This window comes from Panthera onca, chromosome A3 (assembly GCF_046562875.1).
Source record: "Panthera onca isolate mPanOnc1 chromosome A3, mPanOnc1 haplotype 2, whole genome shotgun sequence".
In the NCBI taxonomy this organism is placed as follows: Eukaryota; Metazoa; Chordata; class Mammalia; order Carnivora; family Felidae; genus Panthera; species Panthera onca.
Window position 1 is genome coordinate 67,806,738 of NC_138341.1, and position 288,358 is coordinate 68,095,095.

General features: G+C 38.4%; 3 protein-coding genes and 1 pseudogene across 11 annotated transcripts; 1 reads left to right on the top strand and 3 right to left on the bottom strand.

The window, feature by feature from the left end:
• Window positions 1–608: 608 nt before the first annotated feature.
• On the bottom strand, window positions 609–31,849 carry ERLEC1 (endoplasmic reticulum lectin 1). 3 transcript variants are annotated; one of them, XM_060606106.3, is made up of 14 exons: window positions 31,514–31,849; window positions 25,418–25,522; window positions 23,682–23,762; window positions 22,633–22,710; window positions 22,434–22,497; window positions 21,894–21,928; window positions 19,396–19,619; window positions 19,174–19,303; window positions 11,778–11,939; window positions 10,868–10,927; window positions 6,831–6,955; window positions 5,023–5,100; window positions 4,027–4,102; window positions 609–1,501 (listed from the first exon to the last, which is right to left on the bottom strand). In XM_060606106.3, the coding sequence occupies exons 1-14, from the start codon at window positions 31,673–31,675 to the stop codon at window positions 1,430–1,432; spliced, it is 1,452 nt and encodes a 483-aa protein (XP_060462089.1). In that variant the 5' UTR covers window positions 31,676–31,849; the 3' UTR covers window positions 609–1,429. The 3 variants fall into 3 exon arrangements, with proteins under 3 accessions (XP_060462089.1, XP_060462100.1, XP_081651410.1); XM_060606117.3 differs by lacking the exon at window positions 11,778–11,939; XM_081795284.1 differs by lacking the exons at window positions 19,174–19,303; window positions 19,396–19,619.
• On the top strand, window positions 31,138–145,688 carry ASB3 (ankyrin repeat and SOCS box containing 3). Of its 7 annotated transcripts, none has more exons than XM_078444470.2 (12): window positions 31,999–32,052; window positions 59,312–59,494; window positions 60,599–60,779; window positions 68,059–68,267; window positions 78,138–78,296; window positions 104,737–104,849; window positions 105,437–105,572; window positions 108,371–108,548; window positions 110,742–110,939; window positions 122,084–122,341; window positions 127,635–127,768; window positions 144,025–145,688. In XM_078444470.2, the coding sequence occupies exons 4-12, from the start codon at window positions 68,072–68,074 to the stop codon at window positions 144,228–144,230; spliced, it is 1,578 nt and encodes a 525-aa protein (XP_078300596.1). In that variant the 5' UTR covers window positions 31,999–32,052; window positions 59,312–59,494; window positions 60,599–60,779; window positions 68,059–68,071; the 3' UTR covers window positions 144,231–145,688. The 7 variants fall into 7 exon arrangements, with proteins under 7 accessions (XP_078300597.1, XP_060462075.1, XP_060462051.1 ...); XM_060606075.3 differs by having other exon boundaries at window positions 60,659–60,779; XM_060606068.3 differs by lacking the exon at window positions 59,312–59,494 and having other exon boundaries at window positions 31,939–32,052; window positions 60,659–60,779.
• On the bottom strand, window positions 48,385–56,396 carry CHAC2 (ChaC glutathione specific gamma-glutamylcyclotransferase 2). The gene is made up of 3 exons (XM_060606140.3): window positions 56,053–56,396; window positions 51,339–51,374; window positions 48,385–49,289 (listed from the first exon to the last, which is right to left on the bottom strand). The coding sequence occupies exons 1-3, from the start codon at window positions 56,185–56,187 to the stop codon at window positions 48,906–48,908; spliced, it is 555 nt and encodes a 184-aa protein (XP_060462123.1). The 5' UTR covers window positions 56,188–56,396; the 3' UTR covers window positions 48,385–48,905.
• Window positions 145,689–172,237: 26,549 nt separating the features above from the next.
• On the bottom strand, window positions 172,238–172,506 carry LOC132687822 (dynein light chain 1, cytoplasmic pseudogene; annotated as a pseudogene).
• Between the last annotated feature and the right edge of the window lie 115,852 nt (window positions 172,507–288,358).

Sequence of the window (288,358 nt, forward strand, 5' to 3'; positions counted from 1 at the left end):
CCTCCTATACCTATTATCCAAATGTGGGTAATTCTATTTGTCTTAATTCATTGATGTAAGAAGTACGATTCTAATTTACTAAAGAAATAGATTTTGACGGCTGTGGTCTCTGATCTTATTCTATTAATAGGAGACAAGAGTGATATTAGGAAATAAATGAACTCTTACTGGGAACCTGGTGTCTAGTACTGGGCCCGGGGTTTTACATACAGTAAAATGAATGCACTCTGCAACCCCCTCTGGAAGGACGCAGTCTCTCTACCAAAGAGGAAGTGAGTCTCAAAGAGGTTAACTGATTGGTGCAGGATCATATAGCTAGTAAGCTAGAGAGTATGTGGACTTCAGTTTGAGTGCAAAGTGTGTGCTTTTTCTCTATGTGTGCTGCTTCACGTGAAAATCTACAAACAGCCCTGCAATAATCAATTGCATTAACCATTTCTCAAATTAAAATATCTTTCTCCAGAACTACTGAAAAGGAGGAAAAGTATTTTATAGCTACTTTTCTTTCCTTATTTAGATATGTACATCCAAAATACAATGAGATAATGTGTGCAACATGGGGATGGAGAAAATAGAGGAAATGAGTAATCTGCCATTGACTACATGACAACACTGCTTGGGAACATTTTATTCACTTTAAAATAAATATTATGCTGTGAAACTGTCCAGAACTAAAATTTGTAGTATACAGTAGGCAAATACAAAGGATGGCCAGCACAGTGCGTTTTGTTGGGAGTAAACCATTCTAAGTCAAAAGAGAAGGATCTCTGACTGTCTATACCAGGTACACACCTTGGGGGGAAAAGAAACAGATAAAAGTTCCGAGAGCAACAATCTATTACAAATAAGAGTTTCTTGAGATTAACAGAGATGAAGAAAACTTAAATGTTGTGAGGCTCTACTATGTGCCCAGTTTCTAGTCTAACACCTGGTAGTTGCTAAATAAAAATTTGTGGAAAGGATTTCAGGCACTAGAATTTACATATTTTACATGGTCTCCCATTTAAACAACGTACTATCAATTTCTTTCTTCATTATCTTTAGTTCATTAACTAGTTATATATACTATAATTTACATAATAAATCTATTATTTAAAAACTTTCAATAGGCACAACAATTATGACATTTCATTAGGCTGGACTCTAAACTGCTTGGATGAGATTTATTTTGGAATCACATCATCCAAGCAAAAAACACAATCGGATCATAAGACATGACAAAAATGAAAGAAATGAGACAACTATCTGCCTTAAGAAGTTTATCCATAACCTCTTATATACACATTTATATTCACAAAGTGGTTGAGAGTCCTTTTATATGATCCTTTAGATGAGATCCAATGGCTGAGAACTCTATAATGAGACACATACATGGTCAGACAGAAATCATCATGACTGTCAATGATCTTTCTCCAAACTTTATTATCCTTTAGTTGGGGAGAGAAAGAAGTCCATTTTCATCTGCTGTATCTAAGATTTTACAGATCACTGGAGATTCAACCTAAAGAACAAAAATAAGAAAACCATTAAAAAGTTGTTTAACTGAATACTTACTTTATTCGGTAGTCTTTTGCTATGTGAATCCATGTATATAAAGGTGTTAAATGTATATTCACAGAAGTATAATATTTTTCCAAAATTGATTAATAATATCAACCCATAAATACACAAAACTCAATGAACTCTGACTAGGAAGAATACACAGAAAGCTAGTTAGGCATCACATAACCAAAGGTAGGACCATAAAACTTCTAGAAAGAAATACAGCATAATATTTTCATGACTTTTGGGTGGCAATGTTTTCTCAGAACAAAATAAAGCATTTGCCATAAAAGAGAAAAAGTGGATAAAATAAACTTTATCAAATAAACCAACTTCTGCTCATCAAAAGACATTAAGAAAATAAACAGGCAAGCCACAGATTGAGGAAAAGAATGTGCACTATAAACAAAGACCTCATACCCAGAATATATTTGAACTCCTAGAAAAAAGAAGATAAACAATAACAATAAAAATGGGTAAAAGACAGACAGATGACAGACTCTCCTTGACCAAACTAAGGTTAGGCTCCCCCGGTCCCTTTTCGTAGGCTTCTTTTTGTACTTGTGCCCTGTCTTGGGCCTGCTGAGTCCAGCTGTAGTAAGAATCAGTGTGGAGAGAACCCCACACTCTCAACATCTAATCATCCTCCGTATCTGATCAAATTCTTAGTCTCTCACATTTGATGGCTGGTCATCCTGGCCTATCTTCAGCAATAATCCTATCAAGTCAGTTTATGTTGATTTCTCCTCTTAGTAATTTTCCATCCATTGAAACTCCTCTCCTCCACGTTCTGTTTGGCTGTATATCCTGAGCTGTCTTTGCTGTAAGTGGAGTTAAGCTGGATCTCTCTTCCCTACTATAGTCTTGACACTTACTGCCAATAGTCCTGAATAAAGACTGTTTGAGTAAGTGTCAGAATTTTTCTTTAAAAAGACTTGGCTAGACATTTCACAAAAGATCACATGAAAAGGTGCTTGCCACCATTTTCCATATGGGAAATGCATATTAAAATGACTAAAATGGCTAAATATAAAAGAGATTGAAAATACCAAATGTTTTTGTTTCTTGCATGTAGCTTTTTTTGGGAGGGGTATTTTTATTTAATTTATTTTTTAAATTTACACCCAAGTTAGTTAGCATATAGTGCAACAATAATTTCAGGAGTAGATTCCTTAATGCCCCTTACCCATTTAGCCACGCCCCCTCCCACAACCCCTCCAGGAACTCTCTATTTGTTCTCCATATTTAAGAGTCTCTTATGTTTTGTCCTCCTCCCTGTTTTTATATTATTTTTGCTTCTCTTCCCTTATGTTCACCTGTTTTGTATCTTAAAGTCCTCATAGGAGTGAAGTCATATGATATTTGTCTTTCTCTAATTTCGCTTAGAATAATACCCTCTTAGTTCCATCCACGTAGTTGCAAATGACAAGATTTCATTGATTGCTGAATAATACTCCATTGTGTGTGTGTGTGTGTGTGTGTGTGTGTGTGTATACCACATCTTCTTTATATATATATATGTATATATATATCACCTCTTCTTTATCCGTTCATCCATCGATGGACATTTGGGCTCTTTCCATACTTTGGCTATTGTCGATAGCGCTGCTATAAATAGTGGGGTGCATGTGCCCCTTCAAAACAGCACACCTGTATCCCTTGGATAAATACCTAGTAGTGCAAGGACTGGGTCGTAGGGTAGTTCTATTTTTACCAAATGTTGATAAGGATGTGGAGCAGCTGGATTCTCACACACTACTGGTATGAGTGTAAAACGGTACAGCCATTTGGACAGCTATTCGGTAAATTTAAACATATATCTAATCTATGATTCAGCAATTCCACTCCTAGGTACTTACCCAAAAGAAATGAAAATACAGGATTACAAAGCAACTTGTAAAAAAATGTTCCTAGCAGCTTATTTACATGATAAAAAATGAGAACCAACCCAAATGTCTTTATAGAAGAATGGATCAGCAAATGTGATTTACTTATACAACTGACTACTATTCAGTAACAAAAAGAGAATGAAGTATTGAGTGACACGGGTGAGTCTGAAAAACAAGCCAAGTCAAAGAGGGCAGGCATAAAAAACTATATACTATATGGTCCCATTCGTAGGGAATAAAAAACCAGGCAAAACTGCCCTAGAGAGTGAGAAATCAGAAAGGGGTATCTTTGGGGGTTGAGGGGTATTAACATAAAAGGGCTATAAAATTTTTTTCTGCAGTGATAAGATACCTTGTTTGGGGTGATAATTATATAGGTATATAAAATTATCAAAATGTATCAAACTCAGCACTTAAGATCTTTGCATTTTATTTTATGTAAATTGCACCTTAATAAAAAAGATTTTAGGTTTTACAGAGATAGCATGGGGATTATATTAAATTTTGTACATCACTAAAGGTCCTTTCTAGACTTAATGCTAAAAATCGAAACATGTTCCCAAACTGAATTCCTGAGTATTATTTTTTTACTTACCCCAAGGATATACTGACAGGAGTGAGGCTCTAGCATATATACAGTAACAGCATGAGGAGAATCTGATTCTTTACACCTAAAACAGAGAGTACTTTAAAGTACTGGCCCAAACCATACAAAAGTATTTTTGTTTTCCTCTTAAGCTATAAAAAACTTATCTCCTGTATAATTTAATATAATACTGATATCATTTAACAATCATAACTTACAAATAAATAATTATATTAAAATAATTTTTATATTTTATTTTTAAAAATGATTTTAAGTTTATTTGTTTTGAGAGAGGGAGAGAGAGTGCATGCATGCACGCAAGCGGGGTAAGGGCAGTGAGAGAAGATGAGAGAATCCCAAGCAGGCTCCTCACCATCAGCCACACGGGGCTTGAAGCCACGAACCATGAGATCATGACTTGAGCCAAAATCAAGAGATGGACACTCAACTGACTGAGCCATCTTTTTCTTTCTCTATCTTTTAAAGTTTCTTTCTCTCCTTCTCTCTCTCTTAAGTAATCTCTATACCCAGTGTGGAGCTCGGACTCACAACGCCAAAGTCAAGAGAGTGGCATGTTCTTTTGACTGAGCCAGCCAGGCACCTTAATTAATATTTTAGAATAAAGTAATAATTTTTTAAACATGTTTACTTAGTTTTGAGAGAGAGAGAGAGAGAGGCAGAGTGTGAGCCAGGGAAGGGCACAGAGATTGGGAGACACAGAATCCAAAGTGGGCTCCAGGCTCTGAGCTGTCAGCACAGAGCACAGTTTGGGGCTCGAACTCAAACCACAAGATCATGACCTGAACCGAAGTCGGATGCTCAACCGACTGAGCCACCCAGGCGCCCCAGAATAAAGCATTATTTTCATATTACATTAATCCATATTATTATGCAGAAATATAATTGTGTTTATTCACAATTATATTTCCTATTTATGTAGACTTTTGGACACTGGATACAGATTAAAGAGAAAAGCATAAAGCACAAGTTGATGGTCCAACTTACTTTAGTTTTACAGTCACCTGTCTTGGTTTGTCAGTTATATCACAAATATCTCCATTCCCATAAAAATGTGACACCATCCTAAATCAGAGAAACATACAAGTTCATTCATTCAGAGTAAGTGTCATGTGGGCTGGTGGTGATGAGAAGATGGTTAGGGGGATCAGTTTTGCATTAGTTATAAAATATTTTTAGGGTCATGTTACAGAGAAAATGTTTCAGATTCTGTAAGGAGACTATAAAACTGAGATATTTCAGAGTGATTTACCTGATAAGAGTAATCTTCAATTTGCATATTATCTACCTGTATACAAACAGTTAAGGTTAAATTGCTTTTTAAAAAGTCTTTTTGAAGTTAACCATTTCCTCAGCCCTGTATATTGTTTACTTTGTGGAACAATTTTCTCTCCTTCCCATCCTTCAGCACTTTTTGGTCAGCCCCAAAAGTCAGCACATTCTGTTTTTTTCTTTTTCATTGTTTATTTATTTTTGAGAGAGAGAGAGAGCAAGCAAGAGAGGGGCAGAGAGAGAGGGAGACAGAGGCTCTGAAGCGGGCGCTGTACCATCAGCACAGAGCCTGATGTGGGACTGGAACCCACACACTGAGATCATGACCTGAGCTGAAGCCGGACGCTTAACTGACTGAGCTATCCAGACACCCCAAACTTTTTTTTTTTTTTTTTAAGATTTTATTTTTAAGTAATCTCTATACCCAATGTGTGGCTCAAACTCACAACCCCAAGATCAAGAGTCTTGTGCTCCACCAGCTAAGCCATCCAGGTGCCCCAAAGTCAGCACATTCTAAAAATAGTCTCTCAATACCATGTTGCTAGGACGGACAAACTTAATGCCCAATAAAGAGAAAAGAATGGATAATTTAAAACTTGCCAGGCAAGAGACTACAAGGAAAACTTAAGCTTAGCTATTCTTGAGAAATAAGAGATTAATTTATTTCTGCTATAACAAGATATACCTATATAACTCAGAGAAGATGTGAGGTAGTTTTGTAAAAAGCCACTGTTTATTTTCAACCATAACCTCACAAAGGTAAAGTAACAAAGGAACATGCTAGCAGATATTTATTTTTTATTTATTTTTATTTATTTTGAGAGAAAGAGAGCACATGTGAGTGGGGAAGGAGCAGACAGAGGGAGAGAATCCCAAGCAGGCTCTGTTGGGGGGGGGAGGGAGGGAGCCTGAAGTGGGGCTCAAACTCATGAGCCTGTGAGATCATGACCTGAGCTGAAACTAAGAGACATTTAACCAACTGAAGCATCCAGGTGCCCCTGGAGTATATGTAAGTACAATTAACTAACTTAAAGAGGTAAATTATACATTAAAAAGGGAAATGCTTTATAATAACAGTCTGAGACTTAATATGTGGAATTGAGCCACTGTGTCCATCACCACCGCCACCACTCTCATTACCATGCCACCACCACTGCTAAAGGCAGCAGCCAAAATTTATGGCATGCTCTTTGCAGGTATAATGTGTTACCTAAATGACCGTGTTTAAATGTCGTAACAATCCTATGAGGCAAATACTAGCAGACAAGAAGAGTGAGATTTAACAAGATTATGTAATCTGCCCAAGGCAGTAAGTGAAGAGCCAGTATTTGAATCCAGGGCTCCCCATTTCTGAAACTGTGTTCTTAACTATTACCTTAGGAAAAGAAAACTAATTTAAAAGATGTCCCTTAAAAAAACTGACCAGAGATTTTACCTAAGTGTTTCAATTTTATGTTTTTCAATATTCTGAGTTTTAAATATTCTACTAATCAGATCCAAGGACAAATAAAGTTAATCTTTACCTGACTGTCTGGGTACCATCATCTTGAAGGTGATAGGCTCTGGCAGTATTCTTCTTAGCCCATTCAATATGCTCTTCTTGGTTCCATGTCCCCACAACCACAGAGGTTTTCCCACTATCCTTGTCCTGATATATGAAAAATACTTGTGATAATGCATTCTTCATATTATCAAGTAGACATTTATGCTGATGGCCTGCCTGTAAGTTACAGTCCTTATCTCCACCTGCATACTGGGTGTGTGTGTTTAGATGTCAGTCAAACCTGATGAGTAGAAATCTGAGCTCACTATCTTCTTTATTCTTTGTTTCTCTGAATAATGAAACTGCTTTCTGGTCAGGCTAGCACCAAACGCAGTTATTTCTATTTCCTTCCTCTCCTACATTATTTTCCTGGGGATGTTCTTGGCTTCAGAATCTTCCTCTACATTTCCAATGCTAATATTTTACCTCCTCAACCAAGAGTTTAATCACTTATACCTAGATGATACAACTGCATACTACTGTGATTCTTTTTTCTTATTTTAAATTTTTGTGAGAGAGCACAAGCAGAAGAGGAACAGAGAGAGGGACAGAGGATCCAAAGTAGGCTCTGCGCTGTTGACAGCAGCAAGCCTGATGTGGGACTCGAACATAAGAACTGTGAGAGCCGAAGTTGGACAATCAACTGATGAGCCACCCAGGTGCCATGCTACTGTGATTCTTAATTAAATCTCTGGCCTGTATCTTTTACCCTGCAGCCACAATGAACCTATCTTCATCGTACTTCTACCCTTTCAAATGCCAATCTTTAAGTTATACTAGTATTCACATTATTCATTTGACATCATGCTTATTTCTTTATCAAGACTGTTCACAAACCCCCTTCCCCATTCAGATTTTATTATTTTTTTATTAAATTTTTTGCTTTATTATCTACTTATTTATTTTATTTTTTAACTTTATTTATCTGTTTTTTAAAACTTCAGATAGAGAGCGCAAGAGGAGGAGAGGAGCAAGGAAGAGAGAAAATCCCAGGCAGGCTAAATACTCAGTGTGGAGCACAACACAGGGCTCGATCCCGTGACCCTGAGATCATGACCTGAGCCAAAACCAAGAATCTGCTCCTCAACTGACTGAGCCACCCAGGTACCCCAACTTTTGTTATTTTTTTAAACAGTAACTATATACTATCTTATATGTGGATCTCCTTCCTTCTCTCTCCTTTTTCTTTCCTCTCCCCTCCCTTCCTGCCTTTCTTTTCCTTCTTTATATTTTATGCCAGGCACCATGCTGAGCACTAGCATACAAGGGATGAGTAGGATTAAAAACCCTTATAAATGGCAGATGAACTGGGCAGAGCCACTGCTACCAGCAGAGCTGACTGCTTAGTGGAAGAAAGAACCATTTAACAGTCTTTTAGCAACTGGACTATAAGTTAATAGATAGACAGGGATTGGAGCCATATGGTGAAGTGTTTAAGGAGGCTGGATATGGAACAACACTGCCTGGGTTAGAATTCTGGTTTTATCATTTACTACCTATGTGGTTTTAGGCAAGCTACTAAATTATTGCTTCTGTTTCCTCACATTGGAATAATAATACTCACCTCTGAGGGTGGTATGAGAATTAAATGAGGTAATATGCATACTTAGAACAGTGCCTGGTATACAATGAATATTATATTCGTCAGCTACTGTTATTTTTATATCTCCCAAAGATCCTAGTAGTGTCCTTCAGAAAGTTCTAAGTTATATAACCTTGGGCAAAATAAGTCTGATAAAATCTAGTGCTGGCAAGTGTATGGGGAAAAAAGCCATTGTTATTGGGAATGTCTTCCAAAATGTTCAGTATGCGTATATTTTGACCTAACAAGCACACTGCTAGAAATGTGCCTTGTGAATATGAGATACTTCATGAATATGAATGTGGTAAACTTGCAAAAGTTTACCAACAAAACTATTTATAAATGCTCACTAAAATGCTATTACAGAAAAACTGGAAACAATTCAAAGGTCTGTAGAGATCTGGGTAAATATATTGTGGGTATAGACATAATGCTCTGTAGATGCTGAGAAGAATGAGATCAGCTGTTGCTGTTGTGGAAAGATCTCCAAGACACTAACTGAAAAGAACAAATGCAGAGCAGTGTGTTTAGCAGATACCTTCTGTCTAAATACAAGGTTATACCAAATTTACATGTATGCATTTGTTTTCTTGTGGAGGGTTAACTAAGAAAACATCAAGAACAATTACTTTTAGGAAATGGGACAACGGTAGACAAGAATTTTACTATTCATTCTAAATTTGTGGTATGTATTCCTTTAATTAAAAAAAAAAAAAAGCCATCATGGAGCACCTGGGTGGCTCGGTCAGTTAAGAGACTGATGTTGATTTTGGCTCAAAGTTTGTGACATTAAGCCCCATGTTAGGCACTGCGCTGATAGTGCAGAACCTTTTTGGGTTTCTCTCTCCCTCTCTCTCTCCCCCTCTCTGGCTTATGCTTGCTCTCTCTCTCTCTCTCAAAACAAATAAACTTAAAACAAAAATAAATCCCCTCTTCACTAGCCATGCAAATTTGAAAAAAATGAATAAATTTTCTTAAAAAAACAAAAGCCGTTGCACATTATTTGGATTGTAGTTAGGCAATTTTTTTCCTATTAATAAATATTACTAAAAATAAATAAAACATTTATAAAGCAGCAAGAATAAATGGGAAGAAGAGTAAAATGGCACTTCTTAGGTTTAAGTAAAGAAAACAAATTTCCTAGTTTATAGGTGCCTCATAAACTTGGGATGATTTAAATGTGGAAGGTGAGTTGATGATCTTTCCTGGTATGGTCTGCTTTGGAAATTAAGACTGGCTCAAAACAACTCAAGAGGGCAAACACAGTATTTTGTAATTACTAGTTATTATTTCTTTGGAGGAATAAAAACAGCCTTTTATCTCCTGTCAGCGAGGTAAATATTTATTAATTAATGTTTGTCTTCAAACAGTTGCTTACAGGGGCACCTGGGTGGCTCAGTCGGTTAAGCATCCGACTTCGGCTCAGATCATGATCTCGCAGTCCATGAGTTTGAGCCCCGCATCAGGCTCTGTGCTGACAGCTCAGAGCCTGAAGCCTGCTTCAGATTCTGTGTCTCCCTCTCTCTCTGACCCTCCCCCATTCATGCTGTCTCTCCCTGTCTCAAAAATAAAATAAACGTTAAAAAAAAAAAATTAAAAAAAAAAATTTCAAACAGTTGCTTACCAATGTACAACTATGACAGATAAATTTAATAAGGGCTGAAGTTCAGAATTTGAACAGCTTGGCTCAAATGTGGGAGAATATGCTATCTGATTTATGAAATTAGAAAAAAAGGAAGAATCAAAAGCCAATAAAACGTACTTGATTTTAAACTTAAATGATATGGAATGTTCTTTTAGCTGAGAAACTTGCTGTATTTATCCTATTTTCCTAGCCTGAGCCATAATGTACTATCTTATTATTCACTTTGTTAATTTTTTTTTTTTACTTTGTTAATTTAAAGAATTATAATTACTAATTTCTCGGTCAAAGCTAACGAGGTTAGTCACAATAGCTTATTATTCCTCCAGAGTCACAGTAATACAAGAATCTGAGCAATTAATAAACAACCTTACTTTAAGATGGTTGACTTAGTAGGGCACCTGGGTGGCTCCGTCAGTTAAGCATCCGACTTTGGCTCAGGTCATGATCTGATGGTTTGTGGGTTTGAGCCCTGTGATGGGCTTTGTGTGCTGACAGCTCAGAGCCTGGAGCCTGTTTTGGATTTTGTATGTGTGTGTCTCTCTCTCTGCCCCTCCCCCCCTCACACTCAGTCTCTCTCCCTCAAAAATAAATAAACATTAAAAAAAAGAAAAAAAAAGATGGCTGATTTACTTAACACCAAGTTTTCCATTTTCTAGAACTTACAGACACTTTGAAGTATTTTCATATTTAAGTCATTTCATAATTAAAATGCCATCTCCCCTCTTTTTTTTTCACAAAAGATTTTTAAAACTTTATCTAGTGGTAGAATGATATAAAGGCTATTCCATACCTCATGATACTGATGTACATGTTTGCCATAGCAGAATTCATATTTCCACCAACCAACACCCTACAAGAAAGCAAAAAGATCAAGTTAAATATAGAGAATGGGGGATTGGGGTCTGTCTCAATATTGCCACATGACAGTGATGGGAAAAAAAAATATGTATATAAACAAATATATATACACATATATATAAACATAAAAAAATGATACTAGCAACAATGTGGTTGAAAATTAAAATAAAAAAGTTACTGAGAATTACTGAGAAATAACATTATCTGGTGAAAGATGGTAACTACTTATAATGAGCATTAAGTAATGTACAGAATTGTCAAATCACTATGTTATAGCACCTGCAACTAATATAACATTGTATGTCAACTACACTTCAATAATAAAAAGAGAAATTACTGAGAAATACTAATTTAAAAAAGACAAATACAGAGTATAGCTGCTGTATTGCCTTAGTAAAATAAAATAAAATGAAAATTCCACTTAGTGTATTTCCCACTGTAACTACTAGTCTATTAAAGGCAAAATTTAACCTTTGTAGATGTTAACTCAAGTTTTAAATGTGATTGATACATAACCAAAATGCAGACCATACAATTTTTTTTATGCCATATAATCTCTGATGCCCATTCTACCAATTAACCCAAATCACACATGATTTATTTATATATATGTAATTTCTGTCAAGTAAAGGTCAAGTTTTAGCTTGTGAGTAAAGAGAACATAATGGCTACAAATTAGATTATGTAAGATGCAGAGAGAAAATGTCTATTAGGAGGCTTCCAGAATCCTGCCATTTCTCTACAGATGAAAACTTTTTTCAGTGCTGCTAATGGGTCCTGACTAATTAACATACAAGTGAAGGCTGTAAGATAAATATTTAAACCAAAGGCTCACTTCTCACCCCATGAAAGCAGTAAGAACCACTAAGGAACTCTTTTATGAGTTGGTCATCTGTCAATTTGGATATGTGGGTTGTTCCAACAGTGAGCATAGGCTGAGAACCAACAGCAATGGGTTTGTGGATTGCTGGAAATCTCTCTTCTTTGGTTGATTGCAACTCTTCCTAAAATTAAACACATATGTTTAAGGGTTTCTAACCATACTTATTTTTTTTTTCAGTTATGACTTTATTATTTTTAACTATAGGAAATTTGGAAAATAAAAGTTGTCCTCCCATTTTTAATGTGTTGTCAAAAAATGAATTTTGCAACACTTAATACAATAGAGAAAGCTCTAGACAAAGGTTATTTCCATCTACCGGTTAGGGATATGATGGCCATTCTTAACATACAGGGATAATTTCCATCTCATATGTTTTGTCTCCTTCTTTTTTTGATTTTAGCAGCTAGAATTATTCTAGTGCAAGTACCTAAGCTAAGTAGTACTCTACCTTACTAGAAATACCACAAACACATTACATACACACAAATGCAAACAAATATACACAAATGCACATCATAACCTTCCTTGTTGTTATAAAATATTGCTAATGAAACTGTAAAATTCCACAATTTTCTCGAGTACAGTTTGACGGTATATACTTTATTATGTACTTACCTATTTGTGCTTAATTAAGTGCTTACATTTGACCTGTTTCTAGAAATTTATTCTGAGTTAATGATCACCATTGATGGGTGCAAAGACTTAGCTTCAATGACATTCAGTGTGACATTCTTTACGTTAGGAAAAAATTGTGGACAACAAAAATATCCATACCAGTAAATTAATTAAATAAATTTTGGTACTTTAAGCAATGGAATATTTGAGATAATTAAAATAACACTATAGAAGATTACTTTATGACATAGTTATATAGAAATAATATACTGTTAAGTGAAAACAAGTGAAAATTTTATGTATAGATATATACACACATGTATTCAGTTTGGTCCCAATTATTATTATTATTAAAAAAATTTTTTTAAATATTTATTTATTTTTGATAGAGAGAGTATGAGCAGGAGAGGCGCAGAGAGAGGGAGACACAGAATCCAAAGAGGCTCCAGGCTCTGAGCTGTCAGCACAGAGCCCTTACGCGGGGCCTGAACTCATAAAATGTGAGATCATGACCTGAGTCCAAGTCAGATGCTTAACCAACTGAGCCACCCAGGAGCCCCAATTACTATCATTATTTTTTAAAGCAAGAGTGTTTAAGCTTATTTATTTAGGGAGAGAGAGAGAGAGAGAGAGAGAGAGAGAGAGAGAAGGAGGGAGAGAGGGGGGAAAGAGGGGGAGAGAGAGAGCGCGCGTACGTGTGCATGCGTGAGCAGGGGAGGGGCAGAGAGAGAAGAGAGAGAGAGAGACTACCAAGCAGGATCTGTGCTGTCAGTGTGGAGCCCAACAAGGGGCCCAATCCCACGACTGAGTTCATGACCCAAGGTGACATCAAGAGTCAGACGCCCAACTAAGTGAACCACCCAGGCACCCCCAATTATTTTTTTGAATGTGTATCTGTGTATCAAAAAAAAAAAAAAAAAATCCCCCAAAAGACTGAAAGGAAGTTCACTAAGATTTTAGCCTTTTTAAGTATTTTGATACTTACTAGATTTTGTCTCTATATTTAGTTTTGGAAAATGTAGTTACTATGGGTAAATAAAAGATAAGAAGCAGGGTAAAGAGGAGCTGAATGGGAGTAAATATGAATATTAACTATAATTATTAACATGCAACAGGACCTGGTTGTTGTCCTGAAGGACTCTGCAATTTGGTTATGGAAGATGCTCACTAAAGGGTTCAGGGAACAGCAGATTCACAGAGGTAGTAATGATTCGAACAGATTTTGATGAAGAAATGAAACATGAAGACTTCATCAAGAGAAAACTTTTAATTCTTGAAACATGAATAATTTGTGATTTATGTGAATGTCTGTATGTATTTTGTGTTTGTGTGTACCTATGCATGTGAACCTGAGGAAGACATAAGAGCAAAGATGTGGGGGCCCCTGGATGACTAAATTGGTTGGGCATATCTAACTCTTGATCTTATCTCAGGTCATGATCTCATGGTTTGTGAGATAAAGCCCTGTGTCAGGCTCTGCACTGACAGTGTGGAGCCTGGCTTGGGATTCTCTCTCTGCGCCTCCCCAGCTCATGAGTGCATTCTCTCTCTGTCAAAATAAGTAAATAAACATTTTAAAAAAGAGCAAAGATGTGGGGTGTGGCATAATATTTAAAACTGAAGAGACAGGCAGGTACTTAATGATAAAGAAAACTATGTAATGCTCTATCAACTTCTAGATTTTAGACAAAAATATGGCATGATCAGATTTTTAAGCAATACTGTAGCAGGGAAGGAATAGTAAGAATAAATCCCGAGGTGCGGAGCCACGTTAGAAGTTGAAGTAACCCAGTGTAACAGATGAAGAGAATCTAAAGGAATGACATAAGTGGGGTAGAAAGAATAGTTATGAAAGAGAATAATGAGTTAGAATCCAGAAGTAAACTATGTTTTGACTGTGAGTGGAGAGAAAATGAATCTAGATCAGGATTAAAGGAGTATACCAATTAAAACTGAATAATTTAAAAAATTAAAAAGAGTTCCAAATAAATGTATAGTGGACATGGTATCTCCTTTTCACCTGCTGTAGTTGCCATTGATCAACTATGTTTTTCTTCTTCTATCTTGGCTGGTAGGAGTCATTGGATGGTTACTCTAGAAACCAACGACCTTATCCTTTCTCTCCTCCAGTATTACAGAAGAACAAAGATTGCCAAGATGGCATCTTTACTTCTTTGAAAGGACCTTGGATTTTATGTAGACTTTCTACATTCAGAGCATTCTATGCTCCTGGCACTGTTTTAAGTGTTCAGTATTAAAAATGTAGCAGACATAGTCACTGCTCCTAAGGAGCTAAGGTCTAACAGACTAAGCTAATTACTTAGAATACATGAGACCTATAGTAAGGTTAGTGAGGAAACACATTAATAATGCACAACGAAACCTCTAGCTCAGGTAGGGGAAGAGGTAAAAAGAATAGAAGCATGACCATTTATTATTCCTTCTTGTAGACACAGCATCTACTTGCATTTCTAAGAAAAATTATTCCAATAAAAGCGATGGTGGTTTTTGTAGTAGCATTTAGAAATTCATAAAATGGACTCCTTATAGTCCAGTTATCTTCAAATTAATGCAACAACAACAAAGCCAGCAAGATAACAGCCTCTGTAAATTTACTCCCTATTAAAGGCACGATGGACGCATGCTGTCTTTCATTGGTACAAGCATTTAGCAGTAATATTTGTACCATCTATATTTGTACCATCTTTAGGCAAAGAAGATGTGAAATGGTATATAGAGACGTTAATCATTATTAAAAAATTTTTTTAATGTTTATTCATTTTTGAGAGACAAAGAGAGCATCACATAGCATGAGTGGGGGAAGGGCAGAGAGAGAGGGAGTCACAGAATCTGAAGCAGGCTCCAGGCTTTGAGCTGTCAGTCCAGAGCTCGACATAGGGCTTGAACCCATGAGCTGTGAGATCATGACCTGAGCCGAAGTCAGATGCTCAACCGACTGAGCCACCCAGGCGCCCCACACATTATTATATCCAGAGGATTCTCAACAATAGTTACCATAGCCTGACACTCATGAATACAGAGATTACACCGATGTGAAAAGCTATATTACAGAGTAGAATGGGCTTGGATATACTCACCGTAGCACAAGGGGGCACCTGTGCTATATTCACACTGAATGTTGGATGTATATGCCTAGTAATTCAGGCAGTATCACTATCGCATTAAAAGACATGCACAAAGAGATACACACATTAGATGGTCCTGTGCCCACTGCAACCCAGAAGTTATCAAACTGGTTTAGAGTCTGAGGGAGATGGTGGCAAAAATTATTACTCCATTCTTGGTTGTGTCAACATAAGTCTCTTTTCTTGCTGTCTGTACTGCTGCTGTGGTTTATGCCTTCAACTTGGACAAAGAGCCCCTACTGCAAAGAGCCTTTTTCTGCTGGCTCAGGGAATATCATGGAAAAGCTGGGTGTATGAGACTGTAAGGGCTAGATATATAGGGTAGAGTGTGTGGGCTAGAGTAATGTCACCTTGGACAAATCTGCCATGATGACCCCTCTGGTTGCCAGAAGCCTCCTGGAGGCTCCACTAATGTTTCTTCTTATTCAACCACACCTTTAGGTACACCTATGGGGCAAAACTTCCTTCATCTGCCCTGGCGATATGACAGTGATGCACACCTATTCTTTTTTTTTTTAAATCTCATTAGGACTTTATCTAGTAGGTTATCTAGCAAGTAGTTTCTCTACTCACACCTATTCCTAAACATTCTGGGCGGTCCCTCAGCATGTACTGGTAGCTTCTAGGGCTATAAAAAAGGTTTTGCAGAAGGTGGGATTGTGGAGATCTATTTGAATTGCCACAGCCCAAAAGGTTTTGTCCATAAGTCCTCTTAATACACCATTTCTTGTCACACTGAACAACAACAACAAAAAACCAGGTACGACATGAAACCAAAATTCTTTTTTTTCTATTTTTCCTTTGTTTTAGTTTTTATTTAAATTCCAGTTAATGTACAGTGTGTTACATTAGTTTTAGGTTGAAACCAAAATTCTGCTAGCCAGATTTGAATTTTTGTTTAAAAAAGAAGAAAAATTCATTATGATAAAACTTAATCCAAATTTAAAAGGCAAACCAGGGGCACCTAGGTGGCTTAGTGAGTTAGGCATCTGACTTCAGCTCAGGTCATGATCTCACAGTTTGTGAGTTTGAGCCCTGCATGGGGCTCTCTGCTGTAGCTCAGAGCCTGCTTCAGATCCTCTGCCTGCCTCTCTGTCCCTCCCCTGCTTGTGTACCACTCTGTCTCTCTCTCAAAAATAAACATTAAAAGAGTAAATAAAAGGCAAACCATATGCTAAATATCAATTTAAAAAAAAGTTACATGTAATAAACTAGATTTATAGGGGCGCCTGGGTGGCTCCGTCGGTTGGGTGTCCGACTTCGGCTCAGGTCACGATCTCATGGTCCGTGAGTTCGAGCCCCGCGTTGGGCTCTGTGCTGACAGCTCAGAGCCTGGAGCCTGCTTCGGATTCAGTGTCTCCCTCTCTCTCTCTGCTCCTCCCCCATTCATGCTCTGTGTCTCAAAAATAAATAAACATTAAAAAAAAAAAAAAACCTAGATTTATAAAAGAAAAGAATGTGGAAAAAAAGATCAGTTTTAAATAACTCTTTACCTACAGTATTACCTAAGGTTTTCATATACAACACGTATTCTAGGATCTAGGGTCTAAAGATCCTAAGTATTTTGAAATACTGTAGCTTTTCACTGTATTTCTTAAAAATAATTATTTATTTAAGTAATCCCTACACCCAATGTGGGGCTTAAACTCATAATGCAGAGATCAAGAATAGAATGCTCTCCTGACTGAGCCACTCAGGCGCCCCCATCTGTAGCTCTTTAAAAATACTTTTTCTCAAATGGCATATTAAAAACACTAATTAAAGGAAAGTAAGCTGGCACTTCTTCCCTGAAGAGTAATTAAAGTTGGGATTTGTGAAGCATTTTGATTGAGCTGACTTTTAAGTACCTGTCCGTATTTAAATCACTATTAGGGAGAAGACCAGAAGAGAAATCCATCTCCAGTCTTTTAATTGAGCACTTTAAATCAAACACTGATTAATGTTAAGATAATTTTCCTTTCCTATCAGAATGGCAGTATTCACAACCATCAGAGTCTGGCAATAATTATACAATGAGTACTCAAGAGAAAGGGAAGAAAGAGGTTTTGCAGCGGACTGTTAGTTATTAGTTAATGAAACCATTGTTAAGTACCCACAGAATACCAGGTATCACACAAGGAGCTGGAAACCCCAAAGTAATAAAGCATACCTTGTTTTCCCTTGATCTTAATGTAAGAATCATAGGAAAAACAATTTTAGCTATGTAAGTGCTATAATGTAGGACTGAATAAAATATAGGACCAAAGAAGAGGAAACAGTTATCTCTTCCTGGGGTAGTCCATTAGAAGTCCTGGCTCATTTGCTCATTTGCAAAAGAAGTGACATTGCTTCGAAAATAATAGGGAAGGTAGGATAAGGGTCATTGTGAGAGATATGAATCTGAGAGTACTTAAAACGTATTTGGCTATGTCCAATGAAGAAATGAAAAGCAAAGATAGCATAGAGCAGTGGTTAAGAGGACAGGTTCTAAAACCAGATTGTTTTGATTTTCATCTCTAATCTATCATCTGTCACTTCCCTTCTCTGAATCCCTCAATTTCCTAATCTGTTAAGGAAGATAATAATAGCAATCTTCGAGGTTGCTGTAAGCATTACACAATAGCTGTTAAGATTCAACACATGTTAATTATTGTGATTGTGGTTTAAGTTCAGGGGAAAGGTCAACGTTGAAGATGGACATTTGGAACTCGTGAGCATATTAATGGAAGTTGGTAGAGTGGGCCTGGATGAGCCCACCTAAGACTACAGACACTAAGAAGAGAAGGCAACCACAGATAGAACTGTGGTTCAACATTTTAAGGGGGCAGGAAGCAGACAAAGATTAGTTCACAGGAGAAAAGAACCAGAATCAAACAGAGAGAATGACTTCAAGTAAAGGCAGGAGAGAAAGTTCAAGCTGCAACTGTTCAGTGTTTTATGTGCTAACATCAAGTTATGCATATGTCCAGTGAATTTAGAACCAAAAGACTGCCACTGACCTTAATAAGAACACTTTTAGAAGAATGATGTTTTGATGACATATAGCAAGGAGTTGAAGAATAAATAAAGCAGTAGAAGATGCGCTGTAGTCTATTTCTTCAAGGGGCTCATCTGGTAAGGCCAGTCAACTAGCTAAAAATTAAACTTAACTATAATTAATAGGATGTCAAACTTTAAAATATGAAATCATGAGAGTGAAAGAATGATAAAATAGTTTCTGAGAAGCACTAAAATAAGGAAAATAATTAAAATCAATTAAAAAATGGAATTTAAGGGGTGCCTGGGTGGCTCAGTCGGTTGGGCGTCCGATTTCGGCTCAGGTCATGATCTTACAGTCCGTGAGTTTGAGCCCCGCATCAGGCTCTGTGCTGACAGCTCAGAGCCTGGAGCCTGCTTCGGATTCTGTGTCTCCCTCTCTCTCTGCTCCTCCCCTGCTTATGCTCTGTCTCTCTCTGTCTCAAAAATAAATAAAAACATTAAAAAAAAATGGAATTTAAAATTTTGAGTCAGAAAAATAAATTACTACTATGCTATTGGAATCATTAAAATATTGATATATGCTCTGAAATTTGGAAAAGGAAGCACCAAGAAAATACTGTTAGATAATTCTCCTACCTCTTTATTTCTCCTGAAAGGCACTCTTAGGATTTCTTCCTGCTGTTCCAATTGTCTCAGAGTGAGGGGTTTAAATGGTGATCCTGGCAGTGATTGGCAAAATATGTCATTCACAGGAGATGCTCTGAATCTATTTGGTAAGAACAAAGCATTAAAGCTAAGCCTATGCCACTTTAAAGCATGTGTGCATTTCATGTTTAAAATACTGAATCCATGTCCTACCTATATTTAGGATGATTGCACAGGAGTGGTGTCAAAATAACAACTTCATATTCACAAGTTGTAACTTCAGCTACTGAAAGAATTTCATGCTTAGATTCAGGATGACATATGTACATCACAGTACTTGATCTGGGCCGGTTCTGTTTCAAACTACAAGGTGTACCATTTCCCATTCCCACAGGATAGTAGGGTGTCATCTGACCTTCGATATTTTTAGTGGGAATCTTAAAAAAAAAAGAGTATAAGGCAGACTTTTCATTAGAAATGGAGGTGGGGGTGAGGATGGGAGAAGCACTTTTTTTTTTTTTTTTAAGTTTTTTAATGTTTATTTATTTTTGAGAGAGAGACAGAATGCAAGCTGGGGAGGAGCAGAGAGAGAGGGAGACACAGAACCTGAAGCAGGCTCCAGGCTCTGAGCTGTCAGCATAGAGTCCGATGCAGGGCTCGAACTCATGAGCTGTGAGATCATGACTTGAGCGGAAGTCAGATGCTCAACTGACTGAGCCATCCAGTGCCCCGAGAAGCACTTATTCGTAAAGGAAGAAACTACATTTTATTTATAAACCAACATTTATAAAGGTAACATTTCCATATTTTCTATATATTCTTCCTCTAACATTCTTTTGATTCCTGAATTCTTATTTGACCAAATACATATTTTCAGAGCTAGTTTACTACAGTAAAAAAGGGAAACTTTTATTTGATGCTAAAATTAAGATATTAAGTAAATGTACATTTATATAAAAGAATATAATAATATCTTGATTCATATGAATTGTTTTCAATAGTTGTAAAGAGACTAAGATAAAATACAGGAACTTATAATACTGGTCTAGTCAGAGCTTTCTATACTAAACTTCTAGTGAAAGGCTGTGTTACTCTTTAGATTCTAGAGATGTGAAGTCTATTTTGTCAAAAAGTGAGGCTACAGAGTAAAACACCATCTTTTAAAACAGGAACCTCAATACTGTACTCGTTCATCAATCTGCTTACTCTTTTTCCCTGTCATTAATATTAAGAGACATACTTTTCAGTGTAAACTCCTATCTCAATCTATTCAAAGCCAGTAAAGGACAAATGAAGAAATTTTCATTGAATGGAGGAATAAAACAGATTACCTCAGAAGACAAGGATTATTAAGGAGCTAGCGCCTATATTTTATTTATGTAAACCAAAGAAAAGTCCAATATAACAGGCCTAAAAAAATATTGTTAATAATATCCCCAAGCAAGCTCTTTGGAGGCAGGGAGCTCATCTTGTATCACTTTGGTACCCTGTCAGTGCCATCTCCAAAACAGGAAATAAACAAATGTTTCTAGGGACAAATATTTTGATACTTCTTGTAAGCTGTTTTCATGCTACTATCTAGAATTAGAAAATCCTGGGTTCCGAGTCAAGCTTTGAATTTACCAGCTTTCTGACTTTGACTAAATTCCAATTTTTGTCATTTATGAAAGGAGAATAATAATACATACTCAAAGGTTGGGGGGAAAATTAAGCATTACCTCTTGTTACATGCCTGGCACAGTACCTGGCTTATAAATTGGGGCTCAATAAATGTTAGTTTTCTTCCCTTACCCTTTTCTTCCTCTTCCTTTATCATTTCACACTTTGCATTCCATCTTGCTATCCTCCAGAGCCACAGTAAATAAATATTTTATCTCAAAGGTAGTCTGCAAAATTAAAATCTTTTAAAATAGCAATGTTTTGTGTGTCTATGCTTAGCTTATCAATTCCCCCCAAAGCCACCCTTTTCAAGTTACAGGCATTCCTTTGAAGGTCTTTGCCATTTCACTTTACGTCTAATAGAAGTATCGTTATGATATGAAACCACTTCTAGAAATATCCTCTATCAATAGGTTATATAACTCTATGGGAGTGCTTAGGATTCAGAAAGCATTCCTTGAACTATAGGGGCATTTAAAAATTGTGATTAGGTACCCTAAGGAATCATTCTTTTTAAACAATCCTATTTGTCAGTCATCAATTATGCATTCACATTTGATAAACACTTATGAAGTGCCGATATTATGTTTGGCACTCTGCTTTGCATTGTGGGGTAAAGAGATAAAAGACAGTCCCTGCTTTGAAGATGCTTGCAGTCTGGTAGCTTGTGTAGTTTATCTGTTTTACCCATGGGAGGTAGAGACCAAACAAGGGCAAAAAAGCAAAAGCTCTAATTTATAATTATTTCCAATGTTAAAAACAGGGAACCACTGCTAAGCCTTGAAGTGATACACTGCTATTACGAAAAGTTTCCCAGATATATCTTTGGTAAATTTTTTTATTTTTCTATGATCTTAAAAGTAAATAAAAGTATCACAGTATAACTTTTCTCAGAAAAACCTAACATACTGAAAATTTTCTTTGACCCAATCCTTTGGGGTATGCAATAGGTAAAGAACACAAGACTAAATTCTGTCATTTAAGTTGTGTAAGTTCATGCCTCACTAATAATAGATGTTAAGAGTGAAAAAAAATCAACACTTGTCACTTGCCTCTTTTGATTTTTCTTTTTCATCTGCTTCTTGATCTGTGGAATAATATAAAAGTAAGGTAGGTGTAAAGAATGACCAGTGACTTATATATAAAATACAAATGACTTAAGTTTTCAATCACCCTTTTAATTTTAAATTTCTTTCTAAAGAAGATCCCAAACATACATATAATTTTTATCTTACAACTTTTATTTTATTTCACAATTGCAGGGATACATCTACATTTCTATTTCCATACATAACAACTATGTTAAACCAAGGAAAAGACTAACACTAACACTATATAAATGTAACGTTAACGTGTATTATCTTAACAGATTTAATAGAATTGATTAATAGGTAGCAAAAAGGATACTGTTTGTTGAGGTCGAAAATAATGAAAAAATCTCTTTGAAAAAGTTTTCTAAGAGATTGTTCAGAAATTTATTTTAGTGTTTTAAAATTCATCCAGTTTCCGACAAGATCTTTTAAATTCCAATTTGAGCATATACTTTCAACCAAATTCCAGCATTACTATCAAATCACTCTGTGGAAACAAACCTTTTTCAGATAGAAGGTTCTTAGCCAGCATATTCCCAAGGTAGTACTCGTGAATATTTACTTTCTATATTTGGAAATAAAATAAAAATACAGTAAGTATTTTGCAACTGCCAAGAATATAACTTGAAAATCATCAATCTAATTACTAACATTCTCGTTTTCTAATGTTCCATACTTGATGTTTTGAAGAAAAACGTACCTGACCACTTTCTTTCTCTTCATGATATTGTCGAATGTGTTTTCCGTGACATACTTCATAAGTCCAATAAGACTCAATCTAAGAAAAATGGATGTATTTACACATACAAAAGCCACATAACTAACTCAACTGAATTACTTTCTTCTATTTTATGTAGTTGAGTACATTTCCCTCAAGATTTAGAGTAAGCTTTCATTAGGTGAAACATTATTATGCCTCAGAAAAATATGAAATTTCTGAAGCCATATTCACTGTTTTCACTAATTAGCTGTATGTGAAAACTCTGTGAAGGTCTAGAATACATGTGGGATCTGTGATAACTATTAGCCTTAGGGACTATTTTTGACATAGTCAAAAAAATAACAATTAGCATTTTTTTAAATTAAAATTGTATATTGGGGTGCCTGGGTGGCTCCAGGCTCTGAACTGACAGCACAGAGCCCAACACTGGGCTTGAACTCACAAACCATGAGATCATGACCTGAGTCTGACACTAAGCCACCCAGGCCCCCTGTGGCTAAGCCTTGTTTTAGGCATTAAGAATAGATCAGGAGTAGGGGTGCCTGGGTGGCTGAGTCGGCTGAACGTCCGACTTCAGCTCAGGTCAGATCTCATAGCTCATGAGTTCAAGCCCTGCGCTGGGTTTTGTGCTGACAGCTCGGAGCCTGGAGCCTACCTCGGATTCTGTGTCTCCCTCTCTCTCTGCCCCTAACCCACTCACATTCTGTCTCTTTCTCTCTCAAAAATAAACATTAAAAAAAATTTTTTTTAATTACAATTGTATATAAGGAAACTTTCCTTTGAACTAGAAAACGTTCAAAGCAACTTGATAAGTGACATTATTTGAAATCAGTTTTAATGGGTGTTTGCTGCATCTACTATCCAGGAATTTAAATGAACAAAATACTATTAAGCAATATGATTTGATTTACAACTAACTTAAAATTTGATACAACATAATAAAAAGAAATGCAGAATTATTTTTAAGGGTCTATTGGCTATTTGGAAATTTATTTTCTACTTTTATTAAGTGAACATAAAATACGTACTCTGTAGGAACAACTGCTTTGTTTAAATAGTGGCTCCAATAGTTCTCTTGGATTAGGGCCTTTATAATCCTTTTCTTCTTCCTATGAAAGAACTAGGGTTTAATACTTACAATTATTCTAGAACTTCACCCAACTCTGCTGTCTGGGTATTAACTCATTGTCCAAATCACAAATGCTTGGAAATAAAAAAGGAAAAAAAAAGTCAAAACTTTTAATAAGAGCCTATGGTTTGCCACTTCTTTCAAAAGAAATGATGTATAAAATATGGAGCCATAGAATAATCTTCCATTCTTTCTTCTCTTAAAAAAAAGGTTTTTGAGTATCAGTTTCCTGAACAATTCTTATAAACCTATTTCAGAAGTTTTAAATACTTGAATCCGAACAGATTCTACCTATGAATGCCTCAGAGTGGTTGAATCTTGGAGAATCTTGCAGAATGTAAGGGAAGGTTTTAAGGTACATCCCAGTTTCCTATATATTTTTACATCTCAGACTTGAATGCCATAGGCATATGTGTATGACTGCACACACGTGTATATTATGTCTTTAGAAGGTTTAAAACGAAAATGAAACAGAGCTGTCTTTCACAGATTTCAAATCTGAACAAAACCTAAGAAAGCACTCATTGAGTTTGTAATGTTTCCATTTTACAGACTGTGAAAATATTATGTAATTAGCTCAATAAATTTACTGAGTGGAAGTACTGAGTTTCAAATTTGTTCAAGGTTCCACAGCTAACCAGAGCCTATACCTCAGCCTCCTGGCTCCTAGGCTGGTGTCCTTTTCATTTTACCATGCTGACTCTCCTGTTTCATCTTGAAAGAAGTCATTGCCTTGAAGGATGGATAAGAGGTAGTTAGGGCATTTCAGGAGGAAGAAATGAGCATGAGCTAAGGTGGGGAAAAAGTATAGGTACCTATAGATTTGTTAGAAATTCTTTATAAAAAATGTCAGATATACATTTAAAAATTATGCTGTTTCAAAACCCTCATTTCTATAAAAGAAGCAAGCATGGAATTAGATTTTCATTCAAAATATTAATAACTGGTTGCTAATTTTTCCTAGTTGAACTGTAAAATCAAAGAATTCAAGAATAATAAAAGTGATTACTACTTTTATGGTAAACAGGATTACTGAAAAACCTGTCATTCAGTTTTTTTTAATGTGCATATTTTGTGTTTATTGAAGAATTATTTATAGCATCTAAATATGGAAGCAATCCAAGTGCCCATCCAAATATGGATGAAAAAGATGTGGTATACACATACAATGGAATATTAGTGAGCCAAAAAAATTAATGAGATCCTGCCATTTGCAACAAAAAAAAGTCTAACAATGGTTAAACTTTGACGTTATTATGTTAAGTGAAATACATCAGAGAAAAACAATTACCATATTATTTTACTTATAAGTCAAATTTAAAAGCAAAACAAACAAAAACGAACATATAAATTAAACCAAATAGAATCATAAATACACAGAACAAACTGGTGGTTGCCACATAGGAGGGGGTGGTGGAATGGGTGAAAGAGACAAAGGGCATTAAGAGGTACACACTTCAAGTTATAATATAAATGTCACAGATTAAAAAAAAAACAAAACTATAGCATAGGGAATATCATTAATAATATTGCAATAACACTGTATGGTGTCATTCAGTTTTAAAGTATGTGTTTGCAATGTTTTAAAGAATATCTTTGGTGACAGGGATTATCAATATATTTATAAAAAGTTACCTCATCCCCACTTGTCACAAGGGGCAGAATGCATTTATATTTTTCTTTATGTGTAGTTGTCATGATGACATAATTATCTTCTTTATACAAAACTCCAGTTGTAGGCTAGAAAAAGAACAAAAAATACACATTATTTTCTCTGGTTAAATTGTAGTACATTGAATAATTTACAGTCTTAGTTTTTTTAAGTTAATTTATTAATTTTGAGAGAGAGAGAGCGAAGGAAAGAGAGTACGCACAGGGGAAGGGCAGAGACAGAGGGAGAGGGAGAGAGAAAATCCCAAGAAAATCCCTGTGCTGGTAGAGCAAAAGCCTGAAGTGGGGCTCGATTCGACGAACCGCTAGATCATGACCTGAGCTGAAATCAAGAGCTGGATGCTTAACTGACTGAACCACCCAGATGTCCCAATAATTTACAGTCTTAGGTCAAAGTAATTCATCATGTCAACAGAAAAATTTTTAAATGTATTTCCAAAGGCAGGGAAAATATTCTATATATTAAATAATAATAAGGACAAAAGGAGGATGACATACTTTATCCAAGTGTTATAACAAAAAAATGAACACAACTGAAATTTGGAGTATAAACAAAAAACTGGTAATGCAATAGACTGAGGTTAAAATATGGATTAAAAAGCATTAAGAAGCAATGAATATACATAGATACACCATCACTAAATACTTATTACTTCTATTAACAATTACCATCTATATGTGAAAATCTACAGCACTTTACAAATGTACTCTCAATTTCATCAGATGGGACACTTGAAGATAACATAGCGCATTCTTTTTCATATTTGGATAGCAACAGCCTGATGCAGGGCTTGAACCCACGAACTGTGAGATCATGACCAGAATACATACATTTAACTGACTAAGCCACCCAGGAGCTCCAGGATAAAATACTTTTAAAAGAAAAATCACTAAGAATCCTCTGTGCTTACTTAACTTTTTTTTTAGTATACATTTTGGGTCAGCAAACAGTTTCTGTAAAGGGCCAGGCAGCAAATACTTGGGGCTTTTTTTTTTTTTAAGTTCACTTATTTATCTTGAGAGACAGAGAGAGAGAGAGTGAGAGCAGGGGAGGGGCAAAGAGAGGATCCCAAGCAGGCTCTGTGTACTCGGTGCAGAGCCTAACACAGGGTGCAAACTCAGGAACTCCTGAGATCATGACCTAAGCCGAAACCAAGAGTCAGATGGTTAACTAACTGAGACACCCAGGTGCCCCTTAACATATTTGAATCAGCTTTTGTTAGCCTTTTTTTAGATTACTATATAGGCTCCTGTACTGTGACGAAAGATCCTTGTTTAAAAGACCATTGTAACTGAAGAGGAGAAACAGAGTTGAAAGTGAGAGCTGCAAAGCCACATTTATGATAAAGTGATTCTTAGAAACATTTATTTAGTTGCACCAACAAATTGCTATAACATTTATAATGCCTTTTGATGTTTTTCAGATATATGCAGAATGTATGACAGTGTCTTGTTCAAAGCAGGATTCACATTTGCTTACCAATGGCTGGCCTGAAGTCTTGCTAAATCATCCCTTTACTGCAGTGAAGACAACCAGTATAATAGGGAAAGATAGGATAAAATAGGCAGAGAGGGAAAGGATAGGACCTGAGGTTGGGTGGGGTGGGAAACTTGTATTTTGGAACAATGCTGGGAGTGTCTGACCACAGCAATCGCCCTCAGGCATAAGGTTCCTCTTAAGAATGCAACAGACACCACCTACTCCCCCTCAGGTGTCCCTAAGGAATTTGACAAAAGACCTAAGTAGAAATAAGTATGAGACCATAAATGTGTAACCCATAATGATATGGCCATAGACCAGCCCTCATACAGTGGAAACAAGCCAATCAGGAACGGACAACCCAGAACCTAGAGCTATCAAGCCAATGAGGGTAGGACCTGAGAAGGAAGGAGGGGGACTTGTATGGGGGTGATGACCAGAACCTTACAAAACAGTGTGAAACCACTATTGTTGGGTATTCACCTTTGAATGCCCCCTCTCTGTAGAGACAGCTTTCCTACTATTCTTACTTTCTAATCTAGAGTCTATAATAAACTTTCCCCTACTGCTCATTCTGTGTCCACCTTTTCATTCTTTGAAGTGGTGAGACAACGAATCCCAGGTATTGAGGTAAAAAAAAAAATCCTGCAGCACCAGTAGCATATGACTTAACTGTATTTACCTCTATTTGTGAAGTACCTGCAACTCTGATGTTCAAAGTTGAATTGGGCAGCAATATTGACTTGTTTACTAAACTGTTCACCAAAATACTAACAATGGAAAAAGCAACTAACTGCTTGTTTGGAATTACAGCAAAGGAAGGAAGACAATCCTTTTTTTTTTTTTTGTAATGAAAACCACTCTTGGGGCTTTATGTTTATATGATAAAGAAATTCATTCCTCTTGAAAGAGGATTTCAGCTACCTCCATTTCGACCTCAAACTTTTTAGTTGGGTTTTTCTTTCCAGCTTGTCTCTTGGCAAAGCATCCCCAGGAACCAAAACTACTCTCAAACAGTAAGGACTGCCCTGGGCCAGCAAGACCTCGCCCATGATGGACTCCAAGATAATGATCGATTTGACTTCCAAAGCCTACTTGCACATATCCACCACCTTTACCCCATATTTCCCATATATAAACCTGAAAGTATTTTTGGCACTTTGGAGACAGTCTTTGAGAAGCTAGTCTGCTGTTTTCAGCTGTTGGGGTCACTGAAATGAATTCCTGTCTTGTTTCACCACCACTCATTTCTCTGCCTTTGGATTTTGTTAGGGGTGAGTGGCTGAACCTGGTCTGTTTAGACCACCAGGGGTCAGGTGCTTTTGCAACCCTGCGCCCCAGCTATGTTCTGGTCTATTGTTTTTAAGGTCTAAGTAAGAGGTAACAAGAAATAAAAGCCATCACTTGTTGGAAGATGCAAAGATTTCTCTTTCATTAAGTTTTGGAAAAGCGGGTTTCCTCTTCAATAAAACAGACCAAGTAGCAATTCTTCTATCTGAAAACTGCTGAAAGAGTCACTTATTGGGATCACCAAGTAAAAATTTTTAACAAACTTTACCCTACATTTTCAGAAAAAATTACAGGGAAGTTAACCTTTTCTGATTTTCTAACTTAAAAAACTTTTTTGATCTAACAAAAATGTTTCTTTTTGATTTATTAAAAGAGTTCTTTAAGAAAACAAAATACTTCTGAATGTATCTAGATAGGGAAAAAAGTTGTTGCATATAACTTAATACCCTAAAGTATTTTCAGTGTAAGAGGCCCTATTAGTAATCTGATAAAAATCAGATTTTAATATAATGAAACTAAACCAAGGGGGTATGGTACTTTAAGGTTAAGAAACTTTAAAAATATGTTGGCAGGGGAGAAATGCTGAATGTTTAACAAGGGTCTGGAGGAATTAAGATAGAGGATAAAAGACAAAAGTATCTTGATAGAGGCTGTAAAATAAACTCAGTGGCACAACTTGCCACCATATATGACATGCTTAAATAGAGTTGGTCACCATTCTTCCCAAGCATAGTGTCTGGGGGAAGTTTGACTGGGAATACATTTCTATGTTAACAACAGAAGAGAAAATTAGACTTATTTTGTGGTTTTACTTTGGTGAAATCTATGAACTCTGTGAAGTAATAAATTGTTGAGCACTTTAATAGACACAGAGATGGTAGGTATTTCAGAAGAAAAATACACACACACACACACACAAAACTGAACGCTAAAAACCAGTAAACAAAGAATATCATAGCCATTAATTAATGAACATAAATGTTAAAAAAATGTATTCCTTGTTGGTGCTTAATAATTATTCTAAGTAAATATGAAAGTGAGATTGTAAAGATTATGTATTGTTTTGATATATCTGAATGGGGAGATGATTTAAAGTACAGAAGAATTTTAAAGCTAAAAAAAATTCACATCTTCTAATCCAGTCTCTTCCAACTTCAGATTGTAGAGAGATAAAGGCCCTTATCCTCCTTCATACAGCTGCTTGGTTACGTATGTCCAATCAACTGGCTCATAAAAGAAAATGACAGTGCCAGGTGTGGAGGGCTGTAGTGCCAGTTACATAAAGTAGGAAGGGAAGCCTTAATATTATAAAAATACTAAAACAAAACCCAAAGGCCAATGATAATGACTCCTGGGGTTTATTTCTGCATGAAAGCCACAGACCTTTTGCCAACTCACAGAAAAATGTCCCTAGATTTTTCTCAAAATAACTTAAAAAAAAAAATTCTTCAGATATACCCATCTTAAATTATGCTGCACTGTCAAAAAGAATTAAAAATTCAATTTCAGGGGCGCCTGGGTGGCTTGGTCAGTTAAGCGTCCGACTTCGGCTCAGGTCATGATCTCACAGTCCATGAGTTCGAGCCCCGCGTCGGGCTCTGTGCTGACAGCTCAGAGCCTGGAGCCTGTTTCGGATTCTGTGTCTCCCTCTCTCTCTGCCCCTCTCCTGTTCATGCTCTGTCTCTCTCTGTCTTAAAAATTAATAAACGTTGAAAAAAAAATTTAAAAATTCAATTTCAAAATAAAATTGATAGATATGTGAAAGGTTGGTACAGGATAAATTTAATACAGATCTTCCATAACCTCTTTCAGCCAGCACACACCACTGCCAGAAGAAAAATGAAACAATTTTGTAGTAATCTTGAAAAAGGCTGGTTTTAGTCATCCACCTAACACATCAGTAAGTTTTGAAGGCTGCATATCAGTGTGCGTTTTTTAATTAAAAAAAAAAAAACCAACAGGTGCAAGAGTAAAATATTTTAATGACCACATTGTTTAATACTTGTCATGTTCATTTTGTGTGCTCTTTTAAAACAGTAACAGAGATTGGACTAAATAAATTATGTTCACCTCAAGACTGCTAAAGTTATGTCTCACTTATAATACACTTTTATATAAGTATTTTAAAATAACAATATTTAATGGAATTAACACAAATATAAACCTGGCTTCCCAGAGAAATAATTACTTAGATAAATTTCAGAATCACTGAACTACCAGAACAGGAGAACTGAAAACAGAGGGATGGGGAAATAAAGTGTGACATACTCGCAAAAACTAACATCTGCAAGTAGAAATCTGTTGTGGTAACCATGACATTTGTTATCCTGGTAAATCTTGCTTGCGACCACTTATTCTTGTTTCAGTGAAGTAGTAATAGAACAATATGGTAATAGAACAAAATAGTCATCCCACATGGAATGACTGCAGCTAACTGGAGTAAGAATTAAAAAAAAAAAAGCTTTTATATTTTCCAAGACTTCAATTTGAAATAAATAATTACTACACGGTAAGTATCTTAAGTGTGCAATTTTTATTGGCCTACAGTGGTAGGAAGACTTTTCAGCAGAGCACTCTCCAAAGACAGAAGGACTGCAAATTTTCGTTAACTGTTAAGTTATAAATACGTTCATCACTCTAGGAAAACTGACCATAAAATCTCATGTTCTGGGGTCTTACGTATTACGACTGCAATACATTAACACGGTAAAGGATATTCTGAATACAGCATCGTTAACATCCCACAGGTCAAACAGCTCTCTCAGAAACAACTTTGAAGGAGACAGAGCTGTGCGTATACACATATGCACGTGTGTGTATACAAGATAGATATACCGAGTGTGAAAGGGAACTCATATCTGCAGTGTAACCGGTTGTGTCGATCCGGTTGTGTGCAATACTAAAGGAGAGAAGGCGGCTGGTGGAGGAAGAACTGCAGCTGACTTTCTAAAGAGAAGATTCAACGTAAGCGCCTTAATTTCCAAAAAAGCTGCTTCCGTGGGGTGGGAGTGTTGGTAAGCACGGTCTAATGAGACAAATTTAAAAGGGGGAGAGCAGGTAATCTCTGAATCGCCAATGCTTAGCATGGAGGGCACAACTACATAGTGTGTTCGCTAAACACTTGCTGTATGAATGAATGGATGAGAAATAAATGAACCTTTGGATTAGGGAAGGGGGCAGGCGCCTGCAGAGGTGGTTCTGGGGGAGCAACGCGCAGGTAAGGAGAGAAGGAGCCAAACTCTAGTGCTAGGAGGGAGAGAGATAGCTACAGGATTCGCAAGGGCACTGACCAGAGAGAACTCGGTGCCGGGCCAGTTGACTCGGAAAGGGATGTCATCGCTGAGCTGGGGGAGCGCTCGGCCGCCGCCGGACGCCTCTAAGAGGCCGCAGAGGACCAATAACACCGGCCCGCCTTGGACCAGACTACGCGCGCCGCCGCCTCCTTCCTCCATCCTCCGCTGCCGATTTCTCCAGCCGCCGCCACAGCCTCCTCTGCGCACAGAGGAGAGGAGGGGGAGGAGGAGGAGGAGGCGGCGGGACTACTAAGCACCCAGGCAGCCGGGGGCCCAACCGCCGCCACGTCTCCTTCCGGAGAGCAGGGCAACGCCACCTCCGCCCCCTTGGGCCTTCCGCCACCGTTTCCGGGGCAGGCGGCAATCAACATCCGGGGCCGCCAAGCCGTCCGCCTACGGAAGCCCGGACGCCGGTTGGAGTTCTCGCGGTTGCGGGGAGCGGAGAAATCGAACATCGTGGCTTCTGGGGAGCGGACTTCAGAAGACCGCACCTCGGACCAGGCCTTTCCGCGCAGAAGTGGCGGCACCGAGAGCCGGTGAGTCCGGGAGGCTGCAACCGCCCCCTCCTGCCATCGGCCCGGTTTCTAGGGGTGGGCGGCGGCTTGGCCCGCCCTGGAGCGGAAAGTAGAGAGTGAGAGTGGCGGGTGTAGATTTTGGATGCCAAGATTCGAGGTGGAGATGAGAAGTGAGAAGTGGCGGTGTTCCTGGCTGATCTATCCTCCAGCTGCTTTCCTTTCTCCTTTTCTCCGCACGTAGCATCTCTGCGTTTCATCTTTCCCGCTTGAAGCTTCTCTCCGCCTCTTCTACTCCGGGCTGTAGTCATCTCAGTGCCTTGCAGCTGCTGACCAACGCAGGGCGGTTTGCTCACTGTCTCTGCAGTCCTAGGTTAGGGGATACTGGAGCTGAGGAATCCTGTCTTCCCTCAGTAAAAGAATGCTGTGATTCTCCGAAGTTGGTATGGACGCAGACTCCTCGTGAAGAGAGCAGCTAGACATCACAGCCCCCTGCATTTTCACCCGTGGGGCTTCTCCTTCATTCCAGGGTTGACGGATAGGGTTGTTGTGTCATCATGGAAACTGATAAATTTCCTTTTTTTTTTTTTGTTATATCTTATTTACTTTTTAATGTTTATTTTTGGGAGAGGGAAAGAGAGAGCGCGAGTTGGGGAGGGGCAGAGTGAGGGAGACACAGAATCTGAAAAGGCTTCAGGCTCTGAGCTGTCAGCACAGAGCCCCATGTTGGGGTTGAACTCAGGAACTGCTAGATCTTGACCTGAGCCGAGGTTCGCCGCTTAACGGACTGAGCCACCGAGGCGCTGCGCTGATGAGTTTACTTATGTGAAGTTCAGGGCCAAGAGAATGTGAGGGTATGAACTCTTGACTGCATTCAGAGTAAGATAAAAAATTTTAAGTTCCCCTCCCCATGCCATGGTTTTCATTTCCAGTATACTAGGTTATACAGTGGTAGCTATGGAGCACCAAGAATTGTCTTTCTGGAGGTGGGTAAAGCTAGAACTCCTCAAATTTGAACCAAATTAAAAAAAAGCAGGAACGGCAGACAATTTTTCATCTGAAAAATTTCCTTTTTCATTTAAAACATAGGGAATGCACAGTATCAAAATTACTCCTGTCTAGAATTGAGGTCTTGTTTATTACTTTATTTATTACTTATTAGTGTTTAATATGTGCCAGACCAGTGGGTTTGGTAAAATAATAGCAGATAAGTGGGTCTCTGTCTTCTGTCCCCCATAGTCTAGCAAGGGAGATTACACAAATAATTGCGACCTATTGTGGTAATAAAATAGTACTTAACATTTACTTAGCATTTATTCTGTGGTAGGCACTAGTCTAAGTACTTTATATATATTATGAAGCAGGTATATATATTTTATGTATATTTTGTACTTGTGTATATTAAGTACTTATGTATATTAAGTACTTTATATATATTATGAAGCAGGTGTATATTATTACAGTAGAGAGATGTGAAAGTGGAGATATGAAGAAGGAAGTGAGGGAGGAACTCTGGGGTTGGACAGGAAAGACTTTCCAGGAGAGGTGACTGTAGAACTGGGGCTTTTAAGGACTTATAGAAGTTCAGCAGGCAGATGGGGAAGTGCATTTCAAGCATAATTCTTACTGATGATCCATTAGGACCTTTTGGTATAGTCAGAGGGCAGGATAAGATGGAATTAGGAGCAGGAGATTGATACTACAGAGGAACAGATGCAATCAGTTTGTATTGATAAGGGAACATAAGGCAGGCTGAGGGCAAAGTACAAGCTAGCACACCCCCTGCCCCCAGCTGGGATATGTATGATATACCTTGGAACTCCCACTACCCAAAAACAGGAAAGCAGGAAAGGGCAAAAAGCAAATGGTTAAACTGATAAGAGTCCCTACCAGTTGACAAGAAAAAGGCAATCCCATCCTTGGCTAAAGAAAACTCCCTACTGTCTTGATTTTAATGCTTTGCTGGAGACAAAAACAACCTTAGCTTGACAATAGCTAGCCCTCCAGGAATCTGTGAGTCTTTAGCATATGAAAGTCTTTTTGGAAACTTCCCTTCTGGACTATACCTCCCACAAGTTCAAGGTATATAACCCGTCATTCTTTACAGCCCCAGTGCAGCTCTTTCTGCCCATGGGTCCTGTACTTTAATAAAATCACCTTTTGCACCAAAGACATCTTTAAGAATTCTTTCTTGGCTGTCAGCTCTGAACCCCCGTCACCCCAAAACCTCATTAACATGTTCTGCAGAGGTGTTTGAGTTTTATCCAACAGGTCAGAATTATTGTAGAGTTTTTGCATTGGAATCATCTGATGTGATTTCTGTTTCTCAAGTATACAAACAAAGACTAATTCCAAATGGATTAAAGATTTAAATGAATCACACACAAAAAAGAGAAAACAATATAAGAAAACTTAGGAGAATAATTAGATAATCCTTGTGAATAAAATAGGAAATCTTTCTGTCATGAAAGAAAAAGACGAGCAGGAGCACCTGGGTTGAGTGTCTGACTTCAGCTCAGGTCATGATCCTATGGTCCTGCATCAGGCTCTGTGCTGACTGCTTCGAATTTTGTGTCTCCCTCTCTCTCTGCCCCTCCCTTGCTCATGCTCTGTTTTTCTCTCTCTCTCAAAAAATAAACGTTAAAAATGAAACAAAACGGTCACCAGCTGGCTATGTTGGTAGAGCATGTGACTCTTGATCTCAGCATTGTGAGTTTGAGCCCCACTTTGGCTGTAGGGACTACTTAAAGTCTTTAAAAAAAAAAAAAAGAAAAAGACATTTAACTAATAAAAATTAAAAATACTTATAAGGCTCTGGTTTAGTCTCTGGGGCTATAATAATGGAATTTGGCTCAATAGAGCTTATGTTCAAGTAAGGGGGGTGGGTGTCTAAATAAATAACACATAAGTAAGAAACTCTTTGGTGATGGGGTTTTGGGGTGATGGTGGGGGGTTTGGAGCCAATGGCCAAGAAAGAATTCTTGAAGATGTCTTTGATGCAAAAAAGGTGATTTTATTAAAGCATGGGGACAGGACCTGTGGGCAGAAAGAGCTGCACTGGGGTTGTGACAGGTAACTGATTTTTAAAAAAAAGGTTTTTTTTAAACTTATTTATTTTTGAGAGAGAGAGAATGTGAGTGGGGGAGAGGCAGAGAGAGAGGGAGACACAGAATCCAAGCAGGCTCCAAGCTTCAGCACAGAGCCTGCCGCGGGACTGGAACATACATACTGCGAGTTCCTGACCTGAGCTAAAGTCAGACACCCAACCAATAGAACCACCCAGGCGCCCCGGGTAACTGATTATATATCCTAAGGTTAGGAGAGGGTTTGGGATAGAGTAAGTTTCTAAAGTATTTTGGAAGCAAGGTTTCCAGGATCTTGAGGGGCTAGCTCCTGTTAGGAAAATGCAATTTATTAGGGTGTAGTAAAACCTCAGTCATGAGGCCCTTCAGATGTATATCAGCTGGCCGTAAGCTTGGAGTATGATTGCCAGCGTGTATTGTGGGGGAGTTGAGATCAAGGAAGTTTCCAAAGAAGTTTTTATATGTTAAAGTAGACTTACAGGATCCTGGGGGGTCAGGGTAATGTTAAGCCAAGGTTCCCATTTACTCTGTTTCAAAGACTTGTCAATGTGCTGTAGGCAGTAAGGGAATTTAAATTTTAGTTTGCCTTAGTTTCCCACATTACCATGGCAAACACTTAAACCCCTTTCCTTTGTTCTTGAGTAGCCAGGAATGTCTGAGGAATATCACACATATTCCACCTGGGGGCAGGGGTGCTCTTAGCCTGTACTGTGCCCTCAGCTTGCTTTGTGCTCCCTCATCACCTGGTTTGTGTCCACTAAATGTTATTAACAATCCCTCCCACTCATGTGGCAACTAAAAATGTCTGCAGATACTGCCACATGTCCCTTGGCAGGAAAAATGGCCCATGATTGAGAACTGCTGGTTTAGACTCTTAAATGAAACTGAATATTCATGATGAATTTTTAGGCAATAGCTCACTGATTGCAAAGATGTTTAGGGGCAAGCAGGAGACCTTCCTAGCACTTCAGAATTTTGTCAGAGTAGTGAATACCTGCTCTGCTTATAATTCAGATGGTCGTTTGCATTGTGTCTTTGGTATTTCATAAGTCACTTGATCTTACCTTGCACTAATGTCATTATTATACACATAGGTTATCATCATAGAGGATTTCAATATAAATATGTTGAAGATTGTTCTGAATCTGTTAATCCTATCATAGCCTAGAAATTGCTATTCTGAAAAAAATAGTCAACACTTTCATTTAATAGTCTTTTGACTTTTTCTCGTATAAATATGGTATAGAATATGTAATTTTAAATTTCAGTTATTTTAACTTTTGATTTATGGATTACAGAAAAATCCTCCTTTATTTGGCAAAGCTGCCTTTTTCTGTGTACAATGCAGTAATTTTCAGCTAGTTGCAGAACTGCAGATCTGGGGAGGGAACAAGAAAGTTGTGCAGTTATTCATCTAACATATATGATTTTGGGGCACTGTCCCAAGTACTAAGGGTGCTATAAAATGATGTGGATACAGATCAAGTCCATCAGAATGTTACCACCTAGAAAGGAGATAGGACTTGTATGTAACTAATTATATTAAAAGTGGGGAGTGTTAGAGAAGTACTGTACGGATAAAGTATTGTGGACATTCAAAGGAGGGAGTGATTACCTCTAGCAAGGGATGAGAGGAAGGAAGGGTAGAAACTAATAAAGTAGTCCTGGCATTTGTATTGGACCTTCACAGATGGTAGGATTTGGATTTATAGAGCTTGGGAAAGGCCTATTCTAAGTGGAAAGAACATGAGCCCAAGACCTATTGAGATCAAAAGTAATTTGGTTTGAGTACAGGAAAGAAGCTTGGGAATGACATAAGGAGTTTAATATGTGTCAAGGGTGACATTTTACCCTGGTGGGAAAAGGACTTAAAAAAAAAAATTATTTAATTTGAGAGAGAAAGTGTGTGTGCTCAAGCAGGGAAGGGGCTGAGAGAGAGAGAGAAGGAGAGAGAGAATCCCAAGCAGGCTCTGCGCTGTCAGCACAGAGCCTGATTTAGGACTTGAGCTCACGAACCATGAGATCCTGACTTGAGCCAAGATTAAGAGTTGGATGCTTAACCAACTGAGCCACCCAGGTGCCCCAAAAGGATGTTTTAACTAATAAATACTGCGAGTATAATTTGCTATCCACATATAAGAAAGCCAACTAGATCCCTTCTTCACAAAATACACAAAAAGTAAATTGTAAAGGGGTTTAAGATATGTATCTATATGAAGAAATTAGGAGAATATTTATGTAACTGGAGTAGAGATGACATTTTTTTTGTAAGATAGGAAATCCAGATACTATAGAAGGAAAGATAGACCTGCTATAATAAATGTCTTAAAATTAGTAATTTCTGTTAAAATTATGCAAACCTTTGGCTTAGTGATTTTATTTTTTGAATTTTCTCCTTTAAAACAAAAGCCCTAGGGTGCCTGGGTAGCTCAGTTGGTTAAGTGTCCAACTCTTGATCTTGGCTGAGGTCATAATCTTGAGGTTCATGATATTGAGTCCCACCTTGGGCTCTGCTCTGACAGCGTGAAGCCTGCTTGGGATTCTCTATCTCCACTCTTCCCCCACTCCTTCTCTGTGTTCTTTCTCTGTCTCAAAAGTAAACTTAAAATATTTTTAAAAACAAAAGCCTTGATACATAAGGATGTATGTACAAAGGTATTCATTGTGGTATTATCTATAATGGCAAAAAAACCTCTGGATATCTGAATTCCCACCATTAAGGCTATGGCTGAATAAATGATTATATACAAACTTTATGCAACTGAATAGTGAGGGGCGCCTGGGTGGCTCAGTTGGTTAAGTGTCTGTCTTCGGCTGAGATTGTGATCTCATGGTTCGTAGGTTTGAGCCCCATGTCAGGCTCTGTGCTGACAGCTCAGAGCCTGGAGCCAGCTTCAGATTCTGTGTCTTCTTCTCTCTCTGCCCGTTTCCTGTTCACATTCTATCTCTCTCTCAAAAATAAATGTTAAAAGATTTTTATAAAAAAATAGCGAGGTGTTAGGAGCAGAGGCTCTATTACCTAACCATATGTCTGACCTTGGGAATGTTACTTAACCTCTTCAGAACTCTGTTTTCTTATCCTTCTTTTTTATTATTTTTTTTTTAATTTTTTTTAACGTTTATTTTTGAGACAGAGAGAGACAGAGCATCAACAGGGGAGGGGCAGAGAGAGAGGGAGACACAGAATCTGAAACAGGCTCCAGGCTCTGAGCAGTCAGCACAGAGCCCGACGCGGGGCTCGAACTCACGGACCGTGAGATCATGACCTGAGCCGAAGTCGGACACTTAACCAACCGAGCCACCCAGGCGCCCCTGTTTTCTTATCCTTCTGATGGAGAAAATAAGTGGTAAGATGTAAGAACTAATGATGATTCAGTTTTATTATATATTCTGTTCATGTAACAGATGTTGTGTCCAGGCTCTATTTTATTTATTTTATTTTTTTATTTAAAAAATTTTTTTTGTTTAATGTTTATTTATTTTTGAGACAGAGAGCGAGCATGAATGGGGGAGGGTCAGAGAGAGAGGGAGATACAGAATCGAAGCAGGCTCCAGGCTCTGAGCTGTTAGCACAGAGCCTGACGCGGGGCTCGAACTCACGGATCATGAGATCATGACCTGAAGTCGGACACCCAACCGACGGAGCCACCCAGGCGCCCCCAGGCTCTATTTTAATAAGCACTTTATATTAACTTATTTGACTTATTCCTCATAATAACCCAAAAAGTAGGTTTTATTGTTTTCCCCATATTACTGATGAGGAAACTGTGATACAAGTTAATACTATATTCTAATATAATTTACACATACAAAATTATATATTTATGCCACGCTGTAAACAATGCTATAATCAAACTATAAATTTTTTTTAGTTGAAATTTTTATGAATCACAAATGAGAAACAGACAGTTGGGCTTTGAGTTAAAAGTTACCCCAGATCTCTTGTTTCTCATTTAGACATAAAAAAGGGCAAAACCAGTAAAAACAACGACATTTGCTCAGCTGAACAGCTGGTGTGCAGTCTGAGGTTGTGTAGCACTAATTACTCCAGAGGCTGCCGAAGAAGGTAATTGCCCTTTTCTCTTCATTTTCAATACTGATTTTTTCTCCTTCAATTCCTTCTTTGAATATAATTTATTCTGCAGTAATAAGAAAGAAGACATAGGAGAACTGGGATGCACATTTTGGGAAAGATAAAGGAAAAGAAAAGCTTTTGGTTTTTAGACATTTTTTGGTTAAAATATAACACACACAGGTGACAGAATACCAGCAAATACACAGGTGCAGATGTGAATATTGTATTTGTTTCTTAGGCATAGGAGGAAAAAAGGAGAGTGGAAATTTGATTTCAAGCTAGCATGATTCTTTTTTTAATCCCATGCTTTATATTTTTAAGTTTTTACTAAGAATTTTCTGTAAGAATGAATTAAAAAAAATTTTTTTTAAGTTTATTTTGATGGTGGGGGGGAAAGGGCAGCGATAGGGGGAAAGAGAATCCCAAGCTGGCTCTACAGTGCAGAACTGGATGCAGGGCTTGATCTCACACAGTGTGAGAGCTGAAATCAGGAGTCAAATGCTTAACCAACTGGGAGCCACCCAGATGTCCTGTACAAGAATGAATTTTTAAAACTCCAAGTATACAGCAAAGCTGTGTACAATAATACCTATGTTGTATTCTCGCCAAGCCTAAGAAATAACCAAATCCAAAATGTGTCACCTTGAATAAGACCAATGGCCTGGATGTTGAAAAAAGTCAATGACTAAGAATGAAGAGACTCCTATATAACCTAAGATGTATACTACTATCATATCTTAGAAAAATAACAATGATTTCAATTTTTACTGTTTATTTACCTTTATTCCCTTTCCAGTCAAAGTTCATGACTTGCGTTTGATTGTTGTCTTAAAGTCTACCATAGCAGCCCTCCTTTGCTGTATATTTTAGGGCACACTATTGTTTTTTGTTCTACTATGAAAGAAAGTAACTGCTGCCACTTAAACTTATGATGTGCTATCTAGTTTCAGGTGTACTCCAGTTGCTCAATATTTTTTTAATGTTTATTTATTTATTTTTGAGAGAGAGAGAGAGAGAGAGAGTGAGCGTCTGAGCAGGGGAGGGGCACAGAGAGGGGGACAGAGGACCTGAAGTCGGCTCCTCACTGATCAGAGAGCCTGATGTGGGGCTCGAACTCATGAACTGCAAGCCCAGGACCTGAGCTGAAGTCAGAGGCTCAACCGACAGAGCCACCCAGGCACCCCTGTAGTTGCTCATTTTTCATGGTTGCAGTGTCTTTATGAACTTCTTTTAGGATAGCACTTATAAATTTTAAACATTTATCTTCTGTTCCCAGAAATAGCGGTACTTCCTTCAGGTTAGTTGTTTATTTTCATCCTTTTCTCTTGTGCCTTTGCTTTTCCTTAAAAAAAAAGAAAAAAGAAAAAAAAAGGTTCTTGAGCTCTTTGTAAATGAGCATGGTATTAATTGCTGGGCCTCACTTTAGGGTCCATGGATGAAATGCAGGAAAAGAGCTGCTTCTCCCCTGTCTGCCTCTAGCCTATGGCCAAATAAGGAAGGCTTTGTTGGGGAGTATGAGGATGCTCTAATGCTTTCAGGGTAGATTGCTCAATTAAGAAAAACAAATGTGGTTTTAGCTAGAAACCAACACAGTTGCTGATAGACCTTCTTTGTGTAAAGGAATGGGGTAAGAGGTTTGGCTTGGCTGTTCCATATACATATTTTAATCATCCTGATTTTAACCCTACAGCCCCCTCCTTTCTATTCCTGTTTTCATGTTTGGTAGTTCTCCAGGTTCTGGTGCCAGGAATGGCTTCTCCATGGGTGCAGCTTCTTGTGCCTGTGTGCATGTTCTAGATTGCAGTTTTTTTCTGCACTGGCTTAATCCCCAATATAATCCCATCTACTTTTTCTCTTCTGGAATGAATGAATACATTTTAGTGGAATTTTGATAGAAGTGGAGGAAAATTAATGTCCTTAGTTTATCTCACACAGAGTAGATAATACATAGATATTTGTTGAATAAATCGATTAATGCTGTTGAGAAAACTGGGCAAAGCATACTTTTGTCAAAGTTAAAAAAATTATGGCTGTAGGATATGGATAATTAAATGAATCCGTTTCTTTTTTTTTATCCTTTAATTGATTCTATTTTAGGAGGAAATCTCATTGAAGTTAAAACACCAGTGGAGGTACAAAATGAGAAAGCTGCCATCTCTCACGATTTTTTAAAAAATTAAAGCCCTTAATTTCATTTTGTTCCTTTTTAGTGTTTAGCATAGTGCCTGGCATGTTGTAAGTATTCAATAAATGATAGTTATTATTATTATGTTTGTTTAACTCAAACTCTTTTTGTCTCTCATTTTCATCATCCAAGAAAATGGGGATTAATATATGTAAAATACCTGGAACAGATTTTGGCATATGTAGTATTTGCTACATAAGGTTAATTATCATTCTTTGATCCATGAACAACTGTTTATTTTTTTCTATGAGGCTTTCATTGATCTTAATTAGTTTTAATTAATAATGTGCCAGTCTGTATTCTGTTTGTATTAAAAAAATTTTTTTTTAATGTTTATTTATTTTTGAGAGAGACAGAGACAGAGCGTGAGCAGGGGAAGTGCAAAGAGTGAGAGGGAGACGCAGAATCTGAAGCAGGCTTCAGGCTCTGAGCTGTCAGCACAGAGCCTGACGCAGGGCTCGAACACGTGAACCATGAGATCATGACCTGAGCTGAAGTTGGATGCTTAACTGACAGAGCCACCCAGGCGCCCCTGTATTCTGCTTGTATTTTATGTCACAGCCTTTATGTTGAATTAAATTGACTTGCTTTTTTTTTTTTTTAAGTTTATGTATTTTGAGGTGTGGGGAGGAGGGCAGAGAGAGAGGAAGAGACAGAGAATACCAAGCAGGCTCCCCACTGTCCCTACAGAGCCTGATGCAGAGCTAGAACTCAAAAACTGAGATCATGACTTGAGCTGAAATGGAGTCGGCCTTTTTACCGACTGAGCTACCTAGGCACCCCGTGGTTTGCTTGATTGTATGTCTCTCCACCAAATGTGGTTCTTTTTTTTTTTTTTATGTTTATTTATTTATTTGAGAGAGAGAGAGAGAGACAGAGTGGGGGGGGGAGGGCAGAGAGAGAGAGATCACAAGCAGGGGAAGGGCAGAGAAAGAGGGAGATGCAGAATTTGAAGCAGGCTCCAGGCTCCAAGCTGTCAGTGCAGGGCTCGAACCCATGAGATCAGGACCTGACCTGAGCCAAAGTCGGATGCTTAACTGACTGAGCCACCCAGGTGCCCACATTTGGTTCTTGATAGCTGGTAACTATCTTTTTTATTTTGGTAGTCTTGTTGCATCGTCATGGCTTGCCACATAACATGAGTCCCTCATTTTTGCTGGGTCTTAATTGATGAGGAGGATAGTGTGACTGGAGCGTGGGGTAGGGTGTATTATTGGGAAGTGGAATGTGACAAATATGCTGATAACAGATTATAAATAGTTGAATAACAGATAAAAGAATTTGAAGTTTAGTATGCAGTGGAAGGCATTTTTGATTATTGATCAGGTTACTTTCCTATTTTACAAAGATAATTGAGTGCAGAGTAGAGAATGTATTGGAAAGAAGAAAAGAGATTAGAGGTTAAGTTAGAAGGTGGCTCCAGATATAAGGTGCCCCTACAATGAAATGTTATTCTCTTTTGGCCTTATTGATATCAGGTGCTTGCTTAGTAGTGTCTCGTGCATTAATCATAAAGGATGAAACTGAGATCTTTGAGTTAAATCAGGAAGGGATTATTGGAGACTTGAGACTATACTGATTATGTGAGCACAGCAAGAGTAAAAGGAGATTGGAGGGGCATTAAGAAGAGTTGATAAGGAAGTAGAATATGATAGTTAAAAAAAATTCTGTTACACACACACAATGGAATATTACTCAGCCATAAAAAAGAATGAAATCCTGTCATTTGCAAGAATGTGGGAGCTAAAGAGTATTAAGCTAAGAAAATAAGTCAGAGAAAGACAAATATATGATTTCACTCATGTGGAATTTAAGAAATAAAACAGATGAACATAGTGGGGGAAAAAGAGAGGCAAACCAGGAAATAGACTCTTAACTCTACAGAACAAATTGAGAATTTTGGGAGGATTGGTGGCTGGGGGAATGGGTTAAATGGATGTTTAAGGAGGTGCTTAATGAGGATTAAGGAATGTACTTGTGATGAGCACTGTGTGTTGTATGGAAGTGATGAATCACTAAATTGTACACCTGAAACTACTGTTACACTATATGTTAACTAATGGATTTAAATAAAAACTTGAAAAAAAAATTCTGTGAAGGATAGGAAAGTTGAAAGAATAAAGAAAATTACAGGGTCAAGTGGTGGTTTTTCCAGTTACAGAATGTGTGTATGTACGTTGTTAAAGTTTTATAAAGACAAGAAGGTTCAGTACAATTAAACCACCAAGAGATTAGTGCTAAACTACATAATATTTGAGAGACAGAAAGAGTGCAAATGGGAGAGGGGCAGAGGGAGCAGGAGACACGGTATCTGAAGCAGGCTTCAGACTCTGAGCTGTCAGCAAAGAGCCCGACATGGGGCTTGAACTCATGAACTGTGAAATCATGACTTGAGCCGAAGTTGGATGCTCAACAGACTAAGCCACCCAGGTGCCCCAACTATATAATATTTTAGAAAGGGAAAATGAAATTTAAGAAGAATGAAAACACCCTGAAATTCACTAAAGCTTATTTTCATCATATAAACTTGACATACAGAATAATAATTTTAGTAGTTGTCTCTGGAGGAGTTAAAATTTAAAAATTACAAAATCATTCCACTAACTTTTGAGTTTTTAATATATGCTTAGGGTGAATTTATTTTAAGCCTTTAGAAACGCATAAAAAGAGATTGTTAAGAGCTGAATAAATACACAGAAAATATAGTCACAGTATTTCTGGTGAGAAAAGATAAGCATAATTGGAATATTTCATATGTAGATTTCTTTTAAGTTTATTTATTTTGAGAGAGAGTGCACGTGCATGCTCGTGTGGCAGGGGCAGAGGGAGAGAGAGAGATTGTCAGTTCAGAACCCGATGTAGGGCTCAAACTCAAGAACTGTGAGATCCTGACCTGAGCTGAAATCAAGAGTCAGAGACTTAACCAACTGAGCCACCCAGGCACCCCTCATATGTAGATTTTTAACATATGATGAGGGGGAATTAAGAATTGTAAGTGCATGTATCATATGACTGAGTTTGAAAGAATCAGGGATGGTACATTATAGGAGTATGATGCATTGATATTCATAGCTGCTCCCAAGTTATAATTTAAAAGCTATGTATCCATGGAAAAGAGAAATCTAATAGAATGAAATGTTGACTATAAAATGTTTGAATAATATCTAATAGATCAAATATGGTTCTTAAATTATAGGCATGATTGATCTCATTATGAATCTCAAAGAGATACTAAAACCATGGTAATCTGAATATATAATATAAAGTAATATTAGGTAATACATATTATTACATCAGGTATTATATAATGCTTCACACATGTTAAAATTAAATAAGCACCTTCAAAATGTAAAACAATCATTTCAGGTACTTTATTAGTTGAAAATGAAAAAAATTCCTTTTTAAGATGAAATGCGTATCTGTAGACAATGGCCACATTTCAAAAATCAGTCTTTTTAAAAATTAAAAAAAAATTTTAATCTTTTTTTAAATGTTTATTTATTTTTGAAGGAGAGAGAGAGCATGAGCGGGGAAAGAGCAGAGAGAGAGAATCTGAAGCAGGCTCCAGGCTCTGAGCTGTCAGCACAGAGCCCGATGTGGGGCTTGAACTCACAAACTGTGAGATCATGACCTGAGCTGAAGTCAGACGCTTAACCAACTGAGCCGCCCAGGTGCCCCTTTATTTTTTAATTTTTAAAAAGTTTTATTTATTTTGAGAGAGACAGAGCATGAGTGGGGTAGGGGCAGAGACAGAGAGAATCTCAAGCTAAGTTGTCAGTGCAGAACCTGATGTGGGGCTTGAACTCCTGAAACTGTGAGATTACCTGAGCCAAAATCAAGAGTTGGACATTTAGCCAACTGAGCCACCCAGGCACCCCAGTCTTTTTTTGTTTTAATGTTTGTTTGCTTATTTATTTGTTTTGTTTGTTTATTTATTTAGAGTACGTGTACAAGCAGGGGAAAGGCAGAGAGTGAGGAAGAATCCCACTCAGTGTCTGAGCTGTTAGCACAGAGCCCAATATGGGGCTTGAACTCCCAAAACTGAGATCATGACCTGAGCCTAGATCAAGAGTCAGGCACATAACTGACTGAACTGCTAAGGTGCCCCTAAAATTGGTCTTTTGTACTTTCAAATATTCAAAGATGACATCATAACCTTTGTTTCCCTAAATGATAACTTTTTATCTGTGGAGGTGGTATTTAGATGGGATTTACCATTCTGGGTAGATTGAAGAGTGATTGTTGGAAACATAATAGTGGCCTACAGGAGTAGAAAGACCTACTTTAAAAAATCTCCATTAGAGATTTATATTAAGAGTTTCTTTCTTTTTTTTTTTTTTTTTTTTAAGAATTTAGTATGGCCTTTTTCTTTTCTTTTTAAAATTTTTTTTAATGTTTATTTTTTTTGAGAGAGACAGAGTGTGAGCAGGCGCGGGGCAGAGAGAAAGGGAGACAGAATCCAGAACAGGCTCCAGGCTCTGAGCTGTCAGCACACAGCCCAACGCGGGGCTCAAACTCACAAACTGTGAGATCATGACCTGAGCTGAAGTTGGACGCTTAACCGACTGAGCTACCCAGGTGCCCCTTCTTTTTCTTTTTTAATGTTTATTGATTTTTGAGAGGGAGAGAGAGAGAGAGAGACAGAGAGACAGAGAGACAGAGTGCAAGCAGGGGAGGAACAGAGAGAGAGGGAGACACAGAATCCCAAGCAGGCTCCAGGCTCTGGGCTGTCAGCATAGAGCCTGACGTGGGGCTCGAACTCATGAAATGTGAGATCATGACCTGAGCCAAAGTCAGATGCTCAACCGACTGAGCCACCCAGGCGCCCCTAAAAGTTTCTTAATGTAGTGTTTACACTCATACTTCTCTTGAATTCCTAAAATTTGAAACCTAATATTTGTACTCTGAGGAAAGAGAGTCTTTGAGTTTTGTGTGTAATTAGCAAAGAATGAGAAAAAATGTCTTGAAAGTAAGACCCAAGGACTGTAAAGACAGACAGTTTTGCTAACAAAAGTTAGGCTTTAGGTAACTTGATACCTTTTCATTCCTGCTAACTTAGAGGCTTTAAACCCTAGCTTCTAACTCAGTACTATTTAACTTCTCCATTTTAGTCATGTTTCTCCCTATCCCAGGAAAATTAACATCCCTTATTTCTGAGCTCTTTGGAATATGGCTTCCCTATAAATGCTGATGGCATATCATATTTATAGTTACATATTTTCTAACTTGTGACTGAAAGCCTAGAAAGACAACAAATGGGCATCCCAAAGTTACCCCTTGCTCTTTATATTCTGTAACAATTATATATTAAATGGTAGAAGAATCACTTTGGGGAGGTCACACACTCTTTTGGACTTAGGTTTGTTTGTAAAATGAAAGGCTTTTTATCATTGAATTCACCTATGTGGGTCTTGGATAGGCTCATTATATTTGTGGGAATCTATATACATCTATAAAAATGAACTTTAACGGGATGCCTGGGTGGCTCAGTCGGTTGAACGTCTGATTTTTGATTTCGGCTCCATGATCCCAGGGTCATGGGATCGAGCCCTGTGTCGGACTCCTCGCTGAGTGTGAAGCCTGCTTAAGATTCATTCTTTATCTCCCTTTGCCCCTCTCCCCCACTTGCATGTGCTCTCTCTCAAATTAAAAAAGATTCAGACTTAAAAAAAAAATCAACATCTTTATGTAACAAGGTACCTATTTCATTATATAAAAAGTTAATCTTGTTTACCTCCTGAAAAAAAGATGCTGTATAGTAAAGATGGTGAAGTTCAGGTGGGTTTTTAAATATATCATAGAAAGATCTAGTGCTTTTAGAGTGAGAGAGAGACCTGGATTTCTGCTACTTAACAGATAAGTAACTGCAGGATAGTATGGAAACAAGCTCAGAGGAGTTACCCAGAAAATGCTTCCATATGTAAAGTGCCCAGCATATCCTTATGAGATGATCATTAATGTTAATGATCATTAATATTAAGTACCTTTTCTTGTTTTACAGGACAAGTGAAATGCTTTCTAGAAAACTAATAATGAAAATGTTGGGAAAATATTTAAAATAGTTACAGAGCTGAGTAAATTACTAAGTTCGGTGTTACTAAATAGAAAAACATGGAAAGGGCTACTTCCCCTGCTATGTAGGACAACTTTATTTAATGTGAAACTTTTCTGCCCCTGCCCTGCTTGCTATCTCTCAAAAATAAATAAACACTAAAAAAAAAAAAAAAAAAAAAAAAAAAAAAAGAAGAAAGAAAGAATCTTGATTAGGGGCACCTGGCTGGCTCAGTCAGAAGAGTGTGTGATTCTTTATCTTGGGGTTGTGAATTCAAGCCCCATGTTGGGTGTAGAGATTACTTAAAAATAAAGTCTTAAAAAAAAAAAAAAGAAAAAATAATCTTCATTAGAATCAAGATCAATTCTACATGAGTTAATCTTACACATTTTAAAAAACTACAATTCTTTTTTCTTTCATGTGTATTTTGAGAGAGAAAGAACGCACAAGTGAGCAGAGGAGGGACAGAGAGAGACAGAATCCCAAGGAGGCTCTGCGCTGTCAGCACAGAGCTGGACACAGGGCTCCATCTCACGAACCATGAGATCATGACCCGAGCCAAGATCAAGAGTTGGATGCTTAACCTACTGAGCCACCCAGGTGCCCCTAAAAAACTGTAATTCTAAAAGTCATTTCAAGCACTAAACTTTCATTATATATATGGTTGTGTTAATTTGTAATATCAGAATGGCCATCTATCTTTTTTTCAAGTTTCACTGTAAGATTAATACAAAGTGAGTGAATGATAGACTACATTTCATCATTTCGTGGATGTGATTGGTACATTGTAAGTTGTGCTTTTTTTTAGCGGAATGTTTTTTTCATTCTAGTAAAATGCATTTATTCAAAAAAGAAGTATAGTACATTATAATTCTAAGGAAATTTTTATATTAAAAATGCCAGTCTTTTTGATTTAAATTGGAAAGGGTCTTATATAATACCTGAACAAGGAAATTCACAATCAAGGTTGAAATCTTGTCTATATTACCATATATTTCTAATTATACATTATTTTAAGATTATATATTCTAAACCATGGTTACAGAATTACTGTACAGAAATATATTGAAGGTATTATCTTTTGGTTTAATTCTCTACAACTTGAAAATAGAATTGTGACATGAAATGACACAATTATTTTTACTCTGAAAATAACAAGCTCTGAACTTCATCCTTCATTGTACTTTTCTAAAGAACTCACTTCTCATGAGCAAGTGTTCAATATTATTTAGCTAGGAAACCATTATATTGTTAAAACTTGAATTTTTCTTTAATTCTATCCCAGTATTTTAAATATTTATGTGTTTTAGGATATGTGCAATTAAACCACACATTTGATCATAGCTTGAATAATACAACATTAAAAATAAATAAGATCTTCAAGTAAACAAACATGTTTCCAAATCATATTGCCAGTGTACATGAACCTATTCTCTGAGGACTAAAAGCTCTGCTTGTTTGAAAAAGTCAATGAGTAGGTCTTTATAAGCAATTGAGGTTCTGTTTTCCTTCTAAACGTTCCTTCACTAATTTTTCCAAAGAGAAAAGATGCTCATCTGCATCTTCTGGCACAATGTTCCTAATAGAATTTGCAAGTTCAAAAAGATATTCTGTATTTTTTCCACTTGGACCAGCTGCATTAAAAATTTGTTCAGCAATGTCTTCCAGAGGTGCAGGACCAAGATAATTAGGATTATCACATGTTCCAATATATAGCAACACATTAAATGGTTTTGTTGTGGGATCTTTTGGATAAAAAATGACTGTTGTGGTCCTGTAGCCTCCTTTCTCTCTGAAGTCAAGGTATGCTTTTACTTCTTCTTCCTTTCCTACTGGCAGTCTGTAAGCAACACCCCATACACAACCCTGTTGAAAAATGAAAAGAACGTATTATTTAGAATTTACAGGGCTAAAATAGGTGAAGATATGTTATGCTCTAAGAAAATAGCTGTATATTCTTAGAAGTCAGTGTAGTTTTGATTCACTTAAAGTGCACTGAGGGGTGCTGGGATGGCTCAGTGGTTAAGCATCCAACTTCGGCTCAGGTCATGACCTTACGGTTTGGCCCCACATTGGGCTCCGCGCTGAGCGCCCAGAGCCTGCTTTGGATTCTGTGTCTCTCTCTCTGCCCCTCCACTGCTCACACACTGTCTCTCTCTCTCTCTCTCTCTCTCTGTCTGTCTCAAAAATAAACATTAATTTCTTTTTTTTTTAAAGCGCACGGGGAGGTACAAACTAAACAATAAAGGAAATCAGCATTTTAAATTCTTCAGTCTGAATAAATAATTTCTTGCACACTAGGATATTTATCATTGTTTAAGTTTTAAAAATCGTATCTTTTAACTAGTGGGACTGAAAAAAAATCAGGTGTTCATTTGGTCATTAAACACAGTTCTAAAGTTTTAAATCCTTAAACATTTCACTGATGGTACAGGACGGTAGTTTCCAAACTGCTTTATGGAGTGTTGTAGCCACTTGGGAGCCTACCTTTGGGGATGTTAAGTGCTGGGTGCTGTCTGGGAGGGCTTTGATACACCAACTTACTTTAGCTAAAACTGAGCGTCACTTATCTTTTTACCGGCTGTTTCCTTATTTACAGAAAGGGGTCTTTGTTTTAAAAGGTCTGTAAGAAAGCAATCAACTACTGAAGGCCACAGCAAGTTCATTTTATTCATTTTTTTCACTGCAGGAGCTTTCAAATATCCTTTGTAAATAATTCCATGCAGAATACTAAATGGCAGTCTCTTTTGTTGAGAGCCCATGAACAAAGTGTCAGTAAAAAAACTGGCTGCAAAGGTTTTTTGGTTTGTTTTTTAGTGTTAATAAAATATCTGATATAAACAGGATTTATTTATAGTTTGTAGTTATAGATTATCTAGTTTTTTCACAACCTTTAATTACTGGCTTTAATTATTAAACTCTAGGTTGCTAAGTATCTTCTTGAGTGAATTTTTTTTTAATGTTTATTTTTGAGAGAGTGCAAGCTGGGAAGGGTCAGAGAGAGGGGGACAGAGGATCCGAAGTGGGCTCTGCACTGACAGGCCGACAGCTAGCCCAGTGTGGGGCTCGAACTCGGGAACGGTGAGATCATAACCTGAGCCAAAGTTGGATGCTCAACCGACTGAGCCATCCGGTGCCCTGTTCTTGAGTGAGTTTAACATTCTGTAGAAACAAAGTGCCGTTTATTGACTTTAATTAAGAGTTACAGTTACCAGTTTGAAGCCATTTTTATAGATGCTTTTCCTAATGTAAATTATGAAAGCATTTCATTATTTCACCATTATTCATTTCCTGTTGATAGCTGCTTGACTTTTGTATATCAAAGTCATTTCCAAAGTTAAATTTTTACCTTCACACTATGAACGTCCGAATCTATACCTCAATGAAATGATTGAAAATATTTAAGAAACAGAGGACTATCAGGTAAATACGTTTTCTAGTGCCCCAAACCTGTTTAAAAACCTGTTGTGCTATTAAAAAATTAGGCAAGAAAGAAAGTGGTAACTCCTGACAGGGAGAGAGAATTTTTGCTGAGAATAGTATACTCCTAGCAAATACGAGAGTTTCAATGGTTCCACTTGATGTGGCAAGTATGGCCAAGTGTGCCTCAGTGGCAGTATGGCTGTCTGAGGCCTAGGGCCATTAATGCCAAATTCTTAGTCAATAAACTCAAGAAAAAAAAAAAAAAGACTACATGCCATTTGGTTTTATTTTGTTGTCTACCGGGCATTCTGCATTCCAGCTTTTCCCAACAGTTAAAAAGAAACACAATAAATACAGAGAGGAATTCTAGACCTACTGTTCAAGCTGTCTGTGATGACTGTTAATAAAATTCCATTGATTATTAAAACTGAGAAACATCTCAACATTTTATATGATTAAAGACTACACAAAAAAAGAACAATAATACCATACCCCAGGATCTTCAACAAGAGTCACAACTCTTCCAGGCTGTTTTAAAAAAAGTAAAAAAACAAAATTTTTTTTTTTCTGAATCAAAGTTTATCAACTAACTGAGCATTACCAATTTATTGTTGACATGGAATATTTTAATTGTTCATACTAAACACCTCCATAAAGTACTCATTTTTATGATAAATTTTCAAGTGAATTAAGAATATACATTATCCAAAGTATCTTGACTTTTCTAAAAGATTCTCTTCAATTTATGTATATTAGCTATATTATATTCACTTAAAAAATGGATATATTAAAAAAAATACCTGTGACTAAGGCTCATGTAAAATGAAAGACAAAGGAAGAAGCAATTATAAAAGTTCTGATCAGATTGCTATAGTTTTATTAGAGAACAAAACATGCTCTTCCAGAGTGCTTTCCTATAATAGGGAAGTAGCCCTCAAACTTTAGTGTAGATCACAATTACATGGAGGGTTGATAAACACACTGCTTATGTACAGTCCCAGAGTTAATGATCCTGTAGATTTGGAGCTGTTTGAGAATTTGCCTTTTTTTTTTTTTAAGTACACTTCCTACCTGGTGCCAAAGGCTATGTATCTACTGACATGTTAGCATCATTAGTGAGAATGCTGAATTCTAAGCCACATTTTAACATATTTATTTGCCCATTGTCTGACACACAGGGAGCATAAATAATTCCGGTATTTGTGTCATCTTCATTGCTATTTCCTTCTGGTCTTTGTCCATTTGTATAGACAATTTGTAATCACGGAAAACATGGGATTTGGGATTATGTTTCTTATTTAATTTAATTACATTTTCCTGTTAGTGTTATCATATGTTTTAATAGTTGCATAATATTGTATCATCAATGAGCTATAATTTAAACATTCCTGTGTTGTTGGGGCATTTAGATTTCACCTTTTTTCTATTTAAGATAATGCTATAATGAGGACACATATCTTGGTGTGGGTTATGTAGGCACTTCCATATTACTTTCAATTTCAAGATGAATTAGGAGCTATTTATTGACTACTTAGTGTGTGTTGTAGAGAAGATAAAACCTTAATTCTTGCTTTCAAGAGCTTATATTATAATTCTGGAACACAAACTTAACACATGAAACAGGTAGAGAACACTTAAGGGCTAAGATGTATGGTATGAAGGCAATTAAGAATTTTGAGTCTTGGGTGGTCAGAAAGGAAAACAAAATTCTGGCAAAAGGGCATGATTTACAAGTGCAGGCCTAGAGGCAAGACTACACCAGGCTAAATGTTTGACTAGCAGAGGGTCCCACCTGGAGAGATGATTCAGAAAGATAATTGGAGAAATAGGATAGTCAGATTTGAAGAGCCAGAGTGGAGGTGAAATTAGGGGACAATGGAAAATAAGAAGCCACTGAAATTTGGGAGAAATAGGAAATTAGGAGCTACTGCAGCACTTGACTAGTAGCTGACTGGCATGATAAAAGGTGTTTGGGGAAGATGAGTGGTAAAGTGTATAGTATGGTTAGAGTGGGAAGAAGGTAGACCCTCAGTACGAAATGTTCGTGGTCCTGGTGACAAGTTCTGCACTCCACCTTTCCTTGTCTCCCCTTGTATCCAGCAGTCACCAATTACTGGTAACTGTCTGTTGAATCTTTTTCTGTATGTTGTTCCTCTGTATCCTTCATTTGCTTCCTTAGGGACCTTGCTGCCTGCCTCTAGTTTTGTTTACCTCTAGTCTATTCTCTACTTGGCAGTGGAATGACTTTCTAGTGCAAAAATTGGGTCACTCCTGTGCTTTGAATTTTTTCAGGGTTTTAAAATTCTACAGGATAAAACTAAAAGTTCTCAGCATGATTTAACTACAACCCTTATTTCTTACCACTTTTTCCCTCAATCTGTACTGATTTATTTATAACTTTTACAAACATTCGTATCTTTGGATATACCAGTGCTCAGTATAGAATGCCCTTGCTTTTCTGTCTCTGGGATATCCTCCTGCACTACATCCATAAAGGCTTGGCTGACTCCTCAGGTGACTTTGCAGCAGATTTTTCTCCTAAACTGTGATTTTCCCTTTTATTCACTTCCCTGTGGCACTTGTCAGGTATTGTTTGCATAGCTGTCTCCTAAGTGCTCAGTAGTAATTGTCGAAAGGGGAAGGAGTGGTAGAAAAGTCCTGGACTTAGGTGGTGGCAGCTGAAACAGAAAACAAGAGTACATAGGGACTCATTTTAAGGGGAATATAAAGGACTCCCTCTGACAGCTTATGGAACAGACATGGACTTTTGGCACTACTGAAAATTTACTTGGAAACATTTTCTAAAATTTATGTTCTTAGTCTCTAAAATACATATATATTATTGAGAAACAATGTATATTTGTAAGTCACATGAAAGGCTTTTGGGGGGACTGAAACTAAAGCAGGGGTCTTTCAAGCTGAATGGTTTGGAGGATATTGTGAAATGAGTCATTATAGATGCTTTCATTGAGTAATGAGTAATTTTTCTGATCTAGATCTAGAAAAGTTAGAGATTTAGTAAATGTTCATGATTATCTCGTGTTAAAATGTTTCTTTTTGAAATTGAAATATATTCTCTCTGCTGTGAAAAATTTTTCACATTTAAATAAATCCTTAATTTGGGTGAGACAGTGCCAGTTTTTTTATATATAAATGAGATGCTTAATAAAACTTAGGAAGAAATTAAAGTTTAATGAAGCTAAAAAGAAACCATAATTGAAGTAGGTTTGGTATTTTTCCCACAAATGTCACATCGCAGCATGTGGAAATGAGCCTAACATTTGTTTAATAATATCACATTTCATATGTAATGATGACTAACTTACTAGGAGCATATGTTGCTATAAAAAACATAGTCCTATAAAACATCCACATCATTCTTCTAATTTGCTGGATATCTTTGTAGCCTTTTGTATTTATATAAGGCTGGTGATCCATTGTAATAAAAAATATTAAAATAATATTCTTTCCAGTTTTAACAAAATATAGTATACTTAAAAAAATACTTAGAGTTTCCTTTAATTTGCTATGATGTATTCTTTAACTAAAAGTAAGTGTAAAACTATTAGCCATTGCAGTCCCCCTGTACCCCAACTTACCTGCCCTATATTTTAGTAAATTTAAGTAAAAAGATACTGGCTTTTATAGCTCCTTTCTTCTTTTAAAGAATCATGAGCTGTTGTATTGACTTGACAACTTCTTATTGTTCTGTTCCAACAGTGTACATATCTCAATATGCTATATAACAAACACATATGTTTTGATTGAAACTAGAATAGTAAAATATGCTATCAAAACATTTGTAAGCATTTAATACTTCGTCATTAAAATTGGAGCCTTTCTTTCTTCAGAATAGAAATTTTAAGTGTTCGTATCTGACAACTCAAAAGGCATTTTACTTCACTTAGAAGTTTTATTTAACTCTTTAAAGTCTTAGACATTGTTTTATAATATATATATTTTTTTAAGATTTTATTTTTAAGTAATCTCTACACCCAGTGTGGGGCTTGAACTTAAAACCCTGAGATCCAGTTGCATGCTCTACCGACTGAGCCAGCCAGGCACCCCTCTTTTATAATAGTCTAGAAGAAATTTTGGACATGAAGCTCCTGTTGGCTTACAAATGTGCATTTGCCCTAAGTCACTACCGTTTTCCAGTCATCTGCCTACCATATTGTGTTTTGGGGCCAATATTAATTTCTCTTTAAAAAACAGTAATCAAGCTCATACATAGCTCTGAGTACTTTAGAGAACATACAAACAATAAAAAATTTTGTGCACTTCCAAAAGTTAGAAGGTTAAGTAAACCAAGTACAGTATTTAAGTTATCCAAATTGTTACCCACAACCTTGTTTTCCTTGTGGATTGGTTGTTTTGCAGCCAATACAAGGCTGAGCTGCTACTAGTTTTCTAGCACACATATATTGGGATGAAAGTCTTCTAATGACTGAAAAATAGATCAAGGAACTTACATTTCACATTTATAATTTAGAGGAGAAACGTGGAGAAATAAAGATTAAAATAATGCTGGACACAGTAATGGGCACTGTGTTACTCAAGTAACAAACCGAGAACTCAAATATTTAACTTCGCCGATACCTGACAACCAAAGGAAGTGATCACGGTAAGCTCCTTAACAACCGGAGATAATTTTGGAAACTAGTTTCTATGTGACCTTAGATGTCATAAAATAAAACCTCTGGAAATAATATGCTTGTTTAAACTTAAACCAATGAAAGTCTGCCAGAAAGCAGAAATGCCAACAAATTTAATTGCTAAAAAGCTAAAGCTGAATGTGCAGGTTGATTTTAGTATTCAACTCCGTGGTGAAACGGAGATTGATTTTCCCGCCGTTTTTTTTTTTTTTTTTTTTTTTTTTTTTAAATGGCAGAGGTCGCTCACAGATGGGGCTTCCTGCCAGCCCATCAGCCTTGGGCGAGCTTGTGTGCCTTTGACCCTGTTTCTTGCTTTCCCAAGAAACTAACCATCAGCGTCTCAAGAGGCTTCGGAAGTAGTGCCCTTGGTTTGGGAGAGAAGTAGAGGACAGATGGAGAGAAAGGTGCACAGATGTAACAGCATTATTCCTAACTTTCTTGCTCGGTCATCGTAAATGTTGGGGTGGAGGTCCAGCAGAGTTGGACCGCGAGTTGGGTGGGAAGCGGCGCTCCGAAGGCAGTTAAGGGTGGGGGGCTGACTGGCGCCTCACCTTGCCCGGGACCCCGCGGTGGTCGGTGCTCCCCTGCCAGAAGCGCCTGTTGTAGCCTGTGATGTATCCAACCAACTTGTCCTGATAGGGGAAGTCCACTTTCCAGATCAGGGACCCGTAACCAAAAACCCACATCCTTTCCCTTGCTCTTCCGCTGTGACGGCGGTCAACCCTCAGCTCTGGTGTCTACGGTGCCGGCACCAGCGGGAACTGCAGCCTCGCCCACACTAGTAACCGGCTGCGAGGGCGCAGGCGCAATGGCCACGCTGCGCAAAGCACACTGGGACGTGTAGTTCGAGGGATGTATTCCGACTTCGTCAGTCAACGTTATTCTGTTTCCTTGCTTGGGGTATCAAGAACGATTGACCTTCGGTTCGCTAAGCCGTGGGTTCTTTTTCAGCCTCTGTAAGTCACCCTAACCTCCTGTTGCTCATGTGCACTGGACTACAATACCCACAATCCCTTTATGGGATTTGTGGCTCAGAGGTTGGAACTGTGTGCTGTTTTCGAACGCATTCAAGGAGAAGCGGAAGGGCAGACTCGCGCCTGGTGTCGCGGCCGGTGTGGTGTAGATAACGGGGAAGAGACCTACAGGCACCGCGGTTGTGTCACGTAGGAAGACATTTTGTTCTGCTTTGGAATTGGGTTTTTGTCCATTTAACAGCAGCCAGAGGAGCGCAAGTTGTGAATGCCGCATTTGACTTTACACCTAAGAAACTCACCTTTCTCATAAAAGCGGGAAGTTTACGAGAGAAGTTTTACGCCTGCGGAAGAGCTACTAGTGCTTCAGCTCATATCAATTTTACGCGCTAAACGACCTTATTTATCTTTAGCATTATCAGCAGCTCAGAAAAGGTTAGGCGAAGGTTTTTGCCTTATGTACAGGCTGTAGTAGCGGTATGTGGAACCTGAAATTGTGTACAGAATTTGGGTTCTGTGCATTCTGGGGAGAAGCTTTATAGCTTTCATGAGTTTCTCCAACAGGTGAAGATCCTAAAAAAATGGTAAGGTCTGCAGCCTAGCGCCACTGCTCCAAAATATTGTTTAGGAGGCGCACTCAGACTATCATGCTGTGTTTCTGTATGTGAAAATAGAAGCCTTAGCAAATCCTTGTTTCTTGAGATTTTTTTTTTTTAATGTTTATTTTTTTGAGAGAGAAGAGCGAGCGTGTGGGTGAGCGGCAGAGAGAGAGAGAGAGGGAGACACAGAATCTGAAGCAGGTTCCATGCTGTCAGCACAGAGCTGGAAGCCGGGCTAGAACCCACAAACTGCGCTATCATGACCTTAGCTGAAGTCAGATGGTTCACCAGCTGAACCACCCAGTCACCCCTTTCTTGAAGATTTCTATTTCATCGTCCTTAGCTATATAAAAGAATACTAAGACACCCGGGTTCAGAGTATTATTTGAAGTGTTAAGAAACCAGCAAGAAACTGCTACAAAGAAAAACATTTTCAGAATAACCAGGCCTTAGGGTACCTGGGTGGCTCAGTAGGTTAAGCTTTTGATTTCAGCTCTGGTCTTGATCTCCAGGTTGGTGAGTTCCAGCCCCGCCTTTGGCTCTGTGCTGACTGCTCAGTCTGGAGGCTGCTTTGGATTCTGTGTCTCCCTTTCTCTCTGCCCCTCCCTCTCCTTCTCACAGTCTGTCTCTCTCTCTCTCTCTCTCTCTCTCGCAAAAAATAAACATTAAAAAAATTTTTATATAAAAACATTACAGAATAACCAGGTCTTTTTATATATTCTCCAAGATTAAGTGTCACATCGCTTGGGATGCAGAAAATTTTGAAAAAAAGTATCTGACCATTCATATACTTGCCATGTGGATCCAAAAATTGACATTTTGCCACAATTAATTTATTTCTTTTTTCTCTATATATGCTTTTTAATCTAAAACATTTAAAGTAAGTTGCATTTGTTACTTTTCATTGCTATGTACTTAAAGAATAAGGACTTTCTCCTAATAACCATAATGCCATTTCTAAGGAAATTAGCAGAATTACATAATCAAATATCTATTACATACTCAGATTTCCTTGTCTTATAATTGCTTTCTGTAGCTGATACTAAATTTTTTTTTTTTTAATTCTTGAGAGAGAGAGAGAAAGAGAACATTAGCTAGGGAGAGGGGTGGGCGGAGGAAGAGAGAGAGAGAGAGAGAGAGAAAGAGAGAATCCCAACCTGGCTCCACACTCAGCACAGAGCCCCGACGAGGGGCTCAATCCTGCAACCCTGGGATCTAGACCTGAGCCGAAATCAGGAGTCAGACTCTCAACCGAGTGAGCCACCCAGACACCCCTGTAGCTGATATTTTGATATTTTTTTTCACCATCCAGGATCCAGTTGAGGTTTATACATCACTTTTGGTTGTTTGACTTTATGCTTTTATTTAGTCAAGAGCATAGGAAAATTTCTGTAAAAGGAGATTTTACATACTGTTGATGCATGTGAACTAGTTGGTATTAAGGTTTGAGGGGAATGGTGATAGTACGTTTCTTTTGGCTTCTTCCCTTTAGAAGCTCAAAGATACTACCCAGTTCTGATATTTTTTCAGGTTATTTCCTGTTAATCTAGATCCATTAACAACATTTGTAATTATGAGGAAGGCCAGGTAGATTCGGAAAGGGATTCGTACTTGTTTTCACTTGAATGCTATTCTTTAATGTCTTTGGAGGAGTATTCTTATGCATGTGCTTGTGTTTTTCCTACATAGAAAGAATTTTTTCTTGTATCAGATGAATATGCTTATAAATTGCCATAAATTGTGTGGTCTGTTCTTTTTTTGTGAAATTTGGATATAATGGCCTTAGCTGGAAGTTAGCATTGATGAGGGAGCATAAGGCTAGCTAAGGGCCAAGCACAAGCTAGCACCACCCCCCTGCCCCCAAATATGTGATATCCCTCAGGCACTCTTGGCTGCCCAAAAACAAAGGAAAAAAAAACAAATGGTTAACTGATAGAGATCACAGTCATACAGGACATGGGTCTCCATCAGTTTACAAATACCTTGGTACAATTACAAAAAGGGGGCAATTTTATCAATAGCCTGAAGTCCAGGAACTCCCTACTATCATAATGTTAATGCTTTGTTAGAGGGAAAAGCAATCTTAGTTTGACAATAGCTAGGCCTCCATGGATTTTGTGAGTCTTTAGAATATGAAAATCCCATTGGAAACTTCCCCTTGACTTTACTTCCCACACACAACTCCCAGGTATATAACCAGTCACTCTTCACAACCTCAGTGCAGCTCTTTCTGCCCACAGCTCTGTCCCTGTGTTTTAGTAAAATCACCTTTTTGCACTCAAGTTGTCTTCAAGAATTTTTTCTTGGCCGTCAGCTCTGAACCCCCACCATCACCACTAAACCTCATCAGCATGGTTCAACAAAATGTAGCCTGGCATTCAAGGTTCTCCATAGTTTGGCCTTCAGCTACCTCTGTGTGAGAAGTAAGTGAGATGATTCATTTTCAGAAATATCAAATAAAAGTTGGGCTGTTTAGTTAACAATAGGTTCACAACTTACTGGAATTATGTATGATTCCTCCCCCCACCCCGCCTCAAGGAGTCCCAAACCCTTAGACCCTTCACTTCCTGGTTCTTCCCTTTTACATTTCTGGGGCTTATTTTTACAGGCTTTGCAAAGAGTCCAAGCCAAAGAACTGAAGTCTCTGTGCCTCACCTAAAGGAATGTACATTTGTTCCAATCAGATTACTTTTTTTTTTAAAAGGCTTGCTCCTTCTTTCTTTCTTATTTATTAAACAATTTAACATATACCATCGTGTGAATTTAAGGTGTACAGTGTATTAGTTTGATACATTTCTATATTTTAATATGATTCTTGTTATAGTAGTATTTATCACATTATACAATTATAATACCATATTGTTGTCTGGATTCATTATACTGTTCATTAGATCTCTATGGCTAATTTACTATTCATTGCAAGTTTGTACTCTTAGGCAACATCAATTTTATTACCGACGCCCTCCCTGGAAACCACTATTTTATTCTGTTTTTTTCCAAATTTGGCTTTTTTAGATTCCACATAAAACTGGTATCATATAGTACTTGCCTTTCTCTTTCTGACTTATCTGACATTATTTCATAATGTGCTCAAGGTCTATCCATGTTGTCACAAGTGGCAAGATACCTTCCTTTTTTGTGGCTGAGTGATATTCCATTGTATGTATTTACCACATCTTTTTTTTTTCAATTTATTTTTTTTAACTTACATCCAAGTTAGTTAGCATATAGTACAATAGTCAGATTACTTTTTGCCTTACTTGGCATAGGTGACATCCAGGTAAGGCTATAACCTCTGTAGTACTCAGCCCATGAGGAATGATGGGAGGGACTTCACCTTAGGAGATAAATTGACTGCTGTAACTGCCCCAAGTGTGCCTGTCCATATTGCTCTTGCAAGAACATTGATCAAAGCCTCACTTCACTGTGCCCCCCGAGTCTCCGGGTCCCTCCTTTGATTGGGTCAGCAGGCATATTTCTCACATTTGGGGGCTTGCCCAGGATTCACCTCTACCCGTGGGGTCTAGGTCCTCCTGCGAGAGAGGAGACATCTCCCACCCCGGTTTGCGTGCCCTTTCCACGGACAGGCCCCTGGTCCCTGTAGAATCCATGGAGCTCAAGATTTTTGCATTCGGAGACAGAAGAAGTGACCCTGGGGAAAGCAAAAAAGGCACCGCGGCAACCTGGTAACTCTGTGCACAGACCAAGGTAGGAAAATTGGACTATAAGTATTGCCTGGGGGATGGGAAATTGTGAGAGGCTGAGTGTGTGTGACTGAGACCTATTCTAGATATGAAGGGAATGTGGAGTCTAGATCTGTGGTTCAGTTCTCCCGCAAAGAAAACAGGTGGAGATGGACAAAGTTGGTTCTGGAGAGTACAGGAAACCTCCATTAAGGGGCCTTTGGTGCCCCCAGGGAAACTCAGGAGCAGGAACTAGCCTGGTCTAGGATGGGGAACAAAAATTCTAAGCCTAGGGGTAAGGGAAGAGAAACCCACAAAGAGGTGGGGTCTCTTCATATTCCCTCAGATAGTCTACTGTAGTGCAGAGAGGATACAGGGAATAAGGACAAACATAAAATGATCAAATTCTGCTGCTTTGTTTGGACTAAAGACCCAGTTAAAGGGCCATCTGTTTTTTGGCTCAGAGGAGGACTGGGTCCATCAGGCCCTAGTCCATTATGCAAATGATAAAAGTTCTAGTACACTGGAGGAAAAGGATTATGCTGAGACTGAGGAAACATGGGATCTTCATCAGTCCCCAAGGACTCTCCTTGGAATGCCTTCTAACCCATTGGAATGAATTCATATTGCAAGGTTGAAAAAACAAACAAACTCATCTTTTGTAATACTGGCCTCAATACTCCTTAGGAGATGAGAAAAAAAAAAAAAAGGTCTATTAACGGGACACTAATGATTGTCTAAACCGGCCTCCTCTGGTTGCTGGTGGAGATGTATGTGGGGCATTCTCCCTCATTCATTTCCTGGGTTAATGACTATGATAATCAGAGCCAATTGTCTGTGGTTAGTCTATCTCAGGAGAGAGACTTTAAGGAATAATCCCAAGCAGCTGCTGAAACTCCTTCCTTTTGAGGAAATTCCCTGTCTTCTCAGGCCTGACATAGACTCCATATTTCCACTTTGGTGGGGAAAAAAACCCCAAACAAACATGGTACCTGCTCCTCTGTCCAAGCTGACAACCAGAATCATTCTCTGCCTTCTGCTAGCACCTGTCCTCTTCTGCCTTCCCCTTCCCCTCCTCCTGATTCTGCCCCACCTAAGGGTGAGGTCTGCATAACTGATTCTATATACTCCTTGGTGACTTCAGCATCATTGGCTCCTCCTCACACCCTCATTGTCAAGGAATGAAGAGCACCCACTTGAACCATCTACTTCAGATTCCCCCACTGGTGTCCCTGGTAAAAACCAAACAATGGGGAGCAAGTGATTGACTTTTAAGTGGATGCAGTTGAAACATTCAGCGTTTAAACTAATTTAAGTTTGTTGGTTTGAGATAGACATGTATTTAGAGTTATCAGCATTAAATATGAAACTTACTCTCCTGGCAAGGGTGTTCAGCCAGCTGAGTAAAAGTTTGCCAGAGTAGACCCTGATTAGGACAATAATGATCCTGGGGACAGGGTTAAGATGCAGGATTTAAGAGCTAATAATCAAAGGAATCAGGGAATCAGCTCCAAGATGTCAGAATGTCGGCAAGGCTTTTGAGATACTGCAAGAGAAGGAGGAAACCCCAGCTGTTTTCTTACAGAGGCTTAGAGGTCAAATGAAATATTCAGGCCTAGATCCAGAGAAACTAGTGGGGCAGAGTGTCCTGAAGATTAATTTTATCACTAGAAGTTGGCCTGATATTGCCAAAAAGTTACAGAAGATGGATGGATGCAATGAGAAGCAGAAGAACTGCTCAGGGAGGCACAAAAGATATTTGTAAAGAGGGATGAGGAGAGACAAAAACAGTTAAGATTATTGTGACTATTGTGGAGAAAATGATTGAGATGAAAGGGGGAAATGATTAGGAAAACAAAGGCAAGAGAAATGTAGCTTAAATAAATCTTATAGCTTGTAGTCCACTGATGGACACTTGAAACGTGCAGAGCTTGACCTGCAGAGCCTTAAGGAAGGCTGCCTTAATGTTATAGTTTTATTACCTAGGTTTACTAAAGGTCAAGTAAGCTTTTGTTATCTCTGTTGAAATTTGTTAGCAAAAAGAGGACTTAAAATGATGGCTAATTTTATCTCAAGTTTTCCTGGGTGGGTAATTGTTAAGATAGCTTTCAAAGTCTTTGATAGCCTGAAACTTTAAACTTTTGCTTGCACAATAAATGGGATTAAATTCATTGGATATTTAATGAGATAAAATGTTAAAGCCTTGATTACTAAACATAGGTTTGTGCATTTAACTTCTTTTTGTAGAGAAACTAAGGGTATTTGGGTCTGTTGGTAAGCATTCTTTGTGCTTAGTTGATTCATAAAATTGCCATCTAAAGAATTCTGATGTAATAGTTCACAATTGATAACTACTTTGTTTTCATTGGAGACTAAGGTTCTGCTAAATTCAGTTAAGATTGATGGAAATAAGGAAAGCAACTTTATATGTAAAAGTAGATATATAAAAAAATTTAAAAAACAGAAGCAATTTTTGTTGGAGGCAAAAGAAAATAATTTTGCCCTAAATGAGACTGGTTAGAGAGGAATGGCTTGGGACAAAATCTATATACAAAGGAAAGTTGTAGAAGGTTCTTGAAGGGAAATCTTTGGAAAGGAATATTGTGTGATCACGATGGACTAAGGTTAAAATAAATGGATTTTAAAAGTACACTGGTAGAAGATTAAAATTCTGCTTTACTCTCTGTTAAAAAGACAACATTTTCTTAGATTGTTGGTCTGCTTCTGATTAAGAGAAAAAAAAAGGAAAGGTCTTTTTTCTCCTTTGCCCAAAGAGATGGCAAGAACTATGATTTTAACCGAAAGGGAAGGACAACACGCCCTTTTCAGTTGTTTTGCTCAAGACTTGGTTGAAATTGCTCCTCCTTTGATCCAAAGTCTGGGTAGATGGCTGCCAACCTCCAAAGGCTCCACATTTAGAGGAATGGATGCCTGTAGAGGCATATGAGGGATGGATGACTATGATATATGAAAGGCTTTTACTGGGATACATGGGAGCCATTTTGCTACACTTAGCTCAGTATATGCTCACTTGTACTTGTTGCCCACTGTATTCAGGTCTTCCCCATAATGTGACAGGCATGTTTCCCCTACAAGAAGCTAGAGTGCTGGAAAGAGAAACACAAGGAGGCACTACCATGATAAGATTATAAGTAGTTTTTTCATTTTGAGATTTGAGACAGATAAAAGAATAGGTAACTTTTCTGATGATCCAGATAAGTGTATAGAGGTTTTTCAGAATATTAGGTATGTTTTTGAGTTGACCTGGAAAGATAAAATGCTTTTGTTGAATCAGACTCTTAATGAGACAGAGAAGTGTGGTGTTCTGACCCCACCTGAGAGATATGAGGACAAGCAACTTCTTAATTATCATGGGACTGGAGGTCCTATAGAGAACTCCCAGTTTCCTACTTGGGTTCGGGCAGTTGTACACCCCGAGATCCTAATTGGGACTATGATAATCCCATTGGGGGATGGTATCATTGCCACTTCGAAGCTTGTGTTTTGGAGAAAGTAAGGAGATCTAGAGTTAAACCCTTAAATTATGCTAAATTAGCCCCTGTTTTACAGACACAGGACAAGAGCCTGGTGGTCTTTCTGGAAAGGTTAAGGTTAAATATACAGCTGTCTCCCCCTGATACACCCTGAAGCTGAGACGATTCAAAAGACAAATTTGTCACTCCATGAGTAGCAGATACTCCAAGGGAGCTGCAAAAATTGGCTCTTGGCCTGGAAGGAACCCTGGAGGAGCTCTTATGAGCTGCCAATTAGGTACATTACAGTCAAGATTAAGAGAATAAGGAACGGGAAAGGAGATGTAAAAAAAAAAAAAAAAAAAAAAAAAAATCTAAGGCTTTACTATGTCAGACCAGACTTCCCAAGGTCCTGGCACCAAGTGCTGTTTATGTGGCTGTTCAGGGCACTGGAAATGAGAATGTCCTCAGAGGAGACAAAGTCAAAACCCTGTAAGCCATACCCTTTGTGTGGAGACAATCACTGGAAAATCTGAATGCCCTCATGGACCTCAACATTCGAGAGCTCAGATAACCAGTGTCCCTGAAAGGAACGGATGGGTCCTGGGGCTCTTCATGGTGACTCCCCTGAATCATCTGTCTATTGGAAACCCAGGGCCTTAGGTAACTCTAGAAATATAAGGAAATCTGGTTGATTTCCTTCTTGACACTGGATCTTTCCACTCCCAGCCAACTATCCAAACGCAGAGTAACAATTCAAGAAAACTTATGACTAAATTTTTCTTTCAGCCACTGGAGTGCATATGGGGAGACTTTTTCCCCCCACATTTTTTGATAATGCCATAGAGCCCTACTCCCTTGCTAGAAAGAGACATTATGACTGAATTAGGGACTATAGTGCTACTAGCTCTAGAGGGGGTAAACAATTTCCTAAATTTATAGTAATCTGGATGTAGAAGATCAATCTTTCTTTGAGGTAAAATTAATTATGCCTCATGGAGTTGTTCCTATGGAAACTGGATGGCCAAAGGAAGATTTGAGAATTGAGAACCAAAAATTAGTTCAAATATTTAATTATTCTAAACAACAATATCACAAGATTGAAATAAATATGGAAGAGGAAGGAAAAGCTATAGTTAAATTAAAAAAAAAAAAGAAAATGACCAGACAGGTTAGGGATCTTGTGGATGACTACGGTTGCATCTTTACTTTCCATGGTGTGACCTCCTCCCTAGGAGACATTGCATTTGGAATATTAATGCTTGTTGGTCTAATACTCTTTTAAAATTTTTTTTCTTTTTGTATGTTATTTGTAGAAGCTTTGCATATGCCAGAAAAATAAGAAAATTTTGCTAGCCCAGATGTCCCAAATACCCTCCCATTATTTTGGACCTCAGGATTGAGCTCTGAACCTGCCCTGACTGCTGTACTCCTGTCATTGCCCCCTTTCAGCAGGAAGCAGTTGTTGTCCCAATTCCTAATGGCAGTTAGGAGTCAGGTGTTCAAAGAGGGGAATATGATAGGAAAAGATGGGATTAATAGGCAAAGAGGGAAAGGTTAGGACCTGAGGTCCCTGGGTTGAAAACAAAAGCAAAACATATTTTAGAACAATGCTGGGAGGCCGACCACAGCAGACCCCCTCAGGCTTAAGATTGCTCTTAAAAAAAAAACAAATGTCCCTGCCTTGTGCCCAAATTAACCTTTAAATGAAAATGGAATCAACTTAGAAGAGGAGGGATTGTGAGAATTGAGTGAGATGATTCATTTTCAGAAATATCAAATTAAATCTGTGCTGTCTAGTTAACAATAGGTTAATAACCTATTGGAAATAGGTACTAACCACCCCCCTCCCCTTCGACCACCCTGTGGAGTGTCAAACTCTTAAATACTTCACTTCCTGGTTCTTCTTCCCCTCTCCATTTTGTGGTCTTATTTTTGAGGGCTTTGCAATGAGCACTTGCCAAAGAACTGAAGTCTCTGTGCCTTACCTAAAGGAATGTACATTTGTTCCAGTCAGACTACCTTTTGCCTTACATGGGCATAGACGACACCCAGGTAAGGCTGTAACCTCTGTAGTACTCAGCCAATGAGGAATCGGGGGAGGGACTTCAGGCTAAGAGATATATTGCCTGCTGTAACTGTCCCAACTGTGCCTGCCCATCAGACACTCCTTCTTGCAAGAAAGTTGATTAAAGCCTTGCTTCACTGTCCCTGAGTCTCTGCTTCCCTACTTTGATTGGGTCAGTGGGCATATTTCTCACACTCCATAAGCTCATTTTCCTCCTATTCTTTGCTTACCTAGTCCTCTTTCCAAAGTGAACTGTTTGCCTTATTTACTGTGTCTTACTCACCTTTTTTGTTCATTTACATAATCGTGTCTTTCATTCCCTTGAAGAATGCTCTTCAGATCCTTCTTGTACTTTGGGACCCAGCTCACATCCCTAATAAGTTTCTCCCTTCTTTGACCACCCGAGGCTCTTTATCTGTACTTCTCTTAGAGCACTTACTTCCTTCTATTTTGAATCACATGTATTTATCATTTCTCTGAGACTTTACATATATCTGTGTTATCTTTATATCTTCCATATTATTGATCAGCTAGTTGGTTCCCAGTAGGTAACCGTCAACTGCATAATTAAATGTTCTGTAGTAAATAGATCTCACTTTCCTAGGAGCGGATCAGTTGATCTAATTAAATTAATCCATAGCTAATGCTAGCTCTTTGGCTCACCATAGAGTCAAGTTCTGCAGTTATAGCTTTATATTTAAATGTGACCATGGATAAATTTAAATTTCCTACAGGAAATGCTCTGCTTTCTTTTTAACTTCTCTTTTTAAACTGTCATTTTCTGGATAAATAATTTAGAATGTAGTTCTAGAAAGTTTTCTACCTGCATTGGACTAGACATGTTGGCATGTCCTGAACCATCTCCTAAGATCACTAAAGAAACTAAGGAAGGCTGGGATAGAAGTTTTACTGAGAGGGACTGCCCCTTGGGAGATAACTCTTCCCCTGAGAATCCTGAACCTTACCCTTATAGTGGGATTAACCAGAAACTGTCTTTGTGAGTGTCATATACTGACAACTATACTGGACATTGACTCCAGGGGAAGGTGGAATGAACTTTGGAGGGAGATGATGAGGAAAAGGTCACTAATGCTGTGAAGAACTTTATGGACTTATGTAGGAAAGCTCGACTCTCTTGTTCGTTTCAGTATATTCTGTAAGTAGGACTGTTTCATCAAAGAAAGAGAATATGAATGTTCAGCCCCTTTTGGAAAGGACCAGCAGAAAAACTACAATTATTACTTATCTTTGTTCCTTTCAATAAATCTCCTTCATTCCTTTTTTGGGTTTAGCTTTTTCCTGGAGAAGGCTACAGACTGGAGAGGGCTACAGATTCTTGAGGCTAAGCATTTTTAGTTAAATGGCCATCTCTACGTAATAGAGTACATATTTGGGGTTAACTGGAGGTGTTTTAGCTCCCTCATCTATAGAATTGCAGTGAATGCATTTTGGTGGGGTATGAACAGGAGCAGAAGCCTGCAGGAAGGAGATGCTCAGACATTTCCAGAGAAGGAATGATAGAACACTTAAAACTCCCTTGATTTCTTTAATAAGAACATTCTAGGGAATCCTAATTTCCCAGAGACGCTTCCTGCTCTAGACTCTAGCAGAAGATGTGGCATGACAGGTCTCTTTCTGCACCTCAGGCTTTTCCTCTGCAGTCCTGTGAGAGTTGCAGGACAGGCCTGCTTCGATCTGCTAATCTCTAGGAGTACAGTGTTGTTTTATTGTCTATAGTGTTTTCTTTCTGCCTTGTTTTATAGACTGGTCAAAGGAATGGATTTTACAGAGGCTTACTCTGACACATGCTCCACGGTTGGACTTGCTGCCAGGGAAGGCAATGTTAAAGTCTTAAGAAAACTGCTCAGAAAGGGACGTAGCGTTGATGTTGCTGATAACAGGGGATGGATGCCAATTCATGAAGCAGCTTATCACAACTCTGTAGAATGTTTACGGATGTTAATTCATGCAGGTAAAGTACATTCAAGGTATGGGAGCTGGGCCTACAAGCTGGATTAATAAACCATAAAAAAGGTAATATGTGACTTATCAACCATGGTATTTGTTTTCCTTTTCTATGACCATAAAAAAACTGCCTATGCATTATTAAGAATGGTGAGATTGCCACCATTGCCTGTATGGTGTTCCAGCTGGACATCTATAAATGTTGTCCCTTGTATGTAACTTGCTGTGCCTGGCCCATTTTTATTGTTTGAGCTAGATGATATGGCAAGAATAGTCTGCTCTTTTAAGGATTTGGTAGTTACTAGTCATGTTTATTCTTTCTTCCTTTTCCAAACAGAAGGAGCAATGTTACTGAAATTGAGGGTGTTTGTGCTTTGGTTGAGTTAGTCTTTTTTTTTTTTTTTTAAATATTGTTCAGTTTCCTTAATTTGGGGAATCTTTACAAGTACTTTAACTCCCCCCCCGCCCCGAGTTCACACTAGAAAACAGGATAGACAAAGCCCCTGCCTTTATGATGCTTATATTCCTGTCAGGGGAGACAGACTATACTTAAATAATTAAACAAGATAATTTCAAAACATAAAAGCGTTGTAGAGAGAATAAAACAGGGTAATGGGACAGAGAGTAACTATGTGCTACTGCACATCTCTTTCCAACTCTGTGTTGAATTGACTTCATGCTTGTAACCTGAGATCAGCCAAGTGGGAATATTTACATGGGAGAAATCAACCAGTGCTATGAACCAAAGCTTTAAATTTGGGTTTTTTCTCCCCCCTGAGAGCCAGTGACACATTTGCCAGCTCACTACTGAGAGTAGGACTCAGTAAGAGACTAAATGAGAGATTCTGATAGGAGATGATGGGTAGGGTCGAGGAGATAATGGTGATTGAGCACTGCTTTGTAACGGTCATTATACTAGATGCTTGATGTACATTTTTTTTTTAAGTCCATTTATTTTGAGAGAGACAGCATGAGTAGGGGAGGGGCAGAGAGAGAGAGAGAATCCCAAGCAGGCTCTGCACTGCCAGCACAGCCCGTGTGGAGCTTGAACCCACGAAGCTGAGAGATCAGGACCTGAGCCCAAAACTGATAGTTGCATGCTTAACTGACTGAGCCACCCAGGTGTCCCTACATTATTTACTACATATAGAACTGCTCTTTTTTTTAAGTTTATTTATTTGTTTTGAGAGAGAGACAGAGCAAGAATATAAGTGGGGGAAGGGGAGAGGGAGAGCGAGAGAGAAAATCCCAAGCATGCTCCAAGCCGTCAGTGCACAGCCCAATGTGGGGCTCAATCTCACGAAATGTGAGATCATGACCTGAGCTGAAATTAAGATTCCGATGCTTAACTGACAACCACCAGCCAGCCCCCTTCTCTCCTTTTTCCTCTTCCCTTATGCTCATCTGTTTTGTTTCTTAAAATCCATATATGAGTGAAATCATATGGTATTTGTTTAGCTTTGACTGGCTTATTTTACTTAGCATAATATACTCTAGCTCCATCCATGTCGTTGCAAACGGCAAGATTTCATTCTTTTTGATGGCTGAGTAATTTTCCGGGGTGCGTGTGTGTGTGTGTGTGTGTGTGTGTGTGTGTATACATATACGTATATCCTTTCATTTTCAATGACTTCTTTTTTAGGCGTGATGTTTTTGGAGCTTAAGATAGCCACACATAGCTATGTGTCTAGTTGATATAAATGGCCAAATAAAATTATCTCACTGTATTTTTATTAGAGTTCACTATTATGAAGTAAACTTTGGATAAAACTAGTTTACCAGAATTAGGAAGTAGAGTGTACAGAGACTAGGAAGCAGCTATATGACTTATTTTAGGAGGTCGAAACAGTTTTGGTCGCTGTCTGCCATGAATTCGGTTGTTCTCTATAGTTGGAACTAATGTCCAAAATTCTATCAGATTTGATTATTTGATTCACTAAAAACTAGAATGGGACAGAAAAGCTATAGGTCACTTTAAATAAAAGTGTTTTATAAGGGGCTCCTGGGTGGCTCAGTCCAGTAAGCCTCTGACTTCAGCTCAGGTCATGATCTCCAGCTTTGTGAGTTCCAGCCCTGCGTTGGGCTCTGAGCTGACAGCTGGGAGCCTGGAACCTGCTTTGGATTCTGTGCTCCCTCTCTCTCTCTGCCCCTTCCCCACTCATGCTGTGTCTGTCTCTCTCAATATTTCTTATGACCCATTCCTCCTCTTGTAAATTAAAGTCCATACTTTATTCAGATCCCCTGCCTTTTAAAAAAGATTACAATGTAAACTTACCTGGAAGATTCAAGTTCAGGAACATTGATCAGTGACGAATGGTAGCTGACTACTTAGCTAGCATATGGCTAAGTGTGATGATGAAGAGCGTATGTTTTTAGTCTTGAGAAGTGAAGTGAGGTCTCTTCTGCTTATTGGTGACAGTGACATCTTTATATCTGTACCAGTTAACTTAGTATTATGGGTTAATCTTAAAAGTTTCCAAAACAAGTTTGACATTTTTGTTTTTCTTTATACTTTGCTGTACCTGTGTTTTATTTAATTCATAATTCCGGTCTTTTATAGCTTCGCTGGTACACGTAAAAGTGTCTTTTATTACATAATTTCTGTCTCCTTGAACTTCCTCTAATATTGGTGAACTGCCAGAGATTCATAAACATACCTTTTATGGACACCTGGATGGTTCCATTGGTTAAGGGACTGCCGATTCTTGATTTCAGCTCAAGTCATGATTTCATGGTTCGTGAGATAGAGCCCTGCGTGGAGCTTGGCGCTGGCAGCACGGAGCCTGCTTGGGATTCTCTCTCTCTCTCTCTCTCTCTCTCTCTCTCTGTCTGTCTCTCTGCTTCTCCCCTGCTCTCTCTCCCTCTCCCAAAATAAATAACCTTCAAAAAACCTATACCTTTTATTAGTGTACTAAAGTATGAAAGTACTGGGGCACCTGGGTGGCTCAGTCGGTTGGGCGGCTGACTTCGGCTCAGGTCATGATCTCACGGTCCGTGAGTTCGAGCCCCGCGTCGGGCTCTGGGCTGACAGCTCAGAGCCTGGAGCCTGTTTCAGATTCTGTGTCTCCCTCTCTCTGACCCTCCCCCGTTCATGCTCTGTCTCTCTCTGTCTCAGAAATAAATAAAACGTTAAAAAAAAAATTAAAAAAAATAAAGTATGAAAGTACTTAAGCCTACACAAAAAGAATGGAAGCATCTTAGATGCTTAGAAAGGTTTTGCTTTACTGTCGCTTCAGTTTAGATCCAGAATATAGCCTAAAAATTAGAGATGATCTCATTCAAGTTGGAGAAGACCATTCAAATGCAGCATGGATTAGTTAGAAATTTAATGTGTGTATGTATTTTTTTCACTTTAACTTTTTTTTTTTTTTTTAATGTTTACTTATATTTGAGAGAGAGAAAGAGACAGAGGGCAAGTGGGGGAAGGACAGAGAGAGAGAGGGAGACACAGAATCTGAAGCAGGCTCCAGGCTCTGAGCTGTCAGCACAGAGCCCGACGTGGGGCCCGAGCTCAACAAGCCATGAGATCTGACCTGAGCCAAAGTCTGACGCTTAACCGACTGAGTGACCCAGGCGCCCCTTTCATTTTTAACTTTCTGTGTGAAGTGTTAATACACATAACAAATTTGCTTGTCTTCTTTGCTTTTTGGAAGTTCATTTAATAGATGTTGAGATTTCATGAATCTTTACATCTTGGAGGACAATAATGATCTTCAGTGGAAATTATACATGCCATTCAGTAGTAAACCATTTACTGACTAAAGATCACTTAAAATCTTATAATTAACTGTAGCATATCACCAACAAATATTTTTATTTGGCAAATATGAGCTAATTCATAGTACTTTTTATTGGTTAAAAAAATATTACGCTGTCATATTGGGCATGATAATAGATGCTGAAGATCATTAGATAAATAGGCACCATAGCATAGTGATTAAGAGTTGTGTTCAGATGGACCTGGGCTCTGCTGACCTCACTACTTTATCCTGGTGGGATAAAAGGACAGGTCTTTTAACTTCTTGGTTCTTCAGTTTGTTTATCTGTAAGATTAGAAACATTCCATCATTCCAACTCAGGCCAGAAACTGGGCCATCCTTAATTACTTCCTTTTTCTTATATCCCTCACCCAGTCAGCACATCTTTATGTGTGTGTGTGTGTGTACACATCCACAAATTCACATCACTCTTACTGCCTCACAACCTCTAAGACCTTGGTCTGAGTCACATATCTCTTTGCCTGGATTGCTCTAATAGCATCCTAACCTCAGTTTCTGCTCTTACTTCTTCCTCATCCTACCATAATCTAGTCTTAGTGTATCAAAGACTAATGTCTGTCTCTTCTGTTCAGAATTCTGCAATAGCTCCCGATTTCACTCTGAGTAAAAGAACTGTTTCATGGTATTTAATAGTATAGATGTAATATATTTAATAATTCTCCTATTGATGGGTTCTTATAAGTGGTGCTTCAGTTAACATCCTTATATTGTAACTTTGTGACATGGGTGTATATTTCTATAGAATGGAGTTTTAGAAGTCAAAGTGCTGGTGCAAGAAATATGCAAAGTTAAAATATTGATAGACACAGCTAAATTATCCATAATATTAATCAGAACTTTTTCAGTAATGAATGAAAGAAATAATTCAAACTAGTTTACACAAAGAACGGAAATATATTGTTATGAGCACCAGGTGTTGTATGTAAGTATTGAATCACTGTATTGGACACCTGAAATGGATATTACATTGTATGTTAACTAACTGGAATTTAAATAGAAATTAAAAAAACTTCAAAAACAAATAAGGGACATATAGTGCTTATGTAAATGTTAAGTCTGAGTGGTAGGTCCCTTCAGGCATTGCCAGATGCTCCTATTCAAAATGATGTCATCAGGACTCTGGGTCTTTCTTTCTCTTATGTCTGTATTTCTCTATGTTCATTTCATTCTCATGTAGCCTTTCTCTTTGGAAGTTCTAGGCAAACTTTGTCTTTAAAGAAGTCTGTGTACTGGCCCCTGACATGGCTTGGAAATGTGTGGGTCCACTTGTAAGCCAATTTTTCTCAATAAATATAGAACAGTAAAAAAAAAAAAAAGAAGTCTGTGTATTCTGGACATTAATCCTTTGCTGTTACATGTGGTTCAGTTATTTCATATATTTTCTCCTAGTCTTAATTTTTTATAGTGTCTCATGTCTTTGTAATGCCTTCAAACCTCTTCCTTTCCACTGACTTTTTCCCTTCATCTTATATGCATGATGAAATCTCTTAAAGGGTTGTCTGAAAGTTTTGCCCATGGTGAAAATGTTTGTTGTGGAAATTATCTTATGCCCAACCTTTTCTTAGAATTGCTAAGTAAAGCATAATGATTGTGCAAAGTACTTGACTTTCTCAGCTACCTGAAAGGGACATTCATCACTCTTTGTGATTGGCACATCTTAAATTTGTTTGGCCATCATCAAATTGTGGCTCAGTTGTTGAGATAAGGTTCTGATCTTAATATTTAACCTATGTTAATGAATATTTAACGCTTATTAAAACCATGTGTTTTTGCTTTCTTTCTTAGAAAACAAAAGTGTACCATTTCTCACTTAAACAAGTAAGCAAGTTTACTATTTATTTATAAGTAAAAATACACTTTGTGTTAGGAATCATAGGGTTGTAGTATCATTGCTAGAATGTTAAAGTCAACTCTTGTTATTGCTGCCCAGGTGTCAGCTGGCTGGCATTGGTCCAGCTGACATGGCCCCAATCCTCAAGGTGCAGCCAAGAAAGAACTCACAAGTTGTCATTACAGAACCGAAGTGCCCATTATGGGTTTACCCATTATGAAGTCTTGAATGCCTTTACATTTAAATTTTCAGTAAGTAGAATAGAAGCAGAGACTGCTTTGCCCTCCAGTGAGAAATAAGTAGAGGTTAAGGCATTAAAAACAGTATTATGAGCCATTTTCCCAAGAATCCTTATAAAAGAAAGGATGAGAATGAGAGGATGGTTGTTGGTATTCCAGTACCAGATAGGTAAGGTCCCCTTGGTCCCTGGATACCAATTAAGGAGGGCAGTTTATCATTGAAACTTCCAAAACCAATTTATATTGGATCCTGAAAACTTTCTGAAAATGGTGTTTTGGAGACTTAATTTGTAACAACTGTGACAGTACATAAATTTTGTAATTCTGTTGAACCCCTTTGAGGGTTCAGGCCAGCTGTTTTATCCTTGTTTTACTGTTAAGGAAACTGCTGCAGAGAGTTTGAGTAATTTACCCAAAGAGTAATCCAATAGAGAACTGGTGGAGCCAGGATTACAGCCTAAATCTTCTAACTACAAATCCACTGCATTTGCTCCACCATGTAAGTTTCTTGGTCCAGTGGTTTTAGAGATAAACTATTCAAATGTATCTATCTATTTTTTTCTATAGGTGAAATCTTTTAAGATTTCAATTTAGTAGTTAACTGACTTCACTATTTTTCATCCTGCATGAGAAGGGCCTTTTCTTTTCTTTACTTCATAGATAATTGCACAGGAGTATTTTTTTCCCTTTCATAATAAGATGGGTGTGTGTGCAAATCACAAATGGTGGCCCTCAAATCATTCAGGTGGGAATTAAGCTCCCTTCCTTGGGGGGGGGGGGGGGAGTATTTACATAGATTATTGGATTTATCTGATACTTAGAATATTGCTTATTTCCCATTTATTTATTCAGTCATTTATATCTGCCTGGACTCGTGTATATTTATTTTATACATTGGGTTATAATCCAATATGATATTTATTTTGTTGCTCAAATTGTTCTAGGTTTCGTCATTGAGTGCTCTTTCAGATCGGCTCTTGTGTTTCTTTGGCATGTCCCATGTTTTGTTTTTTGAGCACTTTTTTACTTTCTTTACCTAGAAGATGGTCTAGGCTCATTTTGTATATTCTGTGTGCCCATCCTAGAATCAGCCATTTTCTTAGGAGCCCTGGTTCCTTTTATTGGAGAATAGTTCTCAAAACCAACATTTAGGCACTGATTGTGCTTGTTGCTACTGGTGTGTCACTGCTTTTAAGCCTTTTCAGCAGACAGAGCTAGGAAACATATTTATTATAACCCATGTGTATACACATACCTATAAGCATTTCAATATCCATCCATCTGTATTCTGTATTAAAGCTAAATATGAGTTCATGCTAATGTCTGGATTCTAATCCAGTACCGTTTGGTTCATTCTAGCCTTCCTCCTTCGCTTATCTGTAACCTCCCTTTTCAATAGTGAGAAAGCTGTCGCTATCTACCATTCCTTTGTTTATTTGAGCTTATTGTACATAGATAGTGGTTTCAGAATTGTTCATCTTTCCCCCTATGATAAACAACTTTACCAACTAGACTACAGTGTATATATACACTTCCTTTTGTCTTTAGCCTTACAGTTAGTTTCTGGTCATAAAACCATTTTCTAAAGTGTCATCCATTTGTAATCCAATTAGACACTTTTCTCACAGTTTCCATTCTATCCTGAGATTCCCTGACTGCACCCACCTGGTTGGTTGTTTTTTTTTCATTGCATACATTAAGTAAGTGTCACTCTTTGTGTTATACAGTTTTTTAAATGGCTATGATTAAGTCGTATCTCTCTTCTTTCTCAGTGGAAGAGAACATCCTTCCTTCTTTCCAAAACAAATTCCTCAGTATATCTAATGCAAGACTGGCCTAGGTCGGCTTCTTTTCAGCCATCATCTCTTAGTCTCATTTTGCTTCTGTGGCTCTTCCTCCTCTCCCTGATGGGCACCCTCCTCTCTGCCTTTGTATTATCACCACGTTGTTTTACTTATTCTAACTTTAAGACCTGGTTTAGTGTATGCAGTAAATCTAGTCTCCTCTTAGTACTTGCTTTCTTTATTTTTCTAACTTTGTTATTCTTACCTGTCCTCTCCATCTCTATCAACTTTAGTCACTTTATCAAGTATAATAAAAGCAACCAACCAAACCACAACAGGTGGTCTCACATTTTGATTAGAATTATAATAAATTTATTAATTATTTTGAGAGGAATGCACATCTTTATAATATTGAGATTTCCCATTTAGAAGCTGTCTATGTTTTGGCACCTGGATGGCTCAGTTGGTTAAGTGACTGACTTTGGCTCAGGTCATGATCTCCCAGTTGGTAGGTTCCAGCTGTGCTGACAGCTCAGAGCCTGGGGACTGCTTCAGATTCTGTGTCTCCCTGTCTGTCTGCACCTCTCTGGCTCACCCTCTGTCCCTCTCTCTTAAAAAAAAAAAAAAAAAAAAGAATAAAAAACGTTAAAAAAAAAAAAAAAGATTTAGAAGCTGTCTGTGTGGGGCACCTAGGTGGCTTAGTTGTTAAGCATCTGACTCTTGATTTTGGCTCAGTCATGATATCATGGTTCGTGGGATCAAGCCCCACATCAGGTTCTGTGCTGACAGCGTGGAGCCTGCTTGAGATTTATCTCTCTCTTTCTCTCTGCACCCCTCCTACCCCTGCTCACAGTCTCTCTCTCAAAATAAATAAATAAATAAATACTTAAAAAATAGAAGCTGTCTGTGTATCTATATATGTGTATGTGTTCCTAGTTTTTCTCTTAACTTCATAGTTTTGTGGATATCTGAATAAAGGTCAGTTTCTGACTAATCTGGGAAACACTGTTTTTGTGATATGAGCTTTAAAAATATAACTGCTCTATTTTGCAGTTTAATTGTGCATCTGTAAAGTTTGAGACTTGTAAACATTTTTTTAATTTTAAAAATTTATTTACGGTTTATTTTTGAGAGAGCAAGAGAGAGAGTGTGGGGCGGGGACAGAGAGAGGGGGACAGAGGATCAGAAGTGGGCTCTGTGCTGTCAGCACAGAGTCTGATGAGGGGCCTGAACTCACAAACTGTGAGATCATGACCTGGGCTGAAACCCAAGAATCAGATGCTTAACTGACTGAGCCACCCAGGTGCCCCAGAGTCACTTTCTAAAGTCACTTCATGTGACTTCAGTAGTTCATTTTGCTTTGGAATTACACAAAAATTAACGTAGCCATTATTTACGTAATTTTAATGTTACTAGAACCTTGAGATTTTCATAACAGATAAACCTCAAAAAACCTTAAAGTAGAAGTTGTATGCCACTGTTTGATTTCTTTGGAGTACATTTTATTATTTTAGAAATACAATCCTGAGTACTTCACTGTAGTCTTAAGTTAGAAAAGGAGTATTTTAAATTTTTTTTAACGTTTATTTTTTTGAGACAGAGAGAGACAGAGCATGAATGGGGGAGGGTCAGAGAGAGAGGGAGACACAGAATCTGAAGCAGGCTCCAGGCTCTGAGCTGTCAACCCAGAGCCCGACGCTGGGCTCGAACTCACAGACCGCGAAATCGTGACCTGAGCTGAAGTTGGACGCTTAACTGACTGAGCCACCCAGGCACCCCAGAAAAGGAGTATTTTAAACTACCCTCATTTTATTAGTTGAATACAAGAAAGTAATGCTTGACATGAGACCATTCCTCTCATGGAAACTCAGAAATTAAAAAAAAAATCAAATTGAGTATTATTTTAGTAAATCCTGCTTAAGCAAATCTTTGGTGCTGCATCCTCTTCAGATCTTCTTTTGTGTTATTTTTCAACTCCTGCCACTCCCCTTCCCTGCCCACCAAAAATTAGAGAATAGAAGATGAGTTTGTGGACAGAATTTGTGTGTAAGGAATACCAGGGAGCTGTTCACACTGTGACCCTTGTAGAACTTTTTCTTGATTTTCTAGAGAGTTTTAAAGTGAGACCTCCCGTTTCTAATTACAATTTAATATTTCATTAAATTCTTCTTGTAATCTTTACTTTTTAATCACAAGAAATAGTGGTACCTTGCAGTTGACTTTCTTATTTTTATGTTTACATAGATTCATCTGAAAACTACATTAAGACAAAGACATTTGAGGGCTTTTGTGCCTTGCATCTTGCTGCAAGTCAAGGACATTGGAAGATTGTACACATTCTTTTAGAAGCTGGGGCAGATCCTAATGCAACTACTTCAGAGGAAACCACGCCGCTGTTTTTAGGTGAAGTATGCTATTTTTGGTACAGATGCAGTTTTCTTTTTGTTTTTGCTTTTTGTTTTGGCGCTTAATCCCCGCCCCCCCCCCCCCCCCCCCCCAAGCTGTTGTGCTTACAGTATGTTCTTTGGCAAACATTATACTGCCACCTCTTTCATTCTGAAACCAAAAAGTTATCTTTAAAGGTTTCTCTCTTCTTTTCCATCCTTGGGTGATAGCATCTGGGAATATCTTTAAGTATTTATTTAAAGTTGTAAAATTTGTTCTGTATTGTAGTCATCATCATCGTTGTTCTCAAATTGTTCTGAATACTACAGATAGCTTAAATTGTAGCAGTAGTTATAAGATTACCTGTGAACATTTTGTTTGCTTTTGCTTTTTGTTTGTGTTAAGAAATTGAGAAGATTTTATGGAAGAAATCACCAGCTAATCCTTTAATGACAGTTAATTTGTTGCCTGTATGAGTCACTATTCAGACTTCTTCAATTATGGACTATTTTTAATTTTGTAAGGACAAAGTTCAAATTCTAACGGACACACTTCCACTTTTTCTTTTCTTCCTCCCTCCTTCCCTTTGATCCTCTTTTTTTCCTGTTTGATCCTATTTGTTGTTAGGTACATTGAGGCCATAAAGTTAAGTGGAAAATGAGAAAATTAAGAGAATAAAACATTTGTGTAGAATCAGTGTATCTGGACTAGAGTTTTGGTCCTACCGTATGTAATTTGTAAGTTCATTTATTTACTGTATGCTTTTGTTTCCCCGCTTATAAAATGAAAGTAATAGTACCTATCTAGTTTTTATTTGACTGAGAATAAAATGAGATGCCTGTGAATGTAGCTCATTCCTTTTAAGCATAATATATACTTAAAATTTATATATAGTAAAATTTATTCTTTTTAGTGTATAGTTCTATGCGTTTTGATGTATGCATCAAATGTGTACATCTCACATCTATGATTTTGATGTATGTATAATGTGTAACGACAATAATAGTCAAGAAACTGGACAGTCCCATCACCCTCATACCAAATTCCATCATGCTGCCTATTTTTAATTTTTTTTTTAATGTTTACTTATTTTGGGGGGAGACACACACACACACACACACACACACACAGTCCGAGTGGGGAGGGGCAGAGAGAGGGAGACACAGAATCCAAAGCAGGCTCCAGCTCTGAGCTGTCAGCACAGAGCCTGATGAAGGGCTAGAACTCACGAGCTGTGAGATCATGACCTGAGCTGAAGTCAGATGCTCAACTACTGAGCCACCCAGGTGCCCCGGGCTACTTATTTTTAATGAATCTCCCCACCCCCCTTCACCCTTAACAACCACTGATCTATTTTCCTCCCTGTATTTTGCTTTTTTTGCAGAATGTCATATATAACATATATATACATAACATATATTTTGCAGCATATAACCTTTAACTTAGCATAATGCTTTTGAGATGCGTACATATTGCATTATCAGTAATTCCTTTTTATTGCTAAGAAGTATTCTATTATATAAATGTAACACAGTTTATCCATTTACCAGTTGATAGACATTTGAGTTGTTTTCAGTGTTTGGTGATTATGAATAAATTGCTACAAACATTTGCATGCAGGTTTTGTTTGAATATAAGTTTTAATTTTTCTTGAATTAATACCTAGGATTGTTGGATCATGTGGTAAGTGTATGTTTAACTTTGGAAAACAATTCAGAAGTTTCTTATAAAGTGACTATACAGTTTGTATTCCCTCCAGTAATGTTTGAGAGCTTCAGTTGCTACACATTCTCCCTGACACTTAGTACTGACATTTTTTTTTTTTTTGCTTTTAATGGCATCTCATTGTGGTTTTAATTTGAACTTTTCCTGATTGCTAATGATATTGAACATCTCTGATGTGATTATTTTCCATTTTTCCTTTTTTCACCCATTCCTTTTATGTTTGGGTATTTTTTTTTTTTTTTTTTTAATATTTTCAGACTTATGGAAATGTTTTCACGGTACAAGGGATTCTCATATACTTTTCACCCAAATCGTGTTCTTTTGCTCTTTTTTACTTGATTATTTTATTTCTTCTATTTATCCATATATTTTTTCTGAACCTTTTGAGATTAAATTACAGGCATAATGTTTCTTAAAAAAATTTTTTTTTAATGTTTATTTAATTTTGAGAGAGAGCCAGCGCATGAGAGGGGGGAGGGACAGAGAGAGAGGGAGACAAAGAATTTGAAACAGGCTCCAGGCCCTGAGCTGTCAGCACAGAGACAGACATGGGGCTTTCCAGATTTTTTTCTTGTGGTTGACTTCAAGTTTCATAGTGTTGAAAATATGCATGGTTTGATCTCAGTCCTTTTGTACTTCTTGAGGGATGATTTGTGGCCTACTGTGTGATCTGTTTTGGAGCATGTTCCATGTACACTTGAGAAAAATGTATTCTGCTGCTTCTGGATGAAATGTTTTGAATAACTGTTAAGTCCATCAGGTCCAGTGTATCTTTCGAAGCTGTTGTTTCCTTGTTGATTTTTCTACTTAGATGATCTGTCCATTGTTGTAAATAGGGTGTTAAAACCCCCTACTATTAGATTATTATTGATAAGTTTCTTTGTGTTTGTCATTAATTGATTTATATATTTGGGTGTTTCGAGTTGGGGGCATAAATATTTAAAATTGTTAGCTTTTCTGGGTGAATAGACCCCTCAATTATTATATAGTGCCCTTCTTTATTTCTTGTTACAGTCTTAAAATCTAGTTTGTCTGATATAAGTATGGCTACTCTGGCTTTTTTTTGGCATCCATTTGCATGACAGGTGGTTCTCCATCCCCTTACTTTCAATCTCCCGGTCTTTAGGTGTAAAATGAGTCTCTTGTAGGCAGCATATAGATGGATCTTGTTTTTTTTTAAATTTATTTTTTCCATTCTGATACCCTATGTCTTTTGATTGGAGTATTTCGTCCATTTATATTCAGAGTGATTATTGAAAGATATGAATTTAGTGCCATTGTATTGCCTGTGGAGTTGGTGTTTCTGGTGATGATCTTCGGTCCTTTCTAGTCTTGTTGCTTTTGGTCTTTTTTTTTCTCTACTCAACGAGTTCCCCTTAAAATTTCTTGCAGGGCTGGTTTTAGTGGTCATGAACTCCTTTTTGTCTGAGTTTTTGTTTGAGAAATTGTTTACCTCTCCTTGTAGTGTGAATGACAGTCTTGCTGGATAAAGAATTCTTTCTTGGCTGCATTTTTTCTCCCCCATTCAGCACATTGAATATATCCTGCCACTCCTTACTGGCCTGCCAACTTTCTGGGGACACATCTGCTGTGAACCCAGTCTGTCTTCCCTTGTAAGTTAAGGACTTATTCTCCCTTGTTGCTTTCAGGATTCTTTCCTTGTGTGTGTATTTTGTGAATTTAACTATGATATACCTTGGTGATTGTCAGCTTTTGTTGAATTTAATGGGAGTTCTCTGTGCTTCTTGGATTTTGATATCTGTGTCCTTCCTCAGATTAGGGAAGTTTTCATCTATAATTTGTTGGAGTAAACCTGCCCCTTTTCTCTCTCACCTACTGGGACTCCCTATGATACAAATGTTATTCTATTTTGATAAGTTGCTGAGTTCCCTAAGTCTACCTGTGTAATCCATTACCTTTCTTTTATTTCCCTCTTTTCAGCTTTGTTATTTTCCATAATTTTATCTTTTCTATCACTGATTTGCTCCTCTGCTTTGTCCATCCTCATTTTTATGGCCTCTCTTTGGGTTTGTGTCTTGGTTATAGCATTTTTAATTTTGGCCTGATGAGATTTTAGTTCTTTTATCTCTGCAGAAAAGGATTCTCTAGTGCATTCTATGGTTTTTTTTTCCAAGCCTAGCTAGTATCCTTATAATTGTTGTTTTAAATTGTAGTTTAGACATCTTATATGTGTATTGATTAAATAGTTGGCCTATAGCTATACTTCTTGTTCATTCTTTTGGGTTGAATTTCTCCATCTCATCTTTTTGTCCAGAAAAGAGAAGAAGAAAAAAGAAAGAAAGAAGCAAACAAAAACAAAACAACCCCCCCCCCCCCAAAACAAAACAAAACAAAACAAAAAAACTAGTTCCTGGATGTGTTTGGTCTGCTTGCTAAAAGAATCTAGATCCAGGGGTATCTGGGTGTCTCAGTTGGTTAAGTGTCAGACTCTTGGTTTGGGCTCAGGTCGTGTTCTCACAGTTTATGAGTTCAAGAGCTCTATTGGGCTCTGCTGAAGTGTGGAGCCTCCTTGGGATTCTGTGTGTCCTCTCTCTGCTTCTCCCTCACTCACATGTTCTGTCTCTCTCAGAAATAAATGAACATTAAAAAAAAAAAAATTAAAAAAAGAATCTAGATCCAAGTAAATAAATAAATAAAATGGAAATGAAAAAACCAAGTATTTAAAAATAAAAATTAATAAAAAATTAAAAAAAGAACTAAAAAAAAGAAATGGAAAAAGATAAACATTTAGAGAATAAAAGTAAAAAGGAAGCTGGATTCTATTTCCCCTAGAGCTGAGGCTTTGCAGCACTCTATGATCAGTAGACTTGGTAGGAGCTAGTTTGTCCTGGTCTTCTGGGGGAGGGGCCTGTTGCCCTGATTCTCAGGTGAACTTCCCCCTTTGGAGATCCATCTGCAGGGTTCAGGGGGTTGGGGCTTGGTGTAAATGGCTCTGGCCTCCAGTAGATGGTGCTGTTTTTTGCTCCCAGAAGGCTTTCAGTGCTGATCGGTTGGATGAATATGGTAGTGCCTCGCTCTATAGCCCTGGAGCTGAAAGTTCCTACCCCCCCCCCCCTAGTTTTCACAGAATCCTCACAGAAAAGCAGTCAGTCACCCTTCTTGTCCCCAGTTTATGTCAGAACCCTGTGTTCACCTTGCCTATGTCTGAGTTTTTGTTTTTTTTGTTTTTTTTTTTTGTTTTTTTTTAATCTTTGGCGCATGACTGAGTTAAAAAACTCCACATTTTACAGGGGCGCCTGGGTGGCGCAGTCGGTTAAGCGGCCGACTTCAGCCAGGTCACGATCTCACGGTCCGTGAGTTCGAGCCCCGCGTCAGGCTCTGAGCCCCGCGTCAGGCGCTGGGCTGATGGCTCGGAGCCTGGAGCCTGTTTCCGATTCTGTGTCTCCCTCTCTCTCTCTGCCCCTCCCCCGTTCATGCTCTGTCTCTCTCTGTCCCAAAAATAAATAAAAAAAAAAAAAAACTCCACATTTTAGGGACTCCAGGAGCTTGGAACCTTGCTGTTCCTCTGGGGGGGAGGGTCTTGCAGTGCTTTTGCCTGTTTGTCTGCTGTGTAAAGAAGGTGATCGTATGATCTGCAGTGGTTTGGAGTTTATGGAAGGCAGCAGAAAGTCAGCATCCTAGCTTGCTGTCCTCAGCTGGAATCCATGCTTCAGTGACTGGGAACAGTGCAGCATCTTGGTGCCACCCTTCTGGTGATCCAGGGGATCCTCAGTCCATGCTGTCACTCTTGGGGCTCCACCCGATCTCGCCAGCCTAGCACCTTTACGCCGGGCACTCCCCCATGGTAGCTAGCGGACTTCTAAAAGTTCAGATTATGCACTCTGCTGCTTATGATACTTTGCAGTAGCCTCTGTAAGCAGGCTCCCTCCCCGTCACCATACCCTCAATTATATCTTCCCCAAGTCAACTGTCTGCATATCCTACCTTCCAAAACGTGGTCACTTTTCTACTTGCAGGTTTTGTTTTCTTAGACCTCCTATTATTGGGTGTTCAGAATGATTTGATAACTATCTAGCTGTGTTCAAGGGACAAGACAAGCTTAGGGTCCTACCTCCTACCTCTGCCATCTTAACTCCTCCCACCAGGATCACTTATTTAATTTAGTTGTTATGTCTCTTTAGCCTCCTGTAATCAGATTTTTCTCTGTTTTTCTTTTACAATTTTAACTTTTTTCTTTTTTTTTTTTTTTTAACATTTTTTGAAGATTTCAGGTCATTCATTTTGCACAGTGTTTTTCATTTTGGGTTTGTCTGATGTTTTGTCTGATGTCTGAGGTTTTTTTCTTGATAGCGTTCTGGTTATGTATTTCTGGCAGGAATATCAAAGACATGAAATGGTATCTTAGTGTATCTTATTAGGAAGAATATGACTCATTACTGGTACTGTTAATTTATGATAAAGTGTTTTGAATATGTGAAACTTATCATTATAAAGATGTTTTGGGGCGCCTGGGTGGCTCAGTCGGTTAAGTGTCCGACTTCGGCTCAGGTAATGATCTCACGGTCTGTGAGTTCGAGTCCCGCGTCGGGCTCTGTGCTGACAGTGCAGAGCCTAGAGCCTGTTTCGGATTCTGTGTCTCCCTCTCTCTCTCTGAAAATCCCCCACTCATGCTCTGTCTCTCTCTGTCTCAAAAATAAATAAACGTTAAAAAAAATTTTTTTTTTAAGTAAAAAAAAAAAAAAAGATGTTTCATGGAAGCCTTGCTGTAATATTTGATTTCTTAGAGGGGAGATTGCTTTTTATATAGTTTTTTTTTTTTTCCACATGCACAGTTAATGGATATTGTGTATATAACTGCATAGTAAGCTTTCATTGTGGCCTAGCCATGTGCAGTCTCTATTTGAGTCTCTATTTGAGCTCTATTTGAGCTGTCTGTAAGAAATCTACCATACAAGGGCGCTTGAGTGGCTCAGTCGGGTAAGTGTCCAACTTCAGCTCAGGTCATGATCTTGCCCTTCCTGAGTTCGAGCCCCCATCTCAGGCTCTGTGCTGACAGCCCTGAGCCTGGCCAGGCTTTGGATTCTGTGTCTCCCCCTCTCTCTATCTGCCTCTCTCCCATTCACATTTTGTCTCTCTCTCAAAAATAAACATTAAAAGAAAATGAAAAAAAAAAAGAAATCTGCCATATAGAGGAGTGAACAAAATTAATTAAGTCCTGTAAAGGAGATAGACGTAAAGTGTTCAAACTATTAAAAGAAAGCAGTACAGATCACGTTGGGATAAAAGAGGACGATTTTTTGAGCAGAGTGTTGTATACCAAACCCTGTGTCAGGTGTGTTACATGAATTAGCTAATTTAATTTTTACCATGATTCTCTAAGATATGTTCTATTATTATATCTGCTTTTACATAGATGAAGAAGACATAAAAACACTGTACTGAGGATCAGAAGAACTGTATTCGAGTCTTGATCCTACTATTGTCTGCATATGGGTTAGAAGAACACTTTCTTAATTGATTTGATGAGCTATTAATAGATATTCATTGACAAAAGTGTTCCTGATCAACCTGTGCTTGGGAAATACCATGTACTATATTACCCCATGTAGGAAAATAAGAAACAAACAAACAAACAAACATTTGTTCTGTAGTTTAATGTGTCTATCCAGAGAGAAGTGTCTTCTGTGCTCTGACATCCTATCTTAGTGTCTTCATAGCTCTTCTCACTGACTGCATTTATTGTATTTATTTGCTTTTTTGTTAATTGTCCTCTTTACTAGAAAGAATGCTCCATGAGAGCAGGCATTTTTTTTTATCTTGTTCACTGTTGTAACTTCCAGATCAGGCTTGGTATATGGTGGCAGTTAGTAATTTGTTGGGTGAATGAAAATCTCTCTCAGGCCTATTATAAAACAACAGTTGTTTTAACTTTAACCCAGAATTTTGAAATGTATTTGACCATAATATTCTTTTTCTTTGTGGAACACTTAGTAAAATCTCAAAGAACATTAGCGTTCCATGGAACTATTTGAGAAATGCTAGTTTGGTCATTTAGTTTACACTTTCAAAATATAATGATCCTGGTTTATGAAATTCAGCATTGTTCCTACTTATATAAATATTTGGAGAAAATTAGAGATGCAGAGTTTTTAGTGATTTCTATTTTAGGATATAGTTAACTTGTAATTTTTTATGTTAATGAAAGAACAGTTGCTAGGATAATTCAAACCAGTTAATAACTTCAAATCACTTATTTTTAGTAACAGGTTTTATTTAGTTTATTTGGCTGCAAACTGACTATCCTAATTATGTTTTATATTGTCTACTACAAAAAATAATTGGACTTAAGCAGGAGGTTAACCCCGAGGAGATATAGTACAGGCAGTACTTTTATATATTCAAGTACAGCGTCAATTGTAGTAGGTCCTTGTTTGGAAAGAAGAGTATTTTCTTAGAAAGGAAAGGTATAGCTTTAACTTTTGCAGAAACGCTAGTCAGAGAATGGACATATGACTTTTTAGTTAGGTGATCTGTGCTCCAGTGTCTTCTTGCCCCATAAATAATATGATAAACTTAAGCAACCTGCTTTGCTTACCTGTATATACCTTTTTCAAATAACTGTAGTGATCCATGTTTCAATCTATAATGGAAGAGATTCTTTCATTAAAACAAAATGTAGGACACTTAAAGGTTTGCAACAGACTATAGATGATAATGTTTTGATTTGAAGAAGAGTGGCTGGACCACCTGAACATAAGTGAGGAAGGGACTGCCCATCTGGTGTAGCTTGCTTTACCATCTGTAGGTTTGTCTTCCAAAACTGTTCTTTGCTGGAACTTTGAAGTATGTTGTCCTCTAGCTGCAAGGGAAGCTATATTCTCATGCATGTTGTAGTACCTGTTCTGATGGCCCAGTTACCACCTAGACTGTTGATGGAGGTTATAAATATAAACCTGGAGGATCAAGAGGTAGGAAATGAATATAGAACTACAGAAACTTGAGAGGTGACTGGAAAAGTCATTGACATCAGGGATGTTCGAGTATGACTGAACTGAACACTAAATGTAGAGCACAAATTTACTCCTCCACTGTTTATAATGAGAACATCTTCTCTACACACAACTCCCCATGATTTTTATAAAAATAAGTTCAAAAGGGAGCTTTTCAGTTTGATAGCAGTAGGAATCGAAATGAGAAAACCTCGCAAGAAAAGGGAAATTCATGAAGCTTCTCCTTATCTTTCCATGTGAAAATTGTCATTGAACATTTTTGCTAACATGCAGTTTAAAGTTTATATATTATCAACAGTCTGCTCCCTTAATTTCTTTTCTTTACCCTTATCTTCTCTCCCCACTCCCTTTTCTCTTGCCTCATAAATGCATACATAGTAAATATTCTAAGGATAGATTCGTCAAACTGCTTTGGGAATAAGAATATCCTTATTCATAAATATAGTAGATTCTAACTGAAAACCCAGCTAATTATATAGTACATAGGTTTTCTTTTTATTTTGCTATGTATAAAATAACACTGGTGAATTGGAGGCTCAAATCCAATCCAAAGTGACTTCACAGAACAAGTTTTATGGGAACTGCACAGCATGCAGTTTTGGCTTTTGATTGATTGTTTTCCATTTTTTGTTCTTCTGTGTCTCTGCTTATTCTGTGTAACCTTCAATGTTAAACATAGCAGGAATGCCTAATAAGAATAAAGTGTTTTATAAATAGTGTTATGTGAGGCTGCGTATTTCAGTATTTAACTGTGAAGTGTGTCATACTTTAAGCTCACGGGCATATCTTTAACCCTGACTCCGCTGATATATTCCAGAATTGAAAAAAACACAACATATTTCACTTTTCACTAGTATTTTCATGAATCATTGATCATTGATAGGGATAATTTTTTAGGTGCAAGCAATTTTGAGGTTTAGAATTTGTATATTTAGTACATATTAAACGTTATCTTTGGAGTTCTTAGATTTTTCAACAGAAAGATTAATTATCCTCTTCAGGGATTGTAATTTAAGCATTTTTACTTGAGGGCATGTTCTTGAAAATGTGAATTTGAGTTTTCCCAGATCAAAAGTATGGTGTTCACCAAAAAGGCATATTTTAAAAATGTTAATTTCATGTTCTGTTCACTTTCATACTCTTCTGTGTTTTAAGACAGTATCTTTTTGATTCTTAAGTAAGCAATTATGAAACTAGGATATTATCTTTCTTATGTTTACCTTTGTTCAATTAAATCTGTTTATATAATCTGTGTTAGTCATTTTGATAAATTTAAGCTTCTAACTTTTAAAGATGAGGAAATCATTATCCTTATATTGTCCCTATATAACTTTTTTTTTCTCTCTTCGATTCCCAACTTTTGTTAGTTCAATATCATATTTGCATGTTAGTGGAAATGACACTTTACATCCTGTTCTGTTATGGTATCTTAATTCCTTCATTTAATTTTATTCTTAGTTCTGTAGTTAAATAGCTTAGAAGTTTATCACCAATTACTTTGCCATGGCTTTCCTAGCCCTACTTGGCTAACTAAATTCTTCCTTTAATAGGGTCCTCTAAAAGGACACATGGAACTAATGCTCCTTGAGTTTTACATGTTCATAATTGAATAATGATTTTGTATTTGGACAGCAGTTTGATTGGATGTATAATCCTTGGGTCATACTTCTTTAAAAAGTTTTAAAATAGTGATCTGTTATGTTCTAGAGTTGAAGTTGGAGGCCAGCCTAATTTTCTTTTCTTTTTTTTTTGGTGACAGTATTTTTGCATGTCTGTTCTGTATCAGATTTTTTTTCCTGAGACACAGTGTGCCCTTTCAATAGACCTATTTATATTTATTTAGTAATTTCTATACCCAGTGTGGGGCTTGATCCCACGACTCAGAGATTAAGAGTCACACACTCTTCTGATTGAACCAGCCAGGCACACCCCTTCAATAGATTTAGATGTTCTTTATTTTTGGTAATTCTTTTTGGAATTATGTCTTTAAATATTTGTCTGTTCTGTTATGATGGTTTTCTTGGGCTCCAATTATTCATATATTGGATATCCCATCTGTTTTTATATCTATTCCCCTCTCTAATACTCATTTAAAAAATTTTAACTTTTCCTTTTTTTTTTTTAATCCTCTGTGTTCGTTTTCACAAAAGTTTATTCTCTATAGTGTTTCTTCCAGTTTCAACTGCATTTCTGTGATTTAGTTTTCTAAGTCTTTTCTAAATTGTCCAAGTTTATATTACACAATTTCTTATCACCTAGCCTTCTTTTACTTGAGCTCTTATATCTTAGTGATATGACTTTTTTCCTTAACTTTTTTCTTTTTTAAATTTACAGCAAAAGGTTAACTGTAATTTTTGTTACTTGGTGGCAAGTAAAGAGGGTTTTTTTTGGGGGGGGTCTACTAACAGTTTTTCCTGTAATTTTATCTCCTTTTTTGTAACTTCATGTGGATTTCTGCTTGTTCTTTTGTGATAACTCATCTGGAAATGTTGGTTTTCTGAGATCAGTTATTTTCAGGAGATTTTAAAAGAAAAGAGCTAGAGCTACATTTCAGACTAGCTAGTATTCCTTTTGACTCGGGGTTTTTGGTTGTTGAGTTCATTTAGTTATTATTTTTTTACCAGTCAGTGGACACAGGCATCTGTGGGATTTTGCAGTGCAGTTTCCCTTCTCTGGAAGCTGAGACAGACTACTGTTGCAAATATAGTTTCTTTGTATGATTCCTTGTCAGGCCTGGTTCTTCTGACTTTCAGATTTCAACTGGGTGTAGGGCTGTTCTGCTGTTAGTCCATAAATCCTATCCCTCTGCTGGGAATTTATGTTTTGCAACATACCTTTGAGGAGTTTACTTTGCTAGCTTTTTCTGAGATGTGCAGCTGAGACATCTTTTCTCCCTTTCCTCCCTTAAGTACCCAGGATTTTAACCTCCTTTCTTTCAGAAGCTTTTATACCATTTTTTTGCCTGGAGTTTTAGCTGGATCCCAGTTTTGCTAAAAATGGAGAGTGTGTTTTTATTTCTTAATTTCGTTGCTGATTTTTGGACTAATTGCTTTTGGATACTTTCTAAGAAGAGTAAGGGGATGCTTTCTAAGAAGAGTAAGGGAAATTTATGGCCCAGTATTAAAATTGAAAGTCCATATTAATTTTTAAAGTAGAACAAAAGTTCTTGATTTCAGTGTTTTGCAGTAATGTAACCCCTGTAACCCCCACCCCACCCATACAGTGCAATCTGTTTTCTTTAGGTACCATTGACTAATGCTACTCAGAATGTCAGTTTGTTTATACAAGGTACTTAAGCTAATGCTTCTTTTATCAGAGAAGTCTTATTTTAAGAAAAATGTCAGCTGAACTAAACAGTATGCTTAGGGACATAATTGATTCACATTCTGGTCAAACCTTACAGGGTTGAGGATTGGGAACAGTTTGCATATTGAGTATCACTGCTCTACATTATGTGTGTATGGCTGTCAAACTTTATCACTTTATACATAGTTAATGCAATTGTCTCTTCGTTCTTCATACTTAGTATTGCCTTTGACCAATTAATTGTATATGGTCTTCCCTGGTTAGTATGGCTGAAATAGAAGTGCTGTTTCTATATAAATAGGAGTCCTTGGGATGAAGGATAGTTTGGCATATACTTTTTCTCTGATAGGAACTCTTCAGTGTAATGATTCATTTCTCTAAGTCATAACATGGAGCTCATACTTACCACCATACAGAGGTGGTAAGGAGAATACTGTAATATGAATGTTCAAAAATGTGAATTGGAGAATTACAGAAGATGGTAGAATTCAGTATTATAGCTCTAGAAGATGTGATTTTAGGGGTATTCTATGTAAATAACATGTTTATCTTGATTCTGTTGCTGAGGAAACATGGAAAAATAACATATAATAAGATGGTGGAATTTTATTTTTTTGTCAAAGACTTTCATCTGATTGAAGGATGTGTTTTTCTGGATATGGTCTTTCATGTCTAACTGACCATTGGAATTCTCTCTTTCTGTCAGAAACCATGAGATATGTCAGTGTCAACATGTAGAATTAGATTGAGATATTGGCTACAACTTTTTTGTTATATTCTTAACATGATGGATTTTGCCCTTGAGGTCATGGTTTTTCCCATTAGTGTGTATCTTTCAGCTTGTTAGTCATTGGGCAGACATGAAGAACTTGGTAAGAAACTTTATAATAATAATGAAGTTACATCTTTTTCTAAAGTTTTCTAAGTAATTAAAAATTTTTCTAAATATCAATAAAATACTACATTTGAGACTAAAGATTCATGGCCAAGACATATGGGATTCTATCTGAATTTATAAAGAAAATGTTTTGAAATTATGCATTTGATCTTAGTGAGAAAGTCTTACTTTATAACCATTCTGATTATAAACTTTAATTATGAAATAAATAGCTGTGAGCAGTGCTACTTACCCAGTGAGGTTCTTGAAAGAATTCTGCATCCTTGCCAGTCACATTACTAAAGTGAATTATTTCAAGAATGTCACTGATTATAACTAATGTTTGCTATTATTGGATTTAGTATAGTATGTTAATAGTTCTTCCGTCTTGGGTATAGATAAAACCTTGGAAAAACATCAACTCTGAAGTCATATAGAATAAATTAGCTATTAAAAAAAAAAAGAAAAAGAAAATTCCTTTGTCATTGCAATCTGGTTTCTTTCCTAGTGCCACCAGATGTCAGTGTAACCACAGGACCGGAGAAATACTGCAGTAGATAAATGCCTTCTGAATGTTCTAAGTGTATAAAAAAAGTTGTATATGTATTAGGTATACAATGGAAATATGATTTTATTATTGAATTGCATAGAAAAATGAAGTGCATAATGGAGAATAGAGTACATGTAGAACTTAAAAAGCATAGATGCAGTTAAAAATTCATATATAAGTCAAACATGCAAATAGAACACATAGGTGATTCTCTGATGTTCTCAGAAATCGCCATCCTGCTGCTATTCAAGAGGAGATGGACAGCCTGTGCCTGAACTGTCCACTTCAGCCTCACTGAGCGTGATGTTTCTCAGTAGAATTATTGTCAAAATTTGAGCTTCAAACTGAAATAATATATTTCTAGCTTATAAAGTTAAAACTCAGGGCACTGTGATTTGCATTTGGTATAGGATTTGTCTACAGTAGTTGCCTAGAATACATGGTTACATTAGGTATTTTCCAAAAGAATATTCAGTACGATAATTGCATTTCAAAAATTCCTCTTTTAAAAATCTGTTCTTTAATGAATGCTGCATTAAATGATGATCATTATTTACTATTAGGAATTGATTATTTCTAGTTAGATTTATTACTTACATGTCTGCATAGGTCTACTGCTATTTGTCCCAAATGAGTATGCTGTGTTGATTTCATGCCTTCCTGAAATCTGCATCTGGGGCTTTGGACTGCACTTAATGTATGTATTCCATGCCTCAATTAAATTGTGATTTTGGTTAGAAGTTTTATATGGGTCAAAGACTGTTTTCAGTTCCTTGATGTCTTCTTTTCAAAAGTATTTTGTTACTCAGGATGTTTCCCCAGGTTATTCTTCCCCACCAACCCCCAGATTACTTCTTTTGACTTCTTTTTTCCTTTAATTTACAAAATGGAGAAACTTACTTCTTCAACAATATAAACTGTCTCCCTAGAAATTATTGAGATTGTCATCCTTGTTTTCTTACAGGCTCTTAGCTTCTCCAACACTATAATATAACCTCTTGTGGGAGGGGCACTGTCCCTTCCCTCAGAGCTCCTGGTTTTCTTTTCTGCTGTCTCAGCTGGAGTCTTATAGACAATACCTGTTTGTATGGAAGGGAGGAAAGACCTTCTCCCATCTCTCTATGTATCCCAGACTCTTTGAGCTCTGCTTTCCAAAGTGGGGTGTTTTATTTCATCCTTATTCTTTATCCTTGGGCTCTGATCTCTGTTGAATGCCAGTGTAATATCAGATCATTATGATTCTGCTTTCTTTTTGTCTGTGAGAACCAGAGTAGTTTTGTATGTTCTAGAATTACTCATTTCCTTTCTGTCCTTGAACAGTTAACCCCGAGCCATAGGAGCCACAACTGGTGGCCTGACCCCCTGTCTCCATTGCCAGGTATCTTAGATGTGCCTAGTATTCTAGATTAAATTCCAATTCAGTTGAATTCTAAACTCTAGACCAATGCTGTCCCATAGAACTTGGAAATATCCTATATCTACCTTGTCCAGTATGATAATCACTAGCTATGTATGGCTCTCAAGCACTTCATATGTGGTTAGTTTGATTGAGGTACTCAAATTTTAATAAATTAATTTAATTACAATTAGGTTGAATTTTTAAACTTTAAATTTATTTTATTTTAAATCCAGTATAGTTAACATACAATGTTATATTAGTTTCAGGTGTACAATATAGTGATTCAACAATTCTATGCATTACTTACTGCTCATCATGGTAAGTGTACTCTTTAATTCCCATCCCCAAATTGGCTCATTCTCCCCACCCACCTCCCTCTAGTAATCATCAGTTTGTTCTCTATAGTTGTCTGGTGTTTTATTTCTCTCTCTCTTTTTTTCTTTGTTCATATGTTTTGTTTCTTAAATTCCACATATGAGTGAAATCATATGGCATGTCTTTCTTTACTTATTTCACTTAGCATTATATTGTCTCGATTCATCCATGTCGCAAATGGGAAGATTTCATTTTTTATGGCTGTGTAATATTCCATTGTATATAAGTAAGTAAAAGTGTTCAGTTAGATTTTTATTCTGGTATGTTTAAAATTCATATTTGTATACATTAGGAATATTTCAGATATGCAGAATGTTTTTGGAATTCTCGTTTGAAATTGTCTTCAAAATTTGTGGCAGTCTTAAGTATAGAGAAAAATATAATAAATTGCCATGTTCCTGATACTGAACTTCAGTAGTTTTCAACTTAGGGTAAATCTTACTTCAGTTATAGCTCTGCTCACTATCTCCACTCCATTATTTTGAAGGAAAACCCCATTCATCATACAATGTAACACCTAAGTATTTGCATATATATCTGCAAAGGTTAAAGATGTTTCTTGAAAGAGCAACCACAATGCTATTATTGCTCTTAAAGGTAACAATACCCAATCGGTCTTCAAATTTCCCTGATTGTCATATATATGTTGAAATCAGGATCCAGTTAAGGTCTCTGCATTGTAATTAGTGTATTTGTCCCTTATTTTTTTTTAGTATAGTGTTTCATCATTTCTACCTCATGTAATGTTTGTTACCTGTTCACTGATTTTAGAACAAAGTCTTGGATGGAGAAGTGGCTAACAATCATAAGCATCTGCCAGGAATGCTAATGGTGTTCTAAAAGAACGTGATATATTTGCAAGAGTTGAGTTAATTTTCCTTGTTCTCCAGACGCCATCTTGTGCACAGATTGTTACTGATGCTCATGTGAGCACATATTACTTGATGATTCTGATTGAGAGGTATGTTGGTACATACTAAAATATGATACCAAAAGGATACAAGGGGACTTAAAGTTCTATACTGCTGAAATGTCTGGTCCTAGTTATTGGCACTCATGAAGTAGTTTCTTTCCCCTCCTCCTTCCTTTCTTCCTCCTCTCTTTCTTATTCAAAATATCTTTTAGGATACGTTTCATGTATATGGCCATCCTAGTATCATGTAGAAATTTGTGTTATTTTTTAATATCCACAAATATCACTGTTTCGCTGCTCAGAATCACTTGAACTGTGGAAATGCTTCTCAATCAAATAAAATTGGTATTACTACCTTGTCAAGGAAAAGAAATAAATTTTAGTTGAGTGCCTATACTGCATAGAAATACATAGGTATGGTTTAATAGTAACATTCCCTCAAAAGTAATTCTCCAGCCTTACCATAATGATTAGGTTGCTGGAGTTTTTGCAGGAAAACATTAATAGGCTTCTAGAATATGATTGGCAGTGACAATAAACACATACACTTAAATTATAAATTATATTCCAAATTTAGGTGAATAGAAATTAATTTCCAATAAAGACTTTGCTGGGACTAGATCATAGACAAGTATTGAAAATCTTTGAACTGAGTGTTCACTTTCAAATGAGTGTAAGGGTTTTTTTGTTGTTGGATTGGAAGGAAGGTATTTGAGTTGTGGTCACTGGTGACTGATGAGTGCAAAGTCAGTGACTGTATATAGCCCCAGTGTGGCCAGGCAGAAAATGTGCAGTTTGTTGCCTTGGAATTTAAGTCTTTCCGGATTTGTCATTATCAGTAGCTGAAGCCTACTCTTACTGAGACATGAGAGAATGAATAAATGATACTAATTAAACAGTCTAAGGAAATGTGTGTAGAGTTAGTGAAAATTTGAACAGGAAATGGACAAGAAAGAGCATAAAGGTTCTGTGTTAACAGCTTCTGCCTCCCTTATGGGCCCAGTTGTGTTTTTTGGAAGAGAGGAAAATCTGGCAAATGAATGGCTGTTTGTACAGAAAGTGACCATGGAAAGCTAGACGATTATGGGCTTTGGACTCCTTTTTTGAGAATGGGAAAATAGTGTGTATGTTTGTAAAGCTGATTGACAAGATCTATACAGTTGAGGAAGAGGAAAGGTTTATTTAAACCAATAAAACTGGTCATAGGTAATTATTATGGAGGAAGTAAATTGGATGATAAGGTTCACTGGGACCAGAAGATAGATTATAAGTGCTGATGCCTAGAGAACGTTAGGGACTATTGAGGAAAGTAAAACACAGTCTAAAGGGACAGCCACTACTTGCTTTAGCCCAGTGTTGCCAGATTTCAAGGTACTTCAAATATGGATATCTGGGTTTTTTTTTTTTTTTTTATGTGAAATTTCCCAGTTTTTGAGTGTTGCCTCAACTGTAAAACAAAACAAATGAATAAAACCAAATAAAACTTTGTGGACCAAATAAAATACATGTGGGGATAGAATCCAACTGATAAGCTTTTCAGTTCGTGACCCTCCGTAGAATATATTTATTTGTTGTTTACAGAACACAAGCTAATGGATAGATGAAGGCATACTGTTTTTATCCCCTGAAATACGACTTCAGAGGTCTGACTTTTTCTACACATAGCAGATGTTTTTGATCATAATGAGGAAGCAGGACTGTGTTCTAGACATTTAAATCATCTGTCTGTCCCTGCAGTGTTACTTCACTAATTCCACAGTCTTCTCTATATGCTTCTTACTCTAGGCTGCAATACAGGATCTGAAATCTTATAGGGAAATGCTATAAAAAGATTGAGTCATCCCACAGGTATTATATAGGAATTTCTGTCTTATGGTATTGAAATGTGATTTTGAATTGTTCTTTGGACTGAAATTCTATTTAAAGGCAAATACTAAAGTGAGCTTGAAGATTGTGGCCTTGGGTCACAACAGCAGAAGTGTCATCTTGTGATGAAAGATTTGTAGACTTTGGAATAAGCCATCCTTCAAAATACTACTGTGCAAATTTTTGAAATACCATTATCTAGTTGAAAAAAATTGTTAATAGTGAGGTAGACTAGTAGAGACACACTGAAAAGGAGATGTTGGTATTAACAGCATAGATCCCACAAATACTATTTTTATATTTTTAATTACTATATAAATAATAACAGATTTTTAAGAAGGAAAAATTGTCCCTTATCTTACACATTTGTTTCTTTAAGGATTCCCTGTGATTTCTTACGGGTGGCTATTTTATGTAATTGATACAGAAATTTACACATTTTATAATTTAAAGAGGCAATTTATATTTTATGTAATACATCATATATCCAATTTACATTTTTACTTAATCTGTATTTTTTACATTTTAATACTATCTTAGTAGCTATAGTTTTAGATACTATTTTAGTCTACTGAAGGTATTATATCATAATATTAGAAGTTTAGCCTTTTGTTTTATTAGTAGTCACTTCATGTTTGGAAAAAATAACTATGAAAGTTTTCCTCACAACAAATTATCAGTTGAAGGATACTAAATAAAAAATAAGCATTTTATTACATTTTCATATTAACCTTATTAAATCAAGAAAGGTTGGCAAATCATCATAAGGACACCATTTGCATATTATTTGCCAATTTAAAAAATATTACCAGATTTATATATTTTCCCATGTCTGTTTATTTCTTGGACTTACTTTTTTATAAATTTATCTATTGTCACTCATCTATAAGATTCTTCATGTTTTCCTTGATTTTTATGAATTCTTTATATTATAAGCTCATTTTTGTGTTTGAAAATTATTTCCCTGTGCACTTGTTTCCTTACTACTTTTTCACTTCTATTGTATATATATCTGTTTAAATCTCTTTATCTTTTACTTTGTGATTGTGTCTATGGCATTAAGGATCAGAATGTTTTTCTACTAAAATCTGATAATTGTGCAATTCTGGCTTTTCTTATTTATTTTTATTTTTTGGTTATTGTGTGGTGAAAAGTTTGGATCTAAATTCATTTTTCCTTTAAAAATTGCTGATTACTTCATCTAACCCTGTTACTAAATCCCCCTTTTTCCCAATGGTTCATATTTTAATTAATGTTGATGAGCCAAAGAGTTATGATAACTACATTCAAGGTGACTATTTTCCTTTGGTGTATACAAGAAAAGCACTTTGGGGAAAAAAAGTGAGAAGAGAGAGGTAACTAAAGGAAAGACTTGTTTGGAAAATTCTCAGCCTCCACTAAGAGCAAAAGGCTTAAATTCAGAAGACTTAAATTAAAACTTCCAAACAAATATCAAATCCAAGACATGAAGTCCAGAAATGAAGTCTCCTCTATGATTGTAAAGTACTTTGTTAAAGTGTGTGTGTGTGATAAAGGTGGTGCCTCATAGTAGCATTTAGGCAGGCAGAATGTCTCTAGAAACTTTGGGGTGTGACTTATGGGTACACTCAATCAGACAGTGGGGCTTTAAGAAGCATGGGGGTGTTGCTCCTCAGCAGAAGCCCAGGGCAGAGAAGGGCTTATCTCAAAGAACTTTGTGAGTGTGGTTTTGCCTATTTAAAGAGAACTCTAAGAATATTCACAGGAGGCCCACAAAGTTTAGAAAGAAATGCATTGAAACACTGGGGTTTGAATAAGAGGTGGGCTGAGAGATAGTACAAAATGTAGAGACCATCAGTTACAGGAGACCCTGCACTTGGTAGCAGTCATTCCCTTCTTCCCCCCACCCCCTTCCCCAGCCCCTGGCAACTATGAAGCTACTTGTATCTCTGGAATTGCTTATTCTCAACATTTCATATAATCACACAATATGTGGCCTTTTACCTCCAGCTTTTTTCACTTAGCATGAAGTTTTCAAGGTGCATGTTGTAGCATATATCAGTACCTCCTTCTTTTTTATGGCTGAATAATACTCAAAGGTATGGAAGTACTACCTTTTGTTTATCCATTCTTCACTTGATGAACCTTTGGGTTTCTACTTTTTGGCTATTATGAATAATTCTGTTATAATAATCATTTGTATAAAAGTTTTTGTGTGGATGTGTTTTCTAGTTTGTTTTGTGGAAATTTCTAGGAATGGGTCATATGATAACCCTATATTTAAGTGTTTGAGGAACTGTTGGACTTACAAAGGGGCTATACCATTTTATATCCCCACCAGCAATGGAGGTTGGTTGCAGTTTGTCCACATCCTTATGAATACTATACTTGGCCTTTTTTTTTTTAATTTTTTTTTAAATTTTTTTTTGAAATTTACATCCAAAATAGTTAGTATATAGTGCAACAATGATTTCAGGAGTAGATTCCTTAGTGCCCCTTACCCATTTAGTCCATCCCCCATCCCACAACCCCTCCAGTAACCCTCAGTTTGTTCTCCATATTTATGAGTCTCTTCTGTTTTGTTCCCCTCCCTGTTTTTATATTATTTTTGCTTCCCTTCCTATATGTTCATCTATTTTGTCTCTTAAAGTCTTCATATGAGTGAAGTCATATGATTTTTGTCTTTCTGTGTCTAATTTCACTTAGCATAATACCCTCCAGTTCCATCCATCTTGCAAATGGCAAGATTTCATTCTTTTTGATTGCCGAGTAATACTCCATTGTATATGTATACCACATCTTTATCCATTCATCCATTGATGGACATTTGGGCTCTTTCCATACTTTGGCTGTTGTTGATAGTGCTGCTATACACATTGGGGTGCATGTGTCCCTTCGAAACAACACACCTATATCCCTTGGATAAATGCCTAGTAGTGCAATTGCTGGGTCATAGGGTAGTTCTATTTTTAGTTTTTTGAGGAACCTCCATGCTGTTTTCCAGAGTGGCTGCACCAGCTTTCATTCCCATCTTTTTTGATTATAGCCATTCTAATGGATGTGAAGTGGCATCTCATGGTTTTGATGTGCATCTCCCTCATGACTAATGATGTTGATCTTTTTATGTGTTTACAGGTTATTGTTTAAATTTTGATTATAGCAATAAAAGAACTCATTATGTGACTACCTCATTTAATTTATAAATTGCAAATAAATACTTCTCTAGGTTTTATTACTTCCATTTTAACGTCAGTCATATGCAGGCTTATGTTTCCTATATAATAGCAAAGACCTGGTTATTCACCTCGAGAATCCTGCTTACTGTTAACATTAAGTATCTTTTTTCCTTTTGCTCATTTATTTTCTTTTAGTATTTGTGACGATGTATTTATGTTTGAATGGCCAGCCAATATAAAACTTCTTCTCTTTTCTGTCACCTAGCAAATATTTACTGAGTGGCTCTTATGGCAGACACTTTGCTAAGTGCTGAGGATATATAGTAGTGAATAAGTCTTATGATCTGGTGGGGAATTTAGAATGAACACATATACATGTGAATTATAATTGTAATCTGATGTAAATGATAGAGAGGAATGGGACATTATGATGGAAAGAAATGGGGGGACCTGCTTTAGTTGGGCTGATCAGTGAACATTTTTCTTAGTTGTGGCATCCTGAAAACATGGAAATAACCATTGAAAAAAGACAAAAAGAGTGTGACTAGAACACAGGAAAGTGAAGGGGATTGGCTCAGAAGGCAAGCCTGAAGAGAGAGCTGTTTTCCTTTGAGTAGCTCTAGCTGAAAATTCATTGTTTCCTTAAAACATAAATAAACACACACAAACAAATCAGTGCAATTAACACTTCTGGCCATGCCCTACAAAATTTGGCTTCTTCTTACCTCTCTGGCCTTATTTCCTCTCCCTGTCTTTACACGTCAGCCACAGTGGCCGTCCTGCTGTTCCTCAAGCATACCCTTTGCTCCCTCATGGCCTTTACACTTCCTGTTTCTTCTGTTTGGAGTACTCCTCCTCCATCTGTTTGCATGATTTACTGCTTCTTATCTTGTCATTTCTCTGTTTAGCTGTCTTTGTTTCAGAGATGACCTCTCTCCTCTTTTCTAAAGTAGTCCTGATCACTGTCTATTACTTTACTCTGTTAATTTCTTTCACAGTATTTTCATGAGAACTTATTATCAATGTGTTTATTACCTGTCTTTCTGACTAGAAGAGAAGTTCCATGAAGGTAAATACTTTGTCATTCGAGTTGACTGCAGTAACCCTTGTGCTTAGTGCAATTCCTGGTCCTGGTGAATGACTGGACTCATTCATTTATTTTTGCAGAGTCTTGAAGGATTATGGTAAAACGGTAGATTAGATTTTAAGTGCAAATAGGAGTGCTGAAAAAAAAGTGAAACTGCTATTATAGCAGTTGATTTCAGTGGCTTGTTGTTTGTAGCCCCTTTTATAATCATTGAAATTCTTCCCTGGAGCTGTCAGGTATATTTATATAATCATCCTTAATTTATATATAATGTGAAATTATAAGTGAGGTGACCTCTTTCAAAGCTTTGTGGTTTGCTGATTTTCTGGGATCTGTAAGTCAATGTGGTTTTTCTCTCAGTTCTTCAGATTGGATGGTTTATATCAATGTTTTCAAGTTCACTGACTCTTCCAGCTCTAATCATCTTTTAAGTCCCTCCATGTCTTTTTTTCAGTTCTAGAATTTTTTTTAATGGCTTCATTCTTCTGCTGAGATACTCTGTATACCTATCTGTATACTCTATATACTAAAAGTGAAGTCTTTGAACATACTTTTCTTAAAATTTTCAAGCATTTATACTAGCTACTTTAGTTCATCTGTTAAATCCAACATCTGGGCCATCTTGGGGTCAATTTCTGCTGACTCTTTTCTGACTCAAATTCTGTTATCTTCATATGAGAAATGTTGATTTTGTTTTCCTTTTTTTTTTTTTTTTAATAATTCATTTACTGACATATAACCTTCAGCTTGTTTAGGTTTGGTTTTATGTTTTGTTAGACTGTGTCTGTGGAGAGCTTAAGGTGTTTCCCAAGTGCATCTGATTTGGTGGGATTCTTACTTCCCAACTTCTGCCTCCTTCCTGAACTTGTCAGGGCTTATTTTAGGCTTAGTTAGAGCAGGTCCAGAATAGGCCTTACTCTCAGAATTGGTTTTTATTTCCAGGGCTCTGCTTTTTGGGTGTCTCAGCAGGATTCCCAGGGTGTTGATGAGGTATCCTATTGTTTCACCACCATGACTGGCCAGAACTCCTAGGATTTCCATTGCCCCCAGTACTCTTTGCCCTCTAGTTATCTCTATTTTGTTTTTAATCCTTCAGCAGTTCTGTGAGTTTTGTCTTGCCTTAGGCATGTGCAGCCTCGACCACAGTTGAGGATTCTTAGAGAACTTCCACACCAGCACCTCTCCTTTGCACAGATCTCTTTCCTCTGGGGCCTTGCACCACAGATGTCAGCTGTTTAAACTCTAATCTATGCCTCCTTAGCTCAGTGGACTGCTGTCCTCTGCTTGGATTGTTTCCTTTCTTGAGTACCTTTTCTTCAACCTTACCTTGCCCTGCTTAGATTTCAGCTCACTGCACCATAATTAAGAAAAGTCCCTAGGCAGAGAGCTGAGGTGGTCATGGGGTTCACCTCATGTGTTTCCCTTCTTTCAGGAATCACAATGTTCTGACTTGTTTAATGCCAGAAAAAGTTGCTTTACATATTTGTTCACTTGTATAATAGTTGATAGCAGGAAGGCTAGTTTAGTACCAGTTAATGTTGTCCTATCCAGAAGTGTAATTCTGAAGCCTGTTTAGTTTGGAAAGGGATGTGTTTTTAAAAAGAGAAAACTTGTTTTCTTTTAGACTTTGTTTTTTTCCTATTCATACAGGCAACAATTATTTATTTCCTGTCTTCTGTCTGCATTTGGCACTAGGCATACAAGCAGAATGAAACACAGTTTCTTTCTTTAAGGAGAATGCTTTCTTAGTGGATTAGGGGTCAGCAAATAGGAAGTTCAAATCTGGTTTTGTTTTTGTTTTTTAATAAACTTTTATTGAAGCATAATATATGTTATTATTTCATGGCACCCCCCCCCCCCCACCTGCTTAATTTGATAACTTGTTATATAAAGAAAAATAAGTTAGTTCATTTTTTCCAAAGGAGAGGCTTTGGTAGTAGATGTAAGTTCTAAATGTACTTTTTGTTTAGTTTTTTTTTTTTTAAACGTTTATTTATTTGGGGGGGGGGGGAGGAGAGGAAAGGGGTAGAGAGAGAGGGAGAGAGAGAATCCCAAGTGGGCTGTTCTACGTGCTATTAGCGTAGACTCAATCCCATAAACTGTGAGCTCATGATGAGCTGAAATCAAGAGTCAGGCCCCTAACTGACTGAGCCACCCAGGCGCCCCTCTAAGTACACTTTTCTGAACCACTAGTTCATAATTATTAATCATTAAATTTGCTTTATTTTGAAATAGAGCTATAAAAATACTCTTTATATTGGTTTCACTGTTGCCTTTGGCAAATGTTTTCACTGGAGATGCAGGTATCATATGTTAATGTATTTATGATGTTAAAAACAATTTTTATGTCTCTCTACTGTAGTGTATTTAATAATCAAAACAAATTTTTTTGAATTTCATTTTTATAAGATCAGCCTAACTCATGAAAAACAAACATCTTTACCCTGCTTCATACATCACTGCCAGTTGATAAGCTTCAACTCAGGGTCTGGCTATAGAATGATTTTTATCAGCAATCACTGATAATGATGAATTGGATATGAAACTGATTTTCTTCCTTTTTTCTTATGTCCTCCACCCAAATTAGGTTGACTTTAGATTGATTGTAGAAAAATAACCTAGCTTGAAAAACTGTTGTTCTTTCCTTGATAAAATACCCTTGAATGTTAACTTAGAAATAAGGTATGTTAAACTTCTGCTACAATGGTGCTGTCTCAACCATTGTGGTTTCTGAAACCTCCCAGGATAAGAGAATTCTTAACTAAAAAACTTCCGACAGTCCTTTGTGGTGGAACTAGGTTTGGTATAAATTCAGTATACAAAATTAAGAGTATTAGTGACATGTTACTTATCTTCAGTAATAATGAGTACACTTATCATTTCTTGCTTTCTACATTCAAGTATTTTATCTTTCCTATTTTATGCTAGCATTTTCCAAATGTGGCTCTTTCTTTAAGAGTCTAGCGCCTTTCTAATTTTTGACTGGGAGTTGTTGATTTTTACTTCCTACCTGCAACTATAGTAGAAGGAATAAATATATACTTGAGATGAAATAAAAAATTCATACTTGTTTTTCAAACCTCCTTTCTCATTGCCAAGCACATGAAGTCAAACCTTCCTATCACATCTGTCCTCTTTCTGATACTGATATTTCCCCAAACTGATAATTCCAAGAAGTCCTCACATGTACATCAATCACAGTATGTCATATTTGCTAATGGTGTATGTGTGTGGGTACTTATTTTATTAAGTTCTCTATACCTCTGTTCTGGCGTTCTGTTTCCCACCCCCCTTAACTACTCCAGAATCAATGACATCGTCAATGCACAATTTTGTTTTGTGGTAGATCACATTCTGGAAAGTTTAGTCCCACTCGTTTGTTCTATCAACTGAATAACATCATACCTGTGTTCTTCCTCACAAGATCAGATTTGTAAATTATTGTATGCACCTGATATTTGGCGGCACTTACCTTGGGGTAATGTTAAATTAGATATGTAAAAGAAAATAGAATAATTTGGTGGAATTAGTAAAAGGGTGCACGTTTTTTAAGGAACCTATGGGCATGTGAGCTATTCTTCAAGCGATCTACTGTAGCAGCAGCTTGGGGGCCATTAAGTAATATGCATTTCTCCAAAAATACTCTTTAGGTTGTCTGGGGTTTCTTTTTCAAACAAGCAAAGTTTTACTATATTTTCATTGATTGCTTCAAACACATCATTTAACGATTGTTTATGACGGAAAAAATATGTAAGATGCAGAACTTGCAGTATTGCTTTTTCAGTTGGGCAGTGACTATTGTCATTTGTGGTCAAATGGTAATAACAGCCAACCTTTCAATCCCTTTGGGACTGTTTCTTCAGACTGCTGTTTCTTCTGACCTGTTCATCCTTCTCTCTCTCCCAGTTGCATTTTAACTAAATAGAAACATTGTCTTTATTAGTAGAGAGAATAGATGTTTGCCTCTTACTTCCATTTCCTCTGTATTCTTTTAAATGCTACTGAAAATAATTTTGTTCACAGAAAGGATGTGTATGTTAATAGGTTTAAGCTAAGACAACTGTGATAAATGTTTTGGGATTGCATAGGGAGTATGTGTTTTGATTTCTTGATAGGAATGATCACAGCACTGTGAGTTCCAGGGTGAATAAGTGATGAGAACATCACCAAAGTGTCCAGTCCTACAAACCTGCCTTTCTACTGACAATAATTGTTTTGACTGTTGCATTCGCAGCTGTTGAAAATGGACATATAGATGTGTTAAGGCTGTTGCTTCGATATGGAGCAAATGTTAATGGATCCCATTCTATGTGTGGATGGAACGCTTTGCATCAGGCTACTTTTCAGGTAACCTGTGAATTTATTATTTCATTTCCATGTAAATTATGTGTTTTACCCTTTTAAAATGACAGTTCTATACAGTTTTTGCTTCCTACTTGCCTGTGATTTATGATGGTTAGTACAGTACAGAAAAGGCAGTCTAAATGCTAATGATCATTCTGAATAAGCCAACTGCTCTGGTAGTTCCAGCAGCTTTGGGATTCAGGGATTATCTAAGTTTTTCATATGTTGATGGCATAGTTAAGAGACCATCAGAATATTTAGGGTATAAATTGATAAGGAGCAATGACTTACTTTATTTACAGCAGTGTGTTTAGAAACTGTGCTAACTCCTTACTGCTTGGGCTAGCAAACTAATTTTGCAGGCTTTAAAAGGATTATAATTCTTAGAGATCAATGTTTCACCTGTTTAATGGGCTGGCTAAACATATAGAATAATCTCTGTCTAGTACATCCTTCCCATTGAACAATACACTTAAAAAAAAAGTTTTCCTTTACTGAAGATGAAAACACCCCAAAACACAGGGATAAGAAAACAGATACCTTCTATTTTCTTTGTTTTCTCCTGTTTAAAATATGAATCTGTGCTTTAGGAAAATGGTGAGATCATAAAATTGCTTCTTAAGAAAGGAGCAGACAAGGAATGCCAGGATGACTTTGGAATCACACCTTTATTTGTGGCTGCTCAGTATGGCAAGCTAGAAAGCTTGAGCATACTTATTTCATCGGGTAAGCTGAATCCTTTAGCCTTTGCACTGTTAAGATCTTCATTTTTAACTGTGTCTTCCTGGGAAGTACCGTTCTGGACCAGATATAAATCAGGTTGTGAAAATTTATGGTTTTATGTTAGTGGTAAATAAGAGTACATACAAGTTGATTTATAAGCCTGGTTACTAAGTGTCTATTACTAACATAATGTGATGCACAGCTACTAATTTATTTGAGGAGGAATACAACGATCTATCACAAAAGCAGGTTTATTGGCAAGTTGAATGATGGGGCTGTTCTTTCTTATGGGGACCTGAGCAGTTCCAACTGTCTAGGGTACAAGACTATATAAGCTTAATTAATTTATTAGATAGCTATTTTGTATATTAAGCCTTTGAGTTGTATGTTTTGATAAATTGTGGGATTATTTAAATGGTTTATTTGAAAGCATGTTTACGCTTTGAATATATTAATAGCAACCTAACCCTGCTAAAGGTTTCTCTGTGACAGTCATTACACATTCAGCATTACCAGAGGAGATGGTGTTGAGGTGGCATTCTTACGCTGTATGACATTTCTGTGACCGGAAACCTTTGTTATGTAAGGGCTTTCAAATTCCTCCAAACGCTGTGCACACACTCGTAGTACTAACCTGATGAACCATGGATAGTTTCGAGCAGAAGGGAAATACACCAGATTTGCTGCTAGGCAAAACATTTTTTAAAAATTCTTAGGCTTTTTATATTTGTCTATAATACCTAGGCTTTTAATAAATTGCCTCCAAATATACAAAACAAAGTTTATTTCGACAACAAAGCACATATTTTCTTATTTCTGCTTTCTTCTTACAAACCTTCAAATGTGCAAGTTGAAGTATGGAGCAAAGAAAACATTAAGTGCCAAATTAAGATACCTGTTACAAATATTGAATCTGTAAATCTTAGAGTTGAGAGGAATCTCCAAAATTATTTATTTAAACATGTACTTTTTTAGATTAAGAATCCCAGGCCCTGAGAGTTTAAGTGCCTTGCCAAAGATCTAGAAAATATTTCCTGGCAGAATGAGGCTTAGAAGCAGGCCTTCTCATGTGACTTCCTCTCTTCCTCTTCTTCTGTGTTGTATTTTCCTGAGGCTGTCCTAATTCATTTTATGGCCTCCAGTTCCATAACTTCCAATTATTAGCATGGAACTAATATTTAAAATAAAATAGGTTAAACAGTACCTTAATGATTGTCTCCTCGTGCCGAGTTTGTCTCCCAGAATGCTAAGCACCTGTTCTGTTTTGTTCCTTCCCCCCCCTCCCCCGAATAGTTATGAACAGCAAATTGAAAAGGTGTGTAGGTATATTTATCATGTAGCTATATATGTTTCTAACTCCTTAAAATGATTTTCCTTTCAGTGAATTATCTGTCATTTTTCCAACTTTCTACCTGTAATCTTATAGGGACTGGTTCCTTATTCTTTTTGATTCTTTGAAATTGTCAATCAAAATGAAACTGCTTAAAAAGGAAAGTTAAGTAGATTTCTTTCTTGACTTAGTCTTTTCTTAATATATTTAGTGTTCCCTTCTTTCTGAGGTTGACAGTACGTGAAGCATCCACCTTGTTTAAGTCGAGAAGATTCTACTTATCTGGATGTGTTGAGTGTCCAGTTAGAATTTCTGAAATTCCATCAACCCTTTAACTTAGTATTTGTGTTTTGCAGAGTTTTTACCTGTCTCAGGGCTGTGATTTATTCAAGGTGCATTTATAGAACATCCATTCAAAGAAAAAAAAATTTTTTTCCCTTGTGATGAAGGTATTTCCACTGAGACATTAGAGAAATTTAAAAATTCTCATTGTCATGCAATAACACTATACTTAGCATATTTAACATGTTATCTGTCAATGAGAAAAATTGAGGGAAATTACCTATTTTTAAAACCTTCACCAAAAGTAAGGTCACTTTTTTACATCTTAATATATTGGCATTTAAGTAATTGATTAGTTTTGTTCTTTATTTTGTAATGTTTATTTTTGAGAGACAGAGAGAGAAGGAGCGCGTGCTGTCATGTGGGTGGGGGAGGGACAGTGGGAGGGAGGGAGAGAATCCCAAGCAGGTTTGAAGCAGGGGTCAAACCTACGAACCATGAGATCTAACTTGAGCCAAAGTCAGAAGTCCAGACGCTTAACCGACCTAGCCACCCAGGCGCCTCAGTTTTTGTTCTCTGAAAGTCTGCTCAGAAACCATTTAAGTAGACATTTTCTCTTTCATTATAAGGCTCTAAATGCAGTGGTCATGAAGGAAAAGGATATAATGAAAAGTATAGTTAACATTAGTTTTAAGGTATGGCCACAATGTATGTCATATCTGTGGGGATTTTTTTTTTTCATAAATCTTAGCGTGAATTGATTAATGGCATCTATAAAGTCTTATAACGTACGTTTTTCTTATCTTTTTCTGTAATAGTCAGATGTTATCCATTTTTGATGATTTGTATTTTCCACTTTTCAGTGATTACTTACTGGACCCACAGAGTGCTTGCTGGAGGACAGATTGGAATGAAATGAATCCTTCATTGCATAAGATTTTTGTTTTAGCTTAAAAATGAATTCTAAAATGTTAATCACTTGTTTTCTTGTTAACATAAAAGCAAAAACAATTTAAAATGATTACCAACAAGTTTGGAAAATCAGTATGTTTATACAATAGCGTCCACTGGGGTTGGAACTATTGTACTATAAAACCCTTTTAAGACAGCTGTTTTGAAATTTATGTTAATTATCATTTAAAAAAAAATAAATTAAGATTGCCTGTTACATGTTGTTATCCTCTATTAGGTGCAAATGTCAATTGTCAAGCATTGGATGAAGCTACTCCCTTGTTCATTGCTGCTCAGGAGGGCCACACAGAATGTGTAGAGCTTTTGCTGTCCAGTGGGGCAGATCCTGATCTTTACTGTAATGAGGATGATTGGCAGTTACCTATTCATGCAGCTGCACAAATGGGCCATACAGAGTAAGTAGTAAAACAGAAAATAAAAATAGTCTCGTAATTAAAAGGCGGCAAGGAATAAATCTTCTGAGCCTGTTCTTTTATCTTAGGCAAACTCCTTGGTATTTTCTCTACCAGCCTGCTGTATGATTAGAGCCACCCCCATATCTGTCCTCCGTGCCATCCCCAGCTCCTCTTAGCCTTACACTTTCCTAGTGTGAACAGAATGGCTGGAGATGGAGCCCTGGGGCATCCTCAGGGTATTAAGACTTTCCTCTAATTTCTCAAGCTGTGGCCATACTCTGCTGCTCTGCTCCGGTTTTATTCCAGGTGTCTTTAGTTAACAATTTGATGGCCTTATTCGATGTTTCCTGTTTGACCCCAGGAAACTTTTGAGTGTGTGACCCTTCTTGGGTCGAGTCTTTCCTTTGTGTGGGCTAAGGAGTTCTCCCCATCTTGAACCCTGTGACTGGACCTTCTCTTTAATCTCTAATCCAACTTGGTACTTTGCCTGCCCTACTTCTGTTACTCTTCTTCCTTAGTCAGAAGTTCTTATGAAATTTTTCTGGAGAAAGAGACTTAAAGAAAGTTGGAACTCCCTAAAATTAGGGGTTCCAGGAATCTTAGAAGAGAATAACCTGGTTATACCTCTGAGAATATGGCAGCCTGTCTTAACATAAATTGGCAATGAATAGTTTTAAAAAGTGTATGTTTAAACTCTTTAGAGTCATAATTTAAAATAGTGGTTTTGTAGTTGTTCATATTATTTTTTTATTTAAAAAAATTTTTTTAACGTTTATTTATTTTTGACAGAGAGAGAGAGAGAGAGAGAGAGAGAGAGAGAGAGAGAATGAGTGGGGGAGGGGCAGAGAGAGAGGGAGACCCAGAATTCGAAGCAGGCTCCAGTCTCTGAGCTGTCAGCACAGAACCTGACGCGGGGCCTGAGCTCATGGACTGCGAGATCATGACCTGAGCTGAAGTCGGACGCCCAACCACTGAGCCATCCAGGCGCCCCATGTAGTTGTTTGTATTATTTAATTTAAAAAGTAATAGTGAAATTGTCATTACTTTCATATGTTTACATAGTAGGAAAACATTCTGTCATTTGGTTATTATGCCACTAGGTGGCATGGTATTTTACTATTGTACCTTGTATAATTTTTTCCAATCCATTTTTAAAACACATTTATTGAGGGACATTAAAGTGATTCTTTATTTCAACAGAATACCTAGGTTTTAAGATTTGGTGTTTTTCTTAACTCTTTCTTGTTTATTTAAACAGAAGTCTTAGATACAATTCTACCATGAGCTTTAAATTGATACCAAAACCCTCTTGGGATTTGTCCTTATTTGTTCTCAATATTGGGAATTTTTTTGTTGTAATGATTTCCTCCATAGACCACTTCAATGTAACCCCTTCTGTGAATGTAAGTACTAAAGAAAAGTAGCTTTGGAGTAACCCTGCATTTCTTTTCCCAGAAAGAGGGGGGATTTCATGGCTGACCTTATCCCTACAGATTTATTTTTAATTTTAGAAAAGTAAACTGTTAATTTTTTTCCAGCTGTGAGTCTTGGAGGTAAGTTTACAAATAATCTAAGAACTTAGGTTTTAATGATTTTCTTTAGAACTTCCTCTACTTAGCAACCAGTTTCTTTATAAATCTGCCTCAGTGTTTAAAGAGCTCATATTCTTTTCAGAAAATAGAATATTTTAGCAGAAATTCTTATTCCTTCCTCATGAAAATACTATTCATTGCATGTCACTCATCCTCTTTAAAAATTCTTATTAATTAGGAAAATAAATTTTAGTTTGTACTTTAAGGAGGAAAATTATTTATTTTCTTGATATAAGTTTGTATCTGGTATAATGAAGTTTTAAATGATCAGATCCTAAAATACCTAATAGAAAATTTGAATTTGGGACAGTACGGTGATGATGGTGGCAAGGGAAATAATTAGTGAAAAAATAAGGATAACCTGTTACATATTTACTTATAGTAACATTACTTAATTCTGTTTCAGATATGTGTAAGGACCTTTGTATAAAGCAACAATAAGGGTAACATTTTATTATCCTGTAATAATCTAATGTAGGTAGAAGACAGAAAAAGACTTTAAATCAATCAAAGGGTGACTATTAAAATAAGTGCTATAGAAATGTTGACTGCACTCATGTACATATAAAACATGAAATGCCCTAAACTTGTGTGCTTACAGAATCTTGGAATTGTTAATACCACTTACCAACCGCGTTTGTGACACTGGGCCAGACAAAGTGAGCCCCGTTTACTCTGCAGTGTTCGGAGGGCATGAAGAGTGCCTAGAAATGTTACTCCAGCATGGCTACAGCCCAGATGCCCAGATGTGCCTCATCTTTGGGTTCAGCTCTCCCATGTGTATGGCTTTCCAAAAAGAGTATGTATATTTGCTATATTTTTATCCTTTTTTGCTACATGGAGATATATTTCCAAGTGATTTTCTTTTATGATGAAACTTGAAGCTAAATTGTTAACTTAGAAAGATATGAATAACCCTCTGTGATGTACGTCGTTCCATCAAAGTACAATAAAATGAGGTGATAATGTCAGATTTTTTTCTCTTCCCTTTTTGGACCTGGATCATATTTTTATTGTAGCAACTTTACAGAATACTTTCAGTGTATTAAAGTAAATGCAGGATTTCTCTGATAATACTTAGTTATCAAAATAATTCAAGAATTAAAACATTCATTTATATGATGGATAAGGTTTCAGGATTTAATGTGTAACATGATGACTATAGTTGATAAAACTGCATTGTATAGTTGAAGTTTACTAAGAGTAGAACTTAAATTCTCTCCCCCCACCCAAAAAAAAAAAAAAAAAGGTAAACATGTAATGTGATGGATGTGTTAATTTGATGGTAGGGGGAGGATTCCTTTCACAATGTGTATATATATGGAATTACTATGTTGCATACTTAAATATCTTACGATCTTATTTATCAGTTTTACTTTAGTAAAGCTGGGGAAGAAAAAAGAATTTAAGATGACTTTATCAAATAAGACATTGTTTTTCAGGTTATTTACCACTTGAAATTTATAAAACTTGTTATGAGCCTAAAAATGAAATATTAGTTTTGTAAATATTATTGTATTTTTAGTGAATTTAGTATGTGGCACTTCTCTATATAAGTCAGGGAAATTAAATTAAAAGATCTTAAAATATTTGTTTTGCTAATCTTCCATGATCTTCTGAGGTAGAATAAATGAAGAATTACTGCTGCTTTATTAGGTTCTGACCAGTACTTGTTGATAAGACTCCTAAGGTTTTAAAATAGTAAGAATAAGGCTATGTGTAAGAAAAAAACATACTGAATAATATCTAGGGTTGATCTAGTAATGGAATAAGTTGTGCAGATAGACACTCTTGTTTTTAATGACACAGAAGAGGTTGCTTGCATACCTCAAATTCCATTGGCTCTCTTGAATTCATGATTATGGACTCCTCTCCACAATTTAATTGAAACATCTATCAAAAATTTATTTATGAAGCTTTTCAGTCAGCCATTTTTTAACATTTGCTATGTAAAATAGAAGTTCATTTTATTTATTCTGAATGTAAGCTTCCGGGTTTATACTGTGGTCTGAATATTAGGGGTTTTGGTAAATCTGAGTATCTGGACCTGCCCTATGCATAACTTTCATGATTTCATAGTAGTTCGTTGTGTACCTCTCCAAGTTTTGTCTTTAAAACATGTCTAGTTTTTCTAAAGGAGGGCTGCATTGATGACTTTAGTTATTTCACTTATTTTTCTCTATATGTATCTAACTCTATTTTTTTATTAGGTCAGAATTGAACTTTAAAATTTTTTTTAATGTTTTCATTTCTTTTTGAGAGAGCATGAGAAAGAGAGCGTGCACACGAGTTGGGGAGAGGCACAGAGAGGGGGGTGGATGGAAGATCCAAGCAGGCTGTGCACTGACAGCAGTAAGCTCGATGTGGGGGAAATGACCTTTTAAAAAGATTATATCAGAACATAATGGTTTTGGATAGTTTTTATGTGTGCTTGTCCAATATAATGATAGTCTTTTCTGGCCTTCATTTTACCTTTTGGAGGAATAGCAGCTAAACTTATGCCTCATCAGCTTCTAAGTATAGTTTGAATTAAACCATATGACATAGTGCTAATGTTAACCCTCAAACACCTTAAAATTAATGTTTTTCTGGCCTGAGGAATCAGGAAGGTTGAACCCCATGGGAAAGACAGGGTGAGGGGAATTCTGGAGAAGAGAGAGCTGAAGGAAGGGTATCCTCTGATTCTCTGCATATGTCCTGAGTTCACCCCGCTCTTTGAATGACAGATAGACATTGTTGTAAACAAGATTTAAACTGTCACCCAAAGTCTCAGAGTAACCTCTGGGTGGCACATTTTGTGGGACCAGACCCAAAATAGCATAACAAAGTCTTTGAGAACTGAACTTCTACAGAACTGTGGTCTGTAGAAGGCAAAGCCAAATTGCAGTCTGTAACTAAGCAGGTCATATGCCTGCCAAAATAAACAAGCAAAAGTAAGGATTATAATACAACAATAGCATCACAATGTCTAGGATACAGTTTAAAATCTCTTGACATGTAAGTATACTATGACCAATTCTCAAGGGAAAGGAATGAACAGGCATCAAACTGGGATAATTTAGCTGTTGGAAATATAAAGGAATTGAAAGCAGCTATCATAGTGTAGTATTTAAGGTAAATACACTTGAAATAAATGGAAAGGTAGAAATTCTCAACTGAGAAATAAAAACTATGAGAGAAGAACCAACTGGACATTTTACAACTGGAAAATACAATATCTGAAATGAAAATTTCACTGCATGGGTTCCATAGCAGAATGGAAGAGGCAGAGGAAGGGGAAGGAGTCAGTTAATTTGAAGATAAACCAATAGAAATTATCCAAATGGAAGAAGAGAGAAAAAAGATTAGGTGAAGTAGAAAAGGACAGAGCCTCAGAGTCCTGGGGGATGACATCAACAGAGTGACATTAATGTCAGTAGAGTCCAGAAGGAGAGGAGAAAGAGATTGCTGTAGAAAAATTATGTGAACTAATAATGGCCAAAAGTATCCCAATATTGGATCAAGGTATGCATTTTTAGATTTAGAAAGTTTAGTAAACTGATACAGGAGAAAGCCAAAAGAAAAAAAAAAAAGAGCATGCTCAAAAAACAATTGAACTGCTGAAAACTAAAAGTGAAGAAGCATCAGAATGATGTATAGTGGTACTTGATCACAGACATGAACTAACATCCTTTGTTTTTGCTACTTTTGGAAATTTTGCTCTGTGAAGTGGCCCTATAGGCCACAATTGAAATCTGGTTTTGTGGCTTTAAAAAAGGGCTTATCAGCTTTTTTTAACCCCCGTATGGGAACTTGTAATTGAACCAAATGTATTCTTAATTAGTAAGGTAGTTTTTTTCAGTGAGAAAAGTCATTGGAAGGTATTACTTGTTAGTCTATAGGGAAAAAGCTATACCATCAAAATACCTGTTTTATAAGGGTGCATTCTCCTAGTCTTTCTAATTGACTTTTCATTTGTTTGCCTGCAACCCATGGCAATAGACTTAATTGCCGTAAAGATGTTGAGACATCTTTGCCACTATTACCTACTTTGTGGAGAATTTAATTGAAGGGGAAGCCTTTCCCAAGGGACTAAATCTGAAAGATGGTAGCCTCATAATCACCTATGCTTGCATTTAATGTGTGTATATAAAGGAGTTGACCTGAGTATAGTACATTGCACAATTTTTGGCACATAGTAAAAAAAAATACCATGGTTAATTTCTTCTCCTTGCCATCCTCCATTTAGCTAGAAGACGATATCAATTAAATTTTAATATCTATACTACATTTATATTAGCTAATTAACATCTGTTAGTTTGCATGTCAGTCACTGTACATGTAATGTGAGTATCACTTGATTATTTTGGAACTCCATATAGAACTTTGCTGATCATGCAAGAAAACTGTCATTCTCACAGTAGGTTTTGTTTTAGTATATCAAGAGGACAGCATAGCCATCTAGGAAAAAAAATCAAAATTGAAAAATGTGTTAAGTTGTGGTTATTTCTTTCAATAAGTATGCATCTTAAAATTTGGATTCTTGGGGGCATCTGGCTGGCTCAGTTGTAAGAGCATGCTACTCTTGATCTTGGAGCTGTGAGTTTGAGCCCCATGTTGGGTGTAACGATTACTTAAAAATAAAATCTTCAAAAAAATTGGATTCTCTGTAGTCACACACCTAAAATTAATTAAATTAATTAGAATTACCATTTAAAAAGCAAGGATAGTTGAATATAGTTTTTATTTAAAATAACTATTATGTGCTTTTGTTCTATATTGAAGCTATGAACTTCCTTTATCCTATTGATCAACTATTAATAAGAACTTGAGTTTTGGTCGCAAAAATGGTAGCAGAGAGCTTGAAAGACTATATTTAGTGAAATTAATTATTATTAGATATTCAAGTTTTCAGAGATTGGTTAAAAGGTAAGTTTAGTGGCATAAGTTTTGAAATTTTATTTTTATAGTAGCCATATGTTTTTATAATAATGTTAGTTTGGTATAAAATCAAAAGATTTACTCAACACTGACTTTAGTAATAATGAGTCAGAAACTTGTTTTCACATGTGTGTGTTTGACATACGGAAATTTAGTATTTGTGGCCCTTCTTGCACTATTGGCCTGTTGTGCTTTTAGTAAGCTTTTGTCTCCTTTTGCAAATAGTACAATGAACATGGAAAGGTGGTGAAAATAATAAATACAAATTATGGCTCTGGGTTTTATGTTTTCCCTTCTTTATGGTTTTATTCAGCCAAGTTAACTTTTCAGCTCAGGATTCCGAGACATTTTTGTTCTGTCTCCCCTTGAGACGGTGAGCTTCCGCAGTGATCTTTAACTCTCCTCACCACTATGAGGCATGATGGAAAGGTGTCTCCTGCACCACTGTACAAAAGCAGTCCTTGTCCTTTTGGGCTAAAAAGTTAACAGCTGCAGTGACATGAAAGCCAGTCTTTCAAGAGCATAGCTAAGTAGTTCAATACAAATGAGAAAATACAAGAAAAAGACTCTTTTAACTGGAATGGGTAAAGGAGGAGGGAAGCTGAGAAATTTCAGGACAGTTTGAACACGTGTTAATGCCTTTTGTATATGACTGTAAAACATGACCATGGCTTAACTGACCTGATTTTGTCTTTCTTTTTTTTTAAATTTTTTTTTTTTTTAACGTTTATTTATTTTTGAGACAGAGAGACAGAGCATGAACAGGGGAGGGGCAGAGAGAGAGGGAGACACAGAATCTGAAACAGGCTCCAGGCTCTGAGCTGTCAGCACAGAGCCCGACACGGGGCTTGAACTCACGGACCATGAGATCATGACCTGAGCCGAAGTTGGACGCTTAACCGACCGAGCCACCCAGGCGCCCCTGATTTTGTCTTTCTAATTGATGCTGATTATTGTTATCCCATTAGTTTTATAGAAATTGTGTCCATTCTCATCATCATATCACACATGGGTACATCAGGCAGGACCTAATATCTTCATTTTGTTTTCAGCTGATGGCTGAAACTTACTATATGACCTTTTGACAATTCAGCTAATAAGTTGGTTAGATGTTTTGTTGGCTAATTGGACATAAAATGCTGAACATGTTTGCCTGTTTCTATTTCCTTAAAATAAGTCTTGTTAACATGTTGAATTTCCTTTCATTGTACTCCTGTCATCAGGGCACTACTTCTGTACACATTTTTCAATTTCAAAGAGCAGAATGATGGAAAAGGTACAACCCTAAAAATAAGGCCTAGACGTTTTGTTTTGTTTTGTTTTTTTAGTTCTGTTGATTTTTATTGTCTATACAATGTGCAGTCTCTTAAGGTGGCATAGTTATTTCTTGATATTTGTGTTAAATAGGATGGACTATTTCTTTTTAATCTCTATGCTCTTCCAGAGTTTTTCCAATTCTTCATCAGGGCTTGAGAGAGAATTTAAGTGTTAAGGGAATTATGTGCATATGTCCATGTAATTTATATTTTAACCTAAGTTTATGTAAACCTTAGGGCCAATTGTTGCTCAATGATATGTGGTAATCAAAGTCATAGCATGGAAGGTGCCTGTGTTTCTGGAGCTTATACACCTACTTAAGAGGTTTTCTACAAGCTCAGGGCATGCTGATAAAGTTTTATGATCATCTACTTCACTTTGTGTTTCTTATTTACCATATAAATGGTAGTTTTGTTAGAAAAGGGTCTGTAATGTAGTACTAAGCAGTCACATAAGCTTTTAGGAGGGCTCTTGTCCTGACACAAGGGTGAGAAGTTTAGACCTGGGTTTTCCAAAGTGTGTTTTGTACAGTACTATTTCTATAGATCATTAGATATTGCATAGGACACAGGGGGTTTCCAGACACACAAGTTTGGGAAACAAAGGGGTAAGCAATGTTAAGTAAGTTTTTTTCCGTGAAAGTCTTCTAATATTTTTTCTTATGGTGATGTCTGTGAAGTCCTAAAGAAAGGAGGGAATCTACACAAGTTTGAAACAGGACAACCTTATGTTTACTATAAATATACCTTTGTTCCTGTGTTTATAGACTTTTTGGGCATTTTAAACTCTCTTTATTATGCTTTTTTCAGATTAATGATTGGACCTGTTTAAAAAAATTTAACTGAGTAAATTTGAAGATCTTTTTAAAAAAAGTTGTTTTTTTGTTTTTTTGTTTTTGTTTTTTTTTAGAGACAGAGAGCTGGGGAGGGGCAGAGAGAGAGGGAGACAGTAAATCTCAAGCAGGTTCTGTGCTGCCAGCTCAGAGGCCAACGCAGGGCCAAAATCAAGAGTCGGAAACTTAACCAACAGAGCCACCCAGGCGCCCCATATTTGAAGATCTTAATTGGCTTTATTAAACAATTCACGAATCGGGTAGCATCCCATCTAGCAAGGAGAAATCTCCCCTGAGCTAGATAAAAGAAAGGTTTTTAAAGGCAGCTGGAGGGCATAAAAAGAGGAGACAGGAATTTATTAGCAAGTAATACATTGTTTAGGCAAGGTTGCCCTCTTAAGGAGATGGAAGGGGCCCATCAGTAAATTTCCTAATATTGACCAGGAAATTCCGTGTTGACTGGTTAAGTCATATTCCTTAGGGAGTTTAAACTGCACTTATGTTAGGTCTTAAGCCTTGGTTTACTGACTCAGGGCCTTAACCCGGGTGATGCCATGTGGGGCCTGTGATTTTCTCACTTAACAGACCTATTTCTTTAATTTTAAAGATATTTCTTCTGAAATGTAGCCGGAGGTTGAAGAAGACATTTTTGGTGTTTACTTTGAAAATGTAGGGGCGCCTGGGTAGCTCAGTCGGTTAAGCGTCCGACTTCGGCTCAGGTCATGATCTTGTGGTCCGTGGGTTCGAGCCCCGCGTCGGGCTCTGTGCTGACAGCTCAGAGCCTGGAGCCTGTTTTAGATTCTGTGTCTCCCTCTTTCTCTGACCCTCCCCTGTTCATGCTCTCTCTCTCTCTGTCTCAAAAATAAATAAACATTAAAAAAAAAAAAAAAGAAAATGTAACTAGCATACTTTTATGTATTTATTTTCTAGCATACTTTAAAAAAATAAGTTCATCCTATAGTTCTTTCTTTCCTGGCTCCACTGTGGGAGCCATTGGAAACATTGGGGTTCAGAGCCAATGGCCAAGAAAGAATTCTTGAGACATCTTCTTCTGCCCGCTGGTACTATCCCCATACTACAATAAAAGCCACCTTTAATTGCACCAAAACGCCGCAAGAATTCTTTCTTGGCTGTCAGCTCTGAACTCCAATATTTTCGCATCATAGAGTATATAGAGTTTCTCAAATATTTTCAATATGGAGCCTTTGTCATATAGATCATTTCCAGGATTTAGTGGTCCATGGAATATACTTTGGGAAACAGGTATGGGCTTAAAATATTCCCCAATTTCATTTAACTATTTTATTAAGTGTTCAGTTTTCGTAATAGTTGGAGGAGACATATTTCATGTATTTGCCATGCCATATTCACCGGTTAGATTTTGGTGTGGAATTATGCCAATTCTGCTAGTTATTAGCTTTGTGTCTAAGCTTCAGTTTTGTATCTAGACTACAGATAATAATAGAACTTAACTTCTTAGGGTTGTTGTGAGGATTATGGCAAATCTTCCACATAGCACATTTAGCACACTGGCTGGTACTGAATAAATACTCACTAAAATTTGTTATTATAAGGAATTGTGTGTGCAAATGTTCCTGCCACATTTTAGAGATGGATGGTTTCTCTTTTGGCCTTGTTTCTCAAGGTGCTATAAGGTGCTATAATATAGCTAGGTGCTATATTGAAATTTTAATAGGAAAGCCACTAATTGTTTTGTAGGTTTTTTTCTAAACAGAAAATGGCTAGAGAAGCCATCTGTAGCACTTAATCTAGTAGCTTGCATTTAGGGCTTTCATTTACCTTTGTATTCTGTAGCAAAAATATGTTTCTTTAAGAGCTAAATCATTAAGAGCTAAAGTATCTGTGGTTAGGCTATTGATGGTTTCAAAGCTTTTGAGGGAAGAGTTCAACCAGTCCCTGAATTGCACATGTAAACACTCATGCCTCGAAAATTGCCAGGCTTCTGGAGAATTATACATCCCATTTGTAGTGAGGCAGTTTCTTTACCTGCATATATTGGAACTTGTTCAACAGTCCATGTGTATAGTGGAATCAGCAAGTAATAACTGCAGGCAAAATAACGAGAGCCTAGTCAAACGAGGTCGAGGTGGTTGAAATAAATTGGTGATAACTGTTTAAAACCGTCAGTCAGAAGTATATCCTTTAGCATTTCTTGTAGTGCAAGACTGTTGGCGACAAATCTGTCAGGTTTCCTGTATCTGAAAAGAACTAGAGCAAAAAATACATACATACAGGACTGTTTTCAAGAACAATGATATGAATGATGGACTTCTTATCAGGAACAAATAACAAGATGGTAGACAGGCAAAAAAGTTTTTAATTTTTATAAAGAAATTTTGGAATTATTAATTTGTCTTTTCTAATTGCTGTGTAAATAACTAAAAGTAAAGCAAATGCCATTTAAGGTTTTAACTAAAGAAAAGCACAAATTGGAGATTAAACAGCATAGATTTATGAAAATATGCAGGGGTTAGGTGACATTTTACTTATGTATTTGTTTTTTTAACTGCTTTTAAAACCTCATTTCAAGTTCTAGACATTAAGTCCTTAGAAGGAGTTAGTTTCATATAACAGTGGTTTAAACATTTTATACTTGTTTTATCAATAATTTTTATGCCTCTTATTTACTCAGGTTCTATGATACTGTGATTAATGAAATATTATTTAATTATAGTTTAAAATAGGATTAATGCCAATTTCAAAGGGAGAATAATTTTATTACATATTTTCTTTCACAGTTGTATACATAATGAACATACATGTTTACTAAGTTTTGTTACAATTATAGCATAAACAATTTAAAATTTTTTTTAATGTTTTTTATTTATTTTTGAGAGAGAAAGAGAGCAGGGGAGGGATAGAGAGACAGGGAGAGACAGAACCTGAAGCAGGCTCCAGACTCTGAGCTATCAGCCCAGAACCCAACGCAGGGCGAACCCATGAACCACAAGATCATGACCTGAGCTGAAGTTGAACGCTTAACTGACTGAGCCATCCAGGTGCCCCAACATAAATAGTTTTTAAAATGTGGTCTCAAAACCACCATGATTGCAGTTTTTGATGACCATATCATATTTTGTACTTATTTGCTCCTCGTTAAACGTTTAGGTAATTTTCTTTTAAAAGTCCATTATAGAAAAAATAAGTCTGTTGTAGATAATACTGTCGTTAATATATTTTGCCAATAGGATATAATTTCTTTTTTATTTTGTCTTGGATAAATTCCTAAGATATGTATTTATTCTATTCTATTCTATTTGGTTTTTTGTTTCTTTATTATTTAACTTGGCTCCACACCCAGCATGGGGCTTGAACTCATGACCCTGAGATTTCAAGAGTTTCATGCTCTACCTACTGAGCCAGCCAGGCACACTATGCTGTTTTACTTTACATAAAATTTTATTTTACAGATACATGTACGGTGCTAGTGTTGTGTGCCAGAAAGTTTATGCAATTTGTTCAGAATCCCATAGCTACTAAGTAGCTGAACAGGCTGGCTCCAGAGTTTGTGCCCCTATAACTTGCCGTGATATCTCTTTGATACATCTTGCCAATTAGCTCTCTTGGAAAAGGATTACACTTATTTTCATTCAGTTTTACCACAATTTATCAGTCTTGGATGATACATTTAAAAAAAAAACCAATTTAATAGGTATAAAATGATATATATATATATATATTTTTTTTTTTTTTTTTAACGTTTATTTATTTTTGAGACAGAGAGAGACAGAGCATGAGCGGGGGAGGGTCAGAGAGAGGGAGACACAGAATCTGAAACAGGCTCCAGGCTCTGAGCTGTCAGCACAGAGCCCGAAGCGGGACTTGAACTCACGGACTGCGAGATCATGACCTGAGCCGAAGTCAGCCACTTAACCGACTGAGCCACCCAGGCGCCCCAGATATATATATTTTTCAAAATTTGCTTATTTTTGAAAGAGAGAGAACCTGAGCAGGGAAGGTACAGAAAGAGAAGGGGACAGAGGATCTGAAGTAGGCTCTGTCTCACAGGGTCTCTCCTGTCCCCAGTGCAGGGCTCAAACTCCTGAACTGTGAGATCATGACCTGAGCTGAAGTTGGATGTTCAACCGACTGAGCCACTCCAATGCTCCTAAAATGATACACTTTTATTCTGTAGAAGTACTTGATAGAGAAGATTAATTTAAAGATATAAAACGAAGTTAAATTTTTGTTCGTAAAAAAGCTTTCCTTGTTTTTACCATTATTAATTTAAAAGTAAAAGGGAAATTGACTAAGGCTATTGCTAAAGGAAATGGTATATTGGAAATTCCTAGAATGAGTTTTCTGTCTTTAGGGACTGATGACATTGTTTATGAACTTGGCTTAGTAAATATTTTGTTGTAGATACTTAATTGTACAAAAATATCACAATTTGAGAAGAGTTTTCTGTTTGTCAATGGTAACTTTTAAATTATCTACTTAAGATGAATTTTTAAAATTCTAAGGACACTGCCTGTTCATAGCTGAAAATTAAAAACCATGCAGGAGAGTGTAAATTAAAAAGTAGAATACTCCCTTTCCCCTAGTTCTCTAGTCCCAGTTCACTAGATATGTGAAGGGACTACAGATGAGAGCCCCCCAAAATGTATCACTTTGGCGTTAAGATTATTTTGAGTTAAAAGTAATAAAAACCCAACAGAGGCAGGAGAAGCTCTCTGCCTCCCCCAGTGACTGCCTAACTTTACATGGGAAACAAGAGCCTACAACAACAGGAAGAGAGCTATTAGACTATTAACTATTTGCAAGAATGTTTTTCATATGAAAGTCTAACTTGTCTTCTTTTTTCTTCTCTTTCTTTCTTTCTTTCTTTCTTTCTTTCTTTCTTTCTGCTGGAGCTGCGAGTTTTTTGGAATTGTGAATATACTTTTGAAATATGGAGCCCAGCTTAATGAACTTCACCTGGCATACTGCCTGAAGTATGAGAAATTTTTAGTATTTCGCTACTTTTTGAAGAAAGGTTGTCCATTGGCACCATGGAACCATATTTCTGAATTTATAAGTCATGCAATTAAAGCACAGACAACATATAAGGAATGGCTGCCATCTCTCCTGCTTGCTGGCTTTGACCCACTGAATCTACTCTGCAGTTCATGGTAAGAAGTCCTACCATAGTGAAGCTTTGGAAAAAAGCTTTTCCTTTTGGAATGAATATACTACCTTCAGTTTCTCCCAATTTCTTAAGATTCCCATTTGGGAGGAGAGAGAGAGAGAGAGAGAGAGAGAGAGAGAGAGAGAGAGAGAGAATGAGAATGTGTGCGTGTGTTTTGGTGTGATGGCTAGGTTGGGGTGAAGGAGTTGGGGGGCTACTAATAGATTGAATGTAAGAGTCCTGGAAAAGGTAAGAGGTGGAAGGGATTAGAAATGGATGAATGCCAATGAATTCTTTGGACGGGGGCTATTTCTTCTACTTAGGCCATCTCTCATGCTCTTATGCCTGTGACAAAATGGTTGTAGCTGCTTTGGAGATTTCTGTTATCCTTTCATCTACCAGAGGGAATACTCTTGTCCTGTAGCATCTTGTGTATTTGAACTTTGTCTCCTTTAATGTAAATACTGATTTCTGCAGTAGCTGATAATATATGAAAGTTGACTCAGGGTTTTTCTTGGATGAGAAGAGAAAACTGTTTCTTCCAGCCTTTAGCTTTTACAAAAGTTGTTTGTATCTAGGTGGAGCTGAGAAGGTGATTGTAGCAATGAAATAACTCTGTTGGCCTGTAATTCAAGTCAAATGAGAAAATAGAATAAGTCTCCAGGAAAATAGAGGACATGGGTATTGTATAAAATTCCAATGAAACATCTCAATGTCCTCATTTTTGTGCCTTGAAAGTCATCATTCACTAAAATAATGTTTAGACAAATACTAAATTTTGCATTTCAGCAGAAAGTTGCTTTGATATCTTATTAAATTGGGGTTTTTCTTTGGAAAACAGGTCTTCTTTGTGGTTCATGCAGGGAACAGTAGTGTTCCCTACTTGTACATTGTTTGCATTTCTGGAGACTCCCGTCTTTCACTCGGTGGCTTCTCTGTCTGCATGTGGTGAACAGGTCTCTATCTGGCAGATCTCACCGACTCACCTTTTTATGACATCTGTCAATATATAGAATTCAGGAATTTTTACTAAGTAGAGGTTTTATGCTTCGGCCTGTCATCCCTTTTGATACCAAGTGTTTTACATAATGAGGTTTGTAAGGAAAAAGTGCTTTCTGGGAGGTTGTTTGAGGAACATAGAAGTAAAGGCAAAGTTCAGGTACACATTCCGATTCCCAGTTTACTTTTTGTTTATAGCTTACAAGTTGAGTGCCTGGTTGTATTTACTCCTTTTCCCAGCAGCTGATTAATATCCAGTTGTCTGTCAGATACTCATTGTTGGAATTCTCTCTATACCTTTTCAATACAATTTCACAAAAATCCATTGTATTTTTTAAATAATTGAATGAAATATAAAGATTATTGACAATTCATTGAGAAATCACTGATTTTTAAAAATTCTTATTTATTTTTTATTTTAGAGAGTGTGCAAGCTGGGGAGAGAGGCAGAGGCAGAGAAAGAGAGAATCTTAAGTAGGCTCCATGCTGAGCATGGAGCCTGATGCAGGGCTTGATCCCCCGACCCTGAGATCATGACCTGAGTGGAAATCAAGAGTAGGATAGTCAATCGACCGAGGCACCCAGGTGCCCTGAGAAATCACTGATTTTTAAAAGTTATTCATATATGCATATTTGTGTTAAATCTCCTTTATATGTGCGTGCGTGCGTGTGTGTGTGTGTGTGTGTGTATGTGCACATGCGCAGACACACAAACCACTAAGATAGAAACACTTGCTAAGGAATGCTGTATCTAGCTATTAACAAAGTTATTTAAGTGTTCTTAACTATTAGCTTACTGAATTTTGTGGTTGTGTCAGGCTCCTGACAGCTAGCCGCAGTTGCCTCTCACTATTCTAAGATTCACTCCCCAACTGCTGCTATAAATTCAGTCCAGCACGTGGGGCAGCTGTGGACAGCCCTGACAGTGTGTCCTTAGGGCACCTCCCCTCTTCTCAGCAGTATTCTTTGTGTTCTTCCTCTGAAGGTACTGACTCTGTAGTACTTGTCTGTTACTTTTAGCCTTCATACTCCCTTGTGGTTTCTAGTTTCTTTCTTTAACCAACACTTAGAATATGGCCTGACACAAGTAAGCACTATTTTAAGTTCTTTACTGTATTAATTCATTTAATATAAAATACAGTGGATACTATTTTCCTTATTTTGCAGAGAAGCAAATTGAGGCCCAGAGTGTTTAGCATGCTTGCTCAAGCTGACACAGCTAGTAATTTACTAGTACTAGAGTTTATCCTGTAATGTGGCTGTCCTGTAGTGTGGCTCAAGTTTGTCTTTCTAACCATTGTGCTATCCTGCCTTTGCCCTGTGTGTCCATATGGATACTGTAGTTACATCACTGAATTTCAAGTTCCTTAATCCCTTGCGTAACCTAGGGGATGTATATGTGCCAGCTTTTCTTGCTCCTTCTTACTCATAAATTAGCAAGTACCTATAGGGGGAAAAATTAAATGTTGCCTCTTTTCCTTTCCTCCTCAGCCAACTTCCTAGAGGGCTGGGAGAGGGAATTACTTAAGTTAATTCTCCCAGAAGGATTTGTAAAATACACTCTTCCATCCCCAGTCCGGATACAGGACCCTCCCCCTCCCCATGTGAATAGGCCATGTAAGAATTTTTCTGTTGTATTTGTTGATATCTCTCTGTGTGCTATATATATTGAATGTGTTGGGCTAGAAAAGAGTTGAGAAACAGTACACTACAAATTATTTTGAAGTAAATTGTAAAACTTTCAACTGTCTGGAGGGAGAATGCCAGTTATATATATGTTACTCCAAAGGAGTAACTTCAGTCACTTTATATTCATTAGAAAAATACAATGGAAAATTTCACTTTAGCAATGAAAATGCTTAACATGGTCAAATTTTTGTTCACTGATCTTTTATTGAGTGGATAAAGCTACTGTTTATGCTGAATATGATAAATGTTTTGCTTTCTTTGATCAAATTTACATTCAAAGAGCTGTTTCAAGAAAAATTCTCCCATAAAAATTCCAGTATGTTGTTAAAGTGGATTTTGGTTGTATCTTATTTATATCACATGTAAGTCTGTTGCTTAATCTTTGTCATGTAAATTATAAATGTCTTTCCTAGTATTGCTTGCCTTAAACAGTTTTAAAAATGTATCTCACTGAATAATTGCCTGTCACAATATAATCTACAGAGTTGAAATATTTTTTCAACTTTGAATGCAAGACTAGGTCCCCTCCCTACCCTTGCCCAAATGTAATGGGTGAATAATAGGAAGTAAATGTCATCTGTGCATTTAGTTGATTAACTGTCACTCGTTTATGATTGTACAACTGCTTTGTACAATGTAATGGTCAATGTAGTACACTAACAATACATTTTTAGTGGCATTATCAGCATTGGTAGAATCAACTCACCATTATATTAACTAAAGCTGTATAAACAGATTTATTTCTCGTGTGTGTGTTTAGATAACTGCATAAAAATGACTTTTTGTTTGGTCATAGTGAGACTTAAAGCACACTTAAGCAGAAAAATGAAATCATTAAAAAAGAAATAAGGAGCCAGAATTAAGTAACCTTTGTTGTGGGGTACTAGCAAGTTAAGGAGATTGTTTGCCTTTGAGTATATTGTACCATTTAATGTATTCTCAGTATTTCTTGATAAGTTGTGATTTTACTGAGAGCTTCCTAAGACATAAAATGTTTTCCCAAAGCATTTTGTGCTACACTTCTTTCTTATGTATGCTTGCATATTGGAGAATTAAGAATTGGGGAAATGATTTTCATACTCCCTAGTCCTTCATTTCAAGGACACTTTGACTCTGAATTACAAAATATAAGTTGTCTTTGAGATGACAAGTTGAGAGTATTATTCAGTTTCTTTCCTTTCCTTCTATTTTTTCCCCTTTTTTTAGTTCTTGCTCAGTAACATCTTTAAAAAAGCAACCTTGAAAGTAATTTCTGAAGTAATTACCAGAAGCCCTAATCATTTTATTTTCCTTCCAACAATGCAATATTGCAGGGGAGTATTTAGTTGAGTAATGGGTAATCTTGTAACAAGGTGGGTAATCTTGTTAGAATTTGGAGTTCTCTTTAAGATGTGACTAAATTTCGGGGTGCCTGGGTGGCTCAGTCAGTTAGGCAATTGACTTCGGCCCAGGTCATGATCTCATGGTTCGTGTGTTCGAGCGCCGCATCAGGCTCTGTGCTGATGGCTCAGAGCCTGGAGCCTGCTTTGGATTCTGTGTCTCCCTCTCTCTCTGTTCCTCCCCTGCCCGTTCTCTGTCTCTCTGTGTCTCTCAAAATAAATAAATATTAAAAAAAATTTTTTTAAGATGTGACTAAATTTCATGTGCACAATGTTTTAAGGCCTACAAAAATGCAATATTGAAAATTTCAATCCAGTTTTAGTAATATCAAATATTTGTGCAACATTTTATACTTTTCAAAGTATGTTTACTGTATTGTTTCATTTTCTCAAATATTCTCCTGAAATAAGTTAAGTATTATTTGCATTTTTGAGACTGTGGTCTAGGGCTTGAAGAATTTAGGCAATATGTTTGTAAGTAGTAGAGGTGGTATTAGAAACCAGAACTTTTCTTAGAACAGTGCTCTGTCCAGTAGGATTCAGGTGCTTATAAAATCTGGGGAAGACTCTTTTGGCTGGGTTGGTCGAAAATTCAGTATTATTTTGAAATACTAGAGGGAGAACTTGTTTCTCTTGAACACTTTTCAGTCCTTAAGGACAAAAGTTGTTTTAGTACATCTTTTAGAACTGACTATACAGTGCGGAAGGTTCCTACGGGGTAACAATTGCCCATCCCTGGGAATTGGACAGAAACAAGCCATCTCTCCCATATACTCAGTTGAGTGATAGCTTTGGGTGTTTTGGGCTTTATCCTTTTAGGACTGTTAAGTTGTGTGTCTATTAGGATGACCACTTGAGGTGTTGATAGCAAGAGATTCCAGTGGGAAGAGATAATTGACAAATCCACTGGTGATACTGGTGCCTCTCTTTTTCTTACCTCTGCTGCTGAGGAATGGGAAGGAGAATTCCTGTCCTCTACAGAAGTAGAGATTCTCTTGTCATCTAGTGGACAAGGACACACACAGTCCATTCATTTTCTTGTAGGAACCTGTAAATGATTATTTATATCCATTGAACTTACCTCCAGTTACATGAATGTTTTCTGTGCCCCAGTTTTCGCTCTTCCTGCTATACTGAAATGTTGCAAGAATAACTAAGTGGTGTTTGTTTTCAGGATGAACCCTTGGCATATTTTGTGTCTGATGGTATGTTAACATCTTGCTAATACAGGATTGACTCAGTCAGTGATGACATCCTTATCTTCACTTTGGAGTTTACTAATTGGAGGACACTTCCTCCAGCTGTTGAAAAGATGATCTCCACTCGTGCCTCAAACTCGTCTCGGGCTCTGCAGCAGCATATTGGTAAGAAAGTTTGATTTTAGACACATTTCACTACTTTCTCTTCTCTTCTCTAGCTATCTTATAATTATAAGTGATCAGAGTCGTTAAATTGGGCATTGTTTGCATTTTCTTTATGTGGGGAAAGGATGGGGCTGTGGTGGTGGTGTGGTGGTGGATCATAGTAATTTTCTTCAATGAATATCTTATCTGATTTGATAAGTTTAGCCTAAGGAGCATATAAAGCAAAGCAGGTGTTTATTGATATTTTTATTTAATGGTGTCCTTTTATTTCTAGTAAGGATTATGTAAACAAAAGTGAGTCCTAAAAATGTTGTTAGTGAATATTTAGTTTGTGGGCAGAAAAATGCTAACCGTTTATTTGTTATTACCACCCTTTTTTTATACCTCTTACTTAATGCATGCCAGTGTGTTGGCACAATATAACTATCAAGGTGAGCTGGGTGAAAATTCTGTGAATTGATTGATACTTTATTATTATTTTTTAATCCTTTTTAAAAAATATTTATTTTTCAGAGAGAGAGAGTTCAAGCAGGGGAAGGGCAGAGAGAAACAGGGACAAATGATCTGAAGTGGGCTGTGCCCTGACAGCAGAAAGCCCAATATAAGGCTCACACCCATGAACTGTGAGATCTTGACCTGAGCTAAAGTCCCAGGCTCAACCTATTAAGCCACCCAGGTACCCCTGATTGATAATTTAAATGACTGTTTTAAAACAAATTCTCAACTTACTTTCACTTATTAAAAATTTTTTAAAGCTAGTTAAAAAGCATGAGTAGAAGGGGTGCCTGGGTGGCTCATTAGGTTGAACATCCGAACTTCGGCTCAGGTCATGATCTCTCAGCTTGTGAGTATGAGCCCCACATTGGGCTCTGTGCTGATAGCTCGGAGCCTGGAGCCTGCTTCGGATTCTGTGTCTCCCTCGCTCTCTGCCCTTAGCCCACTCGCATTCTGTCTCTGTCTCTGTCAAAAATAAACAAACATTAAAAAAAAATTAAAGCATGAAGTAGAAGATCTTACGCAAGGAAGCCAGCTTAAACTAAACATAATATATTGTAATTCAGATTTGGTTTACTTTAACTATATTTTGTTAACCAGATTATATGTCTAAAGCTAGGAAAATTTTTTCTTCTCTGCTATTTTTGCATGAAATGTAGCTCTTCATAAAACATGTTGAATAGGTTTTTAACAAGTGAACTTAATGCATATGTAGAAATGTGTCTTGTAATTTCTTGGAAAATTACATTTAAGTAGATTTTCTCAATCAAAAACAGACATTCAGGAAAATATGCTCTTGAACTGAGGTGTATTCAAACTCTTAGAGAGTTTTCTGTTGAAGAAAAAAGTAATCTGTTTGGAGTCTGAATGTTTTCATACAGAATTTCTTTAATGATAATGTTGGAAAACTCACTTGCATTTAATTCTTAATGTTGAGAATTGCATCTTTTACTAATTATGTATCTGAAGCAGTAGAGAACAAGTGTCTATTTAAAATAGATAGAATATGGGACAATGGATTTGGGAACAAAAGTCAAATGAGGGAGCATATGCCAAATGGGAAAATTATTGCAGTGTATCAATTAGTAAAGATATGTGAGAGTTTACTCTGAAGACTTTAACATATGGTAAGTTTGTCCAGATGAAGGTAAAAATTGTTCATGAGTGCATTACCCTCCAGTAGACTAAATCCATCAAGGGCTTCTTGTTTAATTAGGTACTAGGTAGAGCTTGGATAGGGTAATAATCATCATCTCTTAAGAGCATTCTATTTTGGCTACAGATTTGCAAAAGTCTTTCTCAGAGGTATTAATGTAGCTCATGCTTTTCTGGTCTATTTCTCTAGCCGAGACCTCTTTTCCATATATCCAACTGCCTTATGGACATCTCCCCTTGGTATCTCATATTTTGACATACCTAAAATTTGAACTTGTCATTTTTCCTACTAGTCCTGCTGTTCCTTCTGTATCCTGGCTCGAGAAGTGAAATGGTTTGGGAGTGCTAGTTACCCAGAGAGTGCGTTATCCTTGGCAGCTCTTTATTACTTGTCTCATCCATAGCAGTGGTGCCCAACAAGGATGATTTTGCTCCTGATATTTGGCAATGTCTACCAACATTTTTTGGTTGTCATTACTGGTGAGGGGGCTATTGCCATCTAGCATGCAGAGGCTAGGGATGCTGCTAAACATCCTACAATCTGCAGGACAGCCCCCACGACAAAGAATTATCTGGTTTCAGTGGTCAGTAGTGCTGAGTTTGAGAAACTCTGATCTACATTGTCTCTTGGGTTGTCTGGTTTTAAGAAGGCCTTTTATTCCTATTATGGAAAGCCTTTTTTAAACCCTGCTCTTATTGCAGGCTACTTAGGAAAAGCTTGTGTTCTTCCTCCTAGTTATATTGATCTCTCAAGGTATTCTGTATTGGTTCCTCTTCTGCAGATAATGGGAACCATAACAATATTGGATTTTAGTAGGGCTGAGGGGAAAAGATATGCCCACCTACTCAGTTGTCTGAATTTCTCTTCCGTTCTGTAGTTCAAGGCTCTCTCTCTTGATACACCCAGCTTTCCTCTTTTCCTTCAATTTTCAGGACACTCCATTCGGTATAGTGGTTAACTTTATTTGGATCTTGAGCTGCAGGACTTCCGGTGAGCAGAAGCATGGCTCATCACCAGTGAGAGTGAGCCCAGAAAAACAACTCTTTAACTACCTCTCTAAATGTATGAGTCTCGCTTTCTCTAATAATTTAACATGGTAGCAGAAACTATGTTCTCAATATATTTAATTTTTTTTTTTTGAAAAGATACTTCTTGTAGCCCAATACCTATTAGTAAGCCCCTAGATAATTTCAGCTCCCTAGCTCCTTTAGGTTTACCAGTATCTATCCCAAGGAAAAGATTTTCTCTATTTTTTTTTTTTTTCTAGGCCCTTTTCAAGTCTTTGGAATGCCATATCCTTGGTCAATATTTTCCTTTCCTTACCTTTTACCTTTTTCCTCCATAAAGAAATAGGAACTTGCTTTGGTAGTTTACAAATAAAAAAGACGACTAGTCCCTTGTTCCTCATGTTTTAATCATGAAGTTAGATTTGTCTTCAAAAAGATTTTTTTTTTTTTTTGCATCAGAAAGGAAATGTATACCAGGTACTGACTGTTTGCATCTTTAATGACAATTTTTTGTAATCATGTGCCTTCTATACATACCTCTTAGAAATATCATTTTAACCACATAGTAGTAGACTTCTTCATAAAAAAATCTGCCTACCTCTGGCCAGCTGTCCAAGATAAAGTCTAAGTAATTAAATTCTTAGGGATAAAAGCACTTGGCTTTAGTTCATCCCCACTTTAATGATCAAATATGTACAATTCTATCCATGGTATTATATGAATCTGGATTCTGTAAAGAATCTAAAAGGGCCCCAGGAAACTCTCTTGATCTATTCATTTCAATGTTCTGCTTTGTTCTAAAAAGGATTTAAAGTCGTTTATACATGTAGATTATCACAAAACACTAAGACGTTAGAAGTGGAAGCAAAAGAAAAATGAAAAGTAAACTTGGGGATGGATTTAAAATGGTGTCAGGGAAAATATAGCATGGTAATCTGAAACGTGCCTGTGGACAGGCTGTAAATTTGGTTCTGACTGAACTCTCTAGTCATTGACATTAGGTTACAGAGATTACATAAGATAAACTTGTTACTCACAAGTACAAATATTCTTGGATGTGGTAATAATGACAGTTTCCTAGAAGTTGTCTTTGTAGACTTGGTTTCTTGGGGACTTTATTTTACCTTACCAGTCTTCAATGGTTGCTATCATTCTAACCTATAATTCAGTAAAAGTAGTTCTTAGGGATCAGTATGGTATCATCTAGGTACTGGGGTATCTGTGACTCTGGCTTAACCAGGGCTAGATTTATAATATCTGGAGGAGTGGGTGACCTGAGCACTTCTCTTTAAATACTGTATTTTTCAACTCAATATTTTATAAAAGCTTAAGTAATCTTTACACCCCGTGTGGGGCTCGAACTCATGACCCCAAGATCAAGAGTTGCACAAAACTCTTTGGACTGAACCAGCCAGGTGCCCCTCTCAACTCAAGGTTTTGTTTATTTGTTTGTTTTGTTTTGTTTTGTTTTTAATTAAGTAATCTCTACACCCATCATTGGGCTTGAGCTCACAATTCTGAGATCAAGAGTTGCAGCTAGAGCCAGCTAGGTACCCCTCAACTCAATTTTTATTTTTTTCAATTAAAAAAAATTTATTTTATTAATTTTTTTTATTTTAGAGAGTGAGAGAGAGCATGGGGGAGAGGGATAGAGGGCAAGAGATAGAACCCAAGCAGGCTTCACTCTTAGCCCAACATCTGACACAGGGCTCGATCCCACGACCCTGCGATCACTATTGGAGCCTAAATCAAGAGTCAGTTTCTCAACCAACTGAGCCACACAGGCACCCCTCAACTCAAATTTTAATATTAATAGTTAGCAATAAGTCTAAAATTATACTACCTAAGAAGTATCAGAGTGCAGCTATTTTGTGTTGTAGATTCCGTTGAGAGCGCATTTTTAAGAGGAATAGTTGCGCTTTGAAGTAGAAGCAAAACAAAAATGGAAAGTAGAGGTTGATTTGTGATGGGCTAAGGATTCTATTTGTGCAACCCATGGAATATTATGAGGGCTTCTTGCTAAATGTGGTAGGCTGAACAAGTATCCACAGCCACAGTTTCTTTTGAAACTTTGAGCAATGCTTGTAGTTTGGAGCAGTGTTCCTTATTCCTGTACTTTTCCTGATAAACCACTGTAGTAAGTACAAACTCACTACATGTAGCAGCTTGTTTTAAGAGATTGTTATATTTGCAGTTACAAATTGAGGAATAACTACCAGAAACAATTTAAGTTTAGTCATAGTTTATTATAATCTTTTCTGGTCAAAATGTTTTCTCCAGCTTTATTGAGATATAATTGACATATAACATTGTGTGAGTTTGAAGTATACCTTTTTGATAATAATTAACTAGCATTCCAGTTGTCTACTCAAGCCATTTCTAGTTTAAGGTAATAAAATGTATCCAGTTTTCAAAGAATACTTTTCTGTTATCTATAGCAATAGCATGTATCTTGTGCAAAAGATAAATTTTCTATCTTGAAAGATACATCTTTCAATATGTAACCTTCCCCCCCCCCCCCCTTTTCAAATTTTTATTTAAATTTCAGTTAGTTAACATACAGTGCAGTATTGGTTTCAGGAGTAGAATTCAGTGATTGACCCATTAGATACAACACCCAGTGCTCATCATAGCAAGTGCCCTCCTTAATGCCCAACCCCCATCTAGCCCATCCCCCATCTACCTCTCTATCAACTCTCAGTTTGTTCTCTATCTTTAAAAGTCTCTTATGGCTTGTTTCCCTCTCTCTTTTTTCTCCCCCTTTCTCCCCACCCCCATATGTTCATGTGTTTTGTTTCTTAAATTCCACATATAAGTGACATCACATGGTATTTGTCTTTCTCTGACTGATTTTGCTTAGCAGAATACAGTGTAGCTCCATCTTTTTTTTTAGGTTTGTTTATTTTTAGCCATCTCTACACCCAATGTGGGGCTCGAATTCATGACCCAGAGATCAACAGTCCCTTGCTCTACTGACTGATCTGTCCAGGCACCCCTCAAGATGTATCTTTTATATCATTAAGTTACTTGTTAAAAAGACGGGAGATGGGGCACAACCTTATTTCAGGCTGATGGAGGAGCTAATGGAGGTAATTTGTAACTGCAAATATAACAGTCTCTTAAAATAACTTTTTACATGTAGTCAGCCTGGTGTACTTACTATAATGGTTTATCATTCTACTTTGACTCTCATGGTAGTGATATGGTTCAGTTTTTGCATGGACATCAGGCAAAGTTAATAAAATAGTTAAAAATTGGAGCTCTGGAATTGAATAGAACACCTCCACTACTTTCTCGTCTTAGAGAAGTTACTTACATCTCTGAGCCTTGGTTTCTTCAGCTGAAAAAAGGGATAATAATAGAACCTACTTCATCATTTTCACAACAGATTTTGTCATTTTGGCAGAGACAGACCTCAGCTAACTGAGTTCTGCTTCATTTTACTCTTCCTTGGAACAGAGGAAGATTGCATTTTCCAGACTTGATGATCATGTGAATGCTGTAAGCAGTCAAAGATCACTGGATGTGAGCTCTCTATGCTTCCCCTTCTTGCTGAGGAAGTGTGCAAGCCATGTTTGAGATGGTGGTGACACATGGTGGAAGTTACCTGAAACACTGAGATGTCATTTCAGGACACCTGCCCTAGAGAATCACCTGGCCTGAGGATGATTTTGCATGAGGCAGAAATAAATCTTTGTTGTGTTAAGATACTGGCTTTTAGGATTTATATGTTACCATAGCATAACCTAATGGTAACCAAGTTAACCCATAACCAAATTCTGTCCCCAAGTCCATGACCAATGAAAAGTCAACAAAATGTACAAGTAATGTAGTGATATACTTGGTAATGAGTATTTATACAAATGCTCTGTGGTAGCATAGTTCAACTAAAACCCACCTGCTTATTTTAAATATTGATTTGCAAAACCCCAACTTGCAGTTTTTAGGTAAAATGTTCAATAAATTGAAAGGTCTCTAAATTTGGTAGGGATTGAGAAAACATGTGGAGGAGAGAGTTACCCTTTTAAAACTACAAGAAAAATGGGGGCGCCTGGGTGGCTCAGTCTGTTAAGTGTCTGACTTTGGCTCAGGTCATCATCTCAGTTTGTGAGTTTGAGTCCCGCGTTGGGTTCTGTGCTGACAGCTCAGAGCCTGCAGCCTGCAGCCTGCTTTGGATTCTGTGTCTTCTTTTTTTGTTCTTACCCCACTCATGCTCTCTCTCTCCTTCAAAAATAAACATTAAAAAAAATTTTTTTTAACTACAGGAAAAATGGCCACAGGGGCTGTGCCCACAGAATTAATAAAGCTCAGTATTTGGTGAGACTCAGAAGCCCCTATTCACAGCGGATTTTAACTCTAGAGGCATTTCCTCTGGTTAAGACATTATCACTAAGAACCCCAACACTAGTTGCCTTTTATCTTGAAAAATTAAACATGTGATCTTCTATTTATAGAGTAGGAAACTTGACCTCCAAGATTCCAGCCATATTGTTGGCCTTCATAAGTTCAGAATCATGCCTTGATTAAACAATATCCTATAGACTGCCCTTATTGTTAGATTTAAGAGCCAGACTTAGTTTTTTTGTTTTTTTTTAGTGAGAAATTTATAGTTAACTTAAAATTTTAACAAGGTTCCATCTGCCCATTTATACTTTTAGCTTCACACAGCCTCTTACTAATCCAAGTATAGCTACATATAGCTTCTTACTAATCTGCATGGCTGTGTGTGTGTGTGTGTGTGTGTGTGTGTGTGTGTGGTGGAGAAATTCTTACTAAACTAGGTACTAATGGGTTTTATCCATAGTTGCTGGGATGTTTTGCTATTAAAATTTTTCTATGTTGTCAGTAGTTTGTTGGTAAGCTAAGAGAGATGGAAATTGCCTTAGAGCAATTAAAACAGAATTTTTAAAAGTATTCTAAGTATCAGGTCACCAATATTATTTGAAAGACCATCTTACTCCTGCTAGGGACATACTGCATTGGATATGCGTGTGGGCAGACACTGGGGACAGCTATATACCAAATGAAACAAAAAACTATTTTCTAGACCCAACATGTCTATTTTAAGGTGGAAAGACAATTGGAATAGAAGGTTTAAACTCCTGATAACTTGTTCATTTATGAACTTTTAATCACTCAATCTATAATTTTAACTAAAATTAGTTCCAAGTATGGAACTAAAGTGAAGAGAAGCTATCATGTAAGTATTTCTCTAAGTAGACATTTATGAATCTAGCTGTTTATATCCCTTAATTCCTTAGTGAGTGGGCTCTTTAATTACATGTCAAGTATGTATTAGACATTGGCAGAATTTATGAATGAAAAAATAAAGTGAGCATAGTTCTTTAGTGGAATGGCTAAAGGGAATGATGCAGGGTCATAGCAGAATTTTTCTTTTTAAGTCGAGAGAGGCTTGAACACCTTTTATAGATTGAAGGATCTCAATTTGTAAAAACACAACAATAACACTAGCTTAACTATCTGGAGATAAAAGCGATATTTATGTAATAAGGTTTCAGATAATCCAGAGGGAGATGGGATTCGCCTCAAAGAGGCCCATTTCTTTGCAAAGAAGAATGAAGATGGGGTAGTTCTAGATAATATTATAGCTGGAGAACTAGGCCCTCAGGGAGAGAGGGCCCTGAAGGCCTCCTGTTTTACTTTGAAGTAGGAGGGAAATCTTGCAGATGAGACTGAAGTGACAATTGGGTGGGGACCTGATAGTTGAGAATGGTGGTTGTGGGAAAGGAATGAGGGCCAGGGAAAGAGGTGCATGCAACCCTACAGACCTCGTAGAGGTTGCAACTGGTACTCGTTCATATGGTTATGTGATCATTTCCCCCAGCATTGCTTCCCTTTCTCTGTGTTGAGGTGCAGAAGGAGAATGTTTAGATTGATCCTAGGGATTGTCAGAGCAGAGACGGAAGAATTGAGGATGATTAAATAACATAAGGGATGGGCTCATCGAATCTGGTCTGGTCAGGAAAGGAAACAAGAAAGGAGGGGACCTGATAGACTAGTGGCAGGAGGAGTCACAGGACCTGATGTCTCCAGGACATTAAAGATTGGGTGTTCTAGCAGTAAGGGAGAGTGAAGTCTGGAAGGATAGTGTACGTTGGAATTTAGAGACCCAAAACCATGGGCCTGGAAGTGGTGCAGAACTGTGTGAATGCTACATTTGCCTCCTAGACTTTGTGGTAGATGTGATGGGGGTAGAAGAATGAGAAAATTCTATTTGAGAAATTGGTCAAGGAAGTGATTTCCCTGTGAGGACAAGAAGTGGAGAGAGTTTTCTCTACAGTGTTCTAGATGTAAGAAAGTTTGTGGTAGAATGGGGGTTCCGGAAGACTTTATGGAAAACTTTTAGGACAGTTAAAATTTGCTTTATAATATTGAGTTTAATTTTTTCCTGTTGTCTCCCCTAAATGGGAGTAGGGAAGTAAAGAATGGATTTTTATTTTCTAAGATTCTGAGGCCATGATTCATTCCTTCATCTGATAACCATAGGAAACTGCTTAGGCTAGATGATTTTACTTAATTTTCAAATATTCCGTGCTCCAGAGAGGCATGTTAAAGGTGGGATACAGGAAGATATAATTGCTTATCAATGATTAAGTTCCCTTCCATTTTGTCTTTTCTCTACTGGTGAAGTAGTTTTAGTTTTTGTCTTTTTGTCTTTTTTCCCTCTTAACACACATGGTCTGATGCTACATATCTGTATGGGTTAGGTCAAGTACTTCCCAAAGCGAGGTGTGTGGTGGGGCTGACCATGCAACCACATTCATTTGCTTTAATGAATTGTAGTTAATGTGTGGTCATTCAGTAGACTTGTGATTACGTTATCCAGTTCTCAAAAATTGATCAAGCGGCTTAAAAAGATTGCTGCCTGGGGCACCTGGGTGGCTCAGTTGTTTAAGCATTTCTCTCTTGATTTCTGCTCAGGTCATGATCTCATGGTTTGTGAGTTCCAGCCCTCTGTTGCCTCTGTGCTGACAATGCACTGCTTCAGATTCTCTTTCCCCTCTCTGTGCCCATCCCCCATTCGCACACCCTTTCTCTCAAAATAAATACATAAACATTAAAAAAAAGATTGACGCTTTTAAAGAAAGAGTGTCTTATGTGGATAATACTTAAGGTACAAATAACCATAGACCTGTACCCCTGCTCTTTATCACATAGCCATGTTCTCTGATTAATAATAATGACCACCTGGGGTGCCTGGGTGGCTCAGTCAGTTGAATGTCCAACTTCAGCTCAGGTCATGATCTCACAGTTTCGTGGGTTTGAGCCCTGTGTCGCACTTTATGCTGATGGAGCCTGGATCCTACTTCAGATTCTGTGTCGCCCCACCCCTCCCCTGCTTGTACTCTCTCTCGAAAATAAATAAACATTAAAAAACAAAACAAAACAAAACTTGATGACCACCTAATCTGAGCTGACAAGAATTTTAGAAATATCAAGAAAAGTATTGAAAATATGGTTCACCATTAGTAATGTTAACAGTGAGCTTTGACCTTAGTATGTAGTGTGCCTTGAAATATTAGGTAATGAAAAAAGTAATAATCAGCAAGGCACTCTAAGCCATGAAGACAAATCTGTGACTTTTTAAATTACTTTTTAAGTCATGATGTTCAATCAATTATTTTTACAAATTTTACTAAACATGATGATAAATGCTTACAAATCTTTTGAAGTTTTCTTAATCATTAGTGAAAAGGCAAAAAGTCACATACTATTGGGGAAACATGTTCTTGCTGCCACAGTAAAACTGGCTAGAATAATATGGGACAGAATAAAACCCATTCCTTGTTAGCTAATAATATTCAAAGGGGCATAGATAATACTGCTAAAGAGTTAAAGAGTCAAAAATCACTCTGCAGGTAGGAAGTATGGTATACTAAGTTGGAGGTATACTAATTTATTATTATCTTGGCTTAGGGTATTTGTGAAGATTCTGTTTCAGTAATAGTTAACTTTTCTGGGAGCCACTAAAGGAAATATGTACCGGAATGGATATGTTTATAACAGTAATGACTTATTTAATAGAAAAATGTTTTTTGGAAAATCTGTAAGAATGACTACTGATGGAGTGGCTTACTTTTCTGTAGATGTTAGGAAATAGAGATAACATCACTCATGAAATGAGTTTATTGCATCATTAATAGGCTGATACAGGAAAGGAGTTGAAACCAGAATAGCACAAAGTAATACCGTGGTGGACAACTTCATAAAAACTTGACTTTTGAAATATATTAGAGTCTTTGTAGTACTTTATAATGAGATGGGAGTAACCACGATTATTTATACATACAGAAGTGTGCTCATTCTCTTGGTGTAAGAGTCAAACTTAAAGATGGATTATATAGCTGGTTTTGTTTGTTTGTTTGTTTTTTGTTTTTTCTAAAATAGCAATGTTCCAGTCTCCTGAACCAAATTCTTTTTCTTGGTGATAAATAGGTGTCAGTAGTATGAAACCTAGTACATATTTTTTAAAAATTCTGTTGATGTAAGGTAAAGATGACATTTTAAATGAGTGAGAAAGGAACCACTTTCTGAAAGAAACTGCTATGGGGAGATGATTCTGAAAACATCCTGGGAAGTACTTCTATTGTATGTGCTTTTCCAAAAACAATGTGTCACCTAGAAAAACTCTTATATTGACACCTTTAAAATACTTGGAAACCATTTCCCTGGGTTTTGAATGCATTTTTAATAAAGAGCAAGGAAGTAAAAGTTTCTAATTAGGTTATAAACTGGTATCAGGAAAAATACGAATTTATTGGGTGGATTTTGATAAAAACTTTTGCCTAATTGGTAGATGTGATACTATGCTGTTTAGTTCACCTAAGCTACAATGTACCCTTCCCATTTGTACCTCATCTTTTTTAAGATATTTCTTTAAGCTACATCATCCCTTATAATCAAGTATCAAAATAAACTGGACCTAGAACCAAATCTTGGAATTGCCAAGTCACTAAGAATTTATAGAACTTAGTCACCTCGCTGTTGTTAAAATATTATTATTAATATTTTTAGTAAAAGTAAAAAGAATTTTATACCTCTAATAAATAATTATTTAAAAAATACCTACATATATATACTCAAAGACTAATTGAGTGTACATTCAAAACATTTGCAGATCACTGGATTACATGGTATCTAGGATTTGTATGTGGTATACTTTATAAAATGCTTTTGCAAATGTGTTCTAACTTGAACTTCTTCAAAAACTTTGGTGCAGAGAGGTGACATCATGTCTGTTTTATAGGTAAGGCATTATGCCCTTCTTACACAGGAAGAACTCAAGGTCAAAGTATTTAAATGACTTGCCCAAGGTCACATAACTTGTTAATACAGACAACTGCAGACAGATCTTTTTTATGTGTGGTGCTCTTTCCATTCATTCTGTTCATTGCTGTTCTACTGGTCATTCTCCATGTTTTGATTTCCTGCCCTAAGCTATCTGTTAGTTATTTCTCATACCCCTCAGGTAATTGCCTTTTGAATGTTGTCTAGAGTTTTTGGTTGTCATCAGTGGGTAAGAGAGACTATGCTAGTAAATTAAGAAAGACTGGGAACAAAAGATAGAAGCCAACCAGAAAATATTTTTTTATTCTTTTTTTTCATTGTTTAAAAATACTGAATTTAATTTAATTTTTTTAAAATTTACATCAGTGCAACAATGATTTCAGGAGTAGATTCCTTAATGCCCCTTACCCAGAAAGACAATATGTTAATGATGGAAATATAAATTGTACTAGATGGCCCAGAAGTCAAATGAATGCATTTGATGTGGAAAGCCGTACAGAGGAACCACAGAAATACAGTCTAGGCAGAAAGCTCGTTTGAATATTGGCATAAGGGCCGACTAGAGATGATTGGTTGTGGAAAATATAGGTAGCGGGTATGTATGATGTACATGTAGTTCTGTGCTATAGTAAAGTTGGCATTGGTAAGCATAATGAGTTAAGAATTGTGATGTTTAGTTTTAATCATTTTTCACCTTAATATAACTTCATACAACATGTAGCCTTTTGTTTCAATTGTTCTGTGAGTACATATTAAACAAAATGAACAAAATTGAAGAATTCTGTATAGGAATGAAAAGTGAAAGGTTGTATGATGCTATTGCATCTATAGATAAAGAAGATTTATAATGCTAAATTGAGTATGATTGATTGGGTCAGAAAAGTGACTTAAAAGTATAGCATGGCTTCAGACATCATTTTCTAAGCTACAATCAGTGCCATAATCCAAGAAGGCAGAGATGTATTTAACAAATTAAAATCTGGATTTAACAGGTTTTCATGAAAGTAGGTTTTTACATACATACAGCTTCTGGACTATTTCATATTATAAATTCAAGGCATGGCTTGATCTCTCAGCCTAGTGGTAACACATCTGGAAATACTACGCATCACTAAAACTTTCATAGGAATGCTTTGCGTGCTTTGAAATACTGTATATATGATTATAAAGTTTCCTTAATATTCATTGGTATATTAAACTAAGATGGCACTGAGGGGTATATTATTGTCTATGTTAATAATCTGCAGATGAAAGACTCCCTTCAGTTCAAGTGAATACAGGTCTTCCCTCTAACTGTTCACAATGCCATCAATCTATTGTGCTCACAGGAGAAAAACCAAAATGGTACAATTAAAATTGTAATCAATGTCTGAAGTGACTACACCTCTCCCCACCAACCTTTTTTTTTTTTTTTTTGTATTAAGAAATGGAAAGATCTTCTGAAACTTAGGATAGTTTCAGTGGCTTAGAAGATGTTAGAGAATTATTTTGGTCTTACCACACTTTAAAGAACCCTAGACTTGGAGTCAAATCACCTGGATCTGATAGCAGCTATTTTGTTGTTATACCGTGTCAATCTGGGCAAGTGGGGTAAACTTCTCATAGCAGATGTGTACTGTTCCAGTTGGGCTTGCTCACAAATGATTAAGTTCCCACATACGTAATAGTCTAAACAAATAAGTGGTTTATTTAGCTTTGGAGATAGTGATACAGTGGTGTAGTCAGATGGCCTGGAAAGGCTTGTGGTATTGCAGGAAGCTGTGGGCCATCCAGAGGAACTCTCCATAGCCCGAGGAGGCTGTAAGTTAGTGTCCTCTGTCAAGTTGGAGAAGCTGGAGAGGCATCAAGAATCCCTTAGCCCCAAGAGGCTCTCCTCCAGGTTGTACAGCCATATCGTTTATCTTCCTGCTGAGTGTGTATCTGTGTTAACAGGAATGTGCAGAATGAAGAGATCTCAACTGAACAAGATGCATATTAAACTCTGACTGAATATAAGTAGAAGTTCTCTTAACCAACCTCACTTTAACTCACACAACCCAATCTTGTCATTTCCGGTTTCATTCTCATCTGACTGTGCCCACGGTGTGCTCAGTGTCTGTAGCTGATAGCTTGCTCTCTAGTATGCCAACATGCTTGTGTCCCTACCAGCTGAGTTGTATGCTTACCGAGAATCAGTTATGCTTGTTTCTAAAGCTTTTATGATATTTGTGCATACCCAGTGACATTAGGACCAATTATCGTTCCTGATCTCACTGGGGAAGAGGGCTTCTTTATATGTAACAGTACAGCATAGTCAGCCTACTTGTTAAACTTGAACCTGCTTACTCTTTTGGAAAAATGTGGGCATTTGCACGTTGGGCATGCTTTTTATATGTATTCTTATCTCTGTGTTGCTTCCCTTCACTGTGTTTTCCCATCTTACAAGTGAGAAAAGGATTCTTCCTTTACGTTTGCAGAACAGGGTAAAATTTAAACAAGATACAGATATGAAAGCACTGGAAATATATGTGCAGTGGGGGCGCCTGGGTGGATTAGTTGGTTAAGTGTCCAACTCTTGATTTTGGCTCAGGTTATGATCTCATGGTTTGCGAGTTCCAACTGTGTGTTGTGCTAGTGTGGAGTCTGTTTAGAATTCTCTCTGTCCCTGTCTCTGCCCCTCCCCTGCTCACATGTACACTCTCTCTGTTTCTCAAAATGGATAAATAAACATTAAAAAAATGTGCTACGTATTGTAGATGTCATAGTCCTATTTATAATGGGGAGTCTATGAGTTATGGTTTAAGAAAATTCTCATCTTTTCTTAGATTCAGGTTTTATGTACAAAATCAGATAACTTCTTTGGCATTTTGAAACACTATGGTTTGAGAAGTTTCCCAGTCTCTGAAAAAACAACTTAAGCCAATAAGCTTAAACTTAAAAGTTAGGTGATGAATTAACTTTTGTGGTTTGGAAGGTGTTGAAGATGTTGGAGAATTAGTATGGCAGGTCCTACGGGGTCTTACAGTTTACAGAACCCCTAGGCATGGAGTCAGACCAGCTGGTCTCCTGATAGTACTTGCCTTTGCTGCTCTGATCCCAGTCTGTTAACCATGGTTACATTTCATGAGGATTTTATAGAAGATTTCTTTGACCAATAAAAGGTGTTAGACTTGATTCACATAAAACCAATAGCTGTTTATAGTGCTCTTAGTTTCCATGGACGTTAGCTTCTTTAGTTAACACTTTTCATCCGAGAAAATGAAGCTCAATTTAATATGCTAAATCTACTTTATATAGCACCTTGAACATTTCATTCTTATATAGAATATTTCAATTTTCTTAATTAAGTACATCTGGATTATCTTTTAATTGGTAACTAGCTTTTGACAGCAGTAGTTTTTTTTTTTTTTAATTTTTTTTAACGTTTATTTATTTTTGAGAGAGAGAGAGTGAGACAGAGTGCAAGCAGGGGAGGAGCAGAGAGAGAGGGAGACACAGAATCCGAAGCAGGCTACAGGCTCTGAGCTGTCAGCACAGAGCCCGATGCAGGGCTCAAACTCACGAACAGTGAGATCATGACCTGAGCTGAAGTCGGACGCTCAACTGACTGAGCCACCTAGGCGCCCTTTGGCAGCAATAGTTTTAAGTGTGTGTGCATGCTTTGGGGTCATCTGCATTTGAGTTTGAATCCTGGCTCTACCATGCACTAGATGTATAACCTTTGGAAAATTACCTAATCTTCTTATCTCTGTATGAGTATGATAATGTACACCTCATAGGGTTAATGAAAATAAAAACATAGTGTGTGTGAAGTGTATAGGTATGTGGCCTAATAGATAATCAATGTTCCCTATCTCTCTGTGTCTATTTTAAAATATCAATCTATGTCGTGGATAAAAAGAGGAAAGCTTCTGTAAATTACTCACTTATTCACTTGATGGGGTAGGTCTGGAGACCATTTGCAGTGAAACAGAGAAAGAGGGATATAGTATTTGCTGCTGTGGGCATCTATTATATGTAAAATTAGTTAATTCATTTCTTAAGTACCAACTGGTATCGCCACATCTTTAGAATGTGAACATTTATATGGCCCCGAATACTGACTTTCAGTGTGTGGCTAGCAACTGCAGACAAGAACCAGGTGAAGGCTGTAAAGAATAAAAGGAATGAATAGTTTGTCAGGGTCATCCTGACCAAAGTAATCTTTCAAAAGCAATCTAAGTAACATATGCCTTCTCTTTGACTCTAAAGAATTGGGAAATTTTTAAAAAGAAAATTAAAAAAAAGTTCATCTTTTTTTGTTTCTCCAGCCTGTCTTCCATCCCTTACTCACCTTTGTCGTTTGGAAATTCGGTCCTGTCTCAAACCAGAACACCTACGATCTGACAGTTTTATCTGTCAGTTGCCACTTCCCAGAAGTCTACATAATTACTTGCTCTATGCAGAGGTTCTGAGGATGAATGAAGTTCCAGCACTGACAGCTATTGAAGATGGAGAAATCAATGAAGCTACTTAATGCAGCTCCTGTCTTACTCTGAAAACTACCAAAACAAAGAGCCATGCAGTACAAATTCTTCATGATTTCATAGTCATAAAAGATGATTTTTGTTTGTGTGGTTGGTTAGGTTTTGCAGGGACAGTAGTTTAATGTAAATGTTTACAATTGGGCTTTCTGGTAAAAAATACTAAAAACTTCACTTATGTTACTTTATTGCAGATTCACCAGCACATTTTATGTTGTAAATTCATTTATGTAACTGTTTTCCACTTTATTCTGTTAATGAACTATGAGGCTGCTTCTAGTGCTGAACATGGCATATTTCCATTTACAATTCTGTGTTTACCTCGGGCTAGGAGCTTAGAATGGACTGCATAAAACTTTCCTGGAAGTGTACACATAATGGGGTTGAAGCTATCATCATCATCATTATTATTATTATTATTATTTTATTTAAGGTTGACTATCTCTTATGTTTATAAATAAGTCCATTCTCATCTCTTAATTTGGTCAGTTCTATGAAGAATTGCTATTCATTGGCTTTTCACAGATAAACTCAGGGGAGAATTTTTTTTAAAGAATATAGAAAATGAATAATTTTGCTGTTGTTGTTAGTTTTACCCCACAGTTCCTTGATACTGTCTTTGGTTAAAAGAAACTCCATTTCTGCAATGACAAGAACAGATCTAAACTCAAAGATAGGCTCAGTTGAAAAAAATTAGGTCAGTATTGAAATAAATGAGCATTTAACCACATTTAGAGTACTAATCAGGAGACTAACAGGGGCATTTCTGTGGCACCATCTTTAAAGAAAGAAAGCTATGTATTTCTGAGTCTCATAGTATCAAATAAAACATTCAAGCTCCATTCAGCCTCTATATCAGAGGGCAGCTTTGATCCTATGAAGCAATGACTGCCAGATATATTCATATTATAGTGTTTTTCCTTTTTATTATCTAGATAGGTTATAAAATAGTCCTTGATCCTATGAAATTCAGACCTCAGAATCCTAGGGTAATGAGACACCACCTCACTGGTTTTACAGTTGTTCAATATGAATCTATAGTCAGAGAGGACTAAACATTGGATCAGGAGAGCTACGGTAAGAAGCTGTCAGGACCATCCTTGAAAGAAAACTTATGAAAGCATTACTGTCATGACAGACAACTAGAAATTGGGTCCAGAGGAGGGCAGGTCTTCTATCCTGTTGGGATTCTGTGGATTGAAATAGATGGGAGTGTGTCAGGTGCATCTCTGAAAGGCCTTTGCTATTTGATAATAGCAGTGGATGAAGTCAGACCAAATGATGGAAGCAATGTTAAGGTCCAGATGGATGACTGAACTCCGTGCAGATTAGAGCTATAGTTGCTGCCTGTGGGTGGAGATAGAGTTTGAATGTGGGTATACAGGCAGAAATAAGTATAGATTTGGAAAACCAGGTGGAAATTCTGATACTTAATAAAGAAATTCCAAGGATGTATGTACTATGTAGTAATTTTTAAATGTCCTAATCTTTATTTTTCCAAACTCCAAGTCTCTGATTTTTAACATAACTGGTTTATTATTACAGCTAGATGCACATAGAATGTTTACATTTGAGGGTGAATCTTCTCGTGTTTTTGTTCATGTTCAAATATGTAATAAAAAACTATCCATAACATCATTGAGCTCTTGTTCTTAAAAATCTGAAAATGGGGGCACCTGGGTGGCTCAGTCAGTTAAGCATCTGACTCTTGGTTTTGGCTCAGATCACGATCTCACATGGTTCATGAGTTTGAGCCCTGCATTGGTCTCTGTGCTGACAGTGTGGAGCCTGCTTAGGATTATCTCTCTCTCTCTCTCTCTCTCTTTTCCTTTACCTCTCCCTCCCTCTCTTGCTCCTTCTCAAAATAAATAAACTTTAAAAATTTTTACGTATTTATGATTTTTATGACTTACAACAAGGATTCAGTGAGAAATGCGAAAGTATCTACAGGTAGTGAGTTAGTTAAATCTAGATCAAATCTAGATCAAAATGATACCTCTGGTTAGTGTGAACCATAAGCTCTGACCTACATGCACAATAGTGCTTTAATACTGTACATTTTTATTTTTAAAATATTTGTGCAAAAATAAACTCAAAATGGATGAAAGACAAATGTAAGACAGGAAGAAATCAAAATCCTCGAGAAATCTTTCCTCGAGGAAAGAAATCATAAACCTCTTTGATCTTGGCCACAGCAACTTCTTACTCAACACATCTCCAGAGGCAAGGGAAACCAGCAAAAATGAACTATTGGGACCTCATCAAAATAAAAAGCTGCTGCACAGCGAAGGAAGTGATCAGCAAAACTAAAAGGCAACTCATGGAATGGGAGAAAATATTTGCAAATGACATATCAGATAAAGGGCTAGTATCCAAAATCTATAAAGAACTTATCAAACTCAACACCCAAAAAACAAATAATCCAGTGAAGAAATGGGCAAAAGACATGAATAGACACTTCTCCAAAGAAGACATCCAGATGGTCAACTGACACATGAGAAGATGCTCAACATCACTTATCATCAGGGAAATACAAATCAAAACCACAATGAGATACCACCTCACACCTGTCAGAATGGCTGACATTAACAACTCAGGCAACAACAGATGTTGGTGAGGATGCAGAGAAAGAGGATCCCTTTTGCACTGCTGGTGGGAATGCCAACTGGTGCGGCCACTCTGGAAAACACTATGGAGGTTTCTCAAAAAATTAAAAATAGAAATACCCTATGACCCAGCAATTGCCCTACTAGGTATTTATCCAAGGATACAGGTATGCTGTTTCGAAAGGGCACATGCACCCCAATGTTTATAGCAGCACTATTAACACTAGCCAAAGTATGGAAAGAGCCCAAATGTCCATCGATGGATGAATGGATAAAGAAGATGTGGTATATATATAGAATGGAGTATTAATCAGCAATCAAAAAGAATGAAATCTTGCCATCTGCAACTAACTACATGGATGGAACTAGAGGGTATTATGCTAGGTGAAATTAGAGAAAGACAAGTATCATATAACTTCACCCAGATGAGGACTTTAAGACACAGAACAGATGAACACAAGGGAAGGGAAGCAAAAATAATACAAAGATGGGGCGGGGGACAAAACATAAGAGACTCAAATATGGAGAACAAGAATGATTTCTGGAAGGGTTGTGGGATGGGGGATGGGCTAAATGGGTAAGGGGCATTAAGGAATCTACTGAAATTGTTGCACTATATGTTAACTACCTTGGATGTAATTTAAAAAAAAAAATTTAAAGAATAAAAAGGAATATAAAGTAAAAAGAAAATAAAATATTTGTGTATGTGTTTTAATACTTTCATTTGCAAGTCACAGTGAGCCTATTGAACACTGTAAAAAAAAACAAGAATGCTGTGGTACTGTAGTTCTCTAATGGTGGTACTTATTACCAGAGCAGGACACAGATCAGTTTTAATAACGATTGTCAAGATTTTACCCTCCCTTGATAATATGTTATCCTTTAAGTTTTTTTATTGTTGGTCATTCCTGTCATTGGATATTTTTCCATGATCATTTGATGGAACAGTGGTAACCTGAAGGTTGTTTCTTTATATTTTCCTCTCTTTTTTGCCAAGTAGCAAGTGTCTTGATGTGAAGCTTTCTGGTGGCCCTAGTTCCCAGAGTGAGTCACACTCCTTTGTGTTCAATGACCACCCATGACAGTGATAATCCTTGATAGGCAGCCTAAGTGGCATATTTATGTCACATGACCCGTTGATCTCTCTAACTTTAGGTCTGTTCTTCCCACCTAAGTTCATCTATAAATCTGTGTGAAAATTGTATTTTATAGATCTTCAGGTATTATGTCAGGTATACCTTGAAAACATACAAGTAGTTTTGATTGATTACTCCCTAAAATTCTACTATAGTTTTGTTGGTCCTCAAAAATGTAATAATGTAAATAATACAAATGTAAATAATGACGTCTTCTCTGAAACAGTAGACTTGGTGGTTCCATTAGCATGGGATACAGAAAGAAGTTGACATAATCCACCTAAAAATTTGCCTTTCCCTTTTAAACTCTGTATTCTCAGGGGTCTATTCCCCTAATTATATTTCTTTTTTTTTTTTTAATATATGAAGTTTATTGTCAAATTGGTTTCCATACAACACCCAGTGCTCATCCCAAAAGGTGCCCTCCTCAATACCTATCACCCACCCTCCCCTCCCTCCCACCCCCCATCAACCCTCAGTTTGTTCTCAGTTTTTAAGAGTCTCTTATGCTTTGGCTCTCTCCCATTCTAACCTCATTTTTTTTTTCCTTCCCCTCCCCCATGGGTTTCTGTTAAGTTTCTCAGGATCCACATAAGAGTGAAACCATATGGTATCAGTCTTTCTCTGTATGGCTTATTTCACTTAGCATCACACTCTCCAGTTCCATCCACATTGCTACAAAGGGCCATATTTCATTCTTTCTCATTGCCACGTAGTACTCCATTGTGTGTATAAACCACAATTTCTTTATCACCACTCTGGAAAACAGTGTGGAGGTTCCTCAAAAATTAAAAATAGACCTACCCTATGACCCAGCAGTAGCACTGCTAGGAATTTACCCAAGGGATACAGGAGTACTGATGCATAGGGGCACTTGTACCCCAATGTTTATAGCAGCACTCTCAACAATAGCCAAATTGTGGAAAAAGCCTAATTATATTTCTTGATTAGTCGTAGAAATATTTGTTTGAAAAGGAAATCTCTGTACAATTTTTACCAGCGGTGCCTAGTGCTCTTGTGGAAAAGATTTTACATTGCTGGTGACATTGTCAGTCATGTGGCCATTTTCAGCTCCATGATTAAGTATTTTAGATCTAACAATTTAGGAGAATAACCAGGAAAACTGTACACTGCCTTCTTCCAGTTTCATGAGTTCATCCTCCCTATAAAACAAATGGAAGGTCTGCCCACTGGCTTCATACAAATACTCAATTTAAGTAGGATCTCAAAGGTAAAGGGATCTCTAAAGCTTTTCCTGTGAGCTGGGAACATAAGAAAAGTACCCTGGGTACTCTTAGTTCCCCTGAATTTCCAAGGAGCTCTTGCCTCCTCCCTTTTCTTTTATCCCAATCAGCCGGTCACATATAACTGAGTATCAAGACTAATGTGTAGATGAGAGTCCTTACCAAGTATTTCCATTACTCATGGTGCTTTATGACCCGGGGTAGTTAGCTGAAAGATAATTGAGAGTGGGTGTACCTGCATCAGAAGAGGAGAGCTATATTTTATTTAGACCTAATGTGGGATCTCTGAGTTCACACCCACACATTCTCTAGAAGAAGGCAGTGTTTCTGACTACAGATAAATCTGGCCCATGTTTGAGGGTGTAGAGAGACTATCATGATAATTTTATAAACACTTGGGTTTTTTTCTTCTTTATCCTTTAAAATTTTTTAATGAAACATTTAAGGAAAATTTAATATCCTTGTGTGTGACTGTTTTGATTTCCTGTTTTGCTTTCTCTTCCATTGTATGTTTTTCTCTTTGAGGCTAAATTAATCTGTTTATCCTCATCTGTATTTGTTATTATCACTATTGTTATTAAATGACAGGTTGTCATTGAAATACAGTAATTTTCAGTAAGTAAACTTTTGGTGTGTGTGTGTGAGTCAGTAAAAACTGATGGTTTTAGTGAGACAGGGAACTGATGATGCTTAGTATTTTTGTGAACTATTGATAGAAAAATACAGTTTTAATTGCAATCACACATCAGTAACTTATATACTGAGCCAGTCTGAATTCTATTTTTTAAGGAAACATACACTTTGAAACATACTTTGGGTGCAGATTTTAAGTTTGTATCTTCTGTGGTTGCTCTAGTGAGTAAAACATTTAAATTTTAAATAAAAGGATGTCTATTAACCTGTCCCTATGCTGGTAAAAATCTTAAAAAAGTCATATAATGGTAATAGCACATCTTATATATATATATTTTATTTATATATATTATAGCAATAATAGCACATTTTAAATGTTACATTTTAAATGAAAAAATATTTTAAAATTTAGGAAAAAAAGGTGGGGAAAGGGAGATGGAGCCATAGTCCTGTCATCCAGACCCAATATTAATGTTAACCTACATATTGGAATATTTTCTTTCTCCCAGGCTTTTAAAAAATTTGTACACAAATTTAAGGAGTGTTTCCCTCCCCTGATTAAAATCAAGCCACCGTTACAGTTTTGTACCTGATCAAGACTTTTCTTTTCTTTTTTTTTCTTTTAATGTTTATTCATTTTTGAGAGACAGAGCGTGAGTGGGGGAGTGACAGAGAGAGAGGGAGACACAGAATCTGAAGCAGGCTCCAGGCTCTGAGCTGACAGCACAGAGCCCGACGTGGGCCTTGGACTCACAGACCATGAGATCATGACCTGAACCGAAGTCGGAAGCTTAACCAACTGAGATACCCAAGCGCCCTAACACTTTTCTTTATCATGTTAATGATACCTGCAGCCAAACTCAAGCCACGAGTTAGCACGAATTATGAATTGGTAAGAATGATAAAGAATGTGTCATTTCTGGGTTGATTCTTTGTCCTAAGATATCTCTGTAAAGCAAATAACCCCACCCACCCACTTGGAGAGAAGAGAGGGGAGTGGGGTGAGACCCAAATTTGTGAACCTGCACCAGTCATCTGGTTGCAGCCCGGGCTAGCCCTGCAGTGGCATATCTGTTGCGTGACTCCATTATAACTATGCTATGTATTTTTAATGAAGAAATTTAAAATACTATTGTTGCAGTAAAGATTAGTGTCTGCATGGTTTTCCTGTCTCTTGGCTTCTTTTTCGTGCAGAGCACTAATAGATGAAGCAGAACAGGTGGTAATTGCCATTGGCGCGCTGAGACTTGTGAGTAGCATCTGTTTATGTCTCTTTTACCATCAAATGGTTAGCATAACCTTCTCTTCACTGCTTTCCTATGCGGATGATAAAAGTCTATCATGAGTCATTATAAGGTGCTAATTTACGCTCTTTTTCTAACATGATGGAATACGTGAAGAAGAAAGTCCATCTGGTGACTAAATATGACTATAATTTGAGTCAAACAATTAAAAAAGAAGGCATAATACTTCTGAACTTATTACAGAATATTGGATCAAATAGTATGTGCCAAAGATAGCAATTCCATGCTAAAGTAGTTCCATAAATAGATGCATCAATTAGTAACATGTAGTCTAGATTTCAGTTTTGATGCTTAAAAATTATTTGTTTTAGGGGCGCCTGGGTGGCGCAGTCGGTTAAGCGTCCGACTTCAGCCAGGTCACGATCTCGCGGTCTGTGAGTTCGAGCCCCGCGTCAGGCTCTGGGCTGATGGCTCGGAGCCTGGAGCCTGTTTCCGATTCTGTGTCTCCCTCTCTCTGTGCCCCTCCCCCGTTCATGCTCTGTCTCTCTCTGTCCCAAAAATAAATAAAAAACGTTGAAAAAAAAATTAAAAAAAAAATTATTTGTTTTATTTTATTTTATTATTATTATTATTTTTAAATTGTTTTAGACAAAACCAAATTCTTATGGTCTTCATCTTGCTTATAATTTAGTTTTGTTAAGCCCACTTTTTTGAAGCTCACTCTTAAATGTCATGGTGTGTCATAATTGTGCGTGTTGATGGAAGTGCACACTTATTATTTTTATCTTTTTGTTATGGAAAATTTCAGGGGGTCCTGGGTGGCTCAGTCAGTTGAGTGTTCGACTCTCGATTTTGGCTCAGGTCATGATCCCAGGGTTGCGGGATCGAGCCTTGTGTTGGGCTTCTCACTAAGTGTGGAGCCTGCTTAAGATTCTCTCTCTCTCTCCCTCTGCCCCTTTCTCCTGCTTGTGCTCTCTCTCAAAATATAAATAAAATATGGAAAATTTCAAGCATACAGAAAAATAGAGAATTGTATAATGAACTTCCATGTTCCCATCACTCAACTTTAATAGTGACCAACTCATGACTATTCTTTATTTCCTCCCCCCCCCCCCATAGCCTTTCTGAAGCAAATTTCAGACATATCATCTATAAATATTTTAGTATGTATCTCTAGAAGTCAAGGACTCCCTTTCAAAAACATAACTCTAATACCATCATTACAACTCCCTAAAATAAATAATTTCTTAATATCAAATATCCTGTCAGTATTTACATGTTTTTAATCATCCTATAACTTTTTAAATGGTTTGCTTAAATACAGATCCAAAAATATCATTGTGATGTGATTTTTTTTCTTTGAAATGTTTTGGTTGAAGATAGGTTATTTTCCTGCAGTCTTTTCCATAGTCTGGATTTTGCTGATTATAACCCCATGCTGTCATTTTACCCCGTGCTGATTTTCTTTTACGTTAGTTATATATAACTGTGTAATAAATTGCCTCAAAACTTCAACCAATAACTGTGTTACTTCTTGTAACACATACATACTTCTTGTGAGTCAGGAATTCAAGAGTGGTTTGGCTGAGTGGTAATGGCTCAGGTTCTGTCACAAAGTTGCATTATGCTGTAAGCAGAGGCTGCAGTGGTTTATTTATTTTTATTTTTTATTAAAAATTTTTTTTAACGTTTATTTATTATTGAGAGACAGAGAGAAACAGAGCATGAGCAGGGGAGTGGCTTAGAGATGGGGAGACACAGAATCCGAAACAGGCTCCAGGCTCTGAGCTGTCAGCACATAACCCAATGCGGGGCTCGAACTCACAAACCGTGAGATCATGACCCGAGCCGAAGTCAGACACTCAACCAACTGAGCCAATTCACACTAGCGAGGCTCATTTACATAGCTGTTGGCTGTAGGCCTCTTCCTCCTCACATGAATCTTCCTATGGCTGCTCTTTTCAAAACTCTTCACATTTCAATGGGCTTCCCCTGAGCAAGTGATCTTAGGGATGGAGCAGGGTCGATGCCACAATGCCTTTTATGAGGTCTAGCACGTACAGGATAAATGTAAAATCTTTCATTCTTTTTTTGATAATGAATTGATTCTCTAGTAACCCCTTGAAGATGATCACTAAGTTTTCCTTTTTTTAGTATTAATGTAAACATGGATTTTTGATGTGTTCTAATCCATTATAGTTATTATCCTTACTGATATTCAAATTGTCCCATCTGTAGCTAGCATTTCAGTGGTCTTTGATAGCTTTTTTGTTGTTGTTTTCTGTTAATAAGATATTCCAGTTTTATCTTGTACATTTCCTTCTTCAGACCTGGAATCGGCCATTTCTCCAGAGACCTTTGTTTACTCAGAAATGGTATGATATAGACTTTAATACGTTTTATGCACACACACACTCACACACACACGGACAGAATAATCTTGCCATTAGCGGTGTTCCCTTCTACTGGTTTGGTCATTGTTCAGTGAACAGAGATAGCCAAGATGGTGCAGCTGGGTAGATCTGTCAGTTAAGTGTCCGACTTCGGCTCAGCTCACGATCTTGCGGTTTGTGAGTTTGAGCCCCGCGTCAGGCTCTGTGCTGACAGCTCAGAGCCTGGAGTCTGCTTTGGATTCTGTGTCTCCCTCTTTCTCTGCCCCTCTCTCATCTGTGCTCTGTCTCTCTCTCTCTGTCTCTCAAAAATAAATTAAAAAACGTAAAAAAAAATTTAAAAAAAGAAATCAGTATACATTTTGTTCATATTTATAGTTCAAATTCGGGATGACATTTTTCAAACTCGACTTCAATGATCTTACATTTGTGTATTTCCTTTCTTATCATGACCTGAACATCCTACTTCTGAATGACCCTGACAATTACCCATTTGTTTTATATAAGATTCGTACAATAGTCTTGTAATAACAATTTCTCCACTGCTGTCAATAATATTAGTGAAAACAGCTTAAAAATCCTACCCCACCCCAATTATTTTGTTATTTAGGTATATGTCAGGAAGATTGAACAAATTGCTGTGTTTCTAAGTCACTTGAGTATGAAGAATCATGTGTTTTATTTTCATTCTGTCTTGTAGGGATTTTTAAAATGTAATTTTGCTTTATAATTATGGGAAATACTTACATGGTTTAAAGTTAAATCTATGGAGACAGGGGTGGGCACCTGAGTGGCTGAGATGGTTGAGTATCTGATTTGATTTCAGCTCAGGTCATGATCTCACAGTTCACAGGATCAAACCCTGAGTGAGGCTCTGTGCTGACAACGTGGAGCCTGCTTAGGATTTTCTCTCTTCTTCTTTTTGCCCCTCTCCTGCTCATCCTTCCTCTCTCTCTCTCTCTTTTTAAAAATTTATTTATTTATTTTGAGAGAGAGGGAGAGAGAGCAAGAGAGAGAGAGAGAGAGTGAGCAAGGGGCAGAAAGAGAGGGAAAGAGAGAGAATCCCAAGCAGGCTCGGCACCATCAGTGCAGAGCCCTATGTGGGGCTTGAATTCCCAAACCATGAGATCATGACCTGAGCTGAAATCCAGAGTTGGACTCTTAGCTAACTGAGCCACCAGGTGCTCAATCTTTCTCTCTCTTAAAATAAATAAACAAATAAACAAACATTTAAAAAAATAATAAATTTTAATGTACAAAAAAAAGTATATTCAAATAAATCTGGCTTCTATCCCCTTTTCATCCTATTTCCTCCCTCTCCCATAGGAAACCTTTTTATAATTTATAGCTTATTTTCAAATTTGTTTTAAGTGTAAGCATATATTTTCAAAGCCCTTCCTTTGAGAAGCAAAGAATAGTATACACAGCTTTCTGCCTCTTGCTTTTTTCACTTAATATAATCTGGAGATTAATAATAACAGTAATAATAGAGATGGTCCTCATTTCTTTTTACAGCAACTCTGCTGATACACCAAAGTTCATTCAGCCTTTCCCCTACTGATGAACATTGGGATTATTTCTCATTTTGTGCTATTACAAATGATGCTTCGGAGAATAACTTTGTGCTGTTTGTATTTTTACCAGTTTAGTGTTGGAAGATTCCTAGAATTGGGATTGGTGGGTCAAAAGGTAAAGGCATATGTGAGTTTGCTACATATTGCCAATTTCTTCTCCAGAGGCAAATCGTGCATATCATTAAGGTTTGAGGGTGCCAGTAGAGAAAGTTGTCAAACACTTAGCTATTTGGCAATTGTGGGTGAGACATATATGTCCGTATAGCTTTAGTTTGCATTTCTTTAATGAGCAGGATGGAACATCTTTTCATATTGGTGGAAGGAATGGGCCCAATTTTAATGATTTCTCTGTGACTATCTAGTTACCTTCATAGCAGTTATTAGAAAATCCCTCTTTTCCCCACTGACTGAGAAAGTACCATTCATTGACACTACACTTTTTTCCTTTTTCATTGGCCTGTTGTTTTCTACTTATGCGTTGGTACCAAACTTTTTTTTTTTTTTTATTGTTTATGTATTTTTGAGAGAGGGAGAGAGAGCATGAACCAGGTAAGGGAAGACAGAGGGGGGAACAGAAAGGATCAAGACAGCTTCTGCTGTCAGCATGGAGCCTGATATGGGACTTGAAATCACGAACCGCAATATCACGACCTGAGCCAAAGTCTGATGCTTAACTGAGCCACCCAGGTGCGCCACCAAACTTTGAATTATAGAAGATTTATAATATATCTCAATGCCTGGCAAAACCAATTCCTCTTTATTGCTCTTGTCTTTGACAATTTTTGTGGCCATTTTCCCTTGTTTGTTCTTCCACGTTAAATAATCCTGGCTCTAGTATCAAATACCTTACAGTATTTTTATTGGAATTTTGCTAAATCAATTAATTAATTTAGAGAGAACTAACATCTGTATGATGTGACTTCCTATGCAGGAATGTGGTTTGTGTTTCCTGTTGTTCTCATCTACTTTTGTGACTTTCAAAAATATTTTATGGTTTTCATTTATATCTTCTAAGTGGTTTTGGTTTATAAATATGAAAGCTGTTGATTTTGTATCAATTTTATAACCACTGCTTTCCTAATGCCTCTCTGTTTTTAATAATTTTTCCTATCAATTTCCATTGGCTTACTGTTGTTTTGCCAGATATGTGATCATGCCACTTACAAACAGAGATGTTTTTTCCATTGTCATTTTAGTTCTTAAGCCTCAGTTGTTTTCTCCTGTCTATTATATTGGCTAATACTTCCAACCTTTGGAAAGCTTCCCGATTCATGAACACCTTGAGGTGCTGAAAGAGTGGCACACCTGGAGAAGGTATGGAAGTTCTTCGTCCCTTCCCATATACCTTGCCCTATGTACGTCTTCCTTTTGGCTGTTCCTAAGTTTTATCCATTATAATAAATGAATAATAATAAAGTGCTTTCCTGAGTTCTGTGAGCCATTCCAGCAAATTATTGAACCCCAGGAGAGGGTTGTGAGAATCTCCAATTTATAGCCAGTTGGCAGGCCCAGATAAGGCTGAAGCAGAGGCAGTCTTGTCTGGGATCTGACATTAACTCTAGGTAAAATTTGTCAGAATTGAATTAAGTTACAGAACACCCAGCTGGTATCAGAGAATTGGTCAGTGTGGGGAAAAACGGTACACATTTGTGTCAGAAGTCAAGTATTGAGAGTGGTAAAAAGAAAAAGCAGAAGTATTGCCGGTAACACAGTAGAGGGAAATGTTTTGTTTGGTTTTCCCCACTAGTGTTGACTGTCCTAGATCTATCTTCCCAGGTGTGTGGAATGCCATCTCAGTATAGAGACTAAAGGTGTTTAAAATTTTTTTTTATAGTTTTTAGTCTTTTCTCAATTCCATTTTGTTGGGTTGCCTTCTTCAGTGGCTCCCATTGCATGTATTTTGGATCTACTTTGTCTGCCTTCTACATCCTTCACTTCTCTCCAGTTATACTTTTTGTTTCCTTCTGAATTAAGGGTTTTTTTCCCCCCTCCTTTTCATGTTTTATTTCTCTTAAAGTATTTTTTGTAATGTTTATTTATTTTTGAGAGAGAGAAAGAGAGACAGACAGACAGAGTGCAAGCGGGGGGTGGGTGGGCAGAGAGAGAGGGAGACATAGAATCTGAGGCAGGCTCCAGGTTCTGAGCTGTCAGCACAGAGCCTGACACAGGGCTCGAACCCACGAACTGTGAGATCATGACCTGAGCCGAATTTGGACGCTTAACTGACTGAGCCATCCAGGCGCCCCTCCTAAAGTGTTATTGATTGTGTACATTTACTGTTGTGTTCCTTCTTGTTTGTTTGTTTTGTTACAGAACCATTACATACAACTTATACACAAGCCAGGATGGTGTGGAGGGTAGGAGAGAAGGGAGGGGGCCACAAAGGTAAGAGGGGCAGAACGGCACAATCCTTTTCTTGTTTGGTCTTAACTTCTGAAATGGTGTTTTTATTTTCTTATAAATTATTTTCTTTTTCTTTTTAAAATTTTTTAACGTTTTTATTTATTTTTGAGAGACAGATAGAGATAGAGTGCAAGTGGGAGATGGGCAGAGAGAGGGAGACACAGAATCGGAAGCAGGCTCCAGGCTCTGAGCTGTCAGCACAGAGCCCAACGTGGGGTTTGAACTCACAAACCTTGAAATCATGACCTGAGCCAAAGTTGGACGCTTAAATGACTGAGCCACCCAGGCACCCCTTATAAATTATTTTCTAAATTGTTTCTTCTCTCTTGTCAAATATCTAATCTTTTCATTTGAGTTTTTCTAGTTCTGATTTAAGTTGTTCTTCAATTCTCTATCATCATCTTAATTTCTTTTAGCTCATTTTGAAATATGAGGTGATAGTTCTCTTCTGCTTTGGGGTACATTTCTCTGGCTTTTTAAAAATTATCTGTGGGGATTCTATTCTTATATTTTTCTTATATTCTTATTCTTATATCTACTTTTTATGAGATATGCTCTTTTCTGTTGCTTTTTGTGTTAAATGTATATTTTCTAGTATACTATTTTAATTCCTTTGTTATTCCTTTTACCATATATTTTTGAATTATTTTCTTAGTGGTTGCCTTACAGATTATAGTTAACATAATAATTTATTATAACCTCACTCAGTTTAATACCAGTATAATTTCATATTATACAAAAACTTTGTTGTCCTATGTAACTCCATTTATCCCTCCTTTGGGCTGTTATTGTCATACAGATTAGATCTTATACATTGTGTGCTTCTCATTGTAGATATGTAACTAATGTTTTATTCAGTTGTTTTTAAATCAAATAGGAGAAAAATATAATTACAACCAAAAAAATGCACTTATATCTTTTATATTTACCTATGTACTTTACCAGTGCTCTGTATTTCTTTGTGTGGATTCATTTCAGTCTGAAAGATTCCCTTTAGTATTTCTTGTGGGGAAAATCTTCTAGCACAAATTTCTCTCAGTTTTTGTTTGCTTGGGATGCTTTAATTTCTCCTTCATTTTTGAAGGATACTTTTGCTAGATATAGAATTCTTGGTTTGCAATTTGAAAAAATCATTCCCCTATCTTCTGGTTCCTTGGTTTCTGATGAGAAATCAGCTGTTAATACTATTTAGGATCCCTTGTATATGATGAGTCTGTTCTCTTGCTGTTTTCAAGATTATCTCTTTGTTTTTATCTTTGATTATGATGTGTCCAGGTATGGATCTTTTTGAGATTATCTTATTTGAAGTTTGTTGAGCTTCTTGGATGTATAGATTAATGTTTGTGTGTGTGTGTGTGTTTGTTTTGTTTGTTTGTTTTTATTAAATTGGGAAGGTTTTGGTCACTATTTCTTCAAATATCCTTTCTGCCCCTTTTCTCTTTCCTCTTTTTCTAGGGCTCCTATTATGCATGTTATAGGCTGAATTGTGTTCTCCTGAAATTCATATGTTGAAGTTCTAACTCCTAGTACCTCAGAATGTGACCTTATTGGGAATAGGGTTTTGGCAGATGTAATTAGTTAAGGCAGTAGGGTGGGTCCTAATCCAATAAATGACTAGAATCCTTATAAAAAGGGGTCATAAGGACATAGACATGCGTAGAGGGATGGTGATGTGAAGAGATCTAGAGAGAACATGATGTGAAGAGACATAGAGAGAACATAGCCATCTATGAGCCAAAGGAGAGAGGCCTGGAATAGAGCCTTCCCTCACTGCCCTCAAAAGGAACAAACCCTACTTATACCTTGATCTCAGACTTGTAGCCTCCCGAACTGCAAGACCATACATATCTGTTGTCTAAGCCACTCATTTGTGGTACTTTATTACAGAAGCAAACTGATATAACATGGGTATTGATGTGCTTAATGGTGTCCTAGTGACCCTGAGGCTCGGGTTTTGTTTTGTCTTGTTTTATTTTGTTTTTGGTGATTCATTGTAGTGCCTGTTCAAATCTGCTCTTGAACCCTTTTAATGAATTTTTCATTTCATCGTTATACTTTTCAATTCAGGATTTCTTTTTGGTTCTTTTTTAGATATCTTTCTCTTTATGATATTCCTTTTTGGTGAGACAGTTTTCATACTTTCCTTTAATTTTTTTTTGTTGTTGTTGTTTTGAAGATGTTTAATCATGATTAAATGTTTAGCACAGTTTCTGGCACATAGTCATTATTCAACATGTAGTTGACATTTTTATTTCTTATCTTGGTTTTCGACAATTTCAGTCATTTTCCTTTTTGAAGACTGTAACTCGTGAAGATGATTTTTTTTTTAGCTTAACTTGTTTTATTTTTTATTTTTTTAAATTTACATCCAAATTAGTTAGCATATAGTGCAACAATGATTTCAGGAGTAGATTCCTTGCCCCTTACCCATTTAGCCATCACCCCTCCCACAACCCCTCCCATAACCCTCAGTTCTCCATATTTATGAGTCTCTTCTGTTTTGTCACCCTTCCTGTTTTTATATTATTTTTGTTTCCCTTCCCGTATGTTCATCTGTTTTGTCTCTTAAAGTCCTCATATGAGTGAAGTCATATGATATTTGTCTTTCTCTGACTGACTAATTTCACTTAGCATAATACCCTCCAGTTCCATCCACATAGTTGCAAATGGCAAGATTTCATTCTTTTTGATTGCCGAGTAATACTCCATTATATATATATATATATATATATATATATATATATATATATATATATATATATACACACACCACATCTTCTTTATCCATTCATCCATTGATAGACATTTGGGTTCTTTCCATACTTTGGCTATTGTTGATAGTGCTGCTATAAGTATTGGGGTGCATGTGCCCCCTCGAAACAGGACACCTGCATCCATTGGATAAATGCCTAGTAGTGCAATTGCTGGGTCCTGGGTAGTTCTATTTTTAGTTTTTTGAGGAACCTCCATACTGGTTTCCAGAGTGGCTGCACCAGCTTGCATTCCCATCCTTTAATTTTTTACCCATGGTTTCTTTTAGTTCTTTGACCACATTTAAAATAATTATTTAAAAGTTTTATCTAATAAATCCAACATCTGGCTTTTTTGGGATAGTTTCTATCGATTGCTTTTTTTTTTTTTTTTTTCTGTGTTAGGCTAATCCATCCTTCCAGCTTTTGGTTAATCTCTGCAGTTTTGAAAAAGTTGATTCTACTTTTGTTAGTTCTCTCCTTGCTTTTATGAAAGAGAGAATCCATACTCCCAAGAATACCACTGATTCCTAATTAAAGAAGTGGCAACATATGCCTGAATGGTGTCATAATAGCTATGGATCAGTGACTTTTGTGTCCCTCTGATTTTCCTCCTTTTTAAGTGGTAATTATCTTACCCCTTGGTAACCATTGTATATTGGGTTTATGAGTGTCAGGTAAGTTGTCTCTTTAGTTCACAAGACTTCAGACCCAGAGGCACCAAACTCAAGTTGCTGAACTTGAGGAACTGTCTCAATCTATAACTGACCTTCATGCCTGAGCCTGATGACATACTTGTCCTTATGCCTGAGCCTGTTGTCATAATAGACAAGTCTTTGGGGGGCCTTGGAAAAGGAGGAGTATAATTTGCATGTGAGAGGAGTAAAAATAATTTTTGGTCACAGGGTGAACTCAAAATTCTTAGGCATTCCTTCCATCAAAAAGAGGAGCCTTAAATATGAATTGGCCTTAGTGATTTGTTTCTAACCAACAGAATGTGTTAGAAATGATAACAAGAGACTAGGTCATAAGGCATTATAACAGCTTTTGTCCTGTGTGCCTATGCTCTCTCTCATTCTCCTTCCTCTTAGTCTTGGAACCTAGCCCCATATTGTGAGGAAGACAAATCCACATATAGAGGGCCACATGAAGCTGTTCAGAAAAATTTCAGCCAATAGCCAATATCAATAACTAGACATAAAGGTTAATAACTCTTCAGATGATTCTAACCTTCAACTTTTGAGCTACCCCAGCAGACACCCAGTGGAATAGATTTAAGCTAGCCCCCTCAGTCTACCCATATTGCAGATTTATGAGCAAAATAAATGCTGTCATTGTTTCAGTCCATTAAGTTGGGGTAAATTTTTTAAGGCATACTTTTAAAAAAATTTATTTATTCTTTTTGAGAGAGAGAGAGAGAGAGAGAGAGAGAGAGGGAGAGTGCGTATGAGCAGGGGAGGGGTAGAGAGAAAGGGAGATGGACAATCTTAAGTAGGCTCTGTGCTGTCAGCATGGAGCCCTATGTGGGGCTCAACTCCACCAACTGTGAGATCATGATGGGAGCTGAAACCAAGAGTCAGCTGCTAAACTGGCTGAACCACCCACGCACCCCTAAATTGGGGTAATTTTTAAAGTAACAATACCTAACACCAAGTTAACCCAACTCAACCCAGAGTCAACATTGTATTATTTATACTCCCACCCATTTTCCCAACTAGTTTGAAGCAGATTCCAGACTTCATTACTTTCATCTTTGTAATATAGATATACGCAAGTGCTCTTTTTAAACAATGTAAGCACAATATTATCACATCTAACAATTCCTTAATATTGTCAAATACCCAATTAGTGTTCAACTTTCCCTCGTCTCACAGATTTTTTAACAACGTATTTGTTTGTATCAATATCCAATTAAATTCCATATATTGCAATCAGTTAATGTGTCTTTGAATCTGTCTTTAAAAAAAAAGGTTTTTTTAGCATTTATTTTTTGAGAGACAGAGAGAAACAGAGCACAAGTGGGAGAGGGGCAGAGAGAGAGGGAGTCACAGATTCTGAAGCAGGCTCCAGGCTCTGAGCTATCAGCACAGAGCCCGACATGGAGCTTGAACTCACTAACCATGAGATCATGACCTGAGCTGAAGGTGGACGCTTAACCAACTGAGCCTCCCAAGTGCTCCTCTTTTAATCTCTTTTAAAAAGTCTCTAGGTCTTGGGATGCCTGGGTGGCTCAACTGGTTAAGCCTCCTACTCTTGATTTCAGCTCAGGTCATGATCTCATGGTTCATGAGTTTAAGCCCCACAACAGGCTCTGCACTGACAGTATGTGACCTGCTTGGGATTCTCTTTCTCCTCTTTCTCTGGCCCTCCCCCCACTTGCATGGTCTCTCTCAAAATAAATAAATAAAAATTTGTAAAATATCTACAGGTCTTCCTTTTTGAAGGGCCTACTTTATGCATCTTTAGAAAGTTGGTAAAGGAAGATAGAATTAAATTAGTAGGAAAGAGATATGCATGTGCACAGAAAATGAAACAAAGTATAATGTGGTAGGAGTTAAATGAATAAAGTGTTGGGAGGTTTGAGAAAAAGAAGACTATACCTCAACTATCTTCCCCATAGTAGCTATTGTGTTTAGAGAGGTCTATGCAGGATGGAAAACAGACAAAAATAAAGAAAGGAAACCTCCCACAGATTCCAAAGGAGTTCACAGATGTCAAATCTATGAGCTAAAGTGTAATATATCTTTTTTTTGTGATGATTTCCCTTAAAACCACTTTGCTTGAGATTATTGATCCTTGCAGCCAGTTTGAGCTTTCTTTCTCACAGCCTTTAGCTATTCATCTACAAAAGCTGCTAAAATAATTTGCATCACAAACTCTCCAAATTACTGAGGAGCCCTTTAAAATTGAGATTTTACTCTAGGAGAAATGGGTGTGAGTCATTTTACTATAACAAGAGTAACCATAAATATTTTCAATGTGATTCAGACAAAGAAGGGGAAATCTCAGCACAGGGAAATTTTTGCCCATTCAACTTTGGTGGTGTGGTTTGTTGGGCAGTACAAGATCAGAATTAAGCTCTATTGTTTCTGTTTGCAAAAAATGCAAATAATACAGGTGTTAACAATCATTTGACTATCTCTCCAAGATATTTATAAATCTAAAAAAGATGCTTTTAATGGGTTCAGGGGGCAGTTTATTCATATTGTCCTATTTTCAATCCCCTAAAGATCCACTGCAAGAAATAAGGGGTATTTATGACCTGTGACTAATACCTAGTAATCATGATGGACAATGACTTTTGTCATTTAAGAGCTACTTGAGGAAGGAGAAAGACCTTCAGTGATCAGTAGGGCATTTTAAAAATCTAATAAACTGCTATTACTGCTTCAGTAATAAAAATGTAATGGCTTGTTAGACATAAAAGTTGCATTAAATTTATTTAAAGACAATTTTGGGGTCAGAATGGGAGATTTACACATGCAATTATCCTGTTGATCAAGGTGAAAATGAATAATCTGCTTTTAGTATAAAATATAAGAGGGCATGCTTATTTTGTTCTTTTTGTATGTTGTGAACCTTAGAAAGATTTAGATATTGGTGGTGGTGCAATTTCAGAGCAATTATTATTACTTTTTAAATAAAGTTCATTTATTTATTTTGAGAGAGAGCGAGAGAGAGTAGGAGAGGGGCAGAGAGAGAGAGGGAGAGAGAGAATCCCAAGCAGGCTCTGTACAGTCAGCTCAGAGCCCATGGCAGGCTCAGTCTCACCAACCATGAGATTCTGACTGGAGCCAAAATCAAGAGTCAGATGCTTAACTGACTTAGCCACCTAGGTGTCCCCAGAGCAATTATTGTACGGTGATAGCTTTTCTGTCCATATTATTCAATTATGGTGTCTTTGGAGGGGTTTTGAGGGGGAAGCCCTCAAACGTGGGTGCAGAACCCTGGAGAGTGCTGGGCATCAAATTACCATTTCTGGTTGAGCTTAGATAATAGCATATAGAGGGGTGATTTGAATAGTCAGAACTTCTTTCTAGGATCTTTTGAGTACAAACATGAATAGATATAGGATCTGGAGCAGTCCACACACTTGCTGACTGGCACCTTAATTCCACCTAAAAGGTGGAATTTAGGGGTTCCTGGGTAGCTCAGTTGGTTAAGCATCTGACTCTTGGTTTCAGCTCAGGTCATGATTTCACAGTTTGTGAGTTCAAGCCCCACATAGGGCCTGTGCTGACAGCTCAGAGCCTGCCTGGGATTCTCTCTCTCCCTCTCTCTCTGCCCCTCCCCTGCTCGCTCACTCTCTATCTCAAACTAAATAAACTTAAAAAAAAAAAAGGGCAGAATTTGGCTGACCTATTAACTTATTCTGTCTTCTAATGTTATATCTGCCATCCAAAAGAAATTGAAATTACCTAGTTGCTATTTTATTCTTTATATATTATTCGATATAAATAACTTTCATATTATGTATTGCTTTATAACAAATTACCACAAATTTAGTGCCTGAAAACAACACATATTTATTATCTCACAGCTTCTGTGCATGTGGAGTCTGGGCATGATTAGTTAGGTCCTTTGCTTTTAGGGCCTCTCATCAGTTTGCCATCAAGGTGTTAGCCAAGACTAGGTTCTCATCTGAGAGCTTGATTGGAAAAGGATCTGCTTCCAAAATAACATGGTTCCTGGCAAGGTTTAGTTCCTTGCACCCTATTGGACTGAGGGCCCAGTTTCTCATTGGCTGTTGGCCAAGAAGCCACCTTAAATCTTACTTAGCTCTTGGCCAGAGACCATTGAGTTCCTATCCACATGGGTGTCCCTGACATGGCTGCTTGCTTAATCATGTGCAAGGTAAGAAGGCAATAGAGTCTTGCTAGCAAGAAAAAAGTCACTATTATGAAACTTAATCATGAGAGCAACAACTTTTGCCATCTCTTATTGTTTAGAAGCAAATCACAGTTCCTATCCACACTAAATGGGAGGGGATTACACAAGGTGTGGATACCAGGAGTGAAGACACCTGGGGGCTATTTTAGAGTCTGTCTGACACAATATTATTTTATTATTATTAAAATATATGTTCTTTTAGAAAATGTAAGCAGTATGGGTAAGTTTTAAAAAAAAAAAAAAACCTCTGCAATCCCACTCTCCAAAGCCACTAATATTTCAGCACATACTCTTCCAGTCTTTTTTCTATTTCATATATTATTAAAATTAACAAAAATGTGGTCATAATTTTATGTACTCTTGTATGGTCTATCTTATTTAATTCCTTCAACATTCTTGCAAGCTAGTAAATAATCTTCTATACCATTTTAAATGGCCGTGTAAATTTATGCTATGATTAGACCATGGTTTATTTAACCCAGAGGTTGGCAAACTTTTTATATGAAGGGAAAGATAGTAAATATTTTAGCCTTTGGGGGCCATACAGTCGGTTGCATTTACCCAACTGCTCTTATAGTACAAAACCAGCCATAACAAACATGTCAATAAATGTAGGTATGGCTGCATTTCAGTAAAACTTTATTTATGGACACTAAAATTTAAATTTCCTTTAATTTTGTATGTTATGAAATATTATTCTTTCAATTTATTTCAGTCATTAAAAAATGTTGAAATTATTCTTAGCTTGTGGGTTAGATTTGGTCTGTGGGTCATAGTTTGATTTATCCTATTATTTCTAGGTAGATATTCAAATAGTTCCATATTGTTAGTATTGTTATTAATGCTGAGATTAACATCTTGGTAGCTAAACTTATGTGCCTATTTATGATTACTTACCGAGAACAAATTCTTAAAAGTATAATTATTGGGCCAAAAGTTATACATGTAAAACTTTATACGTGTTAGTAAATTACCTTCCACAAAGGTGGAGTCAAGTTTATACACTTACCAAAGGATATGGATGTGCTTATTTTTCTGTGTGCTTTCCGTTTTGTATCTTAAAGTCCTCATATGAGCAAAGTCATATGATATTTGTCTTTTTCTGACTAATTTCGCTTAGCATAATACCCTCTAGTTCCATCCATGTAGTTGCAAATGGCAAGATTTCATTCTTTTTGATTGCCGAGTAATACTCCATTGTATGTGTGTGTGTATATATACATATATATACACCATATATATGTATATATACACCATATATATATATATATATATATATATATATATATATACATCATATATATATATATATATATGCCACATCTTCACATCTTCTTTATCCATTCATCCATGTCCATCGATGGACATTTGGGCTCTTTCCATACTTTGGCTATTGTTGATAGGGTTGCTATAAACATTGGGGTGCATGTGCCCCTTTGAAACAGCATACCTGTATCCCTTGGATAAATACCTAGCAGTGCAATTGCTGGGTTGTAGGGTAGTTCTATTTTTAATTTTTTGAGAAACCTCCATACTGTTTTCCAGAGTGGCTGCACCAGTTTGCACTCCCATTCTGTGTGCTTTCTGACACTGGGTATTATCTTTTTAGGAATCTCTATAAAGTGGTAGGTTAAAAACTGTCAAAGATTTCTCTTTTGAAAAATAGTTTATATCTTATTTTAAATTAACATTTAAAAATTTTATTTCAGATCTGTGATTTCTTTCCAACGATACATCTAGGTGTCTTAAGATAACTTGCCCAGCTGAAATGACATGCAAATATAGTAAGGCTGAGAGCCACTTGACTATTAAGAATCAGTAATATTGTGCTAATGCCTGTTACAGGAGATTACTGGTAAAGCCTCTGCCTATTTGGGCCACTGGCATTAAATAGCCATTGGCAGAAAAAATAAGTTGGCAATATAGGCAATATAGATATTTTATAGTATTTAAGGTATAGAATTGATTACACTCAATGCTAATGACTTTGGCCATTCTGAGAAATGAACAACATGAAAAATTAAAAACTTTAATGTATGCTCCTATCTATATTTATATTCATCTTGTGTCTATTAGGGTTTGATTCTGTTTTCTTCTTCAAACTCAGATATGATCATGTCACTCCTGTTATTAAAATCTTTTCTGATTCCTTGCTTGCTTTCTGAAATCAGACTCCTTAGCATGCTATTCAAGATTCAATAAGATCTGTCCTTATCTTTTTAATCTCATATAAGCTGATGTCCCATAGGAAATAATGACAAAACAATAATAGCAAGTAGTATTTATTAAGTCTTAAACTACCAGATATTAGGGTCAGTGCTTTGGGGTAGGTATTATTATTCTTACTATTTTAAAGATGGGAAAATAGGTTTAGAGAATGTAAATGGCTTGCCCAATATCAAATAGTAAGCAATTTCTACCTTCCTGTACTCAATACCCTAAAAAATTGATTTATGCTTTGCTAGCATAAGGTCTTCAGTTGACTGCTTTATCTAGCCAAGTTTTCTCCCCTCTGACCTGGAGGGGCTTTAAGAGTTCCAGTTGCTCCAGCATTCTGTTTATTTCAAACAACAGTAATGTAGATGAACTTTGGAGTAATCTGTTAATTCCCCTCTTCTGGACACTGGAGCATATTAGAATACCCAAGAAGGGAAATAAAGCTCCCTTTTTAGATAGTAAAATTCTTAAAAAATTTTTTTTTAACATTTATTGATTTTTGAGAGTGAGAAGGACAGTGTGAGCGGGAGAGAGGCAGAGAGAGAGTGAGACACAGAATCTGAAGCAGGCTCCAGGCTCTGAGTTGTCAGCACAGAGCCCGATGTGGGGCTCAAACTCAAGAACCATGAGATCATGACCTGAGCTGAAGTCAGACACTCAACTGACTGAGCCACCCAGGTGTCCCTGGATAATAAAATTCTTGAGCAGCTAGCTTTGAGTTGATGATCTATAGCAGTGTGTATATTTTATTTTTATACTCTATGGGAAAATATAGCAATAATAATTCAGGGCAAAAGGGACAGTAATAGATTGTCAACTGTTACCTTTAATGAAATGAAAGTCTCATTGGAAAATGATGGGAAATTAATGACTTAAGCAATAAGCCAAAATCACTACACCTTGTACCAAAGAAATGGCAGGAACGTCTCCCTTCTCAATAACTTTTCTCCCTCTGGCTTACAGGAAATGATTTGGAAGCTGAGAAAATTCCTGTTTACTAGGGAGAATAATGTTGCTATACCAAGTGCTGGGAGTCCTGAGTCCCAGCTGTTGTATATGAACTAACTTTGAGCTCTCTTGAAGCTTCCAGTGCAGTATACGGTAAAGGGTTGCCAGTGTGGCAGTGTCTGCATCAAAAATCTATTCTAAGCTCACAAACTTGGGAGTCCTTATTAGAAGGCCATAATTTAAATACCTGGTACTGCATTGCTGGTTTCTGACTCCCCTTCTCACCAGGCAAAGGACATTCCCTTAAAAGGAATCACCTACAAGGCTGTACCACTTTATTCATTTTCTCATACTGGAGTCTACCCAGGATGTACATCAATAGGCTCATATGTGAACAGTGTCTGAAATTCCACTTACCACTTAGTTCAGGAAAACCTAGTAAAGCAATTATGATAGTGGTTATTTTTTCGCCAACAAAACTATGCAAAAGTGTATGATTCATTTATTATTCTTTCTCACTAAACATGTGGAATCAAAAAAAAATGTGTCTCAAGTTTTGCCTAATCTCTTTTTTCCTCTCTTTTCCTTGCATTTATTGAGAAAAAAGTACAGTTGTCAGGTTTGTGACTTTCTTAGTTCCCTCTACAGCTAAAACTACTGATACCCTGTACAAAGAAAGACACATAAACAAGAGGTTTTCCCAGATGTGTTTTTCCCCCCTCTGGCCTATGGGGCCAATGACATCTTGGATCTCATTTGGTTCTGTTGGCTTGCACTTGGATGCTTGATCTCCACCCTTAGCCTCTTGGATGATGAGACAGATGAATGGTCTGACTGGGTTTTGGTTTGGCTTCTTCCCAAGATGCTGACTTCCATCCAGCCTATGGGTAAGTGATAGATCTTCCTCTGTCCAGGCTCCTGGATTCTCTCACCTGGCTCAAACCTCAGTCCTTTGGGCCTCCACTTGCCTGGAAAGAGGACACTGAATTCAAAGCAATATTAAAGGTAATGAGGGCAGAAGTGATTGAGAGAGATATTAAGAATTAAGAGGCCAAGTTTCTTGCTCTCCAGAAGATAGTCAGGAAAGATAGAAGAGAGGCACACTTGAAACATAATTTATAATTCAGATAATATGATTCATAGGACATTATAGGATAGCTGTGAAGATTGTTCAGTAAATATTTACTGTGTATCACTTCCATGGTACTTAAAAATAATTGTGCAGTACCATAAATTATTATTGGGTGTAGTTGGGACAGAATGTATTTGGTTTATTCCAACATTGGGTTAGCAAATATTGTATGAGGTACACTTATTTTAGTGACATTTACTAGAGTACGCTTAATTCTAAAGTCATACTTAATTTTTTTAATAAAATTTTTTTTAACGTTTATTCATTTTTTGATAGAGAGAGACAGAGCATGAGTGGGGCAGAGAGGGAGGGAGACACAGAATCCAAAGCAGGCTCCAGGCTCTGAACTGACAGCACAGAGCCCGATGTTGGGCTTGAATTCACGGACCGTGAGATCATGACCTGAGCTGAAGTCAGATGCCCAACCGACCGAGCCGCCCAGGCGCCCCAGTCATACTCATTTTTTTATATTTAGTTTTGTAATTTAATGCTTCAATATACCCTCGGTATACCCGATATACCTAACTGAAAAAGCTCAAATTAACCATTTGGGGTGTTTTTGTTTGTTTTATTAGTTAGACAATAAATTACATAATACTGAATATGCTTTAATCTTGAGTGATTCAGAAGGCACATTGTGAGCTTGCGTAGCCTCAGGGCAGATCAAATGAAATTATTAACATATTAGAATATAGGTGCATTACCCAGCTACACGTGGGTTTTTAGTAAATATGGTACTGGATCCTGACATCATTATTATACCATATGTTAACTAACTTGGATTTAAGTAAAATTAAAGAATTAAAATAAATACATGGTATTGGATAGGCTAGGAAGCAAAAGTACCTGGTCAATTAACAGAATGCTGAGTTAATCCAAAGTTTATCTTTATTTGGGAGTGGAAAGCATATGAGCTACAACAATTAGGGAAAAGTACAACTTGTATTAAACACTTGTATTTAATCCAAATGTATTGAATGTAAGCTATATATAAAGCACCTGGTCCTGCTGACAAGGTACACAGTAGGCCCTTCCAAGGACCTGGAGAGTAGTAACTGTTCATCAGGAGTTTTGAATATGTTAAAGAAATAAGACAGAGACCCAAGGCAGCAGGATATAAGAGCTAAAGTGTGAGGGTGGTGGAGGAAGCACCTGCACTGTGAATTGGAGAGGTGAAGACAGAATTATGTTCAGGGACTCAAGTGTGCCATTTGTTTCTCAAGTTTATAGCCATTTTGGAAAGCAGCACACGCAGCACTTGAGTTTTCTGGAGCCTCAGTCATTAAAAGTTTTGTGTAGAGGATGGGGTGTTGGAAAGCTTGGGAACCCAAGGTGAGGGGAGGGAGGTGGAAGACGTCCATGGGTTTGCTCTCTCCTGCCCACACAGCAAGCTCAGACTTCAGAGTCAGAGGGGCCCAGATTCTAGTTCTGCCTCCACTGCTCTCTCACCATGGGTCCTCAGGAAGGTTATCTTCTAGTTGTGAACTGGCAACACTAAGGAACCTGCCCGACTGCTGCCACTTCATACCAGAGCTGCAGTCTGGGTCCTGCTGGGTTCATGAAAGTAAGCCAGAAAACATTTGAGCCGCAGCACTACCCACCTCCCATTTCTTTCCACTGATATGGGTAAGTGAGAGGTAAATGAAGACAAAAGCAACATAGAAGGCAGTCCTGGGAGTTGGTAGCTTGCTTTTCGGGGATGTTTTATCCAAGCTCCCATTACACTCCCTGGGCTCTGTCTGGACAAGGCAAGGGGAACAGGGTCCTCATTCCATTTGGTGTATCACATTTGTCAGTGCCTAAGAACTGTTTCCCTACCCCACCCGCCTCCTAACGGAGTCCAGAGTTATTCCCATCCTACAAACACACCACAGAAAGAGATAGAATATTCACCTCCCATCTGTACTTTCAATAAAACTAACCAACTTCAGGCCCACATGGCTGATCAAGGCCACCTGGGTCATTCCCCTAAAAATTTCAATTTAAATATTTTGCTGGTACAACCCAGCCATGTACTAGTACAGTATTTGCTGATGCCAATAAATTATTTTGGATATTTTATACCTTCTCCCCCCCCAAGGTATTAGTATAAAATATATTGTGCTTTCATAAACAAGGTGTTGTTCTCTTGTGAAACCACTTCAAAGTGTTTTAAAATATATGTACGTTGAAGGCACTTGAATGTTTTTTCCCCAGAGAAATGTCTTTGTAAAAGTGGGGTGTATGTAACATGTGTTTGCATCTGCTCCGCAGGTAAATAGGGTGCCAGGGTTTGCAAAGACATGTGTTGGGGAAAGCAGTCTCATGCATGCTGTCTTTTGTCACCCACTTGGTCACATACAAATGGGCCTTGGGCTTAGACTACTTCTTTTGTTCTTTTTTTCTCTCACTTTTCCAACAGATTTATTTATTCATTTATTTGAAGGGAATGGATTTTGAGGAGAAAAAAACATGGTGATCCCTAAGGCAAGGCTGATCAAGGTGATCAAGTTGATCCTTAAGGCAAGGCTGAAGATATCAGTCTCTGGTATCTAGAATTCAGGCTGTAGTCCTTGTTTTTGGATGGGTCACTGAGTGTGTGACACAGTCCATGCTTTTAACTAGATTTTTTTGTAAAGTTTACTTATTTATTTTGAGAGAGAGAGAGAGAGAGAGAGAGAGAGCAAGCAGGGGAGGGACAGAGAGAGAGAGAGAGAGAGAAATCGAAGCTGGCTCCACAATGTCAACACGGAGCCCGATGTGGGGCTCGAACTCACAATCATGTAAGATCATGACCTGAGCCAAAATCAAGAGTCAGACACTTAACTGACTGAGCCACCCAGGCGCCCTGCTTTTAACTGGATTTGCACAGAAGAATGGATGCTTGGCCCAGGTAGAACAGATGAAGTATTTGGTTTCACGTGTCACAGTACTACCCAAGTTCCTCCCCAGGATGTAGTGCCCCATGGGGTTGTACTTCTTGTCAAGCTCCCTCTTAATTTGGGCTGCAATGTCCTCCTCCATGTTCTATTTCTCCAACAGCTGAGTGGAACACTCTACCGAGTCCTGTTGCATGTCCTTTGACATATCGGCGATTTTGATCATGGCCTTCTGGTGGCACATGGTTATTGGAGAGCAGGGGGTGGCCAACTGCAATTGTCTCCTGGAGGAGGGGCCAGTGACTCTCAGACCCAGTGGGAGCTACTGTTGCTACCAAAGCCATGCTACATATACTAAGAGGTAAGGATCCCAAACAACCTATGCCGGCCTTGTTACCTTGTGTGGGAATCTCTCTCTTTGTCATGCTTAATGAATGTTCTTTAGTCTCTGCTTGAAGAGTGTGGATCATATACCACATGGCCAACTTCACTGTCATATTGTAACTGAACTAACCTGAGTTGGCTCCTTGGTGACTTATAGATAAAGATTATACCAGGTAGAGGCATCACACAAAGAAAGCTTCATTTACAGCAAGTAGGAGATCATGGGGAATAACTTCCAAAGCCGTGTCTCCCCAGGTAGGGGTCAGTGGGTTTCTTTTATTTAGGGTTAGGATGAGTATTCAGAGAGGGGAACTTTGTCATTGCATGTAGAGATGGGTATAAGGTTATGCATGTGTATTTAGGAAACATACTTATATGTGTACTGGATGTTATGTTAATGAGGTTTGTGCTCTTCCTTGAGCAGAGACTTTTGATAGAAGTAACTGTTAGGCGAGGGGAAGGAGTTATGGGCATGCTTCAAGAACGGGTATAAACTGGTTGGGGTCTTGGGCCTCTTATCTCAGGTGAAGAATGCAGGACCTTGCTTACTTTGGAAACAGCACTGAGAGTTTGTCCCACTGATTTCTTGTCCCTGATATGTTTAGGCTGTTTCCTGGCCTGGTAGAGACAGTTATCTTTTGCATTCCCTTTCTTCCCTTAAATCATTAACTACTGAGGCATTTGTGTTTCTCTGTAACTCTGACATCTCCTAGGAAGTTCTACAAGAAGTGTGTTTGGGCAAGTAGAGCCGGAGACATAGGCCATACATCAGGAAAAATAGCTGGGGCCTAAAATGACTTCTCTTGTGTCCCAAAGCTGGAGACCATCTAACTCTCTCTGCTTACAGTATCTATCCTCTGTGGGGAGGAGACAGGGTCTTCCCACTGTGCACAAGAGTGTGTACAAAGGCAGATTGTGTTATGCTGGTCTCTGGGAGAGACCTGGGAGAGACCTGCTGGCCATGGGGAACTGATGTCCACTATTGTAGCTGATCTTGTGGTATCTCTTCCCTATGTAAATAAAGCACTCTTCCATCCCATGCTTGACTGCCTCGTGTTCTTCTTGGTGACTGTGTTACTACGATACAGTGAGCAGAAGCTTTAGAGTCCTCCCCTGGGACTGGTAACCATGGCACAATTATCTGCTGGGCAATCTTGAGACTGAACTGGAAGAGTGCAAGCGATTTATCTGAGGTTAGCCTGCTGGTATGGCTTTTATGTTTGTGTCCCCCAAAATTCATATGTTGGTATCCTAATCTCCAGTATGACATCATCTGGACGTTGGACCCTTCGGAGATAATTAGGTTTAGATAATATTGTGAGATGGGGGGGGGGGGGGAAGATGGGATTTGTGCTCTTATAAGGAAAGGAAGAGACCAGAGCCCCCTGTCTCTGCTATGTGAAAATAGCAAGAAGGCCAAGAAGAGAGCCCTCAATAGGAGCTGACTCTGCTGGTACCTTGATCTTGGACTTACTAGTATCTAGAACTGTGAGAAATAAATGTTGTTTCAGCCACCCAGTCTGTAGTATTTTGTTATAGCAGCCTGAGCTGATTAAGACACATTCTCTGTTCTGTGACCCTCTGTTCTGATGTCTGGAAAGCGTGTGTGTGTGTGTGTGTGTGTGTGTGTGTGTACTGCCAAAAATAAAGTTTTTCATATGGCATTTTTTTAAAGATGATGCATTAGAGCCACTGATTTATTTAATCCAATCAGGCCCAAAGGAAAACAAGTGGGACATGGAGACTTGAGCCTCTTCCTGCTAACAAAGGACTGAAGGAATTTTCTACGGCATTTATAGATACCAGGTTGAATACGGTTTCCCATGACAACCAATTAGTATGTTTGAGATTAATGGTTACATTCCACAGGAGATAATGTTAAAGTTGTGAAGTCTTGATATCTTAAGGGGATATATTACAAAGAATTTAGCAAGGACACATTTCTTTTGGTTACAAAATACTAAATAGCATGGTTACAAGCTATGGAACAGATACAAATCTTCCCCAGGGCCTACATCCAACAGGTGGTTTATGGTTCCCATCCTTGTGAATGTTCCCAGCCTTTATTTTGTCTAAGTTGTTCTAATGGTTACACGATCAGCATCTTGTCTGTGTGGCTGCACACATAACAACTACCACTGATCTGAGCAAACGTTTGCAAAATGGTCCAGAGTTTGAAGCAAGTTGCAAGAATTGAGGAAATTCTTGTTCTCATTATTTGTTTATACTGTTTTCGTAGACTTGAACATGTCAACTAATTCCCTATTCTTATTTGAAATCCAGAACTCTTGCTTCACAGGGGTTTTGGGGGAAGACTTCATGATCACAAATCATGCTGGGACATGAAGTGTTAGATAATTGATGGAGCACATATGTATTGTTCTTTATTCTAGCACTCAATCATATATGGTTATTCCTTCGCAGTACGATTTTACTGTTTTCTGCAGGCCACATTTTCAATTTCATTCTGCACAAAGCTTCATGCCAGGTTTTTCAATCCTTATTTCTTCAAATTAGAGATTTTGTAGAGAATGCACAATAGTATGCTCAGTTGCTTTGAAGATTAGAAAGGTATATATTCTGAGTACTGATTTAATAAGTGATATTCCTCTACCGTGTAAATGCAGGTCCTCAAATGCCAGTTTCTCACCACAGAAGCATTTATCTTCCATGAATTTGTTCTTTTGTCAAATTCTTCCCTAGTTCTTCAGTATCATAGGCCAATACACCATAAGCTGCTGCCAGCTCAGTCTGACTTGTTGACCCCAAATACTCTTGAGCTTCTCTTGACTTATTATTTCTCCCCAGTTTTGACTCTGCTCCAGTCAGACCAAGTTACTCACTGCTCTGTACATGTGTTTGGCACCTGTGGTCACCCTTTTTCCCCTTTTTGTAATGTTTCCTGCTGTCCTTTCCTATCTGCAGTCTTTCCATCCTATAAAGGCATCTCAGGGCTGCCCTGCCCTCACCCCCTTCAGGATGACTTCACCTCAAGTTCTTACTCTTTCTTTCATCCATCCTCCTTCCATCTTTGTTTTTTTCTCAAGGATAGGTTGGAAGATCCATTATGGGTGCAACTTTATTTTATATTTCTTTGCATCTCCTCAGTTTCTTTAAAGTATATTTTTTAAATTTATTTATTCATTTTGAGGGAGGGAGGGAAGGAGGGAAAGAGAGAGAGAGAGAGAGAGAGAGAGAGAGAGAGAGAGAGAGAGAGAATGCACAAGCGGGGGAGGGGCAGAGAGAAGGAGAGACAGAATCCCAAGCAGGCTCCATGCCATCAGCACAGACCCCAATGTAGGGCTCAAACTCATAAACTGTGAGATATGACCTGAGCCAAGATCAAGAGTTGGATGCTTAACCAACTGTGCCATATTCATCTCCTCAATTTCTTTTTTTTTTTTTTTAATTTTTTTTAACGTTTTATTTTATTTTTGAGACAGAGAGAGACAGAGCATGAATGGGGGAGGGGCAGAGAGAGAGGGAGACACAGAATCAGAAGCAGGCTCCAGGCTCTGAGCCATCAGCCCAGAGCCCGACGCGGGGCTCGAACTCACGGACCGCGAGATCGTGACCTGAACTGAAGTCAGACGCTTAACCGACTGAGCCACCCAGGCACTCCTCATCTCCTCAATTTCTAAGGACAGCAAACCTGTGTATGATTTGTTGGCGGGTGTTGTGGGTAGACTACTTGATTCCATCCTCTAGTATTGGAAATAATGTTTAATATTTATCTAGTGGGACTATTTGAGGCAAGTCATACAAAATTACCAAAGGGTGACCAAAAGACAAGACAGATTAGCCTTTTAAGTGGCTATCTTTGGTGAAATTAATGTGTAAACTTAAATTTTGAAATGCTCAATATAAAAAAAGGCCAAAAAATTGCATATGTTTATTAGTAGCATGAACTTCTTCTTTAGTAGTATCTTTAAGCAGATAAACGAAAAATTACTAACACAGTGTAATTTTTAGTGCAATTAAAAAGTAGAAACTATAGCCCTGAAAGGGTCTAGTTCTATTTTAGCAGGCAATTGTAAGCTTAAATCTGAACTTCCCTTAAGCTATTTGCTTATGTATGCAAGTATTTCTTCATGAATTTACTGTTTCTTAAATATGTTATTTTGTTCACTCAATAGTTTTGCATTCACTGAAGGCTAAAACAGACCACAACAACTAAATAAGTTAATAAAATGATGACTCTACAGGAGATGAGTGAGAGACTGAGCTATCATAAGTCAGGCAGGGAGGATTCCAGAAGAAAGGCATCAAGGTAAGCACAAGGCCCAGGAGGTAGAAGAGCTTCAGGAAAGGAAAGGAAACCAGTGTGATGGTCCACTGTGAGGGAGGGCAAGAATTAAAAGAGGCAATGTTAAGGGGCGCCTTGGTGGCTCAGTTGGTTAGGTGACCAACTTTGGCTCAGGTCATGATCTCGTAGTTGGTGAGTTCAAGCCCCATGTTGGGCTCTGTGCTGACAGCTCAGAGCCTGGAGCCTGCTTCAGATTCTGTGTCTCCCCCTCTCTCTACTCCTCCCCTGCTCACACTCTGTGTCTCTCTGTCTCTCAATAACAAATAAACATTAAAAAAAATTTTTTTTAAAAGAGACAATGTTAAGGAGGGGGCCAGATGCCAGATCAAACAAGACCTAATAGACCATAAGAAGGGTTTGGGTTTTATTTAATGGGCACTGGGAAGCCTTTGAAAGGTCTGAGGCAGACCTGTGGTATGCTCTGATTACATTTTCAAAGGGATCCCTCAGCCTATCGTGGAAAGAGTGAATTGGAGGAGCAGAAGGAAAAAGGCCAGTCAAGAGGTTGGTGCCATGGTGGCTTGGGCCAGGATGTCAACAGTGGAGATGGAGAGGGGTGTATGGTTTTGAGATAAATTTGGAGATCGAACCTATAGAAGTTCATGATGGATGGATGTAGATGGTGAAGTAAGGGATGAATCATCATGGATCCCATGACTTTTCATCCATAGCATTCTTTTACCCTAGGTTATTTTTGCTTTTACTAAAAACTAAGTCTTTCAGATCTTAAGGAAAGAATAACAAAAGGAATATAGAAAAAATGGATTCATGGCTTTAAAAAATATTGTGAGTTTCTTGCTTAGAATTCCGAATACTTGGTCTTACAGTAGCTTTTGGCCAAAGGCAATAAAATTGTAACGTGCACATTGGGTGCATAGCTGGCCAGATTGTGGGATCATTTAGAAAAGTACATTGAAAAATGTTTCTGTCTCTTGAACCACTTCCGATTGTAATATAAATTCTCCCAATCCAGCTAATTTTATATGCACAGAAAGTAGTACAACTCCACGGGAAATATAAATTTTTCATTGACTAGCAGCCTGTAACTGCTTTAAGTGTAATTACACATTTTTCATTTAAGATCAATTTCACAAAATCGTTTTTATGACCTAAGGCTGCCTTCTTAATAATTGGGTGCAGCTAATTTATTAGGGTTTGCATGTGTTGGTATTGGTGTCATTCTTGCCTGAATTTAATAGAAACAGGCTCCACGTGGGGTATGGAAAAGACTCTCTGGTTTCATATTTATTTCCCTTATGCCGATCCAGTGAACCTTCTTTTGTTTCTTAGCATATACAGTTCTGTAGAAAGCCCATGATAACCTGTTCTTAAAACAGCTCAGTAGACAAATGAGGACATTCTCCACTTAATGCTAGGGAAGATGCCCCCTCAGAACATAATTAAATCTGATCTTTCTCACTTGAAGCAGCATGAATAATTCATGGAGTTTAGGCATAATCAGGTTCTAGGCTTTGGGAAATATTGATGTTCAAAGGTTAATTTTTTTTTCATTAAAGGAAAAGATCCTATGAAGTAGTCTTCTATGCTAAGATTCAAGTATGGTGGAGATTCCAGTAAAGGAGTGTGTGTGTTGGGGGTGTGTGTCACTTTATGCAGAGGGAAGTGTACTTGTATACACACATAATTCGATATGCTTACTTTAACCTTCATCTCCTTTCTTACATGAATATGAGCAAGAGATCTGACTTCACTGAGTGGTAGAAATCTAGAATTAAGGGGTGCATCCCAAAACTCAGGCTCTTTGCCATGTGGACCATTAGGAGGAAGTTGGCACTTGGATTTTGTCCTCTGACTATGTTCTGAGTCAGGAGTTCTAGAAAAAGTAGACAGCAGAGTTGCCCAAGGAAGCTCTATGTGAACTCAGACCCCATCATCTCCATTAGGAACAGTCTGGATTTTTAGACATTCTTTCTATGAGAAATATAGGTCTTCCCTTTTTCTTAAGCATGCCAACAGGGTATCATTGTAGATAGTAAGTATGAAAATGATAATACATGGTTCCTGCATTCAAAAGAATCTTTCAATGGTGTTAGGAGATAAGACAAATAAACATGAAAAACTGACCAATAGGATGGTAGTCTGAAATGAGTGGCACCAATAGCAAAACTGTGCTCTTGGGAGGAAAAGATCACTTTATATTGGTTGGAATGTGTAGGGAAGGCCCTTTGACACTGGCACTTGGGATACATTTTAAGTGAATTAGGGAATTTTGGTGAATGGCAAGAAAAGGAAAGGGTATCTTAAAAGGCTCACCATGGGAATGGACATGGATTGTTAAGTAATGGGATGAGCACAGGGGATCTGTACCAGGCAGCTAAGTTAGGGGCCAGGTTATGGAGGCCTTAAACACTGGAGTGAGGCATTTGGGCAGAAGGCATCGGGGAGCCTTTGAAGGCTCTGGGTAGGAAGAATGCATGATCCAACTAGCATTTTTTAAAAGAGTTTATTTTTGAGAGCATGTGAGAGAAGCAGAGAGGGGGAGAGAGAGAGAGAGAGAGAGAGAGAGAGAGAGAGAGTCCTAAGCAGGCTCCACACCAGCAGCCCAGAGCCCGATGTGGGTTTCGATGACCTGAACTGAAATCAAGAGTTGGATACTTAACTGACTGAGCCACCCAGGTGCCCCATAACTAGCATTTTAAAAGCAGGGTTAGTACCAGAGTTTAGTTTGTATTTAATTGGTAAAGGAAAAACTCCAGGTGGGTATCTAAGATTGAGGGCCATTGCAATTACCCATAGGGTAAGTTAGATGACCAGTGCATGTAGGGAGAGTTGATAGTCTTTTCTGCTTATGAATCCTGGTCATGTGCCCCAATTTATGAACCTCTCAAATGAGGAGCCACTGAGAGTAGCAGGTGCGTGACCCTTGCTGCAATTTCTCCTGAGATATGAGTGGCAAGATAACATTTGTGTCAAAAAATTTGGACAGTATTATTTTGGACTTGAGCCTAATTGCCCTGCGGCTCTGTGCTTAATGCTGGATGGAACTGGCCTCATGGGGCCTACAGTCCAACGAACCCTCTTCATTTTTGACCAGTCCACGTACCACAAGATGGCTTGGAGATCTTTAGACATTGGATATTTGGGGGTTTGTCCTGTGACTCCCAGGGCACATAGGAAAACTGGGAAAACAGCACAGATGTTGAAAATGGCAGGGGGTGCTAATCAGAGGACTGTGAACTTCCTGAAGGCATGAATTCATTCACTGTGTACATCCATAGTGTATATGCAGTAGTGAATACTCATACACTCATCAGTACAGGGTCTGACACATAGTAAGTGCTTCAAAATATTTGTTGAATGAATAAATGAATCTTGTTGAATACCCTGCAGATCCTCTGGAACTCTGAGCTGCCTCCCTGGATGAGATATCTGTATGTATGTATTTATGATTGTATGTATGTATGTATCTACCTATTTACCTATCTAGCCAGAGAGAGATGGAGATAGACTAAGACCAAGATCCATCAGACTATGTTCTCAGTGGAAATAGGTGGATATAGAGCAAGTGAATGAGGGTCCTGTCAGTCACAGCAGGGAGGTCACTTGAAGGACTGTGTGTGACCTAGCAGTAGCTTGAGGGCAATACTGGGCTTGCTTCTTGAGTCTAGTCCTCTGGGGCTTTTGGAGCACTGACTGAGAGATGAGACACATAATGTCTTTGAACAGTCCATTTACAGCATCAGACTTCCCTCCGTGCTTTATGGGTAGAGCACTAGCTGTGTGGACTGGTGACCTGTCCAGGAGCATGTATTTACCATGTGTGTGGACCAAGAAAAGAACACTGTGACGTCCACCCAGTGCAAAGGCCACGTTTGAAATGATAGAGATGGGGCTGGTGGCTCAGGTTTGCATCTTACTGTGGAGAGCCTCATTTGCTAAGGAGCTAGGACTGTCTCCAGAGGTAACAAGGAGGGAGCTGTTGCAAAATTTTAAAGCAGGGGAATTCCAATACTCCAATGTAACTTTTAGAAACATAACACAGTGGAAATGTATGGGGAATTGGAAAGGAAGAAAATAAAAAGCAGAGAAACCAGTAAGAATGCCATCGCTATGCCCCAGTGAGCAGGATTTTTCTATCTATTATCATGTTTGTGGGGATGCAATTTGGCCTATGATGCAGCTGAATACGTAAAAATGGCAGAATTCTTCTGTATTTCCTTAATAGTTTAGTAAGTTATGTGGTTATTACACCTGTCAATGAGTCATCCAATTAAAATTCTGGGATTTTGCCTCTGGCAGAATTACATCTCCTTATATTTTGTTCTTTGCCAAAAAGCATGTTTTGGGCTAACTTGCTTTTCTTCTTGTAGAAGTTGAGTTGGAGTCACTTAAGAATGTAGACGAACATTATTTATTGAGAATCGCTAATGAGATGCCTTGAAGAAACTGGTTTATCTCAGAGCACCTACATTACACCCAGGGAGGAAGTAAGAGTTGGGCTCACCTTCACAGAGGGACATAAACATATGGGTTCTTGAGCTTTTTGTCAGATGCAGCATGAGAACAGTTATTTACCCAGCCTGTTAAAAAGAGAATCCTTTTTCCTCCTCAGCACCTACTTTTCATCATCACAATTCCTGGGATTGCCTGGGGACAGCCTGAGTTTAGTCAGGGCTGGACATGTGTCGCAGTTTTTAAACATGAGTTTGGACGAAAGAATCAGAGGATTATGTTCTTAGTAAAAGGAAGGGAGGCACCATGTCTCCTTTGTGTTTGTTTTCCTTGCATGAATCTCTGGTGACCGAACATGGTGATTAAGACATGGGATTTTCTTGTTCTTGGCTGAGGGATCATACCAGCCTTAGCTTACTGCTAAGTGGGAGATCCTACTTGTACGAGGAAGGATCTGGTCTTCAGTCGAGGCCAGGGGTCAACAAACTTTTCCTGTGAAGGCCAGGTGGTAAATGTTTTATTTTATTTTATTTTATTTTATTATTTTTTTTAATGAAGTTTAGTGTCAAATTGGTTTCCATACAACACCCCGTGCTCATCCCAAAAGGTGCCCTCCTCAATACCCATCACCCACCCTCCCCTCCCTCCCACCCCCCATCAACCCTCAGTTTGTTCTCAGTTTTTAAGAGTCTCGTATGCTTTGGCTCTCTCCCACTCTAACCTCTTTTTTTTTTCCTTCCCCTCCCCCATGGGTTTCTGTTAAGTTTCTCAGGATCCACATAAGAGTGAAACCATATGGTGTCTGTCTTTCTCTGTATGGCTTATTTCACTTAGCATCACACTCTCCAGTTCCATCCACGTTGCTACAAAGGGCCATATTTCATTCTTTCTCATTGCCATGTAGTACTCCATTGTGTATATAAACCACAATTTCTTTATCCATTCATCAGTTGATGGACATTTAGGCTCTTTCCATAATTTGGCTATTGTTGAGAGTGCTGCTATAAACATTGGGGTACAAGTGCCCCTATGCATCAGTACTCCTGTATCCCTTGGGCAAATTCCTAGCAGTGCTATTGCTGGGTCATAGGGTAGGTCTATTTTTAATTTTCTGAGGAACCTCCACACTGTTTTCCAGAGTGGCTGCACCAATTTGCATTCCCACTAACAGTGCAAGAGGGTTCCTGTTTCTCCACATCCTCTCCAGCATCTATAGTCTCCTGATTTGTTCATTTTGGCAGGTGGTAAATGTTTTAGCCTCTGTGGGCCATATGGTCTCTGTCACAACCACTCAACTCTGCCGTTGTGGTGAGGAAACAGCCACAGAAAATACTCGAGTCAAAGAGTGTGGCTCTGCTCTAGCAGCATTTTATTTATAAAATATGTGTGGCAAGATTTGGCCTGTGAGCTGGTCTCCACAATTACTCGTTTTAGAGAGGTGGCTTGAGGCAGGGATGAGTGCATTGTGAGACTGCCATGCGACATTTCTTCCTCTGTTTCACCATGTTTGCCTTTAGGTGCCGTCCCACAAATGCAACAGAAAACTACAGCACCCTCTAAACTGTGCAGTGTGTTTTATCTAAGAACTCAATGCCGTGTCAAAGTGAATAAAGGAAGTGTCAAATGTCCTTTATGGATATAAGGCAAATATATCTCTTGATATATAGTGTTGATAAACACCGTGGGGCACGGGATGAGCACATAAAAGGGCTATTTCACATGCAACTGAGAAATTTATATTTTAAATTTTGCTGGTGTACCCAAAAGAAGACTGGTTCTTTTCTGCATGGTTATGAACACTTGAGTTTCTCTCTCTTCGTGTGCCATTGACTTTTAGCTCTGGTTTTATTATTACCCAGAAGTTACAGGTGCTACACTTGGAACCATTAGGTGTTAAGTTGCCTATTTGTTTTTTTTCAAAGCTTAGAAAACCCATCGCATTACACCCCTCTTATGCACCTGCTCATATTTTCTCAGTCTCACCTGTCTCTTGCTCTAGCTGTGTGGGGCCCTGAGTGACTTTACCCAGGTACCACCTGAAAGCAACTTGCTACCCTCCAGGGCTTTCTACTCGAACACTGCAGTGGGCACCCATGCTCACTTCTCCGCAACACACAAATAGTGAACTTTTAACAAATGGGCCTGGGAGCCAGTGGATACATTCTTTATCTTTCCCCACGTGGGATGATAGTGAAATGGTACTTATACAACTTCACAGGGATGCAGTGTTGCAAATCAAGCAATCAGTCACACTTGGTGGGGGCCGGGTGAATAATGCATATTGGCAGCTTAGTTGTTCTGTGCTTCCCTTGGCTTATTCCTCACTCCTGCTCCCTTGGACCCTTACCCTGTAATTGAATGCTAGTTTACAAGTCCTCTGGCTCAGGCTCTGCTTTCTGGGGGGAACCCAGGCTGAGTCTCTGTTCTAGGAAGAAATAGCCTATGTGCCAAAGGAATTCAGGACCTAAGAGAATAGGTGCAGGAGGGATCTTGTGAATGTTTTGTGTGGGGAGGAATGTGCAGAATATAAACCCGAGGGGAGCATCCCTTCAGCAGGATTATGCGGCAGTCTGGTGGCACTAAGGGTGCCTTTGTTCGTGGTAAGGGAGGTGGTGATTGCTCCGACATGCAGCAATATTCAGGCTTCCTCTCACTTTGGGATTCTGTGCAGGTGGAAGGGGAAGCCCTGGGTCGTATGGAACTATGTTGATTGAGTAATAGGGGGGGCATGGCAGTGATTAGGATGGTAGGGTGCTATGGCTTCTGTTAACTGCATTGTAAGCCTTAAAAAAAAAAGGACAATAATAGGCTAGCACAATCACCTTCCAACTCACAACATGCTTTGTCATCAGAAGGTCTCTATGACAGCCCTGAAGGAGACTGTCATCTCCTCCAGCTTCTGGGAAGGCATGTGGAATTCCAAGGATCTAGTTGTAGCGGAGGCAGAGCTTCAAACGAGGCTAAATGAAGAGCCCTGGCAGGTCTCTTTGTCAGAGTCAAGGCCCTGATAAGGACCCTGAAGGTTGGGAGGGGGACATTTGGTGGATGCGCCAAGAACAATAAATCCCCAGGTTCCCCCGAACCCCCTGGATAGCAGTGGCAGCCCCCAGCAGACTGTGCAATGACCTCAGCTGAGGCACATCCTTGAAAGCTGATGCTCATTCTCAAGATCTGTCCTTTCCACTCCTGTTACAGTCAAGCTGATAAACAAAGGAAAAGGTCTCAGTACAGCCTAAAGTGGGGAGGAAATAGCTCACATGCCCAAGGTATTGCAGGGGTTGGAGGAACCCATGTAGGAGGAGATCCCATAGGTATCTGATGGTGGGGGGCTGCCTGGGGAGAATTTATTTACACAGGGCACTCACCCGTGACTCTGGACTCCATGTTCTGGCAGTAGCTTCTGGAATCTGCACATAAAGTCATGGAAACTGCCTTTGCTTCACTTCTCCTGGTGCCTCCTTCTCACCACATTATTGATGCCTGGTGGGCCCATTTTGCTGCCTGATAGTCTCACATCTTAGAACTTTGCTGGGAATGCAAGTTAACCTCTGACTGCTATTTTGTTCTGCCTTTTTGTTGTTGTTGTTGTTGTTGTTGTTGTTGTTGTTGTTGTTGTTGTTTCTTGTCCATAGGAGGGAAGAATGGTATACACCCTGTCTGGCATTTTCTAACACATCCTCATCTCAGCCTTGGTGAGGATGCCTCCCTTCTCTGTGAATGGCCTTGGCCAGCAGCCTTGGAAGGCATTGAGAATGTAACTCATAGCAAACAGAATGTGGCACTGTCTCAGAGGCTCAGGGTTCCAGCTGGGTTTGTAGCATCTCAGAAGGTAGCAAGAATTCTGTTCCAAATTTGATCTCAGATTTGGCACTGGGTCTAGAAATCTCTCTGACCACGCCACAGGGATGGTGGGAAAAAAATGAAGACTGTCACGGCAAAGCAGCGTGCCCTTTCCTTGCTCTGTCCTGGTGACTTAAAAGAAAGATATGCTACCCACAGCTAACCCATGTCCCTGCTAATATTGATGTGAATAATTATTTCTTCTCCAGCAATGGTCCTTCCACTTTATTTACTCAGCAGTAAAGATTCTGATTCAGCATTGTCGTCGTCTTCTTCTTATTCTTCCTCCTCTTCTTTTTGTAAGCCAGCCTCTAGGATTTTTCTATTACTTTTCTTGATTTTATTAGTTTCATGCTTCAGCTGTTCATGCTTCTATAACTGCATCTGCATTTTTGTCTCTAGTCCCAGGCTGATTTTAAACAATATCATTAGTGTTAGAGCATTAAAAGGAAAAAAAAGAAAAGCTCCAAGTAGATTGAGTGGCAGAAAAAGAATGAGGCAACATCTGGGCCATCCACAGCCCCTACTGCTCAAACCTCCTGGTTTGCAAATGAATTTATAGTGAGTTTATTCACATATTTTCATTGACATGTGTCTCTAGCCTCCTTCCTAGTTTTGAGGCAATGATAAAAGATATTTTTCCCAGCTTATTTTTCTTCCTGATGAGCTTCCATTAGCAGCCCTAAATTTCTCAGGGCTTGTTGAAAAGGTGTGAACTTTGTTACTTTGAAACCTATTTGGCGAACATAAAGGAAGTTTCATCTACCCTCTCTTAGCAACTATTCAGTTGTTTTATTCAAAGGTTTGATCCTGAGGTTGGCTCTTGTAGTTAGAAAATTTCACCAGAGAGGAAATACACATGGATACTTGCAGTGGTACAAGTGCAATTCAGCCTCTGAGAACCATGACCACGTAATTGTTTTCACCCCTTTTTGATGGTAATCCCCGAGAAAAGAGAGGATTATGTAAGAGAAGAAGTGTTCCTAATGCATGAATAAGCCAATGCAAAGCAATGATCAAATCTTCATTCTACCATTATTAGTGATATTATTATACTGGTACCTTACTTCACCTCTCTGGGCTTCCTTCTGTCAGTTATAAAACTTGGTTTGGTTGGTGTAAGGTTAGAGTTTGTTAAACACCTCACATAAGGCACGTGGTAGATATACAGTAAACGATTGCTTCTATTAGGCAAACAGGTGATTTGCGTATATGTTGATACTTCCCCACTTAGCGTCTCTTACTTTGCAGTCTTGGATTGGGTTTGCTCAGTCCATCAAAGTGGCCTTTAAAAAATTTTTTCTTAATGTTTATTTTTGAGAGAGACAGAGACAGAGCACAAGCAGGGGAGGGGCAGAGAGAGAGGGAGACACAGAATCCGAAGCAGGATCCAGGATCTGAGCTGTCAGCACACCTGACAGACTGTGACAGCTGACAGACTGTCAGATCAGCGTGGCTCACGGACTGTGAGATCATGACCTGAGCCGCTGTCGGACGCTTAACTAGCAGAGCCCCCAAAATGGACTTTAAAAGACCAGTAAGAATCTTGTGGAGAGAAAGAATAAGAGTACCATTTATTACTAATATACAATTTTTTTGATATGCTGAGAGGATCCCCCTCAAACAACATCATCAATTGAATGGGCAATCATTAGATTGGGAGATACATCATTGAAACACAATTAACTTATTTGCCTGTCACAGATATTATATAACACACAGAAGACATTTATTGGACACTTGGCGATCAATATTTTATCTAATCCTCAGACGATCTGGGAAGCAGGCACTGTTACGGACTGTGTGCTCCAGTGGAGGACAACGACCCTGAGAGAAGATGGATAACCCGCTCACCCAAGTGGGCGGTTGAGGAGCTGGGCCCCAGCCAGGTCTGTTTGACTCAGACTTCTTACCTGCTATGTCCTGCTGCCTCCCTCCTCTGTGCTTTCATACAAGGTGAGCAGCACTGCTGCCTTAACTGTAGCCCTAGTGGCATAGCCTGCCAGCCGTATGGGAGCCTGAGACAAAAGGATAGATGTATGCCTTCAGGTACACTGATCAAAATATCCTCTCATATTTTGAAACAAGTGGAACAAGTTAGTTAATACACCTCCACGTTGAAAAAAAAAAATGTATATAAAACCCTGTGTTGTCCAATCTGTTCTCACACCATTGTTAAGACTCGTAGACTCGGTGGGTGGGGACCCAATGGCCCCGCTGCCTGGGAAGTTTGGGCTGATGGGGAGCTAGTGTTTCCATTGGCAAAGGACACAGAGTAGTAAACAAACAACAACAGCCTATCTTTATTTAATGTTTTGATATTTTGTTCAGCATACTTTTTTGGCATTCATTTTATTTATTTATTTTTTTAATTTTTTCATAGTATTCATTTCATATTAAAAAATGCCACATTAAAAATTTACATATCTTGAATCAGAATTTTTTGATGTCCCTTCAAATTTTTGTGTGTGGGATAGGAGGCTCATGCACGTCAGCCTACTGTTGGCCCTGCTTAGGTGGCATCAAATTTCAAGGAGAGAATCGTCTTTGTTCTAAAAATGAATGCCTTAGGGCGCCTGGGTGGCTCAGCTGGTTAAGCATCTGGCTCTTTTTTTTTTTTTTTTAATATAATTTATTGTCAAATTGGCTAACATACAGCGTATACAGTGTGCCCTTGGTTTTGGGGGTAGATTCCCGTGGTTTGTCGCTTACATACAACACCCAGTGCTCATCCCAACAAGTGCTCTCCTCAATGCCCATCACCCATTTTTCCCTCTCCACAACTCCCCCATCCACCCTCAGTTTGTTCTCTGTGTTTAAGAGTCTCTTATGGTTTGCCTACTTCCCTCTCTGTTTGTAACTATTTTTTCCCCTTCCCTTCCCCCCTGATCTTCAGTTAAGTTTCTCAAGTTCCACATATGAATGAAAACTTACATGATATCTGTCTTTCCCTGACTGACTTATTTCACTTGGCATAATACCCTCCAGTTCTAGCCATGTTGCTGCAAATGGCAGGATTTCATTCTTTCTCTTTGCCAAGTAGTATTGCATTATATATAAAAACCACATCTTCTTTATCCATTCATCAGTTGATGGGCATTTAGGCTATTCCATAATTTGGCTATTGTTGAAGGCATTGCTATAAACATTGGGGTACATGTGCTCCTATGGATCAACACTCCTGTATCCTTTGGATAAATTCCTAGTAGTGCTATTGCTGGGTCATAGGGTAGTTCTATTTTTAATTTTTTGAGGAACCTCCACACTGTTTTCCAGAGTGGCTGCACCAGTTTGCGTTCCCACCAATAGTGCAAGAGGGTTCCTGTTTCTCCACATTGGTGCCAGCATCTGTTGTTTCCTGAGTTGTTAATTTTAGCCACTCTGACCAGTGTGAGGTGGTATCTCAGTGAGCGTTTGACTCTTGATTTTGGCTCAGTTCATGAATTCAAGCCCCACATGGGGCTCTGTGCTGTCAGCATGGAACATGCTTCGGATTCTCTCTCTCTCTCTCTCTCTCTCTCTCTCTCTCTCTCTCTCCTCTCTCTCTCTGCCCCTTCCCTGCTCACATGTACTCTCTCTCTCTCAAAATAAATAAACATTAAAAATAAATGAAAATAAATACCTGGCTGAGGTGAAGGTGAGGGCTGAGACTCCAAGGACAGAAGAAACAGTGACCACTAAACTGAACTGGCCAAGGAGAGGAATTTGCTCCCCCCGCCACCCTCCAGAGGAGGAGGGGAAGGGAGAGAAGGAAGGAAGGATGGACTGGATGGAGATAGGGCTAGGAACAGCTCCTGGTGTAATGGCTACAGCTGGTTGTAAGAATGATGCCCCTCTCAGTTCCATTTGAGAAGATGCGTGTCATTGTGGTATAAGCTATCTTTGCCTCACTGTAATCTTCAGTAAATCATGCTCAATCCACGCATGTTCTGCATTTAGAAATCCAAAAAGGGGCTCACTTCATGCTTCGTGGGTGTTGTGGGAAACAGATTCATCCTAGCAGGAGCCTGGAGGCAGAGGGTCCAGGAGATGATGACTACCTGGGAATTCACAGAAATCGTGGCAAAGTCTTTGAATTTCCACAGAACAAAAGGTTTGGGGGAGGGTTTGAGTCTGTCTTATAGGAATCTTGAGGTGTAGGGAAGGCCCTAAGACCCGAAGTTTTTCCTTATAATCATTCTGGAAGAAATTCCAGTGGGTGAAATTCTAGAAAGGGTTATGGCTTGAATCCAGCTGATACAGGGTTTTAGATTTGCTATATGTTGTTCTGTTTCTCTTGTCTTAAGGTCCAGGAACACTGTCTCACTCAATGCCTTATATGCACTTGGAGAATCTACTTCTTTCTGCTCCTTTTCCCTTTGACTTTACCTCGTCCTCCACTCGGATGTGTTTAGCCAGGAGGTAGCAGTGAGTGTCACATGCTGCCTTAGCGTTTGTGTGTGGTCCTAGGGTATTAGTGCCCCTTTGTTCTCTCTCAGAGTGTGTTCCTCCCTAACCTGGGTGAAGTGAGGCCACCAGGGAGCACAGCATTCCCCAACCCCCCCGCCCACCCCCCCCCCCCCCCCGCCCTCCCTAGGGGTCTTCTCAGCACCACCCTTCCATTTAGTGATCCCACCCTCCAACCTGCTTCTTAGGGAGTTCTGTTGGAGGGTGGGTGTGGATGAATCCAGCCACTTCCTGGAGGCTCCCTGGTGCTCTGGTCTCTGCTCCATAAACCTCACAGGCCTATTAGGCAAGCTTATGAAATTTTTATTGAAGGGACAAGGGAATCTCAGAAGGGCGGTTCTGCATTCTAACAACGCGAAACTGCAGAAAGTGGGAATGACTTTTCAGGCTTAGAGCTTTGCTAGGAGGACATTCCCCTGATCTACCCCACTTTCTCTCCAGCCCCCATTCCCACATAGCCGCCCTCTTCAAGCCCCTGAGCTGGGGGCTCACAAACCACATGCTGTGGGGTTCAAGCAGCAGTTTTGCCTTTAGGGGGGTTTCCTGCTATTGTAACAATGACCAATGCCTCAGGTTTTCACTAAAGGTCCCCAGGAGGCAGTGAGGGCAGGCCCTGATCCTATACATGAGGGCCAGTGTGGGTGCTATTCCGTGTCCCTACTAAGAAATTTCTGTGGCTGATTTTCTTACTTGGCTCCTTAAGAAATAAGCCATCTCAACAAGTAAATATTTTGTTTTCTTAGAAATAACACAGTTCAGTCTCATAGGAGGAGGACTGTTTATTCCATCCAGTGTGGTTTTGGCCTTGCAGTTTTTAGAACTAAGTCCCATTGTCACTGAGCTGGGAAACACTAGGTTCCTTCCTGCCTCACCTGAGCCTGGCTTGTTTTTTTTGTTGTTGTTGTTGTTGTTGTTGTCGTTTTGTTTTTAGTTTCAAGTTTTTATTTAAGTTCCACTTAGTCAGGGGCGCCTGGGTGGCTCAGTCGGTTAAGCGTCCGACTTCGGCTCAGGTCATGATCTCACAGTTTGTGAGTTAGAGCCCCGTGTCGGGCTCTGTGCTGACAGCTCAGAGCCTGGAGCCTGCTTCACATTCTGTGTCTCCCTCTCTCTCTGCCCCTTCCCTGCTCATGCTCTGTCTCTGTCTCAAAAATAAATAAACATTAAAAAAAAAAAATTCCACTTAGTTAACATAGAGTGTAATATTGAGCCTGGCTTGTTTTACAGAGAAACCACATCCATTCTAAACATTACTATTACTCCCCAACATATAGCACCAATTCTAATCACATACCATTAACTCCACTCATCCCTTTGCCAGTTTATAAAACCACACATGATTTGAGAGTGGAGAATATTTTACTATTCTACATACTTACCCAAAACAGAAATATCTATAAGCCCGCAAATCTGGCCAATCGCTGTTTCAGGCATGAAGTGGAAGACACAGTTATTGTCCCAAGTTGAGTATTTCTTCTAGGAAATAAAACTAAACACACAGCAGAGTAACAGAGTGGCCTTGTGTTCCCCCAGTTGGCCCTTCTGCACTTACACATATTTCGCTCACCCCCACTCCCCCAGCAGGGATATTCTGCACCAGCAAAGCCATTTTCCTTCCTGTTCTCCAAATGTGATATTTTTATTCCTTTCCAGATGACGATAAACTTCTTTAGCTGTAGAACCTAAGAATACAATGCTTTCTTTACCATTCAAAGTAGCCACCTTGTTTTCCAAAGTGGTTGGTTAGAATTATCTGGATTTTCTTGCACTTGCCAAATGTTTCTAACCAATACATCAAGACTCTGCCCTTCCTTCTGTGAATATATGACCCTTATCAAACAGCAATAGTAATAAAAGTGGCGTATTTACAATGTGCCAGGTATTAGGTCTGGCCTTTTATGTGCTGAGAGACATCCTAGTTAGAGACAAGTCCCCAGAGTTAGTCTAGCGTTCAAGCCTTGGCTCTTCCATTTACTTGCTAGGTGACCTTGGGAAAAACCTTAAACTGTGTCACATCTGTAAAATGGAGATATTCACAGTATTTTCCTCATGGAGTTAATGTGAATATTGGGTGAATTTATGTGTGAAGAACATTTAGTAGAGAGTACTCAGTAATTCTATCCTAAGAGTTAGCTCTATTATTATAAAAAATCTGCTAGTGGTCACACAACTACCAGGTGATGAAGTCTGGTTGACTCCACTGTGTTATAGCTACTTTCCATGACAAGATATTATTATTATTATTATTATTATTATTATTATTAAATGTTTATTTATTTTTGAGAGAGAGAGAGAGTGCAAGCAGGGGACGGCCAGAGAGAGAGGGAGACAGAGAATCTGAAGCAGGCTCTGTGCTGTCAGTGCAAAGCCTGATGCAGGGCCCAAACCCACGAACTGTGAGATCATGATCTGAGCCAAAGTTAGACACTTAACCGACTGAGCCACCCAGATGCCCCAGTTATTATTATTATTATTATTATTATTATTATTACCTGTTGGAGATGAGAGAGTCTTCTTTCCTTAAATTGGAGGGGGCCTCATCAGATGTCACCTTTTCCTGGCTGCCCGTCCCCTCCACACACTTAAGTACATTCTTCCCTGGAGGAGGAGTGATTCATCTGGTTGGTAGGTTTTGATGAAAGAACTGATTATAAGTGGCTCAGCCCCTTCCTCCACCTCTCGCTTGTATGCACCTGCCTGCAAAGGGTTTGCATTCTCATTGTCAGGCCCCCAAGTGTGGATGTCCCCCAGACATCTGGGGCTGCCTGTGCCTGGGAGAATGTGTGTTCTTTTCTCATGTTTGGTATCAGTAAGCCCACTGTGTTGCATGCCTGAGGTGTATCCTGCTACGTGGGCCTTATTGGTAAGAAGCTGATATTTCAGTGTTCGTCTGCCTGACACCCTTGCCTGTCTTAATCGGTTCTGAAATTAGGCTTGGAAATGGGAAATGCTATTTATGAATTCTTCAGACCCTAGGTATCCTTCAAACAGCCCATCAAGTTCTATTGATTCCCTGGTCTAGCTACTAAATTCATTTCCTCCTTTTGGTCTTTCTGCCACGGTATTGGTGTAGGTTCTTAGCAGTCCTGTGGTAGCCTTCCAATCTCACTGATAATAGTCAGCCCTTCCCTCCTCACCCCTCTCTGCACCCTAGAGTGCAGATGTCATCCTGACACCCTTCTGCTCACAATCCTAAGAGGACTCCTGTGACTCCAGGAAGCATATGCACACTTTGTTAGTGCAGGATACAAAACCTTCACGGCCTGGCTGCCCCTTCTCCTTCTCACTCACTTGTCTGCTTCAAGCAGCCTCTGTTCCAGCCAGTTAGAGCTAGTTGTTATATTCTTGGACACAGCAGTTTCTTTTTCCTTCCATGGCTTTGCATATACTCACTTTGCATTTCCTCACTTTAGAATGCTCTTTGCCCCTCTGGACTTGGCTGCCATTAATTCTCAAGCCATTGGCGTAAGGATTGCCTCTCCCAGAACATGCCTTCTCTTCATTGACTGCATTCTCCTTGTGGGCTTACCTTGCAGAGTTGCTGATCTTAGTCCCTGTCTGTCTGCCCTAGTAGACGGCGAGCCTCTTTAGCACTGAGCCCAGAGCTCCAAGTCTTTGTTCTCAGGAATAGTCATGCATTTATGCCTTCCTGGCTCAGGCTGATGGACAGACAAATCATGGAAGAGGAAACCTGAGCAGAATGAACAAATGAAAAGCAGTTCACCTGCCCTAGTGAGGAGGAAAAATCCATGGTGAAACCACAATTGGATGCCATTTTACTCTTACAGACTGACAAAAATCAAAAACTCTGATAAAAACCAAGTGCTGGCATTGATGTGGACACCGATCCTGCCATGCAGTGCTGATGGCAGTGGCGGTTAGACCAGTCACCCTGGGGCGATTCTGTGACAGCTAGTGAGTTTGAAGATGCATGTGTGCTATGACTCAACAATTCTACTTCTGGTTTTATACTCTGGACAAATTCTTGCACAAGAATAAAAGTGCAGGTATGTTCACTGCAACATTATTTGTAATAATAAAAAGTCAAAGGTGATTTAAATGCCTGTCAACAGAAAAACATGATATTGTCATGAAGTGGAATATTGTACAGCAGAGAATATAAATAAACTAGAGCTAAGCTCATCGACGTGATGCATTTCATACTCACCATAATGAGTTGAACAATCAGACTATAAAAGGATACTTACAGTATGCTATTTTTTAAAGTTTAAATAGGCATGCAGAACAATGTCACATACTATTTAAGTGCTCCAATGTCTGTAGAAAAAATGCAAAGGAATGGTTGTGAGTAATAAACACCAAATTCAAGTTTATGGTCACCTCTGAGAGAGAGGGAGTGGAATGAACATTGGAGCCTTAACTGTATTTGTAATGTTTTACTTGTAAGCTAAGTTTTGGGGCCTGGGTGTTCACTCTGTTATCCTTGATCACTCTGTTGTCTTGTGTATCTTATGTTTTCAAATAAGCAAATCTTTTGTTATTAAAATAAATACCTATTTTTAAAAAGTTCTAGGCTTGGGGTTGGGCTTGAATTCAAGTCTTTGTTTCTTTCCCTCTCTTTTTAACATATTTATTTATTTATTATGATAGAGAGAGAGAGAGAGAGAGAGAGAGAGGGAGGGAGAGAGGAGAATCAGGGAGGGGCAGAGAGAGAGACAATCCCAAGCTCCATCTCACAACTGTGAGATCATGACCTGAGAAGAAATCAAGAGTCAGATGCTTAACTGACTGTCACCCAGGCTCCCCTGATTCTCTCTTTACTAGCATGAGAAAGTATCTTAAACCTCCTGAGCCTCAGTTCCCCCATCTATAAAGTAAAGATAATAATTCCTTTTCCACAGGATTATGTTATAATGAGATAGTGCAGGTCAAGTAGATAGTTCAGTACCTGGCACATGTATTGAACATTCAGTTAAAATTATCTATGATAATTCTGGAAGGTTCTTGATACACCCTTCTTAAATTTCCAATGAAATAATATCAGTTGTCCTGGGGAATGGGGAGAAATGGGTGAAGGTGATCAAAAGGTATAAACTTCCAGTTATAATGTAGATAAGTTCTGGGGATGTAATGTATAGCATGGTGCCTGTAGTTAACCATACTCTATCGTATATTTGAAAGTGGATGGGGTGCTGGAGTGGCTTATTTGGTTAAGCATCCGACTTTGGCCCAGGTCATGATCTCACGATTCGTGGCTTCAAGCCCAGTGTTGGGCTCTGTGCTGACAGCTCAGAGCCTGGAGCCTGCTTCAGATTCTGTGTCTCCTTCTCTTTCTGCCCCTCCCCCACTTGTGCTCTGTCTCTCTCTCTCTCTCTCAGAAATAAACATCAAAAAAAAAATTAAAAAAAAAGGAAGTTGCTGAGAGAGTAGATCTTAAAAGTTCTCATCACAAGAAAAAATAAACTTTAACTACATGAGGTGATGTATGTTACCTTATTAGTGATCATTTTGTAATATATACATGTCATATCATTATGCTGCACACCTTAAATTTATGCAGTGTTATAGGTGAATTCTATCTCAATAAAACTGGGAAAAGAAAGAATGTCAGTTGTTAACAGCAAATATATCATCAATTCCCTTCCTGCCTACCAAACTCCCCAAAACCTCAGCCTAAAATGTGAAGGATACATTCACTTTCTCATAGTCAGAGTTTACATCTTTTCCTTAAGTCATGGCCACACAGGTCAATATTTGTTTTGAAGGCTGGGTTAATTTCCCTGGCTTCTTGGATAATTTAGATAATGCTTCAGGCAAAGCCTATCTAAATGCATAGTTTGTTCAACACCGAGGAGAATGTTGACACATTCTGTGTGTTCTGTCTCTGTCTCTCTCTCTCTCTCTCTCTCTCTCTCTCTCTCTCTCTCTCTCACACACACACACACACACACACACGCACTGCAGTCCATCTTCTACTTTGCATTCTTCTTCTTGCTTTAAAGGTTTTTAGTGGTTTTTGGGTTACTGCCAGCTAATGGCAAACCGCGTCCTACAAACTGAATCCCCTTAGCCCACGTCAGCTTTATTGCCTGCAGTAGCCCACCCTTCCAGCCTGTCTCCTCTCTAGCAAAGCAGAGCGATGTGTTGTCGTGCTTCCAAACCTGTGCTGCTCCATCCCAGCCAGGTGTTGAGACAGCCTTCAAATGTGCAGGCCTTCTTGTCAATTTGACCTCTCATGGGAGAGGTGGAAGGAACCATGGAATCAAGAGATCTCCCAAACATAGTGCAGAAGAGAATAATGGAAAAACCAGGGTGGGAGACACAAGGCAGGCATCAGAAAGCTGGGACAGATTCAGGCAACATGCTGGATTTTTGTAATACATTTTGTAATAATTCCCTCCTACCGTAAAATTGAATAATAGCTGTAAAATCAATTGTGAACATCATGGCTTAATTTTCTAATTGATTAAAGCCACATGGAAGGATCTAAAAGTCTAGTAAACAAATCTCTCTGTGCTGCAAACCTTGCCCAAACATTCTGGAGCCAGAATATCAGGATTTGAATCCCAGCTCTGCTTCTATGCAGAGAGGCTAAGTAACTTGTGACCTTTGGTAAGTCACTTTACCTCTGCACCTATTGAAAATGGGGGGAATCATAGTGCTTATTTCATAGGTTTGTTGTGAAGATTGAGTTAATATGTGTAAATCAAAGAGTGCCTAATAATAGAAAGTGTGCAATAATTATTAGTTATTATTCTCTGCCTGACTGGATTGGTCCAGCAAAGGTTTTTTTGTGTCTTCACACAAGCATAAAGTGTTTTTAAAATAAGGTGGTAATCATGTTGCAGTATATGAGTGCCTCAAATCAATACTGTACACCTTAAACTTACACAATGTTACATGTCAATTTCATCTTAATAAAGCTGGGAAAAATACAAAATAAAAACACAAACATGGTTTGACTATGTTTTTACAGGATTGCTGTTAATGAAACGGAGGGAGAGCAAAAGCAAAAACAGGAAGATCAGCCAGGAGGCTTTTGTAGGACTCAAGGGGAAGGCCTATCGTGGCTTGCTCAGCGTGATAACAGTTGAGGTATTGAGAGGTTTTCACAACAACATCTACTGAGTAATTTGAACTTGGTGGTAACCATCTTTGTCCCAAATCAAGTGACTTTGTGTGTGAGTGTATGTATGTGCATGGCTGTGCGTGTATGTATCTCTAGTCTATGTATGTTCTATTCAGTTTATCTACATATTTCTTCCTCTGCATGAAATTATTGTGAATACCAAGGATTGATGATATGTGTTAATATCTGGCAGAATGAGTCCTCCCTTTTTGCTCCTTTTCAAAGTTATCTTAGTTATCTATGTTCTTTTATACTGCCATATCCATTTTGGAATGAATTTATCATGCTCCTTGCACAGGAAATTTTGTTTGGGATTATATTAAGTCTGGAGGTTATTTCAGAGAAAATTGGCATCTTTATGTTGCTGCTGCATCCATGAACATGGTTGAACTCCCTAACTAACTTATATCCATTTTTTATCTATTATAATTAATCTTAGAATATTTTACATAGAAGTCTTACATGTTCTTTCTCAGGTTGATAATTCCTAAATACTTTCTTGGGAAGAGTGTATTATTTTCTATTTGATTATGGCTAGAATAAAGGAGTATTAGTTTTTATAAACTGATTTTGTTTCTTGAAACCTTGTTGAAGTTTCTCCTTAGATCTCATAATAAATCTCTTTATTTTATTGCTTTTTAAATATTTTCTGTGATTGCTTATAGTTTAGAACTGAAGTTCATAGTTTTTGGCCTGAAAGTTGAATTTCTAATTCTAATAAAAATGAAGAATTCAAGATTTTTCCTTTTCATAAGGGTAAACTAACTGTACAATTCCAGGACCTCAGCAGAACAACAACTAGGAATAAGTATTTGTCTAATTACAGTTACAGCAACCACATTCTCAAACAAAGTATCTTTCTTACTGGTAATGATAACGACAGCAACAACAAAAATACTGATATTTCAGCTCATTTGTATTGATAGCATAGTAATTCAGAAGCAGATATGGATATCAGAATCCCTTGCATGTTTACATTTATTATGCCACAGCTAAAGACTGTGTTTTTATTTTTTTGTTCAAAATACACAGTTGTCTTTACTGATAATATGAACACTAATGTTATATTGTTTTCCATTTTGTTCCTATATTGCATACATGAACTCAATGCAAGGTAGGATTTAGAATTATATATCAACAGTAAAATTCATGAGGTACTTAAAGATTTAAACACAAGGGTGTAAACAGAATCTATGTTCAATTTTGTTTGTTTACCTATTTTCACATAAAAGGATGCAGAAATCCATCAGTTTTCAACCAATTCAGAATTATAACTTTTCAGATTAAAAAAAATGATTTGTTTATATGGATTTACAGAGAATAATTGTGAATTTCTGTGAGTTACTCAAATGACAGTTTATATATCACATCACATTTTAGGAAATATTGAAACTTGGCAGTGATTTAAAATATTCTTAGAGGCGCCTGGGTGGCTTAGTTGGTTCAGTGTCTGACTTTTGATTTTGGCTCAGACCATGATCCCAGGGTTGTGGGATCGAGCCCAGTGTCAGGCTCCATGCTGAGGATGGACCCTGCTTAAGACTCTCTCTCTCTCTCTCTCTCTCTCTCTCTCTCTCTCACACACACACACACACACACACACACACACACAATTCTAATGGTAGTAACTGTTTTTTTTTTTTTTTTTGACTCATAAGATATAAAGGAATACCTTTCTAGTCTGGGACAGTGCAATGAAAATATTGGCGTAACAGTGTGTTTCTAGAATGCTCAATGTTTCAAGGAAATGTTGGAACTGAAATGTTCCAAGGAAAGGAGTAAATTGTATGCCAAAGATGTCTCATGACAATTTAGAAGGGGCACAGTTGGCCAAAATTAAGGAAATAATTACATAAATTATGACATGTCTACTAGATGGAAAAGTGGGCAGCCATTGACATTTGAAGACTATGAAAAAGTAGGCTGCTAAGAAGGAAAATCTATAAAAATGAAACAAATACAAGTAACTTGACTACATGTTTAAAATACATGTTCTTGGCCAAGTAAGAAATGAAATTGATAGTACTAGGGTAGTGAGTTCATGGGAGAATCCTTCATTCTACAAATTCCCTGAAGTAATAATAATAGTCACCAAAACGTCTTGCGTATCTGCTTTTTGTGCCAGGCACTGTACTAGACCCTTTGCACACATGACTTCTAATCTTTACAACAGCCCATCTTTAATCTTTACAACTAAAGCTTGCTTCTCAAGCTATAGTGAGCATCAGAATCCTCTGGAAGGCTTGTTGGAATATAGATTACTGGACTTCATCTTCAGATTTTCTGATTCCTTAGATCTGGGGTGGGGTTTCAAGAATTTCCATTTTTAACAAGTCCCTAGAAATTTTGTTGCTGCTTGTCCAGTGCTATAAACTGAATGTTTGTGTCCTCCTAAAATTCATATGTTGAAATCTTAATCCTCATGGTGATGGTATTAGGGGGTGAGGGCCTTTGAAAAGTGATTAGGTCTTGAGAACAACACCTTTTTGAATGGGATTAGTGCTTTTATAAAAGGGACCCCAGAGAGCTCCCTTGCCTCTCCTGCCACATGAGGACACATGAGATGGACTACTGGGGAAGCAGTTCTTCACTGAACTGAATCTGTGGGCACTCTGATCTTGGACTGTCCAGCCTCCAGTACTGTGAGAAATAGGTTTCTGTTTATATGCTACCCAGTCTGTAGTATTCTGTTATAGCAGCCTGAACAGACTTAGACATCTAGGGTCTACACTTTCAGAACTGATGATTCATAACATAGACATTTCCTCCACTACGTAAGTGAGAAAATTGAGAATCAGAGGCTAAATAACAGAGCTAACGAGTCATAGAGCCAGGGTTTAAACACAAGTTTGTCTAATTCAGAAGTTTGTCCTTTTAGCTCTATGCTTTGCTTGTCCTTTAAGTGTGAACCTATTGCTCAACCACAAAGTACGTTAGTTATCTTCTCAGGGTCATTCATTCAGGGTGCTGCATAATTGGGTGACTGATCACTAGGAGGCTTCACATGATGGCATATACCTGGGGGGATCAGGGTCTGGCTCAGAAACTGAGATCTTATTGGTATTTCTGAGTTGACTGGACTTAGAGGAGATTCCTTATATGAAAAAAGCTCTCAACAGGCTGATATTTAAAGCTAGAATGCCAGCATAGTAATTTACTGGCACTAGAAATTCCTGGTTGGCCTGACCGGGCATACTTTCCCTGGAGACACGTTATGTGTGTTAGAAGCCAAATTATCAGAAGGCTGCTTGGTGAGCATGGAAGCAAGGCTAGGATACTTAATATGACTCAAATATTTCATGTCATCAGCTCTGTTGGCATGTCCTGTCCGTATGTTTGCAGAAAAAAGACACCTACATCAGGTGCATTGTTATTTAGGTTGGACTGACCAAGTACTTCACTGGTCTCTGGATGCTGCCCAAATGAGCTCATCACTAGTGGCTGCTGGGAGTCCTCTCTCGCCTATGTTTGTAAGGCTAATTTACCTTCTTTCAGACTCACTGTGTCTTATGTGTCTGAACAGCTTCAATCTGATGAAAATCAAGTCTTGTATGTCTGGGAATGCTTTGGTCTGAATGGATATAAACTCCCCAGATTCACAGGTGGAGCCCTCATGAATGGGGTTAGCACCCTTACAGAAGAGTCACCAGAGAGGTCTCTTGTCCCTTGTATCTTGTGAAAGCACAGGAGAAGGCAGCTGTCTGTGAAGAAGTGGGCCCTTAACAGACATTAAATCTGCTGGCATCTTGATCTTGGACTTCCCAACCTCCAAAACTGTGAGAAAAGAAATTTCTGTTGTTTACAAGATACCCAGTTTGTGGCATTTTTGTTATAGCAGCCCAAAAAGATTAAGACAGGGAGCCATTTTTGTCTTTAAGGTGACTTACATATGTCTGGCACCTGGATCTGCTTTTTAATTTATAATTCTAGTTTATGTCTTAGGGAGCAATCTTATTTTTATCTACCAATCTACCAATTTTGATTTTTGGATTGCATGAGTAAATTCATGTAGACATTGGTTTTCTTGGCTTTATAGATGTGAACCCCAAGGTTCAGAGAAAGGGTAGAGAAAGGATAATTGTCAACATCTGAAGGCATCTGCAAGATCTCTGATCTGAGAGAGCTGGTGAAAGTCAGAGAGCCCTTCTCTGGTCAGCACATCAGGGCTTGGAGTGAGAGTCAGAAGTGAGGTTCATCAGTAAAAACAGATTCAAATGAACATGTTTAATTCATTGGCATGCATGGATGATGGTCCTCATGGGGTTTTTGGCCAAGGCATGCCCTTTGCATTGTACTTGTTGCATTCTCTTGACCAGTGGTCTCAAAATATGGCACTATTATGGGCTGACTTGTGTACCCTCCTAATTCATATATTTCAGTCCCAGTGGCTAGTCCCTCAGAATGTAACTATATTTGGAGATAGAGTCTTTAAAGAGGTATGATTAAATGAAATCGTATGGGTAGCCCTAATCCTTGTGACTTCATTGGAGATGGGACCTTCAAAGAGGTGATAGAGTTAAACTTAGGCCCCTAATGGGGCTCTAATACAATATGACTGCTGTCCTTATAAAAAGGGGAGAGACACTAGGGATGAGCACAGAGGAAAGGTCATGTGAAGACACAGCAAGAAGGTGGCCATCTACAAGCCAAAGAGAGAGGCCTCAGGAGAAACCAAACCTGCCAACATCTTGATCTGGAGCTCCAACTTCCAGAACTATGAGAAAAAGAATTTTCTGTTGTGTAAGCTGCCCAGTCATTGGGGTTCTCTTATGGCAGCTCTAGCAGACCAATCCAAGTTCCCTTCAGCAGCAGGACCAATACCTGGGAGACATTAGAAAAAATTCTTGGGACCTGCTCAGTCAGACACTTTGGCAAAGGGGCCCAGCAATTTGAGTTTTAGCAAGTTTTCCAGGGGATTCTGATTCTTAGTACAGTTTGAGAACTATTGTCTTATACTTTTATGTCTAAGTTACTTGGAGAATGGACTGTAATATATTCTAAGATGTTCGAAATGCTAACAGCATAGACATTAATGTTAGATTGTCCATATAATCTATTCTTGGCCATATATATACAAACACAAACCTTTTATATTGGTAGTTTCAGGGAGAGGTAATGAGGGCCTATCCATGATGATCATGACCAAAGAGGGTTACTCCGTTATTCACACTTATGATGAGCAGCATGGACTCAAGAGCCGGAACCATTTGCATTCAATTCATTTAGGAGTTGTGTGGTGTCAGGCAAGTTACTTAGTCTCTCTGTGCCCAATATCCTCAAGTATTATCACCTCATAGGCTTGGCAAGAGAAGTAATGCCGCTAAAACTCTGCTTGACACATAATAAGGACTATATAAATGTCTATTCAATGAAATAGCTACATGAATTCATTAAGTCACAGGAATAACTTTTTTAAAATGGTTTAGAAAGCAACTGGGGAAGTTTGGGTAGGTTTTGGTGAACTTTCTTGGAGCCAGTTCATGGTGGTATTTCTATAGTTTCTACTTCATCACCATTTAAGGCTGACTTGCTAGTGAGCACTTGGTAGTTAATGTCTGCCTAGGAAGGCTGCTTTCCCAGGGTGTTCCTCAGAAGCATCTCTAGAGGTGACAGAACCCACCAATATCATTGATATAAAGTGGTTTATCTTTATAAGTGTTTCTATCAATTATCTCTGGTTGATGATGGTTAAGAGTTGCAGATCTTCCTATACAGAAGATAGTTTCTTGCTCAGGTATGGATCAATGCATGCATTTGCCTCCAGGCTGCATTTGTTTTTGTTTTTTGTTTTTCTTTAGGGATACTTAAAAATTACCTCTTCCAGGGGCGCCTGGGTGGCTCAGTTGGTTAAACAACTGACTTTGGCTTAGGTCATGATCTCATGATTCGTGAGTTTGAGCCCTGCATCGGGCTCTGTGCTGACAGCTCAGATCCTGGAGCCTGCTTCAGATTCTGTGTCTCCCTCTCTCTGCCCCGCCCTCACTCACGCTCTCTCTCTGTCTCTCAAAACTGAATAAATGTTAAAAAAAAAAGTTACCTCTTCCAGAGAGAGGACACTGACTGATATATATGTAACCACTTCACTAATGCTCTTGCAATCTGTTTGTTCAGAAGGAAGGTATCATCTCAACAGCTCTCATTTGGGGGAACTTTTAGAGCTTGACTTTCAGGACATTCTGGTTTTGAATTTCATTCATTTGTTATGCTTTCACATATGCCTGTAACTACATTTTTCATATCGAGGCAGATGGTATGTAAACACTAGGAATTTTACACCCACAGTTTACTCTGTGTGCTGATAGGTCATTTCCTCAGAGTATAAATTTTCTTCTTTCTGACTATGGCATAACTGTAAGATTTTCATCAACAAATTGGGAGGAATTTGAGTATATGCTACCTGTGTTTGCACCTTAAGTGGTAGTTCCCAGCTCTATTTCTTGCAACTTGTATGTATTTCTCTTTTTCTTTCAACCAAACTTTGCAATGTTTTCCGTAGATGTTTCATTAAGGGAGAATCGAAATTTAGGTTCTGAGTTTTTGAAGAATGAACTTATGCCAAATTATGCTTAAGGTCTTTGGTTGATAATGTGTTCTGAGTAATGAAATAGAACATTTTTTTTTTAACAATAGAGTATAAGGCTGTATGACTTTAGGTCAGGATTTTTGGATATGAGGATTTGACCTGGGACCGAGGTCCAAACTGGTCAACCTATTGATGAAACAGATTTGAATTTCTAAGGTTTAGTTGTTTTTCACAAATGTGAACAGTTAACTTTGCACAATCCTTGCTCTTATCAATCATTTTAAAGACAGATATTTGTTACATACCCATTATTCACCTACCATTGTGTTTGCTTCTGTGAGGCATATGAGACATGTAAGAAATGGATCTTGTCCCGAAGAAGCTTAAAAATCCAGATAAAGGGGCAAAATTAATATGTGTGGGGAAATTTAATACAGGATTATATGCCAAAGGAGAACACATTTCCCCCCCGCCCCCCCCCCCCCCACCGGCTTCTTCAAGGAGGAATTTTCCTAAGCACATGTCAAGCTGTTCTTTCCCTTTTATTCACTCCACCCCCATGGAGGGTAGGAGTCACCTACATGATTGGTGAAACATGCTCTAGATAGTTCCATCCTTCCTCCTCTTGGGAGCTAGCTTGTCCACATAGGGCATGGGCTCTCTTCAATCCTTCTCTTGCAAAGTGTATGTTTCTCCTGGACACCTATCTATCACTTGCCCTATGGGAGCAAGTCTGCCTAAACAAATGTAGAGGTTAGTCTAACAAAACCACTTGGTAATAAAGTTGATATTTTGTCTGTTTTAATTCTCAGTTTTTACAGAAACCAGGTTGGGGGAGACGTGAACGGTATAGGACCCTGAAGCTAATATCCATGGTAAATCAGCCTGAGCCATGAGTGGTTGGGGAAGACTCACTGGGGTTGGATCTTGAAGGATGACTAGGATTAGAAGATAGAAAGAAGGTAAGGCATCTTTGCAACCTCATTTGCAACTGTTTAGCTTTTAGACTAATGTAATGGGGAGAAATGACAAGGATTTTCCTATTGCAGATGACCTCAGAGGCCAGGAAGAATATTTGTATGAATATCACAAAGGAAAAGAAACTAAGAGTTGAATTCTAGATCTTGTTTTTTTCCCATGCTTGTTGATTGAAGCAACTTTATGTTCATGGCTCGTCTAAATGCAAAATGTTCTCTAAAGAGGTTTCATTTGTCCACACCCACTAGTCAAACTCCTCTAAGCCCTGGGAGAAATGGATCAGCCTGCCAGAGGACACTGATGCTGCAAATTCTACCAGTTAAGAGCAGGAGGGGCAGGGGGCCACTTCCTAGAACCACTCAGCATCTTCAGTGCTTCCCACTTCTTAAGGGTCTTTAGGATGGACGTTGGGAATCAGATGTCAATATGGAGCACAGGTTTTGAAAACGTGTTTGAAAGTGGCCACTCACACCCTGTGTGACTGTGGATGAATCAAGTAAGCGCTCTGTACCTTTCTCCTCATGGGTCAGACACTGGGATCAATGCATACTTGGAGGCCACTGCAAGGTTCTGGATGGAGATTTTGTTAGAAAATCTCTGTTAACCAACAAGTTCCTGGAGCTGTATACAACCTTGTGGATTTGAACACAAACAAATAGAAAATGTCTATTACCTCCAAATTAGCCCTCCTACTGTGTTTTCAAATGCATCTGAAATCCCCATTTACATGCTGCAATGGTAAAAAGCCTCTCAAATCTGAGCTGATTGCAAAAGGATTGATTTCCAGCAAATATGGCAAAATGACCAAAAGGGATTCAGGACAGCATCTTGCATACTGTGATGTTCAATAAAAGGTCTTTGGCTCCAGATGAGAATAAGGATTCCTTAGCAGGTCACGCACAGTTGTTGATTCCCTGCTTCCTCCACTTCTTCCATGCCCCAAATCTCCCCTCATTCCATGCCCAAACAAATTACCAAACGTGAGAAGAGGAAAGTTGGAGTCTTGCTGTGTTTATTTTGCTTTATTTGTTCTGGATTTAGACTTAAAACCTTCCAGTGGATGAACTGTATCAAGGGCTTTTCATTTCATATTGTGAAATGTGTTGTTATGCATAGTTCATGCTATTAAAAAACAAAACGTGTAAACCTAAATTAAAATGCATAGCGTGGATCCCTCAGAGGGGGCTTCTGAAACAAGCAGGGCATGAAATGTTGCATAGATTTCTTGTTAACCAGAAAATTATTTTAGCAAGCGACCCTTCCTGAAGCCTCGGGAAGGAGCTGGTGTGTTGTGATCCTCTGAAGCTGTATGGTAGGTGCTTGATATTACGCACATTTATCTCGGTTGCCAGGAACTCTACATTGCCATCTGTCTTAAGCTTCGCCAGAAGCTACCTGTGGTTTAAAAGGACGGAAAGGTCTGGACAACAAGGGGGCTTAGGGAAATAATGTGGAAATAAAATATTCGCAATTTTGTCGTTAACTTTACTCTTGACACACTGTGTGAGGTATTTACCACTCTTTCTCAGGCTTCATGCTGTGAAGATACCTTCGTGATGATTTTTTAAAAAGACAAAACTAACTTCCTATGGTGGACACAGTCATAACACAGTGTCTGGAAATGCAGTTATTGGCCCTTCTATCAGGGCTGTTTGCTCGTGCACTGGATGGAGCCATGAACCCCTGGGTGAAGAGCTCTCTGTGAGAGGAGGCCGGAATTTTTTGCTTGTCTTCAGTTCCTCTATAGCCAAAGGCAGTAAGAGAACTGAGACAGTCATCAGCAGTTAGAACAAATCCTCTTTCAGGCTATATTTCCAGAAATTGTCTCTATGCAGTGACATTACTACTGACATCTGCCCCTTCTGTTTTCTGCAATTGCATTATAAAGAAATGGCTTTGGGAGTCAGATTTGAAATTGTGGCTATTCACTGAACTGTGGACCACTAACTAAGGCCCTGCCTAGGTATGTGAAGGAGAAACAGAAATTGCCTGGCTAAATGAAAATGTCACAGTAAATATGTTGTGTTTTAATTTCAGCCTTATACAACATAATCTGAATCCATGTAGTATAATCCAAACAAAACAAAACAAAACAAAAAAAAAACAACAATGAAGCTGTGAATCTAAATGGTAATTGGCCAGCAGTTCTGAGAGATCCAGCATGGGCCATCTACTTCATTACTTGCTCTGTGATCTTGGCCAACTTAACTTCTGCTTCTAGATTTCTAAAGTGAAGAGTGATGAAGATCCCATGTCATGGCATGTAACTCACCAAGCCCAGTGCTTGGCACATTAGGAGTTTCAATGTTTCTACCTTTTCATTTCCATGCTTTTTCCTGTCCCTGTTTTATGTTGTTTTCAGTATGACAAGGTTCAACAATAGAAGTAACAAGGTGACATCAGAAATCACGCTTTCCTGTTTACTTGAAAACAAAAGTCACTTCTACCCTTAAACGGTCTGAGGTGATCTCTGAAAATGGTTTTCTATTCACTTGACCCAGAAAACCCTACAAAATCATGCAGATCAAGTTTCAAATCTTCATGCTCACTTTAAGAACACATATGCAACTACCCAGGTCACATTGGTGGCATATCTGAAAAGCCACCAACTATTTGAAGGATGTCATTATGCAGAAGTGATGTGTGTCATTCCATCACTACAAGGGTGGACTTGGTAGGTGTGCCCGGCCAAACAGTGGGGCCGGACACAGTGTCGGTAGCCCAAAAAGAGTGCTGAATTTTTATTGCACTTGCTGAAAAATGCAGAGAGTAATGCTGAACTTCCGGGTTTAGATATAGATTCTCTGGTGAAACATATCCAGGTGAACAAAGCCCCTAAGATGTGGAATAGAACTTTCAGGGCTCATGGCTGGATTAACACATACATGAGCTCTCCCTGTCACATGGAGATGATCCTTACTGGAAAAGAGCAGATTGTTCCTAATCCAGAAGAGGAGGCTGCACAGAAGAAAAAATACCCCAGAAGAAACTGAAGAAACAACAAATTAGGGCCTGGGAGTAAATTTTGTATAAAATAAATGCAAATAAAAGTAAAATCAGAGAAAGAAATCACAACATTAAAGAGATTTTCCTTGATGACACCACATAAAGAAGTTGTCCAATTATGGAAAATCTTCACTGTAAGAACAATCTTTTTTTTAAGTTGCCTGATTTCAATGGGTCTGACCCATGAAAACTTGCCTATCTTTCTGCACTTCTCCATGACATTCCTTAGTAATCTCTTGCATCCTTCATCAGTAAATGATTATAGAATATGAAATTTGTTAGGAGCAGAGATAGCTTTAGGATCTTTGGAAGATCTGGGCCCTAGAAAATGGGGATACTAAGTCTTGGGGCTTCCTCTATCATTGACTTGCTGTGATGTGTTGGGCAGCCTCAGGTGAGAAAATGAGTGTAAAAGCATTTGTCAAGGATGAGTTCTCTTCCCCCACCTTTCTGCACTCCCCTCTAGATGGAGACAATCTGAGCCTGTGTCCCTGAAGAGCTTCCGGTTTTCAGCTTAGTGATAGCAGGGTGTGTAGGTCAGGAATCCCAGGGCTCACGGGGCTGAAGAGGTAAATGAATGGAGGTCGAAGTCGAAGAAGAATGGAAATGGTGAAGACTGGTCAGTTGGAGAGCACAGCCCACGTAACCTTTTTTCTAAACCCGACACTTATTTGAATGTACACATATAAAAATGGTGTCTACATCTCGTTGCCAGTTGAGATTCTACTGCGGACAGTGGGTTGGAAACTCAGGTGAACCTAAGAAAGGTGCTGACCAGCCTTTTCCGGGTGTTGTTCTTTTTGGAAGGGGTAGGCCCTTCCAAAAGGGTCTGAGTTGTAGTTCCCTCCCAACCCCACCATTTCTAAAGGATTTGGTCTCATGAGAGCTCCTCATCCTGGAAAATCAGCAGAATTTTAAGTCCCAAAATTTCCTCCAGTCAGCATGGTATGCTGATGTGCACCTAGTCACACCTTTGGTTTGTTTTGCAATTCAGAATTGGGTTTCCCTGCTTTGGGTGATGCAGTTGGCTTTGGTTACAGTGCAATATATTCAAATAAACATTTATGAGGGTAAGTAATCATATTTTATGCAAACAAATTATTCTTCTGTAAAAGTCACTTTTAAAAAATGCATGCTATTTCTTTTCTCAGTCAGCATATCAAGTTAATAAAAATTATTGTATCATCAAATTTCCCTTCATGTCTGTGTATTGTTCCATTTATGTTACATTTAGAAAGTTGGTCTCTACTTTGTTTCTCCCCCCCCCCCCATTAAAGTTTTATACTCTCACCACTCATATAAGAAATCATGATTAGATCACATATCACATAATTATGGCAAAAAATAGAGAAGGCTACTTCTGAAAGAGGCAAAGTGTTCATTAAAAAATGTACATAGGTTCCAAATCCAAGGAAACACATGAATTGCTAGCTCATTAAAATTGGAGTTCATTATTAAAATAAAGTGTCTTCTTGATCAAATAATGCAATACTTTTCTGGCCCATTTTAGGTATCTCTTGTGCTTCTTTATCCAGGAATTCCTGGTTGCTGCTGAGGAGCCTGTGCAGGATGTGATGGAAGAGAACCGTCATTAGCCACCTTCTCTCCTCAGTGAAGGAAGAACATATCGAGACTCAGACATGTCTTGATGCACTTACTCACTTGAATGCAGAAAAGTGCTTCTAGGGAAGAGCACTGGAGATGCTTTCTAAGGGTGTCTGGAAGGGAGATCAGGAGGAGGAGGTTATGGGAATGAAGCACTGGGGGTAAATGGGGTGAGTCATTGTAGAGCATAACCGCTCTGAAGTGTTCTTCTGGGAGAGACCCTAAATAGGTAATCAGGATTGTTAAGTGTCCCCAATGTGTGGCCCATTCTATGCTACATACAGTGGTCTCCATGGAGCATGCAGTCTGCTAGGGGAAATATCCAAAGCCTCTGAACCCACAGGCTTAACTGGGCTCCCCAGATATTGCCGTAGTGGGGAATGCTCCTGCTCCTCAGCAGCTCTCTGAAAAGAAACCCTCTGAAGACCATATGAGTTTAGTTTCCATTCTGCATGAGTGAGTATATGGTCTGGTTACTTTGGTGATGGAACATAATTCTCTAGAATAATTTTCTGACAGTTTCCAAAGATGATGGCATTTGATCAGGCAAAACCTTGTACCCAGAGTAAGCACCTGCATGCCATCCCTCTAAAGACTGAGATGAAGGAGACAGGGAGGAACACAAAACATAGACTTGTGCCAGGCGATATAGGTCCCATTCCTATTTGGCCACTTACTAGCTGTGTAATGTTGGGTAGATAACTTGATCTTTCTGCATTTCCGTTGCCTCATCTAGACGGTAGGGTTAATGGTATCTACTTCTTGTGGTTATTGTGACTATTAAATAAGAGAATGCACATAAAACAACTATCATAGTACTTGGAATAAAATAGGTATTGAAAAAATAGTAGCTTATTACTTTTATTATGGTGATTTCCCATCACTGTAACTCTAGCATAAAAGAGTTAAACTGCTTTGCATATACTACTTAGTTATGCAGTTCTCTCTGGTTATTTAAATCCATTTTTATTCTATATTCAGTTTGAAGTACAGTTCATGTCATGAATATTACTTTCAGTCTTTATACTAGACACACTCAGAAAATTATTGCCAGCAATGTATAATAATTATAGTATTTTTGACTTTCATGTTTTAAAAAATAACCAGTCATACTTATAAATATCTAAGTGTAATATTTCTCGTTCTCCTAGAAGGGAAAATATTTTTCATTTATTGCAACTCTACCTCTGAAAATAAACACCACGGTGTAAACATACCAACAAGGCTGTCTTGAGCTTAAAAATCAGGGAAAATAAATTTAACTTCAGGGAGGGATAATGAATGCACACCTCAAACACCCCTGTTTGAGAAGATGTATGTCCTAGGAGTAAAGGTGCTGAAAAGTAGCTAGCCAAAATGGGATGCTATCTCAAATTCAAATAAATTGCGATTCTAATGGAGCTGCATCCATTTCCCTCCGGAGCACTTGTTCCTACCCTTGCTCCCCAGCCGGTCTCAGTTCCTGACGCCCTGGTTCCCTCTGTATTTGGCATCAACCACCTTTCCCTTCTATGTAGACACTGACTCCCTCGGGTGCCCTACTTGTGACTGTGGTCTCATTATTCATTTGTCCAACTGTATTCTTCTATCCTGCATTTCTATGTACATCTTGGGCCACTGGATTCTGGCTTCTGTCCCCAAAAGCCACTGTAGTCCGTCACATTCTGAGTTGCCTCTGATCTGGTCCTTGGCTTGCTTGCTCCACTCTGGCTGAGCTACTAGTCCCTCCACCTGAAAGGAGCTCCTTCACAGGCACTGGTCACCATGGGAACTGATGCTCTATTTTGAGCCTCACTATGGTCAAGTGAGTTCATGCTGCCTATAAAACCCAGAATGAAGGAGAGTCATTGATTTTTTTTTTTTTCTCTCTGGCTCAGGAACCTGCATTGGGGGCAAGATGATGCCTCAGGTGGGCGTGTGTGTGCGTGCGTCAGTGTAAGATGTATCTCTTTTCCTGCGGTGAGAAGAAAATTTTGTCATTTTTAGATGTTGGTCGCTTTAGGAGTGCAAGCTACAGTAAGATCCCTTAGTGGGTGGTGAAACTGATGTAACAAGTTGCAGCCAAGTAGAAGTTTTTCATTAAAAAATGAACTGAAAGACAAAAAGGAAGTCTCAGAGAGCATTTTAACGGGATTATAATATCTCTGTGTATTTAACTATCATCTACCTATCATGTTTGTATGTGTGTATATACTGGGTTTGCAATGTAAATGTATTTTTTATTGAGATTCTTAACCAAGAAAATTTGAAAGCCACCCCTTCAGTAGAATTAGAGAATTTTGTGATTCTCCTGTTTACCCCCCCCCCCAACCGAACTCTATCTCAACTGTGACATGGGCTGCTCAGTGTAGGGCATTGAGACAGAAAACTGATGTGCGTAATGGAGTTACCACCACCACTATCATGATCCTACTCCTTTTTATGTGGTTGAGCCCAGGGTTTGCAGTCCCTGCAAATGCCCAAGAGGGGAATATGGGAGAGGTGGCTGGAGAGTGAGGTTTGGGGGTACAGAGAACAGAAGGACAGCTGGATGGAAGGATAGAAAACACGTAAACCATGGAGAGAGGGGAGCAAGGAGAACCCAGGGAGAAATTCTTTAAGAGGTGGTGGGCTGCACCAGAAACCATAAGATACTTAGGAATAAACCTAACCAAAGAGGTGAAAAAAATCTATACACTGAAAACTACAGAAAGCTTGTAAAAGAAATTGAAGAAGACACAAAAAAATGGAAAAATATTCCATGCTTATGGATTGGAAGAACAAATATTGTTAAAATGTCGATACTACCCAAAGCAATCTACATATTCAATGCAATCCCTACCAAAATAACACCAACATTATTCACAGAGCTAGAACAAACATTCCTAAAATTTGTATGGAGCCAGAAAAGACCCTGAATAGCCAAAGCAGTCCTGAAAAAGAAAACCAAAGCTGGAGGCATCACAATCCAGGACTTCAAGATGTATTACAAAGCTGTAATCATCAAGATGCTATGGTACTGGCACAAAAACAGACACTCAGATCAATGAAACAGAATAGAGAATCCAGAAACGGATCCACAAACATATGGCCAACTAATCTTCGAAAAAACAGGAAAGTATATCCAATGGAATAAAGACAGTCTCTTCAGCAAGTGGTGTTGGGAAAACTGGACAGCGACATGCAGAAAAATGAACCTGGACCACTTTTTTACACCATACAAAAAATAAACTCAAAATGGATGAAAGACCTAAACATAAGACAGGAAGTCATCAAAACCCTAGAGAAGAAAGCAAGCAAAAATCTCTTTGAACTCGGCCACAACAACGTCTTACTTAACACGTCTCTGGAGGCAAGAGAAACAAAAGCAAACATAAACTATTGGGACCTCACCAAAATCAAACCTTCTGCACAGCGAAGGAAACAATCAGCAAAACTAAAAGGCAACCGACAGAATGGGAGAAGACATTTGCAAATGACATAACAGATAAAGGGTTAGTATCCAAGGGGCACCTAGGTAGCTCATTTGGTTAAGCCTCTGACTTCCATTCAGGCCACGATCTCATGGTTTGTGAGTTTGAGCCCCGCATAGGGTTCTGTGCTGACAGCTTAGAGTCTGGAGTCTGCTTCAGATTCTGTGTCTCCCTTTCTCTGCCCCTCCCCCACTCATGCTCTGTTTCTCCCTCTCTCTCTCTCTCTCTCTCTCTCTCAAAAATAAAAATAAAAAAGACTTAAAAAAATAAAAAAAAAAGAGTATCCAAAAGCTGTAAAGAACTTATCAAACTCAAACCCAAAAAACAGATAATCCAGTGAAGAAATGGGCAAAAGACATGAAATGACACTTTTCCAATGAAGACATCCAGATGGCTAACAGACACATGAAAAAATGTTCAAAATCCCTCATCATCAGGGAAATACAAGTCAAAACCACAATGTGATAACACCTCACACCTACCAGAATGGCTAACACTAACTACAACAACAATATCTATTGTTGCCCAATGTTTACAGCAGCACCATCAACAATAGTCAAAGTATGGAAAGAGCCCAAATGTCCATCGATGGATGAATGGATAAAGAAGATGTGGTATATATATACACAATGGAGTATTACTTGGCAAGCAAAAAGAATGAAATCTTGCCATTTGCAACAATGTGGTTAGAGCCAGAGGGTGTTATGCTATGTGAAATAAGTCAGTCAGAGAATGACAAGTGTCATATGACTTCACTCATATGTGGAATTTAAGATACAAAACAGATGAACATAAGGGAAGGGATGGAAAAATAATATAAAAACAGGGAGGGGACAAAACATAAGAGATTCTTAAATATAGAGAACAAACTGAGGGTTGCCAGAGGGGTTGGGGTGGGGGGATGGGTTAAATGAGTGAGGCCCATTAAGGAAGACACTTGTTGGGATGAGCACTGGGTATTATACATAGGGGATGAACCACTGGATTCTACTTCGGAAATCATTATTGCACTGTATGCTAACAAAATTAGGTGTAAATTAAAAAAAATAAATAAAAGAAAACAAAAACAAAAAACAAACAAACAAAAGACACTAATTATATAATGATTAAAAAAAAAAAAGAGGTGGTGGGCCAGAGGAGGGTGGCAGTGAGAGGTGTGAAGGGAATACCCAAGAAACTTATATATATGGGTGTTCATCAGTCAGTTTTACATTCCATGTTCAGTGCTGAGCTCTAGTACTTACAAATCCTTACACAGATACTCACTTTGCTTGCTGTCTTGTGTTTATGGTATTCTTCATAAAGGGGGTAGAAGGTGGTGGTTGCAGAACTCCACAGGCGGGGCTAAGACTGCTAGGTGGGATTCATGAACAATTATGAAGTAAGATTGAGGTGTGCATAGATGTTAGATAAACCTCCTCCTTCAAATATACCAGGAGGATGTGACCTTTGAAAAAACAGGAAGGATAAGTACTGATAATTTTGTGGTGTCAGTGTCTTCTAGCTAAAGACCACTAGGAACACACACATGGTTGAACAAGTTGAGGCTATCAGGTGTTGAACCATGTGGCATTGCAGTGAGAGGGTGTTCTGGAAGTACTTACAGGATTTGGGCTCATGTGGGGGATTTGGAGGGAGGGCTTGAGAGAGTGGGGCTCTACTATGATTGGATGCTGTCAGGAGATGGGTGATTCTGTGATGGGTTTCTTAGCCATTGTAACTATAGAGAGGGCAGACCAGAGTGAGGCCGAAGGTGTAATTGGCTAAGAAGCAGCAGCTACACATATTACCTGGGGTGGGGGGAGGGGTGGGTTGGGCAACGTTCATGTTTTATCTGTGTTCACACTTATGAGTGGTCTTGTTTTTGTCTTGATCCATCATGACCATAGAGTGGCCTCATCTGATATTGTTGCTCCATGAAATTGCTTATGTTCGGCAGGAGAACCCCCAGGCCTGGCTGTCAGGGGCTGCTTTTCTCTTTCTCTATTGGATGGTTGTTTGAGTCATTGTACTTCAAGATTAAGATAGACTGCAAGATTGGGACACCAAGGTGACAAGCACATGTCTGTATGCTTACATATGTGGTGTATTTTACATACATATAAATGTTGCCTAGGTAGGTGTTGACTATATGTTGACATGTATGTTCAGTACCAAGTTGCCTCCTTGAGAGGAAGGGAAATTCACATCCTCCTCATGAAGTGAAGGAAATTCCACAATCTCTTGTGAATCCAATTCACTATCTTCGAACTTGCAATTAACAAATTAGGAAGTTGGGCCCTTGAATCAAAATTCTCTAGTATAATTTGAGTGACAAGGTCAGACATCCTTAATGATGGATGGAATTGATTACCTCCATAAGTTATGATGAGGTCTTGCAGATATGCAGTTGTAGCATTCTTTATTTATTTATTTATTTATTTATTTTTGAGAGAGAGAAAGAGAGAGAGACAGAGTGAGAGCTGGAGAGGGGCAGAAAGAGAGGGGGACACAGAATCTGAAGCAGGCTCCAGGCTCCAAGCTCCAAGCTGTCAGCACAGAGTTTGATGTGGGACTTGAACCCAGGAACCATGAGATTATGACCTGAGCTAAGTTGGACGCTTAACCAACTAAGCCACCCAGGCACACCACATACTTTGCTAAAATCCAGAAACCCTATGGATGGTCTGAATCAGGCAACTTTGAGGCAGTTGGCAGGGCTGGGAGTGGTGCTGGTAACATGACATGTCTGTGCAGTGAAATTCAGCTGCTCTCCATTTGAAAGACAGCCGTCTGGGATGCAAGGAGAACTTAGAATTATGATGAATCATTGCCTACCAGAGTGGGTTAACACCATAATATCACTGGGAGATCATTCATACTGATGGTGAATTATGCAATGCAACAATATGCTGACTTTAATTCCAGTGCCATATGGCTTTAGGTTTACTTTCATGCCTCTGGGGGGTGGGATGGGGTAGTTTAAGGGTTTTTGTGTAGAGAAGATCATAAAGGCATGATGTTATTTTATTAGGAGAATGGAAATTGCAGTAAAATGTAGACCTAGGACAGAATGTGGAGATGGAGATATAGCAAATGCAGAATAACTATTATTGTGTAGTCAGTGAGAGCTGGGGGATATTTGTGGCTTCTTTTCATGATTCCTGAGGCCACGGGTGACTTCAGAATGTCTAGCCCCTGCTATGGGGCTCTAACATTTAGTACAAACCAGTCTCAGAGATTTGGATTAGCGGTAGGTATAGAATATATATGTCTGAGTCAAGAATTTTGCTGGGACAATGGCTGAATTGAGTGGTGATTGTTCTGGTAATAGCTAAACATTTTTAAGTACTTATAATGTGTCAGGTACTGGGCTTTCATACATAGTCTTAATTGATTCTCACCACAAATCTGTAAAATAGATAACACTAATGCTCCCATTTTATAGAATGGGAGCACTGAGGCTTTGACAGGTTAAATCATTTGTCCAAAGTCACACGGTTAATAAATACAAAGCTTAAATAAATGTAGGTAGAAAAGAAAATGAAAATATGCAGTGCTTGGAATACCCAAACATGTTTTAGAAGGAGGAACATCTGTTGAGATTTCTTAGTCCCATTAAAGCGTCAAGAATTCATTGAGCATCTACCCTGCCAGGGGCTGGGACAGGCACTGGATCCCCACTGTCCTGTAAACAAGCCACCTTCTTGAGTTGAGAACACAGAGGAGCCTTGAAGAGGAGCAAGGGGGGCGGGGGATGTGGCAGGACAGGGGCCCATGTCGGGAAAGTGATGGGCTCCAGTGAAGGTCCCCATCAATTCCATCCTTGCTGCCTATATCTCCTGATTTGAAGTGCTGCCTATACATCCCTGCAAAGAAGATTATAGTCTCCCCATTTTCTAGAAGAAAGTTTTGAGTTTGAGAGACATCAACAACCTGCTTAAAGTATGCAGGACTGGGGTGTCTCACTGGCTCAGTCATTGGAGCATGGGACTCTTGATCTTGGAGTTATGAGCTCAAGCCCCACATTGGGTGTAGAGATGACTTCAAAATAAAATATTTTAAAAAATGTCCCCAGAACTGAATTCTGTGTCTTCTAAGTGCAAAACTCTTTTCAGATCATTGCAGGTGCAGGCCAGCTAGCACTGCACTCACATAAGTTACTTTACCAGTTGTTCTTTTCTGTACCCCTGTTCCCTATTCTAGCCAAGTGCTCACCTCTGTATCACCTGTGAACCCTGGGTCAGCCAGGTGCTGGGATTGATGCCCCCAAAAGTCCTGTGATCGGCAGGATTCCATCATCAGTTGTGCATCAGCTGGTGCCTGGCTGGTGACTCTGTCTAGAGTTTTGGCCTGAGGTCCTACTTCTTCTTGTCTGCCTTCCTGAGCTCTAGGCCGAGGACACCTCGGTCTAGCCAACCATATGCCTCATTAACTCCTGCCCACCTCCTGCCTCCTGTTCTCTATCGCAGGTAGTCTGCTCATCTTTGACTTGCCCAGGTTCCAGGACGTATGCTTTGTTATCTCTTTTAGCCTTCCAAGTCTAAATCCTTCCATTATCCTTAATTTTTTTGGTAGTTTATGTTTTTTTTGGGTAGTTTTAATTTCTCAAATATAAAGTTATATTAAAATGTTGAATATGCCTTAAAAATACTTGTATTTCCCTGCTGATAGATCCTGGGATGTCCCTGATATGCCCCAGTCATGTCTTTCTGAGATTTGATACTGAGTCATTACAATCCTTTGGCTTAGATGTTCTGAAACCTGGTTGTCTTTAAGAACCACCCCTCCCCCCTTCAGGAGCCTGACAATGTCTGGGCCCCACTCAGGGACTCTGATTTAGCTGCTCTAAATTGTAGTCTCGGGAAACCACAGATAATTCTAATGCATAGCCTGGAATGGAGACTATTGAGTTAGCACCCTCAGTATTTTTAGTGTTAGGTGAGGTACTAAGATTTGCTTTAAAAGATAAGGTAGCCAGATTTAGCAAATAAGAATATAAGATTCTAAGCCATATTTCAATTTCATTTAAATGACGGATAATTTTTTTTTAGTGTAAGTATGTCCCATGCAATATTTGAGACAAACTTTCCCCCCAAATTATTCATTATTTGAACTTCAAATCTAACTGGGTATCCTCCACTTTATTTGGTAGCCTTATTTTTAGAGAGAATCCGCATGCTTTGGAGAATATTTTTCCCTTTCCTGATTTGAATGACACTCAAATGAATACTATTCTTTTTGGCTATCCCACTGAAAAGGCACCTGAAATCAAGTTTGCATGCTTATACTGTCCCAGAAATTTCTACAGGAGAAAGCCTTACATATGCAAAAAGAAGCAAATGTTTCAGCTAACAACGGATTTCTCACTGTCTACCTCCCTCTTACTTTTGCATGATTTGGTTGTTGGCCTATCCTGGCAACTTGATCATCATTTCTTTATGCCATTTTCTTCTTTGAAATAAACCAGCCCATTAGGCACTCTTCTTGGCTCGGAATGAGAGAGGATCCCAAAGAACTCATTTTTAAGAACTATGGGGGATGTAGGAACAAAGCATGGTTGCTGAAGAGGGAGGAAGGTGTGGGGGGATGTGGAGAAAGCATGTGCTGTATTGACTTTGTCAAATGGGAGGAAAGTGATTGTGAATCAAGGTTCCATCAATAATGCATTATTATTTTGAAGACATTAGAGGTAACTAAGTGTTTATAAGCTTTATGATAGTTCTGACATTTTAATGGGTCCTTAAACGAAGTGAATTATTAAAAAGCATACTTCGGATGAGGTCATGGACTCTTTAAGTTTAGGGATCAATAGAAATAGCCTGTGTGTGCCAATATGGCTAAAACCGTGCCAGTAATTTGTGCTGTCAGGTTATTATATTATAACAGAATAATGAGAACCCATCTCTCCCCGCTTATTGTCCATCTCCCCTCCAACGTACATCAAGACCAGATACAGAGCAAGGATTTGATTCTGAAAGCTTTATCTTTTTCAGTTCTCATATGGAGAATACACATTTATGTTAATATTCCATTAAGTTATTATACTAAAAATAGTAAGAAGACAAAGAAAAATAACAAGAAGATAGAGAGGATATCTTTTCTCTCTTGCTCCCTTAATGATCAGACTGTTTTTCTTGCCTGACTGCAAACATCTGTATGCAAACATTAAGAGTGTTGACTAGTGTTTTAAACTTAAAAAAAAAAAAGCACTTTTTCTTTAAATGGACTATTCTGTACAAAAGCATTATGTATGTAATACAGATAAAAGCGGAACCTGCCATTTGAAGAGAGGGCCGGAACTGAGCTCTGCTCCCTGAAAGTCTCTCACCCTTCCCTGAAGGATTGCTAGGGCTCTAGGGAGCTCAGTGTGAAAACCACTGGTGCAGACCAACTGTCTGATTTATTCAAACTTTTCATTTAGCTTCAGGTTGTTTATTTGCAATTGTTATTCAGATGATTGTCAATGGGTCCAACCCTTGTTCCTCTGTGGCAGGATCTGCAGGACCTGGTGGTTTAGGGCTGTACTATCAAAATCTTGTCAGCAGAGTGCTCAGTTTTCACTGTATTGTTACAGATAAAAAGGTGTTGAGAAATTTGCATTTAATGACAGTGGAACATGGCATTTGTCATTCACTGCACCTCATCCTCTTGGAGGCTGTAAATACTTAGGGTTCTGTACTTGTGGCTGAGAAAAGAGCCCTGACCACAAAAGCATTTGCAACATGGGAGAGAAACTGTTCATAAGCTCTTGGGGGCAGAGAGGAGAGATGTTCCTGAGAACAGGAAGGTTCACAGAGCAGCTTCTCCCAAATGTGTGCTGGCTTTTGACTTCTTTCATGATTCAGGAATCGGGTTCTTAAACCTGTAACATGATTTCTAAATGGCATGACAGAAATAAATGCACAAGTGGAAAAATATCAGAGATTTAACATTTAGGATACTTTCAGCTGAAAATAACAGAAAAGTCACCTAAAAGTGGCTTAAAATAGGAAGAATATATATTCTCCCACCGAACATGTTCTTAGGTGGGCAATTCTAGCGTTGATAAATTCCATGACTCAGCAACATCATCTAGGACACAAGTCTTGCCATTGGCGCTGCCATCTCTAGCGTCTGTACTCTGACTTGCCCCCTCATGGTGGGAAGGTGCCTGCCATGTTCCAGGCATGATAGGCAGTAGGCAAATTTGAGGGCACAAGACGGATCTCTCCCTGTAGATGTTTTCCTTTTTTGTTCAGTGAGAAAATATATTCATAGAAGCCCCCATGGATTGACCCATTGGTCAACACGGTGAAATAAGCACAAGCCTAAAACAATCAGAAAAGGGAAACATTTGGTTTGAGCCAATCATGATCAGCACCTGGGGCTGGCGCGAGGCCCAGTCCTTCAGATGCACTTGTTCCTCTATCAGTATGAATTAAAAAGGAAGAAATCTCAACCAATGGCATCTACCACGTGTCCCAGGTTTGTTACTCCTTACGTATTTTGTGGGACACTCCGTGCTCTTCAGTGAGTCCTAGGAATATTATAAAAAATGTAAAGCCAACTTACTCTGAACTAATTTTTAAATAGATGTTTATTTATTTATTTAATTTTTATTTTAGAAAGAGAGCACACACACAGGAGAGAGGGCCAAAGGGAGAGAGAATCTCAAGCAGGCTCTACACCTAGTGTGGAGCCTGATGCTGGCTTGATCCCAGGACCCTGGGATCATGATCTGAGCTGAAGTCAAGAGTTGATTGCTCAACTAATTGAGCCACACAGGCGCCCCGCTCTGAACTATTTTTAATAAAAAATGAGTAAGTGGAAGAACAATTTTAAAAACATTCTGCATTTTACAAGTCTACACCAAAACAAACTAGATAGATTTGAGGTAAATGCAAACAAACAAACAAAACAAAACACCTCTCCATAAATTTTAGAGAAACTAGAAGAAAATAGTAGTTGATACCAGAGGAGAAATGTGAATTCTCTTAGCTCTGCAGCCATAGAAAGCAATGGAAGAAATCACATAAACATATTGATATATTTATGGATTTTTGTTTAATGAGAAAACAAACTCATAAAAATGGACAACGGTCTGGAAAAACATTTTAATTAAAGATTACAAAGGTTAATATTTCTAATCTATAATTTTACATTCAAATTTATGAGAAAAAGTACATTAAAATTAGAATAAATATGAAGTACAGGAAAAGATAATTCACAAGAGGGGAAACAAATAGTAAGTAAACACATAAAAAAGCATACAAGCACATTAGGATCAAAGAAATTCAAATGTAAGCAAACTTGAGATGCAATTTTGTACCTCTAGAAAAACTTTGAAAGATTACAATACAATTATGGTAGTAGTATAGCTAATACACTTATCCATTGCTGATAAATTGCTATGTCTTTTTGTAAAAGTAAATACGACAATATGTAATGAAAGCCACAAAGCTGTTTATACTGCTTTAATCAGTAATTCAAATATAGAATGTTTATTCTAACCAAATAAACCAACACAAGCAAGAAGCTATATATTCAAAGATATTCACCGCAGTAAAAGCTCTAGAAGGAAAAAGCTGGAAACCACCAAAACATGCAATATACGGAAATGGTTTAATAAATTATGGTAAAATATTATTCAAACATTTTAAATGTTAACTGTGGGGACGTTGTAACAAGGGAAGTATTTATGATAAAATGTGAGAAAGTACAGAAATCAGATTGTATATGCATTATGATAACAAGTATATAAAGCATTTCCATTTGGAAGATAATATCCAAAGGTGGAAACCATGTTAGGAGGATGAGGTATTGGTGACATTTTAATTGTACAAAATATTTCCTTAATGTAGCTGTATTAGTTATCTATTCCCATGCATTATGTTATTTCCCAAATTAGTGGCTTAAAACAACAAACATTTTTTTGGTCTCATAGTTTCTGTGATCAGAAATTTGGGAGCAGTTGGGTTGGATGGTTCTGGCTCAGGTCCCTCATGAGACTGCAGTGCTCTGAACCCCGATGAGACTGAAGGATGTGCTTCTGAGCTCACTTGCGTGACTGTTGTTGGTAGGAGATTCAGTTCCTCGTTATGTGGGTCTCGTCACAGGATGCCTTGCATGTCCTCAGGGACTCCTCTCTCAGAGTGAGTGATGAGAGAGAGAGAATGAAAGAGAGAGAGAAGAGGAACAAGAAGGAGGAAGAAGAGGATGAGGAGGAGATTGGAAATTGCTGTGCCTTTTATGACCTAGTCTCTCAGTTATATACCATCATTGTCATTTTATTCTGTTGGTCAGAAATGAGTCACTGGGTGTAGCCCACATTCAAGGAGAAGGGAGTTGGGCTTCATCTTTGAAAAGGAGGCATATCAAAACATATTTGTGAACAAATCTAAATTAAAAATTTTTAATGTTTATTTATTTTTGAGAGAGAGAGAAAGTGTAAGGGAGGGGCAGAGGGAGAGAGGGAGACACAGAATCTGAAGCAGTCTCCAGGCTCTGAGCTGTCAGTACAGAGCCTGACGTGTGGCTCAATCTCACAAACCGTAAGATCATGACCTGAGCTGAAGTCGGACGCTTAACGGCTGAGCCACCCAGGAGCCCCTTGTGAACAAATTTAACATCACAACAGTAGTTAAGATTACTTTTCATTAAAAATATGCCAAAACAGAAATGTGGATGACCCATGTCACATGTATGAGGCATGGGCTTGGTAGAGAAAGTATGAAAAAAAGAGGGAGGAAGTGGCTGATCGTGACAAAATTGAAATGCCAAAGAATACCTAGACTGTGTTCGCAGGTAAAGGTAATTATTTCTGTCATTGTGGTGGCCGGAGCAGGGATTTGATGGTTTGTTTCTCACATGGGTCCAGAGGAGGTGGAGGAATGGCATCTAGCTGGCAGACAACAAGAAATTTCTGTTATTTCTAGCAGTACTACACAGGTTAAGCATAACATTTTTCTCGGCCATCTCTGAGGGGCCTTGTCTGCTTGAAAGCCCTGATTGTTATCTGAATAAACAATTACCTTTGAACCATCACACTACATTTCGAACTCAATTTTTTAAGGAAAATCACAGAATGTGAGCTATCGTCTGTAAATACTAAACACATATGGAAAAATGAAAAGCAAATGCCATTTAGTGCTGGAGCTACAATTAAGTAGCCAGAGAATCCTACTTATTCTGAAATATTTTCTTCAGTACATTTAGCTTTTTGTGGAGACTAGGGACTGGGCACCCTGTTTGGCTATTTTTCAGGGCTCTTTTCTTCCTGCCAAGATTCTGGTGATTCTAGATGTTTCTGGGTCCTCGATTAGAGAGCAAGTGAGAAATGTGGTGAGGATGATGATGATGACAGCACAACTCTGAGGTGTCTCTGAGGGGAGGTTGGAGCATTTTCTACGGATTTTTAAAAATATGGTTTTATTCCCAGAGTCAGTGCTATATAGTGAGTGCAGCATGGACTTTGGAATTAGATTTATCTGAGCTTGATTCCTTGCTTTGTTGCTTCATTCATTCATTCATTCATTCATTCAATAAAGTCTATTGTGCCAGACATTGTGATAGATGCCAGGGACATAGTGATGAAGACGTGGCTGCACCTTCGAAGTCTTTGCTCCAGTGGAAAATACAGACAAGAAAACAGGTAAGGCCCTGATGCTAAAAGAACGAACAGTGGGGGCTGTTGCCTACTGTTGGTGGTGGACGGTGTGCAAGTCAGGGAAAATTGCAAAGAAGAGGAAACTTTTACATTTAGTTGAAGAGAGAAGAACAGGTACACAGATCTGGAAATAAGAATCAGCATTGACATGTTGTGCATCTGAAAGCAGCTCTGGGGTATTGGGCGGCAGACATTGCTGGTTGACAGACCTGAGAACCATTTCTACTTTCTTCTTTCTTTCCCACCTTCCATCATGGAGGTCTCTCTCTCTCTCTCTCTCTCTCTCTCTCTCCCCCTCCCCCTTTAATTAATTAATTAATTAGTTTATGTATGTGTGTTTATTTTTGAGGGAGAGAGAGAGAGACAGAGTGCAAATAGGAGAGGGGCAGAGACAGAGAGAGAGGGAGACACAGGGTCCGAAGCAGGCTCCAGGCTGTGAGCTGTCAGCACAGAGCCAGATGTGGGACTTGAACCCATGAACTGTGAGATAATGACCTGAACCGAAGGCAGACACCTAACCGACTGAGCCACCCAGGCGCCCACCTCTCTCCCTTTTTTTAAGTAAGCTCTATGCCCGAAGTGGGGCTTGAACTCACGACCCTAATATCAAGAGTCTCATGCTGTATTGACTAAGTCAGCCAGGTGCCCCATGGAGGCCTCTTTTTTAGGTAGGGATGGTCATGTGTTATAGTTCTGGACAATGAGATATTAATATGGTTTGCTGGAGGGATTCTGGTAAAGTTTTGTTTTTTACGATTAAGGAGAAAAACTTGGCTGGCACAGACATTTGCCCTTCCCCTTCCTCCTGGCTTTGAATGCTGATGGGATGCTTAAAGGATCAGCTGCCATTTTGTGACCATGAAATAACAACACAGTGCACCTGAACAGTGTAGAGAGGAAAAATAGAAGGAGCCTCAGTCCTTGATGAAGGCATTGTAATGTCCTTACATTCCTGCCTATAGACTTCTTAGGTGAAAATAAGAAATTCTGTTTAAGCCACTAATAGTATTTTTCTAACTGATAAAGAATGCAGCATCACATTGGAGACTGAGCCAAGAAAAATGAGGTTGGAGTTATAAACCATATTAGGAAATATAAGCCCTATCCCAAGGGCAATTGGAAACCTTTGGTAGATGAACCTTTGGCTTAATTTCTTTAAGCCTGAGTTTCCTCATCTGTAAGGCAGGGATAATATCTGCCATGTGGCTTATGAAGATTAAATGAAATAATGTTTATAAAATATCTAATAGTGGTGGTACTTAATAGGCAACTTAATATATAATTATTTTTATGACGATAACAATGATAAAGAAGAAAAAATTTCAATTATATGTGCTCACCTGAACTGGTAGACATAGTACACAATTTTGTCTTCTGTGATTTTTTTGTTCATTCATTCATTCATTCATTCATCAAATACATATTAAGTAATGTTTGTGTGTCAGCCACTATGGTAGGCCAGGATAGAAATGATCCATGCTTTCATAGAATTTAACATTCCAGTGGGAGGAGACAAAAACAAGCCAACAAATGGGAAACAAGATAATTTTGACTCTGACTGACCTGTTCTCTAGGTATGTAATATCTTGGGGACAGAAAGCCATTTCTCAGAAATTGGTCTCTGATAGGCAGAGAGAAGAATTCCTGAAGAATCTAAAACACCAAGGAGAACACATGTGGTAGAATGAATGTGGCAGAAGTATTAGAAGGTGCAGAGAATAAGTTGGGGAGAAGGGAAGTAGAGAGAGGCAGAAAGATCAGGGGCGCCCTGAGCAGCTCTCTCATTAGACCATCGGTGTCTTGGACCCTTACTGAGGTTCCCTCTTTGTCCTGAACACAGGGCACAGCCCAGTGGCACTCCCTGGCCTGGGAGCTCCACTATACATTAAACTGCAGGAAGCTTAGATAAGCCCGAGCATTTAGTGTGAAAATGGGGATAATTTTCAGGAGTGTAGTGTGGGCTCTGGAATTAGACTGCCTGGGTTCAAAAGAGACCCCACTCCTTAACAACTAACTGTGTGATCTTAAGAAAGTCCCTTAGCCTTGCTCCATTTCCCAAACTGTACAATGAAGACCAATAATAGTAGTTACCACGCAGTGTCATTTTGAGAATGAAGTGAACTAGGCTGTGTGAAGCCCCAATGCACGGTAAGCACTCGATAAATATTAGCGACCCTTGTGGCTGTCAGCTTCCCCAGTGACACAATCCCACTTCTCATCTCAACTATCAAGCTCAACCATCAATTTTGGAGAATTTACAGTCTCTTTCTCTCTTTTGAAAAGAATATGAATTATTTTTAAAAGGACATTTTCATTTTCAATATGAAGGATTTTATCCACTCAGATGTCATGAGGCATCTGGAGATGACTGGCAGTGGTTTGGTGCTATGAGACGACAGTTCTCTAACTATGCTGCATGTAGGCCATTGGGCCCAGGAGGCTTGGATTTACAAAACAAATGGACTTTCCTTCAGCCCTCCACGGAGGTACTCATCAGAAACCAGGCCAGTCCACGATGGCCGGTGTGAACTGTCATTTTCACATGCTCATGTTTCTTCTATATAAGCCTGAATGTGGCCAGGATCACTTTGCAGACGCTAGGGGTTTTCTCTTCCTTCACAGTCAGAAAATGTTCATTCATTGAACAGATATCTGCTGAGCACTTATTACACACTAGCAGTATTTTTCAGAGCACACAGCACTTAAGTCTTCTGGTACCTGAGTTTGTGTAGCTGCTTGATGGCTGATAGTTGTCTATAGTTGATGCAAAACTGTAAGCAGGCGAACAATTTGTTTGCCTATAGATGATCACTGGGTGTTTGACTGTCTTTCCTGAAGTTTGTGCATTGTTGAAAGCGATCAGCCTTTCATTCAGTTAGATAAAGTTTTCTTCCCTCTATGAGAGAATACTCTTGCACAGACTTTCTCATTGTGACACCATGATTTTAAGATCCAACTTCTCCTTATTGGCAGTTTTTTGAGTCCTTACTTTTACTAGGAATAATTTTTCCCTTTTGTAGCTGAGCCTCCTGCCACAGCATGGTGTTGACTGGCTGTGAAAACTTTTTCTGTCTGTGTGCCCAGAGCAGACCTAGGCAGATGAACCAACCCGATTTTCTTTGTCTTGACTAAGACGGTTTTGAGCACTGATTGTGAAACACTGTTGTCATATCTTTAGGGGTTTGTTCTTCACCGGGACAAATTTTGATAGACTTTATGTAAATATGAATGGTGATGTTGAACAAATAATGGATAATAAAGGGAATCCCAAATAAACACAAAGCCATTTTAAGCACTAATGTTGTTCAAGAGAATCTTCCTCATTCTAAATTCTTCTATCAAAGCAATAGGAGGTAAGCACATACTTTAACTCAGGTATGATTTCTACTGTGAACAACAGAAACCCAAACTACAGGCTTAGTTTTCTCATGTAACAAGTTGACATTATTAGTTCAGTGGCTCAATAATATTAGACCTGGTTAACTTGAGTCTAAGCTCATTCTGCTCACCACAGAACAGTCCAATAAGTTGAAAGGCAAGAGGCAGGGTCAGGAAAGCAACTTTATTTGGAAATGCAGCCCCAAAGAACCATTGCTCCCAGCATAAGATTTGAGCTTCCTGGGGAAGCAGGAGGGGTAGTCAAAAGGTGCCAGTCAAAAGGTGGCTGGCAAGGTAGACATCCAAGGAAGATTGTATACTTCTTTGTCCTTGGTCAATTGATCTTTGTGTATAGAAATCTGGTCATGTTGTTCCTATAAATCTTAAACATAGCATAGTCATTTTTGTATGTACTTCCATATCTCCTCGGGTGAGGTAGATTTCAGATAAAAAGCAGGTTTTGCAAATCTTAGCTGTAAAATGCCTATGTGGAGGGCTAAGCAGAAGTTTCTAAACAATAGATCACAGCAGAGAGGGAAATAGAAGCAATATGGAGTCAGACATGCTAAGTTTCTCCCTGTTGCACTGGCATCTCTGATTCTCTTGGCCTTTTTTTTTTTTTTTTCCATGGTAGTGAGATGTCCCAGCTCCTGGCATCACATCTATGTTCAAGGCAGGAAGAAAAGGGGAAGAAAAAGATAATGCCAAACAGATCTTTCTCTTTTATTAGGAAAGTCAAGCTTCCCTCAAAGCCCCTGCCTGACTTCCCTTGACAGGTCATTACAAGGACTGGGTCACATGGCTCCCTCTTAATGCACGAATGTCTGGTTAAGTGGTCAGTGGCGTGGTCATGACTGATCTGCACCAGTCAAAATTCATTTCCTGAGATGGGTCATATTTTCACCTCAATCAACATTAAAGTTTTATTAGCAAGAGGAGGGAATAGATATTGGTTAGGCAACTAATCAAGTGTGCCCTACAGTCCGTTTTCCCCATCGTTTTACCATCAGGAGCCACATGGAGCAGGCTGGCAGACAGCGCTTAAGAGGACTTCTGTCTCAGTATCATTCTCATTGTGACTCAGAGCACAGCGGGAACCACGGACACCTACCTTGTAAGTGGGGGGATGTTCTCATGCTGTAGCTTGGGTCCTTTCAGGGGCACTACCTCCTCCATTTCACTCCCACATGGAGCCCAGTTGGCTTCCCTCATTCCCCACCCTCCCTCTAAGCTGGGTTCCAAAACCTTTTGATGGTTGCAGAGCAAACAGTAGTTTTTCTGCTTGTCACAGCCATGCACACCTTTTTGGGCTGATAATAGAGGGGAAAGTGGGCTGTCAGTAGTAGATGACTATTTCAGCCAACAGAGCCTCTTTGTATTTAAAACGAAAACCAAAACAAATCTCCAAACCCTGTACATTAGAGATCCAGAAATGATGCCTGATGAAAGGATTTAAAGTTAGTATTACAGTTCTACCCAGCAGAGTGGGAGTTTTTATCATTTGTGGCAGGTAAGTAGAGTGTCTACACATTGACTTCTTATTTTAGCCTTGTCTTATGTCCTATGTCTTGTCCTAGAATGCCCTCCACACCACAGCAATAATCAGTTGGTTTGTAGACCTGTTTTGGAGAGTGGATCCTGGAGGTACTTGTGGGGAGGTTGGGGTAAGACAGCTAATCTTGAAGACAGTTTGTCCCTACGCCCTTCCAAGGGACATCTCTTTACCACACTTGCATTAGTGCAGACAAGAGCTGCTATCTGATGTGTGATGGTTGGCTTTTTGACAGAAAGCTTAACTTTTTTTTTTTTTTGAGTTTATTCATTCATTATTGAGAGAGAGAGAGTGCATGGGAGTGGCAGAGAGACATGGAGAGAGAGAATCCCAAGTAGGCTCTGCACTGTCAGCGCAGAGTCTGACACAGGGCTTGAACGCACGAACCATGAGATCATGACCTGAGCAGAAATCAAGAGTCAAACAATCAACTGACTGAATCACCCAGCCACCCCGAAAGCTTACCTTGACTTAGCGTTTTCATTACCTTTCCAGAGTGGGGGTGGGCCATGCATTGGGTATGAAGGAAAGTCTTCTCATGACCCAGGCAGGATTGCTAAGCTTGACTCCTTTCATGTCTATTTTTTCACTCCAGATTTTAGGGGCAGCCTAGGGAACTCAGCCAAAGGAGTTTTATGTAACAAGTCTTTTATTTTTTTATCTAGTGGATAAAGAATATTATTGGCCTCTGACTGAGGTTTGCAATTATATTCCAAAAGTCCATGTAGCCCCATTATTACTATTTTTATTTTTTAAGGTTTATTTATTTTTGAGAGACAGAGAGAGAGCGTGAGCAGGGGAGGGGCAGAGAGAGAGGGAGACACAGAATCCGAAGCAGGCCCCAGGCTTGGAGCTGTCAGCACAGAGCCCGATGTGGGGCTCCAACTCACGAACAGTGAGATCATGACCTGAGCCGAAGTTGGAAGCTTTATCCACTGTGCCACCCAAGCGCCCCCGTGTGGCCCCATTATTGATGTCCTGAGAGGGGGATGGACTGATTGTGTTGTTCCCTTTAGAGTCAGCTGTAAGACATGAAGGAATAGCCACAAATGGTACATGAGGCCGGGACTGGGCACTGCTCAGGACAGAAAGCACATTCATCTAAATTGAAATCTAAGGTGAGCTGTCACCCTTACACTCAATGACAAAGGCCCAGACCCTACAGTTAAATTAGAAATGAGTGAAGGATTTGGGAGAATTTCCAGGCAAGCGATCCAGTCTTAGGTTGAAAATCATAGAGGAAGTTTTCCTTCAGCATTTATGCTTTAACTGACTCACTAGTGAGTGAAAATGCGAACTCAGGATTTTTAGAAAGAAGTTTTGATTATTGTTGTGTCTTTCATACATTTAATAGAGAGCATTAAGAAACATGGAATTTATGCATTGCTTTGGCTGCAGGTAATTTTAAATGAAAAATGAAGTAGGTGCTGTTTCCTTCCTTCCTTCCTCACATGCTTAGAGGTTTAGGAGTTTTTAATTTAATGTGAGGGAAATAATGGAAACAAAATGACTAAAAGATAAAAAAAAAACAAAAACAAAACACAAAACCCAAATCCTGAAGAAACAAAAACCCTAATATCTTCTTGACTCTCCTTTCCCTCAATTCCTTTAGCTAAGTTTTCCCTTATCTGCCTTGCTGGCAAAAACCCCAGAATGGCAGAAGGAAGAAATCTTTCTGTAATTCCAGAAGAAATAAGTGTTTCCATCTCCAAGGGAACTGACTTATTTCCCTGGGGGAACCTTTGTGTCTCTGCCTCAACCTCCCGTCAGTTCTTTGTGGGGAGGGTTTACTGTCCCTGACCTGCTGCTGGAGCTCTTACAGGGAGTGCAGGCCTATTCAGCTTTCACAGGAAAGTCGGCCCCGGGGGGCTTTGTGGGAGAGGATGTTGTGGGTGGAAATTGTCAGTTTTAACCTTTCTAGACTCGATTATCTTATTTCTATTGTATGTTATTTCCTGAAATGAGCTTTTTACAAGTGTGGTTTCCAGAATCATTTTAACTTGACCTTTTCATGGATAATCACTTTCACAGGAAGCTTCTGTGGGGAAGTGTGTTCAGCTGCCATGTGGTTTTGTTGTGAGGGCATCCCAGTTCACAGATGAAGACATTGAGGCGGGTCTTTGTTGCGGGTGGCACTTTCTGTTGTTATCTTTCCCCCTGATATGGCCCTGAATAATACCATTTTCTCAGGGATCTTTCCTACTGAGCTGATTTCGGAGGAATTAAGATTTTTTTTTTTTTTTTTTTTTCAAATTACATCTTGCAAAGTAGGAACGTTTCTACTGTTGGGGAAATATAATTAAAAACCAAATTATCTCAGAACCCAGAAATTCTCTCCACAATAGTAGTATAGAGAGAAAAGAGTTTTGTTATTGAACAAGCATTGATGAGAATGTGATACACCTCACAGGAGGTAGTTAGAACACTGCACAGGGAGAAAGGTATCTCACTCCCTGATTTGGCCAAGCAGATACAAGCCAACATATACATGTTCCAGATGAACAGTAACCAGTCCTCAAGTAGGAGGACTTGATGGTGCCATTTGTCACACACACAGTTCATCCTAACTTTAACCAGTGGTTTGGGTGACTGTCTGTGTTAGCTTTTGGCTTTATTCCGAGGAAAACAAACCTCTTATCATTATGACAGGAAGTAGTTTTGCAAATTGGAGCAAGGAACCCACCTGAGTTAAGCTCCTACTTCCCTCCAAAACTGGGGGCTGGGGTGCTATTTCCCTAGATAGTTACCTTTCAAAGAGATCCATTCCTGGATCCCAAAGCTGACAAGAGGCCTATCTGGTTTTCAAAAGGATTTTGTACGTTTCAAAGAGAGGAGAAAGTACTTACCATTGTGAGTTTTCTAAAGCAAATGAAGAAAAAGGAGGTGGGAGAAATTTCCTCTTTTATTTCCATAGGGAGAATTAAACTTATTTTTAATTTTCATTTGTCCTTATGATTCTACTGACTCCAGTGAAAAATGCTGGCAGGCACTAGTCACGGGAGAGGTAACCATGCTAACCGAAGGAGAGCCTCTAAGAGGACAGGCTGTGTCTTTCAGGCTTTAGCATGTGTTGCTGGAGGTCATCAGAGGACATGACCTCTGGTTGACCTGTGACCCAGACCTGGGCAGAGGCTCCTTACCCTCTCCCCTGTCCTTGGGCTGTTTGTTCTACCCACCATGCTCACAGCTGAAGTCGTTTCAAGGATACAACTTTGAGAGCATAAGATGTTGTTGAGAGGCCAAAGGGGGTGCCCCCAGCACAGGTTCTCAGCCTCCCAAATCTCCAAATCTCCCAAATATTCAGCAACTAAATTCCTAGCCACTCATTCCTGACAAAAACCAGTATGCCATAATAAATGTGTTTCATTCTCTTCTCTCTTGTTTATACTAGCTCAAGCCCATTTCTATTACTTGCAAAATTAAAAAAAAATAAAGGCCAGTCTAATGCATTTATGAGGATGGATTCAGCTGTTAAAGCATAAATATCTCAGAGGTTACATGGCTTTTCAATTTTATGTTGGAGGCTCATTTTCAAATATTTAAATATATTATATTTAATTATATACATAATTATGTATATATGTATAATTATATAAATATATTTACATGTTTAAATACATGTACATAAATATATACATTGATGGCTTACACAACAATAATAGGAATGGAGCTACTGTTTATTGAACACATGCTACACTGCAGACACTGTTTGGGGCATTTTACATTCATTCTTATCATCTCACTCAGTCCTGACAAGTAAATGTCCTTGTACATAAGGACATTGACTGTCAGAGGAGTAGCTTTCCTGAGACTGTGCAGCTGGTAATGATCCAAAGCTAGATTGGTCTGACTCCAGAGCTCAGTCTAAGGCTGCTAAGGCTATTTCAAAGTGTGATCTGAGTGGAAAAAGGGGAACTCTCTTACACTGTTGGTGGGAACGCAAACTGGTGCAGTCACTGTGGAAAATAGCATGGAAGAAGTTCCTCGGAAAGTTAAAAATAGAACTACCCTATGACCCAACAATTGTACTACTAAATATTTACCCAAAGGATACAAAAATACTGATTCAAGGAGGTACAGGATCCCTGATGTGTATAGCAGCACTATCAACAATAGCCAAATTATGGAAAGAGCCCAAATGCCCATTCGTTGATGAATGGATAAAGAAGATGTGGGGGGGAGGGGCACCTGGGTGGTTCAGCCAGTTAAGCATCCGATTCTAGCTCGGATCATGATCTCACCGTTTGTGAGTTCAAGCCCTGCATCCGGCTCTGTGCTGACAGCTCAGAGCCTGGAACCTGCTTTAGATTCTGTGTCTCCCTCTCTCTCTGCCCCTCCTCCGCTCGAACTCTGCACCTCTCTCTCTCTCAAAAATAAACATTAATAAGGTATTATGCTGAGTGAAATAAGTCAGTCAGCGAAGGACAGATATATGTTTTCACTCGTATGTGGAACTTGAGAAACTTAACAGAAGTTCATGGGGGAAGAGAAGGGGGAAAAATAGGGTACAAACAGAGAGGGAGGGAGGCAAACCACAAGAGACTCTTAAATACAGAGAAAAAACTGAGGGTTGATGGGGGGGGGAAGGGGAAAATGGGTAATGGGCATTGAGGAGGGCACTTGTTGGGATGAGCACTGGGTGTTGTATGTAAGCCCATATGACAATAAATTATATTAAAAAAATTTTTAAGAAAAAAAAGATGTAGTAAATGGAATATTACTCAGTCATCAAAAAGAGTGAAATCTTGCCATTTGCAATGACATGGCTGGAGCTAGAGGGTATTATGTTAAGCAAAATAAGTCAGTCAGAGAAAGACATACACTATATGATTTCACTCATCTGTGGAATTTAAGAAACAAAACAGATGAACATAGGGGGAGGGGAAAAAAGACATTAAAGCAAACCATAAGAGACTCTTAACAATAGAGAACAAACAGAGTTGGTGGAGGGGAGGTTGGTGGGAGATGGGCTAAATGGGTGATGAGTTTTAAGGAGGGCATTCACTCTGTTGAGCCCTGCGTGTTATATGTAAGTGATGAATCACTAAATCCTACTCTTAAAGCCAATATTATTCTATTATATAGTAACTAACTAGAATTTAAATAAAAATTTAAAAGAAAAAAAAGGGTGATCTGAGAACCATCTTTATTAAATTCGCATGGAGTATTGCTAAAAATTCCAGTTCCTAAGTTCTTTTTTAAACAGACTGAATTAGACTCTCTGCAGTTGAGCCTAGAGGTTAGAGGTCAGGAATTTGCCATTTAAATAAGTTTCTTGGGTAATTCTTCTCCATGCAGTGGGTTGGAAACCCGAGGAGCTTCATGGGTGAAATCTGAAACTAGCCCCTATCCACAGAAGACAAAGAGAGACCAAAGAAAGAGGCATACCACGCCAGATTGAGGGGTAGGAGGGAACTGCAAGGGAACTTCATAAGCAAGGGAACTTCATAAGCAAGGGAATTTACTAACAAGGCTTGTCTTGGTGGCTGCAGGACAAGTAGATCTTGGCACCTGCCCACTAGAATCTTAAGAATGTATATACAGAGGCCTTACAAACGGTGAGATCATGATCCGAGCTAGAATCGGATGCTTAACTGGCTGAACCACCCAGGTGCCCCTCCCCCCCACATCTTCTTTATCCATTCATCAACGAATGGGCATTTGGGCTCTTTCCATAATTTGGCTATTGTTGATAGTGCTGCTATACACATCAGGGATCCTGTACCTCCTTGAATCAGTATTTTTGTATCCTTTGGGTAAATATTTAGTAGTACAATTGTTGGGTCATAGGGTAGTTCTATTTTTAACTTTCCGAGGAACTTCTTCCATGCTATTTTCCACAGTGACTGCACCAGTTTGCGTTCCCACCAACAGTGTAAGAGAGTTCCCCTTTTTCCACTCAGATCACACTTTGAAATAGCCTTAGCAGCCTTAGACTGAGCTCTGGAGTCAGACCAATCTAGCTTTGGATCATTACCAGCTGCACAGTCTCAGGAAAGCTACTCCTCTGACAGTCAATGTCCTTATGTACAAGGACATTTACTTGTCAGGACTGAGTGAGATGATAAGAATGAATGTAAAATGCCCCAAACAGTGTCTGCAGTGTAGCATGTGTTCAATAAACAGTAGCTCCATTCCTATTATTGTTGTGTAAGCCATCAATGTATATATTTATGTACATGTATTTAAACATGTAAATATATTTATATAATTATACATATATACATAATTATGTATATAATTAAATATAATATATTTAAATATTTGAAAATGAGCCTCCAACATAAAATTGAAAAGCCATGTAACCTCTGAGATATTTATGCTTTAACAGCTGAATCCGTCCTCATAAATGCATTAGACTGGCCTTTATTTTTTTTTAATTTTGCAAGTAATAGAAATGGGCTTGAGCTAGTATAAACAAGACAGAAGAGAATGAAACACATTTATTATGGGATACTGGCTGTTGTCAGGAATGAGTGGCTAGGAATTTAGTTGCTGAATATTTGGGAGATTTGGAGATTTGGGAGGCTGAGAACCTGTGCTGGGGGCACCCCCTTTGGTCTCTGCTTCTTTCTTTTCAGAGGCTGCTTTATTTATTGTCTTTCACCTCTGTGGACTACTTCCTCTCTGGAATGTGAACCTGTGGTCTGGGATGGGTGGGAAGCCTCTTGCTGGCAACCGTGAAGGGACAGGCATGAATATGAAAGCCAAGAAGCTTAGGAAACAGAAAGATCCAGCATTACTGGAAGCATTGTGGAGCCACTGCATCAGCCCTGGCCGCCTACCTGAAGTCCCTGCAACGTGAAGCAAATAGATCCCTCTGTTTATACCTCTAAAAAGTGGCTTTCCTGCTGCTGATGCCTGAGTAGTCTGGATAGTGAAGTAAGAATCTGGGGAGGAGGGGGTTAGGGTCTTGGAACAATCAGTCCCAAGTGGCATGAGGCACTTGCATTTGTCCTCTTCTGGCTTCATGTTTGAGAAATTATGCCAGATTCCAACTTGATTTGCTTGTAGTGTTTGAGTGGAGTGTCCCCTCCCTTGGGGGATGCATGCATCTGTGTCGGGGAGCAGTCTTCTCTCCAAGGTGGGCCTGCCTCTCCCCCCAGGCATGGCCCAGAGGCAGCAGGGAGTGCTGCCAACAACTCTGTGTGCCCTCATCTTTAATCTATGCCCCGTCCAGGGTCTCCCCTCCCAGTGGGCTTCTCGAGCCCTTTGCCAAGTCTGGTTTCAGTAAGAAGCAATACTCTCCCAGGGAACCATATTTGTTCTGCCTGGTTAATTGTTTCTGTATTATACTCTAGGGTGTATGTGAGGTAACCCGTACCCTGTGTGGGGGGATGGTATCAGTTTTCCCGCAGAACTTATCACAGGGTCTTGTGCTTATTGGTTGCGTGCCCAGCTGTGTCTGCATTCCCAGTACTCAGTACTGGGTTTGGCTCCGGCTCAGTGCTCAGCAGCTATCATGTGAAGAGATGAATAAACAGATTCACTAGGTACCACATACATGTTAGATTTCATTTTCTTGCAAGATGCTTTTTTGTTTGCAGGGACGAAATATTTGTGTAAACATAACATTAGTTAGTTGAATGGTCCAACACAAAACTAACCTACCTCAGAAGTATTTACATGTTGCTGACCTCTTGGGGTGATGCTACTCTTTTCAAAGGAGGACCTCTGAAATGACATTCTTGCTCCTGAGCCAAAACATTAAAATTTAATGCGATAGCTTCACACTTTGTTAAGGGCTTCTCTGATCAGGCAGAGATAAGAAAGGGAGGAGGGATGATACGGAGATGGCTTTTCACACCACTTTTTTCCAGCGCTATGGCAGGATTAATAGGGGAGTTAAAACAAGGATGAATATGTACGCTGTATCTGTTGACAAAGCGGTAAAATGTAGTTAGTTGTGAAATTCCATTTGTATTTATGTTTACTATTCTAAGTTCACTTCCAACCCCTCCCTCTGGCCACCCATGCCACTTGACATTTTTCTCCTCTGACAGTGTGGAGATAAGAATTTTGTAAATGTCTCTCTTGGAGTTAGTTTTAAAGAAAAGGAGTATGTGCTAAGTGCAATGGCCAAATTATAAATTTAGTCAAACCTGTAATTTAAATAAGCCCCAAATAATAATAGGCTGAAAGCCTGTCAGGCTGTGTTGGATCTGGTTTGTTTTACATGGATTATGACAATGGAACCACAAAGCTTAGTCCTTTAAGTGCTTTCACCCATTAGCTTCATCAAGTAATTGCAGGCTTGTAGGCATCAATAACAATGAAGGTTGACACCTTGGGAGGGAGAAGCGAATCTTTCCCCTTACAGACCTGGCAGGAAAGAAAAGTGCCTTGATAAATGCACTGTGGGTGTGAGGATGCTCAGAGCCCAGAGAAAGGAAGTAAGGTGAGTGTGCAACAGAGAAGCTTTGCCTTCTTCGCCCAAAGGAACACCTCCACTCATTCCCACTTGGTCCCCCTGGCTCATCCAGTGTGCTGTAGGATCTCAGAGGCCCCCTGCCGGTCATCTCAGCCTGAATATTCTTCAGAAAATGCTGTTTCTTGAAACATGGAAATTAAAAAAAGAGCAAAACCTGATGTCCCGAGGGGGGAAACCAAATAGCAAGCAATATTTTTCTAACTCCAGGGTAAGCAGGGAGAGGAGCACAAAACAATGTGAAAACCCAGGAGAAAAAAACCTCACCCATCTGAGTCAAGAATTTTTTTCCTCCAAATAATTTATTGTGAAAAATTTTGTATTCTTGGTTGATACTCACCTCGAAAAGGTCACAGTTTTCTCTGGTTAGAAATATTTATTAGTATCCCCAGAATGAACAACATGAAAATCTTTGGCTCTAACACAAGTTTCAGGTCAGTAAAAACAGTCAAATATATATCTAAATTAACTTTATATTAAAGAAATGTTGACTTTAGAGATTGAACTGCCAGATACTGTTTCTCTTGGGTGAAATAAATTGTTGAGAGCTTTCTTACCATTTTTAAAATATACATTTTTACTGTCAATTCAAAATCTAGGAGGGAACCACAAGTTTGAATTACCTCTTGAAATTACTTTAGGCTTGGAGGGGGCAGATTTTGGAGAAAAGAAATCATAGTTAGTCATTTTGAGTGGTTCTTGTGTTTAGCCACAAATACCATTCCTTAAGGGTGTGAAGGACCATTGCCACTGGCTACATTTGAGAATTACCTGGGGGGTTAAAAAATATACTGGTGCCCAAACTTCCTCCAGGTATTAGAATTTAATTTATTGTGGTGAAGAGAATGGAAGGGGAATTCGGGTTTCTTTCTTTCTTTTATAACATCCCTCCACATGATTCTCATGAAGATGGGGGTGACCCACTATTATGGGTTGAATTGTGTTCCCTAAAAAGATTTGTTGAAGCCCTAATCCCTGGTATTTGTGAATGTGAGCTTATTTGGAAATAGGGTCTTTGTAGGTGTAATCAGTTAAAAATGAGGTCATACTGGATTAGGATGGGCCTGAAATCCAATATGACTGGTATCCTTATGAGACAAGGAGAGACACAGAGAGACACACAAAGAAGATGGCCATGTGAAGACAGAGGCGGAGACTGGAATTGTACTGCCACAGGCCAGGGAACATCAAGGATTGCTGGCCGTCACCAGAAGCTGGAAGAGACAAGGAAGAATTATGCCCTGGAGACTTTGGAGGGAAAATGACCCTACTTACACCTTAATTTCAAACTCTGGTCAGAATTTCAAAGTTCTGGTCTCCAGAACTGTGAGAGAGTACATTTCTGCTGCTTTAAGCCACCCAATGTGGTAATTTGTTATGGCAGCCCTAGTCAACTGGTATATATATTGATCCCTATCATTTCCTATGAACTCATAGGAAAGATACTAACAGGAGATTGCTCTTACTAAGATTTGTTAGATCTTAAGAGAGATTCCAGAAAGAGATTCTGGATGGTTGGCTGTTAACATGATGTGACCATACCAGTTTTTCCAGGGCTGAGGGAATTTGGGGATGTGGGACTCTTACTGGTTGGTAAGTCTAGCAAAGTCTCTGGCCATCCAGGACACACTGCTCACCCCAAACAGGGTGGATTCTGGTCAGACCACACCGTCAGGGAGTCCTGGACTATAGTAGCTACACTGATGTGCTTCCCTAAATTAAAAATAAGTTGAAAACAAATGGTTCTGAACTACTCTTGGATTTGGGGTTTTATTTCTAGGATTGGACTTGTGTGTTTAAAGCCAGTGTGGTTTTTTGGACTTTTGAAACAAGAAGATCAGCAAGTAGGCAGATCCCTTTCACGAAATGGACCTTTCGAAGGTGAACAATTCTTCTGTTTCCTGCCCGTAATGGAAATCAGGAATCAAATAAGGATTCAGAAGTATGGTGATCTGTCTGGCCAGCGGAGCTCCTTTCAAGAGCAACAAGGTCATCTCAGGGGAGGCAGGATTTCTAGTCCATGAGAAGTGGTGAAAGCCAGGACCCAAGGTGAGTGAGAGCACCACTTAAGGAATTGTGGAGACAAGCCATTTCCTGGTAAGTCACACAGAACAGCCACTCTTATGCCTTTTAGGTAAAACGGCTTTATGGTGGAATCATTATGTCACAGGAGCTAGATCACTTTGCCTGAGCTCTAAAATTCGTGTTCCTCATGATTAACTTGATTATAATCAAGTGAGTGGTGTCATACTTACTTTTCCCAGTTTCTGCCAATCATGACAGTACTATGTTGAAACTATGGTTCTTGAAAGAAAACAAATGTGACTGGGATACCTGTGGAAATTATAGGCCATTCATTTTCCTTGATGGAAAGTACAAACTTTAGTTAGAAAGTATTTTCTAATGGCAAAGGACCTATGAATTCAGGAAGAAATTCTATTTAAGTATCTAGTCCAAGTGAGTTACTGCCAAGAGGTAAGACTTGCTCTCTAGGACACTCAAATTTCAACTCTTGCATTAGGGAAAATAGTAATGTTGTGCTCCATTTACAGGAGTAACTTGTGGGGACCAGAATAGAACAAAATCCATCCTATTTTTTAAAAAAATTGTTACTTTTAATGAAAAAATTGAAATATATTTGACATATAATATTCTGTAAATGTGAAGTGTACAACATGTCAATGTGATACATATAGGCATGGTAATATGATTGCCGATGTAGCAATAATTAATGCCTCTCATGTTACATGATCATTCTCTTTTAGTGGCTGGAATAACTAAGTTGTAGCCTGTTAGCAAATTTGATAATTAGAATATTGTTGTCTATATTCACTATGTCATGTGTTAGATCTCTAGGTTTTATTTACTACTCATTGCAAGTTTGTACCCTTAAACAACATCTGTCCTATCGCCTGGTAACCACCATTTTACTCTCTGGTTTTATGCATTGGCTTATTTAGATTCCACATATAAGTGATATTATATTGTACTTGTCTTTTTCTGTCTCATTTATTTCACTTAGCATAATGTGCTCAAGGTCTACTCATGTTGTTGCAAATAGCAGGCTGTCCTTTCTTACAGCTGAGTAATATTTCATTATACATATATACCACATTTTCCTCATCCATTTATCTGTTAAGGGGCACTAAGGTTGTTTCCTTATCTTGGTGTTGTCATTAATGCTGTAGCAAACATGGGTGCAGGTATTTCTCTTTGATATTCTGTTTTTATTTTCTTTGGGTTTATATCAAGAAGTGGAATTGCCAGGTCGTATGGTAGTTCTATTTTAATTTTTTGATGGACCTCCATATTGTTTCCCATAGTAGTTGAACCAATTTATATTCCCACCAACAGTTCACCAGTGCTCTCTTTTCTTTACATTCTAACACTTACCTCTTGTTTTCTTGATGATTGCCATTCTAACCTGTATAAAGTGAATCTCATCGTGGCTTTGATTTGCATTCTCTGATGATTAGTGAGGTTGAGCATTGTACCTTTTCATGTACCTATTGGCCATTTGGATGTCTTCTTTGGAAAAATGTCTATTTAATTCTTCTGCCAATTTTTGAGTCATATTTTATTTTGTTATTGATTTGGTGTGTTCTTTATATATTTTGTATCTTGCCCTCTTGTCCAATATATGGTTTGCAAACATCTTCTGCCATTCTGTAGGTTGTCTATTCATTTTATTAATTGTTTCTTTTCCTGTGCAGAGGCTTTTAATTTTGATGTAATCCCTTATGTTGATTTTTTTCTTTTGGTGTCATATCCAGAAAATTGTTGCCAAGACCAATTTCAAGGAGCTTCTTCCTTAACTTTTCCTCTAGAGTTTTGTGGTATCAAGTCTTATGTTTAATCCTTTGATCCATTTTGAATTAATTTTTGTGAGTGGGGTAAGATAGGGGTCCAATTTTATTGTTTAGCATGTGTTTATCCAGTTTTGACAGCACACTTTGTTGAGACTATCCTTTGCCCAATGGGTTTTCTTGCCTTCCTTGTTGAATATTAGTTGACTGTATATGCAGGGGTTTAATCGTAGACTCTCTATTCTGTTCCATTGGTCTATATGTCTATTTTCTGCTTGTACCATCCTGTTTTATTATTATAGCTTTGTAATTTGGTTTGAGATCAGGAAGTGTTATACTTCTAGTTTTATTCTTTTCCCTCATATTTGCTTTGGCTATTTGGGGTCTTTTGTGGTTCCATACAAATTTGAGGAAAACCATTATTATTTTTAATATTCCATATTCCATTTTTTTTTCATCCAGAATGGGCACTCATTTGGTAATGTCATATTGGAGAGCTATCACAGGGAATTTCACAAACTCTTTGTAGAGACTCATATTTTTGGTTAAAAGTAGTAAATTTGGTTAGGAGTGGGAGCAGGCATTCTTGAGGATTAATATGTGTCTTTCTCTGTGTGACTTTTTGTACCTTATCAAATCAAATAAAAATAATTTGACTCAGTCTGTAAGGACTATTCTGAGGACTGACTGGTAGCTACAGAGCATTTTTCAACTTAAAAACAAGAAGCACGATTAATGCATTATTAATTACTAACTGGCAGCATGGGACTTCAAGGAACCAAGCCATAACTGTTCCATTAAATAAATGAGACAGCTCTTACCTTTGAATTGGGCTGAAAGCTGTACTGATAGTCACAATTCCATTAGTTCTCTTTGTAACTTGTGATTCCAAATTATGAATCTCTTCCGCACATGACAAAGACATCTCTATCTTTAGTTCTTTTTGGCTACAGTAGTTTGGCCACAGCGGTAAATGGGGATATAGTAACTACCAGCTTCATTAGGCAGCATTCATTACTTTAGACATCTTCATCAATGTTCCGCTGACCTCTGTTTCTAAGAGAGAATAATTGGATGCTGTGTCAAAAGGAAATGGCATGTTCTTCAAAGCCTTTCATTTTTCTGGGCAAGGGATGGTGGTAGAGAAAGTTTTTGTGCCTCTGATTTTCTGATCTCTATGTCGTAGCCAAAGCTGCCAAAGTTACTGAGTTTTAGATTCCATTTGGACTTGGCTTTGTGCATTAGGGGAAAAAAAAACCCTCTATATTTAAAACCACTGCCACAAAGTAATAGATAAGTCTGAGGCAGATAATCCTCCCATAGCACACAACTTAATAAATAAGCCATGCAACTCTCTGCATACTCATACTGATTTTTCCTAAGAAATCCATTCTATTCAGTCTTTTAATTTCCCCAGTGTTCACAACCATGTTGGCATTTTCAAGAGATAAGCCCACACACTTTTTCCTTAGGAAAAAAAAAAAGGTTTGTCTAAAGCAAAGTGTGTTGTGTGGTAAATCATTTTCAGGCAGTGCCTTTTGTGTCCTTGTTTTCATATTATCAAAGGGATGGATCTTAATCCTGTGGAAGCATGGCTGCTGATCATGCCCAAACTGGAGGTGTCTTAATGTGAACAACTGCTTTTCTCCCCCTAATGCTGGTGCCCGCCATTGAATGGCACCCAGGAGGATTTGGGGAACCCCAAATCTCCAAAATAAAAACAAAGGGAAAGACTTGTCTAAGATTACCTTAGTAACAAGCAGTTAATTATAGTATTAATTTGCATATCACCCTCCCTTTTAGCAGCAATTTTAGCGCTAAAACCAAACGGTATTATGAAAATAAATGTTTCCAGTGGCCTAAGCTCAGAGGCTAGCCCAAGAATTGATGCCCTTGCAACACTGAGCAAATGTTATTGACAGAGCCTCTGAAGGCCTGGTTCGGAGAGCTAACTCTTCTTTGCGCACTCTTTTTTTATTTTCGGTGGTTGAAATTGAATGGTTAAAAGTGCTTCTACCAATGATAAACAGCGTTACCTGCCAGAGCAGAGAGAAACACAAGAAAAATAAAATCTTAAACTATGTGTTATCTTTTTTAGAATGAACCTGTGGTTGGAGGCTGGCATATAGGCATCAGTAGAGGGAATTGGAGACGGTGGAAGTGTTCATGTAAAAAAGCAAAAAAGCTCAGCAATTTCTTATAAAGTTAAGCCCTACAACAACCTTATGACTCGGCAAGTCTACTTCTAGGTATTTACCTCTGAGAAATGAAGCATATGTTCACCAAAAGACCTGTATAAGAATGTTCAGAGCAGCTTATTTATCATAGCCTCAAACTGAAAACAACCCAAATGTCCATTACCAGCAGGGTGGAAGAACAAACTGTGGCATATTCACATAATAAACTGATAAAATACAGATACACACCACATGGATGAGCCTTGAAAACGTGATGTTGAGTGAAAGCATCCAGATGCAAAATAGTAGCTATGTATGATTCCATATACATGCTCTAGAACAGGCAAGACTGATTTTTGGTAATAGAAATTAGAATAGTGGTTGCCTCTGGGCAGTGATGGTGGAATTGACTGGAAAGGGCAAGCAGGAACTTTCTGTGGTGATGGAAATGTTTTATATATCTTGACCAGTATTATGGTTACATTTGTCAAAATTCACCAAAGACCTAGCTGAAGCCCATGTATTTTATTGTATGGAGATTACCTCAATTCCAAAAGAAGAAAAACAAAACAAAACAAAACATAGTTCAGACTTTCAATTGTTCAAGTCCCTAACTGATTAATGTGGCAGGAGTCGGTTCATTAGAGGATTGTTGCAGTGTGGAAAAATTTTGTTCTCAATCGAATGGTTTAACTATGCACAATAGGAACTCTTAATCCATCAAAAAGATTTTAAGACCCTAGTAATTCGTTTTAGCGTTGCAAGAGGACACAAAGTTCATCTTTTTGCCAGGATTGACAGATGCCATTTTGATAGGCATAGGAACCATTGGTTCAAGTAACCAGCCATTTGACCAAAGTAGGGTTTAGGTTAGTGCCATCTTCTTATTTGTTGGGAGTTTATAGATTGACAGTTGTTTACACGTTTTCCATTTCTTTTTATCTGCACTACTTTTATATCTAAAATTATGGAACACTTAGATGTGTCTCCACTGTATTCTGCATTTTGCTTCTGAAAGTTATGTATGAAAACTCTACTACAGGTGCTTTGGCTGGTGAGAACAACACAGGGTTTTTGGTTCCATTTCAAGCAGATATAATCCCCCAGTGCCCTTGTGGACTTATGAGAATTAAGGAATTCCAGGAATATAAAACCACAGGTACAAGTCAGCTCCAGCTGTGTTTAAATTCCAGGTTTGTGAGTCTAGGAGTCTTAGGAACCCATGAGGAGACCTGAAGGTACATACATGTTCCGTGGGCATGAACTGTAATAAACTCCAGTGCTTTTTCTTTAGCATTTAAAAAGGTTTCAATTCCTTGTTTGGTACTTGGCTATATTTGTCACTGAAATAAAATTATATATGGGGACCCTATTGAGCTCTGGAAGATTTGCTAGGTTATTTAATTTCCTGTTTATTTCATAAAACCTTTCATTAGTCTGTTCAGGAGTTTTATTTGGAATTGCAGGTGTGAGCTGAAAGCCACACATAAACTAAATTACAGCATATGCAGAACAGACCCCTTACAAATGGAAAATGCATGTTTTCAGCTGACCTGCTCCTCACGTAACAATATGTGGGATCAAAATATTTATTGCAGACTGGGTCATTGCCATCTTATTACTATTTTTTTAAAGTTCCAAAATTGTAATCACACAGCATTGATGGATGGGATTGAGTAGCAGAGAAAGAGTAAAGGAAAGGAAAATTTGATCCAAAAGTTAGTTCATTGAGAAGCATGTGAGAGGCTCTTTGGGGCTAGGGTGAGCTCTCCTTGCTGGGGTGGAAAGGGAGGTCAGGGAGAGGAGAAGTGTAAACACAGGAGGTGATAGCAACTGGAAGACCCAGAAGAGGCATTGGTGGGATAGACAGAGGCCAGGCTACAGCCTCAGATACACCAGCAGAGTCCTAATATTTATAAAATTGGAACCATTGTGTTGATTGGTGCACAACCAAATTGCAATTTCAGGTCATTCAATATTTTTAAACAATAATAACTTCAGCAGTAAGTCTAGGAGGCTAAAGGAATTACAGTTAGGAAAGCTATACTTTAAAACATTTGAATAAATGAATTCTAAAACTTAAAAGTAATTGAAAACATCACGTCTTTACAATAATTCACAATAACGTTAAAAGGGAGTGGATGACTTTCCTGAGTGGAACTTGTCTGCATTTGGTTACATGCTGACACTTTTTATTACAAGGCCTGGTAAGAAATAATTAAATACCTGTTAGGGATTTAGCACTTTGAAAGCAAGGCAAATAATACAGGTTGGTGAATTCAGAAGACTTAACATTGCATAGCTCATTTTATGTAGGTGTAAGTTTTCCAAGACTAACTCAGTGTTCAGCCTTATAACCAGTAGATGGGTGGGGAATGAGTTTGTGTGCTTATGTGTATGTGTGCACCTTAAGCATTATTATTTTTAAAGTTTTATTTATTTATTTATTTATTTAGAGAGAACTAGCGCCCAAGTGCAAGTTGGGGAGGGGCAGAGGGAGAGAGAGAGAGAATCTTAACCAGGCTCCATGCTCTGCATGGAGATGGATGTGGGCTTGATTCCACAACCCTGGGATCATGACCTGAGCAGAAATCAAGAGTTGGACACTCAACCAACTGAGCCACCCAGGCGCCCCTTAAACATTATTTTTAAAGAAAAATATTTGGTGGAAAGGATTTACCAAACCCTTAAAGAAGAGATAGTTCCTATCTTATTTACAAAGTTAAAAAATAAATTAAAAAGACAATTTATAACCACAAACATATGGCCAACTAATCTTTGACAAAGCAGGAAAGAATATCCAATGGAATAGAGACAGTCTCTTCAGCAAGTGGTGCTGGGAAAACTGGACAGTGACATGCAGAAGAATGGACCTGGGTCACTTTCTTACACCATACACAAAAATAAACTCAAAATGGATTAAAGACCTCAGTGTGAGACAGGAAGCCATCAAAATCCTCGAGGAGAAAGCAGGTAAAAACCTCTTTGAGGCTTTGTGGCTCTTGCCCACAGCAACTTCTTACTCAACATGTCTCCAGAGGCAAGGAAAACAAAAGCAAAAATGAACTATTGGGACCTCACCAAAATAAAAATGAACAAACAAACAAACAAACAAAACCTTCTGCACAGTGAAGGAAACAATCAACAAAACTAAAAGGCAACTGACAGAATGGGAGAAGATATTTGCAAACGACATAACAGATAAAGGGCTAGTATCCAAAATCTATAAAGAACTTCTCAAACTCAACACCCAAAAAACAAATAATCCAGTGAAGAAATGGGCAAAAGACATAAATCGACCCCTCTCCAAAGAAGACATCCAGATGGCCAACTAACACATGAAAAAATGCTCAACATGACTAATCATCCGGGAAATACAAATCAAAACCACAATGAGATACCACCTCACACCTGTCAGAATGGCTAACATTAACAACTCAGGCAACAACAGATGTTGGCAAGGATGCGAAGAAAGAGGATCTCTTTTGCATTGTTGGTGGGAATGCAAGCTGGTGCAGCCACTCTGGAAAACAGTATGGAGGTTCCTCAAAACATTAAAAATAGAACTACTCTACGCCCCAGCAATTGCACTACTAGGTATTTATCCAAGGAATACAGGGATGCTGTTTCGAAGGGGCACATGCACCCCAATGTTTACAGCAGCACTATCAACAATAGCCAAAGTATGGAAAGACCCCAAATGCCCATTGATGGATGAATGGATAAAGAAGATGTGGTATATATATACAACGGAGTATTACTTGGCAATCAAAAAGAATGAAATCTTGCCATTTGCAACTACGTGGATGGAACTAGAGGGTATCATGCTAAGCGAAATTAGTCAGTCAGACAAAGACAAATATCATATGACTTCACTCGTATGAGGACTTTAAGACACAGAACAGATGAACATAAAGAAAGGGAAGCAAAAATAATATAAAAGCAGGGAGGGGGACAAAACAGAAGAGACCCATAAATATGGAGAACAAACTGAGGGTTGCTGGAGGGGTGGTGGGAGGGGGGATGGGCTAAATGGGTAAGGGGCATTAAGAAATCTACTGAAATCATTGCTTCACTATATACTAACTAATTTGGATGTAAATTTTAACAAATAAAAAATAAATTACAAAGTTAAAAAAAAACGTAAGAGGGGCGCCTGGGTGGCTCAGTCGGTGAAATGTCCGACTTTGGCTCAGGTCATGATCTCACGGTCCGTGAGTTCGAGCCCCGCGTCGGGCTCTGTGCTGACAGCTCAGAGCCTGGAGCCTGCTTCAGATTCTGTGTCTCCTTCTCTCTCTGGCCCTCCCCCGTTCATGCTCTGTCTCTCTCTGTCTCAAACATAAATAAAAAAACATTAAATAAAAAAAAAACAAAAAAAAATGTAAGAGACTCTTAAATATGGAGAACAAACTGAGGGTTACTGGAGGGGTTGTGGGGGGGAGATGAACTAAATGGGTAAGGGGCATTAAGGAATCTACTCCTGAAATCACTGTTGTACTATATGCTAATTTGGATGTAAATTAAAAAAATGAAATCAAACCAAAAAAAAAGTAAAAAAAAAGACAATTTACATACAGGAAAATGCACTAATGTGAAATATATAGTTTGATGAATTTTTTGCATAGATAAAGACTTGTGTATTTTTATCACCCCGGAAAGTCCCCTCATATCCCTTTATAGTTAAGCCCCTTTGCAGTGAAAAGTTATTACTATTATGATTGCTATCACCATAGATTAATTCTGTATTTACTTGAACTTCATAAGAATGGAATCATTCATTTTGTACTGGTTTGAGTCAGACTCATTTTGCTCAATATGATGCTTTCAAAATTCATCCCTTTGTTGCAAGTATCAGTGATTTGTTCTTTTTTATTGCTGTGTGTTATTTCATTCTATCAAAATTTGGTTATCCATTCTCTTGTTGAAAAGTTGGGTTGTTGTAAGTTTGGGGCTATGCAGAATGCAGCTGTTATGAATGTAGTGATATGAGTCTTTTGGGGACATACACACTTGTTCCCAAGTCAGTGGTTCTTGAGCCTTTTCTCCAAGCCTCCCTCACTCCCTGAGTCCTCTTTCTCCTTTCATGCAGGTTGTTGGTCAGATTTAGAAACTTACACTCGGGGCGCCTGGGTGGCTCTGTCGGTTGAGCGGCCGACTTCGGCTCAGGTCACGATCTCGCGGTATGTGAGTTCGAGCCCGCGTCGGGCTCTGTGCTGACTGCTCAGAGCCTGGAGCCTGTTTCGGATTCTGTGTCTCCCTCTCTCTCTGACCCTCCCCCGTTCATGCTCTGTCTCTCTCTGTCTCAAAAATAAAATAAACGTTAAAAAAAAAAAAAAAAAAAAAAAAAGAAACTTACACTCAAGATGGCAGGTGCCAAACGTAGAATACAATTCAGGGAACCAAATTAAGATCTTGAACATGAAAAGTCCATAAAATTTGATTGTGCAAGCTGAGAAACTATATTTTATTTAATTACCACTGGTCAATAGCTGTTTGGCCAGTTGCCCTCAGGTGGATTCACTTGCCCTTTGCCCTATGTTGCTGATGCCTAATCTTGGTTCTGAAAGCTCAATCTGTCAAAACAAGAAAGGGGGACTTGTTTTACTCCCTGCTGTGAATGGGAGTGCCCTGAGAAAGACACCTTGTGAGTCTTATTTCCTGTGTCTAACATCAGATGACTCTTCTGGCTTTGGTAAATAGCCGCTGACACTCCTTACTGAGGTAACTACAGACTTAGGTAGCTTTTATTCCTCTTGAGGCTGCTAACAGCTTTGTGTCATATTTGTTTTCCCAAGAAATGGCTTCCTATGATGACTCTTTGAGGCCCTTGTTTCCCCTGTCATGTGGGTAAAATTTCAGGCTTTGTCTTTGGAGTCTTTCCAGGATATTTGCTAATTCTGTGGCTCTGTCATCACCTGAAGGGCCTGGGGTAGCCACTGCTCAGCAGAATGGTAGGCAGGCAGATGCTACTCCCCCTAAATCAAGCCTCCTTCTGTAAGGAACTCAGTGAGCCCCACACCTGGAGATACTTGCCAGTCACCTCACCTTTGATAAACCTCAGATATTTAAATAGCTTCTTTTTTGTTTTCCCCGCTCAGAGAATTACTTTCTGTCCCTCAGAATATATTTCTTTGTCACCTGCACCTTTTGGGTCATAAATTGGTCTCCTTCAACTAAGGAAATAAACTGAACTTTATAGGTTTTTCTAATTTTCTTTTATCTACCCAGTGTTCTGGGGGGTTACAATGTCTGTTATTTTGATGAAACATTAAAATTTCTCTCAAGATGTCTTTGCTGCCTAGTATGATTTTCAAATAAATTGACGTATTCCACTTCCTCTTGTCCAGATGGTCACATTCCAAGCGGCAATGTCATTCCTCTTACAGATAAAATAGAAGATTCTCACAAGTGAAGTGGTTCCATGATATGAAATGGTCCTTTTCAATCAATTGCATCAGTAGCCACAGCTTGAGGCTTGACCGTGGTAAAATTATAAAGTGGCTGCTGTCCACTGCTTTTTGATTCAGTGTGTATTCTTCCTCCTTGTAAAGGTCACTCATGCCCACAAAAAGATCTGACACTTATTAACATTAAGGTGTAAATGTCCGTGAACTTTAACATACAGTCTTTGTGGAGCATTTCGCATTTTAACCTCCATCATACCAGAAGAGCAGAAGTAAGATGTTGGCTATCAGCCAACATGAGTATTCTTAGAGTTCTATCCCTTAATGTGCATAGCTGTTGGAACTGTGAGACTTTTTGAGTGATGTCTGCTTGGGACTCTACAGAATATTCCATGTGTTCTCGAGTTCAAAGACTCTGAGGTGAATATTCCATTAACGCCCTTTGAGAGAGAAATTATTTTGAGAGTCAGTGGTTTTCCTTTGAGAGTCATTGTTCATCTTTTGCAAATGGCTGGCAGATGTAATATTTTTCCAGGCTTAGAAGAAAACCCAGTCCTGAGTTTCTAATGGACCCCAGAACAGATAAATGAGAAATCAGAATGGGCCTCTTGCCAGACTTGGGTTTCAGTCTTCGTTCCTTATTTGGGGACCTGACAGTTGTAATAGATGGTGAGAGGACAAGGTAATATCTGAGGAGCCAATTCTGGTTTCCTTTCGTGCTTTATTGCTCACTTTAATTCGGTGCTGACAGAAGTGAGGTACCTTAATATCTCTTTCACATGGGTCTCTCATTCTGTTTGCCATTTCTACAGAATCTGTCCCTTCAAGGAGCTTTACCCCTCTGACTTCACATGTCAGGCTAGTGCTATCCAAAAGTCGTTAGTATCCCTCATTTGTGGATGGAGCACTAAAGATATTCTATTTTTGGGGTCTAGCATATTTCCCTCCAGTATGTGCTCCTTCTCTAATTAGAGTATAAAATTGCTTATTATTATTGATATTCGTGATTAACATTGTATAGTACTTTAAACCGTCCAAATCACTTCCATATTGATTGTTGGTCCCTCAAGATGGGGAAAATTAAGCAGAGCAATGTTAGATATTCAGCCCAAAGGGACACAAATAACAATGACAGGGTCACACCCAAATGTGGGTTTTCTCTCTTGGGACCTGCCTCCACACCGTAAACCAGTATGTCTTCTGTGTTGTAATCTAGGCCTTGTGAACGTTTTTCATGAGTTTGCATAAGGATCATAGCATCAGAAGAAGCTATTTGGATGTTGAAGAAAAAAGAACAAAAGGAGAGAAAGAAGGGTTGTTTCAAGAGGTGGCTGAGTATAGTGAAATGAACACTGGATGGGGCTTAAATATTAGCAATGAGAGCTTTTGTATATTGACTGGTTTCTGTGTGCTAGGCACAGTGAGAAGCCCCATGTAGACTTTTTGCATTAATCTTAACAACAACTCTATTGTGAAGATCCTGTCATCAGCCTTGTTGTATGGATGAGAAACCTAGGCTTAGAGGGATGAAAGAGGTCCCCAAGGTTATACAGTTAAGTGCTAAGCTACGGTCGAAAGCCCAAGTTCTTAACCATCACGCTCTCCTGCTTCTCATTATTTGAATCCTATAATAAAGTCTACTTGGTCTTGGTCCATGTATATCAAACAGAAACTAGCCTAGGTAGATTTTATGAATATAACATCCTTAAGAGACTTATATTTGCCTTATAAATTACTCTTCTGATTTAATTTAAAAAATGATAGCTAACCTTTATTGAGTGCTTACTACAGGCTGGACTTTGTTCCAAGCATTTTGCATGCATTAACTCATTCAATCATCATGACCATCGTTGAGGATGTTACTATTAATATCTCCACTTTACAAACAACAAAATAGAGCCCAGAGAGGTTCAGTACTTGGCACAAGTTTGCAGAACCAGCAAGTGGTAGATTTGGAGTCTGACTCCGGGCGGTCTGGCCTAGGTGTCTAAGCTCAGAACCACTCTCCTGTACTGGCTCCAAGCGAGTGGGACTTATGACCCTGGGCCATATAAGTCCTTCCTAAGAAACAATCTACTCATGCTATGCTGGCACATTTGGTGTCTGAGCCTGCAAGTCCTGGACCGAGAAATAGTCATTAAGCTAAAGAATGTCACCCTGTGAGGCTTTTTATGAGACAGCCTGATGGTTTCCCTGGCAATAACTTTGGGCCCACAAATGGCCATATTTAAAAATACTCCACACATGCTCTGTGGGATGTAATGAGTGCAAATTATGTTCTGCAGGTGTGGTGCTATAAGGTCCCAGAAGTTCAGTGTCAGGAGGGCTAGTGACAGCTTCACTTAAGTGAAGGTGTTTGAGTGAAAAGGAAAGGGATGAGGCATAAGCAAAGGATGAAGCCAAGGTAGGTGGGGGTGGGGAGACAGCCTGGAGAGAGAGCTCACCTCAAGCAGGGGTCTCTGCTTGGGAGCAGTGAGAACCAGAGAACAGGTAAGGAGAGGCTAGAGCACAGAGGGACAGAGAGTTGACAACTAATGGCATCATAAGGTGCTAATGTCCAGATGAAGGGGCTGTTCGAGGGAGGTGCTCCTGGTAGGAGGGTCTGGTGCTGTTTGGGAGGGCAGATCATTTGCCTATAGGCTTGTTCAGGAGAGCATGTTTAGAAATTTGAGAATAGAAATGTGGAAGTTGAGGTGCTGGAGCTGGCTGCATTTCATTCATTTTATTTTCTCCTTGTCACAGGGTTATGAATTTTCTGAGGTGAAACGAGGGTGGAAGAGAAAGGTCCAATGTAGAAACAGAGGTGTCCTGAAGGCTGAGGCAGGGAAGAACCATTTTCCCCACCTCACTTTGGGAGGATCTCGCTGGGTCTGGGTGCCCAATGGGTTGCATCAAACCTTACACTTATATGATCAATGAGTATTTGCAGTTGTGCACTAATTTAGTTCTAATGGGCCACCGGCCCCTCACTTCTGACTCTACTCTTCTGGAGAGAGGTGAGCTCTCTCTCCAGGCTGGCGTTGCACCACTCCTGGTGCTGCACCGAGAGCTGCCCATATCGGACACAACATTCTGTGCCTCAGGGCCTCTGATGGGAAACCCAGGGGAAGGGTCTGCTCAGTGACAGTTTGCAGCTTATACTGTGGAGGAGGGGACAATGTCATTTTGTTTCTGAAACATCCTAGGAACAAGTTGTGCTTTTGTCTCATCTTCTTAGCATCTATTGCTGGGTGGCTGAGGTGTGAAGTCAGGCCTTGCTTTTGCCCCCACCCCCCCCTTCCTTCCTGTTCCTTTAGGCTTATGGGCAGATAATCAGAATCTTTCTGGAGAGAATGTGTAGACCCACTAGAACAGCTGTCTCCTGATTTTATGGTGTCCTTTCACTTTTGACTGCCCCTTTGCAGTCACTTTTTTTTTTTCAGGCAACACTAGGTCTGTTCTCTTTTTTAATGCTCTCCAGTGTTCTAGCCTTGGCCATCTCCTCCCTACTTCCTGCTCACACCCTCAGTGTGAGCTTTTCAACCCATGTCTTCACCTACCATTCATGTGTCCACGATTCCACTGCTATTTCTCTAGTCTAGACTGTTTTCCCCAAGCATTGCAGAGTGGGCCCAGGGGTCAAGAAAGCTGGTCCCAAAGCACCACAGGGATCAGTCACCTTTTTCCCTTTTAGGGACAGAGACTGTTGCCGCATTTTTGCCTGAGCACTGTAGGGTAAGTGGCCATGATTAGTGGTAGGTGGGAGGTGGGAGTGGAAGATGAGAAAGTAGAGATGGATCAGTGTGAATCCATTTTCAGCACTGGAAAGCCAGCAGCTAATTTCTGCCCTGCTGTTTGCAAAGGAGACACATTGATTGTGCTCAGGTGGAAGATAACAGTAAGTTCCCATCAATATGTCCCCTGATAGGAAGTAGGTCAGTGGGCCATCTGCTGATTCTTCCTCCTCCTGAAGAAGGGCCACTGTGGCACAGACCAACCAATCAGCAAGATGTTAGCTCTCGAAATTCTTCAATAAGCACTTAATCTGTGTTCCTTCAGCATTTTCCAAAGTAAACATTGTTTATAAAATATAATATACACACACATATATATGAACACACACATATATATATATGTATGTTAGATATATTAGCATGAAGAATTTTTACCAAATAAACACACCCATGTTACCATCCATCACTCAGGTAAAAAAACAAAAACAAAACCAAAAAACATTGCTACCAACCCGTAAACTCCCTTCTTGATCTCTCTCAGTCATTACTCTTTCCCAAAAGGTAGACCTATTCTGTCTTTATGTAAGATTTATATCAGTGGAGGGGCATCTGGGTGGCTCAGTCGGTTAGGTGTCTGACTTCGGCTCAGGTCATGATCTCACAGTTCATGGGTTTGAGCTCCGCATCAGGCTCTGTGCTAGCAGCTCAGAGCCTGGAGCCTGCTTTTGATTCTGTGTCTCCCTCTCTCTCTTCCCCTCCCCGACTCATACATGTCTCTCTCTCTCTCTCTCAAAAATAAAGATTAAAAAATTTTTTTTAAAAAGATTTATATCAGTGGGTTTATACAGCAAGTACCCTTTTATGCCTGGATTCTTTCTTTCAACATTATGGTTTTTTGAAAATGTTTATTTATTTTGAGAGAGAAATAAACGGGAGGTGCAGAGAAAGAGAGGGTGAGAGAGCTCTGTGGGCTCTGTGCTAACACCCATGATCTGTGAGATCGTGACTTGAGCTGGAATCAAGAGGCAGATGCTTAACTGACTGAGCCACCCAGATGCCCCTTAACATTATGTTTTTAATATTTATACATGTTGTTTTGAATAGCTGTAGTTAATTCATTTTCATTTCGAATATTTCATAATTTATAAATCCTATTTGCTGTTGATGGACATTTGTATTGTTTTTAGCTGCTGGCTATTTCAAACAATGTGCCATGAACATCCTTGCAAGATTCTGGTGTTCATAAGCACACCTTTCACTTAACGTGTAACTTGAAGTGGAAATACTGGGTCAAAAGATATGGGTATTTTCAGATTTAGTAAATTGGTTTCAAATGGTTGCACCAATTTGCATCCATACCAGTTAATCTGGAGAGTTTCCATTATTCTCTATCTATCTGTCTATCTATCTATCTAAATATCATTATTCTATATCTTTACCAATACTTGGTATAGTCTGTTTTGAAAAAAAAAAAAAAACTAGCCAATGTGGTTGTGTAATAACATTCCATTGTGATTTTAAAGTAGATTTTCCTAATTACTAATGATGTTGAATAATATTTCATAAGTTTGTTAGTTACATGGAATGTCCTCTTTTTGTTTGGATGTCCTCTTTTGCCCATTCTTTAAAACTAGATGCTGGTTTTTCTTATTGATTTACAGTGGTTCTTTATATATTTTGAAACATAAGTCATTTGTTGAATATATGTATTGCAAATATTTTCTACTTTTGCTATCCTAAAATTGTCTTTTTTTCCCTAAAGTTGTCTTATGATAAATTCTATTCTTAGTGCTTTTTATGTTCTGTTTATAAAAGGGTGTAAAGATATTTTCTTATCTTATCTTCTAGGTGCTCTATTGTTTATCTTCTACATTTGGAACTAATCTATCTGGAACTGATGTGTGTGTGTGTGTGTGTGTGTGTGTGTGTGTGTATGCTATGTGGCTGGATTGACATTCACTTTTTTTTTTCAATATATGAAGTTTATTGTCAAATTGGTTTCCATACAACACCCAGTGCTCATCCCAAAAGGTGTCCTCCTCAATTCCCATCACCCACCCTCCCCTCCTTCCCACCCCCCATCAACCCTCAGTTTGTTCTCAGTTTTTAAGAGTCTCTTATGCTTTGGCTCTCTTCCACTCTAACCTCTTTTTTTTTTCCTTCCCCTCCCCCATGGGTTTCTGTTAGTTTCTCAGGATCCACATAAGAGTGAAAACATATGGTATCTGTCTTTCTCTGTATGGCTTATTTCACTTAGCATCACACTCTCCAGTTCCATCCACGTTGCTACAAAGGGCCATATTTCATTCTTTCTCATTGCCACGTAGTACTCCATTGTGTACATAAACCACAATTTCTTTATCCATTCATCAGTTGATGAACATTTAGGCTCTTTCCATAATTTGGCTATTGTTGAGAGTGCTGCTATAAACATTGGGGTACAAGTGCCCCTGTGCATCAGTACTCCTGTATCCCTTGGGTAAATTCCTAGTAGTGCTATTGCTGGGTCATAGGGTAGGTCTATTTTTAATTTTCTGAGGAACCTCCACACTGTTTTCCAGAGTGGCTGCACCAATTTGCGTTCCCACCAACAGTGCAAGAGGGTTCCCGTTTCTCCACATCCTCGCCAGCATGTATAGACTCCTGATTTGTTCATTTTGGCCACTCTGACTGGCGTGAGGTGATATCTGAGTGTCGTTTTGATTTGTATTTCCCTGATGAGGAGCGATGTTGAGAATCTTTTCATGTGCCTGTTGGCCATCTGGATGTCTTCTTTAGAGAAGTGTCTATTCATGTTTTCTGCCCATTTCTTCACTGGGTTATTTGTTTCTCCGGTGTGGAGTTTGGTGAGCTCTTTATAGATTTTGGATACTAGCCCTTTGTCCAATATGTCATTTGCAAATATCTTTTCCCATTCCATTGGTTGCCTTTTAGTTTTGTTGGTTGTTTCCTTTGCTGTGCAGAAGCTTTTTATCTTCATAAGGTCCCAGTAGTTCATTTTTGCTTTTAATTCCCTTGCCTTTGGGGATGTGTCAAGTAAGAAATTGCTACAGCTGAGGTCAGAGAGGTCTTTTCTGACATTCACTTTTAATGAGATATAAGATACCTGCCCCCCACACTGCCAATGTTGTTTTTTAAGGTTGCTGTTGCTATTGTAGGCCCCTTGAATTTTCACATCAACTTAAGATTCACCTTGTCATTTTCCAATAATAAAATTTCAACAAGGGCTTTCTATTGGGATGGCATGAATCTACAGCAATACAGAAGAAAGCTGATGTCTTTGCAATGTTGAATCTTCCATTGCTTAACTAGGAAATTTCTCTCTACATCTAAGGTTTCTTTATTTTCTCTCAGTAATGTTTTGCTGTTTTCTGTATTATGTTTTGAACATCTTTCATTAGATTTATTTCTTGGTATTCATTTTTTTGAACAAAAATATCACTTAAAAATAGCAGTATGTTAAAAGTTTTACTTTTAGGGGCACCTGGGTGACTTGGTTAAGTGTCCAACTCTTGATCTCAGCTCAGGTATTGATCTCAGGGTTGTGAGATCAAGTCCTGAATTTGGCTTTGCACTGGGTGTGAAGCCTACTTAAAAAAAAAAGTTTTATTTTTAAATTCTTTTTGGCTAGTATGTAGAAATATACTCTAATCTGTTTTGGAGCCTATATCAGTGACTTTGCTAAATTCACTTATTGATTCTAACAGGTCATAGATATTCTTTTAAATTTCTATATAATTATGTCATCTGTGAGTACAGACAATTTTATTTTTTCCTTTCCAATTTATACCATTTATTTCTTTTTCTTGTCTTGTTTCAAGTTTGAATAAAGTGGTGATGACTGGTGTTCCAGATTTGAGGGGTAAAGCATCCACTATTTCATCAAGAGTAGTATTTGTTGTAGGTTTTAAAAATATACCATTTATTAAATTAAGGAAGTTCCTTTCTCTTCCTAATTTTATTGAACTTTTAAAATTATGAATCCATGTTCAATTTCATCTCATGTTTTTTCTGCCTTTTCTGAGGTAAAAATGTGAGTTTTCCCCTTTATTCTGTGATTGTGGTAAAATTCATAGGTTAGTTAAGTTAATTTTAAAATATTAAATCAACTTTACATTATTGGAATACACTCAATTTGGTTGTGATGAACTACCCCTTTCATATATTGCTGAATTGCATTGGCTTAGCATTTTTGTATCTATATTCATAGAAGAGATTGGTGTATATTTTTTTCTTTTAACATCCTTATTGGGTTTTGGTATCAAGGTTATACTGACCATGTAGAAGGAATTGGGAAGTATTCCCTCTTTTTCTGTTCTCTAGAAGACCTTGTGTAATGTTGGCATGATTTCTTCCTTAAATATTTGGATAAGTTCACCAGTGAGGGTCTCTGGGCCTAGATCTTTCTCTGTGGGAAAGTTTTAAATTATGGCCTTTTTCATTGATTTTAGTTCTCTGATGAAATTCTCAGTATCCCAATCTATTTTCATGAACATATTTAACAATTACTTCAATATCCAAAACTGCAGTATCTGGATCGTTGGTGGGTCTGTTTCTATTATATTTTCACATGTTTTATGTTTATTTGCTCCTTCCTGTTGACATTCCTGCCAAGTTTCCATTTAACACCAGGTTTTATGTATCAGTATTTGTACATAACCTGGATGCTGTGTTATTTCTGACATGTTATCAGGAGGATGTGATAACTTGGTTGACCTGCAACTTGGACCTGGGCAATTGGAAACCCTGCTCCCCTCCTCTGTCCTTGGATTGTGTGTTCTGTCCACCATTTCCATAGCTGGATCCATTTCAAAGCTGCAACTTGAAGAGAACAATATGTTGTTCACACCCTCTGGACAGTATATGTGACTGAACCCTGGTAAGGCCTCTATGTAAACCTTTAAGATTCTGGTAGGCAGGTGTGGAGATCTACTTGTCTTGCACCTGCCCAAGACAAACCTCTATGTCAGTTTCCTGGCTTATTAAGCCTGGAACCTAACAATTTGGGGTGGTATGCCTCTTTTTTGTGTCTCTTCTTGCTCTTTGTGTATGGGGAAGTTTCACATTCTCCCAGGGAGCTCTGAGGTTGTGGACCAACATTCCTAGCAGTTTGACTCTGAATAGAGGCAAATCACCTTGGTTCAGCTAGTGGTGAACATAATTTAAGGATGGATTTCAGCTCATGTGACAGTTGGTTTATTTTTCTCAACTAGAGTATGGTCTTTCAGGGATTTCAACTGAGAATCTGGGATGTTTACAAGGGCCATTCATCCTTGAGGGTCCTGAAACTCCAGATTTTGCCTGCTATGAGGCAATGCTTAGATATTTAGTTTCTTAGCTCCAGTTTTCTGCTTTGCTTCTTAGCTTATTGTCCTGTACAACCTAGAACTTGACAAATGCTCCTAGGAAAAAGCTGTACAGCTTATTGGGAGTCTTTATTTTGTGGTTTTATTTTCTCTTGTGCTTCAGCTTCTCAAACACTTGTTGCAAGCTTTAAGTTACTGTCTTCTGCTTAAGGATCTATCTATACCAAAAATTGTAAAATGCCATGGGGGAAAAACACGTCAGGAGAATGTCAGGATGTTTGCTGTCTCCTGAGGATCTTGTTTTGATACAAGTAAGCTTGATATAGCTGAAGTGATATCACTCCCTTCTCCAGTATTTTGTTTTCTCTGAATTGACACATACATTTTGTTTAAAGCATTGTCTATATCTTCTTAGACTATGAACTTCTGGAAGGTAGGCGATGGCTCATTTCACTTTTTGGAAAAACAGTTTTATTGAGATCAAATTTATTCTCCATAAATGTATCTATTGTAAGTGTACAGTTGACAAGTTCATTTTTGTTGCATTTATAGACTTGGTAGCCATCACCACAATCAAATTTTAGAAGCTTTCCATAACCCCATAAACTTCCCTCATTCTTTAGCCTTAGGCAACCATTGATCTGCTTTTTATCTCTATGAATTTAAAGTTTTCCAGATGAGGTCCAATGTATTGATTTCTTTTCTTCATGAATAGCACTTTTGGTCCTGTATCTAAGACTCTGCCTAATTTAATGTCATGAACATTCTCTTCTATATTTTCTTCTAAAAGTTTTATAGGCTTAGTTCTTCTATTTAGTCTATGATTCATTTTTAGTTATTTTTATATATTTATGATGTAAGGGTCTAAGTTATTATTATTTTTTGCATGTGCTTATTCCATGATCATAGCACCATTTGTTGCGAAGACTATTTTTTCCACATTGGATTGTGTCAACATCTTTGTCAAAACGGATTAGTTTATTTCTAGAATCTTTAATTCTATTCCATTGATCTACATGTTCATCCTTCTGTCAACACTACAATCTTTATTACTATGGCTTTTGAGTATGTTGTGAAATTGAAATAGTGTAAATCATCCAACTCTGTTCTTCTTCAAAATTGTTTTGACTATTCTAGGTTCTTTACTTTTCCATATAAATTTTGTGGTCAGCTGATGAATTTTTACAAAAAACCCTTCTGAGATTTTGATAAGGATTGAATTGAATTTGTAGATCAATTTGAGAAAATTGAGTCTTCCATCCATGAAAATGGGAAGTCTTTCCACTTATTTAGACCTTCTTTAATTTTCTTTAGCAATTACAGGTTTTTTTTTTGTTTGTTTTTGTTTTTTTTTTTGGCCAGGGGCTTAATCATAGTTTTTAGTATACAAGTTTTATACTTCTTTTGTTAAAGTAATTCCTAAATATTTTATTCTTTTTTAATGCCATTGTGAAAAGAATTGTTTTCTTAATTTCATTTTTAGATTGTTTGATGGCTATATATAGAAATGTAATTAAATTTAGTATCCAATTTTGTAATTGATTTTGTGTCCTGTGACTTTGTTATTAGTTCTAATAGAGCTTTATGATTTCTTAGGATTTTCTACATGTATGATCAGGTCATCTGCAAATAAAGACAGTTTTACTTCTTTCTTTTTAATTAAGATGCCTTTAATTCCTCTTAATTTGTCTTTTCACAGTGACTAAAATTTGTAGTACATTATTTAATAGAAGTAGAGACGTAGACAACCTTCCTTTGTACCAGTTTTGGGAGAAATAATTAAGCCTTTTATCTTGTTTGCTGTTTGCTCTGGGGTGTTTTGTGGATGCTCTTTGTTAGGTTCCATTCCTAGTTTGTTCAGAGGTTTTTGTTTTTGTTTTTAAATTAAGAATGGTGTTGTATTTTGTCTAATTCTTTATCTGCATTTATTGGGATGATCATGTGGATTTGTCATTTATTCTACTGATAGGGTATATTACACTAATTGATTTTCAATATTAAACTAACTGCATTCTTGGGATAAATCCTACTTGGTCATGGTGTATAATATTTTTAAAACATTATTATATTCACTTTCCTATATTTTGTTAAGAATTTTTGCATCTATGTTCATGAGGAATGTTGGTAATATTTTTTTTCCTTATAATGTCTTTTACCTGGATTTGTTCTCAGAATAATATTGTTCACATAGAATGAAATGAGTATTTCCTCTGTCTCTATTTTCTGAAAGAATGTGCATGGGATTGGTATTTTTTCTTTGTAAAATATTTGGTAGAATCTACTAGTGAAGCCATTAGGGCCTGGGTTCATCTTGTTGAGAAGATTTTTAATTGTTAACTTATTTTCTTATTATAAGTCAATTCAGATTTTTTCTCTCATATTGATTAAGTATTGGTAATTTGTGTCTTTTAGGAATTTATATGATTCATCAAAGTTTTCTAATTTTGTGGCATTTACAATATTTTCTTTTTAGTGTTTTAAATTTCTATAAGGTCAGTAGCAATGCTCCTTCTTTTATTCCTGATTTTGGTGGTTTTTATCTTTTTTTTGTCAGTATATTAGTGTCCTGTGGCTAATTACCATCACAAATTACCATAAACTGGTTGGCTTAATAATTTATATTGATTACATGTTGAAATAATAATTTGAATATGCAAAATATATTACCAAAATTAATTTCATTTTTAAATGTGGCTTCTAAGAAAACTTAACATGATATATGTGGCTACATTTTGGACAGCATTATAATAGAGGGTCTGTTTCTTGAGAGTCTCAAAGGAGTCTGTGACCAGATATAGTTAAGAGCCACTATAGGTGGTTTAAGTCTGACTTTGGATCAAGGCACGTCACTAGATGTGTACGTAATAGGACCAAATTGCTTATCCAGTAGAATTACTTCACAAAGGGAAGCTATTTCATGTCATAATAATATTGTTGACAACTTGTCCATTTGTTCATTCATTTAATACATTTGCCAGATACTATAGGCTCTGGGATACAATAGTGAACAAAACAGAAACATTCTGTTATGGAGCTACTGTGCTAGTTGGTGATGGGCCTGGAGTTACAGGCCACAGACAGATTGAATGTGTTTTATGGTATGTGGGAAGATGGTAAATGCTATGCAGAAAAATGAACCGGAGAGAGGAAGTGGCGGTACAGGGGTGACAGTGGAGCTTGGCAGTCTTAAGCAGGGTTTCTGGGGAGAACTCAATGAAACTATGGTGTTTGAGGTAAGATTTGGGGTGGTGAGAGACGAAGTCATGTGACTGATGGGGAAAGGACATTCCAGAGCAGAACCGTGACTACAAAGGTCTGAAGCAGGAGAAGGTCTGGTACACCTTTGGAACAGCTGAGAAGGATGTCCCCTCTAGGAAACCGCACACCAACATTTTGTCTTAATATTGGTGCTAATGTAGAACTTGACTTCTTCTGAGCACTTGGGATGTTTTATCTTTTCTGATAACACAAATGTATATGTTACTCAGAGAAGTTTACTCCTCTTTCCTTTGGCTCTTGGGAATTTTGGAAGAAACTGAGAGGCCCTTATGAACCATACACGACGCATTTGCATTTTTGTCTTCACCTTGTTTTGTCTTTCTACTTTAGTTCATGTTTTCCTTGATTTTCATGCTTTGTCCTCTGGTTTATATTTTATCACATTTTTTTGTTTTTCCTTTGGTGTGCGTGTTTGAAGATGCCACCTCAACTGGCTGGTAGAAGGAGGCAGTGAACACTTAGTGAAGCAAGAGAGACCAGCAACAAGATTCATGATTTTTCAGTGTTAAGTCACCCATGCATCCAAAGCTTTTAGCACATGCCTTCTATGTGCTACTCACTGTGGAATGAAAGAAACTGCCACATATAAAAACAAATTAAGCTACAAATTGTAGCTTTAAAAAATGTGTTTAATCGCTGGCTCGCTCACCCATAAATTTGTGTCTTCATATTGTAATATTACCGTGGGTCTCTTAAAGGTCAGAATCTAATTGTAAATCACAATGTGAAACACTATAATGTCAGTTTCCCCCTTTCTGCTTTCTGTGGTGGCTGCCTGTGGAGTTTGTGGGAATTGCATCCTGCTTTAGAGTTTGGGGCTGGCCATCCCTTCTGATGACGATCAAAGTAACGCAAGTCAAATTTCTCTTCCCAAAGATATTTGGAAATCTTCCTTAGAGATGCTGGGGACTCCTTATCACATGCTAACACAGGAAAACTTTTGAATTTGGTAGTTTTTCTTTGGTGAGTGGAGCAGATGGGTTGCTAAGGAGTGAAGCACATTTGTGACGGTGGGTGGATATTTTCTGTGTGGACATTCTGCATCTCTCTGAGATTAATTTGTTTCTTTTGCTGTTGTCATCCATGCTTTCTCTCCTCCTCCTCAGTGGCTCGGGCATATTTTTTTTGTGGACGAAAGGAGAAAAAGTAATGACAGGTTTTGGGTTTGCAGAATCTCTGAGGTCATTCGTACCCAGAGAGATAAGAAAGTTTATTAAGAGTGCACCTGCTGAGGTACTAAAGAGAGGCAGAAAGTGTTTGTCCTTCATCTTTATTCATGAAGCCCTTGAGGGTGACGGGAAAGGAGACTGGCGATTAGGAGACCAGGCACACTCGCAGACAGTCCTCCTGTGCAGACACATTCAGGCTGGCGAGTCCTGGCTGCCTCTGTTGATGTGCATTCAGGGCCGTGCCAAGCCATCTACCTTGGTGTGCTCTGCATTATTAATGCTTTCGTGAGGGCTCTCATTTGTATGCTGTGGGGGAGGTGGGGTTGGCACAGTCTCATCTCTGCTGAACCCTGCCTATTCACCGCTGTGACACCAGGGCTCCCAGAATGATGCAGAATTGAGCAAGCACAGCTGGAAGACAGCAGATTGTCTGGAACTGGGAAAAACATGCGTGTAGTCAATTTTAAATTAAGAGGCTTTGTTTACGTTTTCTCAGCTCTTCTTACAGAGTTAGTCAAATTTTAGATTCCCTCCAAAATTAAACAAGTGTCAGGAACAGATGGCGGGTTTATTTTACTTCATTCAACCTGTTCGAGGAGGTGTGAACTCTGGGACTGATCGGTGTGACACAACTTCTCATGTTGAATTGTCAAAAGAAAGCTTGATGTGTGGCTTCCTCAAAGAGAACAATTTATTTGCATGGGAGGCCGTGGCCTGCGGTGAGACTGCTCTGTCCAGCGTTCTGTCTGGAGCTTCATTCGTCATCTTGTCCTGGGAAGCCAGGCTAGGGAGAAGGCTGCTAGATAGGAAGGTAGAAAAATAAGTCTGGATTTGTATTTCTGGTTTATATTCTTCTTCTTCTTTTTTTAAGGTTTATCTTAGGGAGAGAGAGAGACAGACAGACAGAAAGCAAGTGAGGGAGGGGCAGAGAGAGAGAGAGAGAGAGAGGGAGACCTAGAATCCGAGGCAGGCTTCAGGCTGTGAGCTGTCGTCACAGAGCCCAACGTGGGGCTCGAATCACAAACTGTGAGAGCATGACCTTAGCTGAAGTTGGACGCTTAACCGACTGAGGCACCCAGGTGCCCCTCTGGTTTATATTCTATTAGGTTCCACGTGGGGGAAAGATTTAGTAAATCTAGATGGCAAGGCCAAGATAAAATGCTTTGATGGTGTCAGTTATCTCTGTATGAATGATGCCAGCTTCTGTTTTCAAACCAATTTTGGGTTGTCTTGTTGCCTCAACTTTTGTGTGTCATCTCCACCCACAACGATCTCATGGAAGGGAACCGGGGAGGAAAAGCTACTTCTCTGGCATTTCAAACACATTGAAGGCCTTGTTTGGCTGCTTCCCATTTGAGCTTGCTTTTGGCAAGTCTGACATTGCGAGAAAACCACAATAATTTAGACCAAGTTTTACTTGTGATTCCACCGACAGAGTTCCTCTCCTTTTACAGATGTGAATAATTGTTTTTCAGATGCTGTGGAAAACAATCAGACATAATCTCACTGAAATATTTTCTTTGCTTTGGAAATTCTTGTCACCTAAATGAAGCATTTCATTTGGAAACTAATAGTGGTTAAAAGAGAAGCAGTGATTTTTTTAATGGATAATTTGAGACTGCATCTCCTACTTCCCATTCTTTCCTTAATAGCATTTCATGAGTTTTTTAATTATCCAGATAATTACTTCAATGCTCCATTTAATATTACACTTGTGGGAACAGCATATAATGTCATTTTTTTTTAGGTAAATGTCGGTATATTCCAAACTCCCCACTTGTTTTAATCTGTAGCTAATGTAAAATGACCACAGAAGTCAATTTCTAATTAAAAATAAAAAAAGCCCAGCTAGATCAATAGATGCCCGGTTGGGGTTCAACTCAGACTTTTCACAAACTTTCCCATTCCTTACTGAATCTGAAATAGCTGATGTTCTTAGATACTCAGCATGGCTTCAGTTATAATTTAATTTAATGAATTGCCAGATAATTCTTATATGAGGTAAGCAATTATCCAGATAACTCAAAGCGTTTCTTAATCTTGTTAGTGTTTACAAGCCTGTAACAAACACCAAAAATGTGACAGCCAATGTTAAAGAAATATGTTCACTGATAATAATAAAAAGAAAATACTGACTGATGTTTTAAATATGTGCCCAGGGTAATGTTCTCATGAGTCATTATTACAGATTTGTGGACAGATGTATGCATGATAACAAAAAAACATGTAGGACAGGGGTGGGGGTGCATCTGGGTGGCTCAGTCAGTTAAGCATCTGATTCTTGATTTTGGTTCAAGTCGTCATCCCAGGGTCCTGGGTTCAGGTCTTCTGTCAGGCTCTGTGCCGAGCTTGGAGCCTGCTTGGGATTCTCTCTCTTTCCTTCTGTCCCTCTCCCCCATTTGCTCTCTCTCTCTCTCAAGAAAAAAAAAAAAAAAGATGTAGGACAAATGGCTAGTGAGGAGTATTGAAACTGCCTATGGAAAGATTCACCTGAAAATATTAATGGAGTAATTTGTCATAGAATGATGATGGTGGTGTGTGTGGTCTGCCCTCAGCCTGAAACTTACCAAGATAAAGAAAGTAAACTCCTGAATTCTTTTAAGGAAGAAAAAATAAAAAGTTCAGAAATAATTAAAAGCTTTGTACATGTGGGAGAGCCCATGACATGCTATATAATAGAAGTAGGTGTTCTTAATCATGAATCTAGAGTCCATCATCATTAAATATAGTTTGATGTTCAATCATGAATATAAGTACACTACACTGTATGTGTTCATAACCGTCATTTTGTATATTTTAAACATTTACCCTGAACAATAGAGTTAATACTAATAGCTACTATTTTCCAAGTTGCTTATTCTGTACCAGAGGCTGTCTTAATTGTCTGTTAGGTCCTCACAGTGACATAAGAGAGGATCATTTTATGAGTGAGGAAATCAAGGCTCAGAGAAGTAAAGACTATTGCCCCAAGCCACACTGCTGGTCAGCAAATTTGAATCAGATCTGTTTGACTCATTATGCTTCCTGGATAGAAATAAAATCTATTATTGAAAGTATAAAGAGTTTTACTTTTCTCTCTTTCCTTCTTTTTTTATTGAAGTATAATTAGCACACAGTGTTATGTTAGTTTCAGGTGTATAATATAACAATTTAACAATTCTATACGTTACTCAGTGCTCATTACTAAGTGTATTCTTAATCCCTTTTACCTATTTAACCCCCCCCCCCCACCTACCTTTCCTACTTTTCTTATAGCTAGAAATATTTAGAATCTTACTTCTGAGATATGCCTGTCCCTCTTTAACTTTTTCTGAAGATGACAGCCTGTTTTGTCTAAGCCATTTAAACATCCAATGACTCTTCTCAGCCTGTGGCAAGGAATTGCAGGAGAAGCCAAAACTGCTAACAGGAGACTAAAAAATCTAATTAACACAAATATCTAAAAATCCTTAGAAAAAGTAGCAAACTGAGTTATAAGTTAAAACAACAACAAAGTTAATTGAAATATGAGGAATTAACAAGTAAAATGTTAAAGCCAAATTATTTTTATACAGCTATCTATTTAAAGGGTCACCTATTTTCCTGACAAATGAAAATCTAAACACTTAGAAGTGGTTATTAAACTGGTGATTTAATAAATAACTTCACACATTTAAAAATCTCAACTTCCTTTTATAGTTGGGCAGGCCTCATATGACAATTTGCAGCTAGGTGTAGATTTCTTTTCCTAAAGGTCTTACTATACATTTGTAGCAAGTTTGTTAGGGAAAGAAAGGGGCAGACCATTACACGAGCAAATAACTTTTCACATTGTTATTGTCTAGGGATTACTTTCTTTAACTACTTTAAAATCATCATTCAAAGTGTTGGAAAAGTAGGAGGTGAAAAATAAACAGAAAAATTAAGCATGAATATTTAGAACTTTTGGAGGAAGTTCAGTTTTACCAAAAACATTCATCATCATTATTACTATTCTGTTAAAATTATGAGCAACGAGAAGTATTTGAAGGTTATTAATGATGAGATCCAAGCATGAAAGAGCTGGATTTCTCTCAGCATTTCAGGGGTAGCCTGAAGAAAGGAATGATAATTTAGGCAACGGAAAAATTTACTCGTTAATTCAAGGAAAATATGGGCAGTTCTTTCAAGAAAGGTTAACATTAGGAAGGAAGTCTCCATTTTCAACAGGCTCCAGAATGCAGAAGTTCCTGGAGGTCAGATTGGATCCCATTTTGATTCCCCAAGGCTATTTATTGAACATCCACCATGTGAGTTGGGTTTTTTTTCAGAGATATTGGGATAAAATGGCAAGGAAAAGGACAAGTTGTGCCTTCAAGAATATTTTAACCCTAAAGGACATTTCAATAGAAATCTTAAAAAATTGGTATATACATATACTTTCCTCATATGCATAGAAGTGAAGACTAGAAAAATGTCAAAGACCACACCTACAGGCATAGGGAAAGAGGAAGAAAAAAAATGACCTAACTAGACAGTGGTGGACTCTGTTCCTTCAACTTTCCTTGGAGATAGCATCAGCTAAAGAAACTGCATCACTCAAAGTCATGCCTCCTCCCAGATGCAGTCCACATCGAATAATTGATTGACGCCGGGGTATTGAAGACCTGACTCCCTTGTTCCAACTTGGAAAAACTCAGAAGGGCCTTCTCGGCTCCAGAGAGCCCTACGAGGTGCATGCGTGGAAGCCTGCGTTGGTCTTGCACTTCAGCTTAGCTGCTTCCTTTTCACTCCGGCCTCCTTCCCCCTGCTTCTACAGCTGTCGGTCCCCCAAACGCTCCCTGTTAAACATCCTGCATGCCAGCCTCCATCTCTCCACTCCCCTTCTGAGAAACCCATCCTCTGATAGCTTCTTGGGTCCGTTCATGGTCCCTCCCTTCTTTTCAGCCACTCTGCTTCTCTCCAACTTTCTTCCCATCTGCCATTCTCTGTTTATCTCTACTTGCCTGTCTATTCACCCTTCTGTTTTTCTCCTGCCCTTTCTTTCACCAAAATACAGATCTAATATAGGCTTATTTTATTATATTTATTGAGTAGTGTTATCTGCACTCTATTCTTAAAAAATAATTATCTTCTATTTTGGTTTCTTTCATATTGAATTCTCTTTTCATTCCTTCCTGTTTATCTCTCTCTCTCTCTCTTTAAAGTTTATTTATTTTGAAAGAGACAGAGACAGTGCAAGTTGGGCAGGGACAAAGAGAGAGGGAGACAGAGAATCCCAAGCAGGCTCTCAGTGTGGAGCCCTATCGGGGCTCGAACCCACAAAACCATGAGATCATGACCTGAGCTGAAACCAAGAGTCAGACACTTAACAGACTGAGCCACCCAGGCACCCCCTTCCTGTTTCTCTTTAAAAATAAAATCTATAATCCAACACACACTCTCATCAAAAATAAACAAAAAGTTAGCCCAAACGACTGCATCACATTTTTGAAATTACCTATATGGACTAGGGTGACAATATATTCTAGCTTATATTGTTGCCTCAGCATAAGTATTAAGAGTACCCCCTTTCACTCTCAAAGTGTCCTGTTTTACATCAGCAATTATTTTGTCACTTTATCCTTAACTGAGTTTTGTGGGTTTCTATTGATCTATTGGGAGTATGTTCCCCTCTTCGATTATAGGTTGACATTTATCTAATAGAAGTTTAATTTAAAAATAAAATTGAAGTTCATGTGTTAAAATCTCAAGACAAAACAAAACATAGCTTTGAATGGATTCAGAAAAAGCCTTTTTAGAATTAAACTAAATACTTTAAATGGTTGGGAAAAAATTTTACTTAAAACAGTAACCCAAGTAAGAACTGCCAATAGTCTTTATCATAGTTTGCTACCTTCTGTAAACATTCATCCATGTTAACTCACAGGGGTTCATTGCGTAATTGCTTTACACATGAAATCCGAGGAAAAAATTCATTTATTCAGCAAAAATTCATTGAGAAAGCACTGTGGTCTAGCCCTATGCTAGATAGTTTGACAGTAAAGTCATATGCCTGCTCAAGCAAATAAATACACAGGAAAATTTTGACTTATGAATAGAAGTAAGGAAAAAATAAAATAATGATAGAAAAAAACTGGTTGGTGGGATTGATAAGGAAGGCCTTACTGAGGAGGGAGTATTTGAATGGTGACTCAAATGACAAGATCTGGTAGGAGTATGTTCCAGGGAGAGGGAACAGTGAGTGCAAAGGCCCAGAGGTAGAGATGAGCCTCTGTATCAAAGACGAGAAGGAAGACCTAAGTGACTGGAGAGCAGTGAGTTGGTGAGAAAATAGAATAAATGGGGCTGGTAATGTGGGGAGGGACTTGTAGGATTTTAGTCCAAGCAGATTAGAAAGCAATGAGGCTGTTTACAGCAAGGTGTCACATAGTTTGACTTAAATATTTAGAAGATTGCCCAGGTTGACTGCTGGGTAGAGTATGGAATGTAGTGGGACAAGAGTGGAAGTTGGGAGACCAGTCAGGCCATTGCAGAAATCTCAGTGAGTGATGATGGTGGCTTGGATCCAGGCTGGTGGTGGAGCATGTGGAGTTAACAAGCCTTGCTGATGGATTGGAAGTAGGTGGTATGAGAAATTGAGACTGTGTTCTAGGTTTCTGGCCTGAGCAGCTATAGGTTGGCTAGTGGCATCATAATAAGTTGAGAAAGACAAGGTTTTTATTTGTTGGTGAGAGGGTGGTAAAAGAAAGAGCTCTCTTTGGGCTATATAACATTTAAGATGTATCTGACAAGATGTTAAATGGGACTTTTCCTTTTGTCTTGGACTTTTAACTGAAACTCAAAGCTGAGAACCATTTGGAGGCATTGCCCCTATCTTCTTTTTTTTTTTTTTTAATTTTTTTTTTAACGTTTATTTATTTTTGAGATAGAGAGAGAGACAGAGCATGAATGGGGGAGGAGCAGAGAGAGAGGGAGACACAGAATCGGAAGCAGGCTCCAGGCTCTGAGCCATCAGCCCAGAGCCCGACGCGGGGCTCGAACTCATGGACCGCGAGATCGCGAGATCGTGACCTGAGATGAAGTTGGAGGCTCAACCGACTGAGCCACCCAGGCGCCCCTGCCCCTATCTTCTTAAGAGATGTTAGACCCACCCTCATGTGACTTCTTAAGAGGTGGCCAAAGTGAGGTCTACAACCTGCTTCTAGTGTCAAACAGAGAGAAGGATTCTTTAAAGGCTGTTCATGGAAGTAGGGTGTTGTGGCATCCCCCTTCTCCTTTAATGGAGAAGAGAGGGATGCATTTCATTTTCTACCCTGAAAACTGAGAAAGAGGACCCATGAGCCCCTCAGAGAGATTGGATTTGCTTGCCAAAAGGGAGACCCTTGCTGCCTCCTTGATCATCAGTAAATCAACTTTGCAAGTACTGTATTCCTTCATTTGCTCACATCTCTTAGGGTGCAGGGGTGAGAGAAGAGTGTTGATGTGCTTGAATGTTGGTCTAGTGTCCTAGGTTTGTATATACCTGCCTTGTGAATTAAAGCTTCCAGTGACCTTAATAGAAATTTCAGATTGCATAGATAAGACAAAAATTCAAATAAGTGGATTTTCTTACATAAAGTCAGTATTGGAATCTTTGCCTTGATAATTCATCCAATGTCCTTATCTTTTAAGTAAGCTGAGGGCCCAAAGAGTTAATTGACACACTCTAGGTTACAGTCAGTGAAAGGTATAGCCAGGACTGGAACTCATATAAGCCTGGCTTTTGAGACTGGTTTTTGACTTAACTATCTGTTGTCACACCAGAGTGGAGAAACAAAATTGATTCTCATTATTTTGGGGAGATATTTATATGAGTTTCTTTAGAAGCTGGTCAGTACCGGGAGTGAAAAAACAAGTCTTTTTGGCTCTTCCCTATTGCTTAGGGAATCTCATTCTCTACATCTCTTAAGTCTCTAAGTGTGAAAATTCTTTGAGATTTTGGTTTAGGTAGAAAAGAAACAATTGAAATACTGATGATCATTTACTGCATTTTCCCCCCTACCTCCTTATTTTTTCTTTTCTACGTCCTCCCCTCTCTCCTATATTCTCACTTTTTTTTTCTCTTGCTGGCAAACTGCTGAAGCTCACTGTGTAAATACCTTCTTCCTAAACTGTGCCTTAGCTGCCCCTTGCTTAGAAAGGAGAAGGAAACAACATGTGTGTTTCACCTTCCCAGTGACATATTTCCCTGGGCATTGTATTTAATTAGATTATGGTGAATGTCGTGCTGTGCAGTGCTGTGTTTTATTAAGGCCAAAATGCGGTTCCATGATAAAACATGCTGTAAGTCCCGCAGTGCAGTGCAACACGAAATTTGTAGCAACACCTGTGTCTGCTGCATTGTAGATGGTAAATACTAACCAAAATGGCTATGTTAAGGGAGAAAAAAAGCCAGAGGAGACCCTATTATCCAAGTAAAAACACGCTCAGCTTGAAACATAAAAGTGAAGTTTATTATAGAAAATTTCAACTTTTACAGTAATATCAGAATGGAATATTTCCTTGTGGTTATAGCTTTATTGTGTAGAGCAAGCATTGCTGTAGGGCTGAGGTCACGGAAGGACTCAGGTGTTCATCTGTTAGCTCATCCATTTGTTCAATACATATTTATTGATCACCTGCCTCTTACGTAGCATTGAGGGAATATAGAGCATAGTTTCTTCCTCATTGAGCTTGCCCTGCTTATCCACTAGTGAACCTTATTTATCTTATTGAGGTAGACTCAGGCTATAATGATACAGCTTTCAAGAAAGACTCCAATCCAACCAGTGTTGGACACTGACTGACTATGTGGAAAGAATTAGACTGGGAAAAAAAAAGACTTCTTTGTATGTTCCATCCAGAGCCTTGGATATTTTTTCAAATCAGTATTTGCCTTTTTCCTCCTATTTTCACATTTTTTTCTTTTTGCCAAATAGAGGAACCTATTTTTTTTTAATTTTATTTTTTGCTGTGATTCGTGCTAAAGGGTATGTGAACATTTTCTATCTGAGGTTACCTTATCCACTGGCCCTGCTTTATCTCCTTCTTCCATGGCCTAATTGGGTATTCATATGGAATTATACCAAGATACAACAAAACGGCATGGGGAGAAGCCACATGTTGGAAATGTGACTGCCCTTTGTCCAAGGGTATCATGCTGATCACTGGTATCCATGGAGCATACTCTGATTTTATGTAGCCTATTTTCAGTACTAGGCTGAGCCAGTCATTCACAAGTCAGATTTGTTTTGATTCTGAAACCAGTAAGAAGTCAGGGTGAGTCTGATTATTGGCAAGTGAGAGTTTTCACTTTAAGAGCCAAGCCTAGCTAGTCCAGAGGACAGACTTCCCAGGAGATTTAAAAAGCAGCACTGAAATGCACATAAATGAAGCCACTATTTCAGGACCTCCCCTCTATTTGAAACCGTTAAACACCATGAAATGGGCGTGTATTGCTGGCTAGCACCTGCCCTCCCATGTACTCTGAAAAGAAAAGCTTTCATGACTTGAGGATTTTCCCAAATGAGACAGAATCCAGCTTCCTTCAATGGCTGTGGGTCTGCTTTCCCAGAATGTTTCTAGGAAGGCAGTTGGTAGCTCTCTTCAGTGGGAATTACAGAAACTAGGTGGCTGTCACGAGACCATTTAGTGATGAGGCACCATTGCTGGTTACTAGGACAACAGAGTTTGATCCATCCAAGCTGTGAGCCCCATCAAGGTTAACAGTGGTAGGTAGCTAAAAAGTAGCAGTTCTGATATTCAGGGGAAGTTTGGCCCAGAAGATGATCTATTCCTGTGAAGCAGATACCACTAGAAAGAGGACTTACTGACAGAATATGATAAATAACATAGCTAGATTATACAGGAGAAGAGGCTTAAATCTTTCGAAAGCTAATGAATAGATGACAATGATAGCTCAGTCAATGCTGATAAATAATGACAAGTTGCTGGATAGTGGAATACAGGATTAATTTGTGCACCATTCAGCATACGAGATTAAAAAAAAAGTCAAGGAGTCAAGTATGTGTAACATTAAATATGAATGATCAGAATGAACATGGAACAAAGTGAAAGTCAAATCTGTATGTGCCATTAAGTATGAGCCGGCAGTACCTAAAGGCATTTTTTTCAATCTCTTGGAGGATCACGGGGTACCTGCTTCTTAAAGTAAATGCGTATGTATTTTTTAAATGTGAAAAAGAGTCAATGTAAATAAAAAAAAACCACCTTCAAAAATGGACAGCGTACTCAGAAGGAATTGTTAATGTGACTTTTGATTCTGAACATTTGGAATGATGTGAGCAGTATTGATATTTGGTTCTGAGAATGAAAGGCAAAGAAGTGAAGAACAAAGAGCGGCCCTAGCCGGCAATGGACGAGAGTGGAATGGTAGATAATGAGGAGAGGACAGCCAGACACACGGGGCCTTAGATCTCCGGGAGGATAACAGATGGGAAAGCGCGGTCAGGGCAGAGCATGTGGAATCATGATGTCTTTGATGAATCTTCTTCATATCCATCTAGGCATGCTGTGGAGCAGGCTGAAAGAAATAAAAAGCACTGTCCAAAGACCCATCTTTGAGTTCCACTAATGGTGACGTGTCAGAAGACAAAACACTTACAACTGTATGCAGACTCTGTGAAGACATCAATGAGTGAGCTGTCACCAAATCTTTTATGTGTTTATTAAATTGTGTGGAATAAAAGTGTTTCTATTAGAGGTAAAGATGTATATCAGGCTGGTTAAAAAATAGAGACAAACTAATTTGTATGAATCCAGAGAAAATTAGTTGCCTGCAATTAAATGACATGGTTGGAGCAGGTCTTCCTATTTAGTCAAATAAGCAGCTTTGCCCAAAACTGGATACCCTAGCCACCCTCCAGACATGTCACTGTTGTCACCTAAAGATAGTCTGTGATGAATTTTCTTACAGGGTTGATCAGAGGAGAATCTTGGGAGACAAAACGTTTAAGTATAGGGAGCTGTGATCTTTGACTACATGATGCTGTTACTGCTGCTGATTAAAAAGTAAAAATGTAATCAATCATTTCTTTTTCTTGGTTTATAAAGAACTAAATAATCACTTTGGAGGAGTTTTCACAATGGAAACAATAAAGTAATGACTCTTTCTTCATACCTGATTCTGAAGTATCCCACCTTCTTTTAAAAAATTTTTAAAAATGTTTAGTTATTTTTGAGAAAGCGAGACACTGAGTGCAAGTGGGGGAGAGTCAGAGAGAGAGAGAGAGAGGAGACACAGAAACTGAAGCAGACTCCAGGCTCTGAGCTGTCAGCATAGAGCCCGATGATGCGGGGCTGGAACCCACAAACGGTGAGATCACAACTGAGCTGAAGTTGGATGCTTAACCTACTGAGCCACCGAGGTGCCCCAAGCATCCCACCTTCTGAGAAAGGATCTCAGAGTTCAAAATGCTGCCTTACATGCTCTAATAATCTTTCAACATTTAGAAAGGCAGGAAGGCACAAGAGATCTCAGATCAGGGAATGCTACTGCCTTTCACTACTCATCATAAACCTTAACCAACTGGCCTCATTAAAACAGCAACAAAAATGAAACAAAACAAAAATCAAATAAGCTATTTTTGTCCTTTGTGCAGGCAGGGGAACCTTTTTATTTGAAAGAGTGTTTTGGCTTGCATTACCAAGATTTGCTTTCTCCAAACTTCTTGGAGAAGCAGGAGGGTTAGATTCTAAGGAAAAACAAGGACCACAAACGGTCCTCTGGTTGCCCTGAGAGAATATATTTAAACTACATCTCAGAATCTTAAGTTGTCTGCTCATGCATTTGTATATTCATCCAATTTAGTCGTTAAATTCCTGGGGCTATAGTGTTGTGCAAAAACAGATGTGCCCCAATGCCCTCACAGAGCTTATTCTATATGGGGATGTAATTGGTTGTATATGTAACTAGTCACACACATGAGGGTATATGATTACTGTAATAATGAACGTGCTCTAAAGCAGGGTACAGAGTTTTGTAAGCACATATATAACAAAGTAACTGAGCTAGAATCACAGGTTAGGAAAGCCTTGACTTGAGAGATGAAGAATGAATAGATATTAATTAGATGAAGTGAAGTGGGGGAGAGTGTCCAGATAGAAGGAATCTCATGAGCAAACGCTACCAACCCCATGGAAAGATCAAGATTTAAAAAAGTTCTCCAGGAACACTATTTAATACACTAGTTTCTAGGGTTCCCTGCTCCATGAAATTTGGTTCCATTTTTTTACTAAGTGAACATAGCTAGTTAACTTCTTTGAGTCTCAATTCTTCTGGAAGATAAAAGTAGTAAGGGATTAGTGACAGTACCAAGATAGTACCAAGGGTTCTTTTGAATTAAATGAACTAATGCTGTAAACTATTTAGAACAGTGCACAGCACATTCTAAATAATTGTTATTTTTATTAGATGAAAGCATTCTAGATTCTTACAATTTTTAGTGTTGGGATTTGTGTGTGTGTGTGTGTGTGTGTGTGTGTGTATAGTTTTAAATTTTATCAAAGTAGAGTCAGAGCTCTACAGGCCTGTAATGAGAAACAGGCTACCCCAGTGCCTTCATACTCCAGTATTTTGCCTCCCAAGAAACAACCAGTTACCTCCATGTTTTTAATAACTCAAGTCTGTTACTACTTCTTGAATTTGAAGTTTTAGCTGTTAGCTACTGACTTTCTTCTATATAACAAGGATTTAATTCTTTCATGCTTTGCTTCCAACCCTACAAAATATATGCTAGATGTAATGACTATTTCTACATTTGTGATATGTAGAAATTCCCCTCCTCTCAGTGTGCTTATGGTCTTACAGCTTTGTTAGTGTGAGTGTGGCAGCCAGGTAGTATAGTATGATTAATTTTGCTTTCCTTCACAATATTTTTTTTCTTAAAGTTAGTAATAAATGTCTTTTTAATTTATCTGTTTATTTTTCTATGTGTTGGCCACTAATTCAGCCCAAACCCTCCTCATCTGTGCATATCTTATCTCAATACATTTATTTTTTTATTTTTTTTTTTAATTTTTTTAATATCAAATTTATTGTCAAATTGGTTTCCATACAACACCCAGTGCTCATCCCAAAAGGTGCCCTCCTCAGTACCCATCACCCACCCTCCCCTCCCTCTCACTTATTTCTTTTTTTTTTTTTTTTAATTTTTTTTAATTTTTTAATATATGAAATTTACTGTCAAATTGATTTCCATACAACACCCAGTGCTCATCCCAAAAGGTGCCCTCCTCAATACCCATCACCCACCCTGCCCTCCCTCCCACCCCCCATCAACCCTCAGTTTGTTCTCAGTTTTTAACAGTCTCTAATGCTTTGGCTCTCTCCCCCTCTAACCTCTTTTTTTTTTTTTTTTTTTTTTTTTCCTTCCCCTCCCCCATGGGTTTCTGTTATGTTTCTCAGGATCCACATAAGAGTGAAACCATATGGTATCTGTCTTTCTCTGTATGGCTTATTTCACTTAGCATCACACTCTCCAGTTCCATCCACGTTGCTACAAAAGGCCATATTTCATTTTTTCTCATTGCCACGTAGTATTCCATTGTGTATATAAACCACAATTTCTTTATCCATTCATCAGTTGATGGACATTTAGGCTCTTTCCATAATTTGGCTATTGTTGAGAGTGCCGCTATAAACATTGGGGTACAGGTGCCCCTATGCATCAGTACTCCTGTATCCCTTGGATAAATTCCTAGCAGTGCTATTGCTGGGTCATAGGGTAGGTCTATTTTTAATTTTCTGAGGAACCTCCACACTGCTTTCCAGAGCGGCTGCACCAATTTGCATTCCCACCAACAGTGCAAGAGGGTTCCTGTTTCTCCACATCCTCTCCAGCATCTATAGTCTCCTGATTTCTTCATTTTGGCCACTCTGACTGGCGTGAGGTGGTATCTGAGTGTGGTTTTGATTTGTATTTCCCTGATAAGGAGCGACGTTGAACATCTTTTCATGTGCCTGTTGGCCATCCGGATGTCTTCTTTAGAGAAGTGTCTATTCATGTTTTCTGCCCATTTCTTCACTGGGTTATTTGTTTTTCGGGTGTGGAGTTTGGTGAGCTCTTTATAGATTTTGGATACTAGCCCTTTGTCCGATGTGTCATTTGCAAATATCTTTTCCCATTCCGTTGGTTGCCTTTTAGTTTTGTTGGTTGTTTCCTTTGCTGTGCAGAAGCTTTTTATCTTCATAAGGTCCCAATAATTCACTTTTGCTTTTAATTCCCTTGCCTTTGGGGATGTGCCGAGTAAGAGATTGCTACGGCTGAGGTCAGAGAGGTCTTTTCCTGCTTTCTCCTCTAAGGTTTTGATGGTTTCCTGTCTCACATTCAGGTCCTTTATCCATTTTGAGTTTATTTTTGTGAATGGTGTGAGAAAGTGGTCTAGTTTCAACCTTCTGCATGTTGCTGTCCAGTTCTCCCAGCACCATTTGTTAAAGAGACTGTCTTTTTTCCATTGGATGTTCTTTCCTGCTTTGTCAAAGATGAGTTGGCCATACGTTTGTGGGTCTAGTTCTGGGGTTTCTATTCTATTCCATTGGTCTATGTGTCTGTTTCTGTGCCAATACCATGCTGTCTTGATGATGACAGCTTTGTAGTAGAGGCTAAAGTCTGGGATTGTGATGCCTCCTGCTTTGGTCTTCTTCTTCAAAATTACTTTGGCTATTCGGGGCCTTTGTGGTTCCATATGAATTTTAGGATTGCTTGTTCTAGTTTCGAGAAGAATGCTGGTGCAATTTTGATTGGGATTGCATTGAATGTGTAGATAGCTTTGGGTAGTATTGACATTTTGACAATATTTATTCTTCCAATCCATGAGCAGGGAATGTCTTTCCATTTCTTTATATCTTCTTCAATTACCTGCATAAGCTTTCTATAGTTTTCAGCATACAGATCTTTTACATCTTTGGTTAGATTTATTCCTAGGTATTTTATGCTACTTGGTGCAATTGTGAATGGGATCAGTTTCTTCATTTGTCTTTCTGTTGCTTCATTGTTAGTGTATAAGAATGCAACTGATTTCTGCACATTGATTTTGTATCCTGCAACTTTGCTGAATTCATGTATCAGTTCTAGCAGACTTTTGGTGGAGTCTATCGGATTTTCCATGTATAATATCATGTCATCTGCAAAAAGCGAAAGCTTGACTTCATCTTTGCCAATTTTGATGCCTTTGATTTCCTTTTGTTGTCTGATTGCTGATGCTAGAACTTCCAGCACTATATTAAACAGCAGCAGTGACAGTGGGCATCCCTGTCGTGTTCCTGATCTCAGGGAAAAAGCTCTCAGTTTTTCCCCGTTGAGGATGATGTTAGCTGTGGGCTTTTCATAAATGGCCTTTATGATGTTTAAGTATGTTCCTTCTATCCCGACTTTCTCAAGGGTTTTTATTAAGAAAGGGTGCTGGATTTTGTCAAAGGCCTTTTCTGCATCGATTGACAGGATCATATGGTTCTTCTCTTTTTTTTTGTTAATGTGATGTATCACGTTGATCGATTTGCGAATGTTGAACCAGCCCTGCATCCCAGGAATGAATCCCACTTGATCATGGTGAATAATTCTTTTTATATGCTGTTGAATTCGATTTGCTAGTATCTTATTGAGAATTTTTGCATCCATATTCATCAGGGATATTGGCCTGTAGTTCTCTTTTTTTACTGGGTCTCTGTCTGGTTTAGGAATCAAAGTAATACTGGCTTCATAGAATGAGTCTGGAAGTTTTCCTTCCCTTTCTATTTCTTGGAATAGCTTGAGAAGGATAGGTATTATCTCTGCTTTAAATGTCTGGTAGAACTCCCCTGGGAAGCCATCTGGTCCTGGACTCTTATTTGTTGGGAGATTTTTGATAACCGATTCAATTTCTTCGCTGGTTATGGGTCTGTTCAAGCTTTCTATTTCCTCCTGATTGAGTTTTGGAAGAGTGTGGGTGTTTAGAAATTTGTCCATTTCTTCCAGGTTGTCCAATTTGCTGGCATATAATTTTTCATAGTATTCCCTGATAATTGTTTGTATCTCTGAGGGATTGGTTGTAATCATTCCATTTTCATTCATGATTTTATCTATTTGGGTCATCTCCCTTTTCTTTTTGAGAAGCCTGGCTAGAGGTTTGTCAATTTTGTTTATTTTTTCAAAAAACCAACTCTTGGTTTCGTTGATCTGCTCTACAGTTTTTTTAGATTCTATATTGTTTATTTCTGCTCTGATCTTTATTATTTCTCTTCTTCTGCTGGGTTTAGGCTGCCTTTGCTGTTCTGCTTCGATTTCCTTTAGGTGTGCTGTTATATTTTGTATTTGGGATTTTTCTTGTTTCTTGAGATAGGCCTGGATTGCAATGTATTTTCCTCTCAGGACTGCCTTCGCTGCATCCCAAAGCGTCTGGATTGTTGTATTTTCATTTTCGTTTGTTTCCATATATGTTTTAATTTCTTCTCTAATTGCCTGGTTGACCCACTCATTCGTTAGTAGGGTGTTCTTTAACCTCCATGCTTTTGGAGGTTTTCCAGACTTTTTCCTGTGGTTGATTTCAAGCTTCATAGCATTATGGTCTGAAAGTATGCATGGTATAATTTCAATTCTTGTAAACTTATGAAGGGCTGTTTTGTGACCCAGTATATGATCTATCTTGGAGAATGTTCCATGTGCACTAGAGAAGAAAGTATATTCTGTTGCTTTGGGATGCAGAGTTCTAAATATATCTGTCAAGCCCATCTGATCCAATGTATCATTCAGGGCCCTTGTTTCTTTATTGACTGTGTGTCTAGATGATCTATCCATTTCTGTAAGTGGGGTGTTAAAGTCCCCTGCAATGACCACATTCTTATCAATAAAGTTGCTTATGTTTATGAGTAATTGTTTTATATATCTGGGGGCTCGGGTATTTGGCGCATAGACATTTATAATAGTTAGCTCTTCCTGGTGGATAGACCCTGTGATTATTATATAATGCCCTTGTTCATCTCTTGTTACAGCCTTTAATTTAAAGTCTAGTTTGTCTGATATAAGTATGGCTACTCCAGCTTTCTTTTGGCTTCCAGGAGCATGATAAATAGTTCTCCATCCCCTCACTCTCAATCTAAAGGTGTCCTCAGATCTAAAATGAGTCTCTTGTAGACAGCAAATAGATGGGTCTTGTTTTTTTATCCATTCTGATACCCTATGTCTTTTAGTTGGCGCATTTAATCCATTTACATTCAGTGTTATTATAGAAAGATATGGGTTTAGAGTCATTGTGATGTCTGTATGTTTTATGCTTGTAGTGATGTCTCTGGTACTTTGTCTCACAGGATCCCCCTTAGGATCTCTTGTAGGGCTGGTTTCGTGGTGACAAATTCCTTCAGTTTTTGTTTGTTTGGGAAGACCTTTATCTCTCCTATTCTAAATGACAGACTTGCTGGATAAAGGATTCTCGGCTGCATATTTTTTTCTGTTTAGCACACTGTAGATATCGTGCCAAGCCTTTCTGGCCTGCCAAGTTTCAAAGGAGAGATCAGTCACGAGTCTTATAGGTCTCCCTTTATATGTGAGGGCACGTTTATCCCTTGCTGCTTTCAGAATTTTCTCTTTATCCTTGTATTTTGCCAGTTTCACTATGATATGTCGTGCAGAAGATCGATTCAAGTTACGTCTGAAGGGAGTTCTCTGTGCCTCTTGGATTTCAATGCCTTTTTCCTTCCCCAGTTCAGGGAAGTTCTCAGCTATAATTTGTTCAAGTACCCCTTCAGCACCCTTCCCTCTCTCTTCCTCCTCTGGGATACCAATTATGCGTATATTATTTTTTTTTAGTGTATCACTTAGTTCTCTAATTTTCCCCTCATACTCCTGGATTTTTTTATCTCTCTTTCTTTCAGCTTCCTCTTTCTCCATAACTTTATCTTCTAGTTCACCTATTCTCTCCTCTGCCTCTTCAAGCCGAGCCATCGTGGATTCCATTTTGTTTTGCAATTCGTTTAAAGCGTTTTTCAACTCCTCGTGACTGTTCCTTAGTCCCTCGATCTTTGTGGCAAGAGATTCTCTGCTGTCCTGTATACTGTTTTCAAGCCCAGCGATTAATTTTATGACTATTATTCTAAATTCACTTTCTGTTATATTATTTAAATCCTTTTTGATCAGTTCATTAGCTGTTGTTATTTCCTGGAGATTCTTCTGAGGGGAATTCTTCCGTTTGGTCATTTTGGAGAGTCCCTGGCGTGGTGAGGACCTGCAGGGCACTTCCCCTGTGCTGTGGTGTATAACTGGAGTTAGTGGGCGGGGCCGCAGTCCGACCCGATGTCTGCCCCCAGCCCACTGCTGGGGCCACAGTCAGACTGGTGTGTGCCTTCTCTTCCCCTCTCCTAGGGGCGGGATTCACTGTGGGGTGGCGTGTCCCGTCTGGGCTACTTGCACACTGCCAGGCTTGTGTTGCTGGGGATCTGGCGTATTAACTGGGGTGGGTAGGCAAGGTGCACGGGGGCTGGAGGGGCAGGCTTAGCTCGCTTCTCCTTAGGTGATCCACTTCAGGAGGGGCCCTGTGGCAGCGGGAGGGAGTCAGATCCGCTGCCGGAGGTTTGGCTCCGCAGAAGCACAGAGTTGGGTGTTTGCGCGGAGCGAGCAAGTTCCCTGGCAGGAACTGGTTCCCTTTGGGATTTTGGCTGGGGGATGGGCGGGGGAGATGGCGCTGGCGCCTTTGTTCCCCGCCAAGCTGAGCTCTGCCGTCCGGGGACTCAGCAGCTCTCCCTCCCTTTGTCCTCCAGCCTTCCCGCTTTCCGAGCAGAGCTGTTAACTTATGACCTCCCAGACGCTAAGTCGCGCTTGCTGTCGGAACACAGTCCGTCCGGCCCCTCCGCTTTTGCCAGCCAGACTCGGGGGCTCTGCTTGGCCGGCGAGCCGCCCCTCCGCCCCGGCTCCCTCCCGCCAGTCCGTGGAGCGCGCACCGCCTCGCCGCCCTTCCTACCCTCTTCCGTGGGCCTCTAGTCTGCGCTTGACTCTGGAGACTCCCTTCTGCTAATCCTCTGGCGGTTTTCTGGGTTCTTTAGGCAGGTGTAGGTGGAATCTAAGTGATCGGCAGGACGCGCTGTGAGCCCCACGTCCTCCTACGCCGCCATCTTCCGGAACCCCCTTATCTCAATACATTTAAACACTTTAAGCTCTCTACCACTTTTATTTTCTTGAAAAAAAGTCTCTCCTGAAGACTTTGGGTCTACACTAGTCTGTACTGCCTGTTCTTTAGGCTGGATGCACAGCTGACATCTTACATTTCCCTTCACCATTATCCTGGGATTCCCCTTTAGGTCTCTATTCTCTGGGATTTCTTTTCCTTTGATTATGTTTATTACTCATTCTTGTTTTGCCCTGTCATTTCAATGGAACACATTTTCCAGTAGTTTCCTGAAGAAAGGTATGCAAAATTAAAAATTTTTGAAATGTTGATGATCTAATCATGTATTATTAATTAATTAATTCCAATTCCAGCATAGTTAACATACAGTGTCATATTAGTTTCAGGTGTACAATCTAGTGATTCAACAATTCTATACATTACCCAGTGCTTATCATGATAAGTGTACTCTTTTTTTTTTTTAAATTTTTTTTAACGTTTTATTTATTTTTGAGACAGAGACAGAGCATGAACGGGGGAGGGGCAGAGAGAGAGGGAGACACAGAATCGGAAGCAGGCTCCAGGCTCTGAGCCATCAGCCCAGAGCCCGACGCGGGGCTCCAACTCACGGACCGTGAGATCGTGACCTGAGCTGAAGTTGGCCGCTTAACCAACTGAGCCACACAGGCGCCCCGTGATAAGCGCACTCTTAATCCCCTCACCTATTTTACTCATCCTCCCACCCGCCCACCCATGGTAACCATCTGTTTAACAGTCTGTTTTTGGTTTATGTTTTTCTTAATTGTTTGTTTTGTTTCTTAAATCCCACACATGAGTGAAATCATGTGGTATTTGTCTTTCTCTGACTTATGTCACTTGGTATTATACTCTCTAGACCCATCCATGTTGGTGCAAATGGTAAGATTTCATTCTCTTTTATGGCTGAGTAATATTCCATTGTATATATATACTACATCTTTATCTTTTCAGCTGTTGATGGACACTTGAGCTGCTTCCATGGTTTGGCTATTGTAATAATGCTGCAATAAGCATAGGGGTGTATATAACCCTTTGAATTAATGTTTTCATATTCTTTTGGTAAATACCAAGTAATGGAATTACTGGATCATGTGGTAGTTCTATATCTATCTATCTATCTATCTATCTATCATCTATCTATTGAGAAAGGGAGAAAGAGAGAGAGGAGAACCAGTGGGGGAGGGTCCTAGAGAGAGGGAGACAGACAATCCCAAGCAGGCTCTGTGCTAAGCCTGAGGTGGGGCTTAAACCCATGAACTGTGAGATCATGACCTGAGCGAAAACCAAGAGTTGGATGCTTAACTGACTGACCCACCCAGGTGCCCTGGTAGTTCTCTTTTTAATGTTTTGAGGAGCCTCCATACTGTTTTCCACAAGTTTGCATTTCCACCAGCAGTGCTCAAGGGTTTCTTTTCCTCCACATCCTCACCAACACCTGTTGTATCTTATTTTTTGATTTTACCCATCCTGACAGGTGTGAGGTATGGGTATACAATTTTAGATTAGAAAATTTTTTACCTCATTATTTTAAAGTCATTGTTTCATTATCTTTTGGATTCCACAACCTGCTGTTGAGAAGGCACTACCATACTGCTTCATGATGCTATGTATAAAAACTGTTTTTCCCCATCTTGTCTTGTTCCAGAATTTTCATGATGATATATATCTAAATATATGCTTATTTTTATCCCTTGTATTAGAGACATTCAATGTAGAAAAGCATGGCTTTTAATTGTGAGGAATTTTTTTGAATTACGTCTTTGATTTCCTCTCCTGTTTTCTCCCTCGTCTTTCTGGAATTCTAATTATTTGAAAACTCAACATACTGGATCGATATGCCAATTTTCATTTATTTTCCCTCTTATTTTCCACCTCTATTTTATTTCTCCCTTTTTGTAACATTTTCTCAAAATTATTTTCTATCTCTTTGTTGAATTTTTCATTTCTATTATCATACTTTTAATTTCTAAGAGTTCTTTTTTTTTTTGCTTTTTGAATGTTCCTCTTAAAAACTAATGTACCTGTCTTGTTTTATGGATGTAATGTATCCTTTTATCTTTCTGATGATTAATTTTAAGGTTTTTTTGGAAGTTTTCTTCTTCCTCATAGCTCTCAACTTGCTTTTATGTTTGCTTTATTGTAGTCTCTGATTTTCATACAGGTTCATTCTTCAAATGTCTGGTGATTCGTGACTGTTTGATTATATTTAAGCGTGGGTCATTAGAGCAGATTAGAAGCTTTATTTGAGCTTGTCTCCTGTGGTCTTCACTACAGGGAGATCTGGTTGGACTATTTCCTTGGGAAGTCTGTTCTTTTAGACTAGTCAGATTTCGTGTGTGTGTGTGTGTGTGTGTGTGTGTGTGTGTATGTGTGTATTTGTGTTTGTGTATGTGCCTGGCTGTTGGCATTCTGGTAACCAAAGAGGGGAAGAAATCTAGGGGTCTTAATGTCAGTATGTATATACTAATTTAATTTCCCTTACGTCACTACAGTGGCTTTTTCTTCAAATGGGCATGGTATTCTCAAATAGAGAATAAAACTTTAGTCCTCTGCCGGGGCTGGAGAAGGGGAGTCACCTAGTTGCATTCAGTAAAGGAGAGATATCCTGGGTGTCATCTTATTTGCCATTAAATGGATTTGCAATGTCATTTCACTTTTATATCACATTCACCCTTATATGCAAAGGTACTGGCACTTTTGCTTTCGGGGCCTATTGAGGATTTGTGCTATAAATTGTTCTTTGTTTTTTTCTTATGGCTTAGATTTCAGCTTTCTTGGAGGCTGTAAAGCCAGATAACTCAAATTTACTTGCTTTTCTGACTTTCAGTTCATATAAAATATTATCTTTTTCCCCTTTGTTCTTTTGAGTTTGTACCTTAAAATTATCCTTTATTGTGATTTTTAGAGAACTTAAGAGAAAGAGTTAAATACATGTGTTCAGTCTACCATCTTTAGCTGAAAGTGGAGAAATTCCTTGAATTTACCTATTTTCTTATGTAGAGAGCGCTTAACACATTTTGAACGTTTTTTTCCTGCTTCTCCCCCACCATATTTTATACATATTTTCACCTAGAAAAACACAGTTTTCTTGAAAAAAATAGTATAGCATTTTTATTACCACCAACACCTACCATATATTTTCTACTGTATGGCTTCAATGTGCTCAGACACTTTAGAAAGGCAAATTCAAAAAAATATTCTGTATGTTTTTCTTCAGTAGTGATTGTTGGTTTTAATAAAGCTATAATTATAGTTAAAAGAATGACAGTTAATTCCCTATTACTCAAGGACTCATTGCCCAATTGGGGATTATTTAAATTCCTTGATTTCTATTTCCTTTCTTTATTGCTGCTTTGCTTCTGAACCTTTCAGTTCTTATTGAGATCTTCCTCCATTAAATTAAAAAAAAGTTAGGAAATACAATAAAGTTGTCCAATTACCATCTTTGGTTCAGTTCAACAAACATTTCTTAAATGTTTATAGTATTGTGCTAGGCACTGGGGATATAAAAATAAGGCATGGTCTCTACCTAGCCTAGCTCCTTACTAATAGTTTGATATTGATAAAGGTGAAAATAACATGAACGAGAATTAGTTTTTGATTATTCATGTATTTCATTTGTTCTGTTCTCCCCATGATTTAAAAATTGTAATTCCAGGAGTGCCTGGGTCGCTCAGTTGGTTAAGCGTCCGACTTTGGCTCAGGTCATGATCTTGTGGTTTGTGAGTTCGAGCCCTGGGTTGGGCTCTGTGCTGATAGCTCAGAGTCTAGAGCCTGCTTCGGATTCTGTGTCTCCCCCTCTCTCTGCCCCTCCCATGCTCATGCTCTGTCTCTCTCTGTCTCTCAATAATAAATACATGTTAAAAACGTTTTTTTAAATTGAAATTCTTTTATTTTATCGTTTTTATTTTTATTTTATTTTAGAGAGAGAGAATGCATGACCATGGGAGGGGCAGAGAGAGAGAAAGAGAGAGAGGGAGAGAGAGCCCAATGTGGGGCTCGAACCCATGAACCATGAGATCATGAACTGAGCAGAAACCAAGAGTCAGATGCTCAACCAACTGAGCCACCCAGGCACCCCTCCCCCTTGTTTAATCTTTTGACATTTTAAGCAATGCCAAAACATAAGAGGAAACATTCATTACTGCTTACCTGCAAACATTTTCCCCATTTGATTAACTAGTGGTTGAAATCCACTATTAATATTCATGGCTTTCATTTAATAAGGTCTGAAGCCCATTAAAACATAAAAAACAAATTGTCCAGTTCACATCTCAATACTCTCTGATTCTTCCCTGTCAGTGTGTTTGGCAGGCTTGAAAATGGAGAAAACATGAGGCTCTAGGTCATCTCTAGGGGACATTAAGGTATATAGTGGAGGGAATTAAGGGAGAACAGTATACCTGGAAAGGAAGGCTGGTAGTGACAAAAGTAGATCACCAGTTTCTGTGTTCTTATTTACTTCTAGATTTTTCAAAAAAATGTGTTGTCTATTTTGTTTTATTTAATTCTAGGTAATTAACAATACTTGAAGAGTCTATGTAGCAATTCTCAACTAACTAGCATATTTGATTGACCAGAACGTCTTTGTTGCCAACTATTCTGGACCATTGAGCTTATATGATGGATCATTAGTCCTGGAGGGAACAGAACACGTGTGTCTCTTTTGTCTTCTATCCCTTCTCAGCACCAACACCTGTCCTCTCAGCAGGAGTGGTAGGGCCGCAGGTAAGGTTGTTGATTGACTGAAGATTTTCTGCCATCCTGCTTCATTCCATCTGGTATATTTCCTCTTGGTGGGGATGTTTTTGAGGCTATCTTTCCCTACTGAGCCCTCAAATTTGCTCTCTTCCCCATTCCAGCTTTTTGGCCAGGACCTTATTACCTCTTGCAGTTGCAATTGATCCCTAGAAGCAGAAAATAGCTTCAGTTAATGGTTCACAGATTGCTGGGTAGTCAGACCTTGAAACCGGCATTTACTAACATTGTTGGGAACCTGGATGTCAAAAGGGCTGGGGAGGCTTCTAAGTGCTGTGTTTAGGACAGTGAAGAGATTATAGTGCCCTCACCTTTGCAGAGAAGCAGAATCCTTGCAAATTGCCAGGATTTGATCTTTTAGGGTAGGTTTGTTGAGGGGTGATGCAGAGAGGTTTGGACAAGATGCCATTTCAAATAACCATTCTTCCTCTTACCCATTAAAAAAAAAACATTGGACCCGAGTGATTAGTGCTCAGCCTCTACTTGGATTCACTTCAAGCTTCAGTGTTCATCAACTGTGGTTTTGGGGAAAGTTACTTAACATTTGTACCTCAGTTCTCTCATTTGCAAAATAGGGAAAAAGTATTATCTGTTTCATAAGGTCATCGGGCAGGGATTAAATGAGTTAATATGAGTTAAACACCTAGAATATGTGTGCAATGGATGTTAGGCACCATCATTATTATTATCCAGATGATCAGATCAAAGGTGTCTGAGAGGATCCAGGGGATTTGGAGGACCCCTGACCTGTAAGTCCCTCTAAATTGCTTCCCGCTAGGAAGAAAATAATCATCTGCTCTATGTAAACCCTCATTGTCACTAGCTCACTAATTAGGTTTCCAACTTATCATAGCCCAGAGGGTGACAGACAAAATTGGAGTGTGGCAGAAAGGAGTTGTACCTAAAAATAACAAGAAATTTGCTAAAATGTATTGTTGCTATGGAGGCAAGAGTGTGCACAGAAGCAGCACAGTCACGGTGACAGATGACCTCTGCCCACGGGCAGACCATTCAACCTCTCTGACACTCTGGTTCCTTGCCTGTAAAATGAGGGTAAGAATGATCTGCCTCACACAGCATTTTGAGGGTTAATTATACACAAACGTATGTGTGTGTGTGCACACGAGTGCGCACACACACACATACACATACTAACAGCTAGTATTTATTGAACACTTAGTGCAGTGCCTGGCATATAATAAGCATTCAAGAAATCTTAGCTGTTTTTCTTGTGTTGTGTTATGAATAGTGCAAGTCTTTCTCCCTGAGTCAGTCTTGTCTAATAATAGTAATCTCTTGTAAGAAGGTTCAGTGTATGTGTACTCCTGAAACCGTGAGAATTCAGGGAACAAATAAGACAAAGCCATGAAGAATGCACCAGAATTATGTGACTGTGACCCCTGAGGATAAGCAGGCATGGATGGTCTTGTCTGGAAAATTAACCTAGTAGAATGGCCCCTTTGACAAAGTGGGATTTATCTAGCTATTGAGTTGAGGGCAATCCTGACCACCTGGGAAGAGTATAACAAAAGAAATAGCCCCTGATGTTTTGTTTTCCAGAGATCTATTTCCTTTGGACAATTGAGTTATCTCTAATGAACATTTTTTTCTGGCCTTATCTCACCCTATCAACCATTCCCTGAGTGTGAAAAATTCTTCTCTTGTATTTCTTCACACCATTCTTTCCAGGATTTCTTCTGTCTAATGGCTTCTTCTCAGTCTTCACTGTGGGTTGCTCATCCTTTGCTCATCTCTCAAATGTTAATCCTCAAAGATCTACTCTCACCCCTCTTCTCTTCTCCACTTATACATTTGTGGCAGAGAGAGATAGTTGTTTACTTCTATACCCAACTCTCCTTTGTTCTTAGTGACAGAACCTCAATTTTATTTTTTTATTTTATTAAAATTTTTTTGATATTTATTTATTTGAGAGAGAGAGAGAGAGAGAGAGAGAGAGCCTGAGTGGGGGAGGAGCAGAGAGAAGGGGAGACACAGAATCTGAAGCAGGCTCCAGGATCGGAGCTGTCAAAACAGAGTCCAGCTTGGGGCTCGAACTCATGAACTGTGAGATCATGACCTGAGCTGAAGTCTGACGCTTAACCAACTGAGCCACCTAGGCACCCCCAAACCTCAATTTTAGATGGGCACCTGCCTACTTGGGATAAAGCCAGCATTTCTCAACCTCCCTTGCAGCCATGTGATGAAGAAAAGATTGTTTTGTGTGGTGTTTCAAGGAAGAGGAATTTTTTCTCCCTACTGCCTGTCATGCTCCTTCTGATCTGCAGTGAGGATGTGATGGTGGATCTCTAGCAGCCCTCTTGGACCATGAGGTGGTCTTGAGGATGGAAG

What these genes read in the sequence shown, in the direction of transcription:
- ERLEC1 (XM_060606106.3), bottom strand. Translation starts at nt 31,675, where the DNA reads ATGGAGGAAGGAGGCGGCGGCGCGCGTAGTCTGGTCCAAGGCGGGCCG. An exon ending in GTTCTTACTGCTTTCATGGG is followed by an intron (nt 10,928 to 11,777) that starts GTGAGAAGTGAG and finishes GCTTTCTTGTAG; the next exon opens with GGTGTTGGTTGGTGGAAATA. An exon ending in CCTGTCAGTATATCCTTGGG is followed by an intron (nt 1,502 to 4,026) that starts GTAAGTAAAAAA and finishes TTTGTTCTTTAG; the next exon opens with GTTGAATCTCCAGTGATCTG.
- CHAC2 (XM_060606140.3), bottom strand. Translation starts at nt 56,187, where the DNA reads ATGTGGGTTTTTGGTTACGGGTCCCTGATCTGGAAAGTGGACTTCCCC. An exon ending in ACCGCGGGGTCCCGGGCAAG is followed by an intron (nt 51,375 to 56,052) that starts GTGAGGCGCCAG and finishes TTTTTAAAACAG; the next exon opens with CCTGGAAGAGTTGTGACTCT. An exon ending in CTCTTGTTGAAGATCCTGGG is followed by an intron (nt 49,290 to 51,338) that starts GTATGGTATTAT and finishes ATTTTTCAACAG; the next exon opens with GGTTGTGTATGGGGTGTTGC.
- ASB3 (XM_078444471.2), top strand. Translation starts at nt 68,072, where the DNA reads ATGGATTTTACAGAGGCTTACTCTGACACATGCTCCACGGTTGGACTT. An exon ending in AACCACGCCGCTGTTTTTAG is followed by an intron (nt 78,297 to 104,736) that starts GTGAAGTATGCT and finishes TTGCATTCGCAG; the next exon opens with CTGTTGAAAATGGACATATA. An exon ending in GCACAAATGGGCCATACAGA is followed by an intron (nt 108,549 to 110,741) that starts GTAAGTAGTAAA and finishes GTGTGCTTACAG; the next exon opens with AATCTTGGAATTGTTAATAC.